Here is a 247,181-nt window from a genome sequence, read left to right on the forward strand (position 1 = left end):
GTGCAAAAAGCACAGTGCTCTCCAAATCCCGAACAAATGCTCCAGGGACAGCCTGAGCCCGATGTTCTCCTGCATCAGCTGCTGCGATCACGGAGCAAAGCCTGCCTGTCCCTGGCCCCCACCCACTCGCACCCCCCCAGCGCCTGAGCCCTCCCTCCAGGGCACGTGTTAAAAAAGCCACCTTCATTTTCCTGACGTGCTTTTCCTGCTCCCGGGGCTGAATTAACACTAAATGAGACCCAGATTCCTCTGTAATTAAGGGTCTCTGTTCCACATCAGTACTGAAGATCCTCTTTATCGCGAGGGAACGTGCCTGTTGCTTCTCCTTCTCCTCCTCCCATCCCAACGCCTTCAGCTGCCTCCTTCTCTTTGCGTCTCCTTGTCCTGTTCCCCCGGGATCCGGCTCCATGTTCTCGCTTCCACTGTCAACAAGGGACATGAGCACAGAGGGATGACGGGTTTCTCCCATCGCTTCCCCTGTTCTTTGAACCGAGGACGGAGCACGTGTTTTTCATGAATGAGAAAGCAATTTGAAGCCACGTATATAAAAATAGCAACAACAATCAAATCTAACAGAACAACCCAGAAAAAGATGCTTGGGAATGGTCAGAAATACTTGTTCTCTCTTTTGCCATGCAAGTGTTATTTCTTTCCAGCCTTTCCCTCTTCCACACTCTCCAGCTACCAAAGCTTGAGAAATCTCTAGAAATGGCTGGCCCATGGTGGCCCCAAAAGAAGTGAAAAGCCTCCCCAGAAAGCTCGACTGCAAAAGCGTGCATCTATATCCCCAGGTTTTTGCAGTTAGTGGTAGGACTAGGGTTTGTCTCCTCCGCTTTAGCTCCGGCATATGTGTTCCTGGCTCCCATGGAGGCACCACTGGACAGCCCATGCCAAACAGCGCGCCAGAAACTTGACCTTCTCGTGAACTTCGGGGCTATTTTCTAGTCTGCGCCCAGCTCCGTGCAGGCAGGACTGTCTGGCCAGTGGATTCTGGCCCTTTTGCATGGAAAATGAGATGTGTCGGCCTGCATGGCCGGGTGGCTTGCCAGCTGTGTCCCTAACAGCACTTCTCGGCCTCCTCGTGCTCCTCCCTTCCTTGTTCAACGAGTTGCCTTTGCTCATATTCGCTTCGCACATGGGTCTGCAACGAGGGGACCAGTGAGGTCGTCCACGGTGGCCATGGGCCAGCTGGCCGACCCCCAGCTTTCCCACTGCAGCAACCAGCACGCTCCTCGACACAACAGAACTTAATGTACAGCATTTTTTTTTTTTTCCTTCCCTCCTTCTTCCTTCTTCCAGAACTGTTCAACATTTTCATTACGTCTTTCCCCATTTCCTCAGTTTTCAGTGCGGGGCACATGGCGATCCATGCCCTCCCCTCGCAGCAGCTGGTGCTTGCTGAGCTGGCCGAGGTCCGGTTTGTGCTGGAGCTAAACCCAGCAACGTTCCTGACATGAATCACTGCTCTCTACCCCAGCCTAGGGCGGTTTATGCTGATATTAATAACGAGGCATCAAGTTCCAGCACTGAGGATCCGCATTAAGCTCACCGCTCAGGACTGTAATTGAATTTCGTGGCAACCTGTGCTTGGTTCCCTGGGTCGCCAGCGCTTGCAGACCTCGGCTGGCACATGCCACCCTGCTGTCCCTTCCTCCCTCGGCACCTGTGAGGTCAGGGACCACCTCAGTACTCCCAGACCGCTTCTCTCTCTCTTCTGCACTCACTGCGTCAAAGGGAGATCTCTGGTTAAGTGGTTCTTCCAGTTACCCTATTAATGAGCCTTTTAATTAGTAGCCTTTTTTTTTTTTTGCTAAATAATTGCTGCAGCGTCATAGCCACTTGGGAGATGCAAACGAACTGGAAGCGGGATGCGGCAAGGCAGCGGAGGAGCTGAACGCAGTTGGTAACGTCTTCAGCCGGGCTGGGTCAGGAGGAGCAGGAACGGCCCCGGACAGGCAGGTACCCGCCGGGCACCGCAGCGGTTCCCTTGGCCGCCCCGCGCCTGCCCAGCAGCCCCTCTGCCATCCCCCCGACTCACCAACGGCCGCCAGCTGGTGCGAAACTGCCTTCGCTCACCCGGAAAACCGCCGCACGTGAGCGGAGTCGAGGATGCGTTTTACCTGCATGAACCACCGCTCTAGGCGGAGGGAAGGTTGAGCCGCAGAAATGAGAAATGTCTGCAGAGGGGATGCTTTTCTCCGCAGAATTAGGTTGAACGTTTGTACCCCCCACAGCTCTTTCAGGCTCCGCTTTAGCTTTCCCTTACCTCAGGACAGTATGAATATGGATATTACAGATGTCACTGGTCTTCACTGCACACTTGTGGGGGGAAATTTGGGCAAGGAAGTGAGCAGGCATGCCCCAGGCAGCACGCTAAACCCCAGTCCTCAGCAGGATCTCATCTCATTTACTGACACAGTCTGCTTCTTCACAGGTCTAACCGTACCGGCCCCGTAACAGCCACACTGCTCGCGGGCTGAGCTGCCTCCTGCCCTTGAGCCGAGTGACTTCTGCTTGTAATGAGCTGCTCAGCACCACCAGCTTAGGGCTCCGCAGGTCCCAAGGATGATTTCCCCCAGCATGGCTGTTCTGCCAAACTAGGAAAGCAGCAGCCTGTCGCTTCTGGGAAACGGCTGAACAAAACTCAGCCGAAGCTGCTTTTTGTCTGGAAGAGGAGGATATGCCCAAAGGGGCTGCTTCGGGGAGTCATAGAATGGTTTGGGTTGGAAGGGACCTCAAAGACCACCCAGTGCCCCCCCCTGCCCTGGGCAGGGCCACCTCCCCCCAGCCCAGGGTGCTCCCAGCCCCGTCCAACCCGGCCTTGAACCCCTCCAGGGATGGGGCAGCCACAGCTCCTCGGGGCACCCTGCGCCAGGGGCTCACCGCCCCCACAGCCAACAATTTCTTCCTGATATCTCATCTAAATCTCCCCTCTTCCAGTTTGAAGCCATTCCCCCTCATCCTATCACTCCCTTGCAAAAAGTCCCTCCCCAGCTCTCCTGGAGCCCCTTTAGGGGTTGGAAGGCCATAATAAGGTCTCCCCGGAGCCTTCTCTTCTCCAGGCTGAACAACCCCAACTCTCTCAGCCTCTCCTCATAGGAGAGGTGCTCCAGCCCTCAGAGCATCTTTGTGGCCGCTTCTGAACCCGCTCAAACAGGTCTATGTCAGGAACACGGAAGGAAGAACAGTCCTTGTGTTGAAGAAGGGGAAGATGCTAAATTTCAGGCAGCAGGTACTTGGTAAAGCTGCTCAGGCATGTAAGTGAGATGAGGCTGTGGTGAAATGAGCACCAGCGGCACATCGTACTGCCCTCTGCGGAGGCTCAGTAGAGGTTTTGCCCACTGGCCACATCCTTCGACGTCTGCAAAACAAAATGCACCTCCACCAAAACGGACAGCAAGAAAAGCCCGATGGACTCAATTCAGCCCAGGCTGGCTTCCTTCCCAGGATTGTCTGAGCATTTCATATGCACTGTTAGATCATTGCAGCTTTGCTATTCCTTCTTCCGAGGTCCCAGCCCCACTCCCCGTGCGTGTGCTCCTGGGCTGGCGGAAGACCCTGTCTGAAGTCCAGCACTGCTCGGAGGTGCCGCCATCCCCGCTCCAGGAGAGTGGGGGCTGGGACAGGAGGGGTCCCCAGGGAGCAGCTGGGCTCACCGGGGACGAGCACCCTGGCAGGCCCCAGAACGCTACAGCAACCCACTAAAATTTGCAAGGAAAAGCAGAAAGAAGGGTCTGAAACCCCACTGGGGAGCCCGGGCTGGCAGTGCTGCTGCAGGTAAAGATCTGTTTGGGAAACTTCCAGCTGAGCTGAATTCTGCTGATGCACGATAAATGGGGACCTTTGTAGCAGCGCTGTTCAAAGCTCCCAGCTTTAAGGGCACATTTCCCCCAGCGCCACGACCAATGTTTCCTTTGTCAATACAGTGGGTTCCCCGTGAATCCACATCTCACCCCTCTCCCGGAGGCGGCATCCACGCAGCCGTCAGCTCCGCTGCTTTTGCTGCCTTTTATCCTCCGCATCCTTGAGCAGAGCTCACAAGTGATGCTTTGTACCAGAGCTAGAAAAAAAGAAAAGGCATGTGCTCTAACACACGAAAGAAAAAAAAAAAACCCTCATCTCACCCCTTGTGTTTTTCCTGGAAATGTCACTGCCCTTAATGCATCAAGTAATTAGAATCACTTCTCCCCTTTTGTTTGCCTTGGCCCTCGCAGCTCACATGCAACAGGCCAATATAAACCTGTGTGCACCGCAGGAATTTGGGGCACAGCCTATTCTGCAGTGCTGGGCTCGGGGGGGAATGACTCCGAAAAGCCATCACCCCGGCTCTGCTTGGTGGGTCCAAGCGGCCATGGGTGCAGTTGGTCACTGCCCGGCAGAGGAGCCGGCAGCCCACTGGCCAGTGTCCTCCTCCATCAGGAGACTTGATTGCCTCTAAGAAAACCCTCAGCCCTGGCATTAGGGAGGAGAAAATTGGGAAAGAAGTTTACATGCGTGGGAGATTTTGGCTGGGAGCAGCCGGGGCTGAGGAGCACGTGCTCAGCTCGGAGCTGGCAGAGATATGCGGGAGAGCGGTGGGATGTGCCCGGCAGCTGGCCTGCAGCAAACGACGGCTCCTCTTCCCCTTCGCCTTGCACAGATGCAGCTGCTTCGTTTGTTCTCAGTCTTTTCCCCCACGCGCAGGTCAGAACAGAGTTTGGGATACACAGGGCCAGGCATTGCCTCGGGGCGGCACGTGCGGGGGAAGGGCCCACAGGGAGGTCCCGGATGCTGAATGCCCGGGAGGAGAAGGAGCAACTGATGCCCGTTTTGATGCAGGAATATTGTCAGCCCTAAACGGGAGGTCTGAGCAGGACGCTCGTGGTTCGGATGGGTAGATATCTCCTTGAATTCCTGATGGAATGTTGAACAAGTCGCTTTGACTTTGTAACTGGGAGTGTGGAAGAAGGTCCCTTCTCCTCTGGGCAGCGTGGAGGTGACATGGTGAGGTGGGAGAACATGTCCTTTGCAAGTGCTGGAAAACTGCCTGTCCTGGGCAAGGTGGGTGTTGCACCACAAATCCACGCGCAGCGGAGTTGTGCAGCTCCCCTTTGGCACCCAATGTGCCATCCTTACTGGTGTGGATGGACAAACGGACAGCAGGGCCAGCGTTAGACCCCGGGAGGAGCAGGCGAGAGCGGCAGCACAGACCCTGCACACTTGGCTCCTGCCTGCCCCTGCCTGCCCCTGCCTGCCCCTGCCTGCCCCTGCCTGCCTGCTCCCAACACTGGCTCTGATGGTGGGTTAAATATATGTCAATAGATTGTTAAATAAACATATCGAGGATTAACTGTGCTGTAGGTATAGACCCCTATCAGATTTGCTAAGTTTCAGCAAGTATGTTTTCAATAATTGGCTAATATTTTAAAGAAATGGATAAAACCTATGGTACTAAATCTAGTCCTTCTCTTATTAGAAGACATTTATTGCATGCTCAAAAGCATATGTCTTTAATAACTGAAGCAAAAGAAGGTAATATATAAGGGATCTCTTCTTAAACTCGAATACGTGTAGTCATAATCACAATTATTACCTATCATCAAACGTACACTAATGAAATAAAGAAACCCAATCATTAGTAACTTTACAACTGGCCATGCTTAAGAAATAAAGACAAATAAGGGAATTTCCCTCTTAACAATTTGAGATTTCACAAGATAGAAGAAGAATCAAACACATTAAGATGTCTCTGCATCTCTGAGGAGATTTATAGACAAAGCAAACCGATAGATTTCTTAGGGAGTTGTGCAAACGGTTTTGGAAGCCAGTCTTGCTCCTGATTCCTGGTGATTATATTCTCTTGAAAAACTAAAATTGGAAAACTATCTGGCTGCAGCTGTCATCACAGAGGTATACTGATGTGTTTTTGCGGAATTGAATTCACTTGCTGATTTATTTGTACAGAGGTACCACCGATGCCTTTTTATCCAGCGAGGAAATAATTGTCCAAATTCTCGGTGAGAAGAGCCACGTGGTTTTCAAAAGATCTTTGCCTGAGAACGCACTCAGCTGAGGTCAGTCCCGCTCTCAGAGACCTGAGCAGAGCTCTTCAGTATTACGCAGGAGTTATTTTGGCATAAGAGGGAAGAAACTGGCCCTTGCTGTGTATACCTTCCTAAAGATCTTCACAGCACTTTGTCCGTCTTAGATCTTCCTCATCACTGCATCCCCCCGAAAGAGATGCAGAAAATAAAAGCTGAAAATAGGCCATCCTTTTCTTACAGTGAGTATAATTAAGCCTCAGAACAAATTCCCCAGGGATATAACGCATCCCCAGCTGCCTGGAGAATTTAAATCAAGACTGGGGTGGAGAGGCTGCCTTGCCCAGCGCAAGCTGCGTGCTACTGGTGAGTCCCCCGGGACACACCGCTGGGCTTTGGGATCTCTGGACTGGCTCTCGCTGGGGCTTTGGTGGCTCTTTGGACACCACCAGACTCGATTGCTCTCAGTGCAGCTTCCAATGTGACGACTTTTGTCCAGGGCCAAGTAGCCTCCGCGGCTGCTGGCTACCAAACCCCCTTGCTCTTTTGCCTGGCGTGTTTAATGGCATCGGCGTGGGACTGGGAATAAACTGGGGGCAGCCCAGGCTGCTCCGGGGGTCTCTTGCACACTGCAGCCGGGTCCTCCGTCCTCTGCCTGCTCATTTTGGGCTGGAGCTCTGCTTCCAGCGCCGCGGGGCTGATTGCACCAACTTTTTCTCTTCAGTGGAGCAACACCGAACCGCCTGGGATTTGGCCCAAACAGACAGATCGCCTCGGCCCGGCTGCAGAAATGAGTTTAGAAACCACCCCTGCCAAACAAATCGGGTATAAACCTCCACGCTGAGAACATCGATTGAGATGAAGGCCAAACGCAGCCCCCCCAGGGAAGCTCCCCGCTGCCCTGGCTGCCACAGGCTCCTCTGCGCCGGCGCTGCCCGGGCTCCCACCGCTGCGGATTTTCTCTCATGGGTTTTATTTCATTTTGTTTTAAAGGTACATTGCCAGTTTGCAACATCATTTGAAGTCTCCAGCGGTTATTTAAGCCTTTGATGTAAGTATATACGTTTCAAATCCCCACCTCATACGAGAGGGAGAAGACACGTGATGACCTTCCCTGCTCCCAATTCCAAGGACATCAGCCCTCGGACTTTCTGAGCCGGACGCGCTGCCCGTGGATGCCATACATCTCCACAGGTTTCAATATTGCTGTCACCAGCTGAGACTCTGTCCACATCAATTTTGCTTTCTTATTTTGTTTCTAAGCTGGTGCTTGAGCTTTCTGGCTCACGGACAGATTTTCCCTTCCAAGATTTCAGTGTTGGAGGACTGCTTCCCTAATCCCCCATAGTTTAAGATTATCTCTAGCCAACTATTAATCAAAATCAGAATCTAGCACTGCTTGCTTGTGCTGTTGCACTTGAGCACATAAAAAAATCCTTTTTTTCCTCTGAAGAAACACAGTCGCTACTTTTCTAATCTGTCTCTGGTTGCTTTAGCAGCGGCCCCTCAGACACAGAACCGCCACTTTTCTCATTTAATACCCCATATCGTACCAGGATGCCACGTGGGCCAAGGGATGCTTTAAAAACACTGGTAAAACAAGTGAACACAGATTCAGCAAAAGCTTAAAAAATAAGCTAGAAAACAACAAAGAGACTCACTTATTTTCTCCTTCCACCACGTGCTGCTTTGAGTGCGGGAGAATGAATTGCCTTATAAAAACCTGCCATATTGATGGGCAATTAGCTCGTGCGGTGACACGGGTTATAGAGCAGAAGATGGATTTTTACAGCGCCTTCCATATGCCATGTCTCCGAATGCTTTCCCAGTGAAGTGAATTAAACGCCACTGACTTTTTAGGGTCGGTAGCCAGAACAGCCCCTTCTGCTTCAATCGCACGTTGTGCAAAGCGGTGTGTCTCAAGCCCAGTTGGCTGTTGCAGAAGAGGAACCCCCCAGGGCCCGGGGCACAAATACCAGGAATCCACTTAGAGGAGAGCCTGGCTCCTCCACCGGCCTGGGAGCAAATTCCAGCTTAGCCACGCGCAGGTTTTGTGCCTGGGGTAGGGACTTCTCCTGTTTCCCGACCCCCGTTTCGTAGTTCAATCCATTCTTACCGCCAGCGTGCTCTCGTGGCTGGCGGGCGAGCACCCGGGGTCTTGGCACTTGGGTGGTTGCCCGAAATGATTTGTTTGTTTGGGTGCACGAAACGCTAAGAGGTGCTCTCTGAACACCGCGCCTTTGAGAAATGTTTAACATACGATTAAAACTGCTAAAGGGAAAGAGCATCCTTCCTCCCGTGCCAGCGGCTCGCTGGGACCACTTGGCACTGAGCACAGTGGAAACGGCCGGTGACCCCACTTCGGACTCCCACCGATCCCAAATCCTCCATCAGGAATTCCTGCTCAGGGAAGAGGTCCAGCTGGGTCCAACCTTTTCAGATCTGCTGCAGACCCTGCGACAGGGGACTTTTTTTTTTTTTCAATCCCACAATCTTCTGATGGGGCTTACATCAGCTCAAGCTGCCTCTCTATTTTAACATCTCTCTGGGCTAAAAAGGAATCACACTTCCCGCAGCAACACAAAACAGGCAGACTGGTGCCGCTTTGTCATATCTAATTTCAGGCGGCTCTTTTCCTTCAGCTGGTCATGAACAAGCGAGGATAATGTAACACATAACTCGTTTCGAAAATGATTCTCCCATGCTGAGTCCTGATCTACCGCTGTCTGAGGCACTTTGCTCGATAGATTACAGCACGATGCCAGCTCCGGCTGGCAGACGACACGGGAATTGCAGCCACGAAACTGGATGTGATTTGCATTTGTCCTGCTTACTCTAAGAGCTGTCACAGGGGATGGATACTGCTCTCTAGCTGGCACCCGATATCTGCTGAGGAATCCCATGTTATCACTGCTGTCATCTCCCAAGCTCCGTGTTATACAGAGAAGGAAAGCTGCCAGGTTGCTCTGCAAGCCAGTAGGTATTCTTGGAGACAAAAACCTGAGCCTGGTCCCAAAGCCGTTGTTTAAGCTTTACTGGGTTTTTATTTCCTTGAGAATTGGACGCTCTTCTCCCTCTGTCAGCTCACAAAACTGCAGCCTGGATCCGGCCAGCTGCATCCTCCCTTTCAAACCGAGGACCTGATCCAGCGCTCGGCAAAGCCAGAGGACTGGTTCCCATTGTCACCCGTGTTTTCTGGATCAGGCCCGGAGGAGAGGACGCTGGTGGGGCTCAGCAGCTCCTGTTCCCTGCTTGCTCGTGCCCGTGGCGCTCACGGCAGGCAGCCCTCGGCTCAGCCTTGCTTTGCAGGCAAGGTGTGCTTCGACCTTCCGCTGGGGTAGTTTTACCAAGTTTTTACAAGAAACGCTGCTGAAAACGGAAAGTTCACATAAAATCGTCATATAATAACCATGAGGGGTTCAATTTATAAATGCGTTGTCTGCAGGAATGGTTCTGCCTCCTCTATTTACCAGCCAGCAATTATCCTCACTTGAGTTGCTTCTTATTTAGCCGGTCCCCGCTTGAAACGAATAGGAATGGCAGTTGCTTGCTGAAGTAGAAAATGGAAATGCTTCCTGTGCCGAGGAAGCACCAGATGAGCACCAGCTCTGGCTGCATCCTCCGCTGCCGAGCAGCGACGTGAGCTGGGCACGGGCTTCAGCCGGGGGTGGGAGGGGTTGTAGGGAACATGGTTATCTTTTGGTAACACCAAAGACACACAAATCCTGCTAACAAACCTGTGGTTCCTAAAAGAAGTCTGTAAAACTCTCCTCCCATCGGGCTTCATTGTGCAGATCCGGGTATGGAAACTGTGATTTTTCACGAGAGGCGGATACAGAGAGGTCGCTCCAAACCTAACATCAGACCGGCCTCTCGCGGGCTGCAGTGCACAACCTGGAATGGCATCTATTTTATACCACGGGAGCCTTTGAGAGAGATGGGTACATCATATTTTTTCCTCTACAGCGCTTTTTTCACCAGAACCTGCTGCAATTTGGGAAGTGGAGAAGCAGCAGCTTAACAAGGGAATAGTTGGAGAAAGAAAAATGTTATGACTGAAACTCTGGTTAAATCCAACAGTACCACAACGTCCCCTTGAAACGCTGAAGCCAGTCTAAGACACAGTGTTCTTTAACATTATTATATTAAAGTTAAAATAAAAGAAAGATGGTTTTGTGGTAGATGGAAAACACAGCTCAGCAGAGAGAGGGGGAAGCTGTGGATTTTAACTGCGGTGGAGCAGGGCTGCGCGCGCGCTGCGCACCGCAGGGCTGCGGTCCTGGGTGGGTTTGGAAGATCAGCTGCTTGATGCGCGGTGCCCAGCAGTGATGCAGGATTGGGAACGGTATGTATGCGGACCAGCAGCTGGAGGCCTCTGAGGCCAGGAGCTCACTACAGGTCCCTTGTGATCCACCAGCTCCTCTTAAGCCTCTCTTATCCCGTGCTGCAGAGCGCATCGATACATATACATTTATATATGTATGTATATTTAGCCAGGATGTATAAACTCTGCAATGGTCTTCGGACATAACTGCGTGTGATCTTTGCTGATAGCTCACTGGAATAAAATAAAGAAATAAAAATAAAAATAAAAATAAAAATATAAAAATAAAAATAAAAATAAAAATAAAAATAAAAATAAAAATTAAAATTAAAATTAAAATATAAAAATAAAAATAAAAATAAAAATAAAAATAAAAATAAAAATAAAAATAAAAATAAAAATAAAAATAAAAATAAAAATAAAAATAATAAAACGCTCCCCTGTCTGCCCCTCCTGCTGTCCTCCCTTTGAAAGTGCCACTTTTCCCCTGTGTTTATTCCCGGGGGGGTGGGTGCCTATCCCCCCGCTCCCTTCAGCCAGCAGCCGCGGCAGTGGGGTTAGAGCCAGGGGCACGCACGGCGATGCTCCGGTTGCCCACGTGTACCTGCTCTGCTCTGCGGGCTAACCCAGCTGAGCTGCTGGAGCAAGGCAAGTGCTTCGTCTGCAGGTGATTCATCTGCTCATCCCCTTTATTAAGGGAAATTGGAGGATTCCTTGTGGACCCACAGTGCCGCGTGTGCGCAGTTAGAGAGAGCTGCGGGACCAAAATTAGATGCGAGTTAGGCAAGTGAGATAAGGATTGGCAGAAAAGAACCCTCCGCTCATTTGCAGCCACACAGCCCAGGCTCGGAGCAACTAAAACAGCTTGACAAAGGTCATGCGAAGAACATGTGGCAGAGCTGAGAACCAAATCCAGATCTAAGCCTTTAACCACAAGGCTGCTCTCTTGCGTGCGCTGCTACAGCACAGATCATGACTGCTCCTGAGCTTTGTCCCATCTCCAAATAAAAGTGTAAAAGCTGATGGGCGACCTTCATGTCCCAGTTGTGGAGAGGACCCATGCGTGCCCCTGCGACAGCAAACGGCGAGGCCTCAGCCCTCACGTTGGTCTCCCTCTTCCAGGGAGACTTCTCCAGGCTGGAGGGCTGAGCTCCAGCAGGAAAGCGCCAGGGTCTATCGGATGGGAGCTCCTGGGGGAGGCGGGGGCTGGAGGGGCACGGCGGGGGACAACCATGGTGGGGAACAACTGTGCAGCACTCGCTGTGGCTGCGACGGAGCGGGAGGTGCAGCCCGAGGTGCCAGGGAGGCTCTGAACCCTTCTCCGAGGACATGCTCCACCTTCACATCTCACCTACGTCAGAATTACCTCATCTTCATAACTCCAGGAATTTCCAGCTGGCGCAGCCAAGCCTTTAGCTGCTAAATTAAAGTTTCTACCTCTCCCCAGAGAGTTATTTTTCCTCCATTCTTTTTATTAATAAATTAATAATAAAGTATTGTGCTGGAGACACACAGTGGATTCGGCTCCAAGCGTGGCAGAGCGAAACAAGGATAAACATCAGCTTGTTTATAAGCACGTCTGTCTGCAGGGTTTGGGTACCAGAAATCAAATCCTCCGCGTAGCGTTTGCCAGAGCAACTGGAAGGTGTGATGGATGTTTTTACAGGAAAGAAGCCTCCTCCTTTCTGCCCACCCCATGGCACAGCTTATCCAGCGGCGCGGCCAAGCCCTGCCCCGTGGCGGGGTTCGGTCCCTGGCACCCTCTGCCTCTGCGTGCTGATGAGTGCTGCCTTCATCTCCTAAAGGTGGGATTTCTTCAGTCCTGACCCACAGAATACTTAAACCCTGATGTACCCAGGGCGGCCAGGCTCCCGCGTTCCCCGCCGCTCATCCGTGAGGCTGCCTTTGCGACAGAGACCTGCTTTGTCCCTCTGCAGTGAGGTGTACCTCACACCTCCAAAAGTAAACCGAGTCCATCCCCCCTGTGGGCGGCAAAGCTGGCGAGAAGCGAGGGAAGCGTGGGGTCGGCAGCCAGCTATTGTCCTAAGGGTGCAACTCCACAGAAATCTGTTTGGAAGGCAAGGTCTCATCCTTTCTTCTGTATGGCAGGGGACATGAAGAGTTACTTCTTACAGATTATTTTTTTTTTTTTTGCCAGTCACCAATGATCAAATTCTAGCGCTGTTCCTGCGAGATAGCGTCAGGTTTTGACTTAAACAATTGCATTTGCTGCTAGATTAACATATATTCTCTCTTACCTCATTTATAGCCCTGGAGGGAGCAGCAGGCAGCTGAAACGTGATTGCGGTGGCAGGAAATTTCAGATGCAGTCACTGACCAGCGGGTCAGGGCTTTGATCAGGCACTGATTGTGGCACCCGATGAGTACAAATGGGTTGGAGATTAAGAGAATGACTGAACATATGGAGCCTGGCCCGTAAACCGGAGCCAGCCCAGAAGAGGGATTTTGCAGCTGGTTCCCATGCCTGTTTTCCATGTTCCCGCACGCAGTTGGTGCCGCGTGAGCATCCTGCTCCCCACGTGGAGTGATGGGGACCACCTGCCACAAACAAAGCAAGCGCCGAGGTGCACGTGCTTAGGTCCAGGATCACATGGCAGGTAGGGAGAAGGCAAAATAAGGGAGAGCGAGTGGACTCTGCGCCAAGGCTCACGTCTTCCATGCTCCCACCGCACTCCTCGACAAGTTGTTGCTGCTGGTTTCCTAACAGTGATGTAGAAAAACCAGCTGGGGCTTGAGGAAAGTGTAGGGAAAAACCTCCTTCTCAGATCAATAACCCCATCCTCTACGGGCAGCTTCTGCAATAGTGGGCTCGGGGTGGTTAATAAATCCCTCTATTCACTGTGTCAGTGAGTTAAACACATCAACACGCAATAATCAGGGGTGGCCCGTGAACACTGCAGACCCGGGCAGATGTTATTGTCCTACACGTGGGCAAATGTCCATTAGGGCAGGACAGAAATAAGTCATCCCGCTCTGACCGTATCTCTGGTTTCTGTTCTGATCTCAGCTCCGATGCCAAGGGACATCGCGCAGTTGTAAATGCAAATGGAAAATTGCACCGTCTGCAATCTGTTGGTTCATTACAGTGTATATACAGTTTTATCCATTAACCTGGGACCTGGTTTTGTAATCGCCACACAAATCTCCAGCTGAATGTTGATTTACGATGGTGCCTTTCCCGCAGCCTTTCGGGGCTTTACAGGAACCACGAGCCGACTACACAAAGGGATTTTCTGGCATTGCGACGTGCAGCCGTGGTTGAGCCGCAGTATAGCGGGGATTTAATGATGTACAGCGAAATGGCTGAACGCAGAAACATGGCAGCTGGGAAGGGAAAGGAAACGCAAAGGAACAGACGCTTCTTGAAACTGCGAAGCTGTGACACGGTGGCAGCTACGGAGTTGATGCCGCCCTGAAATGTCACTGTATGATGAATTATGCATACGGTGTTAGAGGGGAAAAGTTGCCATCACTTGGTTGGAAATAAAACACAATTCTGCGTTCATTTACACCGCAGTGGGAATTCGCGTCTGCAGAAGGCACATCCCTGACGTGGCGATCAGCCAGGAAAGCGGTGGCTGACACCTCGCAGCGCAGCGGGGCCGTGGTGGGAGCGGTCCTTTTTATGTCCCATCAAGGGACCTGCAGCAGAGCATCCGCTTGCCCGCTCCAGGGCAATCGGGAGGAATCCCACGGCATGTTACCCTGCGCTGCTGGCGGAGGTCAGGGCTCTGCATGCGGCTGCTGTGCCAGCCCAGCTCCGGCGGGGCAGGCGGTAGGGCTTTTACCCCCCGCCGGGGGAGACGGGTTGTCGGACAGGAGGGAAAAATTTACAGGAAACACCTTGGGATGACCAAGCTTAGGAAAAAAGCAGCAGGAGGGTGAAGTTTCACATTATTAACAGCTGAGCCGCCAGCTGAGCCCAGTTCTGGGTGATTGAGTAAAGCAGGAGTGGGCTTTATTAGGAGCCCACAGGTAGCCCCCTCCTCTCTGCCTGCCTGGGGTGGTGCTGGGACAGGCAGGGCTGAGCTGGGGACCGACGCACTGGGTGAGGGCCCCCTCTGGGACCTGCTCCTGCCAGGCTGCTGGAGAACATCAGTCTTTTTCCATGCCTGCCGCCATGGGACGTGCCTTGGAGATGTTGATCATCGGCAAGTGCTGGAGGTGGGAAATGCTCTCTGGGAACTCCCATGCAAAGTCCTCCCCTCTGTCTGGTGGGGTCTGGGGGACCTGGGGACCAGCTCCTGGTACAGAGGATGCTGTGGGCAGCCCTGCCTGGGGAGGGGTCCCTGCCTGGGAACGAAGGTGAAGGAAATATTTTCTTTCTTATACAGTTTTCATATATCCCTTGTGTATTTGGTCTAAAAAAAAAGCCTGTATGCTTTTGATGGGGGCCGGGTTGGATATTGTGGGTAATGACAGCCTAAAATTCCTGAGTGGCCCCGCAGAAACAGCAGGTTGAATATTACAGTTTGAACCCGGCCCAGTCTGCTACTGGGCGATGTAGACAGTGCAGCCATACCCTGTGTACAGCTATAGAGAGGGGTGTTAATGGGGGAAGCACTATTTGCGTGTGTATTCTTGGTACGAGAAAGAGACATTCATTTCAGTCTGCTTATGTATGTATTTATATTATTTTGATCAGAATGTAAAATATGAAGCTAAAAGGCATTCCGTTGTCCTATAACCTCGTAACCCGAAGGGCTGAGGACTGTCCCCAGGCCACGCTGGCTCTTGGAGAGGTGCACTTCTTCTGGCCTTGCTGAGAGAGCACAGGCCACTGTTAGCCGGAAAACTTTAACTCCTGCTGAAATGGGATTTAATCAGAGGACAAGAACTATTCCCGTGAATGAATAGTAGCTTTACAAATATTGCAATGAACTTTCCAAAGACTGGGATTTTTCGCTGATAGGAAAGAAGGCAAAATATCTCGGTTTGTGTTATTTATTGCTCACAGCTTAGTTTGATTCACTTGAACCTGAATTTCAAAGCCACATCAAAGTCAAGGGGTGTGAATCCACTTAAATTGAAACCAAATGACAGCTGGCTGGGATCCCTGGGAAGGGAAACCATGGAGCTATGCATGTGTCCCACTGAGGCTGATGGGAAAATGATTATGCCTTTGTCAATGGGAAAAATCCCATTGACTGCTGGTGGCAAAATACAATTTCTAGTCAGGACATACATACAATGCCTGTAAGCTTGTGCGTGAGTGGGAACCTAAAATAATGAAGACTCCTTTGTAACCTCAGCCTGAAAGTTGGTGCAGGTCGCTTAGGTCCAGCTGAACCCTTGAGGGTTCATTGGTATCGCTGAATATCATGAGTATCACTGCTGGGTGATACTCGTGAGGGGAGGAGACAGTTTTCAGCCTAAACAATTGAAAAATAATTTGTGACATAACCACAGAACAGCATTCCAGGGACTGGAGGCACCATGCCTTCTTCCTCATTAATTAAAGATAATAAAAAATTACTGTCTCTAATTATTTGCAGAGGAGAGTTTAGCAGCTCTAACACGATGCAGTGATTGAAGTTGAAAAAACTTCTTTTAGTCCCAGGAAAATGTGAACCAGTGTCCCCTTGCAGTGCCACTGAAAGCGAATGTCTTTATGAACAATTAAGATGTGTAGTCCTGAATTACTGAGGAGGAGGGTTGGGGTGCTCACCACGCTGGGAGTGGAGGTGTTCTGTAGCTCCGCTTGTGCTGAGAAGCGTTTGTAGGATTGGTTTACTCTCTCCTCAAGTGTCTCTTGTGTTCCCAATCAATGATGAATTAGCTCCAGCTGGGAGCAATAATTACCAGCTTCTCCTTGAAGGTGAGCTGAGTTTTGCGGACAGCAAAGCTGATAGGTGCAGGTTTCTCTCCAGGTGCCCGTTGGGTGTCTTCATGTGCTTCCATTTGCGTGCGGGTGAGAAACCCTCAGTAGTTCCTGCTGCTTCTAAATGCCCATTGAGGTGCACCAACGCGGTGCTCGTGCACCCCGCAGAAATGCTTGTTCCAATCTGCTGCTCCTGTTTGGGCTTGGCATAGGAGGAGTTTCTCCTCCTCACCCAGATGAGTGCAGAAGCTCAGCTCTTCTGCTTGGCGGTTCTCACCCGGCTCCGCTTTGCAGAATGCAAGTCAAAGCAGGTTTTGGGGAAGGATGGGGCGGGGGGAAAAAAGGGATAGGGGGTTTTTGACCTCTGTGGAGTCTTCCCAGTCTTTGAGACAGCCCAGGGAGGTGGCTGGGTGTCTGCTGGGTGTGGGACCGACACCGCTCTGTGCGAAGGAGGTCAGTAAAGATACGTGTGAAAGGAAATAGGGTGACATTACTTGCAGTCTGTCTGACATCATTTGCCAAACAGGCCCTTGAAAATGGTGCTAAAAGCTTGGGGAAATTAATTGAGAAGTTGGGGGGGGGGGGGGTGTGTGGAGAAATGTGAAGCTGGTGGAAAATATGCAGTTTAAAAGCACTTTCTGCAGTACTGTTAAATAGGTGGAAATTGAGCTCTTACATGGGGTACAGCTGCGGCTTGTCAGGAGGTTCTGGGGGTGTGTGGCTGCTGTGGCACAGCCTGGGCTTGTGGCAGGGTTTGCCCGGGCTGATGGGAGCCGAGTCCCCGGGCTCTGCGGGACCCACAGCCCCACGGCGCCTGCCCTGCTGCCTCTGGCCCCCTCCGGCCGTCTCAAGGTGGGGGGATGGCAATTATTTGGCGCTTTTGTGTGCGTGCGTGCAGAGCCAGGCTTTGCACCCAGAGCGGGGTGGCCTGTTGTGTGCACACAGTATGTGGAAAAAAAATCCTAAAGAAGTGGGGGTGATGCCTGGAACAGGGGGTGTTGCTGGTGCAGGACAGCAGGTCCCCCCGGGGCTGGGGAGAGGGAAGCGTTTTGCCTCGCCTAGGAGTGGGGAGGGAGGGTGAAAGGGAAGGCTGCTCTTGAGCCGAAACCCTGTTCACATAGTCTTGCCCTTCTGTCTCTGCTTCTGATCCCCTGTAAAATGGGAACTGCAGATTTCTGCTTTTTTCAGTGGGTTAATGTGTTTTGGGTTTGATGTTTGTGGGTTGTTTGTGTGTGGTTGGTGTGTTTGTTTTTTTTTTTTTTTTTTTAAAACAAGGACTTTGGGACTGGGACTTGACTTGTGAAGTGTCTCTGAAGCCCCACCGCACAGCTCCCCTCGCCCAGCCAGGCTCATCCACTCCCCTGCAATATTCCCTTCCCTCTTGGCTTTATGGATGGCTTATAGCCTCATGGCTCTTGAGCTCATACTTTCCTATCGAGCGGCTTCATAGTCAATCTTCATTAACCATTACCAGTCTTGCATAGCTTCTTACTCTGATTTCACACTGAAATAATTCTTCACTCTCTTTCAGAATTATGTGAGCTTTCTGTAAGTTGTTTGGCATCTCCATGCCATATTTTAAGGAAGAGGCGAGAGGGGAGAGACGCAAATGATGGTGTAGAGAAGTTAAGCTTTCATCTCAGTGCAGCAGGCTGTCTCCTAAATGCACATTTGCTGCACAGGAGACCAGACTGATGCACTCATTTTGGAGCCAAGACATGGTGATGCTTATTATGCTGCATGTTATTCATTGTGCTGCTGGATTCAATGGAGTGCAGAGGGCTTAAAGTTCCCCCAAATAATTTCCTGCGTAGGACAAACCATGTGCCATCACTCTGCTGTAAGACACGAGGCACATGTACCTCCTAATTTAAAAAAAAAAAAAAAAAAATGTGAAAAAGTATGAGCAGGGCTTTGAAAAACATTTATAGTTCCCATCACAGCTTGCATAAGTGTCACCTTGTCGTGTCTAGCCAAGAGAGACAACGGTGTCTGTAGCTGAGGGGGAAAAAAAAAAAAAAATACATGCTAAGGCAGGTCCTCAGCTTGTGGTGGTGGTTACCAGCCCATGTGTTTGACATCTCTGGAGCTGCTGAGAACATGCACCTGGACCTCTGTTCTCCCCGTGTCAGCGCTTTCCACCGCGTGTGGGGGGCTTTGGGGTGTGTGTCCTCCCTCCCCGGCAAGAGAAACAAGGGAAAGCGGCAACAACAGTCGCTCTTTAGACCCTGCCAGCTAAATGGAAGAACTAATCAATCTGTCTTGCTCTGCTTGTTTAATGTTCCTCTTTTGCAGGGAAGGGAGACAGTTACTTACACTTTCCAATATGTTGGGACAGTCTTTTGGCCTCAAAATGCTCCAGAATAATGAAAAAGTCTATTTACAGTAGCAAAAGCTCAGTCTGTTACCTCCTGGGATTAATTTACTACACTGGGATTTCTGAGAAGGCTGGTTTCTGTCTCCAAAATGAGTGTCTTGGCAGCTCCTTATTAATGCCAGGTATTAAGTTTTTGCAAAGGTACCATGTGATTTATTTCTTAAAGATTTGTGGGATTTTTTTTTTTTTTGAGGGGGAAGGAGGGGGGAAAAATCCTCTGTTCTCCTGTGAAGGCGAGAGTGGTGGAGATGCTCCGGGACCGCGGATGCATGTGAAGGAGCTGTCCCCCCCTCCCCTCCCCCCCCCCCCCCCCCCCCCCCCCCCGGGTGAGCCCTGCAGCCGGGGCTGGAGGCAGTGCTCGCAGGAGGGGCAGGCTGTGATGGGGCTGCCCAAATCCACCTTGTCCCGGGGCCGCTGGTGTCACCAGCCTAATGGTGAAGGTCTCTGAGCCATTGTGTGCAGCGGGATGGGCAAACCCAGCCCCTGCCCTGGGCCCAGAGCCAGTGTAGCCACAGCAGTCCCCTCGCTTTGCTTGGCGCGATGGGTGGCCAACCTCTCCAGGGGCCAGGCTGAGCCCAGCCGCTCTCCTTGGTTTGGGTTGCCATTTCGGTTTACGGCTTTGGATGCCGACTGGGTTCTTTAGGCTGCCCCCAGAGCTGGGAACGCGACACGGGGGCCGGTTGCTCCTGCAAACTCTTCTGCCGTTTGCGGTCCTGCACATCTTGGTGTGCAGAAGAGGCACTGCCATCACCAGGGAAGGCGGTTGGAGAGCAGCAGGTCCCTGTGGAGTGCACTTGTGCTTTTGGGGTGTTGGAAACCTCCCAGGAGGTGGTGGAGCCATTCTGTGTGAAGGAAGTTGGACGCTGTGCGATTAGGGGGTGGTTTTGCACACTGTTGCCTGGTGCTTTGGTGGCCAAGTGAAGAGGACAGCACTGTGAGCACCAGACACTTCCTAGTATCTGGGACTGGCCAAATCTGTCCCTTTTGGAAGCTCCTCTGTTTATTACAGTTATTGTTTTGCTTTGCTGTTGTTTTGCTTTGGAGGAGTACTCGGGGAGGTTCTGGCACTCGGTACGTATATGTGCTCGGTGTAGCGTTGAATCGTGATCTCTGCTGCCCTGATCTGTGGGATATATTTATTTCTTTTGCAAACTGGTGTCTGGAGCAGTGCCTCGAGGGAGGGCTGTTCTCCGCTGGCAGCGGTGGGGGAGAGCTGCCCACTGCTCCTCCCGCACTCACGCCGTGCCGTGCCCTCGGAGAGCTGCGGGACAGCCCACACGTGGCCACTGTCCCTATCGCAGGTCCATTCATGCCACAGGGTTTTGTTTGTTTGTTTGCCCATGTGAAAAACGAGCAAAACCAACCACTAAAAAAAGGAGCACAAAAGAAATGAACGTGTTTATTCTCTTCCTGCGTTCCTCTCGCCCTGGATTCAGACTCTGGCCTCTCCCATCCTTGGCTCCCTGGTTTCCTTCCCTCACCGCTTTGCTGGTCCCTACACATGTGTACAACTTTGCTAGTGGGTTTACATTTTTTCAAGCCAAAATTGGGCTCGGAGCTCCTGCTGCAGCTTCGATTCACAAAACTCCAGGCTCATGTTGCTGGAGGCAGTTAAGAAAACAAAAGCCCAGAAGAAATGACAAAGCCAGCTGTGTAGTGTAGTAGAAGCGCTGGGAGTTTGCTATTCCAGGTCACAACTGGGATTTCACTTCTGTTTCGTGATGCCAGTCATGGTACATCAGTCCCTGGGCTGCCCAAAGGGGTTGTAGGTTTCTTCATTGCAGCCCATAGATCCTAGAGGAAGACAGCTGATTTTCCATTACTGAGAAGCCCTCTGGATCCCAGAGGGTCCCTGAACTTAATTATTCCTAAGGCTGACCAGCTCATAAATTTCACATTTCATTAAATTGGTTGCTCTTGTTTAAAAACATCATCCCAGCTGCTCCCTGTGTCCATCTTGGGCCTAACAAGGGGAAAAAGTAAGGTTTGTCCAACAGTCTCGAGGACTGCAGCTTTTGCCATACGATATCTTCTCATGCGTTGAAGGGCCGGTAGACTCATTATGATGTCTTCTAGCTGCGAGAGGTGTTTGGCAAGAAGAACCCCCTTTTTTCTTTTCTTGCGTCAAAAGAAAGACGTGGTATGTATGAGAAATGCAAACAGCTTGGCTAATTTTGGAAGTCAGCAGCTAGGATTATGGCCTGTATCCCACAGAGCGGGGTTGAGCCTTGGCCCTGGCTCTACACGCCGTGTGTATTGTCAGCTGTAAGTGCACCCTTGTCAAACCTCCGGACAGAATAAGTGATGATCACAGCAAAGCCAGAAGTAATTCGGCTCCTAGGAGGAGGCTGATGTACTGCACTGCTCTTCTTGCAAGAGATTTATTTTCAGTTAACCTTACTAAATATCCTGAAAATGCTCATGTTTAATTCTTCCCTGGATGTAAAAAAAAAAAAAAAAAAAAATACATTTCTCCCACATGCATGCACAGTGCTTGTAAACTAGAACAAATGTAATTTGAATTTCCAAATTTGCATGCAGGAATTGAGTAGGCTGAGGAGAAAAACATTTGTGATGGCACTTTCCTCTTCTTTTTCCACCTTTCCCTGAAGTGCAGTGGTAGTTTTGTCTCTTGCCTCTGCGTACCAACACTTTATCTGCATAAACTGGAACTAGTATGGAAAATACACTGAGCTGGAAAGAGAAGACTGTGGGGTAATGAGGCAAAACCATGACACGGTGGCAAGAAACTTTCATTAATTTTGAGATCTGCGGCAGTAATGGTCGGCGTGTTGTGTTGTACTGCTGGCACAGATGTGTTTGTGAACTGGGGATTCCTCCGAAGTACATGCTGGAAACGGTTCCCTCTAAGGCCCCCAAAAGCTGTTGCAGTCACCATGACAGCTGGACCTGGGAAAGAGGGGAAAACACTGGAGTGATGCCTTTTGCTCTCTGGAAGAAACAAATGGCGAGTGCCCCAGAGGGACAGCGTGTCTAGAAAGGGCCATTTGACAGCCTCTGAGTGGTGTTTTGGCAGGGATGCTCATAGAATTATCAAAAGCCATAGAAAGCTGGAGGTTTGCAGCTTCTCCTTTTGCTAACAAAGCCCATAGATTATCTCTTCTTCATATTACTGTGCTTTAAAAGAGATGGGAGTGACGGCTATGGAGCGCAGCTCTTTTCCTCATCCCCAGGGCTATTGATGCCGATGCAGCATTTGGGGAAACAACGAAGCCCCTGTTTAAACTAAGAATGTTAACTCCATATCATAGCATAGCCGGCAAGGGGATGAATAACCCTGTACAGTTAATTGCCGTTCGGCTTAAGCACAATGATGAAAACATGCTGCTTATATTGTACGACCTTTAATGTGCAGGAGAAATGATACTGATGCCCGGTCCCGGGGCAGCGCGTTGATAGCTGCAGCCTTGCAAGGGAAGGGGAGAGCTCCTTACTGGGAGGAGAGCCCCGAGGAGAGGGTTGTGATGGCCACGATGGCTCAAGCGCTCTTGTTTGCGCGCCCCGCTTCCAACGGGGCTGCCTGTAAGGTGATAAATCCATGAGTGAAAAGGAGAGGCTCTTTTGGGCTGCTACTGCGCCGCGTGGGTACGTGGTGCTTCCGCCCCCGTGTAGCTCTCCTGGAGGCAATGTTTGCGGGGTGCCCAAGTTCATCACTCGGTGAGCTGCCCTCGTCTCTCCAGCGGTCTCTCTCGATGCCAGTGTTCCCGTTGCACGTCCCTTTTTCAGAGTTGCTGGGGTCAGTTCTGCAAATGGCCTGCCCCCTGGGGTTTTGTGCAAATGGCCCAACTTCGCCCCACACTCACTCTTGATTCTTGCGACGATGCTGCTGTTGGGGGGGGGGAAAATGCCGATTCTGGTCCGTTGCACACATAATTATTGGCAAAGCTCAGTCTTGTGCGCGAATCGCTAGCTTTGTCTTGCTCTGGGAGGGTCTGCATGTGAATTAACCTCAGGTACACTGAGTTGACATTTTTTAGCAGCCAATGTTGATCTCGGTCCTGCTGTTAAATGACACTTGTGCCGCCACAGGCTGAACATCATAGCGAGCGGAGAGGCTCAGTGTCTCTGAAGGCCAAACTGTATATTACAAGATACGATTCCTTCTGTGCCCCTGTGTTCATGGGACTTCAGTAAATGAAAAGCCGGAGCAGGGTGATAAGGAAGACATGCACACAGCTTATCAGACTCCGTGTATCAGATGCTGCAGCACTCGGAGGAGAAGTTGCAGCCGGTGGCAAATAAAACGGCCACCAGCCGGCTTCTTGCCGTGTCCCGTGGGGATAATGTGGCACGTGAGAGGATGAACTCGGGAAGCGATTGCAGCAGTGTGAGTCACTGTTGGGGTCGGGGAGCTGCTCTTGGGCTTTCAAAGGGTACCCGTGGGAGGCTGCCATCTCCTCCCGCAAGTGCCTGAGAAAATTTGGACTGTAGCAAGGAGAATGCAGAGCAGCAACCCGGCTCGTCTGGCTTTATTTACGCCACAGGGATTTGTGAGGGGGGATAGTGATTTTCACAGCAGACTCCAGACTGATGTTTTCATAAACGTGTTTCCAACCTGTCTGAGGAATTTGCTCAATCCGCGCTTAAACTACAGACTTGACGAATACAGATTTTTGGAGGCATTTAGTTATTCATTTGGGGATGCAAAAATGCAGGCGCTGAAGACATCAGCGTATAGCTTTATTGGGAAATGATTGAACCAGCACATCTGTGATGTTCCTAGCGTTAGGACGCAGTTCAGCTACTATACAATATGCCCAAAACCCCTAAACTTTATATGATGTGACTGAACAGCTTTCAGTGCGACACTGCGCGTGCACCCGTGACCAACGCTCCTGTACTCCAGAATTAGTACTGAACAGTTCTTCAGACCTGAAAAGAGCCGATTCTGATTTTCCTTTTATCCTTCATCCTGCCTTGGAGTAGATCGAGTGAAAGGTCACAGGTGAAAGATTTACAGGATGTTTTTCAGAGCTGTCTGAGAATGATTTTGATATGTTTGCTTCCTTCGCAGTTGGCAAACTCTGCTTCTCTGGGACTAGGTCTTGTGAAAACTTATCATTTATCTTCCACAGCCAAGAAGGAGGAGGCCAAGTTTAAATCTGTGCTCCAAATCAGGTAGACAGTACTACATCTCAAAATATCCAACATCCAGTGTTTTTCTCAAAAAATAAGAAGTAGTTTTGCAGCCAGTTCAGGGACTGCTGTTGAACTTCAGTGACTGATTCACCGAAGAGTCAGAAGAAGGGCTGGGAAATAATTTAGGCTTCTTCCCCATGGCAGTGACTCAGTCAAAAGGCTCTTTGCTCTGGCTGTTATGGTGAGCTACTGGTTCAGGCGGGAGCTGTGCACATCTTGCTGCTGGAAGTCCTCAGCCTGGTCCCTGCTGATGTCTCTTGGTATCTTAAAGGCTAGACTGCTTCCTGCTGTGCTAAGGCAAATCAGCTGAGGCTGTGGGAGAAAACTGGTTGGTTGATGTGCCTGCCTCTGCTCCAGCGGCATTTAAACTGGGAGCGCGCAACTCGCTTTAGCAGGGCAGGTGCTGTTCCCGCGGGCTGCTCTGCTCTGCGCTTCCTTCCCTCGTCTTCTGCAAACCTGATTTCCTCCACTCGCACATCTGCTTTCCACATTTGCTGCCTCCTGCTCCAGCGAGGGGCCGGCGGAGCTGCTGGGTGAGATCCCGGCTCCCCTCCGCCCTCCGTGGGGGCCCACCCAGCTGAGGTCCACCAGCGCTGGTGGTGGGCAACGTGGGCTGCATTGCCTGCGGCCAACAGCCCGACACGGGCAGGGAAGAGGGGTGAAGCCAGCATGCAGGAACGCAATTCCGGCTTTCTGGCTTATTTTTCTGGCTTATTCGGATCCCAGGCCCAGCACCTGGGCCTTTCTGCGTGAAAAAACCACACCGAAGTTGAAGTTCATAGGGCAACAGGATTTCTTTAGCTGCAAGTAGTTCTACTGACACACTTGGCTGCAACTAAGCAGAGGTCAGGCACAAGGTCTTTAAGAGGAGACTTGATTTTAAGTTACTTTTTGAGAGTTTTAGTCTTGGTCTAACTCTTTGCAACTTTTTTTTTTTGTTGGATGCTTCTGGTGTATCAGACTGTAAGATGCTCCTGGAGAGCTCAGAGGGAAAGATGCAGCTTCCAAATTCACTATGGAGCTAGTTGTGAGCCTTGTGACTTCCAGTGGCATATTTAAAAAAAAAAAAAAAGTTATCTTGGAAAAGCAGCAAGTGTTTTGGGTGCTTAGCCAAAGAGCAAGCGTCCTGCTGATCAAAGGGAGGCAAAACTGTTGCACTGAAAAGTTGAATTTACCTGGGAGTTGGAGTGCCCTTGCATCTGAATGCAGCTTAGAAAATGGTTTGTTTTCATCACCTTCTTTCTGGACTTGAGCACCTCTCTCCTAATTATAAAAAACCTGTTTACATGTAAAGCAGTTGGAGTAAAAGCTGTGGGTGTAATGAAGGTGAGGATGGGCAGAGCCCTAAGGGTTTCCCTTAGTTATTAGTGTTGGAAGCACTGGCAGGGAAAAAGAACCGTGGTATGTGAGACCCTGTGCCTGGAGGGTCCCAGCCTGCTTGTTGCAAGCGTTGGCAGTTGGCACGACCTGCGGTAACTCTTCACGTGCCCCCTTTTTCCAGGGGACTGGACTTCCGCAAGGCTGCTCCAGAATCAATGGGATGCAGAATGGTCTTAAGGACAGGTTAGCATTTGTATCTGCGGGCTCTCCAACGCTGTAGAGTCTAAACTATTAGTAGTTGCCTCCCAATATTTTTAAATGCCGAAAGAAATAACCTTCTGCTGAGTCTTTGTTCCCTTTTGGGGGAAAATGTAATCCCAGAGGTGTAAGAAATGAAGGGGGGGGGAAACCCACCCAACAAAAAAAAAATAAAAAACAAACCACCCAAAAGGGATGAACGCTTTCATGACATAACGTCAGTGATGTGACTTGCCAGTCCAAACTTGGCTGCCACCTTGAACGCAATAAGCTGTCTCCGCTGGGTAAGCCAATGGTGTCGCCCTCTTCCCAGATCCTGAGCAACCTCCTCCATGTGTAGGCAGCAGCCACCGATCCACATGGAACAAACATGTCCCCTTCCAACATGAGACAACACAAGGTTCTTTGATTCCTCCTAATTGCATTTCAGTGTTTGCGGCCCACTTGTATGGTTTCTGCAGAAGTTCAGCAATTTTGGTTGCTGGCTTCCTCTCCTCGCTGACCTACAAATACCAGTTTTCAGGGAGAGATTTATGAGCAGCACGAAATTACCATCTTGTAAAAGCACAAATCGCAGCTATAAATAGGGGTCTGGAATATGCACAGAAACCCCAAGGGAGCAGTGCCTCTGGCTTTGTCTGCGCAGGAGGGCCCTGCTAGCCCAGGTGGAGCAGGAGCAGGAGGAGGAGGCTGGTGCTTTGACTCTTGTAAACTGGCAGAGCGCCAGCCAACCTTCCCCCTAATCCCGATCCTCAAGGATGGAAATAACATCTGGCCGGACCGACAGTAGTCGGGCTTTAGAGTAACCGAGAGCTCTGAAAACTGAGCCTTCTCAAGCCTTGTATGCATTTATCTTCCTTTCCAGAACATTAGTAGGCAGAGTTTGTTTTCAGTGAGTTCTTTAGCAGAAAGAGGGATTAGACCTTGGGCTAGCATTGATTAACCCCTGCATGTTGAGTTGTTTAACAGCATAATGGATTAGTCATGTTTGCTGGTGACCTTTGTCAATCGAATCCGTCAGCCGAAGACTCTTCCGACTTTTTAAATACACAGATCCTTAAAAGTGGAATCTATGCTAAAATGTCGCTAAAAAGAATAGCTGGTTTAGCAGAGCACAGGCATGGGGCAAATAGAATCATAGAATTGTTGAGGTTGGAAGGGACCTTTAAGACCATCAAGTCCAACCATTACCCCACCCTGACAAAACCACTTCTATATTATGTCCCCAAGTACCACGTCTGCCCTTTTTTTTTTTAAACACCCCCAGGGATGGTGAATCCACCCCCTCCCTGGGCAGCCTATTCCTTTGTTTGATAACCTTTTCAGTGAAAAATATTTTCCTAATATCCCAGAACCTCAGATCTTAGGTTGGACATGGCATGAGTTAAGTCATGGGAGCGCTGCTCACGCAGCTGGCTCCTTAGCACTGCCCACAGACCGGATCAGTGAGCGTTTGAAGTCCTGCGTGAGAGCTGTGTATGAGCTGGAAATAAACTGTTGCCTGAATGGAAAAGCGTTTCTGGAAAAGGTCTGAATTTTCTGTGGGTCTTGGGGAAGATTCTAGAATGAGAGTCCAGTTAGCAATGAGATTTAAGGTCACCCTGGAAATTAAATCATAGTCATGTTTGGTGATTAAGTAGTTGACTTTTTCATTTAAAGGAAGGCATAGGGGTGGAGATGCTGCATGCATAGAAGTGTGGAGCCTCATTGCCTTTGATGGAGCTATGTCAATTTAAATCAGCCGAGCATCTGAGCTGGATAATATACCCAACCAGGGACTAAGGGGGAGGAAAAACAGCTTGGTGGGGCCAAACATGACACCAGGTAAAGCATCTCTGACTGCAAGAAGGCACTGATGGCAATTTAAGGGCTGCCAGAAGGGTATAAAGGGTCCTTACATAAATCAGCCTTGGGCCCAGCAGAAAACATCTGAGACGAGGGTGTCTCCTCACATCTTCCATTCTCTCAGCAGTGCCACAAGGAAGCTGTTATACTTGACTTTTCAAGCAAAATACCTTCCTAATGCAGCCCGGAGTTCTTTCTGAGCTCGTTTTGCTGCAGTACAAGTCAGGTCAAGAAGTTTGTTTGGCTTGCTAAAAACGATACTCTAGTTCAAACAAGACTTAATTCATTGAAGCCCCATGGCCTCTGTGAAACACGAACTCCTCTGGCCTCATGATTTATGAATACAAAGCCGTGGGGAAGTCTTGCCAGAGGAAAACAAGCTGTATGGTAGGTAAATAAAAGGCACTGGGGCAGGAAAGGGTTAAAATGTGGAAGCCGCACAGCTGGGAGGTGTAATGAGCTGTGGAGTGCTCAGCCCTCCCAGAGAGGTTTTGCTTCTGGGGAGGGGGAGCTGCTGGGGGCAGTCTGGAGTAGGTGCCCTTGCTCCAGCGCAGGGTTCGGGACTGAGGTCTCCTGGAGCCCCGTGTTTTTGATTTGTTACAAATCTGAATAGAAATGAAAAGAGCAAACCTATAGCAGCATTGTGAGGCGGCTGTGTGGTGGTCGGAGGTGGGAGGGACTGGCCCGGGTGAGCAGTGGTCAGGGCTGGGTTCCAGGGAAGGGGTAGGACCCAGCTGGGTCTTCCAGCCTTCTCCCCTAGCCCTCCTGTCGGAGATGCACTGCCAAATTCCTATTGTTGTGATCGCAGCAGTCAAAAAAAAAAAAAAAAAAAAAAAAAAAACAAAAAAAAAAAAAAAAAAAAACAAAAAAAAAACAACCAAACAACAAACAAAAAAAAACAAACCAAACACTAACCAGCCCACATCTGGTGCTAATCAGGACCACATGAATCTCTACTCCAACTTAATCTCCCCTAAATCTTAATTATACAGATATCTATTTCTTGATGTTTAGGAGTTATCTATATGCGTTAGACGTTTAGGGGTTTCTCTATATGTGTCTGCAGAACCCTTAACGGGCGCAGTGCTGCTTCCCAGGGCTCATAAAACCTCCCGGAGTGCCGAAGCTGTGGCTGCGATTGCACTCTGTAGCTGGGTACGGTGAGGCAGCAAACCCTTTTAACCTAACAAGATAGTCAAAACCTACAGGGCGAGTGTGAGTGCTCCTGGAGATCTCCCCACCCTCTGGGGAGGGGGCTGCAGGCAAAAAAATAATAAAAAAAAATAATTGCAAGCCAATAGTGTGTATGTATATATATATATCTGGGTAGCTTGTGTTTTTTGAAAGGTATGGATTAGTTGTAATTCAAAGATAGGAAGCACAGCAGGCCGTAGTCTGTTTGCTACCTGTTCCCTGACGCTGTTGCTTTAATGCCCCGGGAAAGAACAATGAGGGCTGTTGTTTTTTCTGGATCAGGTCCTCAAAGGGATGTGAAATACAGGTGGAGTATTTTGCACTGCTGGTCTTGAAGATATAACCTGAGGGCAAAACTCCTTGGACTTCCTCAAAGGTGTCTGAGAAATGTAAAAAAAAAAAAATTAAAAAACCTGAACAAATAAACCAACCCAAAATATGTAAACATTAGGTTTTAGGATGCTGCTCTGGAACTGAACTGGGAACAAAACCAGGTCTGTATTTAAAAAATAATCGAGCAAGACACCCTGTGAGAGGTGACCAACCAACTGATCTGCAGTTTCAGATAGCTGTAAAACCCGGCAACAATTTCAGAAGACTGCAGATGGGACGGGAAGACACCAGCACTAGGAGGTATCATCGCCCAAGCAGTGGCTGAGCATCCGTTGTAGAAATACGATGGATGGGTGGGTGCTGCACCCTGGAAACCCAGTTGAAATAAGAGGCTGAGAGAACCAGGGCTAGTGGGCGGTGGGGAGATCTAGGGTGGTACATCGGTGCTTAACCTGGGTATATGAGCGCTGTGTCTCTAGTTAAAAATGTTAAGGATCTGGCACCTCGTTCTGGCCAAGGTCTGTACCTTTGACCATGCTATTTGGCGCTCCTCAAACTGGAAAACTCATCAGCGGGGAGAGAAGGGAGTAAGTTACAGTGGGGACTCGCGGAAAGGTGCTGATGCGTCTGAGAAGGTGACTTACTGGAAACACTGAACAGACAGAAGTAAAAATTAGTCATGTTAGAGACCACTTGGTAGCTGGATTGGATTCCTCGAATGATTCATCCGCAAAAATGACTGCTTTGCCTGACTTTTTATTTCCCCTCTTTATTTAGAAAGTAGCTTAGACTTACAAAGACTGTTGCGCGTTGTCTGAATAGCTTTTTGATGGCTGGGTGGTGCACATAGCATCCCTGTATTCTCATAACTTCTAAACCGCTACTCCAACAAGGGGGGGAGGAGGGGGGGAAGACAACCAAATGAAGGGGTTTGTCACTCCAGAAGCCCTCAGTGGAATGAACCTGTAATCTTGTGAAATCAAAGGGGAATCTATGGAATGTGCCGCTTTTGGTATAGTTAATGCAACAAAATTATAAATGGAAATAGCTGCCTGGAAATTTGTGTTACGTGGTTAACTGACAGAAATATTAGAGAAGGGAAAATGTGGATGAAAATTGCTTGGTAAAGTAAAATCTCTGGGCTTTACGTTGCTCTATTTCTATTTTTTTGAGGAAGGACTTAAGGATGAAAGGACCATCAGCTGACACAAGCAAAATGTACCAGCATGCTTTAATTGGGTACTAGACCTGGGTAGAATAATTCATAAACGATGCTAATTTGGGATGTGCTTGGACATATGAAGAACATGCAAATTTTTATATTGTTACCGCTCATAGGGATGAAAAACCACTCGTGATTTTTTTAACTTTTTTTTTTTGCCAGCTTGTATGTGTGGAAAACCCAGCAAATGACATTCCTTGTCCTGAAGAGTGTTCGTGGTCAACAGGCAAGGAAGCCTGCTGGGATGTCTCGTACATGCCAGGAAAGGCAGGAGAAGGCTGTAACCCACTTGCTCAATGGTGGGAGCAGGAGCCACAAGGCTGCTCTTGGTGCTGTGACCATATTTTCTTGTGAAATTCACCCAAATTTTTTCAGGATTACTGAGGTGCAGAAACCATCGGTGGAAAAGATCTCTCTGGTCATCCAACCCACTCTCATGCTTGGGCAGGATTGTTCCAAACATTGTATAGGTTCGTCCAGACTGATTTGATATGACTCAGGCAATGGGACTTTTCACCACTTCCTTTGGGAAGTCTAACAGTCTTCCATAGCTGAGGAGATCTTAATGTAAGGAATTTTTTCCTGACATCTTAATCTGGATGGAAACTAAATAGCACAAAATTCAGTAATCTCATGTATGCCCTAAACTCATTTGGTGTTGTACCCTCACATACCACGCTCAGGTTGCATGAGCTGCTTTTGAGAGTACAGAGCTCTGGAACTGTTGTAATATCCCCCCAAAATATGCACAGATGTCTTTAGAGATGACTTTGAGAAAGCTCTGCAGCGAAGAAGGGTTGCCGAGCTTCCAAAAGCTATTCCATATCCTATAGATCAGGATTTACAACTTCTGCTGACTTCTCATTTGGCCTGATACCCCAGGATTTCCAGAAATTTATATTTCGGATTCAGGACTTTCCCAGGTAGGACTCTAGCACGTCTCATTAGGAAAGAGCTCAGTTGTAGCTCAATGTGGTAGGGACAAATCAATTGCTGGCTTTGCCTTGGTACAACACCAAACCTTGCTTTGGCTTAGAAGCTACCAAAGATGTTCTTTACTAATATCAAATAACTGTGCATGGAGTATTTGGCAAAAATGGCACGGTGATTGCTTGAAGAGGTAGGCAATGAGGAAAGGCTACTGGGGATGAGCACAATCGACATCTGTCCTGGTCGTTACTTTAGGAGACGTAAGGCAGCAGGGAGGAGGGCGACCTCAGTTCTTGAAACGGGGTCTACCAGGAAAACTGCTCATCTTCGTTCTTGGAATAACAGTAAGAGTAAAAACCCCACCCCTTCAACCTAAGGATTGCTTGAAAAAAGTGTATTGTGGTCCCGGCAGATGGAGCCTTAAGTAAACTTGTGATAACCGTTAACATTCAAAAAAGTGGAGGTGCATGAGAAGTAAGTTGTCATCTGTTTATTTGGCTCCCGCCCATCCCCATTCATCCCTGGGGGAAACAATAAAAGCCTTCCTGGTGCACAGGCGTGACAATGAACACCACAGTGGTTGAGATGAAAACACTCCGAATAGGCACCCAGGCTCCAGCCCTGAAGCCAGATGTCGCTGGCTGATTTTTGGTCCTGCACATAAGCTTTGTGGTTTGGGCTCACCTTTAATCTTCAGACATGATTATGATGGACGAACTGGAGCTAGAAAATGAAGTCTGTGGTCTGTATTCAACAAAGCCTTCACTGGGGTCAGTGAGAGTTTAGTCCAAGTCACTTAGGAACGTCTTCATTTTTTGACCCTTGAGAAGATCATAGAGTAAATCACAGGTCCTTGTTAACGTGCAGCCTCGTGGTTTAACATAACACTTTCTGTAGCACCAAGGATTATGCCCCGAAGTCTAGACAGATTATATAGGGTTTAGCCTGGGCCATTGACCGCAGATCATAGGGCATGAGGAAATAAAACACAGGGATGTGAAGGGGGAATGGCAGCTCCTACCAGTCTTCCAGGCTGGCACCGGGCATGGAGAGGAACCAGATGAAAGGGGAAGAAGGTGAACTGAGTTCATCCTTCTCAATAGGCATCACGGTGCAGTTTGTCCTTCTGCATTTAATAGAACACTATGGTTTAAGCACATACAGGGCTTGGAGTCATTAACATGAAACTGAAGAGAGGGCAACAACACTGGAAAAAGAGGAGGAGTGGAAAGTCTGTTCTCTTTATAATACTATTTCCTCTATTAAACAAACCTCTTTGACTATGAAACATTTAAACACAAAAAAAACAAGCCCCACCTTGTGTTGGCTGCTCTTTCCACTGATGGGGCTTGTCCTGGTGCCACCTCATGGCAAAAATCAGATTTGAATTTCCACCAGAGCAGCTGGGATCCGGGAGAATTGGCCGTCCGGCTCTTGGCCTCACAGCTCTGTAGCTGTTTTGCAAAGAAACTGGCCTGGGAAGCCAAAACAGGTGCTTAACCACAGGAGAGGTGTTATTTTTATTTCTGTGCTTTGTGATTTGTCTTTCTGGGAGGAAAAAAATTAACTCTTTCTAGAGTTGCATGTTTTTCACATTTGGGAGGTACCTGTTGAACCTATTCATCACGTCACCAGCCGGCCTGGGCTCTAACTAGAACATAACTGTATCTGCTCTACATATTTGGTATCACCTGAAAGTTTGCAGTATTGCAATATCAGCATTGCTGTGTGACCCATCACCGTGCTCTATAAAGGCAGACTGGAGATGGCCTTGGTTCAAAACAGCTTTTTGGTAAGGTTTTCGGGCATTGGGGAAGTTGTTGCCACACTGCAGCTCTTCACCAGGGTGGGAATGGACACGGACAATCCTGGAGAGTACTCCTGGAGAGTAAACACTCTGCTCAGATTAAAGACCGTGCAGGCACTGAGCCTGGAGACACTGTCCCGCTTTGGGATACCAGATGTGGTGCTTCCTCTGGATAAATGGATAGTCTCAATCCAAAATGTCTCAGCAGCACTAAATTCCTGGTTTTTTGTTTTTTATTTTTTTTTCTTAAGCTGAATTTGAGACCAATCACTTCCATGGCAACAAGTGTGAGGTCATAAGTCAGGATTGTGACTTCAGCATAAGACAAATCATAAAATCTGAGTTAGGGGTAGGGATGCAACTGTGCTAATAGCTTTGCAAAGAATAAAGGCAGGCTATAAGATTGCAGAGGAACGTTGTCTTTTTAGATATGTGTGCTCTTCATAAATAGTATTTGAAATCATTCCTGAGAGCAGTTGTCTTTCCTGATTATTTATGCAACAGCTGAGGCAATTCTAAGTCTCATTTTCGGTCTGTTCTTATCAGCCAGTCATAGAGTGTAATGGTTATCAGTAACACCTAGGGCTATTCTTTCTGATTAGGATAATGCTTTATTTCAAACTACAGAATAACCCCCTTTTGGGGTTTTTGGCTGAATGCTCATATCTGGCTTCATAGCATATAAATGATATTAAAAAAAAAATTTACATATGTATCTTAAGTTTTTTTTGAAAGCTCACAAATGTGTCCTCCATCCATTAAACAACAGCTAGCTGGGCTCAAGATGCAGTTAGTCATGAAAACACTTCTATAAACTGCTGTTCCTTAAAGATATTTGGCCATCTGCCACTGCTGCAACGTATTCCTTTGGCTACTCAGATGTTACCCTGACTGGCTGCTGGAGGGATTTGGAGCTGGCGTCGACCAACCCAGCTCGTGTAAACCTACTTGGAGCTTGCACCACCAGATGATCTGGCCCGCTCCGACTCAGATGTTGGCTCTCTAATCTTGGCATGCGGATACTGGAATTTTCCAGTTTGCCATTACAAGCTTATTTCTGTATTTCTCTGTTCTTGTCAAGGAGGGGCAAACAGGTCTGTGCAAGCTTCTAAATCACCTGGAAAGCAACTGGCAACTCAGACGTACTGCTCAGCAAAGGCTCCCTGGGCCAGGTTCTCAACTGGTGTGAAGCAAAGTTGCTTTGCATCTGATGTGGGTCCGGGTTTGGGTAGTCTGGCTTGCTTTGGGAGTTGAGAGCCCTTGGAAAACGGGTGGCGTGTGAGCGAGTGTACTGCTCTGAGCTGCTTTTATTTCCTTGTCTGTGGTGGTGGTGCTGCTGCTGCTTTAGGTATCCCCCGTCCTATAGCTGGATGCCTCTGGAGAGGCTGGGAATGTCAACGCTTTGGTTACGGTGTTCAGGTGTTAGTGGGATTTTCACTCGCAGCTGAAGACAAAACAGGGTCTCATTGCAAAACAATGAGCTGTTTGTATGATCAGAAATGCCAATCTGGGATGAGAAGACCCGGGATCCTGGCATTTGTGGGACTGGGGCTGAAATCGGACACCACCTCTGTCAGTGGGGCTGGGGGCGGCTCTCGAGGGCGATTAGGCATCCACAGAAATACTGTGATCACTTATTGTTATCATAATAAGAAGGGCTCCTGGGAAAGGGAGGGTAACTCACAGGGTCTGCTGGTGCCTTTAGCTGTCCTAGTTCCCTATCCATATGCCGGAGATGCTTCGTTGTCCATACAAATGGAGGGGAAGCATCTCCGTCACGCAGTGTTCCTATGAGCTGTGGCACAGCTTCTCTGCTCCGTACCAGAGGCAGCTGTGAGTCTGCGGCAAGGAGTGTTGCTGTGAGTAGTGGGATATTTTAAAGCAGGAGGGAGGTGCAGTGGTGATGGACGCCGTCATTGCTGGGCTGCATCCAGTGGGTGCTCTGCGGTGGTGGTTGCAGGGTTGCACAGGTGTTGCTCGTACCGAAAGAGCTTGCCTCCAGGCTCCTCCTGGCTATGGAGCATCACTTAATTTGTCTAGCCAGCCTCTAGTCATCTGGTTACTCATGAAAGGCAAGAACTGGAAGGGGCTTTCATCTGAGAGATTTGCCCGGGAGTGCCACTGGCACGGTACCCGCCCTACGCGTGGCTGCAGCCAGCACATGCACGCTGCGCGCCTCCGGCTCGGGGGCTTGCAGCCAATCTGCCTTTCACCTCTCGCTGGTGAAAGGCTCTTTCAGCGGAGAATCTCTTCTTGCGTGTGGCTCATGCTCCGGCCTTTCCAGTTTCACGGGGAGGCTGGTAGGAGGGAGAAGGCATCTCAACAGGTTCGGAGGTAGAGAGATTTCCTACAGCTCTTCTCCACTGACCCATTAGATAACCTCTTTATTAGGCTACAAGGTGAGTGGACTGGGAGCACCTCTTTCCCCCTGCGTCCACTGCAGACCTGGTAGGATTTGGCCTCCTGCGCTTGTCGGTTTTGATGTGCTAGTTTGACATCAATTACCTGCCAAGAAACTTCCGTTCCTGCAGGTCAAAGATTTATGCGGAGTGAGTAGCAAAAGCTCAACATAAGGCCCTGTTGTGCTGAGTTCTTCCATCAGACAGCCCAAAGCAGGGACAGGACAAGTGACCCCTAACTCCTACATTGCCCCCTTGTATGTGATAAATGGAACGGCCGGTGACTGCCCCGGTTCTTGCAGTGCTGAATGATTGGACCCATAGACAGAGACCGGAGTCCCGGTTAGGCAGAGTGTGGCAGTTCAGGTGATGGCAATGGTTATTTTTCCTGTGGACAACAAAGGCCTTAAAGATGCTGCTGTGCAAGGACCAGGGAGGGCTTGGGATGCTTTGGTGTTGCTCGGGGTATGAGTCTATAGGTGAAATTGCTGCTCCATGAAAATCAGTACAACTCCAACCACTGAAATCATGGGAGCTGGGACTGTCACCTGGATGTGTGCTAGCAACATTCAGATCTTTAATGGCACTGACAAAGCAAGTATTGATACCAGCAAGGACTTCAAAGCATTTTAGCTAAGGAAGAGGACTGCATTTGGTTGTTCTTCCTTCTCTGGTCTACACATAACCTGACCTTGGCTTTGGTGAGGGGTCAGCAGCATTGTATGCCACCTAATCCTACAGTGCGAGGTCTGTCCTCCTCTCCTGGGACCTAAGGGAGGACGCTACTGGAGGAAAGGATCTGGTGTGGGGAAGTCATGTCAGCGTTTTTGTTGTTTTCTTTTTTTTTTTTTTTACAGTACTGTTCTAATATTGTTGTTATACAATGCCAGAACAAGTAAAATCATTTAAAGTTGATGTTTATCAGGGGGATGCATCAGCCACCACTGGTGTGCCAAGGCTGTTGGTGCTCAGCAGCGCGGTGAGGGGAAGCGCAATAGGCGCAGAGCAGTGCTGGGACCCCTGGACAAGCCATGCCCGAGGGCTGGCAGCCCTTTCTGCCCTTATTCTCCTCCTGACTTGCCTGCTGGGGGGGGTGGGGTGGGGTGGGGGGTGTGTGCCACCTCAGCACCCACCTACCCTGGCAGAGGATGCCACCTTCCCTTTCCACTCCTTCCTGCTTGCACTTTTACCCTTTGCATGCACGTTTTGCAGCAGCCTCGCTTTCTTTTTTTTTTTTTTTTTTTTGGCTAAATCCTTGCATTTTTCATGCTCCCATAAGCCCCGGGACCTATCTCCCTCGGGAGTCGGAAAGAGCTGGGAAGAGGCGGGGGGGAGGGGGGGGGGAGGGAAGAGAAAAACTCCGGCTGGTGGTAATTCCCATGGGACAGGGGGAGGGGGGGAATAACCCCCCGTTTTTTGGGGGGGACCGGGACAGCCCGGTGGCCGCAGCCCCGCGGGGTTCAAACTTGCCGCGGGGCCGGGGCGGGCCGGGGGCCGGGCCGGGGGCTGCACCGCCCGGTCCTGATTTGCTGCCGGGCTCCGAGATTGACAAACTCTTGCCTTGGGTTTAAAAGAAGGGAAAGGCCAAAAAAAAAAAAAAAAAAAAAAAATAGAAAGGGGGGTGGGGGGAAAGAGAGAGAGAGAAAGAAAAGTTTTTCGCTGCAGGAGCAGACAGGGGCCGGGAGTGAGCGCGGCGGAGCCCCCGACAGCCCTCCGCCCGCCCCATGGCTTTATAAAGCGGCTGCTCTCCGGGGGGGGCTGGCGGGGGGGTCTGAGCGGCTTTTCTTCGCTTGTGTGTATATATAAATATATATTTTTTAATTATTTTTATTCCCCCCCCGCCCCGAGTTGTCCCGAGCTGGTGTCCCGTTTTTTGTGGACCATGGATACGCACACGCGGTGGAAAAGGCGCAGTTGGATACGGAGCCGGTCGGTACCCGCTGCCCTGGTGCTGCTGCTGGGTGCCCTCTCCCTCGGCCGGGCAGGTAAGCGGCCCCGGAGCCCCCCCGGTTCCCTCCGCCCATCCCCGCGGCAGCGAGCCCCGGTGGCGGCGGGAGGGAGGCGGGTGTCAGCGGCGTGCGGGGCCGGGGGGAGCCGTGCGGGTGGGGAGGGCGAGTGGCTTTTGTGCGGGGCAAAAAGTTTGGGTTTTGGTGGGTTTTTCTTTTTCCTTACTCTCAATGCATTCCGGAAAAAAAAACCCAAAACAAAACAAAAAAAACCCAACCCAACCTCCTTTAGCTGCCCGAGTCTGAATGCCGTTTGTCAGGGGGCCCGTAAAAGGGGGGAAAAAAACCTTAAAACAATACTTTATTCGCCTTTCTTAGAGCAGAGCTGCCTGTTGCTGAGCTCGTTTTTTGTTGGTGTGTTTTTTTTCTTTTCTCTGGAGCAAAAGTCAGGCGGTGTTTCTGGAGGCTCCGAGTTCTTTATATATCTGCGTGTATACATATGTGAATATATATTTAGTCGACTGTGAACCTCTCGCCTTGCGTGGTTCCTCCTCCTCCAGGAGAAGAAACTTTTTTTTTTTTTTTTTTTTTTTTTGTGTCCCGAACTAATCTGCTCTCCCCTCCGCACATCAAAGCGGCAGATCTCGGCACACAAAAGCTTTTTTGCAGCCGCTTCTGCTCAGGGAACCCAAGGCGCACCCTGCCCTTCTCTGCCACGCCAGCCCCAATTTGCAGGGTTTCTCCCCAAAATTGTGGCTGTTGAGTGTGGCAAGAGGAAGCCCTATGAAGTACCAGATGTGCAGCCAGGAAAACCCCTGGAATGTCATTTTTACTGTCGTGCAGGAGCGAGACTAAGGGCTTTATTTCCCTAAGTGGGATGCTTTGGGTTTGAGCGCCTTCCAAGAGCTCTGCTAGCCAAATGTCTGCCTTCCCCGGGTGGGCTCCCAAATGCCCAAGTGGGGCACATGGAGACTTGTGGGGCCGCTGGTAAAGTTTGCTGTGTGTTTTCAGAGTGTTTTCGGAGTTCGTAATGGGCGCTCGGAGGCATCGGTGCTCTGAGATCTTTTTATGTTGTATTTCAAGGGACAGGGTAAGAAGCGGTTTGTTGGCAAAGCTGAATTTCGAAATCGGAAAAGTTAAAGTGGATGGAGGGTAACTTGAGAAACCGAGAAGTGCCCCCGAAGAGCTGAGCTGTCTGGGATTCGGCTCTCGTGCTTGGGTTTTTTTGTGCGCTCTGGGTATTTTTCGCTGGGAAGCCCAGGCAGCGGTGTCTGCAGGGTTGTTTGCGTGTTAACAGGACAAGCGCGTGTGGGATTCTGTATCCAGCAGCATGATTGCAAATTATTGTAATTTCTAGGTTCTTAAAATGACCTTAAAGGGAGGGGAAAAAAAAAAAAAAAAAAAGGTAGGCGTATGAGGAATGCTTTCATTAATGGTTTGCTTGCAAAGTCTGAGCGAGATGGAAAATAAGTTGCTAGTCAATGAATAAAATGCCTCTAGAACATCACTGCGGGAAAAACTGATGGCAGTGGGAGCTGCCACGGGAGTTTGTGCTGCACTGCAGAAGTACCGCACTGTTAGAGCAGTTCTGGCTGAAGAATGCTGGAGTGACACCAGCTCATCTTGAGTTGCCCTTTTGTGCAGCCAGCTTGTCAGGCCTCTCCGTTACTTTGTATTAGTCAAAACCAGAATTATCACCAGTCCCAACTATTTCAAAGGAAAGATGACAAAGTTTTCCTTTTTCTTTTGTCCATGCTAATGATTTAATGGTTCCAGAGCATCCTTAGGCATTGTGCTTGTCGGCGTCTATCCTTCAGACGGTTTCAGTGTAAGACCTAGCTCCTTCTGAAGTTAGCCGGTAACTTTTCTGAAAGTTTTGGGTCCAGCTGTGGGCTGCAGCTGGAGGAAGCAGAGGGCTGGCAGCAGCTAATGCTGCGGTGGGCGGCTGGAGAGCTTTTGCAGGGCCAACGTGCAGCTCCAAGTAATGACTCTCACAGTGAAAGGCTTTGAGTTTTCCTAATGAGCCTCCTAATAGGACATCAAATAATTCGAATGAGGGAGGAGTCAGATTGGGACCGCTGATGGCTTTGACTAATGCTCTTTATAGTTCTCTTTTTTTTTAATCTTTCCAAGTTCTTGGTTTTATTTCAGCTCAGATTGTTTCTCTTTCAGTTTCATTTTAATTGGCTTCTCTGTACGGAGAGGGGCGAATCTTCTCTGTCGTCTCCTTCAGCAGCAGATCCATCAGGTGGCCCCAAAGAAAGGGGGAAGGAACCCGGCAGAGAGGGTTTCCAGAAGAATAGAGAAACCACAATGTCAAAGGCGATGTGAACTGAGCTGCCTCTGAACACTGCCCTTCCAGCTCACATTTTCCCATATTTTAACAGATGATGTCACACAAAAATCTAACCCACAGACAAAGTTGGAATCTGTTTCTGCTTTTACAAATCCCTATAAAATTGAATCAGGTTTCTGGGTGAAAATTTTTGGAAGCAGCAGTTTCCTTTAGTGGCAAAGAAAAGTGTAATAAGAATACATGGCATGCCCTTTAAAAGAAATAAAAATGCTGGAAATTATGAAGTATCCTATTACCATCTGTTGCTTCTCTCCTTGGCTCTTCCTCAGTCATCCAGAATGACCTAAAAAAAAAAAAAAAACTTTATCCAGTCAGTTAGAAGTGTTTTGTTTAATATTTTGCCAATCAAAAGTGTTGATATTGTTTTACAAGAAGAAATATGACTTTATACGTCTGGAATTGATGGCAGATCTGATTTCCAGTGTAAAAATCTGGATTATGCTGTCAGTGTATTGCCAGATTGGAACAGGACTCTAAGTGAAAAGCCCCCAGCTGCCGGCCGTGCCCTGTCCAGGGGATGCAGTAGAGGCGCTCGGCCGAGGTAGTGTCTTATTTTTCCGTGTAAGCTGGGGTCAAGATGAAAACTCTTTGCTGACCGATCCCTTTGAGGTGGTTTTTGGAGGCTGCTCCTGCGCTGTGCTGGATGCGGGAACTGGTTTCAGACTCCGGGGTGAGGGGCCGGTTCTGCCGGCTCCCACCAAAGCCGACAACGGGAACTTTGGTTCTTCGGTCCGAAGCGTTGCAGTGTTGTCTGTCTGGGCAATAATTTGTCAGGGATTGGAGAAATCCCTTTTCATCTCTGGTCTTTAGGGGCAGCTCTAAGGCAAAACCCGCGGAAGAGTTGCTGATTTTTGGTGTACAAAGAGGGCCAACAGCATGGGCTCGCCTGCTGGCGTTGCTCCCGCGGGTCTCACGTTGGATCCTCACGTATGAAACCTCTTTTTAAGAGCAAGCGTAATCCAATAGACACAACTGGTTGGTGTTACTCTGCTTGCAGACATAAAGTCTGCCCTGGAACAGATCCGGGGGGGACTGTAAAGGGGATGTGCAGCTTTATTTTTAAATGGGTACTGTCCCTGCCCCTTGCGTTTTGTTGTTGGAGATGCACTTTTCAGGTTCATTCCTGAAATGCGGAGCAAATCTAACGAGTGGGTTTCTGTCTCATGGTAACTTGCGGTCAGACCGTAGCGCCGCAGGGGATGTGCTAATATCTACCGGAATCCTTTGGGACTGTGGCCCCTGCTCCCATCTCCCACCTCTGCTGCGGGAGGGTGCTGCGGGTGTGGAGGTGTGAGCTTTGTTCGACTGGGAATGCCCTACTGGTTCCCAAGGGAAGTTAATCTGAGGGTGTTTCCCTGTACGGTACCAGCAGCTGCGCTCTATGTCATGTTCAGCGTAACAGTTCTAATTCTGAAGAAGCTTTTCTTTTTCTTAGAGCTCCAACGTGAAAATCTCTGCCGCTGTCCCAGAGGCCCGGACCCTTAATGTCACGTAGACGCCCTGTCACCCTTGGTAGCATGTGCCCGGTTGCTTTGCTTTTAACACTGAAGATGAGCTCTGGTCCTGATGCTGTCTGTCCGTCTCTCCTTTGGTGACTCAGTTTCCCCGTCTGCCCCGCAGCCTGGTTTCAGGGCATAGGCTGTGTGTGTGTGTTCTCACAACTGCTTTGAATTACAGATATACTCCTCAAAAGAGACAAAGTATGGCAACAGGCGCTGAGAAGCAGAAGGCACTGCTGTGGCATACGCCACTAACGCAGAGGCATTTGTGGGAAGTACCGTTTATAGATGCGTATTAGGCAATCTGAGTTTTGTCTGGACTTCAGAAATAAATCTGTGGGAGTACTTTCCAGGAAACTTCTTTGCTCGGAGGGTTGTTTTTTTTTTTTTCCCTGCTGTAGAGGTAAAGCAAAGTGTCAATTTTTTTAACAGTTACTTTTTGTCGTATGCCCCGATGCTCTTTGACCTGCTCCCGGCGCTCTCCCTCTCCCCGAGCCATCGGGATGCTGGAGCTGCCTTGCGGTGCTGCCCTGCCCGAAGCCGGGGGAGACGACGGGTGGCCAGGCACTGCGTCAGTGTGGAAGCCGCGCACTCGCAAAAACTACAGGCAGCATCGCTGAAGGGTCCCACACAAGCAGCTGGAGGGTTAGGGGCTCTGTGGCCCAGCAAAGCTACGAGGCACAATGAGGGGAAGGGGGGCGACGGGTCAGATGGTGTGTGCAGGGTAGAAGAGTGCTCAAATGAGGTATCGCCGTGGCGATTCGTGGCTTTGCTATTTAGGTGTGTTTGCGCAGTTGCCCGTGGCTGCGTCTGGGGAACGGTGGGACCTGGGAAGAGCGTGGAGCTGAGAACCTGCCCGGGGCTGCTGGACGGCAGCAAACATTGCCGGGGCAGAGCTGGGTCTGGGACCTTGTTCAGGCAAGTGGTGGGCATGTCCCAGGTGGGGCTCTTTGGCCTTAAAGGACTTCCAGAAGGTTGCATTGAGAGCCTCTCTCTTGGCCCCTGGCTAGCACTGGCATTATTGTGTAAGGACTGGTCCGCGTACGCCGCGGTTCGGGGGGGAGGTGCCCAGGTCTGGAGTGATTGGGGAAGGGCAGTTGTTGCATTTGGAGCTCGTGCTCTGCTGTCGCGTGAATTGACTTTGAAGTGTAGCAGCCCCTACGATGGGGGAAGTCCCTGCTGCGTTACAAGTATAAATTTGGCACTTCATCGTGTATGTACACACTCGCCCACGTACGCTCTCGCCTGGTTTGTTTAGCAGGCGTCTTATCCTCAGGAAGCAGCTATCGTTCTATAAAATGAATTATTTTGCAGAGAAAGGTTTAAAACATTACTTGGGTTCTGCTGAAAACACGATTGTAACTTTTCGGTGCCTAGATTTTAGTAAATGGGAACTGCCGCTTTAAAATGAGAAGCATTGTCTGGGAAATAAACCAGAAACGAACCACAAAACACACCTCAGGCTTCATTCACGTGGAGGAAGACTTCTTCCACTCTCCATTCTGTGCTTTTATCCAGTGTAGACTTCTACTCATCACGCGTTTAGGAAAGCCCTGACTCTGCGGCAGCTCTCCGCTGCTGCTGCTGTCGAGGGTATATTGGGAACGCTGAGGCCCTAAACAGTCGTCTGCTGGAATTGGGTCAAATTTAAGATCTGCAGGATTTGTCCCACAGTAAAAGTCGGTGTCACCACAAAGGCGCGTGCACACACGAGTTACGCCTCTTCTGGAGTGCAGTTTGATAACCTGCGCTGGTTTCCCTGCACTATCTGCACGGGTTCTTGGCTTTTAGCTTCTTTTTAGTACGGAGCGCAATCCATCTATCTCGGGCGTACGGCAGGTCTTATATAAGCAGTAGGACCTGGTACTGGCATCGCACTGGGAGACACTGTCCCCACGAAGGGGGTTCCCCCTTGGGTGTGCTGACGTGGTGGGGACCCCCAGGGGAGGGCTGACGCAGCCAAAGGCACTGTTCCTCCCGTGCTTCCTTCCAAGCTCTGCTTCTGCTGAGCTGCGGAGCCTTCTCTGTGCTCAGCGATGTTCCTCTGGACTGCTCGGTGCCTTTTTTGGCTCTCGTTATTTTGATTTGGATTTCTCTCTGGTTACGTCCCCTTCGGAGTGCAGCTATTGTCCAGAGCTATTGGGAGTAGCAGTCTGAAGCCGTTGGTAGGCTTTTCTTCCCTGCTAATGGGGTGGTGGCTTTCTGGGGAGGTTTTAGGAGACTTTTTTGGAAGGGAAGCGGTTCCAGGTGGACGCCGTCTTGTGAGGCTCTCCGCCTTCTCCAGAAAGCACATCTGCAGGAGGGAACAGCTTCGTTGCTGGCGTTTGGCTGTTCCCCTTTGGCTGAGCATCGGCGAGGCGTAGCGGTGTCCCGAGCTAGCGGCTTTGTTGTTTGGCTGTGGCTGCAAATCTTTGACCCAGGCGAGCAGAATGCAATCTTCAGACCCTTAAGATTTATTTTTTTTTTTTTCCAGCCTCCTGGCGTTGCATATCACCTACTTATACTTTCAGCTGCTGTAAATCTAGGCAGTGCATTCCCTCCCCTTTGCCCTCCTGCCTGGCTCGAGAGAGGTTCCTGGGACCGTCTTCTCCAGTTGCAGCCTGGCCCTGCTCTATAGCAAAGCTTTTATTTGTACTAGGTAGATCGGAGCTCGTGTGATAGGTACTGAGTTTGCAAGCTGGCAGCTTTTCCTAAAAAGAAAATAAAATAAACCTTTGTGTGAAACAAATAAAGAAAACGCCAGTATGGGAAGACTGAGCTAAACCGGGGGGGGGGGGGGGAAGTTGAGACATGAAAGAATGGAAAAATGTTGTTACAATCTAATGTTATATGGAAAAAACTGAGGTTGGCAACATGGTATAATTAGCCATCAGGTTACCGTTGGCAAGTTTCAAGGCTCTTGAAATGAAGCTTAGCACTGAGTAAACCGTCCAAATGATGCTGTGGTTTCTCTGTGGATGTGTCTGGAAAATCTTTAGTTCTAAAATAAATACATGAAGGAGCTACACAAAAGGCATTTTTGAGGTTGGTTGCTCTGAGTCTGAGCTCTTTTTCTCTCCAGAAGCCAATAGGATTCTTAGCATCATCTGGAAGCTTTCACAGTGTTGAGAGATGTCATTTTTTGAAACTAGGAAAGGGTATTAATGTATTTAATGTGCTGGAGTTTTCCTTCAAGATTGTGTAATAAGCTGGAGAGGAAAAAGGATAGTTTTGGGATTGAATGAGTGGAATGAGCTACACCAGTGCTCATTCCTGACCTCCGCTGCAGACTTTCTTGCAGCCCTTGGGCAAGTCTCTGTTTCCCATGCTTTGGGGCCTGATCCTGTCTCCCTGTATGGAACCGGGCATTGAGGAGTGGCTTTGAGACAAATGTAATGCTGATGTACCAACAAGGTGTGGTTTTGAGCACTGAAGTGTTCTAAGAGTCTCTCTTCATCCCTGTGCCTTGGGTTACGTTAGTGGTTGTGGTCCAGGAGTTTTCTACTTTAAAACTGCTTTTCCTCTCTGGGGTGGTGTTTCCCTCTCTGGCAGCACTGGTACCTCGCACTGCAAGTCCAGAAGGTTATTTGGAATTTGCCTTTAGATTTGGCCAGATTTCTTGCAGGTTGTGTGAACGGGGTGCAATGCCGTCTTTTATATTGACTACTCTTAGAACGCTTTGAAGCATTAGATGTATAAACGAAATCCAAAGCGGGTAAAGGCTCTCAGGCAGCCACACACGTGCTTCAGTTTGCTGGGAAGAACCCCCTTTGGAAGGCGGGGGATGGAGGTGGGAGCGGGGTGCTGGGCCCCAAAGCTGGGTATCCCTGAGCCCGTGCTGTGGGCAGGAACAGGGCGGCAAGCCGAGGTCAGCCCCGCTTTGGGGTGGTGACATTCAGCTGTTTCGCTGATGTAAGAAAAGAATTCCAGTGTAGTTTGTTGCTGAGTGCTCTGCCCTTGTCCAGGCTGTAGGCTAAGTGCATCCCCCCCCCCCACGGGTTTGGTTGGATTTCTTGAGAAGTCTCCCGTGCCTGGTGCTGTATTCCTCCTGGTGCTCAGCCCTGCTGCTCTGGGCTCGCTGGAGAAAGATTGGAAGGCCAAACCTCAGTCTTGCTGTGCTCGGGGAACAACTTTTCCATTGATCTGAGCAGTGTCTGGATGTCACCCAAAGGAGCCAGGCACCCCACTTTCCCAATGAGGGGTGGGGGTGTGTGCTTGGGAGGACCTCTTGGTCTCCTTGGGAGGCTGCAGCTTGCTGGAGACCCGAGTGATCTGCCCTAAATCCAGCTAAATCTTACTGGTAGCTTGGGATGACCCTGCATGCCATCCCTGCCGGGATCAAGCTGTGCATCTGCAGCCAGCGAGATGCTAATTCTTTCAGAGTAAATAAAGTAATAAGGTTGGGTTTTGGTTGTCTTTTTTTTTTTTTTTTTTCTTCTTTTTCCTGGCTCAGCTTTTAAACAAACTGTTTAAAGCCCTTTTCTTTGCTTGCCTTTCTGCACTTCGCTGCTGCAACTTGCAGTGGGACGGGGAGTTTGCAGCTCTGCTGGAAACGCCATAAGAAGTCGATGGGGGGAAGCTCCTAGAGAAGCGGGGTCACCACGGGGTCCGCCGGAGTCCCTGCTTGAAGGGACTGTCGGGCAGTTTTAGTGGCCGGATTTAGAATTTCATTTGCGTGTCAGCTGGAGTTTCTATTTTTTGAGTGTGGGTGTACAGGAAAGAGCCGTGCTTTGGCTGAGCTGGTGTATCCTCACGGAGAGCCTCGCTGCTCTCTTTCCCTCTGCTGCTCCTCCTTCCACCCCCCTTTTTTTTTTTTTTTTTTTTTTTTGTTTCCAAGACAATACTTAAGTAAGAATTCATTGCAGCTGAATTCCTGGAGATGACACTGCCAGTTTCCCAGGATCTCTTGTACTCCTGCAGCATTTTACACAGTGGGTTTTTTTTTTGGTTTTTTTTTTTTTTTTTGACAGTAGGGTAGAAGCTCATTCAGCTGTACCCCTCCACTAGGAATTACGCAGTGGGTTTGTGTGGTCTTTGACGGGGGCTCATCCGAGATGTGCCGGAATGAGATATCTACTCTGTGTGCTCTTGTCTGCTGCGGGGTAGAGATTTGGTCTGAGGGCTGCAGTTCACCAGCTGAATAATGAATGCATTGTTTGTATGCCCTTATTTCCAGCTTGCACCATTAAAAGTGAATAGAAAGGTCAAGGAGATGAGTCACTGTGAATACAAGTGTCATTCTGCGCTCAGAAGAAATGGGGAAAAAAAAAAAAAAAGGAGCTTCCAAGCCAGGTGTCTCCGCTGGTGCCAAACGGCTCTGTTTCGCTGTACTTTCGGGGAGTTACAAGAGTAAATCTGGGCTGAGATCTGCTGAAATGTTCAAGCACCTAACAGTTAGCGAGGAGCTGGAGCTGGGATTTGGCGATTGTGGTTGCCGGGGGCCCCAGCGGCGGCTGCTGATGTTGGCTGTGTACAGAAAATCGGGGTAATATTCGGGAAGCGGTGGGCCCTTTGCTGCTGCTGTTTTGCAAAACAAACGGCCGGAGCTCGTAGGGTTAGTCAGCTCCTGTTCTCCGCTGCTTTGTATACCCGGCGGTACCCAGAACGGGCATCCTCCAAAGCAGCGCGGAGACTGCCGGTGCTCAGCCGGGCTGCTTCCCTCCGACATGAGAGGAAGGGTTGGTGCTCTTGTGGAGGTGCTGTCATGGCCCAGTATTATCTCTGGAGAGAAAAATGTGTGCGCCTTGAGCTCCGGGTGCCAGCAGGGTCCCGGCTCGTTCCCACGCCATCCTGGGTGGATGCGGAGAGGCGGGAGGGAGGTGGAAGTCTGCAGCGCGCCTGGAGGCGGGCACGGGGCCCGTCCCCTGCCCCGGCCCCAGTAAATGCCCAGTTGTACATTAAGCTTTCTTAATTTCCTGCTCAAAAGCTTCCTTCGAGGAGCCCCAGGCAGCTGGTTAACCGCACTGGCGGAGCGCTGGAAATGGGAATGTGGCTCGTGGGTTGCACGTGTGGAGGGGGAGCGGTGAGCCACCGATGGGTCAGTGCCAAGTGGGTGGGATAGGATGGGGAGGTGGCCAGAATTTCCCTTTAATTGACACTGCTGGGGCAATTTCAATAAAACAGCAGTGGTGGCCAGGGGGCCAGAAAACAGAAGCCGGTTCAGAAGTTGTTAATGCTCTTTTTTAATGGGGTAGAGTTTCTTTCAGTCGTGGGCTCCCGTACTTATGGGTTTCCTTTTTCACATGGCTGAAACCCCCTCCGTTGGGGTTATCAGCATTTTGGCTAACTAACTTCTTTTCTCTGACCTGGAAAGGAAATATCCCCAGTGGATTCGAGACGGTGTGCTGTGGCAGACACCCCTGCATATTGTCTAGTGCTGCTTTGGTATTTTGGCAGAATATGAATCCTGAGAGACAGTACACAGAAATATTTACATTTTTGATTTCTAGCCATTGGATTTTTCCCTTCTGAAATCATTCCTCCAGTGGAAAATGGACAGTCCTCCGAAAAATAACTCTAAGCTTCAGAATCTTGATTTAACCTCCCCCATCAAAATACACCTTCAGTAGAAAACTAAGCCAACCACTTTTCTTGCCCACCTAGTGCAAGATCATTTCCATAAAGAACTTTCAGATGAATTTACCGGCATAGCTTTAATCCAAGGGGGCCAAAACCTCACACATCCCGTTTGGTATCGCGTGACGGGGAACCTGGACTCTTTCGCTAGTGGCGCAGTAGCGTGATGCTGCCGCGGGGGTGTCGCAAGGCAGGAGTCGATGGCTCGTAGCTCACGTGCGTGGAAGGACCGTGCCCGGTTTGTGCGGCGAAGCTCTGGGTCTGGAACCCTTGTGTTGGTATTGCACGGAAGCTGAAGACTTCAGCAGATAGATAAGATGGATGGGTGGGTTTGACCGCCGTAGGTGGGACACGGCTGCTGGCAGGGGGACGTGTGCGGGACCAGCAGAGCTGCTCTGCGCTTGCTGGTGGGAGGCTCCGGGGGAGCCACCAGGCAGGAGAAGCGCGCCGCAGGCTTGGACGTGCCCCTGGGGGGGTTCCCCGAGAAGATACGAGTCTGTCCATCCCCCGAGTACAGCCTGTGTTCCCCAACCGAGGGCTGCTCAGTGTCTCATCTTGGAAAGCTGTCGATTCCTTGAAGGATAAGGACTGCTCGCCTGGAGCCCTGCGGCTGCAGATGCTTTTCTTGATGAGGCCGATGTTGTTTTTCTCTTGATCCCGTTGGGTATTCTGCTTTTTGTAACAGGGAGGGCAAATCCCCTCATCCTTTCTGTTCTCCAAAGCGACATGAGGGTGGGAGGAGGAAGCGGCTTTCGTCCTGGTCACCGCCTTCGGTACATGCTGGCGAGTGCCCCTGTAGGAAAACTGCTAGGAATGTTCTCTCGCAAGGGTTTGCAGGGATCGGGAGAGGCATACTATCACGTCTTGTACACTTTGGGAGAAAGTCCCTCACTCTGCCTCTCTCAAATGTTTAAATTAAAACAATCTGTCTTTCTGCAACTGTTGGATGCTTTCCCTGCTGACCTCAGGAGCTGGGACTGGGAGGAGGAGCAAACAGACCCCAGCGCTTATAACTGGCTCTGGCTTTTTTTCTTTTTTTTTTTTCTTTTTTTTTTTTTTCTCAAGCTTTCAGTCCCGATTCCCTGCAGGATGTAAAACAGAAAAACAACGAGGGCCATATCTGTTCTGGAAACACCAATTTTCCCAGTGCTCTGTAATTAAAGAGCTATATGAGGAAGCGGTGAAGCCTTTCTGTGCTGGAGGCTGTTGTCCTACCAGACTCTGTACAGCGAAGGCAGCAGGCGCCAGAGCCGGCACGGAGGCTTAACTCCTCTGCAGTGTCCCACCATCTTTTTCTTTCTCCAGCCGCAGCCCCCTTCCCGCAGCGGGCTCCGAGGGTGAGGCGCTCCCCGTGCGCGGAGCAGGATCAGCCCCGGGCTGCGGCGGGGGGGGAGCGGAGCTGAGGAGCTGCGCAGCCGATGGCAGAGCGCGGTGCCCAAAGGATGCTGGATGCGGCGCGTGGTACCCAGCCTCCGCGCGCAGCCGGGGGGTCCCTGCTCAGGGCGTTCCTGTGCGCCCGGGGTGGGCGGGGAGAGTCATCCCCGCACACGGACCAGGATTTTTGGTCCGACCCTTCAGCGCTCACGGAGTTTTGTCTTGGCCCAGGGCCCCGTGGCTGGGCAGAAACAGGATTATTTTTATTTTTTTTTTTGCTTCTTGGTGGCGAGTCCGGCTCTTGCAGCGCTGCACTGTTGCTGGACTGCGTCCACGTGGAGCTGGGGGTGGATGCGGGGCTGGGACCCAACTCCTGTCCGCCTTGGGAATGCAGGCGGAGAAGTGGTATAGCGTTACCAGGCCTAAAGTGCAAAACCGCCCTTCAGCTCTTCTCTACCACTGCTTTTGACTCGCTGCCTTCGTTGCCCACGGGCCTGCATGGTTTTGGCAGTTTGTGGAGCGTTTACAGTACTGGTTGGGATTCAGCCTAGGAAAATGCCATGTGACTTCTCGTGGCAATGGGAAATAGGCTTGGATAACACCAAGCTGACTAAGATTTTCCTATGAAATAGGAACCAGAACCAAAACTGGAGCTTGTTTTGGGTGTGGAAACGTCTGTAAAGAATTTTGGGTTCCTCATTTGAAGGTACTTAAAAATTCGCACCAATAAACTTAGAGATGCTCTGAAACTTTCGCGGTCAGAACATCAGTTAAAGATGTTCTGCACATTCAGAGTAACTGAGTAACCCAGCACGCTTCGCTCCCTGCAGCTCCCTTCTCCAAAGCCTTGGCCAGACAAGCCGGGGCCCTCCTTGCCCTGGGGACACTCATCCCAAATAACGAACAGCCGCGCTGCTAAAACGAGCACGATCTCTGCGAGCCTGGAAATAGCGGAGTCTCTGCTGCCGGAGCAGAGCTGGCCGATTGGTGGCCTGGGACTCGGCTTTTTATGGATGAAGCTGAAACATCTGCTTTGGGGGGGGGGAGTGAAATCTTGCCACATCTTTGTTTTAGCTCACATAGCCTCTGAGGAACCCGGGTGGGATTTGGGTCCCCACGTACCTGCCCCTGCTGCGACTTGTTGGCTCGAGTTGATAACTTTTCCGATGGTGGCAAAACGCCCAGCCCCAGAGCATCTTATAGGAAACGTTAATCAATGGAAAGGCTGATGGGGGGGGGGGGGGGGGAGCTTCTGTGAAACTGAAATGGGTTCTCTTATGCTGAGGACTGAAAGCTGTCGATATGCCCCAAGAAATGTTTTTGAGGAAACGGGTCTGTTTCGGCACTTTTCTTTCCGTTTTAGTGAGCAGCGAGCGATAGCGGAGGGGGTGTTAACGCCGGCAGGTATGTCGTGTCTGGGTAATGTCAGTCAACGCAGGATTAAATAAGGCATGTGGAAAATTCTTCTAGGAAGTAAAGTCTACTAAGAAATAATCATCAGAGGACTCGGGAGGAGAAGGAACCTGCTCTAGACGAGGCACGGTCCCCATCTGCGCCTCTGGAAGTGTGCCGAGTGGTGGATGGGCGGTGTGGAAGGAAGCGGAGTGCTTGGCAGGGGGGAGGCTCAGCGGGCTGCGAGCGTCCCGCGGCGCTGGCAGCACCTCTGCCGTGCTGCGCTCCAAAATGCCATGTATAAAGCTGCCCAGAGTGAGCGGAGGAAGGGATGGAAGCAGGGCAGGAGCTGCTTTGCAAGGCAAGATGTCGGTCCCTCTTGGAGGGGAGGCGGTTGCCTCTGGAGGAACTAATGCTCCACCAAAGTTTGGGTGTGAAAAAGAGAAACCACTTTCCGTTGCGCTGAGGGCTGCGGTAGGATTGTTTTAGATGTTTGCAGAAACAGTGTTGAGCCCAAGGGCAAGAGTGCAGGGCTGGAAGAAGGAATACGTGATGTGCGCACTGCGGCTCCAGCCTCGGTGGTGCTTTTCACGGAGGCCGGTTGGTCCTGGTTAGCGTCCCGCTCCGGTTTCATGCCACCAGCCTCAGCAACACGTAACCTGGGGTTATGGCTCCTTTGAATTGGCACAGTGGTGAATTTGACCCGTAATATCTCGGTTTTAATGTGAATTTATTTTAATCCAGTACGCGCACATGTAGCTGTGGACTTGCAACTGGAACTTCTCTGCGTGCATCTGGAACGGGCAGAAGGACAGGAGGAGCCGGGATGGCACTGGAGAAGGGCAGAGTGCTTTCCAACCTCCCGTGGGTTTGAGTCTCGTAGGCAGCCGATGCTGCGTTTTCTAGGATGTCTGTCTTAATGTCAAAGTGAATGTCTCCTCCCTCCTCCTTGCTCTGGAAAAGACATCTCAGCATGTTAATGAAGGGAAGAGGAACATGCTGTAGGTGACCCCTCTGCGCTTTTGTAAGGACAAAATTTGTTTTCCTGTAGCTATGAAAAGTCTCTCTTCCCTTTGAGTAATAAATGAGGGCATCTGAAACGTCCGCAGATTGCTTTTAAGCTATTGTGTATACCATAGTACGAAGTACTTCATATATTGCTTATTTGAGTGATGGAGAGTATATCAAGCACGCTCCGTGTATAAATCAGTCTTCTCAAAATATACTGATAACTCTTGGCATTTGCCTTGTCTCCAGTTTCCCAAATATTTTCTTACCTGATTTGGCTGCTTCCACTGCTCAACGTGCCTTTTGCTCATCTGTATGATGAGTGGTGCTGGGCCGCTGCACTCTTCTGCGTGGATTGATGCCTTGATGTGTCATTTACCCTCTCTCTCTATATGTAAAAATACCAACCGTTACTTATACACATTCACGAGTGGATGCACAAATGATTGGAAGTGTCAGCGTGCACTTTTCCAGATGGTGGAAGCATGTTCCTTACTTCATTTATTTCAAATGTCAAACTCGATGAAATTAATTGCTACCAGACTTGAACTGAAGTGACGGGCTGATTCTTGTCTCCGTTTCGCCAGCGTGAGGTGAAGCTGCAGGAACAGCCCACAGGACTCGAAACGCAATTACTAAGCTGTGACTCCAAGCGATGTAAAGATCTGGATTTGCAGCAGGATGACCAGTCTTTATGTGGCTTCATGGGGAAAGCTGCGTTTGGTCTTGGCAGGGAGGGATGCCTCTGGGGGAAGAATGGCTTGGTGAGCGAAAGACTACCTTTGCCTTGGATTTCTCCTCCGCTGCGCGGGGCAGGAATGGGAAACCTTGCCTGGGAAGTGCCTTGCTGTTGTCCTGCTTGGGAGCGCAGCGCTGGGATCCTGGTCCTCGCTCTGGCATCTCTCACCCCACTCCAACGAGCTCTACGTCTACCCTTCATCTCTTGCTCTTCTGCTTTATCTGCAAGAGGATGCTGTTGGGTTTACTTGCACAATGACTTGAGAAGCTCCCAGGCTCTTTGGGGACAGGAGCTGTAGAAGTACTGAAGTCGGGCCGAGTTGTAGAGAAGCTGCTCAGGGCAAAGCCCCAGGGATGGATGCTGGGTTTGGGTGCCCGAGTTAGGGCAATGAGGGACTGAATTGCGGCTCAACCGCTCTCTGAATGAAAGCTCTGAGCTCTTGGCACTCTTGGAAAACTGGGGTGGGTGACTCTCAAGACAGTCCCATTGAAATTTGGAGGAGTAACAGAAAATGCAGCTCCCGGTCGGGAGCCCCGTGGCTGCCCCGGCTCTGGGGACTGCAGAGCTCCGGGGAGTCGCTTGGTATTTTGGGCAGGCTCCGGGTCAGAAGCAGAGCCGAGAGCCTTCATCCAGAGCCTTAGAAAACAGTAACTGTGGATGTATTTTAAAGTGTTTTGTTTCCACCCTGCATTTTGCCTCACGCAAAAAGAGAGCACGTTCTTGTAAGGGCTTTTCTAGGTAATTCCTTCTAATAATCCTTGGCATTTCTCAAACACCCTTGTTCCTCTGTTCGGAACATATCTTGTAGCAATTATTTAAGCAGATTGCCGGTTTGCCATTTACCTTAGGGAAATAGCTGTTATTGGAGAATTTCTAACTATACCTAATTTAGGACTCCCCCGTTTTTAACCTGGTGCTCCCCGTGCCTCTGGGGCTGTTATCTGCTCTCTCTCTTCCTCAGCGGCCGCTTTTCCCAGTGTCTCTCCCAACCCTGTTTGTGAGCCCTCCCTTGCCTGCCATACCCGGAAAAATAAACAGCCCCGTCTCCTTTTGCCCTCTATTGTTTCTCTCTTTTGTGCTAAGTACAGTAATGCCTCTGAGCTACCCCAGGGCTCCTGCGTTCCCATGCTTCCCCATCCCTCTCACAAAGGACCTCTTTTCTCCCTGCCTTCTGGGTGTTGGGGCTCTGCAAAGACGTGCCAGCGACCCTTTGCTCCGTATGAAAATAGCCCCTGCCTTTTTGTAGCTGTCATTTATTTTTGCTCCTTTAATTAGACTTGATCCTGCTTGTATTCCCTCCCCTTGACCCTTCTTTTAACTGCAGTAAGTTTTTTTGAAAAGTTTTTCAGCTGCCTTTCTACCTGTGCCCACCCGGCTGTGCTGGCTCGCGAGTCTTCTCTCTTTGGGTTAAGTTGGAAGGAACTTTAATTGCCAGACTCCAAACTTTCCCCGATATTTCCTACTTCTTGTGTTGTAAGGCTCCCCTGGGAACGGGCTGCACGCTTGAAGTTCAGATCGTCCTTCCCTCTGCTTTTGCCTAAAGCCGGCAGCTCTTTGCGTGACTCCCTGACGCTTGCCTCCATGGGTATTTTAATGCTTTGTCATCATTGAATTTGAACTGTTCTTACGCAGTGGCATCTTCATTCGTCCTGGCTGGCTGCTTTTCGAGCATCATGTCCAAACACGGGACCTGATAACGTCTTACGTGCCGTTGGTCGTATCCTGAGCCTGGTTTTCTGTGGGTAGGAGAAGGATCTTTCCCTGCAGTGAATCGCCCGCTTCTGTTACGATTTCAGCGGTGTGATGCTGATTTACACCACAGGAGGATCTGCTCCGTGGCGCCCTGGTCATGGACAGCTGAGCTGCTTCCTCACCTCATCAGTATCTCATTAACAAAAATCCCCCTTCTGCTGCTGATCAAAGCTCAGACTTACCTGGGGAAGCATTTCCAGTTGGGTTTTCAGTGGCCAGGCAGGAGTAGCATCCCTCAGCCACCCCCCCACCGCCTGCACTGTCCCCAGTTTCAGCCCCTGCCGGGCGCGCTGCCTCTGCCTCCCTCTGCCCTCAGCCCTCAGCCGGCCCTGCTGCTGCCCGGAGCCGGTCCCCATGGCGGCCGCTGCTGTGCGGGTGGGACGTAGACTGGTGATATTTCCGAGCACGTCCCGGAGTCAGCTGTCCCCGCAGAGCATCCTTGCACAGCCCGGCGCTTCGGGAAGGGCTCGGTCCTTCTGGCGCCTTTGCCGGGGTGGTGGTTTTATTTGTTTCTGAGTGCAAAGGGGTGCTTGGCAGAGGGGGTCGGTGTCTCTGCTGTTTAACCGTGGCGCTTTCTGAAGTAAAAAAAAAAAAAAAAAAAAAAAAAAAAGCGCCACTCTGAGATGCTGTGCAATTTCTCCAGGAGGAAGAACCAGAAAGTTTGTTTGCCACAGACGGCTCTGCTGCTGTGCGGATCGAGGGCCTGCAAAGGGGATCTCTTCCCAATGCTTTTTGCAGAAATGTGAAGAGGAATAAGGGATCCCAGAGTGGTGGGGGTGGGAAGGGCCCCCTGGAGCTCCCCCATCCCACCCCCCGCCAGAGCAGGGGCACCTCCAGCAGTGGCACAGGACACCTCCAGGCGGGTTTGGAATGGCTCCGGAGGGGGAGACTCCCCCCTCTCTGGGCAGCTGTGCCAGTGCTCTGCCGCCCGCACAGGAGAGAAGTCCCTCCTCAGGTTGAGATGGAACTTCCTATGGTCCCGTTTGTGCCCGTTCCCTCTTGTCCTGTCACTGGGCACCGCTGAGAAAAGGCTGTTCCCATCTACTTGGCACCCGCCCTTTGAGTACTGATAAGCATTGATAAGGGAGACAAAAGCAGTTTAACCGTGGGGCCAGAAGTGCTGGTTGCTCTTGCAGCTCTGCGGGAGTGGGACAAATTCACCCAGGGGATAGATGACGGAGTTGGGAAGGAAGGGTGAGCGCTGCAGTGGTGAGAAGTGGTTTCCCCTGTGCTTTGCTCTAAAAAGCAAGTGTGTTTCTTGACAGATCTTAATTTATGCAACGAAAAGTGGCCAACAAATAAATTCCGCACCCGGGTCCGCGTGCGAGTCGCTCGGGCGGTTGGGGCCGCGTGGATGGAGGTGGCCAACAGCTGCTTTTTGGAGACGGTGCGTGTGAGCAGATTCCTGCCCCATGAGCTCGTCTGCTCGAAACAGCCTGGGGTCTTGTTAAAAACTGTGAAAGGGCAATAGGGCACGTTGGTCGTCGTGCTCCCGGGGTGACTGACACATCATTACGGAGGGTCTGCCGAAGGGCTCGGGCGTTGGGGCAGGTCCTCGTGCATGTCCTCGGGGGGAAGGTTACCATGCATTTGGGACTAAATAGTAGTGGCAGAAAAAAAAATCCAGTTAAAGGCTTATAAAGCACATGCTTAATTAACGTTTAATGTCTAACCTAAGTGATTAAGGGGAAGTTTATTGGTTGGTCAAGTCAGTATGGTGTAATGTTCAGGGCTGCAGATGAACCGTCTCTCCATCCCTCGGGCTCCTGTGCCCTTGCTCAAGGCCACTCCTGTTATTATCCTGCTTATGATAAAGGAAGCAAATAAATTTTGCAAGAAACGTTGTGAGCCTTTAAAACAAATAAAGGGGGATAATGTCAAGGTAAATGTCTTGTGCTACAGAGAGAACGGTTTAAAAAGTGGTTAATATGTCAGGGTATTGATTTCTGTGCTGCTTTTTACTCATCTGGTTTTTTACCTGCTGCATTTTTTTGCACGCTGTGGAAGGGCGAGAGCGACGTGGGCTCTGCGTGTACTGTAGTTAAGAGACATGGGGAGAGCGCACATCGATACCCACCTGCGTTTAGTCGAGCGACGCCGGATCGATCGCTTGAAGCCAAAGGCTTTCGGGGGCTGCACCGCTTAGGGCGGGAGCGGCGTCTCCCCCCTTGGAGCCTGGGGCGCTGCCGGGGCTGCTGTGTTAGATCCTGCTTGGGTGTCCCTGCGTGCTGCGATTGTGTTCCTCAGCATCGCGTAAATGAACGCCTGTCCTGCTGCGTTCTCTTACACGCGTTTATTTTTTGATTACCCATCTCTTAGGGGCAGATTCTGCCAGCTTATCGCCTTACCGTAAGTAAATTGCCACTGAACGTATTGGGATTGTTTGAAAGCAAAGTAATATGCTATTCCTCAGTGGGAATAGAGCCTGGGAGAGTTATGTGAGGAGCATATGGCTTCTGCGGAAAACCTCAGCTCTGCAAAGCCATTTTATTTACAAAGCTGGAGTTTAGTTGCTTCCCTTTAGAGAATTCAGTTGTCTGATGGAAAACTAGTTCTTCAGTGTTGGAGAAAATAGAAACAAAACCAAAAAAGCCCAGCTTTTAGTGGCCAGTATATCAAAGTGTTATTCTTCTGCGCTTCACTGGAGTTAAATGGACTACACCCGCGTAGTTGTCTCTGATTTGTGCCCTGGAAACTCAGAACAATTTGAGAAGCATTTGTTCCTGGATAAAATTCTGAATTCCTTTTCAAATCTGGCACGGTTTTAGGTTGGGGGGGACATCAGGAGAGCGGCCCTGCAGTGAAATTAGATTAAAGAGAGGCTGACAGTTTAATTTCTGGGTTTAGCCTGAAACGTGAGGAAGAGTCTGTATTTGGCATTCAAATTGCATTTCACTGCTGCCGGCAGTGAGACTCAATTTTCTTCATCTTTGATCTTTTCCTAAGGCAGCACCAAGACTTTGTTTCATAGCTGCTGTGGTGTCTGGCCCCTGGTAGAGCTCTGACGTAGCTCAGGTCTGGATGAATCATCACTCTTTACACCAGGAGTCCTTATGCGCCTCCTGTATTGTTTATACTCCCAGTTCCCCCAAATCCACGCTCTTGGGTTTATGCTCTCCGTGAACTATGATCTGAAGAACAAGTCCACCGGCATCCTGGCAGGGGGAAACCTGCGTTGAAGGGGGACGATATCTTGCTGGGCTTCCCTCTCCTGCCCACCCACCGTGGCTGCAAAGGCGGAGAAGGCAAAACGTGGCGGGAACCGCTGCTGAAGGCGCAAAGGGTGGGCTGAGCTGCTCCGCGGAAGTGTGAAAGAAGGACATTAATCCCACTGGTTCCCTTTGCCAAGAGCGTGCGCGTGCCACCCTTTATGTCGCCCTGTTTGTTTGGGGCTTTATTTGTTTTTCCTGCCTGGGAATGAGCATTTGCCCAGCTGTCAGTCAAGACCCGGCGAGGCTGGTTTGAAGGGCTCGGCATCCCGCTGCTGCCGGGGTCTGGCTGTCTTCGCCCGCGGCAGTGCCGGGCGCCTCATCCACCCGCCGAGCTCCTCCTCCTGTCTCACCGAAGGTAGTCGTTGGCCGTTAAGAAGCCAGAAGGGCCGTTTCCTTGAAAGCACCGGGAGGATATCCATAGCGGGATATGGAAAGCATCATTATGGCAGTCTGCAAATATTACAGGGCTGACTGATCAAAGTTGCGATTGAGCTCTTTAAACCTCCAAGTATGATTAAGAGGTGATGCCCTGAACCACTTCCAGGCAACTGAAAATGAGCTTGAGACTGGAGCTGACCTGTCCCAGATGTTGAGGCAAAGCAAGGTTGGGTTTGGTGGTGTGGTTTTTTTGGTTGTTTGGTTGTTTGTTTTTTTTTGCTTACAGCCTGAGAAAAGATGTGCTGGAGACAGAGCTACTGAAATACAAAGCCCTTTTCTTACCGACAGAAAGAAATGCTGCACCGGTCACCACGCTAGCTGAATATCGCATAAGGAAATCTTCAGTTGCTTTCATTCTTTAGCTGGGAAGGAATCAGTAGAGTAAAATATATTTTCATGTATTTTTATCGGTGCTTCGGGACTGGTTCGTGGGAAGGTTACCCAATATTTATTATCTACCATTTCACTAAGAGGGAGCACTAATTGCTTTCTTGCCCGAGTTAAATGGGTTCATGGCGATTCAAGTTCTCCCTGCGAATGCAAATACAGAGGGTCACCTTTCCATCAGGCTCTCCAGGAACATCTTGCCCAGAGACTTGTGTTTGACCAAGCAACCAGTGACCAGGCAGCAGGTCTCAGCGCCGCCTCTTTATAGTGAAGGTAGCAGATTCCAAAGGCAACGTTTGCCGGCTTTTTCCTCTCTTTGCATCTGCCCCGGGGATGGAAAGATCAATAGGAGCGGGTGAGAAATTTTTCTTACTGTTCTAGCTTAACTTTATGGCCCCAGATAGCTTCATTTCTAGGCTTTCTCAGCCGTGCCCTGACGGATTGCCTTCCTTGCAGTAACTTGGAGCCCAGCTCAAACGGCCTCAGGAGCACAATAAAACTGTGAGAAAAGAGAAGGAAAAAGATGTTCGGCAAGTGATGATGTACTTCAGCCATCCCTTGCTAGATACCAGCTGCTGGTGTGATGTGGCAGCGTCTTTTCTTAGAAGATTTGGCGAAGTTGGAAGGGATGTAGGGACCAGCAGCTGAAGCAGTGACAGGGATTGAAGGCTGCGCTTGCAGGGACTTGTTGAAACAAGTCAGTCAGGGAAAGGCCTTTCCAGAGGCTCAGGAGCCTGAAGGGGTTTGGGTGCTGAATTTTGACTATTTGCTCAGTTTGGTGAATTGGAGAACTGACTGCCTGAGCTGGGCCGTAGGGAAAAGGGGGCATGTAGAAGTCCTGAAGGACCTGGTCTGGGGACCTTTACGGCTATGGCACAAAGCACAGCTGGGAAAAATGCCGAGCGGGAAGAGTGTCCTGGCAGGAGACGGGCTGCAGAGCGGCAGATGCGTTGCTCTCGCACCCCGTGCTCTGCTGTCCCCGGCTCTCCCGCCTCTGCTGCGCTCCCTGATGACACAAGGGCCCTGGAGGCACCTGAGGAGGTGGTGTCCCCAGTTTGGCTCCTTTCTGCAGTGGAAAGAGGCAATTTTAATAATGGGATTGATGAGAGGAGCCTGCGTGTGCGGGGAGCCCCAGGGATCTCCAGCGGTGTGCTCTGGAAGTGCGCGCAGAAGTGACTCTGAACAAATCTCAGTTTCTCACTGCAAGCCGGGAGTGCTTTTTCTTATCTTCCACTTAATCGGTATACTTGAAACCTCACCTTAAAACTGGGTTGTGCACATTTTTATTCTTAAAGACCACCACAAGTACCTTGGCATGTGTCTATCTCTATTTTTTCTACGCTAAACGGATTACTTCTACATTATGTTTGTCTGCTACAGTAGGACTTCAGAACTGAGGTCCGCTTTGCTGGGTCGTCTGCGTGCATTTGGGGAAAGGCTGGTCCCAAAAGCTGACATGGAAAGCAGAGATGCAGGAAAAATGACTAGTCCAGAATCATAGCACAGTGCTGGCGTTAGAGCTGGGAAAGAACTGGGCACGAGTGGGCATTTTTGCCAGGAGACCTCTTGCCCTTTGCCCATCAATTGTTCATGTCCCCAGCGTGTGGTCAGCCGGAGGCAGAGGCCATCCCTCCTCCAGCGCCTCGTGTCTGCGGGGAGATAGTCCCTTCCCTGATGGTCCCCTCTCCCGGGTGCCCCAGGTGAGCGGCAGGGCAGCGACTCCAGTGCCACCTCTCCTTGTCAGTGCCGCTGGGAGAACTCCCAGTGATTTTTATAACTGTCATTGGCCCCTAATTAGGTGGTTGATGCCAAAGTAATAATAATAAAAAAGCTCTCTATTTAAAACAAACCCACACGAATAATTATGTAAATATTTGTCTGGGCCAGTGTCAGTTTGAGTCCTGGGAAAGCTTTTTGGATGGGTATCTTGGATATTTCTCGTTAGCTTTTATAGTAGCGTATTTCAATTCAGACACTATCTTTGGGTTTGAATTCTCCTTCATGTACAATAGAAGACCCGAAATGACATCTCGGCTATTAAGCGCAGTAGATATTTCCAAGAACGGTGAATGTACAAACCACACTGTAACCCGTTTAATAGAAAATATCTGATGGGGGGGAACGATCACGCAGCCGTGACCGGAGTTTGCTGTGTGTGACTCGGCCACTGCCACAAAACACCATAGTGGCAGCTGTGGGTTTCAAGCAGATGAATCCGTGACCGTATAGGAATATTGGTATCTGATGAGCAAAAATCCTTCATCTTCTTTAAATCGGCTCCTGGCACAGTAGTGAGAGATGGTTTCTGGTGGTGGCTTTGCTGCCTGTGGGAGGGTTTGTGTCCCGTGGCAGGTAGGATGGTGCAGGGAGGAGGGGGCTGGTGCTGGGTAATTAGCTCCTATTTGGCTCCTGATAGCTATTGGTAATGGAGATACTGCTCTGAGTGCATGTGGGGCTTAATGGATTGGCTTTCTCCCCTAATGACCGAGGGTCAGAGATCACAAAGGTCGGTCAAGGCTGAACAGGAGTTTCTTGATATCACCCTAATGCCACTTGATGTGCTCAGTTTATGGTAATAAACCCCCTTCCACCGCTCGGTGCTGCCCGGACCAGGGGGCTGCCGGTGGATGGGGAGGAATCCTGTGCTTTTAATGCAAGATGTGCCATCTCTGAGTTTGGGCACTAGGGAAATAGACCACATACTTGTGTTTTATTTATAATGAAACTGGAAAGCAGAAAGGAATGGGAGCCGGAGTGTTGTATTTGGATGAGCCTCTTTTTCTGCATGTTTGGACATCAACAGATTATTTTAGCTCGTCCATAAAAAAAACGCTTAATTGGCCTAAAGTAAAATAATATTCATTCCCTGGTGACGTTAACAAAGAAATCCATTTAAACACCTAATTGGGAATAAAATCTGCTGAATAAATGTGGATTAGAACTGAGAAAATCATTAGGAACTAGTAACTGCAGTGGTGAGTTTCTCTCGCCCTGCTTGCAGGCTTCCCTCGAGGGCATCTCGGCTCTTGGGTTGGTTTGTGGTGTTTGCTGAGAACTGATGAAACTCATGGCTGTGGGGAGTTAATTCAGGCCTGTCTTCCTCCTGCTATTCCTGCCTTGAAAGCAGCACCTGTGTTGTGCAAATGTGGGCTATATAAACTCACAAAAGAACTAATGCTCCTGAGAAAATTTTGGAAAATGAGTTTAAGGAACGCTTTTTGTGAAGTCAAGGACATTCTAATTTGAAATTTGCTTTGCGGCTACCTTTTTGATGAGGAAAATCAAATCTAGTTATAAAATAAATAGAATCATAGAATGGTTTGGGTGGGAAGGGACCTCGAAGATCTCCCAGTGCCCCCCCCTGCCCCGGGCAGGGCCACCTCCCCCCAGCCCAGGTTGCTCCCAGCCCCGTCCAACCCGGCCTTGAACCCCTCCAGGGATGGGGCAGCCACAGCTCCTCGGGGCACCCTGCGCCAGGGGCTCACCGCCCCCACAGGGAAACATTTCTTCCTGATATCTCACCTAAATCTCCCCTCTTCCAGTTTGAAGCCATTCCCCCTCGTCCCATGGCTCCCCTCCCTGATCCAGAGTCCCTCCCCAGCTCTCCTGGAGCCCCTTTAGGCACTGGAAGGGGCTCTGAGGTCCCCCGGAGCCGCCTTCTCTCCAGGCTGACCCCCCCCACCTCCCTCAGCCTGATATACTAAGAGTTCATTGATTTAAACATCTGAGAAGAAAGAATTGGTTTTACATTTGTCTTTCCCTGTGTCAAAATATTCAAGTGTATAGTAGTGCTGGAAAGCAGTGTTGGGCCTTTTTAAAATCATCTGATGAAATATTTAAAAATAAAAATTACTTATGCTTGGTCCCATTAACTTTATGGGCAACTAAAAACCCCACAGTGCATGAAAATGAGTCTTTAGCTCCTAAATGACTGCATCCTGGAAGCATCCCAGCTGGGCTACCAGTACGGGTGTGGGGTAGTGCCCCGCAGGAAACTCTTCTGTGGTTTTGTTCCCTTTTAAGTGGCTGATGTGATGCGCCAACCATGCGATGCTGATTGCCAGCCTGGCTGGGGCTGCAATGTTTACCATGGTGGAAATGATTGTAATTATGCAGGTGCTTGTGTTAATGTGTTTAATTAAGCTCATGGTTGGGCAATCCACTTGCAGCACCACAACAGAAGTGAAAGGACTGGGCATGGCTATAGGAAGGCTGCGGAGAGGGGATTATTCCAGAATAGCTAGTGTTCCCCCCAGAGCTTGTCCGTTTTGGCTGCTCTTTCCGGACTGTATTCATCTAGAAGATGTCTGTCCCTCTTGTCCCTCGTGCCCTTGCATCACGGGAGCTCCAGCCGTGGTTGCTGGACAGCCTGTTCTAATGGTGGTACTTCAGCATCTCCCGTTTTCCCTGAGCGCTGCCGGAAGATGCTAAGAGCGAACGTAATCCTTTACGCTGTGCTTGTGAGGGTGGTCCCATTTCCCTGGGCACAGACTTCCATGCGGAAAGTGGCCCGGTCGGCTTTTTCTTTTCTCCTAACCCTGAAGCGTCAAGAAGCGACGTGGCATCGGGCATCCTATGGGGATGTAGGCTGCTTATATTGTGTCCTGGCGTGGTCAGCTGTGCTTCCACCCGCTACCATGGGAGGAGGAGGAGGGGAGAAAGCCCTGACTGTGCTTCACTGTGTTCCCAAACTGCCCTGACATGCACGTAGGCTGCTGGGTGCTGGTAAGCATCCAGTATAGATGGGCTGGGGCTTCCTGGGCGTAGGGCATGGCTGTATGTCTGTCTGCATAGGACGGCTCCAGCCGGACCGATGCAACTCCTGTGCCATGTCTGTGAGTGCTCAGTGACGTCCCTGGGATGCAACGAGATGGGCACCCACAAAAAATTACCCACAGGGCTGCAAAGCATTTGCTTTTGCTGAAAAAGTCACAGTTCAGCTGTTTGAATTTTGTTTCTCTTTCTGGAAGGTTTTTGTTTGGGAGGTTTTGAGAGAGACATCGTGCAGAGGAGGCCACTGTCTTGATCCACGTCTCCCTGGTGTCATCAAAGGGTGATGCCCTTCTTGTTCTTGATTGGGTGCCATGTGGCTTTGGGTACCAAAAGGAGGAAGAAAGGTGCCCTCCGTGATGTGCTGCGGCATCTAGGAGCAGCAGGCAGGAGCAGATGGTGGCCCTGGCAGCGCGCTGCAGCTGGCTGCGGCTGCGGGAGGATGCTCACACTTGCTCTGACAAAGGGGCTGTTATGTCAGGTCTTCATGGATTATTTCCCTCCGTCTGGGAGATGAGCATGCCAGCTTCTTTCTTCCTTGCCGGAGTAACTATTCTGCACCCAATTAAAACTGGTTGCAAAACTTCCGTTGACTTTAATGTGCTGCGAGATCAGGCCCTAATTAAATCTTGCAAAGAGCATTAAGTGGTCGATCATTACAAAGTACTTTGAAAATGCAAATGCTGTCCAAGTGCCAGATCGGCTGGAAACACACGGCGCTCCTGCCAGCAAAGACAAAAGGTTGAACTTCCCTTTTCCCCCTTCAATTGCACCTGCCTGAGAGCTGCCAGGAGCCGCCGTGTTGGCTGCGCGTCCCCTGGCAGCCCAGTGACACTGGGAAGGGCAGTGGATGTCCAGTCAGCCTCAGCCAGAAAATAATCGTCGCTTATTGAAGCAGTAAATAATGTTTTGCTTAACCCATCGTTAGCCTGTGTGAACACTGCCGTTTGGTCGTGTTGCTTTGCCCGTGCAACGTGATCGGGGGGAGCGTGACTTGGAGGTCCCCAAGTGATGCTGGCATGGCCGCAGTCCCCGAAGCGCTCTGCTCCTGTGCGCGTGGTCCTGGGTTGGAGCTGTGAGCCCTGCCCTGCGGCGGGACAGCTCAGTGGGAGAGAGAGGCTGCCTGTGGGCATGGGGTCCTCCCTGTCACCAAGCTGGGCCCTGTGGTCAGATGTCTGAAGAGATATTAGCTTGTTCCTCACCGCCTCCTGCAGAAAAGCATGAGGTGCTGTGGGCAGAGAAGGGACAATTCTCACATCAGAGTTCCCCCCCACCTCACAGAATCTCCTCGATTGGAAAAGACCTGTAAGATCATCCAGTCCAATCATTGACCCAACGCTGCCAAGCCCACCACTAAACTGTGTCCCTGAGCACTATATCCCCACGACCCTCAAATCCCTCCAGGGCTGGGCCCTCCCCCACTGCCCTGGGTAACGCGTTCCGATCCCCATGACCCTTTCAGTAAAGAAATTCTTCCTAATATCCAATCTAAACTTCCCCTGGCCCGACCTGAAGCCGTTTCCTCTTGTTCTACTTGACAGAACAGGTCGACTCTCATCTCTCTGCAACCTCCTTCCAGATGGATGTAGAGAGCGAGAAGGTCTCCCCTCAGCCTCCTCCTCTCCAGGCTGAGCACCCCCAGTTCCCTCAGCCGCTCCTCATCAGACGTGTCCTCCAGACCCCTCACCAGTTTTGTTGTCCTTCTCTGGACACGCTCCAGCGCCTCAGTGTCCTTCTTGTGGTGAGGGGCCCAAAACTGAACACCGTACTTGAGGTGGAGCTTCACCAGTGCCGAGTACAGGGGTAAAACCTGGAAAACACCTCAGCCTGGAAAACCTCCATGCTATACCTGCAGCACTGCCTTCCAAAGGGCTGTGCCGAGGTGTTGCTTGGGAAGAAGGGCAGATCCCTTGGATGTGATTTCCATCTCTTGCTGGTACATCTCCGTGTGCTCCCCCAGGGCTGAGGCACTCTAAGGGCCGTGTAAAGATTTTCAAGTGGGGTTTTTGGGTAAAGGAACCAGAGACTTGGGGCGAGAGGAGAGGAGAGGAGAGCGCCTCTTCCTTTGCACTTAACTTGCATCCCTTTATGGCTGCCTTGCAGAAACTGCTCCTAAAACCGAGCTCTCTTTAAGACCTCTCGGTTAATCATTCCGAAGATGGAGTCATACTCCGTCACCGTTTCCCTTTTGCAGATCTGCTGACTCTGTCGGTTTGTAGTTTTAATAACTCCAGGAGTTTCGGACTCCGTTCACCCTGAGTTTTTCTTTAAAGGGCAAGACTCCTGTCAGTAATCAAACTTCTGCCGGAAAACTGCCCAAAATGTCACGGTGACCCAGAAATACTTGCTCCGACCAGCGGGGGATTGGAAGGCTCCTGTGGCGGCGGGCTGGCCGGGGTGGGAGCAGCGCGGGGCCGTGGGCAGGGCGGTATGCGAGGCATCTCCGCTGCAGCGCGAGCACGGGCACCGACGGCGACTGCAGAGCCGGTGATTCACCTAATTCTTTTGGCCCCGCTGTCAGGACGGGCCCGTAAAAACTCCTCGGACACTGAACAGTCGCGCTGGGGGGGTCGGCAGGGCTTGGCTTGGGCTCTGCCTTAAAAGGCTTCGTGCTCTTCTCGGGAGCCGATGCAGTGGTTTGCTTCGGTGGAGAAGGGGGTTAGAAGAAGTCGTGCTGTTCCCCTCTTCTTGGGAATAACTGGTGAAACCCGGCGTGAATCCCCCCGATCCCTGCGGGGATGGGGGAGGCTGTCCGTGAGCAGGGAAAGGGACACTGCGTGTTGGCTTTGCACCCTCAGACCGACCCGTCCGGGGACCCCACCGCCGCCCTTCCCTGTGCTCTGGATTTTGTTCAGTGCTTTATTATTTTTTTTTCTTTTTAACCCCCCCCGGGTTTGTGGGAATGGGGGTCGGCAGCTCCTCGAAAGGGGTCGAAGCCCCTCTTTGGGCGCTCTCTGCCACGCGCTCTTGGCAGCGGGCAGTCCCCAACCTCCCGGTGACAGATGTGGCACTTGGCCGCTCTCTGGCCCGCGGACAGACGTGCCCCGGCTCCCACGCTGGCGCGGGCGGGCATCGCCCTGGCCGGAGCTGCTCCCGTGTCAGAAGAAAGCCTGTCCTCCTCCCTGACCCTTTGGCACCCTTTTTCCTCCCCTGAGCGGTGCCTGTGCTCGTGGAACCAACCCTAGAGTGCCGGGTTTTTCTTTCCCCTACCAGGGGAGAATCTGAAATCCTCCGGTCTTTCAAATGAACGGGATATTTGCTGCTCTTGAGCGGGGCTGGGGGTTCCCCCAAGGCCCCCGACGTTCGCCTGGTTTCTGCGCGTTGTGTCTTTAAGTTTCGCATGGGGTTTGCAGCAGGGAATTTTTTTGCGTGGTTTAATTATATTCTGTGGAGGAAAGGCCTGCTCTTTGCTTGCTGTTAGCTGCTAACGCCACTGCTTTGTTAGAAACCCAAATGATTGATTATTTTTTTTTTTAAAAAAAGATTTATGCTCAAAGGAACAAAGATTATTTGATTCTTTGAATTCAGCGTAGTCTTGCAGAGCTGCTCCAGTATCAGTTCTGGGTCTCTTTCTTTCCCTTTTGGGATTATGCATACGATCTTTCGAAACTAACTCTGCATAATGGTTTCCTTTGTTCACAGTTAGGACTATTTGGGCCTTTAAAAAACTCCATAAGGGGATGACATGAGTCATTGGTGAAATATTCGGCTATCTAGAGCAATGTGAATTGACACAGCTATTGGAACGGAGCTGATGTGCACCAGATGAGTATCTGACCCCTTTTACAGCTGGCCTTTTTTTGCTGCGTTATGCCCCTTCCTAGGGATCAAACTTATATATTTTCAATCCTGCGGTTCAGATTCCTCGGTTCTCCTCCTTAAAATGCCTTTCCTCTTTGTCCAAATATCTCATTTGCTTTCATTGGGCTGCTGGGATGCTGAAGAATTCAAGGGGCTGTATCAAGTCCATCCAAAGGATGCTTGAGCAATGGCGACTGGAGCGTTATATTCTTATTTTTTTGTCTATATTTTGTCTTGGTCTCTGCCATCTTGTTTTAGTCAGCTATCCAAGCTGGGAGCCCAACGCTGCTGACAAGGGTTTAGGTAAGGAGTAGAAATTGTTGAAATCCTCCAGGCGTCACCCGGAGCCTCCAGGCTCCATAGAAACGCATCGCGAAGTGAAGCAGCTTCCAGTGCTCATCTGCGTTCAGCTGTCTCTTGTGGATCTCAGCACAGGAGCGTTGGCCCCTTGGTGTTTGCTCCCCAGTATAATCCAGGACAACCCTGTCAACCTCTGGGCAGCTAGCTGGGGAGTGAGGAGCCCCAGCGGAAGGGCATCCTTCCCCCCGCAGGCTCTGCCCTGCCTTGCTGCCGGTCGGAGTTCGGTCCTCCAAAGGAAATAATGGAGTGTTTATTTAGCGCGAAGGATAAACTGTCTTGGAAGGGTATTTAAAGCAGCAAAAGGTGGTGAAGGTGGAAGGGAGAGGGTCTGTGTGTTTGTGTGGTTTCGGGCAGCGCCCGCGCGTTGCCCTGGCGGTGGCTGTGTCGGAGCGGGGGCTCCGCTCCCTCCTGGCGGCCCCCCGACCTTGGCCGGCTTTCCCGGCTCGGGAGTAAAGCTCGGTGCTGCTGCTGTCACGGCTGGCTCTTCTGTCCCCGGTCACTGCGGGGCCGCTGTGTGAGCGCACCCTGCTCTGACCCCTCACAGCTCGGGGGCTTTGTGGGCTTCCGTTGGAAATCACCTTTTCCCTTAAAAAAAATACGACTCTCCTCCATCTCTTCCCGGGAATGGGTTTTTGCTGTGCGTCCCGGCAGCACCGCAGAATCCTCCTTTGAGAAGGCAGCGAGAGAGCGCGGTGCTCTGCTTAGTGTTGTTTGTGCATGGCACGTTGCTATTATTAATTGGGGAAAACATTGCCGTGACTTCACATTTGTCATCTGAGCACTTGGACGTGCCTTACAAAACCCTGTCTCTTGTAACCTCACAGCACAGGTGCTGGTGGTGGTGGTTTTCTGGCTTAAAGATGGCAAAAAAGGCGAGATGGGAACGGTAAGGAGTAGGTCCTTCGATGGCATAAGTGGACCTTGTTTCGTTAACGCTGGGAGGTTTAGACCCACCTTATAGGTGCTGCGTTATGCGGCAGTAAGCGGCTTGGCCGAGGCTGGGGGGCGAGAGCAGCGCGGTTGGGCGCAGGAGCCGGCTCCCGCCCGCCCGGACGCCGTCAGCCGTCTGTGTGCAAGAGAAACGAGGCAATTTAAGCCAGTTAGTTAATTGCGGGCAGGTTAATTGCAGTGCATCCCTTTGCTTTTTCCTGTTAAAACTGCTTCTTTCTACCTTTCTGTGGGACTCAAGAATACTCTTCGAGGAGATGCTACTCTTGGAAAAAATCCTTATTCACCTTGTTTACTGTCGTTACTTGCGGTGGGATAAGATGGCCAGTTTGGTTTATATGGCTGGTTCATGTAGGAAGGCTTTGCTTCCCAGTAAATCTGCTTCGCTGGGGACGTGACGCTTGGGTACAAATACCCAGACTGGTGGGTTACGTGTTAAATGATGAGAAAGTAGCAGAGGGCACCTGGAACGAGCTGGGAATATAAATGCTTATTCATTCTTCACCTTGTGACCTCAAATCTTTGGGCAATAATTGCACATAAACTATAGTATGACTAAGTGCTGTGTCATGAAGTCCTGAAGGTCTTTGGATGCCCTTTAAGCTGTTATGAAACTGAATATAGAAGAACTGGTTCTCCGCTGTTACAGGATGGTGACCCCTCCTCCAGACACCCAAATGCCTCCGTTATTGCGTTAATCCAACGACAGGTCAGCTGTGCACAATAAGTGTGTCTCAGGATGCTGATGGGGAATTGTTTTTTTTCTACTTTGAAGGGTATTGTAAGGCAAAAAGTTGGAGAAAGGCAATTTGCTTAACTCTGAATTCTAGGAATGTCATCGGTGAAGATGCTGAAGACGTGCTCGATGTTGTCAGGTAACGCAGAATAAGCTCCAGATGTGCCTTGAGATGGCAGTGGTAGTGAGGGGAAGGGGAAGGCTTTGACCTTTCAAGCCCGGTGTTGGACACAGCTGTGACACAGCTGCTGTGGCAGCGCAGCTGCTTTCGTGTCTCGTGGGCGGTGCTGGTGGGGTGGGGGATTTGGGCTGATTAAACCGCTCTGCTAAACCCCTTTTCAGCTTCTGGTCCATTGAGATCTTTGGGGGCCTCCTGCCCGTTTCCATAAGATGAGCAAAAAGTAGTTGGGCAAGCAGCTCTTGTTTTCAGCAATACGCCAAACACACAGCATCTGCTGCAGCCCCGCTGGAAACCGCGGCGGGGGCTGAAGAGGGGGAGGTAGATCCAGGTGCGAACTGGTTTGGAGTATGCAAAGCACGGCGGGTCCAGCTCTCATGGCAAGGAGGACATCGGCCTGACTGGGGAAGCAGTTTCCTTGCTGGCTGGTGGACGCGCGGTCTTTCCAGACCCGCGGGGGAAGGACCGGGCTGGCCGTGCTGTGGGAGCTCCTCTGCTGCCCTCGTTACTGCAGATGTCCTCAAAGGGCTGGCTTTGATCCCGGGGGGGATGTCGAGCCAGAACCTTTCACTAGCGATCAAGCGAGCGCAACAGAACCGTTAAGAATGGGGGGAAGGTTTTCCAGATGTGCTCTCCGTCCTGTAAAACCATCATTTCTGCTCCTTCCAGTCCCACGCGGCGTACCCCGCTCTGGGCGCCTCCACCGCGGGCTGGTGGGTGGCTTGGAGGGTCTGGATCGCCTGGGAGTCCTCGGTGTCCTCGTTTGCAGTTGAGATAAGGCAGTGTCGTGGGGATTTGTATGAAGAGCCTCATGATAGCCAGTGAGGTTTTCTTGTTTTCCTTTTCTGGAAGTCTCTGTTCCCGGAGTCAGGCGATTGCTCCACTTTAAAAACAAAACACTTGCCCACCACCCCCCAAAAAAAAAAGAAGAAACCAAAACATAACCACTCCCAGCCCCCCCTCCCTCCCCAAACCCCCAGTCTTCCCAAATGACAGCTGGAAAAGCTTGAAAAATCGCACTGAAAAAATGGGAGGCAAGAGGTTTGTAAAATTTGGGGAGAGATTTGTAAAATTTTGGAAGAGATTTGTAAAATTTCTTGCGCATTATTGGACTTTAATAACAGATTTCTAAAACTTGACTGTATGTAGTTGGGAAAATAAATCTATTTAAAGTTCTGATTTCCTGGAATCCAGACCGCGCTCTTTGTGGATGCCCGGCTTTGCCTTCCCCCGGCGCGTGTTGGTGCGGCTCAGTTGGCGCCGTGCGGGGTGGCCGGGGAGCGCAGCCGCCTCCCAACGCCACCGCGTAAAGCGGAGAGGCCACGGAGAACGTCCGTCACCGGCACTGCAAGGCTACAACAGCTTCAGCCTTCAACTTGGTGACAAGTTTAAATATCGTGGATTTCCTCGGGGATAAGGATTTAATTAAAGACCTTGAAAAATGACGGGGGAGAGAATTGTTTCGAGGTTTGTTATTTGTAATTTGGTAATTTTTCCAGACACTGGAAACACGGATACCCACAAGTAACATATAAGCGACTTATGTATCTTGACGCTCGCTAAAGTGCTTTGGGGCTCATTCGAGAGCTTTGCTTCAGGTGTTAAAAATGATTATTACAGGCATAAATATGGCTTAGATTAATGACTCCTGGCTAATGCTGCATATGGTGGGATTTCCGGCATGGTTTACGGAAGCTGCAGGTCCATCTTGCACTGAATTTCAATAGCACCGTTTCCATTAGGTTCTTAGGTTGGGTTTGGGGGTTTTTTTGTTTGGTTTTTTTTTTTTTTTTTGAGGGAAAAATAATATCTTATTTTCCTGCTGATCCATCCTGCTTTTAAGAAAAGCTGGGGAACAGCCAAGGAGGCGATGAGATAAGAGGAGCGGGGAAGTGGTGGCGTGTGCCCTCTCGGGGCCGAGACCCGTTAGCCCTCGCGGGAGGGAATGGGGGGGCAGAAACGCGGAGGAGAGCAGAGCTTCCCCTGGCGCGAGCGAAACAGAGTGCCTCGGGCCGGGAAGATAAAATTAGGAGGGTCTGGGCTTGATAGCAGGCTTGGAGAAACCAAATTGTTTAACCTTCGCATAATGGTCGTGTGGTAGATGGTACGTGGAAAAAGTCTTTAACTGACCTTCCCTGCAGTCGCTAAGCAAGGGCTGGCTGTCCCTGCTTCTACCTGGTGACTTGTAATGGCATTTAAAAAAAAAAAAAAAAAATCCTTGTTTATTATTGCACATGTCCTGAAGGATCAGCAGGGCTTAAGACCTCCTTCCCACTTAAAATTTGATTTAAAAAACCATCAGGGAAAGGAAAGGTGAGAATGAACAACCCAGCCGTGTTGGGAAGGGGGTTTGCCGGCGGTTGGAGGGGTGGTCAGCATACTCTAATACTCACCTTCGGGTGTTAACGATGCTCTGGTTTCCTTTTGAGCTCCTCGGGGGTATTCCTGCTCCTGCGTCCCCGGCTGAGCCCGAGCAGGCGGTCTGGCTGCGGTGGCGGGTGGCCGGGCACGGCCCCGCTGTCCCTGGGTTGGCCGGAGCCCGCGCCCAGCCCAAAGCCAGGGGAGCTTATTTCGGTGAAAGCTGCTTGGTCTGCTTTAATACTGGTGCGGGAGAAAGGAAAAGTGGCTCTTGGCCACTGCTGAGCTGGGGGTAGAGTTGTAAACTTAATGCTAACTGCCTCTGTCCCAGGTTTTAACAGGTAATTAAATCATTAGGGATCAGATTAACACAGAAGGATTGGTCTTGTAGTTAAAGTGTTGGTCAGACACGGAGGAATTAGCGATTTAATTCCTCCTTTTTGCCACTGTTGGCTCATCAGTGAGTTTGCCATCAGTGGCTCATCTTCTTGAAATCATTGCTGTCCATTCCTTTTCCTTGCATCATCTCCGCTCTGTTAAAATGGGGGAGTAATGAACCTTTTTGCTCTTGTTCAAGAGCTTTACACGCTGCTGGCTGCAGGCTTCGGGGGCAGCCTCTGGTCTGAGTTGGGTGTAATTTTGGCTATTTGGGGTTTGCCTCCCTCCGTAGCGGGTATATTGCCACCCTCCTCCGGCGCAGCAGGGACGGAGCTGCCGGTCCCTCTGGGGAGCCCTCTGCATCGCGGGAGAAAGAATGATCCTGTGTGTAATGCCGCATAGTAATGTTATTCATAAAATAGCAAGTTTTTTTTTTAAAAAAAAAAAGCTTTCATAAAGCAACAGCTAATTCAGTTCTCGGATGAAGGCCAAGCCCCGCACAAGCTTGTAAGAAATGCCCAGTTGAGCCTGGTTTTGGTCAGTCTGGTCTCTGTCCTTCTGTGCGCGATGCCGTCATAGCTCCTAACGGGAGATCGCCCAGTTTAGATTTGGCTGAAAAGTCAAAGGGAAATAAATAAACTGATTAGCTGGGCAGGAATCAGAGCTGCTCCTGCGTGGGAAGCTCATCTTTCTGGAAAGTGTGGGAGATTTTCCTGCTGCTTAAGACCTACTCAAAGTGATGCTCTCAGTGATGAAGTGCAGCATGAGCGGTCCGTAGGGCTTCAACTGGCTCCTCAGCTCCCTTTTGATTCCCAGGAGCGAGCAGAGGCGAAGAGAGGTTATTTCCTCTCCTGCTGCTTACCTGTGTGCTTTGCAGTTTGTTTGTGCAATACCCAGCCTGTTATTGTACTTTTAATATCTCGCTTTGACCTAATCCATCATAGTTATGGAGGCGTAGAGGATCTTCCTTCCAAACGAAGATGAATTGCGCGTTGTGCCTGGAGGCCCCCAGCGGCGCGGGAGCCTGGCAGATGCTCGAGTCACCCGTTACAAAGGAGAAGTGCTGCACAGGGCTCTCAGGATGGGGGGGATGTTGCTCGGAGGGCTTCGGGCAGGGGCTGGAGGGCCGAGTTTGCTCCCTGCTCATGGCCAGTTGCTTCTGGAGGAGGTCCAGCTCCGCTGAATGCCCATCGCCTCCCTATAACCGCTGCAGGAGCTTTTGGCAAGCGGTTGCCATGTGGCTGCTTGCAAGTGCTGCCATTCTGTTAATGCACAGAGTTGGCAAAATCTGCTGTTTTCATGTCACGCATCCTTCCTCTCGATTTTGGCTACAAGATCGTGCCAATGAGCAGAACCTGCCCTGCCCAGTGCTGTACGCTGCTTTCCTATGAGATGGCCGGACTGGCTCTAGCGGGCGCTGGGGCTCCCTCGCCGTAGGAGGTGATGTCCACACAGGGTTTTTTGACACGACGGCACCTGGCATCTTTCAGGCGATGGATTCTTCTGCCGCCGTTTCTGTTGCTGCGGCCGTGGCCGCTCGGAGGGATGGCGGAGGGAGGGCCGATGTGCGGCGCGGCGAGCGAGGCTCCAATCCCCCCCGCAGCCGGCGCGGGGACCGGGCTGATGTCAGGAGTCTGGAATTCACATCCCTTCCCCCTCGCTTTGCCTTTTTCCCCTCTTCTCCCTAAAGAAATGTCGGAGGCAGCTTAGGAGCTGGCTGATCCGAATCTCTCGGAGCACGGGGAGGTAACTGGAAGCAGAGCTGGAGTTTTATTGTAATTTTAGTTGCTTAAACGCAGCTTGGGCTGTGCTTATGCAGATATTTCTGTGCGAAATAAAACACGGGTAAAGGCAGCGGGGAAGATGCAAGCGGCAGGGACAGCTTAGACAAATGTGTGTCAGCCGTACACTGCCTAACAAGGGCGAGAGAGAAGGGGAAACGTTGCAGCTGTACGCTGCCGGGGCCAGGCGCTCTCAGCTGGTGTATTATCCGCAGCGTTGACTTGGGTTTGCCATATGTTTGCAATCTCTCATGGAGGGCCCAACTTGTCAGGATTGTGGAAACTTTTTAAAACTGCCTAACAATGTACATGACTTTTCCATGCAAATATTAGGCCGATCTTCTTGGTAACCAGAACTTTTTACACTGTAAAAGATCTGTTTGTGTTATTTCTTTCCATTGCTGGGGTGTTTGTGGCGTTCGGTGCTGATATACACGCAGCAGCCCTTCCCCAGGGACGCGGCCAGCTGCATATGGCGCATCCCTTGCAAATCCTTTCCCTCTCTTTCCTCTCTGGTCCTTCTAATAACACGCTTGATCCCAACACGAGGCCGGTTTTTATTTTTTCCCTTGAAAGATTTTTTTTTTTATTTTTTCCTATGTTATTTTCCTGCCCTTTGGGAGAGATACGTGCTTTCATTTGCAGGAGCAGTGATGCCACGCACCTTCCCGAATGCAGCCGGGCTCTTTGGGGCGGTTCTGGGAGCTGGTGATAAGCTCTGCACCCTGGGCCACGCAGGGTGGCGAGATGCCCTGAGATCCCGCAGGCAGCCGGGGCAGCCAGCCCAGGGGGATTGTCTTGGGTCTCATTGCAGGCATCAGAGTGTCTGATGTGTGGCTGTCCCTGAGGGTCTGAGTGATATCAATCTTCGGGGAAAATAATGGCTCAAGTGGCAAAAGGATACAGCTGTGATGTATTGGCCCGGCAAGGCTAAGTGAAGCTGTCGCGCAGACGTTTGCTCTGGGCTCTGCTCGGGGTTTGCTGAGTGGGGTGGTTCATCTCTCTGACAGCACTTTGCTCCCAGAATCAAGTCAAAATTCAAAATAATTTCTTTTAAGCCTTTAAAGTCGGATCTGGTTATTCCACTTCTGGAGGCACCATCTCTCCTGACACGAGCAAGCCCAGGTTAGGAAGTTAATAAGGCGTATCGCTCGCGGTACGTAATGGATGTTCTCGGGGACCCCACCGTCTGGAGGTGAAGCAGCCCGCGGCGGCTGCCCCGGGGGGCGCTGGGTGCCAGACAAGCTCTGCGCTGTCTGCAGCAGCGAGAAACTCAGTCGGGATCCGAGTCTAATGGGATGTGGTGGAGGAGGGCTGCGGAGGAAAGCAGCCTTTTGCTTCGCGTCATTGGTCCAAATGCCCACGCGGATTTTTCCTCTTCTGTGAAGCACGTGGGTTTTGTTGGCCATCCAGCTGCATGGAGTGACGGGACGAGGGGGAATGGCTTCAAACGAGAAGAGGGGAGATTTAGATGAGATATCAGGAAGAAATGTTTCCCTGTGGGGGCGGTGAGCCCCTGGCGTGGGGTGCCCCAAGAAGCTGTGGCTGCCCCATCCCTGGAGGGGTTCAAGGCCGGGTTGGACGGGGCTGGGAGCAACCTGGGCTGGGGGGAGGTGGCCCTGCCCAGGGCAGGGGGGTGGGAACGGGATGATCTTCAAAGTCCCTTCCAACCCAAACCATTCTATGATTCTGTGCTCGTATGCACTGGTGGTTGTACAGAAACTCTGCTGTGTGGTGGGGGGAGTACCTGGCAAAGAGGGGGAATTATTTGATGGGATTTGCCTGGGCTCGGGATGAGTTACGGGGGGGCACTTGCCTGCCACATCCCTGCCCGGTGCCGCCTGCCTTCACCCCGGGCAGGGTTAGACGCTGGGCACAAACCCTCCCAGGCTCTGGGCGAGCCCGCAGGCAGCAGGAACAGCCCGTGAGCACCCAAGCGCCGTGCTGGGACGGATGCTGCTCTGCCCTAACTTGTTCCTAGCCCGAGGCACGGCTGTGGGTTTACCTGTTACCCCGGCTGGTGTGAATTTCCGTGTGGTTGTTTTGCATGGGGTGTGTGTGTGTGTAATCCTTTGGGGAAGTTTGTTTGGGTATTTCCTTCCAAACAACTTTTTGGGTTGACCAACTTAAGAAAAAAGAATGGAAATATTTGCGTCAGCGTGATGGCAACTTCTCGATTTAAAGCCTTTCTCTCAGGTCATGAATTTCCCGTCTAATGTGTAATCTCCAGGCTGTGCTTGAATGATGGAGATTGGGTGAAGACATCCAGAAAATAGAATTACTATAGCTAATAAGATAGTATATTCTCCCTTCTGCCCTAGCGCAGACAGCCGATCAGCTGGTCCTCTCTGCGTTCAATTAGTGTCTCTGACCGGCCGTACGGCGGCCGAGCTTTGAAGCCGGTATTAACATTGTATTTGCAGATGTATTGAAAACATATTTCATCTGCTTTTTAAATTGCGATGAATGATTTGTGTGAGGCAGGCTAATAACGACTTGGATCTGAGCAAGTGCCAGTCTCATGGCCTGCTAATTCTTGTTTTCTCCTTTTCTTTTTACAGCTGAACCCGCAGACCTCTTGAAGGTATTAGATTTTCATAATTTACCTGACGGTATAACAAAAACAACAGGGTTTTGCACAAGCAGAAGATCTTCAAAAGAAGCAGATGTTGCTTATAGAGTAACAAAAGATGCTCAACTCAGTGCGCCGACAAAGCAGCTGTATCCTGGTGAGTCCGCAGCTTTTTATTTGTCACATGGAAATATCTGATCCTTTTCTCAGATTCCGCAGGCACATAGGGCATTGGGGAATTCCTTCATTTTCCAAGTGTGCTGGTGTGTTCCCTTGGCAGGGAGCGATTCTGCTGTTTCAGGGGGCTGCAAACTTTCAACCCTCAAATAACATTGCAGTAAGTTGTTCTTTTATCGTTGCCTCTGCACATGGTGGCGGGTTTCACTGCAGAAGATGTGGCCGATGCCTACATCTGTTCCCTCCTACATTAGAAAGCTTCTGCTGTCTCATTATCACACAGTGGCATCCAGCTGGGGAGAGAGACTTGGAAGATGCGAAGGAACGCAGACCATGTTTTGTTCTGCGTTTGTGGAGCGCCAAGCACAGTAGGGTCTTATTCTGTGGCTGTGGTGTCTCTCATAACACAAATAATCACCATATAAAAATAATAGACTGCCCCACAAGAACAGATGTCCCAAGAAAAGTTGTTTGAAGAAATCAGAGGTTCACTGGAGAAAGCCACTAGGTTCACAAAGCCCTTGAAGAGCATGTGGGCTACCGACCATTTTATTTGCCACTGAGGATGTAGTGGAGGTTTCTTAATTTTTTAGGCCAGGGGACAATCACTACTGTAGAGTAAACAGTGCTTATAGAAAGACTGGACACGTTATGGACCCAAACTACTCACTGCCTCAGAGCTTCAGTATTGAACACACAGTCACCATGAGAAGTCTTCCTTCCAAAGCCATCCAGGAGCACTGCTGTATCCCGTTTCGCACGGGGGAGCGCAGGGACGCTGGGAGTGGGCCTGGTAGGATTTTCTAGGTTTGGTGAGAAAAGTGCCTTTGCAGAAGGTTTAGCAATGAGGCAGAAAGACGCTGTGCGTAAGGTGTCTGTGAAGCAGCGGATGACTTAAGCAAAGCAGACAGACACACGCATTCTCCTTTGGTGTTTGTGAGAGAATTAATGATACGAAACGCGTTAGCTAAATCAGAGGTAATGTGGCATGCCACAACCAATGCTTTTTAATTAACATGCTGTATCTATCAGACCCAGCCTGCCGATGGCCTAAACGAGGACTCCGGGGCTGGACTGCCGATGCGCCTGCATCCTCCACTCCTGTATTTCCTTTATGGCATGTGTTATCCCTAAGGTTATTTCCAGACTTCATTATTATCCTGCTGTGCCAATAAGCACGTGAGTTATATTTAGCCCGTGGCGAGCAGGAGCGTGCCCTGCGTCTCGCCTAGGAGCTGAGAGCCCGACATGGAGAAGAGAGCAGCTGTGCCGGGGCCGCGGGCTGGTAGCCCTCCATCGCATGGTCAACCCTTAGCGAAGCAGCCGCTCAGTTTTGCCAAAGCCCTGTTTCGATGTCTGCAGAAGTGGAGAACAGACTCTATATTTGTCCTTGTTGCTGCCCAGGACAAGACAGTCTTTTCTGACTGTAGATAATGTCATCGTGTGCCCAACCGCCAACTGCACCCGTCTGCCAGGTTGTGCCTTCACGTCCCAGAGGATTGTGCCTGTGGATATGGGGAATATTCACCCCAGGGACAGGCTGCAGGAGCCTTGCAGTGACCCCTGAGCCCATCCATTTGTCCCAAGGCAAGATCAGCTCAACCAGCGTGTGTTTAACTGCTTGCACATACTCTTTACGTGTATCTGAAATGACTCAAAGTTTTGACCCAGCTGATATTTTCAAGCTCAGAAGTGCTTGAAGGAAATGGTTCCAGTTTGGAACATACAACTGTAGTGCATTTGAGAGCTTTCCAGTAGTTGCTGTAGCCACTGTGGGACCTTGCCTGATCACCTTTCTGTTATGGAAACCAGTGGTGACCCTGAGATATAAAAACACAAGGATGGAGTGTTCTGGCTCGTGTAGCAAAGAACCTGGCTGACACCACTTGCAACAAAGGTTAACGCACCAAGACAGCATGCAGCACTGAATCGTGGTCACAGGAGAGAACTCTGCATTGTAGGAGATTTTCTTGCTTTTGTCCCACGTTACTACTTGTACGTCCTCTTTGAGTTCTTGGTTTGCATCTACTGTCTTCCTTGGGTGCGAAGATCTGGATGGTGTTTCCTTGCTGCCATCAAGCAACTTTTCAATCGTTCCATCACCTGGACAACCATGGGGTGCTAGAAGCAGATCTGTCCCTCTCTGGAGACTTCCAAAGTCATTTGGTCCACTCTGCTGCTTGCTAAGGAAATCGGAAGGGCAGAACAGCCAGTGTTTTCCATCAGATCGACAGATGTTTTCTCAGTAAATCTCCGTAACTTAGATGTGACTTCAGCTCACACCACCAAATGAATGAGAGAGGAGATAAAGATAACAAAGTAATTGCAGTGCAATGTACCAGGGGAAATGTGGTTTTAGTGATTTCACGTTAAGAGGCGGGTGGGTTATAGCTTAACTTTCCCCCGCTGCTATAGAGCACCCTCGGCAAATGTACACCGCACATAATATTTTGTGCTAATTAGAAGTCGGTGCTTTTCTAAGACGGTAATTTTATGGGCTTTGCATTCTGCTTCCACAGCCAGCAAAGCAAGATAGATATATAAATAAAAGCTGGTCTGTTTTTTCAAGCCCACAAGAGTGAGAAAATCTGCTGAGATGCTCTTTGTCCTTGCTCCCTAAATAAGTTCTGCTTCCCAGCAAAACTGCGCTCCTCCAGCAGAGGCAAGAAAGGCAAAGTTCTCAGTGGCAGCCAGCAAGATGTCCTTTGCAGTCTTCCAGCAAACTCTCTATTCTCTGCGCTGCCTGTGGGTGTCTGCGTATATATTTAAGAGCTGAAAAATCTCTGTTATAGCTTGAACAGTCATCTCTGAGGGAAAGCAGCCATAGCAAAATTGAGAGCCTTCTCACATGAAGAACAAGGCCAGAAGTTGGTGACACCGTTGAAGAGCTGTTTTCTCTTGCAAAGCGGCTCTGGAAATGGTGCCACCACACGCAACAGATCTGTTTTGTGTTTGTGTCAGGAACTGGATCAGCTCATTTTTTCTGCTGATTTTCTGCTATTAAGCAGCTAAAGCTTTCCTGTCCTTCCCAGATCGGCAGCAGGGCTCTTTGGTTTAGGCTCTTTGGATACACCTGCGGGATCTGGGTTAGGAAGATGTCCAAGCCGGCCCTATTTTGAAGACCATGAGGTTGCGCAAGAGCCTTTAATCCCCGGTTGTGGTACCCGGGAGAGAAGAAACTCGGCTTGACTCTACTGGTTTGCGTATTGGGGCGCACCCCAGATGGCAGTCTGCTCAAGTGGAGCCAACGGCATCAGCGTGGGGTGGAGGGATCCGTGCCCACCCTGCACCTCCTTGGCTCTTTCCATGGCTCCATCTGCAGAATTGGGGTCTTAACTCTTTGCTGCCTTGCAGGAGGTTGCATGTAGTGAATTTGAAAGGACTTGGCCGTGGGGTGACAGAGCGATGCTGAAGCAAATTCAGCATCGGCGCAGTGCCGTTAAGTGCAGAGACGGATGCGCAGCATCTCTCAGCATGAGCTCATTTGAAGACGCGGATCGAATACAAGGGCTTAATCCCAAACCTGTTGTTGAGGGGATGTTTCCATTGTCTTTAAGGGGATTTGGGTCAATTTCTATGTGCTTCATATATTTATTATGATGTATTTATTAGTATTGCTGTCTGTGTGGACGAGTTTTCATACATCACTCAAAAGCCCGGGTCATTTCTAGCTATGACAGTGAAGGCATTGTTATTTTGCCAGGACAGCACAGCAGTAACAGAGTAATGTCAGCTGTAATTCATCCATTATGGTTATTTGGGTTGAGAAACTCACATCACCATGGAGACATTTTAATAATAATGAAAAAAAAATTAAAAGCAGCTTTTTAATGAGTTGGCAGCTTGTCCGAGTTGAAAGGTACTGTATTGTGGACTCATAATGAAATTTTGGACATGAACTATTTTACATAAAAGGCCCAAAACTGCAGCCTGTAATTGGAACCAGGAAGGCGTATGGTCTTGATTCAGTGCTACGGGAGGATTTGTGTACAGCAGGAGGGAGATAAAGCTCAGTGCATCCTATGGCGGGCGCAATAATCGGGTGCCTGCCTTTGCCAAATCTCTGGGTCTGTGTCCTAGGGGGAAATCAGGCTGTAATCACAGCATTTAATTACCCGACTGCGAGTCCTCTGTTCAGAATACCGCTTTATGCTTCTTTCCAAATGCTGTTTAACTAAGGTGAGGGACGTTAACTTGGTGCAAACACAATGTGTCTCTGTAGGTATCCTCAGATGTCCCCCCGGGTGTCCTCTGTTTGCACAGGCCGTTGGTAGCGGGGTTTTTGGCGCAGCCCAGCCTGGCCGTGCCTCCTGCCTGCTCCGCTGCAGCGGCGGAGCCCGTGCGAGGCAGCTGGAGGCGTTTTAAACGCTGGTTTGTTAACAAGAGTTAAAGTAACTCCCAGGCAGAAGGGGAGAGGGTGAGCTCATGGCCTCTTCGCGTTTGAGCTTGCTGTGGTTGGAAGAATTCCCCACTCCCACGTTCCCGGTCCCCTCCCTGGGTCAAAATCCCTCCTGCAGCCCTGGGATGCCATCTAAGAAAAGCCTAAAGGGGTGAAGGAAAATCTATTTGAAGCTTATGGGCACTGAGCTCGACATTCTTTTTTTCTTTTTTCTTTTTCTTTTTTTTTTTTTTTTTTTTTGTGGTTTTATATGGCTACGCATCTGCAGTTTAAAAATGATCCATTGTGCCGTTCCCTTCCCTGCGTGCCGCCGGCTGCCACACACGTAGTTGGTCCCGGCACACACCACACGGCGGTGCCCGTGGCGGGGCTGCCCCGCTCTGCTCTGCCCTGCCGAGGTTTAAGATTTCCCAAGCAGATACCCAGCCCTACAATGCAATCCTTGTTTTTGCAAGCCTGGACCTTAAAGGAAAGATACCCTGCAAGTCTCACGCTGCCGAAACGCAGCATCTGAGGAGGTTATGCCCTGCAGGTACCCTCTCTTTCAATAGGTCCCATCTCCAATAACCACTTGATCGAGAAAGCTCCTTTACCAATGCTTCTGGTGTTTTTAAGATGTCCTGTTTGGGATGAGCCCAAACTGGAAAGGCTGGAGGCACATCTTTCCAGTCTGAACGGCAGAGAAAACCCAAACGGAGGAGTTGTATCCTGCCCAGGGTGTGACTTGATGCCCATATTGACTTGAACCTTGAAATTTGTTTGTCTGAGATCGCAGGGAATTGACCCTTCCCCTGCGCAGAGCGTGGCCCCTGTACTGACCGTACCTGCTCCGCATGTTGATGGCTTTAATCCTCCAAACCTTGCAAAAATACAGACAAATCGCCCGAGATCAGGCTGGGTTGCTTTCCTGAGAGGAGAAAAAGCTAGGAAACTTGTTAGATGCTTTTTAATATGCAGACAAATTAGCATCTCCTACTGATTGCCAGTTTTATTCCTGTTTTCAGACTTTTTTGTGTCTGTGGCTTTGGCTTTCAGGGTTGGTGCAGAATGCTCTGTCTTGTCTGGAATAGACAAAACCTGATGCAACTTCGCAACTCCCTTAAGTAAAACCCGTCAATGTTGTGCGTGCCTAACTGGCACGGGATGCTTCATTTCCTCTGTCCCTCTGTCATCTTAAATGAATTTGGGGACCTCATGATATATGGAAACAGAAAGTCTTTGCCTTGTCTCCTACCAAGCTCTAGGGCACGCTAAGGAAGGGTTAGGTGCAAATAATACAGATTTAAACGCACAGCTTTTTTAAAACCTCTGTTTCCCCAGCACTATGGTCTCATCCCAAGCCAGTAGACCCCTCACCATCCTTTGCTTGTAGGTTCCAATGCGGGGTGGCTTTTGGCTCTGTGGCAGCTTGCAATAAGGGCTACAAAAAGGCTTTTTGGTCATAAACGAGTGACCCTCAGAGAAGTTCAGTCCTGCGCCTGAGTTTTTAATGTGCCACTAGAGCAGGTAGCCCTTGGAGGATGCTGCTCTACACTGGCTTTGCTGGTGCAGTCCGCTTTGGGTTGCAGCCCATCCCAAGCCCGTATCACAGTAGGCTTTGGGGGTAAGCCAGTTCTTCACGTGGCCACTAAGATGCTGCCCAATATAAAGTTTTAGGGTTGATGTGCACACATCTGGAGGGATAAACCAGTGGTCTCCATAATGGGTCATTAGGCAACAGGACTGTTTCTGTAGAGATTAATTTTCAAGGAAACCTGACTAACCTCTTTGCTTTTCCACTCCAGCTTCCCCATTCCCAGAGGACTTCTCCATTCTAACCACTGTAAAAGCGAAGAAAGGAGGTCAGTCCTTCTTGATCTCAATTTACAATGAGCAAGGGATCCAGCAAATTGGTGTGGAGATGGGTAGATCTCCTGTATTCCTGTATGAAGACCATACAGGAAAGCCAGGCCCAGAAGACTATCCTCTCTTTAGAGGCATTAACCTAGCAGATGGCAAGTAAGTGAAATTTTGTGCACAAAGGAAAAAAAAAAAACACAGTACATTGTTTATATCGATAGCAGCATGTTGAACGTTGTGTAAAATAGGAGTCATGTACATAGAAATGTATATACGCACCTTTGACTACTGCCAAATGTCCCATTCTTGAACTTTGCCCTTTGGTGAACGAACACTGCATATATAAGAAGTCTCAACCACCACTCAGTGCAAATTGTCTGACACCTACGGGGATAGGAACACTGTCGACTTTTGCTGCAAAGGGCCTTAAGAAATCAGTTTGTCTTGCAAAATCCCCACTGAGCCTTTTGCAGGACGTAAGGAGGGTGGAAAAGGGGGATTAGCCAGGGAGTTAGTTACCCGTGTGGCTTTTTCACCTGCCTCTTGTTGAAGCCAGAGCTGGCGCTCTCCTGCCCGTTTTGGAGGGATGGGAAGCGAACGGCATCATCTGTCAGTACAGCCTTCCTGTTTCAAATGACATCTTTAGGGTCTGCCCAAGGATGATTTTCATGAGTTTGCAGAACATCAGTTTATGAAAGCTTCATTGTTACACAATCGTTAGCTTGTTCTTGAAAGCCCAAGGCTGTGTTTAACACCTTTGGGGACTGTGTTCTTCCAGGTGGCACAGGGTAGCTATCAGTGTGCAGAAGAAAAATGTCACCTTGATTTTGGACTGTAAAAAGAAGATAACCAAGTTCTTGGACCGAAGTGACCATCCCATCATTGACGTCAATGGCATCATTGTATTTGGAACAAGGATATTGGATGAGGAAGTCTTTGAGGTAAGTCGTGACAATGAACAGCTCTGGAGATGTTCCACAGAGATGATGAGCTGGGTTCTGGTTGACGAGGTATTTACAGCTCACTTTTGAAACTTGTATTGGATTTTTGCATAATCGAACGCTGTCTTACGTAATTTATTTTTTTTTTAAGTTTTTGTTTTGACTAGGTAAATACTTTCTGTAGTAAAGATGAAAACAGTGGGCCAGATGAGCTGTTGGAGTGAGCTCCTCTGCTTCTCTGGTTTCACTCCCTTGCTGGGGTTCTAGACCAGTCCCCGCACTGGGATCTTGTAGGTCTGTAGCTCTCGTGCTTTTGCCTCGTTTAGCATGGGAAGGGCTCACATTCATCCTCGTGTCATGATTTAGATAAAGTTGCAGGGGCAGTAAGCGAAGGCTGAGGAAAGCAACTCCCTTGTAGTCCCAGTTCACTCTGAGGCTATAGGAATTTGTGCTTTTCCCACACGTTGGTCATTGATTCTTGGTTTCTTGCTCCATGCCAGAAGGGGACTCTCCTCGACAGCCTGTTCGGCAGCCCTGTCACCTCCCACACAGCGACTGCTTTTAAAAAGCAAACCAAAATTGCGATGGGTGGAATGTTCCCATGAGCTCCTCTGATTTAAGCAAAGAGATAGAGGATTATTTATAGACAAGGTACATATGGTAGAAGTTCTTCCCACAGTTCAGCAGCGAGTTTAATATATGCATTTCACTGGCAATCTCAACTTCTGTGGTCTGCTGCACTTCTGAGGCTTTCAAGTGTATGAGAATCTTCTCCTTGATCTTTCTTGCAAGCTAGAATTGCTTCTCTGAAATCGGCACTGGTGCGATGGAGTGTAAATGAAGACCTGTTGATCTCATCTCCGTACTTACATTTTTGTGGAAGGAAGAGCTGTATCTCATGGGCCTCCCTGACCCAGGAAAGGGATGGGGAACATCTCCGATCGGTGGATAATTAGAGCCATAGACACGAGCCAGCTCGTGTCTGCATTTTGCTGTCACTTGGAAGGAAAGTTCCAGTCTGTTTAACATTACCAACATCTGGGAGCTGGTCTGCTGTAAACAGAGCAAGAATGCATGGACTGAACGTTGCTGCCAAAATCTCAGTTACAGAGTTAGAGCTGAACCTCTACATTGTCTTAAATTAATAGACATTCCCTGGGAAGTTTAACAATTAAAATGGAAAGTAAAAGCTGGGTTGCATGGGCACTGGGGTGTCTTTCGCAAGTGTTGGATGTTCTGCCAAAACTTTCAGCAGTCGCACTGGCCGCTGTATTTTAAGTGGAGCTGTTACATAAAGCGGTGAGCTCTTCTAGGGAGCTGCCGGACCCAGGGACCTGGTAGATCCTCTTAGAGAACTTGGTATCGCATCCAAACTGGATAAGAAACATATGCTTTAGACTACTCCATTTTGTGAAGTAACACAGTTTCCATAACCGCCTCTGGAGCTTGAGAGGTTCCCGGGTGGCTTTTAGTGCTCACCTGGGTTTAGCGCTGCCGATCCCTCTGGCAGGTAAGGGAACACGCGTTTATGGGTGGTGATGCTCTCCCCGCTCCGCTGTTGGCTCTTGCCTTGGGGCTGGCCGCAGCTCCTTGCTGGCAAGGATTTGTCTGGGGGTACGAGCTCAGAGGGCTCATGGAACCTCCTTGACCGCGGGAGGTGGGGTAAAGTGGAGCAAGCGTTCCCCTCCGCTGGAGCCTGTTGCCTGTTCTGGGTACAAGATGCAGCTACAAGATCGTTGCAGGCACTTACTGACAACTGGACAACTGACAAGTATTTTCTTCCCTCTGTCTTATAACATATGTGCTGATTTTATACAGCATATATATAAAAAACCTCTCTGGTTTTGGTATTTGTCCTTTTTTCTCTTGTCATCCTCATCAGACAAAGAGGGCTTTCAGGGTATTCACACACACGCTAATCAAGATACCAGCAGCTTTAAACTCAATGTAATAAATAGGTTTCATGAAGGCAGTGGACTGCAACCTAATTTCCTTCATATCTCAGCAACTTAATTTCCTTTGGTCCCTCCTTTCTTCTTTCTGCAATCTGCCAGCCTATGCAGAAACCGTGTAGGGAAAATTGCGGCTCAGAACAACGGGAAATGGGTGTGAAGTGTTAAAGCTATGGATTCCTGGAAAGCTGCTAATTTCTGGACCGAATGCAGAATGATGGGATGAAGCTGCTGCTGTCCTGTAGACAAGAGCTCCGCAAACCTCAGCTAACAAGATGCTCCCCGGTGTTTTCTGCACCCGGGGAGTCGTCTGGCTCTTACATGTTTGTCGCTTTTGCTGGAAATTAAAATAACCCAGTTGGTTTGGGAGTGGGATGGATGGCAGCGCCGGGGAGGGCTTAGGCTGCGTTTGAGCCCGGATCAGCAGGAGCTCTAAGTAGTGGGAATTTATGTTCTCCTTGTCAGGACTGAAATCAAATCAAACCTCAAACACTTTTTGTTTTATTTTGAAAGATGTAATTATTTAAGCTCCAGGTCTAGCTGGGGCTGGAAGCAAAGCGGCAGCAGTCGAGCGCCCAGATGGGGACTTCCCTGCTCGCGTTCTGCTGCAGAAAAAAGCCTGGCAGGAAAGGTTAGGGGAGTTTCGAAATATTTCTCTCTAGCGCAACATTCTTCCAGTGGAAAAACGACTTCCTCTCATTAAAATTCAATTAGTTCGGAGGCTGTGTGGGTCCCTCTGTACGGCTGGGGGAACGCTGGGGAGGTTTGAACGGGGGCCAAGCCCGGAGCCTAGGTTGTACAAGTTAAGTTTTGTGCTGAGCCGTTGTTCAAAACAGAAGTTTACAAATGTCAGGACAGGCTCCCGCGCCGGGGTCGGGAAGCGGCGGCCGGCTTCACGCTGTGACTGAGGGGATGCTGTTGTGAGACAGCAAAGGGCTTTCTGCAAGGAGAGAGGGAAGGGGAAAAGAAATAGCCCATGGTGCAGGGTAAACCCTTCTCTCTGCTCGCAGGCTGTAGTACGCGGTGCTCCTGCGGCTGCAGCAGCGCTGGGAGGAAGTCGGGAGACGTGTGGATGTAGCTCATTTTCAGAGGGATTAACTGTGTCTTTTGATGTGCTTTTTTTAAACGTACATTAGAAACTAAGTTGTAGCACAGCCTACTGATTAGGTGTTAGGAATAGAGAGAGGATGAAGTTTGGGAAAGTCCCTTTCCCAAAAAGTAAAGCATCTTCTGCCTGAAGAAGGGCAACTAAGATGATGAAGGGCTTGGAGCATCTCCCGTATGAGGAAAGGCTGAGGGCGCTGGGACTCTTCAGCCTGGGGAAGAGAAGGCTGAGGGGAGACCTTATTATGGCGTACAAGTATCTAAAGGGTGGGCTGAAGGAGGATGGAGCCAGGCTCTTTCCAGTGGTTCCAGTGACAGGACGAGGGGCAATGGGCACAAGTTAGAACACAGGAAGTTCCGTTCAAATACACGGAAAAACTTCTTTATGGTTCAGGTGACAGAGCAGTGGCACAGGCTGCCCAGGGAGGGGGGGGAGTCCCCTTCCCTGGAGATTTTCAGGACCCGCCTGGATGCAGTCCTGAGTGATGTGCTCCGGGCAATCCTGCTCTGGCAGGGGAGTGGGGCTGGCTGATCTCTAGAGGTCCCTTCCAACTTTGAAAACTCCGTGATTCCGTGAAACCCGGGGAGGCTTTCCAAAACGTCCCGGTGATGTGGTGGCCGTGCTGCTGCCTCCGCTCTGCGGCGATGCGCTGCCAGAGCCGCCGGTTCGGTGCCCGCGATCCACTGCGGGAACCACCTTTTTGTGCAGCATCCTGTCAGTTCTTGTGCGGATAACTGGGAGTGTGAGCCCCCTCACAGCAGCGTGTGGAACCCCGGGCTGCCCCGTCGGCCTTTGTGCTGATCCCTGGTAGCCCGTGCTGGCGTGAGAGCTGAGAACGAGTTGAGCGCTCTTCAGGCCAACTCCTTGCTCGCTTGAGCGTTTCTTTGGCTGTTAGACGCCCCATTCTGGTGTGTATTGTACCCATCAGCCACGGCTGATGATTATTTGATGTAAATTATTTTTGGTTCACCTGTTTAAAATTCGGCAAGATTGTCCCCCAAGGCAACTGGTGTTTTGACCCTCTGGAAATAACACTGGTTCGCAGGAGTGTCTGGTACTGGTGTAGGTGAAAGTAGTTTTCCCATCAGTGGCAAAGCTCAGTGCACGTGTGTATTGCTTTTTAAGGTTTATGCCTTTTACTGTTGGCTCCTCTGGAGACAAGAGGAGCTTATTTTGTCCAGCTGAGTACCATAACTGTGTCTCATTGGTCTAGTTGGTACCGTAAAACCAAGTGGGTTTCCTCTGATCCTGCCAAACAAGGAGCAAAGCGAGAGGGTCTTGGACACCCGCGGACACCGTTCTGCCAAGGCAGCGAAACGTGAGGGGCTGAGGGAGCATTTGCTATTAGCTCATGCCGGAGCTTGTCCTGGGATGAGATACGGCACGCCGCTGGGCCCTGGGTGATGCTGAAAGGCTGGTGCTTTTCATTCTCTTCCCTCCTTTTGTGTCTTGGAAGACCACTGGTGAAATCAAGACATCAGAAATGGAGGGAAAGCAATTTGTGCCGGGGCGAGCCAGAAAGCCCGGGCAGGGTGCCAGAGGTGCTCTTAGGGCCGTTGAATGTTTCAAGGCGCAACAAGACAAAGCAGAATAGATGCTTCAGTGCTCTAAGCCGAGACATTGGGGCCGTTCAGGTGCTGTGTTGCTCTCGGGTTGAAATGCCAACTCTCTTTTCATCTTCTGGCTTGTTTACACTTAAAAAACAATTATCGCCGCGGTTGATAATCCCAGATTTCATTTCACTATCGTCAGGGTTTTCTCCCTCCCTTCCCATTGTCTTGGCTGTAGCGTTTCCAGCTCAGGAAAGCACTCTTATTTTTAAAGTTTCTGTACGCTGTTTTTCTCGGACACCTCTGAGGTTATGAGATTGGATTAATAGCTTTTGCTTTAGTGAAAGGTGTACAAATCAAAATCGGGTTGTTATACGTGTAGGCGCATCTTACGGTATTTTTTGGTGTTTGAAGATGGAGAGATTTAGGGCTCCCCTTTGGCGGGCGGATCTGCGGTCAATATATCAAAGAGCCTCTCTGTTATCGCAGGGGGACACCTCTGCTGCCAGTACGGGGGGCTGCGGCGAAAGCCCCATCGGTGGTAACTGCAATATTTGCAGACTTTCTCTCTTTCTTCTCAGCTCATGGGTGCAAACGTACCGTGGGGGCCTCGGCTCCGAATCCGTGTCCGATTCACACCTAGCCCCCGGCCTGCCTCGGCACGGCCGTCGCTGCCGTCCCTGGTCCTTGTGCAAAGGTGAAGAGAGCGGTGGCGAGGCACGGAGCACGCGGGGAGGCTGAACTGTGCGTTTATGGCAGAAGCAACAAGGTCCCCAGTAGCCTCAAACCAGGAGCATCTCGATGGCTCCACTGAGCTCGGTGAGGCTTCTCGTGAGCATGGTGATGCGCCCATCCTGTTCTCCAAGATCTGGGCTTACTCCAGAGGGCTGGGAAGGAACTGGGCAGAGCTCGTGTTTATTAAGTTCTTGTCAACCTCCAAAAAGTATTGTTTTTTTAATTAGTTAGGGGTTTTTACTCAGGTGAATTTCTCTGTCAAGATGCACGATGGATACACGCTGCCATGTCTTTTTCCCCATCTCGGCAGACTGCTGAAAGAAGCTAATTCCCAGTGCTGGCTGCCTGCTGGCCTGGCCCTGCCAAATCTGATTTCACCTCTTCTGCTGTAGAGCCTTTCAGGGAGTGCAAAGAGTCGATGTTTTACACCGCCGGTATATACCATGGTGTGAGATGATGGAAAATAAAAGGTTCTGAGCCAGCATTAGGGTTCTTTATTGAAGATGTCTGTAGCTTTCCCCAGTCTCCCAATAATTCTCCATTTAGTCACTGGTTTTCTCATCATTTCTTCTGCTTTTGTTTTTTTTTTTTTCAAAGGGATCCTCTTTAGCGAAATGGTGCACTTGAGACATATGGATTAAATCACAGAGCTAGGCTCTTCCAGAAGAGCAACGCTGCCTAGAAAACCTCTACAAATATTGGGTTTGCAATTAACGGGGAGATTTTTGTGCCGGAGCCCAAGCAATGCAGTCAGTCTAATCAAAACCCAAACGCGACGTTTGGCGGCAGTTGGCAAGGTCTCGCGCGCAGCATCGTCTTACACAGGTGCCCGGGGACGTCATCTGGTTTTATCAGCGTGTCTGTACCGAGGGAGGGGCAGGACTGGATCCAGAATACGAATTGCAAAACAGCTTGTAAAAGTTAGTCTGTGCTTCAGGTGCTTTGGTTTGAATCCTACACTGACACCATTGCCTGTCAGGTGCCAGCAAGGAAAGTGAGGATTTGGGTGGAAACATCACATTCATTGTTTGCGTGCACTTTGCTCAAACTCTCGTTTTCCGTTTGGGTGTGCGGGGTAACTGGCGGTTCCGCCATGCGGACGGCAGTCAGGCTCTGTGACTGGGTCAGGGTTGCCTGTAATGACGTAGCCAGGATGACAAAATATGCATATTTAATGTTTCTAACTTTTTTTTGATTGTGGGGTTTTGTTGTCGGGTTGGGTTGGGTTTTTTTTTTTGGTGAGTGGTAAATTCTATTTCATAAACTGCAAAAGAAGCTGTGCATTGGCACGTGTCGATAATTGCTGCAGTTTGCTGGTATCGGATGCCTTCAGGCCTCTGACAGCTTACAACGTTCTGCTCGAAGAGAACATAAAAGTGCTTTTATTGATGTTTAACAGTTATGCTGTGCATCATATGTCTTTTAATACGGTCAAGTTAAGCATCCAGCTGGGAAGCCGGATGGTCTTAGTGCTGCTTTTGCAGTTTGTCCAGAGTCAAGCCCCCCCAGTCTTACAGGAGGACCCGCACTGGTTTCGTCTCCGGGTGGGTGCTGCTGAGCGTTACCTTCATGGCAGTGGGTGTCTTACTGGGTGGGGGCTGCTTCTGACTACCAGCAATATGTTGTGTCTAACGGGGTTCCGACTGCCGGGAGTCCGGATTTCAGTTTTGGACACCTCCATTAGTTAAGGTGAATAACTCTTCTCAGAATCTGAAAATGGTCAGGGTTGGAAGGGCCCTCCGGAGCTCCCCCAGTGCCACCCCCCGCCAGAGCAGGGGCACCTCCGGCAGTGGCACAGGACACGTCCAGGCGGGTTTGGAATGGCTCCGGAGGGGGAGACTCCCCCCCTCTCCGGGCAGCTGTGCCAGTGCTCTGCCGCCCGCACAGGAGAGAAGTCCCTCCTCAGGTTGAGATGGAACGTCCTATGGTCCCGTTTGTGCCCGTTCCCTCTTGTCCTGTCACTGGGCACCGCTGAGAAAAGGCTGTTCCCACCCCCCGGCGCCCTCCCTGTAGGTACGGATAAGCATTCTCTGGATCTTTGCACTCAGTCACATTCAGTGTGTGCTGTGATTTAGTAAAAGGCAGAGTGGTGGCCCTTAAGCCGTACTGATCTTCCTTGAGGTGGCGAGAAGGGGAAGCTGTGGTTGTTCAAAGCCCTTTATATTCCCCATGTCCAACAGAGGAGATAAAAGGAGGACTCTGCGCGGGAGGAGACGGGCAGAAGGCAGAATCCCAGGGAGCGTGGCAGGGCGTAATAGCGGTGTGCTTGGCCGCCTCGTCCTGCCCTCTTAGTCTGGAAAGGGGATTTAGTCCTTTTGGTGTCATCCCGAGTAAGGGCTTTAACTGATGCCTCACTGTGCGGTACCTGTGGGCAAGTGTGCAGCTTGGCCTGTGGTTTCATAGAGAGTTCTTAGGCATGGGCTGAATATCTCGAGCGCTGGCAGGTTCAGTCAGCCCCGAGGGACCTGGTGGTGACGGCCAGCTTGCCGGGAGCCCCGCTCGCCGGTCACCAGCCTGAGTGCAGCAACGAGATGGTGGTGGCTCTAAATGGGAAAAGGCACCCGGCCCCGAGCAGTCGCTTGTCGAGGGGTCCCTCCTCGTGATTTTGTTAGCAATGCTGAGGATACGGGGCACTTGGGACTCCTTAAAGTCCAGGGTTAATGCCTTCTGTGAATGGCTGGTGAAGGACATGGGACCTCACCCTGGTCTGAGGAACCGCTGGCTTCCCCGGTGGCTGCTGGACAGTGGTCACAATAGCAGTGCCGTGACTCCACAGGCTACTGAAGTGGGAAAGAAACGTGTTTTTTGTTATTATGGTTCAACCAGGTAGCTTTTGGAGCCTGATGGCTGCCTTACTAGGGACTCCTGCAGACTCGTTGGTTGGGATGAGCTTTTGCCATTTCGGAGGGCACGGGCAAGGCTGGCGAGTGGGAGGTGGGGGGAACTGTCAGCGGGAGGGATGCTAAGCGGTACCACGCGGGGCGCCCTCTCCACCACCGCTGTCAGCTTGGGCCGTGACGTGGAGAGGACAGGCAGGCCGTTGCCTGACTTTCTCTGCCCTGGGGCACCTCCTGCAGAGTGGGGTAACCAGTGGAAAGTGCTAACGAGGAAAACTGAGCGGTCTCTGGAAGGCAAAGCTCATCCTTCAGAACAATTTCCATCCAGCGCAGGGATTTTGGTGGGGTTTGGGAAGCCGAGTTGTGTCTGGTCGTTCCTGACGTTCACCTGGCAGAGATTTGTATTTAAATGCCGGCAGGCAGCAGCCCAGGCAGCTCGTTAGACGTGATGGATGCTGCGAGGTGTAGTGTCATTACTCTTTCGGTGACGGCTTCGTTTGTAGTTTGCTTCCCCCCTCGGATAGCGGGAGGGGAGGAGGAGGGGGCTCGGTTTGTTCCATGGAAACTCTGAGGTGCGGGAGGCGGATTGCTGAGCCCAGACGGGGTGATGTAATGCTGGAAACCTGCTCCGCTCCGGTGACATCATGCCAAGGTTTACAGCGGCGTTGTGGACAGGGATGTCTGCCGGGAGCAGGCAGCAGGACTGGGCTTCGGGAGCGGGAAAGGCACCGGGAAGGGAACCCGGAGTGTGTTAGAGAGGCGCTGAAGAGGAGAGCAAACGGACGTGTTCGAGAAAAATAATTTCAGCTCGAGCAGGGGGGAAAAGCCAAATGCTCATGCTGTTGGGGAGGCGTTTCCAGCTGAACTTTATTGGCAGCATCACTGTGCAATATGTATAAGCGATTACTGAGAGCGGAGAGGGATAGTGCGCCACTGGCCCGCAGCAGTGCCTGTTTTCCCTTCCCTGCTAGTTTGGGATCCTTGTTCTACGCAGCGGATGACATGCCGGTTAGTCTTATTTGTATAAAAATGCATTTCTGGAGCAGAAGGCTGCGGACAGGGAAACATCCTCTCCTGCGCACAAAAATCTTGATTGATTTGCATTGTTGCAGCAAACTGTTGTAGTACAGACTCATCTGAGCCAAAGTCGTGGGAAGAGCCACTGCTCTGAGGAAGAGGACGGTGAGAGCTGCAACGAGCTGGTCAGGCAGGGAGGTGGGCTTGTGTCCTTGTTGACCTGGCAGCGTTCAAGCTGACGTTTCTTTAAAATTTGGGGCTTTATTGCTATTGTCCTGCCTTTGCAGGACACTGCTTGAAGTCTTCACTTCTCTAAGCTAGGGCTTTACGCGCAGAGCCTCTCGTTGCAGCGAGAACAAAGGAAACCCAGCATAGAAAAGACCATCCTCACCAGAAACCACTCAGTTGACTTTGTGTTCAACCCATTCCCTTGTCATTTAGGTACGAACAAATGAAACGCATGTTCCTTACACATGGTGAGGCCTTTTTATTTTTTTTTTTTTTTTTTTTTTTCGAGGCAGTCTGGGCTGCTTGCCAAAGCCCAGAGGAAAATCCGAGCCCACTCCAGACATCCCCAGTGTGCAGGTGTACGGCTTGCTTTGACAGAGCCGAGCGGGATCGAATGTATATGTTCACAGTAAATACATCACCCTGGGGATGGGAGCTGGAAGAGGGCATTCCTAATGAGTTGTGCAGAATATTGGATGGGATTTGTGTATTTGTGTGTATGTGTGTTTTCTGTTCCCTCCAAGAACACGGAAAAAAGTCTCTAACCGTGGGCTCATTGTTCTCCACACGTAGCCACATACTGGCTGTGGTTCAGGAGGTCAAGTCTGCTTGAACAAACAGTGCTTTGGCCACTGATGCGAAATGTGTGGGGAGATGAGAGAATTTGTGGTGAATATTACTTTTGTGCACTGTTCTCTGCTCTGGAATGTCTGCAAACATCGCAAGGTTTTCCTGAGGCTTTGATGCCTTGCATAAGCAAATTTATCTGCAAATTATGTTTACCTTCTTCCAGCTTGCTGCTCAGAATACCGAAATCTGAGCTGCGATGCTCAGCTACCGCTGGCCGCGCCGGTCACGCTGCGTCCGTTCCCGATCCTTAATGGGTTTTGTTCAGATAAGCTCGTTTCTGGGCTGAACTTCACATCTGCTCTTCAGGCAACAGGGTGTAAAATCCCAGCTCCCTTTCCTGGGATGAAAAGCTTGGGTAGTGCCCAATTAGGTTTGTTACGGGAGCCACGCCGGAATCTGTGTTAAGACGCAAGACTTTTTGAACGCTGAGTTTGAGATGGGAGGTGGCGCACAGAGGTTCTCTCGCAAGAATGAAAAACCCCAAATCATATTTCACGGACAATTAGCAGTGTTGAATCATAATGGCAGAAATACTTCGGAGCACGGAGGGGAGAGATGTATGAACATCGATAAAGGAGGCAGTCTGGTTTCCTGGAGAAAGATGGATGGACAAGAGGTGCTGTGCCTGCACGTCCACATGAGTTTAGCTATCCATTTTCAGCTCTTTCCTGAGCAGCCGAATTTGCAGCAATGGTGGGAAATAGCGAGAGGAACCTGCACAAAGGCTTCCTTCTCGGGTGGTCCCCGCAGATGTGTCCTGCTCAGTGCCCCACGGTTTGGTGATTGTTGCCGGCCAAATGCAGGAACATTCTTTCCCAACCAAAATTTGGTGTTAAGTTAAATTCTGAGTGTGTCAGCAGATATCCCCACAGCTAAGCATGTAATCCCACTTACATCCTGAGATAACTTTGGCAGCCAGGTCTATTTTTCCCCTATTCCCTTTAATCCATAAAACCTGGATTCTGTATTTACCTCCCGGGGCAGAAAACATTCCAAGTCCTGATTAAAAGCCTCTGTATATACAAACCCCTTGATCCTGAGCCACCTCAGTGTGGAGGGCTGAGGATAAAACCTCAGGGTGGATCTTGGGGTTGTGGCAGTCGGGGGATGGAAAGCCCGTCTGTGGGGCTGAGAAAACGGCAGCTCAGCTTCCAGGTTAATTCAGCTATGAGGAATAAAAAAAAAAAACAAAAAAGGAGTAAAAGCAAGAGTGTGCAGCTTTTAGGTACCTTAGTGGTTAGAAGAGCTCCAGCTGTTGCGGGATGGGAGCAGGAAGCCCCGATGTGCTGCTAGAAGCAAAGAGCCACCCTTCGGTGATGGAAGTGAGCCCAGAGCGGGGGAGGCTGAGGCTTTCCAAAATGAGCCACGGGCTCCGGAGCTGTCTGAGGACTCGCCCGGGGTTTCGTACTGGAGTTTGGGAAGTGTTTCGGGGGCGAGGAGGGGAGAGGATGGGAAGCCCACAAAGCAGCCCCTGGTTGCTCTCCCTGCCCCCGGAGCAGCGGGGTGAAGTGTCTGACGGAGCTGTGAAATGCCGTCGGCTGTGTTTGACCGTCGTGGATGGTCATGGCCGGATGTTTGATGGAGACCTTGGGCTGGATTTCTTTCCTGCCACCTCCTCCTTTTCTGTACCAAGGCCATCTGCTCCTCAAGTCTCTCCTGAGGCCGTTCACCACCTTGCCTCGACCTTCCCTTTCCCTTTGCGTCCCTCACCTCCGCCGTAGCCAGGGCTGGGAACGAAGCCCAAAGCTTTCTGGGTCGTTGGGACCAACACCTCCCAGGCAGACACCCCGACCCTGTTTACACAGGGCTGAGTAAAAACTGAGCAACTGCCTCCACTTTGGCTCAGCGCAGCTCCAACAGCGCGTTTTCAAACGTGTAACTTAAGCCAAGAGCTTCACTTCACTACATATTTTCCACTGTGAGAGAGTCCCCCTTACAATACGCCGGCGGATCCAGCTTCGTGTGGGCGGCGCAGCCAGCAGAAGCTGATCTCGTTCCTGATTTTCCATAGATGAAAAGGAAATAAATCAACGTGAAACCGGAGCCAGGAAGCGGCATCGCTCAGCGCGGAGGGGGACGACACAAAAGAGCAACGCCGCGGTGTGCTGCGCCGCAGCTCGTAACGAGGGAGAATCTGTTTTTAAACTATCCCTTATGGTTCACACATATGTCATTGAAAAATAACTTCTATAGGAAAAAGCCAGCCCTTTAGCCTGGTTGTTAGTGGATTATTTGATTTGGATGGAGAGAGGAAAGTTGGAACGGTGTGATCCGCCCTTGGTAAGGTGGTGACATCAGGAGATGAAGTTGGATGGGGGAAATGCGGCACTAAATGAAACGGTAAAGAAAATAGGCAACTTGAGTATGTGGTCAGGTCTGCGCGACCACGAGAAGAAATGCGAAGGCTGGGCAGCCTTTGGCGGCCTCGTGGGCTCTAATTTGGGTTTACGTGGAGTTTTCGGAGCCCCGCACGCCTCCCTTCCAGGCTGCATCTCCTCTCCCAGGAAAACGCTGCAGTTTCCTCGCGCCGCATGAGAAACGCAGCCTGGATAAAAGGGCGCTGCCCGGAGCTGACCCTCAGACCGCGGACGGGGACAGCAGCCAGGCCACGGGGCTGCTCGGGCCGTGCGCCTTGAGCCCTGCTGCAATGGGGGACCTTCGGGTGGTGACAACTGGGACCTGGAGAGTGGTGGCACTGGCTGGGGAGAGCCGGACTGCCCTGGGCTACCTGGGGCTCGGAGAGCAGCGCAGGACAGGGGGAAATGGGGACTTGGGTTTCTTCCAGCGATTCCTAATGAACGCGATGAGGAAAATGGAGAAAATCGCTTTTTTGAGCCTGTTCTGTGGAGCGCAGGATATTGAGCGTATGCTTCAGAAAGGCAGTGTTATTTGGAATACACCGGACGCGAAATGAGGGTGTTATTTCAAAATTGCTCATTGTTTCATCTTCTCCTCTCTCCCTCTCAGCTTTATTAACTGCTGGTTAAAGGGCCGCAGATCATGACAGACAATGACATCCATTCATTTTGTCCTATTCATTTCTCAGAGGCCTGGGCTGGGCTTTCATGCTTTTCTTTCTTTTTTTTTTCTTTTTTTTTTCTTTTTTTTTTTAATTTCCTCGCTGGACAGTGGAAGGTCAGGCTGACACCGTCCTCCCCCTATGGAAATGCCTCCCACGACGTGCAGGCTATCAGTTAATGCAGCTTTCCGAGCCTGAACGTGGGGTTTGTGGGATGCTGCCCGTGGGGCTGCTGTCCCGGCAATGCCGCCCTGTGCTGGTCCCCTCACCCCGGCCTCGGGGCACCCCATGGAGGGCGACGGTGTGGGTGGGAGCTGCTGCCCGCTCCCCCCCTGCACCGCAGGCAGAGGAGGGAAAAACATCTTGCTGCTTTTTTTACCGCAACCGCTGATGTGAAGCCAAATTTTGCCTGGTTCTGGCACCTTGCCGGCTTGTCCCAGCAGTTGGCATGGCTGGTTGGCGGGGTCCGAGCCCCGCCGTCACCCCGCGCGCTTGCGGTGGCTGTCGGGGGGCGTATCACCTCGTCACACCACCCCATGGTTTTATCCTTGCGTGAAAACTTCTTTCCTTGACAGTCAAGAGGAGGCTGAGGTCGCAAAAGCCCACTGCCAGGCGCCTCCCGGGTCGCCCTGCTTATGCATAGCCGTGGAAGCAAACTTTTTGAGCAATAGTAAGAGATTTTTTTTTATTTTTTTTTTTACTAGTCTAATTTGCTGCTTGCAAGTGTTCAGAAGCATAATCTGACTTGATGCTTCAATTAGGGAACAAAACCACACCGTGTGAATAGACCTGAGCCAAATCAGCTCCTATTGGAAAACAATGGGAAGGAATTGCGGGAAAAACTGCTGCTGTGGAGTTATTCCCACTCGTTATTTTGCGAATGCTTTGGAATAGACAATAACTTAAAGAAAAGGAAAAAAGAAAACGGTGTTTAAATTCTGGATAGATATCTGATAGACAGCTTTTGGGGTTTTGAATAACCTGTTGCTATGAAGTCGCTCTCAGCGGTATTAATATTGTAAACGGATGGTGGGTGCATCTATTAAACAATACCTGTGAACTCAGCGGAACAATTTTTGAGCAGTTTTTAAAGCGTTTCAAAGCTGTCCTATGGATTCACTCCATTCCTGGCCAAGCGTTTGTCATCTGGAGGGGGGAAAACACCCAGCAGTCATATAGTGGCCGTGCCATAAAGGTTGTATTTGGGCTAGATGTAAAGACAGCGACAGCAGGGCGCGTGGTGATTGCGGAGCCTCTATTTTTAGGGATCAATGCTGTAATTTGCGTGGAGCATGACATAAATGCTGATTTTTAAGTTACCAAATGAAGAGTTTGAAGGCAGAAATCACAGAGTGGCAAGCTGCTGTGTGGTCACGTAGGAAAAAAATAACTCAGGGTTTGATCCTAGCGTGTTTGCTGGAGAGCCAGTAGTGATTACATGGCTCTTGTGCGGACGGATAAGCCACTCTTGGAGTAAAGGCTCATCCGAGGTTGCCTGGGTGGCAATGCCAGCCTGAATGTGGCCGGCCTCTGATGACAGGTAGCAACAAGCCCTCGGGCTGTGCCGTGTCCCGGGCTGCTCCTCCGAGAGCTGCCAGGGGAGTTGGCTAGCCGAGACCTGGAGATGCTTGGTTTTCTCCTCCGTTCTTCTTGGGTCTGGAAAAGTAAGGAGAAGAGGGTGTTTTCCATGTATAGGCAGAAATGCAAGAAGAACTGCTTATTTTGTGGTGCTTCCGCTCATCTTTTTCCAGTTACTGTGGGAATTGGGAATCTCAGAGATGCCTTGAGATCAGTCAGGTCTGGATTCCTTCTAATTTGCGTCTCGTGGTTGCTTGAGCTTTTCTTATGGTAGGAACGTTAAAGAGACGTGTTCTTGTTGTGCGTGCCTATATCTGATCAGATGTGAACTCGCTGCAAAGCCTCCCCTCAGAGAACGAACTTGTACGATGCCTTTCTTTTACCTAGCTGTCTGTTTCCATGACATTTATAGGAGTTTAATTATCCTGAGCCTTTTTCCTCTGTCAAAAGTGATTGAAATCAGCTATCGGATTCAAGAGTTATTGGGATAGACGGACACACCTGTGGCTGCACAAAGAGATCGCACATGGCTTGCTTTCAGGGGAAACCAGCCAAAAAAATGCATGGCTGTCCTAATGAATTCATTAGAGGAGAATGCTTCCTCATGTGTTAGTTCAAACCTTCAAATTAAATAACTCTCAATGTGGTTTCGGGTATACACAAGAGATGAAGATTTAGTTGCTAGCGGTTGTAATTACGGAGGTGACCAGAAGGTTGGGTTGTTTCTTCAGTGAAGGTGTTTCCCTCTAGCGTACCTGCTACACACGCAACATTTTTCCTCTAGGAATATTTCCTCTCGGTAGGATCCTTGGAGGGAGAGACCCAGTTCTGCTCTAGCTCCTTGTGCTGGCAAAAAGGCAAGAACCAGTTCTGCCTCGCTGAGTGGAGGCAACGTTTAAGATCCCCCACGAGGAGCATGTGTACAGATCAGGTCTGCTAAGGACCTACACCAGCTCCGACCTTAACATCTCACACATTCCCTAAGGAGACGGGGCAAGTGTGCCAAGTCCTTCTGCCAAGCTGGCCCTGCACGCAGAGTCTAAACCCGCTTTTCTCTCATTCCAGCCCTTCTCAGAACTGGGTTTCCTATTTTTCAGTCAAAACTGGAGAGGGGAAAAGAGAGTCAGACTATTTACCGTGTTCATGGGAGTTTCGGAGCAGCCAAAGAAAACCGAGTCACTTTGGAAGGGTTCTCTGCAGTCGGGTTTTCTACACCCCCCCCCCTTTTTTTTTTTTATCCACTCTTCCCCTGAAATAGAAGGAACACCTTTGCCCAGCCAGCAAGTCAAAAATGAGCCAGCAAAGGAGTTATTTCTTCCAGTCAAGCCCGGTTAGTAGCACGGTCTAGATAGACCCCGTCGCAAAACTTCCACCCCGGAGCTGTGAGAACCTCTGGGGCCTTTGGTGACTCAGTCCCAGCGAGCCACGGACTCCAGCTCCTGTCCCGTTTTCTGTCCTTGGGGAAGGGGTTACTGCAGGAGATCTGTGACTGGTTTCTCAGAGAGGAGCGTCAGCTGAGGATGGTTCCCAGCTGGCCAGGAGAGCCGCAGCCGCCTGCTCCTTGTAGATGGATGCAGTTCATCCTCCAGCCCTGAGCTCCCCCTGGAGCTGGTGTTCACCAGCTGAGGGTTTGGGCTTCTTGCACTGCTGGGGCTGAGATCGGGGCACTGGCGGGTACCAGGAGCAGGTTGTGGTTCGGCATTGCATCTGCTGCAAGTGATGGGAATCCCCAAAGATTGTTCGGGCTTGGCTTGGGTGGCTGGTGAAGGGGGGGTCAATGGCACGTGCTCAGCTGGCCTCACGCTGGCCTGGGTCAGCCCTTCGGAGGGGCTCAGGGCTGGTGGAGAGCACTGGTGTCCTCCAAAGGGCTGGCTGGGACAGGGAGCCTGTCCTCGGCTGCAGGTTGCGTCTTGGTAAGATGAGTGCCTGCGGTGTGGGCGCGGGAGGCTGCGCCGGCCGGGTCAGGGCCCGTCCCCGCGGACGTGGCGTGCGGTCGGTGCTCCAGCGGGAGCCGCGGGCTGGGCTCCGGAGGCGATGGCCAGGCGCCGTGCAAACACCCGGCCAGCGCTGCGTTTGACACGTGCCAGTGTTCGCGGGAAGAGCCTGGGGATAAGGATTGAGCCCTGGCTTCGGGAAAGCCGCCGGGGAGGTGTGAGGCTTTAGCAGGGTGCGTGCCCCACGCCAGAAGTCGTTAGGAAGTCAGTCTTTCGAAAGTACCCAAATCTGCATGCTTTCCTCCTCTGTCGGTGGAGGAGCTCATTTAAGGCAGCAGTGCTCAACGGCTGCAGCAATGGATGCCACGCTTAAAATTACATGTGCTTAGGTACGTGGCATAGATGTGCAAAACACTGTGCGCACTGCGCCACAAAGCAGAGCTGAGAGAAGCACGCGGGTGGCGCGCAGAGGGGCTGCCGGGACGGTCACTCATGTCACAAGTTTTCCAGTACTCTGGAAAACTATCACGTTCCTGGGTAATAATTGAAGACCGTATGCTAATATGTCTGTACAGAGCGGTGGATCTGTACAGAGGTATGCAACCTCAGGTCTGGTGTTTCTGAAATTTTGGAACCCTTGCAGCTTTAATTTTTCATAATTGTGTACATGTGCGCGCAGGCAGCTTGGTTTTTAAAAGAAAAAACTGCAAAATCGGCTTCAGCCATGTGATCTCACATTGGCGTCTCTCAAGTTTGTCCGCAAGGACAGGACACACGTGTATGGGGGCCTGCATGCATGTGCGCATATGTGTGCATACATGAAAGATCTATTATGGATAACCTAACACGCAGCTGCTACTTTAGAGAGAAAATATTTACTTCAATGTGATGAAATTTGAACTAGAAGTCATGCAGTTTAATGAAAACGTGTGGTTTGGATTCCTTGTTCTTCGCATGTGTTTCTAATCTGCTAGGGGGGTTCAGACCATCTGCCCAGAACATACAATTTAAAAAAAAAAAAAAAAAGTTTAAAAATTCTCACTTTGCAGATATAAAAACTGTCTTTACAATAGGAAAATGAAATTTGAGAGTAATGTCCTCTCTTTATTGGGGTGGAGAGAGGTGGGACTGTCAGGGGTTTCTTCTTTTCTTTTTTTTTTGCCTTTAAAAACCCGAACTGTGTGCTATTATTTTTCCCCTCTTTGCAATAGAGCTGCAGAAACCTCTCATATTATTTTTGCCTGTGTTACCAAAGTGCTTGGCCGGGCTCTAGAGAAGGAGGGAATATAAGGCAGCCTTTTGTCCCACCCGTCCATGCAGCCCCTTTCCCTGTCCGTCTGTCCTTCCAGGCTGGGGCTGCAGCGTAGGAGAAGCCGTTCAATCGCAGCCCACTTTCCGTGCCCATAACTCAGTGTTTCACACCCAAAAATCCTAGCAGATAAATTGCGGTTTGTTTGACAGACATAAATATACAAAAACAGCCAGCGGAGCTGAGCCGTCTGAGCGTGACGCGTGTCGATTCAAGGCTATCTGTCTCTTTGGGTGTTTTTAGCAGGTCGTTGTATTTGCTTTATTTTTTTTAAGGCATTTTGGCTGCCTTTCCCTTTCCTGCAGTCCCTGCTGCTTGGCTGCTGCTTTGCCCTGGGTGTACCTCGCCGCCCCATCGAGAGAGTTCCCCTGTTTGTGCTCGCTCGGAAGAGGAGGAGCGCGGAGAGAGGGAGAGCAGAGCGCTGGCCCCGGGGACGGCAGCAGGTTTAGGAGGGAGCTGGGTTAGCGGGGGAGCAGAGCTCGCAGTGGAAAGGCAAATCAAAGCTCGCAAATCCTCTCTTCCAAAGGACTGCGGCGCACGATGGTGATTCCACCCCCTTTGCGGCGGCTGATGTAAGGCCGCCCGCCCGGAGCTGTGAGGATAAACAGAAGCTGAGGAGTCATTTCTCCTCTGGGTGGGTCCTGCTCCCTTGTGCAATTAGCTGCGACTTTATTAAAAGCCCTTGTCCGCTTTGCAGTGCAGTCTGCGGAGCACGCAGCCCATGTCTGGTAGTTTGCAGCACCAGACATGAGTCAAGGGAAAGCTGGACGCGTCCCCCGGTACGTGCGTGGGACGGATGCTGCCTCCTGCTCTGCCCTGCCTGACCCGGGATGCTCCTGCGGGAGCCTCTTGGCCGCCGTTGGAAGGGGAAGAGATTCAAACCACAGTCCAGTTTCTGCTGTGTTGGCCACGTCTACTTTCAGATTATTTTTTTTTTTTCCCTAGCTTAAAATTTTCCCATTTGCTGGAGAAACTCCCCCCTTGCCACCAGCGAGGTGCAGCCCGGCGCTGCAGGTCCTGCCCCGCGGGTGCCCCGGCCGGAGGAGGGCTGCGTGGGGCAGAGCTGCCGAGGGACCCTGGGCTGTCCCCGCAGGGCCTTCTCCAGCCCTGAAACAAAACTCCTGGAGAAACGCGTTGCTACGATAGCCTTGCAGTAAATAGGGTCATAGGATCACAGAATTGCTGAGGTTGGAAGGGACCTTTAAGACCATCAAGTCCAACCATTACCCCACCCTGACAAAACCACTTCCAAACCGTGGCCCCGAGTACCACGTCTGCCCTTTTTTTAAACACCTCCAGGGATGGCGAATCCACCCCCTCCCTGGGCAGCCTATTCCGATGTTTGATAACCCTTTCCGTGAAAAAATATTTCCTAATATCCAATCTAAACCTCCCCTGGCATAACTTGAACCCGTTTCCTCTCGTCCCATCACTCGTCACGGGGGGAAGAGGTCAGCCCCCACCTCTCTGCCCCCTCCTGCAGGGAGCTGTAGGGAGTGAGAAGGTCTCCCCTCAGCCTCCTCTTCTCCAGGCTGAGCACCCCCACTTCCCTCAGCCGCTCCTCATCAGACGTGTCCTCCAGACCCCTCACCAGCTTCGTTGCCCTTCTCTGGACACACTGCAGCACCTCAATGTCCTTCTTGTGGTGAGGGGCCCAAAACTGAACACAGCACTCGAGGTGGGGCCTCACCAGTGCCGAGTACAGGGGGATGGTCACTGCCCCAGTCCTGCTCACCACCACACCAATACTTTATAGATCTGGTGCTTTCTGCGCTTCTGCCAACGCCACCTGCTTTCCGAGCTGCCTCTTTCTTAAGGATTGTTTTTCCTGTGTCCCCTAAGTTCCTGGATCTTAATTAAATGACAGGTTGCTAATTTGCCTTGTCTGGGGTTCTTTCCCACCCATTTGGTAAATTTTCGAACAAAAACTGTCCTCCAAGGTCTAGGCATCGGCTTTTAGCTGGGAAAGACACGTCGCCCATTGGAAGCAATGCTCGTTTATGGCTCACCGTGGGAGCCACGGGGTCACAAACAGTGGGACGCGCACGTAACGCTTCATCCGAGCACTGGGCCCCCCTTCAGCCAGCCGGGGTCAAGGTCGAATAAGGTGAAGTACAATTGCCTCAAAGCATAAAGCGGCCCCAGAGCTTTTGGGGATCTTTAAACTGGGTGATTAGATTGTCCCTTCTGAAAGGATGGAGGCTTCAATTAGGCAGAGTGCCTGGGGCTGGACCAGCCTTGGCAGCGGAGGGAGGGGGAGCTGGTGCAGGGAGGATGGGACCGGGTGGTCCCGGTGGCGAGTCTGGAGCTTGGCTTGGGCTCTTGCCCCATCATTAAATGGACATTTGAGCTTGGTCAGGCTTTTTCATCTTGTCCCTTTTCTGTTCTCTTCGGGGTATTGCCAGTCCCTCCAGGAGCAGCTCTGGGGACAGGGTGCGATGGTCAAGTGGAGCAGCAGAGGAGAGGGCGGCTGTGGGGATGGGACACGGGACTGGAGAGAGCAAAGGGGCTCTGGGCTGCCAGGATTTGGTGAGGATTCCAGGGAAAGTAGCAGGAAGATGTCAGCGATGATTAATGGGTTTGACAAACTCAGCCATTTGGAAAGGCAAGAAAATCTTTCACCCGTTGAGGACAGGAAAGCGGAATGGTGGACGGGTCCGTCCGCTGCCTGTAAAGCGCTGTTGTGTGAATAATCCATACTGCTGATGAACACTGCGTGTGTTGGCTTTGGGAATTAGCTCTGCATTGTCACTTAAACAGAAAAGGACTTTGGCATAAGCTCCGGCTTCACGCTTGCTGCGGCAAGCGCAGAGGGTGCTCGGTGGGAGCGTTTCCCTTAGGGTAGGGCGTTACTGACATGGCGCGGTTGTCGGGGCTGGGGGGAGAATTAGCCACCTGGAAATGAACCTCGTATTAGTATCTCCTGCTCTGCTAATGACTTGAGTCCTTGACTGGTATTTGGGTATTGGCAGAGCGACAGCTTCTTCAGGAGAGCTTTCCAGAATTAGCAAAACCATCTGGCTTTTGTTCTCCTCTTAGAGAATCGCTCGTCCTTCCCTTCCAGTAAGGAGTCCTTGCTGAACTGCTCACAATTTGTAGAGTGATATTACGCCGACAGCCCTGCAGCGTGCTGCGGTCTCCGCGAGCACGTAGGAAATACAGCCCTTTGCTCTGGAAAGCCGCTTCTCTAAGAAACAGCCACGGGGCGGCTGCGGATCCAGCGGTTATGGATGGTGGAAGCACCACGTGGCATTGCCCCACCACATTTCCATCCATCGGAGCAGCGCCGGGCGCCGAGGACAGCTCGGAGCGGAGGGTGGCAGGGTTTGGGGAAGACATGTAGAGGAGGGGACCGCTCTTCCCTGCCCCGCTCCCTCAAAGCCAGGGCTAACAGCAAGTTAATGGGTCCTCGCGTGACAGGAAATTGGGTTCCTCCCCGGGATTATAAAATATAAAGGTTGAAAATTACTGGGGAGGTTAATTGCCTTTGAGCCAAAGGGCTTATTTTCTTCTTGTTGCTGTGGTCAGGGGAAGAGGCGTGTGGGTTGTCCGAATAATTACTGTAGTTTGCGTTCTGTGAGTTTAATATCAGAAAAGCTAACAGCTTCGCTTTGGGGTGGGGGTGCAGGACCAGCTGACGTGTCGCGAGAGCGGGGTCTCTGAGGGTACCTCCTCTTCCAGATCGAGATGCGGCAAGAGGGAGAAACTACTCTCAGCCCTTAAGAGAGGTTTTTCCTTGAAGCCATACTTGGTTCTAGCGAAACGTCTATCCCTTTTCTGCGTAACTAAACTTGTTTTTTCTAAAGAGGGCTCAGAAGAGGCTCCCGTCTGAGTGCCAAAAGGCAGAGGGAGCCATTCTTGTGGCGGCCGGAGCCCGGGAGGGGAAATAGCAGAGGTCTCTCAGCAGAGCTGCCCCGTCCGTTTCTGCAGCCCCTCTGTGCAGGATGGGGAAGCAAACATCATCCGGGTTGGATTTATCCAAACCACCAAGTATTTGTAGCTGACTCATGCTGGCATGCGAGTCAAGCCTTTTTTTTTTTTCCCCCCACCAGACCTTCAATTACTGCCTTCCCATGTCATAGCGCAAAAATTTTGGAAGCCTCAAGGGATGCCTTTTGGGTGCCAGTTGCTCCATGTGTTGAGCTCGCTCCTGCCCGTGGCTGGCCAGCGAGAGGGGTTCAGGACACAGGTCCACAGGGGCCGGTGGGGGTGACAAGGCTTCATCTCACCCTTTGGCTGTGATTTTTGCTTCTTTTCTGGAGCAGCTGCATTTCAACGAGGGACTCTGGGGTGATGTCGGTGCAACAAAGGATGCACCGATGCTCTGAGCGGTTGTCATCCCTTTGACTTGGGGTCTCACTGCACTGGCAGAACCTGGGGCACGGTGAGCTCCGGGTCACCCCTCGCTTCCCTTCTTTGCTGACTTCTCCGATACCACTCTTCCTCCAACCTGTGCAGACCCGGAGCTGCTTGGAGCCCTGGAGCAGGGCAGCCGCCGTGTCCTTAGAGAGCCTCCATCCACAGGCAAGTGCTGGTGATGGGTTTTATCAAGTGGAACATCTGCGGGCTGGCAGGCTGTCTCCCAGACAGGCATTAGGTTTTTTTGGAAGCTTGCTGGTGGCTGGGATCTCTGAGCTTCCACTTCGTCATAGAGCCGCGTTGAACCTCTGCCGCTCTTAAGCCACCCGACTGGGTCTGCATTTATGGAACCAGGGAGCTTGTCGTAATAAAACGCAGCAACATCCCAATTGCTTCCAATAATTTTTAAGATTTTTGTGCGTGTCTGTTGCAATTGTACATCCTGGGCCTGTGATTACCCAATTTAAATGTAGGAGTTTAAAAAAGCACATCAAGCGGTATTTATTCTTATGGACGTTAAGAGTCTCTAAGACTTCTGGGGCAACGCGCTAAAACAACAGTCCAGTTAATTATCAGTGCGTTGCAGTGAGAGCCCTGAAGAATCCCAGTATTTATGGAGCGGCTGCCGATGCCAGATGAAGTCACTGCGATTATCCTCGCCAGCTGTTTGTTTTGTTGAACCACAGCGATTTCTCCAAGTTACTGAAGTTGATGTCATTGGAAGTGATGTGACATTTTTGCACACATATAGAATAAGTGTTAAAAAATGCTCCAGAAGAGCTTTTCCAGTCTTGTCTGGGAGCAGGCTGGGGAGTTGAATTAAACTGGCTTGATGGAACTTAATCCATAAAGCAAATGAGTCATCAGGCATAAATGGCTTTACCATAAATGTCAGGCAGATTCTTACTGGTCATGACAGTTAGCGCTTACATCTGTTTGGAGCAAATAAAAGCCTCGCAATTCACAATCATCTTCATAAATGTGCTGTCCTGCCTCTTCCTCTTCACGGGAAGCTCTAGGAATAAAGGTCAAAAAGTGATTTATTTCCCTTTTTAAAAACTAGCTCTTCTGATGGATGAAATACCGGTTATTTTCAGACAAAGATTGACCTTTTTTTTTCTCCATCTCAAATTTTTGTCGAACCGGGAAAGCGCAACTGTGCTTTGCCTCTGCATACTAAGAAGGATCTCACTTACTGGAGCACTTTCTTGAGCCCTGTGTGCCCAGATGCGCCCCCTTCACGTGCCGGGAGAGGACTTTGTCCCACCATGTGCATGGGTGCCTGGGGCTGCAGGGCACTGTGCTGCTGACTTCGAAGTGATACCGGTGCATTACTGACTTGCTCCTGACTTAGATACCTCTTTACTTGAAATTAAATCTTAAAAACTTAAATGACTTGGCTGGCAAAGTCTTTAATCCACTCTCTTAGAGCAATTGTAAGTTCTCTCTCTTACAAAGGCTTCATGGAAAATCCGTTACTGGTGCGTGTGTGTGGAGGGGGGTGGAAATTAATGGTATCTTCGTTATCGCTGCTCTTGCTGACAAAAGCAGATGCTGACATAGGAAGGCAGAGAGGCTTTTGGGCGCTTTGTGTAACCATAACAGCGAAACAAATAGACACTTGAGCGAGGAAAGGGAGCAGAGCCGGCCGCTGCCTTTGTCAGCCCGCGCCGGGGCTGGGGGCAGCTATCTCTTGGGGAAATTTATTAGCGGCAACACACTTGAGAAGACACAAAAGGCTTGCGAACCTCCCAGCACGGCTTGCTCTATTTAAAGTCGGCTTTTTAAATCAAAGAAATGGGGCTCTTGACAGCAGAGCTTTGTGCATCTTTTGTGAAGTTCAGATAGTGGGGCTTTTTATTACAGGCTAAATTAGCCCATTTTATTGTTTTGCACTGAGGGATGAGGTCAGTTGACTGGGAATCTCGCTAACAAGGTTTTACTCCTCGTCTGCTTTTCACAAGTGTTAACATGGGGTATCCACCAGCGCCGTGCACTTGCTGTTAATGGAACAAAGATGAATGGCCTAGCAACCCCGTGAGCTCTCCTCCTTCCCCCGCCACGGAGCTGCTCAACCCACGTCAGTGTACTTGAGCTCAGATGCTCCCTGGGGTGCTCCTTCCTCCAAAATCGTGTGCGTTGGTTTTCCTCCTGATGTTGCACGCTTGCACGCTGCTGCTGGAAGAACAAGGAAAGGCTGCACTTTGAAGGGCAGGGTGATCGATTGGGTTTGAAAAGGAAACGGGAAAGCGGTAGGCGGGTTGAATGATGCCCATGAAGCATGGTGAGCTCTGAAGGAGCTGTCTGATGCAGCTCATGCTTTTTCCTGGCACCCTTCGTGTACCAAATTCATTCAGTTACGTGCTGGTTTTCTTAGGTTCTCAACCCAGAACTGGCAGGAAACTTCCCTTGTTCATCCTTCCCCAGTCACTCAGCGGCAGCTGCCGGGCCAACTCCATCCCTTCCCGTGTTGAGCGAGGTTGGGGATTCTGCTGTGGCCCCATCACTTGAGCCTGTGGCTCCTGGGACTTGCAGGTGACGTCCTTCCACGTACTCAGAGGAGCTGTCAGTGCCTTGAGCCACCAGCCCCGGAGGATGCTCAGCTCCTGTCGTGCTGCCGGGAAGCAGGGGGGGAGCGAGCCAGGGTTCCTCCCCGCGCGTAGCTCAGGAGCTGCCATCAGCTGAGACTAAAAGCAAAGTCAGCTTTAGCGAATTCTCTGCTGCTTAACCTTTTGCACCGCGCTTAGCCGACGTGCCTTTCTTTGCTTTATCTGTTCCTCGAGGAAACGCAGTTCTAGTCCTGGTCACTTATAGGATGCAGACTATCAGCTCTCCTTGAGGTGTAAATCCAGCCTTATCAGGAGGAAAAAGCTTTCAGCCTTCCTTCCTTGCCTCCCGGAGACAAGTACCAACTCTGCTTTTGTGGCTGTTTTATTTCAGCTTATCCCAACAGTGCCGGACACTCCCCATAACCCTGTGGAAACTGGGGAGCTTCAACCACCAGCTGAGAGAAGGGCAGAAATGGTTTAACTCAGCTGTCAGTGAGGGGCAGGAGTGGTTGAGGTCCTGTGCGCAGAAATAGCAGCTGGAAGGATCTTCACATCACCAACTTTAAGCAAATTGCCTCGGCCAGTTTGGGCATCCTCTGCTGGAGGGAGCTCCAAAGGGGCAGCTGGCTTCGTCGCTCTGAACTGCCTCTGGAGACAGGGATGATGTTATGTGGTGTGGGTAAGCCGTAACCCCCCCCAGCCCCGTCAAGTCTCTGCTCGGGGCTGGGCCGTGTCCTCTGGGTGATGCCACCGCCGAGTTCCCCATGTATTGTCAGGTGGTGGCCAGAGCTGGCTGAAGATGGAAAATGTTCTGTGAGATCAAAACTTGGCGTTTTCTGTTTTCCCAATATTGCATCCCCGGTTTTGGTGGTTACATTGAAAAAGAAAAAGGCAGAATGGTAATGATAGAAGTGCTCTATGGATTTGTGAAAAAAAAAAAAAAAAAAAAAAGGGAAGGGAAGGAAAGACTATTTCTCTTTCTTAAAATAGAAAATTGAAAACCACTTTGCAGACATTTCTGTTAATTTTGTAAAGGTTATTCACAGGAAACAATGACTAATAAGCTTAAACCGATGCTCAACTGTAGGGTAACTTCCATAGCATCTGAGAGGTGCCGAGAGGTTACGGTGAGCCGCTGCAGAGATGGATGCGAAACCCCAGGCAGCCGTGAGCTGCTCCTGCCCCTCGGAGCCAGGCAGGACGAGGCCAGGTCCATGGCGGTCCTTGCCACCTTCTTTCCCTGTGGACCTCTGCCAAAAATGTAAACAGCACTTTGGTGAAGTTGAGGGTATGTGTTCGTGGGAAGCTGAGCTCCCCATGGACCCAGCGGCACCCGTGGCTGCAGCGAGCGCAGCTTGCGTGCACGAAGGCGGATTTGGCCCATAATTTCAAAAATAGCTTTTGGTTTTCCACAGGGATGTTCGCCGCTCTGGCCAGGCTCTGTTCTGAGCTTCTGGTTCCTATTATGTGCCCAAGTCATCCTCCCAGTTTTGCTGTAATGCTCCTTCTTTTTCCCCTGATGCCTTAGCCGTGTTTTTCTATTACTAAATAAGATTTTTTTCCCCCTCTAATTAAAGTATCAGCTCTAATAATCCAAGTAGTAAAATCTTGTCTTATGTAACCGTCTACTAAATAAACTGCTTTTTGGCGTGACGGTGAAGCAGTTGCGGTGGTTCTTTAGGAAACTACAGAGCGATTTCTGCTCTGAGCTTTGGGCTGCGGCTGCGCTGTGCTTCGTTCCCTCTGTAGCGAGTGGTCCGTTGAGCAGCCTGGGTGCCTGATGAGCTTGCTCTGCACCTCGCTTTTTGTAAGTTAACTGCAACCCCCCTCCCTCTTTTCTCTCCTTCTGATTATCTGATGCATTTCTAATCTCTTTCTATGTCTGCCACACTGTTGTGGGTAGAAAATCGAGGTGAGGCAAGATGTAGAAAGGGGGGGTGATGTCTTTTACGAGACCTACTGATGGGGTGGGAAAAGCAGAGAAGTTTTGAGGCCAATAAACAGCTTTTTGGACTGGGCAGGGCAACTCCGGAGCCCTCCAGAGCTGCGTGGGAGCAGGCAGGAAAGGAGTTGTTTTTTTTTTTTATTGTCCACGGGGCGCTGCTGATTTGGGGTGCGTAGAGCTCTCTTCTCCTATTTTTACTGCCCCCGCCTCGCCCAGGGCTGTCGGCGCTGCTGCGTGGTAGGGGTGACCTCTCCGCAGATGCGGTTATCTTTTGGGAAGGTGCATTCGGGACCGGGCGTGAAGCGTGGTGGCTTCACACCTCGCGGAACAGCCCGAGGTAAGCGGCTGCTCGACCCGACCTTGGACACGGCGGGGTTCCGCCCGGCTCCTCTCGGGCGACATGCCTGTGGCAGGGGCATCACCCTGCCCGGTGCTTCGCTTTTCATTTCTTGGTGGTGTTTCATACCCCTTGACCGCAGCCTCGGGCTGGTGGCTCCCCGTGCCCCATCCGTCCCCCTGATGTTCCGTCTTTCCTTCCCCGCAGGGTGACATCCAGCAGCTCCTCATCGTGGCAGACCCCCGAGCAGCCCACGACTACTGCGAGCACTACAGCCCCGACTGCGACACCGCCATCCCCGACTCCCCCCAGTCCCAGGACCCCAACCAGGATGAATACGTAAGTCTCTCGTGGGATGTGGGGGTGCCGGTGGGGCAGCAGCATCCGGCTCCACGTTGCGGTTGCAAACGCGCTGGGCTTCTTCCTCCCGTTCACCGTCGCCGCGACTCATCTGTAAGGGCTGAGACAGAGCTGCTTCTTAGGATTCACAGGTCCTGCTCTTGGGTCTCACCCTTGGGAGTTTCCCTTCCTTTCCACCTTCCTCCCATTTCCAGAGGCTGAAATGAGTATTTGCTTGGAGCTCAGAAACTCGCAGGAGAGACCACCTGAGCCGAGTGGGAAATACCGACCTTCCCTGGCGGGTCAAACCCTGTCCAAAACAGCCGCCTCTTTCGAAATGTCAATTTTTACTGCTGACCTTGTAAAAAGATTAAGCAGTTCTTCTTCAGTATTCTTTGAAACAATGGGTGTTAAAGGGGGGGAAACGTTTTTGCCCGTGTATTTGCCATTTGAATTTCATTTTGGCAGAAATGCTCCCAGCTCATCTGTATAAGCTGCTGGGCTCAATATTTTTTTACGAGAAGTTAGCCTCGGATCTTTTCTTTAGAAAAAGAAAATAAATTTAAAAAAAAGAGACTGATAGAGGATACCTTTTTATTCTTGCTGCTCAATTAGAAATATCTGGGTATGGCTGATTTCCAGAAGAGCATCACCTGAATTTTACACATTTTTAAGGTTTTGGGCTCAGCTCGCAGCAACGGAAGCGTCTGGCATCCTCAGCCGCTCCTCAGCGTCTTGGCTGCTCTCTTGGTCTCATTTGCCGGTCCGGGCGCTCTCTTGCTTTCAGCTGATCTCAGATCTGCGGGCTCCTGTGGGATCCCCGTGAAGCTGTGATGCCATCGGCCCCGCTCCACCTTAGCTTTGGGATCGAATGAAAAGCCAGAGCACCCAAGGAAGCAGGGCTGTGGGGAGCAGAGGGATGCTCACCGGCGAGGCACGGCTTCCCCCCCCGGGGAAGGGCCGTAACTGCTCCGCCAGCGCTTCTGGAGAAACAATAAATAAGTAAAATAAAATAAACCTTCGGTACGGTCAAAATATGTGGTAGCAGGAAAATAAAACTCTTCTTTTGGAGCCAGCAGTTCAACAAGGGCTGGCTTGTCTTTAGGGCCGTGTCGCTCCATGTAAGAATAACTCTTCCACGCGCCGGCGCCTGCTGCCAGTGAGAGCGATGGACTGGCGAAGAAATTTGCCATGCCCGGCTGTAACCAAATGTTTTGTTTGTATTTCATTTTGAAGAATGACTGACGCCTTGTGGAAAATGCTGAAAATATCTTGTTTTCGAAGCCCTTCTGCCTGCGGGCCGCGGGTGGATGGGGAGTCACACGGATGCTATTAGCGCAGTCGGATGAGTGAAAATAGCATCCCCCGGTTCTCAGGGCAGTTGCGTGATTCAAATGTTTTTCTTCCCCCCTCCTTAGAATATCTCAGATTTGTGACCTGGGAGGTCTCAACAATCTGAGGTTAAAAAGTTAATGATTTTTTGTTTTTTTTTCTTGTGTTATCGTGGGCGACTGAGTTGCCGTAGGGTAGATCCATCCTCTCTGATAAGGGAGAATGTGCCACAGGACTGAGAGATGATTGGGAACCTCCTCAAATCACAGCCGTTGCCAAAGCAGCCCCAAGCCGGGCTCTTAGTGAGGGTGTCGCAGAAGCTGATGAACAAGGGGAAGGGAAAGATTTCAGATGGATCTGCATCGCGGTGTGGCCCTGTTGACATGACATCACGTCTAAAAGAGCTGGCAGGAGCGGGCTTGGTTGCTGCCAGCTTATTTTCTGCTTCTTATCTTCTCTTTGCAGTACACCGACGGGGAGGGAGAAGGTGACACCTACTACTACGAGTACCCCTACTATGAAGATGTTGATGAAGCTGTAAAGCCCGAAGCGCCCACCACCAAACCCGGCACTCCCGAAGTGGCGGCTGGAGAGAGACCTGAGACCAAGCAGGTACCGGCGCGGGGGCCTGGCAAAGCTGCGGTTGATAAATGGCACCTTTATAGAGGGGGACGTGGAGGACAATGCGCAATTTTCTTTTTTTTTTTTTTTTTTTTCTCCGATTCTGGTGTTTTATTTCTGCAATAGGACTATCCTGCCCCCACGCCGTCACCTGATGGAGGGGACCCCGGCAAGCAGGAGAAAGGGGATGCTACGGTGGATGACCCCCTCGTGGATGAGTACAACTATGAAACCATTAACGAAGAGTACTTCACGCCTCTCCCCTATGAAGATGTCAACTACAACGAAGAAGTAGACCCCCAGGGCGGCCTCACTGAAAACGCCGTGGAAGCCGAACTCCCCACCAGTACCGTCATCACCTACAACGAGACCGATGTAATTTTAATGAATGTTTTTTCCTTTCACTGTGTTTTTTATTAAATCTGCTGTTTCATAGCCCTGAGAGCAAAGGAGATGTGATCATCCATATGATAAATCTGTAAGTGGTTTGGGCAGCTGTTGGAAGACAAAGTTTCTTCTGAAAATAATTTCACTCCAGATATTTCAGGGTGTGGTACATAGATATTTAGAATTTGGTTAAGGATTATTCCCCTGGAAAAATCTGTTCATATTGACATCTGCATTTCCCTGCGTGAAGTGCTCATCTGACAAAATGAAAAATGAAGGTTGGTTTTAAAATCTAAGTAAAAGCATTTTATTTCAAAGCTATTAACATAAAACCTTAAAATGTTGATGTGATGGAGAACATCAATGTTTTTCATTTTGTCGTTCCCACTGAATAGCATCTTTATGTTTTTCAGATTGTAATTTTTTAAAAAATATATCAGTGCTGGGACAAACCCTCGGTTTCGAACTACTGCCTTCACCCGGAGAGAGCCCCTCCGTTTTGTGCACAGATCTGCTCAGAGATGAGATCAGTCCGGATCCCACAGCTGACGTTTCTGTTGGAGCGATTACATTTTTAGTTACCCACACTTTAATATGCTTCAACTCTGAAATATGTTGCACTTGAGACTCTTCTATCCTTAAGACTTGCCCAGTTCTTGCCTTTTATATTGGTGCTCAAATAGATGAACGTTGGTCTCATCTTTAGATGAGACTGAGATAAATTTTCGTGCAGCTGCAGGAAATAACTTCACTAGACGAGACAAATTCCTCGTTATCCAGGAGCATCAGCCGGGGGAGTCGATGGCGGAATAATGTTTCCTGGGAGGTAGGATGGGACTTGGCAGAGTTTTGTGGTTCCTCCTCAAACGCAGAAGAGTGAGTTAGTTATGGGGCTGTCAAAACTCGAGGCTTCCTGGGGGCGCTGGAGGGTGGGAGAAGAGACAGCAAAAGTTGGCCAACGTATTTGGAGTTGGACCTGGAAGCTTGAATGAAAAGGCGTTAGGGGAAGTGTCGGAGCAAAGAGCCGAGGGGCTGAGCGAGGCGGGAGGGCAGCCAGCCGCCCCCAGGGCTGGTGGTGCGGCGGGGAGCCACTCCGGCCAACTGGGGATAAAAACAATGCAGTGGAGGAGGAGGTTGAGCCGCCCAAAATGATACGCAGAGAGAAACAGAAAAGGCTCCGGCGTTTCGAGGAAGCGAGCGCCAACCTGAGGGAACCCGTGGATGGGAATCTCTTCTGTTTCCTGACAAGGAGCCAGAAATCTTTGGCCAAGCTTGAACTTTCTAATAGAGAGGAATTAAAGATAGCATAGCGTCACCTCAAAAAAAAAAAAAAAATGGAAGAGGAAATAAGAGGCTCAAGGGCCACTTTAGTTGTTGGGAAAAGGAAATAGAAGAGGAGGAAAGTTCAGGTAGGGAAACACATGGCAAATCTTTCCTCTGTGGGAGCTGAGCCGGCTCTCAGCAAAGCTGCTCGCGGGGAGAGCGAGCAAACCCTCCGCCTCCAGCAGCTCCAAAAGAGACAGCTTTTGGCTGAGGAGGGCTGTGGGACTGCTCCCGGGCTGGGAGGTTCCTCCCGTGCGTCTTTCAGCTGATGAGCAGAGATAAAGGACACGACTTGCCCCACGACTTGCCCGGCTGGAGGAGCTTCCCGGGCACCGAGGCGAAGGCTAACGCAGAGGGACTTGGGGAAGAGTCCCAAAAAGTGCCAGCCTGAGGGACAAACACCCTGGAGGGTACGGGTTTGAGCTTTACACCTGGGAGCAGGAGCTGAGGGCCCTGCCTGCCGCCACGAACTCCCGGGGAAATCGGATCCTTTAATCCAGCAGCAGATCAAGCTGCTTCGTGGGCAGCGGGGAAGTGAGGATCAGGAGCTCCTGTGTGTCATTACTGCCTAATAGCTGTTATTAGAAACAGGGTTTCAGCGGGAGATAGACTGCTAAAGCGGTTGGAGACCTTTATGTCCTCTTAAAAAAATAATAATAAAAAAAATCTTGTAAGTTTTTTTGGCTAGTTTAGGGAAAAAAATAGGACTCATGGTCACACGTAAGTGGCGTTATTTCAATAGGCGCAGGTTGCTGCCGGCAGCCGGGGAAGGCAGTGGGACCCCCATGCTGGTGCCCAGGGATGGGAGCGTGCGGCGCTGGGCTGGGACGTGGGTGTCCCCCGAGCTGCCGGCGGCGCCAGCCCTGGCACTGCTCGCCGTGGGACCTGGCATCAAAGGGGGTAATGTTGGTCCGGTGCAGAAGGGTCATTTTTAGCATCCCTTCGTGGACCTGTTGCAAGAGCAGGCTGCGGATGTGTCCGTCACTGTCCAAGTTCACCCGTTTATGTTTTGGGAAGCCTCTAATTCCTACAATAGCAATTAAAAGGGGATTTAGTTTTACACAAGTAAACTTTGTGGAGCCTGTGTGAGAGGCTTTGGAGGCAGACGTCGTCACGGAACTCTCCTGGGCTTGGGTTTCATTATGGCTAATAACTCCGTGATAAATGCCGGTGCAGCAGTTCCGAGATTTAGTAGGCTGCAATACTCCCGTGGACAAGAGGAGCGGGGGACAGATATATTTCGTTCATTGCCTGCTATTCATCAGGCAGTTTGCTTTACTTGTCCCGGCGCATATACCAGGGCTCCACGTCTGCATTGCTTCTCAGAAGGGAAGACTAAAAGGGGATTTAAATGAAGCTGTTATCAGCAAAGGAGAGTCACAGTATTTTGCACACTGAGTTTTGGACCTCCTCTTTTCTTTGTGGACTGTTTTCTGTTTCAGGCTGTCTAACAGCATTGTTAAGGAGATTATTTTTAGGCTTTTGCTTTGGTTTTTCTCCAAAGCACCTGCAAATCTCAGCACGGAGAACTTTCCTCCTTCTCTGCCCAGTTGTTCAAAATATCATCTTTCCATGCAAATTGACTTGGGGACCTTAATCAAAATATCAAACCAGACATTTTTGACGTTCATTTCAAGAAATGCAATTTGAAAAAAGGCTGCCGTGTTATCCCCAAAAGCTTCATAGCAAGATGAACAGGTTTCAAGGTTTCAAAGTGCAAACCTAGATAAAAGATGTCGAACAGGATAAAAGATGTGTGTGGTAGCGCTAGATCCGTTTGAACGGTACAAGGGAAAAATAACGCTAACCTTCCCAAGCTTTCTAATTAACTGCCAAACTGTAATTTCTGCAAAGGCCAGTTGGTATTTGCAGAGGTAAAAGGAAATGGGGTGGCAGAGCAGTGATTGCCTTAGCGCTAGGCTCATTCTTGCTTTAAAACCTCTGGAATTTAGATGCAGATGCTCGTGCTTATGGGTTCTGAGCAGTTTTGGCACAGAAACGAGGTCTGGAAGTGGTGATGGCATTTAAGTGATTTTGAATCCCTAGTAGTGAGGAGATAATTTCTCCGGGGAGCACTGGAAATAATTCAATTTATGGACCATTTTGGTCATTACCTGGATGGGAAAGAAACAAACAAAAAATAGCAGCAGCACGTGTTCTTCTTCACAGCGCTGCTCAGAGTAACGGATGCCAAGAGGCGGTTGTGCCTGCCAGGCTGCAGAAAGCACCGGGCTGTGGGAGAAGCGAGGAAATGCTGCTGCTTGTCTCGATGTCCTTGCTTGTGCTCCTTCACGTCTGCTGCTGCAAGGAATCAGAAAGGATTCGGGGATTAACGCATCGGATTTGTAAAAAATTCTGCTGCTGCTTTTTGGACAAGCACAATCGCAACTTGGATCCCAGACTAAACAAACAGGAGGTTTTTGTAGAAGCGAACTTGGGTTTTTCCACATTTCCTCCTGTAATCCGATACGCGAAATGACACATTGCGGTTTTGATGTGCATTTTAAATATGCGACTGGATGTGTGAATTTTTACGCTTAATAATCCAATATTGAGGCTGTGAGAGATGAGCGGGGCTTGGAGTTTGAAACTTCCATTCCCTCTTTTTCAGGCCTTTAGAGTTTGTGGGATCCTCCTGAGAGGAGCTGTTGCTTTGTGCTGCGCTTTGTTTTCCTCGCTCAAACTTTTACGCTCACGGTGTTATTTCAGGATTCGACAGAGAAATCGCGGGCAAAGCCAAGGTGTACACTTTGACATAAAGATCCTCCCATCCTTCTTGCCTGCTACTGGAGAAGACCTTTGGAGGTCACTGGAGACCTTAAAATTCCAGAATTTAACTTTTCTTGTGCTTTTTATTTGCAATTATTATTATAAAGCATCCTCACTTTGCAAAAACCCCAGTCTTCCCCTTAGATCTCCGGCGTGCGCAGCCTAGAGAGGTTTGCAGCCTGACACCTTGCTGCTCTTTTGCTTCCAGGCTGCTCAAGGAGGAGACGACCTGGATAAAGATTTCACTGAGGAAACAATAAAAGAATATGATGGGAATTATTATGATAACTATTACGACCGAACAGTCTCTCCCGATATCGGCCCCGGCATGCCTGCTAACCAGGACACCATCTACGAAGGGGTAAGAGAGTTAATTTTCCGTCGAGGGTAAGCCTAGTTCAAGACGTGCGTCTTCCCATAATTTATAGCGTAGAGATGAGCAACGCAAAACCCAGCGAGAGCATCTCGCTTGGACTCAGCCGCCTGCAAGGCGTGCGTGTGGCACACGGCGAGGAGGAGGTGCCCCCTTCCTCTTCCGCGCGAACATCAGCCGTCCTTCGGTTGTAGAAGTTGTCCCGGGATCTCCGGTTCCTGCCCGGAGTGGTGGTGCTGGTGCAGATGATGCCCTCTTTGACTCTCTGGCTTTGTGTTTCCCTTGTGTGCTGCAGATCGGTGGCCCCCGGGGCGAGAAAGGGCAGAAGGGGGAGCCTGCGATTATCGAGCCGGTAAGGACCACACGGTTTTTTGGTGTTCTTTTTACTTTCTTGGGAAAAAAGTGCAAGGGATGTGTTCGGTACGGCTTGGTGCTCTCAGTGGTACAGCTTGGGAGGAAAATTTCCCATGGAAGAATTACTTGGTTCATTTGAAAGCTTTTAATATAAAATACCGTAATTATTAATTTGTTTAGACTTCAAGAAGCGGCCTAAATTATGAAGGAAGTGCAAAATTTCCCATGAAATCTCTCATTTGCCAAAATAAAACCGAGGCCTTTTAGAACTGAAGCGTTGGGCAGAGGGTACGTCTCGCCTCTCGGGAAGGGGGGGGGTTCGAGCTGCCCCCGGCTCGGCAGCAAACCCGCTCCCCCGGGCGCCCGCGGCCGGTGGCCAGGTCATATCCTGACCTGAACTTGCAGCTTGGGGCCGGCTTTAATTGTGCAACTAATGGGTTTATCTCTGTGGAAATAAAACGGTTCTCCCCGCACGCAGCTGCGGGAGAGGAGAGGTTTGCTCCTGCGCCTGCTCCGGGGTCCCACCAGCTTTCCACTTTGAGAGAAGCCCCGTGTCATCCGGGGAACGCAACCCAACGCTCTCTTGCTTTATGATCCTGCCCCGGCCTGTTTCGGAGGTTCTTTTTCTTTCTAAAGAACGGTTATAAACCACCTGTGCCCTTTCCAGTCTGGAAATAAAACCAATGTGGGTGCCCAACGGAGCAGCCCCTTAGGTGAGGACGGAGCCTCTCCCCGCGGTGGGGACGGGCGGTGTGCGCCCAGAGGTGCCCGTTGAGCAGAGCAAGAGGCTGTTGGTTGACGGCCGTGTGTCTGTCCCTCGCCGCATGTCAGGATGCCGAGGTACCCCCCCATGCCTGCTCCTCCCCCTTTGGGGGTCGGCAAAGGGACTTCGGGTCCTTGGAACCCCCCCCCCCCCCGAGCCTCGTCCCCGAAGGGCGCCGGGCGCACGCTCGCTGCACACCAGCAACTCAATTAACCTAATTTTCCTTGGCAGAGGGCCAGCGTGGCGCCCGGCGTCGCGGCAGCACTTCCCATCACTCGGATGCCATTATTTTTCTTTTAAATTCTTCTTCCCTTTCCTTCTTTGCCGGATGCTTCTGCGGATAGCGAGGGGTGGGGGAGAGGGGGGGGGCAGCGAGAAGCTGGGGGGTGCGGCAGCAAGACTTGAAACGCCCGAATTAAGTGCCTTTACAAACATATTTCCAACCTCGCCTTCCTTCTTTTCCTTTCTGGGTCTCGCTCTCACCCCGCAGACGAAAGGAGGAGCGAGCGCTTTGCTTGTGGGAGGTGTGGGAAGGGTGGGGGGCAGCCGAACCCCAGGAAGACGCCGGCAGAAACCCAACCTGCCCTGTCCAGAACCGATTTGAAATGCTACAAAAGCGAACCAAACAGTTAAGTTTAATCATCCAGAAAGAATTTGGCCGCCTTCGCTATTTCAAAACACTGGAGCATGTATAGCTTTTGCCAGAAAATAAACAAGACCAAATGCCGCCTTTTCCCTCTCCGTGCGGTTCCTCTTCGGAGAGAGAAATTCAGATTCGCTGCGCTCTTTAGCTCTGGGTTTTTGGTTTTTTTTTGGGGTTGTTTTTTTTTTTTTTTGATGGGAGCTGTAGCGGAGGGGGGGAATAAAAACCGAACGCAGAAATCCGATTCTGCTGGATTTTCTCCCCTTTTCGTTCGAAGCGCCCGTCCTTCAATCCTTGCTCTGTGCTGACGCTCGCTGGAGGCAGCGGGGCAGCACAGGCACGGGGCGAGGAGGGACGCAGCCGGGGATGGATGGGACCCCCCATCCCAGCTCCGGAGGCGCCGGGCTGCCTTCGCCTCCTCAAAGCTCTCCATCCTTCCGAGGGGGGACCCCGGGGCCCGCATCTGCCTTCGGGGAGGGTTTGAGCAGCCTTTGCGCAGCACCTCTGTGCGTTGCAGCCAGCTTTGGGGCTGTTTCTGGGGTATTAGCTTCGCTTTTGGGTAGCACCCGGGTGTCGATTGAGTGGAAGCAACGCCCTGTTTTTTCCTGGGACAGTCCCAAATCCATGGTTTGCTTGCGACCCCCAAGGCGATCGCCCTCGGTGGCATCCCCCCCGCTGGTCCTGGTCCCAAAACCCTCCCACGTTTCCCTCGCTCCTGTTGACGAGCAGTCATATAAACAGTGGAGGTTTCTTGCCGAGGAGAATCTGCAGATGTCCCTATAGCTAGAGCTCAACATAAACCAACAGATAAATATGGGAAGATGCCAAGGATGTTTGCGTCGCAAATTGGCTAATTAGCCCAGACTCTTCCCCCATGCGGAGGAGCGTCCCCAGGCTCTGCAGGCGGCCATGGGAAGCAGAGCCTCAGCACTCTGCATGCTCGGACCATGGTAATGCTGGCACCCAGCAGCCCCAAAAAGTCCTGTGGGAGACATATGTGGGCCGTGGCTCTCTGCAGCAGCCCAGAGACAATTAGTTTCTGTTTTGGAGCCTGCCACACCAAAATGCGCCATCATTGGTCTCAGCAGGGATGGACCTTGGGGTGTCCGTATGGAGAAGGGTTTGCTGGGACCTTTGGGGTTTCCTGTACAACGTCCGCTTTGCGTGTCTGAACAGGAGCTCAGTGGATGTCATTCTCACAGGACACCTTCTCCATCAGCACAGCTTGCCTCTTCTTGGGAGCCTCCAACAGCAAATAGCTCATACCTAGCGCAGGTTGGAGGAACGTTGTGTAGGGTTCACCCCTAATTCCCACCCAGAAGAGAGCAGCATCTCCATGGCAGAAAGGGAAATTGCTGTCAAAATGGGCACGGGGCGAAGTCCATGACCTAATTCTTTACTGGTGAAGAATGACTGCACGGGCGCTTCTGTGATGACAGCAGCAGAAAATTTCCCTTAACGCATCCAAATGAAGCGGAAGCCAGATTTTAAACGAGGTGGTAATGAGTAGTATGGACACTGGGAAAGACAGAAAATAGTGCTGGCCGTGTATTAGTGGTGCAGAAACACGCATCCCACTGATGAAGGAGGGGATGGTTCACGATAGCATGTTTTACCTTATTTTTTGCTCCTCTGGGGCTTAGAGACTGTGGCTTTGGGGGTAGGAACGCTTGGATCTTCCTCTAGACGTTTCAGGTTCGTTCAGCTCAGCCCTGTCTGCCGTAGTGACTGCCGCGGGGTCAGCCGAGGCTTTTGGCACTGGAGCCTGAGCTCAGGAGCCCGGCCAAGGGTGACCCGAGACCAGTCCCTGCACTTGCTTCCTCCGGGCTTCTCCCATATGAGCCGACTGCTTATCTACAGATTTTTACAGGCTGATTTCATCCTGTAGGAGAAATGTCCCTGTTTGCCACAGATGGGCTGGCAAGTGCTGCGACCGCTTTGGCTCGACCTGGGTGCTGCTGGGGGCACGGGCACCGGTCCAGAGATAAAAGGGCAGTGCTCGCTGTGGGGCTCATCCCAACAGGTTGTCCTGATGCCTTCTGGAAAGCATTTCTGTGTTTATTGGGAGGTTTCTTTCCTGCCTCTTACATACCCGTGAGGGGGGGAAAAAAAAAAAAGCTCAATTCTACTGAGAACATGATAGACCTGATTTAAAGTTATGACAAAATATTTAGATTAAAAGGAATGGAATAACATTATTCTACCATTTTGCCCACACAGTGATTTCCTAGGTACACAGAGTAAATCACAGCATGCAGTCTGCTGGGAAAGTAATTTAAAAAAACCCTTGCAATTTGATTATTAACTTTTTTTAAAAAAAGCTGCTTGGATCTAAAAACAGCTTCTTCCTGAAGAGGAGCTCTTCTCCCACTCCAGCATCCTCCAGCCTGGCCGTGCCCCGGGGTTTGCCCTTTGCCTGGCCAAAGCTAAGGGAGCAGGCTTGTGGTCAGGAGGGTGACCCTGTGCTGGTGGAAAGGGTCATTTTGCCATGCCCTGCGTGATTCAAATAGACGGTATTTGGCTTTTCAGTGCCCAGACCTAGCAGCAAGACCTGAAATATTTAAGAACAGAGAAAGCATTGGGCTTTCCAGCCCTGTAGTCAAAGTGGCTTTGAGGATGTGCCTTGTTAATCCCTTTTTTTTTTCTTCCTCTCCCTTTAGGGTATGCTGGTGGAAGGCCCACCCGGTCCCGAAGGCCCAGCAGTAAGTGCCACTTTGTGTCCACCTTGCACGGAGGGATGCGCGCCGCCCCGGGCGCGGGATGCACGTGGCGGGCTCGGCACACGGCTGCTCCCGGGCTCTATTGCTTCCATATGCCATGCATGTGTACAGAGCGCTTCGGGGTCGATTCTCTGGTGCAAAAATAAACAGAAAGCTCTAACTCTTTTCCTGCTCCTTGTACAAATATGTTACAAATAACACATTTTCCTTTAGTGGCTTATGTTTTTTCCTGTCTTTTCTATGCTAGGGCCTTCCAGGACCTCCAGGACCAACTGGACCCGTGGGCTTAATGGGTGACCCTGGGGAGAGAGTGAGTACCCACATTTTTCTCCTCTTTGGCTGAAGCCTTGGGTCGTTTTTTGTGGGCAAAGTGGGACTGTGGTGTATCGCTGGAGCCCTACAGTACTGCTCGTCCTGTAATAGCAATCTCCTCTGACTCAGCCCCAAAAGGAGCTTGTGGTAGGGTACAAGGCAGAGCTTTACATCCAGCGGCAAAGCGTTGGGGAACAGCCACGCTAGTCAGATGCATTAAGGAATTTTCTCCGGGTTAAAACCAAGAGTGAGTGGGACAAACCCTCTGCTCTGTGTTTGCACCCTTTGGTACGTGGCTGCTTGTTCGATGCGGGAACTGGGCTGTGGCACTGGGAAAAGAGGGTAAGCTAACACACAAAAGAGCTGTTAGCACAGTAAAATGAAGTTCAACGGCGTCCTTGTTCCAGCTGGTGTTGAGTCCTGGTAGAGGGTTTGGTTTTGTTTGGGTTGAGGATGGTGCCAGGGCCACACCAACACCCTGCTGAGGGTCTGCCCTCACGCCGGCTTTGTGTCCCAGACTGCTCCCGGTGGGAAGGTGGCTCTCGTGCAGCACCTCGCCTTTTCTGTAGGTGGATTACTGGTCCCTACCAGCAAGCACTGGAGACTGATTTATGTGCTTTAGCAATGCAGTAGCTTTGGTTTTGCGTATTTGGCTTTGATGTTACTTTAGATCAGTTTTGCCCCCGGCGGCTGCTGCTTTGTGAACCGCTGCCCGCAGGAGCCTCCAGCTTCGGTGTCTCATCGAAGGCAGCTGCTCCTAAGCACTTTTGTGGACTGTGACCCCAAATCCCATAGCTTAGCACCACGCTTCGGTCAGAATTGTGTATTTATTCATTATTGCTGAGTCCTCACCTGGGATCAGGAGTGAACAGTGTTTTAGGAGCTGCTGAACTGGAGCCTGGGGTCAGTAAGTGGTGCACAAGCATCATTCGAGCCACCATCTCTCTGCTTGGCAATGATGAAAATTAAAACCCACTCTTGCTCCCTAAGATGAGTCTCTGAAATGACTTCCGTATCAATATACTCCTCATTTGCTCTTGTTCACCCACAGTTCAAGCCAATTCCCCCCCCCCCCACCTCTGGCAGAGGCAAGCAGGTACCGGTGCGCAGCTAGCGGGGCAGAGGGGACCGGGCTGCACGCCGCTCCCAGCCCTGCCCCCAGCGGGAATTTTGGCCTGACATCCAGTGGAAGGTTCACCACAGCACAGACGGGCTCTGGCTTTGTGCAGGGGCTGAGGTGGGACCAGCCTCGGCTGCCAGAGCGGCTCCGTTTGGGTCTGGCACTCGAGGAGCGCACGCGGTCTCCTTCAGCAGTACAGGTTTGGGTGATGGAGCACCAAAATCGGGGCTGTGCCGGCAGAAGAGCGGTTCCCGTCTCGGTGCAGCGCAGTGGAGCAGTGTGCGGTGCCCAAGCGGTGGCACACGTGTACCAGCAGCAGTCGCCTCGCATGAGTAAATTTATTGATTTCAGCAGCTTTGCGTGAGCTAAACAAATGGAGCTTGGAGCTTGACACCGTTTCGGTGCCTTTGGTGCATCTTGATGCTGAGAGCAGGCAAATATGCGTTCAAAATAGCTTCTGGTGTACTGGTGCTTCATCTGGGGAGCGGGGCTCCCAGCAGCCCTAACGCCAGTCTCCACCTGTGGCTCGTTGTGGCCTGAGGTGTCCCAACAGTCCTGTTAGCAGAAAAGGGCAAAAACCCACGCCTTAGAGATGGGTTTCTGAAGGCAGGCTCGGCTGGAGGTCTGTTTGTCCAGTGTTTCTCCTGGAAAGCGCAGGAGGGAGGAGGAGAGCAGCAGCGACAGAGATGACAGGAGATGCGCCCGAACACACAACGTCCCGCTGCTGTCGGTGCTGTCACCCAGCGAATGCAAAACACCGTTCCGAGGAAGGGAGCGTTTATCAGCAGACGCTTCCCTGATCTGCTCACTGAGGCCCTGAGCACGTTTTTCTGGCAGATAAGGCAGCCCGCTACCCGCGGCGGGTTCGCGTGCGCCGCAGCATCCGCCACCGGTCCAGCCGTTGGTTTCCAGGTGGGGAACGGCATCCCGTTTGCCTCCTGGGTGCTCGGGAAGGATGAGCTGGGGTGACCCAGGCTCTCCGCGTGTGTAGAGCTTCACGCTCTCCTGGCAGGTCTTGGTTGAATTCTGCCCGGACAAGGTGGGCAAAGCCGATGACTGGTTTCAAATGCAAAGGTCTGGACAGATAAGGGGCGTTGTGGTGTTCTGATGTGTGTCTTAGCACAGCTAATTGCTGCGACTGCCGGTAAGGATTTGCGTTGCGGCCTTGCTTATCTCTCTTTTTTTAAAAAAACAAAACAAAACAAAACAAAACAACTTTCTTTTTTGTCTTAATTGAGGAACCTAAGACCCAGAAAGAGTAGGAGGGAGAATTCACTCCATTGCAGAGGCTCAGAACAAGATCTCTGCGCTATCAAGGATCTCACGTTATCCCTGTTATTAATGCCAGAGCGGTGCCAGTGGTTTGCCGTGGCCTCCCCTACGGTTGCCATCAGGTGTGCATCAAACCCTCTGGTTTTCATTTCTTCTTACTCCCGGCCTGGCTGTGGGCACGGCAACACCAGCTGAGGCACCTCTGGGAGGGACCGAGCACGGTTATACGCTGGGACGCAGGAAGGGCTGTATCAAAATATGAAAACAGCATTAGACAGAAAGGCTGAATATTTTTCCCTAAGTCCTTCCTGGCCCGGCTCTCTGCACGGGTTGAGTAGAGACCGACCCACTATGCCTTAACTTGCAGAGGCCTTTTTTTAAGTTGGTGTTTATCTCTCCCTTCTCCCCTCAGCTTTTAAAATCCGGCTGTGTTCCCCTCTCTGTCCCACGTACCCTTGAGCTCTTGTCCTTCCCTAGCGTTCTTCTCCCACCCATCGAGGTGGTTCTCCATCCCACCTGCTCGTCAGCAAAAAGCAAGAGATGGGAAACTCCCCCTCTGCAGTTCGGTGCTCTTCCAAATTACCGTCCCCTCGGGGTGGGTTTGGGACCCGCCGGGGCCTGGCTGCCTTCCCCAGCACGGGCAGGAGGGATTGGATTCCCAGCTGTCCTGCCTGCTGGAGGGCAAAGCAGCCAGCTGCCTCCGGACCTTCATCATTCACCTCCCAGCCCAATGACACGCACATTGCAAAATACAACCGCTGAAAGCAATAAAATCATCGCTGGCCTGCACTGGGAAGCCTCTGCTGTGGTTTTAAGGTGTACTTGAGGAGATTGCTCAGGTGTTGGGGCATTCTTGTCACAGTGACCCTTACCTGGGCCCCGTTATCTTGTTGGTTTTGTGGGTTTTGTTTTAATTAAGGGTCTTTGTTGCCTTGATGGTCCCCGGGGACTTGGCTGGAGTCCGCTGGCCGCGGCGCTCCCACATCCCCCCTGGAGCATTGCTGTAAAGCCCCTCACCTCATTTACACTCCTGGTGTATTTATTGTTTTTTGATGGAACAGTAATAACGTTTCTTGTGGTTGTGACATGATTGAGAACGAGAAGGCCTGACTGTGCTCCATCGATCAGTGCCTGCAAGCTCAGAAAGTCAATACGCAGCTGCAGGCTCAGCCCATGGCTGGGAGCCAGGGCCACCGCTCAGAGAGGCTTAACCCTTGAGACACCGCGGTCCTGGTTCCTCCTGCGCTACTCCAGCAGAAGGGCCAAGGGAGGGCTCTGCATCCTTGGGTGTCGGACTTCACAGAGGATGGACAAGCTGGGTAAGGTCCCAGTGGCGGTTTTCATCTTGCAGCAATGTAGGATTAGTCAAAAGAGCTGTGTGGCTTCATCAGGCTCTTGGTGGGTCTTCACCCCGCAGGGGTCCTACGCGTTGCCCAGCTTTCTCTTCTTCTCCCCTTGATGTGCTGCTTCTGTTCCAAAGAATTCCGTTCCCTGGCAGGATGGACGCTGACCCTGGTGACAAGGGAGTCTGTGTTTCTGCCGTCTGTCCGGGCAGACGCAGACGTTTGCTGGCCAGGCTGCTCTCGCACGGCCATGCAAAGCCAATCCGCGGCAGGCACGCTGTCCCCGATGCTGCTGCTCCACACCCTGAAACGAAAAGCATCGTTTGCGTTCGAGCACAGACGGCCCATCCTGCTTTTCTGAGTGTCCGGAACAGACTGTAATACAACATATTGTGCATAGAGAAGTGATGAACTTGCAGAGCCAGGAACTGCGACTGTATTAAAATACTCCTTTTCAATTAGAGCAGCTCCTCTTTTAATTTGTTTATTATTAACCCTGCTCATAGCTCATGAATTTACATGACACTTATATGCGTGCAGTGAGGAACGGTTCCCATGCCTGCATCTGATCGAAAGACTTTTTATTTGCAATCAGGCAGGTGCACTGAATAAATATACCAACAATATTCAGCTATGTTAATATTGGCCAACACTCATTTAGCTCTGTTTTATTCATCATGTCAGTTTGTTCATTTATTTCACAATGCGCAGCAGAGCGTGCGTCACCGGCCAAGCTGCAGAGCAGCCTGCTTGTGGGAGGTTTCCGAGGACTCGTCTGGGGGGGAGGGTGGTTTGGGATGACTTCGGCAGCTTGCTTTGAGCAGTGGGAAGAAGGAAATATGGCACTTAGGAGACCAGAGGGCTAGTTCGTGGGGTTCCCAACTGGAATGAAGAAAGCGGGAAAATGTGCTCCTTGGAATGAGATGGGCTGCAGCATTAGAGCAAACCGCGGCTCTGTCACCGTCCCCGCGGTGCGTTTGGAAACGTGGGGTGTCTGGGTGCTGCGGGCTTGGGCAGCGTGCCGCTGGGGGGAGGCTGGTCGCAAAGCGATAGCTGTACCTTCCCAGACCAGACAGTCATTGCGTCCCAAAGGACTTATTCCCCCGTGGATGGTTTTGCACCTCAGAAGTATAATAGGATCCCCAAAGTCCTTATTGGGGTTCCGAAAGGCTTAACATCTTCAGGGTGCCCTTTTTTCCATCAGATGGCAAACACTGCCTTACCTAGAAGACCCCAAGTACTGTGAGAAATATCTTCTGCTGCCTGGTTTTCTGACCAGGGCTGAAAATGGCAGAAAAATAATCCTCGAGAGAGGCACTTAAAGCAAATTTTGAGGCTCAATACTGTGGGCTGCTGGGCACCACTCGGTCTGCTCCGCGCGCAGCCCGAGCACTAACACAGATGGTTGGACTCGATGATCCCAAGGGTCTCTTCCAACCTAGACAATTCTATGATTCTAAGTTCATTTTATACACCAAGGTTTCAGTTTAAGCATTCCCTTGAAATATTGCATTAGTGTTTGCCTTCAGCGTGGCGTTTTAGAGCACTGCACCAAATGAAAGTTGAAGTCCCCATCCCTGGCTGCCGTGTATCAGCGAATCTCTATTTACATAATGAGAGTGACACAGATTTACACCAGCTGAGAGTCTGGCACGCTGCATTTCTTAAAGGCATTCATGAATTTAAATTTACCAAGTGCTTTATGGGTTTGATTTTCCTCCGTACCGTTGCCCCCCCGCTGCTCCACCCCACAAGGAAAAGACCTCACACACCCAACCTAAAACAAAAAGAGGCGTTTATGTATGAAAACATTGCGTCGAGGTTTGTCAGGCAGAGTACACACAGAGAGATAAACAAGCTTGTTCCTGATCCATCAGATGCGGGACTGGAGTTAAAGGAGAAGAGAGAGAGGGAAGAAAGTTTATTATACAAAATGAGCCTGGCCTAAATTATTTATTGTGCTTCTGCTCCAACAGATGGGACTGCCCTCTGCACCTCACCAGCGGAGTCAGGGACTCCGGTGTCGGCCAGACTAAGTAAACAGCAGGAATGTAACATCATGAGCTTGTCTTGAAAAATGGATGGGCTGCTGTGTTATGCGGTCTCCCTTCGGTGCTGAGGGAGCTGCTGGGATTTGGGTTTGGGGTTTTTTTGCTGTTTTTTTTTTTTTTTTTTTTTTTTTTTGCTGCTAAATCAGTGGCTGCAGGGCTGTCTGCTGCAGCGCAGGGAGCAGCGTTGTTATTCCGGGCCGGTTGCGGTGCAGACCTCGGCTGCAGCGCTGCTCTGCCCTGTAATTGTGGTGCAGGTCCCGCCGCAGCCCGGCCGGAGCGGTGCGCGGGCTGGGGCAGGGTGGAGTAGCAGCAGCTCCTCACCCCCACCCTGGTGCTGGGCTCTAATTTAGTGCTTGAAACTTTGGCTTGAATGTTTTGGGTTCCTTTTTAAGAGGGAGATGATGAGGGAAATGTGAGGCTGACCATGGCATAGAGGGAATGGAAGAAGGAGGAACAAAGAGGTGGGAGAGATGCAGAGATGCACCAAGATCTCGCTGGAAGACAGTGGGGCAAGGATAACACATCAAATGCTTTGGTTTGGTGGTTTGTTTTATCATAAAATCATGGAATCGTTATGGCTGGAAAAGACCTATACGATCATCAAGTCCAGCCGTTATCTAACTCTGCCAGGTTCACTTCTAACCCATGTCCCTGAGTACCATATCTAGATGGCTTTTAAATACATCCAAGGATGGTGATTCAACCACCTCCCTGGGCAGCCTCTTCCAGTCTTTGATAACCCTTTCGGTGTAGAAGTTTTCCCTAATGTCTAACCTGAACCTCCCCTGGTGCAATGACATTATTTCCTCTTGTCCCATCGGTTGTAACTTGTGAGAAGAGACCAACACCCCCTCGCTAGTGTCTCCTTTCAGGTGGTTGTAGAGAGCGATAAGGTCTCCCCTCAGTCACCTTTTCTTCAGACTGAACAACCCCAAGTCCCTCAGCCGCTCCTCAGAAGACTTATTCTCAAGACCCTTCACCAGCTTTGCTGCCCTTCTCTGGACCCTCTCCCGCACCTCAGTGTCCTTCTTATACTGTGGTGCCCAAAACTGAACCCATGGATCAGGTCCCTCCGAAGAGCCCTCCTACCCTCAAGCAGATCAACACTTCCACCTGATTTGTTGTTGGCTGCAAACTTACTGAAGGTGCTCTCAATCCCCTTGTCAAGATCATTAATAAAGATATTAAACAGGAGTGGTCCCAACACTGAGCCCTATGGGACACCACTAGTGACCAGCCGCCAACTCCATTCACCACCATTCTCTAGGCCCAGCCATCCAGCCAGAGTTTGATCCAGCAGAGTGTACGCCTGTCCAAGCCTTGGGTAGCCATTTTTTTCATGAGAAAAAGCTCACGTGGGGAACAGCATCGAAGGCTTTACTGAAGTCTGGTTAAATAACATCCACAGCCTTTCCCTTGTCCACCAAGCAGGTCACCTTGTCACAGAAGGAGGTCAGGTTCATTAAGCAGGACCTGCCCTTCATGAACCCACGCTGACTGGGCCTGATCGTCTGGTTGTCCTGTAAATAGTATGTAATGGCATTCGAGATGATCTGTTCCATAAGGTCCCCTGGCACCGAGGTCGGACTGACAGGTGTGTGGGTCCCTGGATCCTCTTTCCAGCCCTTCTTGTAGGTGTCACATCTGCTAATTTCCAGTCCATTGGGACCTCCCCAGTTAGCCAGGACTGCTGATAAATTATGAAGAGTGGTCTAGTGAGCACTTTTTAAATATGTTCTGATTTTTAGGGACTTTGTAATGTATTTCTCTTTCCCTCCTCCCTTTCCCACATTTATCCACCTCCTTTTGCCTTGCGTGGCGAGTGCGTGATTTTCTGGTGTGAGGTCTGGCTCTTCTGTGTCCCTGCTGCATGTTCATATACGTCTGTGCTTTGTGACAGGGTTTTATTTTTACTTTTGTTTGGTGTCTGCATGGGTTGGAGGGCATCAGGCAGGTTGAAGAGAGTGAGAACTAACGTAGATGTTATAGAAGTTGAAAGCTGGAGAGGGACTTTTTACAAGGACGTGTAGTGTAGGATGAGGGGGAATGGCTTCAAACTGGAAGAGGGGATGTTTAGAATAGATCTTAGGAAGAAATTTTTCACTCTGAGGGTGGTGAGACACTGGAACAAATTGCCATGGGAAACTGTGGCTGCCCCATCCCTGGAGGGGTTCAAGGCCCAGTTGGATGGGGCTGGGAGCAACCTGGGCTGGGGGGAGGTGGCCCTGCCCAGGGCAGGGGGTGGCACTGGGTGATCTTTAAGGTCCCTTCCGACCTAAGCCATTCTGTTTGTTGCTTGCTTTCCAAGACCTTTGGCTTTCCACAAATGGATTTATTATTAGTGTTTACTAAACAGGGGAGTGTCCAAGTCCCCATGCTGGAGCAGTTGGCCGGGCAGTCCTGTCTGCCTTGCCGTGAAATGAGCACCAGGGCTCCTCTTGGCCTCACTGGGACGTGATCAAGTCACTTTTGCCTTCGGTTCCTTAAGCCGGTGTGAAAATTGCAATTAGGCATGCACATTGAGTAGTTGAATGTCATCTTCATTTGCAGGCAGGATTGCTGGATGGATGTGCAAATTTGGGTTAACTTAAACTTTTTGCCAAGCGCACAGTTGGGAATACAAATAATCTATGGGCTGTCTTAGGAAAATTGGCTATATTTGATTATTTATAGCTTCATCAATAGATCTTTTACTGCGTACTCGTTTCTTTAGTACAAGTTAAAGATACTCAACTGATGTTAATCAGCACGGCTCCATTGAGGTCCTCAGAGTTCTGCTGATTTACAGCCGCTGACAGGACCACTCCATTGTAGATGGAAGTAGCCTCCTAGGACTAAAAGAAAAAGAGAGCAGAGAGAAAAATGGAATGACCCAGATGACTGAACATGTATGGAAATTTATTTCTCTTTCCACGTTTCTGTCTCACTGACCTGAGTTATGAATTTTCATATACTTTTTTAATAGGTTTTAACAGACCCAACTAAACATTGATTCCATTAATTTGGAAGGTTGCAGAGACTTTTATTGCTCGCTCGAAAATTGCACGTGGTAGACCCTGGAAATATGGGGGCCAGGATGTAAGAGGGAGTTACTAAGAAAAATCATGTGCGCTTATAGATGTGCTTCCACAAAATTTGCCGTAGCGTTGGGATGCCTACACACTCGGTGCCTGTCTGTCAGGATAGGGAGCCTTTTGTATCATGACGTATGCCTTTCCAGCCACAACTACTTACGTATGGATGTGACTAAAATGATGGTATAGAAGTTTATTTTTATTTCTTCTTCTTATAGGGACCACCTGGTCGCCCAGGTCTTCCAGGAGCGGATGGTTTACCAGGGCCACCAGGGACAATGCTTATGTTGCCTGTAAGTACAAGCGTAACTGTAAAAGCATTGAAATGAGTGGGGCTTCTTGGCTTTGCTACTGCTTAGTGCCTGTTCTTGCAGAAGCGTCTCATCTCTTTTACACCAAGGACACGTTTTGCTTGGTATAAAAGGTGGATCTGGATGGTCCCCCTTATAAATTTACTTTTTGCAAAGCCCTGTAACTTCGTCGCTGGCCAAAAGCACCGGGCAGGTAGGTTAAAATTTCCAGAAGTGTTGAATAAGCTTAAGTGTTTCTGGCTGGATGTGGTGTTGGGGAGTGAAAGCCATGAAGAAGCAACTGAAGACACCTCCTAGGGCCCGATTTCCAGGCAGAACCCTCCCTCCTACAGTGACGAACCTCTATCAGCTCTTCAAAGCAGGTGCCAAAATTGTAAGCACCTGGATGAACCAGTCTCTTTTGATGACCAGTGGTTAATTTACATTGGGTTTTTTTTCTCCTACATGAAGCTAGCAAGCACCGAGACAGCCGCCTTGGTCCTGGGATGCTAAAGGAATGGTTATATTTTGTGTCTGCTTTGATGTGAGAAAACCCTAAGGAAAGCAGCTGCTGAAAATAAGTGGTTAGGTACCAAAGGGAAAGAGTCTTTAGCGAAAAACCACAGCGCTCTTGTACGGGCTCCAAATGGTAGGGTGATACTTGTGTAGGTTCCTGGCGGGGTGCCTAGGACAGCCCGGGCTGAGTGCTCTACGTGGAGCTGAGCTGGCCATCACAATACACTTGTTGGCCCCCCCAGTACCCAGCCTTAGGCCTATATAAATTGCATCGCTTTGAATCTGCTTGCCAAGTTCGCGTGGTCACATACCTAGCGCCAACCGAGCAAAACGCGGAGGTGAAAAGGAGGTGAAAGAGACATGCAAGTAGGTTCTGCGGCCTGGAGAGTCCTCCCCGCGAAACCCCAAACACACATGCAATTAAAGCAGGAGAAGGGTGTGTGTCCTGGAAAGTGGGTTTGTAGCTGTCGGGGGTGGAAGAGGCAGAAGAAAATATTAAACCCCTTCCCTTTCAAGTTTGGGAAAATAAAACATGAATGCTTGGGTTTTTCTAAATCCTTTGTGTGCTGAAGGATCCTGGCTTGAACAATAGGCCAAACTCTGTTCTTTGAAGCGCGCTGCCACAGTGGAGAAACGCAGCCTTTGTCCCAGGGCAAAGAGGCAGCTGCCGCCAAATAACCTGATGCAACCCCCTCGCCGGGGCTCTCCCGGCCGGCAGCATCCGCACGGGGAATATCAGCCCTGTGAGAACTTTGCATTTCGTTTTGAATGGTGGCGTGTGAGGTCCTTACTGCTCAGAGCCCACGCTCCCTCTCGTTGGGCGTTCCTTTGAGCTGGCAGAATTCGCTGTGCGGGTACGGGCACGGGGAACGGTCGGTTTGTGCCCGTGAGCTGGGTGACCTGAGAGCGCGATGCTTAATAGGGTGGTCTGAAAAGACAGTGACGGGGTTGGGTCAGTCATGCTGAACGGAGTTGCTTAGGAGTCAGGCTAGCGGGAGGGTAGAGGGACCGCAGCCCTGTGACCCGCTTTCTCCAACTTGTTCCCATCAGTTCCGTTTCAGTGGAGGAGGAGATGCTGGCTCTAAAGGACCTCTCGTTTCAGCCCAGGAGGCCCAAGCCCAAGCCATCCTGCAACAGGCCAGGGTAAGTGAAGGGCGGTGGGGATGTCTCTTGCAGCAGGTGCCTGAGGAAGCGGACGAGGACCAGAATAAACGTGTCAGAGGAGATGTCTTCATAGTTGCACCATCCACGGTGCTGGTGGTGGTAACAGCCTCTCATCTGAGATGGAATTGCTTGTGTGGCTTGAGGAGATGACATCTGGATGACTTGGCCTTTTCCTAGTGGCCAGCAGTAGGCCAGGCCCTAGATCCACGGCTTTAAATTGCTTCCAGACCTCGGACCAGGCCTTCTGCTGGTGCCAGTAGACGTAGACCTGCTGGCTGCCGTCGTGCTTGCTGTTGATGCTGGCAGTTTTGAGAATCTATATGAACAGTTGTGGTATGTGCTGTAGGGGGTTTCTTTTGTTCTTTAGTTTGGTTTTGGGGGGTTTTGTTTGGTTGGTTTGGTTTTGTTTTTGTTTTTTTTTTTCCCCAGTAAATCATGGTAATTAAACATCCGTCACAGAGGCAAGCTGTTCCCAGCTCCACGGATCTCAACAGGCAGACTGCAATTTTCCTTAACGTATTTATTTGGAAATACATGATGACTATCTATACAACCTTTTTTTCTTCGGATAACCGTATTGATTGATGATCAAATAATCCCTGGCGGTGTTTATTATGGGAAACGCGATTGGCCGTGCATGTTCCCAATGCAACTCCTGTTCCCTGACTCGATGAGTACCTTGGTGTACAACGCTTCAGACTCATCTGTTCAAAAACCCCTTAATTTCTAGCCAGTACGGCTTTGAAGATTTTCCCATGAGTGCTCCTGTGCAGTTACATTTGATCGTTGACGTGTTAAAAGCAGAGGTGCAGGAGGCACAATTGCAGCAGAAGGAACGTGTGGAGACCCCACAGGTGCCCTCCTGCTGCGTTTGCTCCGATCTTGCCCAGGACGGACCAAATTCTGGCTGTAAGCACACCCTTGCAGCAGCGGGGAAAATATAAGATAGTTTAGGGAGGCGATTGGCAAAGGGACACGGCTGTGGGGGCGTTGCTCCTCTCCCTGCCAAATGCAGTCATCCAGGGCCGGAGCTCAGCTGTGTTCCTCAGGTCCGAAGCCCACATCTGTCTGCAGCTGGCACGTGTGGCTGGGACGGAGCCAGTCTGTTACTCGGAGCTGTTGGCGGACGCTTTCGCACAGGCTTTTTGGGCCAGTCCGCTGAAATAGGCTAAAAAGCAATTTGTGACACCCTTGAATGATATAAAGTCCACTGGGGTCTCCACCCAGCTGGGTGGCACGTGGCCCTTGGGGGTTTGTAAGGAGGGTTTGGCTTAGCTGGGGCTACTCTGGTTTCCATCCACCCCCCCTTTTACGAAGGAGTTTGATTTTATACGTCTTCAGGTAGAATACAGGGCCCTGATGCCATCAGCCGCTGCATTTTCCTGCCCATTAACCTTGCTCTGAGAGTAATATCGGTGGATTATGTTTCTGGCGTTACCTTGTCAGTCTTAATTTCAAGGTGCCTACAGTTTTTCCATCAGCATTTTATTTTGCTGGGACATAGGGATTTTGACCAGATGAGCATTTCATGAGAAGCATCTGCTTTCTCAGACTCTCTGGTTTTGTTCTTTTTTTTTTTCTGCCTGTTGAAAATTGCGACTGTTATGAAAAAACAAAGAATCTCCCTCCCCTCACTTTAAGTCCCTTTTCTCTGGTGGTTTTTGGTTGACTGTTGTTTTTTTTTTTTTAATTTTCCATTTTTGGGGAAAAATTTAAAAAACAAACAAATCCTGGATGACTTTTGGGCTGCGGATGAAAAGTTGAACATTTCCACAAAGGCAAAAATCCATTTCTTGTTTAACTTCAACCTATTGTCAAGACAATTTCAGCCAAAAACCCTGATACCAAAGCAGAAAGGAAAAAAAATAACATTTTTTTTTGTGGGGAGGTTACAGGATATGGAAGGAGTGGAAAAAGATGGGGAGATGATATCTTCTTTTCTTTGGGGGGATTTGTTTTTCTTGTTATCGTAGTTGTTAATTGCATTATTAGGTTGATTTATTCCCTTAAAATTTGGCTTTTATTAGACACCAAACGTCCGTCCCAGCCGGCAGTGTTTCAGAGCATCTCCCTTGTAATGGGGTGTTGTAAAAAGATGCCGCATAATCTAGCATTTGTGCAATATTTATGCCATTCCAAGTGCAATCACGGGTAGATTTTAATTACTGGAGTACACGGATAATTACAACTCTTTTAAAGTGTTGAATTGTCACGAGGGAACAAATTGTCCAAGTGGTATTTTAAAGTGTGGACCAGCCCCATTACCCACCATGGAAATTATTAACTTGATGCATGGTTACATGACTCCTTAATTATTGAGCTAAAAGCTTCCCATTACAAATAGAATTGTCGTTCTGTTTGTAGGATATTAAAAATAGTAACCCAAAAAGGAAAAAAATACCTCCAAAATTGAACTTATAGGATCAAAAATTAAAAATCCTCCTAAACAGAACTGGGATCATAAATAGATATGAACAAACCCCCGTCGCCTGCTCAGGCAAACTTGTGTCATTTACTTTCCATAATTTATTGCCAAGAGTGGTCATTTAATTCTTCCTATATGTGCTGGTAGAAAAGGGGATCTGACCTGCAGGGGCAGATTTTGAACTGGTTTAAATGGGGGTAACTCCTCTGCCCTGGGTCTGGGTAAGGTGTGACTATACGCATCTACACAGGGGGGTTGTGCTTCTCGTGCGCGGTGCAGAGCGGGTGTACGGGGGGAGGATGCCTGCGGGCAGACGGGCTGGAGGTCCGTCTGTCCTCTCGGCAGATCCACGCGCCGTCCGGGGGGGTTGCCCATTTGGGGATGCAGAAAAGACTTTGGTGGGGATGCAGAAAAGACTTTGGTGGGGCAGCAGGTTGGATGTGCTGGGGTAAATTCACTGAGGATGTGGACATCGCCCCAAGGAATTCGTGGTTCTCTGGGCGCGGGGAGAACGGGTGGCTGGTGGCGCAATGGTGACTTTGTCCTGTTGCAGCAATGAAGCAGAGACACCAACTGAGTGACGTTTCTCGTTCTGTTGCAGCTGGCGCTGAGAGGACCAGCGGGTCCAATGGGTCTGACGGGGCGGCCGGGCCCCATGGTAAGTGAACGGGCAAGCGAGGACGGAGCAGACCCAGCTGGCGCCGGCTCCGTGGGCCCTCTGCGTTACGTACACGAAGGGCTCTTCCTTTACATGTCATGAATCTTCCCTCTGGCTCTGTTGGGGAAAAATGTAATAAATCGTGTTCTCTGTCCAAAGGGACCCCCGGGCAGCGGAGGACTAAAGGGAGAAGCTGGAGAGATGGGACCTCAGGTGAGTATGGGCAAACTGGGAGAGCGGGGGGATGTGGGGGGAGCGACGGCGGGGAGCAGCCGGTCCTGCTTTAGAGGCTGTTGTGAAGGAGCGATTCGGTAACCCAGTGTCAGCTGAAAGGAGGAAGGTGTGGGAACATCTGTTTTGCATACAAATGTCCCTTCAAGTATCCAAATGCAGACTCAAGACATAATTTTAAGCCAACAGTGTAAAATTCTGCAGGTGGTAGTCCTTTGCTGCAAAGACATCTGCGGAGGAGTCCTGTAAGTACGAGATAGGTTGGAATGCGGGGAGTTTGCTAATGCTCAGGAAATTGTTCCTCCAAGCCGTAAATCCTGCATTTAGGGAAAGTTCCCATTTTCTAATGCTGGGGGAAGAGATTTGTCTCCACCGCATGGATCTGCTCTCAGGGCAAAGGCTTCCTCATGGATAAACGCGTGCCGTTCCTGTCCGGAGATGCTCACTCCTGAGCCTTTCCTGTGTATTTTGTACCACGGGCTCTGCTCGAGGTGCTCACGTACCATTTCGTAGCCCCGGTGACCTTCACAGCCCCTGCGATGCCGGCAGGCACCGGGGCCGTCTGTCGTGCCTTTGGGTGACGGCGTTTCCTCCTCTCTCCTTGACGCATCGCAGGGTCCACGAGGCATCCAGGGTCCTCCCGGTCCGGCAGGAAAACCAGGCCGCAGGGTGAGTGTCCCGGGAGCTGCGCTGACGACTGCATCAACTACGATTCCTGCTAGAAACTGTTTCGGCTGCCAAACAATTCCGGAGCACCGAGAGCGTTGCACAAGAGCGGGCGGGTGGCCAGCCGGTGGCTTGTCCGGGGCCTCGCCGGCCATCCGGGCGGCCGCGCATGAAGATGAGAGTTAAAAGCCGGGCGGTGGGGGGAGAACTGCAGGTCCACGCTTCCCGCTCTTTTGTCTTCGTTTTTTTCTTTTTGGCTCTGTGACTTTGGGGTCGTAGCTGCGTCAATGCTCCGGGCTGGTTTGGACAGTGCCCGTGTCTCGGTAGCGCGTGAGGAGGATCCGGTCCTCGGGAGGGTTTCGGGAGCTGCTATAAATCGAGCCCGCTTGCTCTGTCGGCATCCCCGATGCTGATTTTTATTTTGTGCCATCCTCTGGCTTGTCGCGATTCACCTTGCCAGAGGAAGAAACAAAGTCTTTTGTGTCTTTTAAAAAAAAAAAAAAAAATTATCTCATTTCAATTTGCGGACATCGTCATTACCATGTCTTCAAATGTGCTGGAAGATAATGATTTCAAATTAAAATCGGTGACCATCTCCCCCCATCCCGTGTAGTGAAGCAACTTTGCTGCCATTTGTCTCACGCCCCTCGTTAGCGCCAGGCTGAGCCCGCGATGCTGCTTCGAAACCAGACCGGCGCCTTTTCCCTGGCCGAGGGGAGCTGCTCCCCAGCCGGCGAGCTCCAACCGAAATCAAACCGCACTCAGACGCAGACCAAAGAGCAGATGTCTCTGCGGTCCGGCGTTACCCTTTGTATTTGACTTTGCTTTTCTCTGTTGCAGGGACGAGCCGGCAGCGACGGTGCCCGGGGAATGCCCGGCCAGACGGGACCGAAGGTAACGCCGCGGCTTCGTGCGCTTTTAGAAATCGCGTCCGCTCCTGAGCGCGCGTGAACCAAGGGCCCCTTGGCAGAAGGAGCCCACCTTGCTCGGAGGAGGTTGTTGAAATGGTCCAGCAAGTCCTGTGAAGTCATGGGCTCCGGCTTGAGAGAGGGACATGAAAGACACACCTAGAAGGCAGAATAGCAATCCGACTTTTCTTTTCCATTTTCTTTCTTCTTTAATGCAACTTTTAAAAATTGCTGGATCCTCTTAAGAATGTAATATGCTCCCTCGGCTGCAGTTGTAGAACAAATACTTTGGAATCCCAATTATGAAAAACAAACATGAATGAACAGTTGGAAACATCCTAAAATATAACTACCAAAAAAATACCTATTAACTGGGTGAGGAAATGTAGAAGGCATGGTGAGGAATTTTAATGCCCTGTATTTTTATTTAAGACAAAATCCCTTCATTCAGCTGTGATCTGCTGGTATGATCAAGCAAGAAAGAAGCTGTTCCACTGAAATTGAATGCAGAGAAAGTTTGCTCAGGGAATCACGTATTAGAAGGTTTAAGTACTTTATTATGTAGATACTTAAAGCTGGAATAGATGGGGGGTTTTGATACAGAGACAGGAGACTGCAAATCATTTATCCAGTAAAGTGCTTTAATGAGCGTCGACTGCCCTCAAAGGAGCGGATGCCAGGGAAGAAGGGAAAACAGAATAACGAGCAGCGCTGGAAAGGAGAAGGAAATTTGCTGTGAGCCGAGGCAGAGCGATGCTGTAGGACCTGGCAAGGACGGAGCCGCCGGTTGCCCTGGGTGCACCTCGGCCGGGCTGCTCTGTCCTCTGAGTCGCTCGGGTGCAACCGACTTTCCTTTCCCTGCCAATAGGTAAAGGATTTGTGGAAGGGAGGAGCTGGAGCCATTTTGACGTACCGTTAGTATGTGAAAATCCGAGTGGCTTCACCTCTTTAAAGAGAAAAAGTGATTTTTCTGTCTCCTGGGTGGTGCCTGCTGCCTTCTGTCCTGAGAGTTAGGGGACAATGTCACCCACAATTTGCAAACACCCCCGTGCCTTCTCTCTTTTCCAAAGAGCGGAGGCTTTGGGGAAAAAGATGTCTTTGTGCATGCCTGTCCCCGTTTCCCCCCAGAACAGAGGAGACTGGAACAAGGGACAAGTTTGGGGAGAAACCCTGTTGTGTCTTGCTGCGGTCCGCCACGAGCTCTCCACATCGTGACCCGGAGGAGCTGTGTGGGCACGGGCAAAACCCCCGGGAAGGCGCGCTCCTGCTGCCCGCCTGCTCTCAGCACTGCTGGGGTTTTGCTTTTCCTTCCTCGCGTGTGCATTTCTCAACGTTGCGCCTTTCCTTCAGGAGCGTCCGCGGACCTGGACGGGGGACGCGAGGAGCGCACCCGGGGGCCATTCGCAGGGCCGTTTGCAGGCAGATGCTGGCAAGCGCCGCCTGCGCTCTGCCAGCGTCAGGTTGCCTGAAGTTCTCAACACGCTGCCAAGCACAAATTAACACGCCCGGCCTTTTAGCAGAGCTCTTTATTTTGGACTTGGCGTCGTGCTCCCCGGAAGGATGCCCAAAGCTCTGCTTGGCCCGGAGCTGCATTTCCAGCAGTGGGCAGTGGCAGGAGCTCCTGGCAATGTGTAGGAAAAGTGGAATGTTGGGAGCCACCCTTGCCTTGATTTGCCTTCCCAGTACCAGTAGTTTGGGGCTGTGTATCCCCTATGCGCGCCCGGTCTCACAGCTGCTCTCCCTCTTGGCAGGGTGGCATGGAGATGCCTCTTTCACATCCACGCGAAGTCACCAAATTTACCAGCCGATGACAGTCCTTTTTAGGCTAAAATAGATCCGTCTTCTGCCCTTGACTTCGTTAAGACGGTTTCCAGAATTTATTTGTATATATATTTGTTTCCCCGGAGTGTCCAGGAGGACAAATGGATGTATGGGCTGGATTGCGGTACAGCTCAGGGTGGCGTCTGGGGACGTGTTGGCAGGTGTGGGAGTACTGGTGTCCAATTTACTCACCAGTGGATTGTCATCGGTAATTCCATGGAAGTAAAAATAAATAAGTGAATAAATAGTTGGACTAGAAGAACCTGTCCATAAGGGAGATGCTTTAGATCATGGAGAAGTCACCCAGAGAAGCTTTGAAATCCACATGGAGAAACATTCAAAGCTGCAGGTGCTGGGGGAAGAGGGAGGAGGTAAAATGACTTTGAGCTTTTTCCTTTTGTAAATCTATAACTTTGAAATCATCGCTGGTCTGATGGGAGGTGAAGGTCGAATGTCTGAGGGAGAAAATCAGTCCTTTCTTGTCACAGAAAAGAAACAAATTGGGAAGATATTCAGCAGCAGGTGGAAATGTGTACTAAACTGTTTTTTTTCTTTTAGGGTGACCGAGGGTTTGATGGCTTGGCTGGTTTACCTGGTGAGAAGGGAAATAGAGTAAGTTATCTTCTGCTTGACTTCTGGCCACCGTCTGCAATGAAACCTCGGCGGGAGGAGGTGGCTGGGAGGTGCTGGGAGGAGGGCAGCTATTGCTGGGGACGAGCTACAGTGGTGCAATTAGGAGAGGATGAAGTATCCTGTAAGAGCGTGCGGGATGCCACAGCATCCCTGCCAGGATCAGCATTCACATCCCAGGAAGCTGCAAGATCCTTCTGGGATTGCCTGAAATTGGAAGGGGGGGGGGGGGGGGGGAAATCACTTTAATAAAATGCAGACTAAAAAATCCAGCAAGAAGCAAAACCTGCTTTTAGACAGGGCAGTCGCGGATGGAAATTGCCCAAAACATAATGGGATTCTTCTCTTTGCTTTATAATTAAACAACGGGGAAAAAATGCAAGAAGCTGGTTATTTTGGCAGGCCGTTGGTGCCCCCCCTCCCTAGCGAGTGCAGCCATTGCTGTGTAAAGCAGGGGAGTGTTTGAAGAGCGGAGATTGCATGGTGATTAGAAGCTACACAGGAAAGGGAAGGCGGTGCCTGAGAGAGATGCTTAATCAGCCGGGAATGGAGTAGCATGCCTTGGGTACAGTAAGAACTGCGTGCGGAGCCCGAGTTGCTCTGCTGAAGGAGCCGCAGCGCCTGCCGGGTTCCCAGACCGCTGCCCAAGTGGCACCAGTAAATCCCGCGAGCTCTGGCCCCTGGAGGAGGTCGGTCTGTCAGTGCTGGAGCCCGCGCGTGCCCCGGGCAGGCGGAGAGGGGCGGCCGCTGCAGGGAGCGCGGGGACGGGACCCCTGAGGGTATGAGTACCTTCAGCCCATGGGGCAGACAGAAAAGTCGAGCCGGTTCTTGGTTTTTCAACGTTACCCAATGTTTTCCATTGCCAGAGCGTATCTGCCTTCCCTGAAGCTTTCTCTGCCTTTCCTTTATAGGGTGAGCCAGGCCCCCACGGACCCCCGGGGGCACCCGGAGAGGATGGGGAGAGGGTAAGTCTGTCTCTGGATTCGGCAGTCTTCTGAATTCCTATCTAACTCCTGGAAACAAGAAGCAGATGCAATATCAGCCAGAGACGTGGCCGGAGCAGCCCGCGCGTGAGCGGCGGCGTGTCGTCTGCCGCCGGTCCTTGTGGCCGGGGGATGCTGCGGGCGGCCGCGGCCAGAGGGAAGCGCAGCGAGGAGATGGGAAAGAAAGTGAAAAGAATTTGGTTTTAAAGATCTGGTCAGAAAAGTCAGGTTTTGTTAAAAGAGGAAAATAACACAAGAAAAATGCTCATCCTCTAGGTGAGCAAACTATCACTTCTGATTTTCTAACATCCAGCAAATTGCAGCAAGGCGTGGGGAATAGAAATTCCAGACAGTCATGGGAGTCAAAGATTAAATTGTTTGCTTCTCCTTCCACGCTGCTTAGTCAATAGTCGAAGGCCTTTAGCAAAGCTCAAGCTAGGTGATTACCGGCCTGGAATGACTGGTTTGAGAGGAGAGATTGAAAATTCTGAATCCGTGGCTGTGAGGAGCGAGTATGGATTTCCCAGCCTCTAATTCCCTTCCACGATGTTTGCTTTCCACCTTTGGCTATTTGTTTCCTCCGCAAAGCACAGATAATAACACCTTCCTCACCACGAGGTTGTGAGGATTAATTAGTTGCGGCTGTAAAGTGCTTTGAAGTTGAAAAGACCAAACCTGTGTCCTGCGGGGGAAGAACGAGTGTCTGGAAAACTTTAATCCTAAAGAGAGAAAGAAACCATTGAAGGTGTGCGAGGAGAGAAGCTCGGAGGGCATAGCTGGGCAGAAGAGCATGAATTTTATCAGCAGAAGAGGAGGGTTTACAGGGGCTGGCTGCTGAGATTGATTTACTAAGAGTGAACCTCAGGTTTTGGGTGATTTAAAAGCAGCTCAGGGGAAGCACCATCTAATGCTCCCAGGGGTTCTGTGGGGGCATCAGCAGGAGATGAGAACGGAGGGATGAAGAATTACCCTTTTGCTGCCTCTGGTTTAGCTGAGGAGCCCTAATTTGGCTAAATCACGTTCCCGGGGCAGCGCTCCCACGCTGGCTCGCCATTCCGTTTGGTGCTAAATCTTGCGGTTATTGACTTGCATGCCCTGAATTGTTTCTACAATATCTTGTCTATTAGCAAAATCCATCTTTATAAACATCAACATGAATTATGAAGTATCCTTACAGCATTTCTAATCCCTGGTAAATTCTGCACATGCAGTGTTAGTCTCCAGGCTTACGAGGTCTTCCGTATGCACGGCTACCCTTTCATTACTCCAGGGAAGCTGGTTTGCTCTGTGATTATTATTTAACAAGAATGAAACACCTGTGATGTGACTGAAATATAACTGGTTTGTTCTCTCTCTTTTGCTGCTTCTCTCTGCGCCTTCGCTGCTGAGCAGGGAGATGATGGAGAAGTTGGACCCAGAGGTCTACCTGGAGAACCCGTGAGTATCTCCTCCTTTGGCGTGACGTACAGCAGCACTGCTTTGGTCAACGTCTTGATGCGATAACGGTGGTTTAGGGGTCCCGTGGGGCAGCTCTGCTGGTGCTAAGCAAGACCTCTTGCTTGAAGATCTGCGTGAAAAGGTTTAGAGAGTTGTCTTTGCTGTAAAAACTCTGGGTTGCTTTATTTTTCACTAAGATGGCTACCAAGAGGAGAAGGTGCTTTCTGGGTTGGTTTTGGGTTTTTTTTTTTTGCTTTATATTTTGTATTTTTTTTAACGAGCAAAATTCTCATTGATTTTGATTGCTCCCTGGCTAGCATTTGGGATTTAAACCCTACAATTTCAAATGTAGAGCTTAGCTTAGATCGGTCCTACACCTCTCCTGCACGTATCCTCTTTCTTGATGTGTTATTTAGGATTCAGGTGAGTAGGCGGGGGTAGAAATTATGCATGGTAAACATACGTGAAATAGAGTTTCTGTGAGTGTTCATAGCAAATTCTAATGAGAAAAGGTTTTGTCTGCCGCGGTGCGGGTAACGGCAGCGATGAGCCACACACCCCCTCGCCCGCGCCCGTAGTTTTGTGCCATGTGAGTGACCCCTTTTAAATCTCGGGATGAAATCCTGGCAGGATTGAGCTCGAGGGGGAACTTTTAGCCCTGATTTCAGTGGGGTCGATATTCCGTTCACAGGGCACGAAACTTCATAAATCTGCAGAGTTTGTCAATGTCGGGGCCTCCACACGCGGCTACTGCCGGAGCAGCGGGACCGGGGCTGGCGGAGCGGGGGGTTCCTGGGACCGATAAGGTTAAGAGGAGATGCTAGCGGGGTTGGACAAAATTCTCTTGACCATCCCAAAGAAATGCTTTCAGTGAATATTCCACTGAAAAGAAACAGTTGGGTTGTCAATTTGAGACTCTGAAAGCATTTTTTTTCCCCAATACCGAGTATTTTTGACTTTATTGGCAATGGTAAACTCTGCTTCTGGCTGTCTGTAGATTTTTGTGTGTAGTAGAGTTGTTGGCTGCTTATTTCATCCCAAATGCATTTCCTTTGTTATGAAAAGAACATTAACTATCTATCATTTACCATCGGCTTCGCTTTCAAAATGTCTTATTTTGTTGTTCTAAGGCCCGGCGTGGTGGCCTGAGAGTAATTGATGAGAACTGTTGGACACACTTCATGACAGAAGGAGAAGGGTTGGCATTTATGGACTCACTGGAACTAAATTATAGACGAGATGTCTGATTAACTTCGGGGAAAGATTAATCAGCTCAGCTATCCTCCTTAGCACATGTCTAAGCAATAACTTATGGGTTATTAACTTCTTAAAAGCGTTTATGTGCTCAGGTAACACAGTAACAAAAGAGGAACTTAAATGATGATAATGCATGCAGGGAGGTTTATTTTTATTTCAGCAACACGAGTAAAAATATCTGCGATGGCCAGAGTAAAGGTTTAAATTGCATTCTAGGAAATTTTTGTCTGGAATATATACCCCCTAAATATGCACATTTGTCTTTTTCTCGGCTCTGAGCCAAAAGAGGGCCTTTCCAAATTTAATGGTGAGACTTCAAAATTTGTTTCTCTTCGTCCTGCTCCATTTCCTTCCAGTTCCCATCGCCAGCCGATACACGCAGAGTTTCTGCTCTGCTGGGTCTCGGTGTGCAAGGCTTTAGCCCGTGAAGGTCTCTGGTGGCAGGGACAGACCACTGGATCGATGCATCCAGGTTTTGCTGCAAACTGCGTTTTTTGCAGTCTCCGCAGTCTCCGAGATCAAACACTTTCTTGATGTCTCCTATTTTATCCTGTAACATTTCTTTTTAATTCCTCTCTCCTCTCTGCATAATAAAAAGGGAAATATAATATTTGGGCAGACAGATAAAGCTGCCCATCAATCAAGAACGATTTTCCTCTGTGACAGTGAATGAGTACCATCTTTATAAATACCCAGAGTTCCTCTACGGTCCCTAATTTTAAGCAAGGGCCTGCGTTTGAAAGGTGAACTTTCAGATCTGCAGCCGAGTGCGCACAAGACCCCCATCCCTTTCCTTTTCCTACAAACCCCCCTGGAGGCACAAGGTAGAGGAGATGGTGGGCTGCGATTTGCAAAGCTTTCTATTGAACAAGTACCATTCTCCTGCCATGTCACGGCTTATTCAATCGGATGCTCCAATCCTACCCATTTCCCTGGAAGTGATGCGAGGTTAAATCTGGTGAGGATGGTAGAAATGGAAAGAAAACACCGTGATACCGGGAGTCCCGACTGGTTAAGGGTTAAGAACAAAATGCCTTTGAAAATGTACATTTATGCCGCAGGCTGAAAACCTTTTCCCGCCTTGCTGAGTTGTATAGATTGTCAATAATTAAAATGAAATCTGGAGAGATTTTGAAATGCTAACCTTAATGATCCATTAGCGGCACCAGGTCATTTTTCATAATACTCCCCGGCTAGAATGACTTGGCTGCAAAGCGTGTTGCATCATTGTGTGCTTTACAGGGTAATCCAGGAAGATGATTAAATTAATAAAAAAAAGTTGGTTTAAGTGGGCCTTCTTCCAATCCAAAGAATAAATGTCTGTGCCTATATTATTTATCTTTGTAATTCAAGGATCTGTGCACGCGGGATTTCTCTTACCGGTTTGTAAACCGAGAAAGCTGCTGCTGTTGCAAAACCATCAAGGCCATTGCCGTGTAATTCCGATGCTCAGCCGTGCACGTGCTCACCCCAGTCCACGCTCACGGCAGCACAGAGAGGGGCTGGAAACACTCATCCCATTTGTTTTCCCCCAACAGGGACCCCGAGGACTGCTGGGACCGAAGGGGCCGCCGGGACCCCCGGGGCCACCGGTGAGTTCCCGGGGCTGGTGCCCTCCTCAGACAGGCAGCTGAGCTTCCCGGGCGGAATTGCCTGTCCCCGTTAGTCATTCAAACAGATAAGACGGCTGCATAATGCTATACATCTGTGCAATGAAAACAAGCGGTGTTCAAAAAAAAGTTATGTCGCAAAGTCCCTATTTTCCCCCTTTTTCAGTGGCCTCACGTCCATTTACAGCAGCTCAAGATTTGGCCCACCTGAGTAAATATTAATGCCTCACTCAGGCTGAAAGGGAAGAATGAGAGTTATTAACACAGTGGCTTTGCTATTAACTTTTGCCTGAGGGCTGGTGAGACTTTAAAGCAGTTTGTTCATATTTCGGGCAAAAGCCGAGGAAAGAACGCGCCATTTTTTATTCGGGAGACAGTCACCTTACCTGTCGGGCGCTGCTGGAAGTGCTGAGGCAAGGGCTCTCTCCGTAAATCACTGCAGCTCGCTGAAGTCCCAGAACTTAAAAACCAAAACTCGGGCTGCCGCCAGAGCTAAAGGGGTCAGCGTTTAATGATGAGCGTTGTGAAGCCCTTAACCCCTCCTGGGACACAAAGACATCTTCCCTCTGAGCTCCTAGTCCTGCTGAAAGTTAATGAGGTTTCAGGATCTGCTCCAAAACTGTCTCATCTCCCACGAGCATACCGTTACACCCGGGTACCTTACCCTGCCCCAGAGCAAAACGGTGACGGGGGAACCCCCAGCGGCACATCTCCAGTTGACCATGTGCCATGTTAACCCCCTTAATGAAGATGCTCAGGCTATGTTTGACCTCAGTTGCCTTTTGTGGTCAAATCCTCATTTTGGCACGAGGCAGTGCAGCCCCGTTGGCTTCACCCGCTGCCTCGCTGAATGATGTATTCACGTCCCAAGTGAGGTCTTTTGTCCAATTTTTCCTTTTCGTTTGCTACTCCATGCCTGCTCGCTGTCGGAGGCGATGGGCCGCGGTACTTAGCCGGGATTTGCTCGACCTGGTGCTGATTCTGCCTCGCAGGCAGGTTAGCCCAGTGGGGGAAACGCTGAAATGACTTTTTAAAGTGTAAACTGATTCCGTGGAATTGGCTGCTTTACCAAACACCTTTAGAAAATTGTTCCCTTTCCACAAGGTCCAAAGGACCTCCTGATGTTTTGTCATTTTTATGGGGATTTCTCTGCTTTTGTGGTGCAAAGTAACGAGGTGTTTTCTCAGTGCTGTTTTTTGAATCCTTTCTCAGGGTGTGGCCGGTATGGATGGACAAACAGGTCCCAAGGGGAATGTGGTAAGTTTTCACTGCAAATTTCACAGACAGTTCAGATATTATATAGACTCATAGAATCATTGGATGGTTTGGGTTGGAAGGGACCTTAAAGACCATCTAGTTCCAACCCCCCCCTAAAATGTACTCTATTAAATTAGGTTTGCTAATCGCTTTTTAGCCTGGTCTAGATTCCTATCAGAGCCTGTGAAAACCACAGAGGGTATCTTCCTACAGCACACGGATGTTAATTTATTGTAATTTCTGGTGGAATTACACATTATTTCCCCATGAAAGATCAAACACTTTCATCGAGATGTGTGTTGTCCTAATGAATATCAAAATATAGTAATTTAACTGAGGGGAAAAAAAAGTACCTTTACGTGCCTCATACTTTGTGCTAATCGGGTGAAGAGGACTCCCTGCAGAAGAGCCCGTGCAAAGCCAGGGAGCGTTAAAGCCCCGCTCAGCTCAGTGGGGCTGCGTGGCCGCGCAGAGAAGTGAGTGTGCCCTGAAATAACTTCACCCCTCCCTGTCCCATCGGGGAGAGAAGCTGTTTCCCTTTCCCAGGAGCTCTCTGTTCCCGGCGGTGGGTTGGAGATGGTGGGGAGATGCGGCGCGAGGGTGCGGGGCTGTGCAGGGGACGGGAGCCGCGGTGGCTGAGCTCTGCTCTCCTTTCCTGCCGTCAGCTCTGCCCTTGTCTCCTCGCAGGGTCCTCAAGGCGAGCCGGGTCCCCCAGGACAGCAGGGTAACCCAGGTGCTCAGGTAAGAGGAAAACTCCTTTTCGATGGGTAGGACAAAGGAAGGATAACTTTGCACAAGCATTGTTCCCCTGCCAGCGATGGGACCAGCAATGGGACCGGCAATGAAGGGATTTGCTGGGAATTGGCTTGACGATGTATTGCTGACCCAAAATCTTCCTGAAAATGCTCCCAGTTTCAGATTCCCCACCCCCACCCCCTTGGTTCTCACCTGGCTTTTGCTGCCGCGATGCAAAGCCAAACCTAGGTCCACAGAGTCTCTTCGCCTGAGCCACATCTTGTGGCTCATGGCTGATTTTTAGCATCCCATGGTCCGGTTGCTCCGGAGCCAGATGGGTAAGCCGGATGTCCAAGCCTTGCTGTCAACCTTCTCCATGACTCTCAGCAAGTCTCGCTCCTCCGAGCATCTGTTTCTGTCCCGGGGGTGAGCCTGGCTGCACACGGCAGAGCATGCCGTGCAAAAATGGAATTTTATCGTCTCTCGCAAGACATTTTGAGAATGAATGGAGCTGGGGAAGTCCCCAGCCGTCCAGGCACTAGAATGATGCTCAGCTGAGGCACTGCCAAAACGTATTTGGAACAAATAACTTGTTCCTTCGTGACCCTGGTTTTTTTTTTTCTTTTCACAGGGTCTTCCAGGTCCACAAGGCGCCATCGGTCCCCCAGGAGAGAAAGTACGTTTAAATACTGCAGCTCTGACTTAAGACAACTGTTGCCATTAATATGCATTTACTACTTCAGCTGCTCCTTTGCCCCATATGCAACATCTGCTTGCAGCCGTGTCTATGAAAGTCTAATGCTTCTCATTCCAGACAGAAAAGAGACAAGAAAGCACAGTTTACCTCTAATTCATAATATTTGCATTCATTTCCCATCTTAAGGGAAACATTTTGAAGAAAGCCTACGGTAAAACGTTAGGAGGGGACTGAACATTGTCTTTTTCTGTGGGCTAAATGCCTGGAAGTCTGAGCGGGATGGTAATGGGAAGAGCCCATGGATTTGGCTGGCTCAGCCGGGATCCCCTCCCTCTGCCCCCTCCCCGCCTGCGCCAGCTCTCCCCGATTCTCCGTGGCTGTGGACGTGGCGTAGGTGCCGACCTCGGTTCCCCCGGGCAGCCCCGGGACCATCAGGGTTTAAACAAGGGGGACAGTTTTGCCTACAGAGGAGCAATTCTCCGGGTGTTTGCTCAGCTCCGGTCGAGCAGGGATGCGGCGTGTGTCCCGGGAGAATCCCCCACTTGTGTTGGCAGCGTGGGGTGGACTCAAATTATCGATAATTCTCCCGCTAAAGGAGCACATCAGCAGTTCTGCCAGATAACAGGCTCTCTGGTTTCGGTGCTGAGTCACACGCTCGCAGCAGCGGTGGCACTCCTCGGTGGTGTGGGAAATCAGGGGCTTGCTTAATTAAAAAGGTAATCACTGAACGATGTTAAAGCAGCAAGCACAGCCAACTGGGGCAGCTTCACTCGTCCTTTGCCGGTTAATCGCCTTGCCATTTGTCACCAAAGAGTGGGCACTTCTTGGTCCCCTGAGCCCCATAGTTTGATAGCCTCCAACCCGCGCAGCGTGGTGCCCGCTCGGCAGGACGGCAGCTTGATGCCTCATGCCCCAGCGTCCCCTGTGGAGCTCTCGGTGCTGTATCGTGCCTGTCTGTGTGAGGGGCCGGCCCTGACACCACAGCGTCCCAGGATGCTGGAACAACTCTGCCCATAGACCTAAGCAGACTCCTGCAAGTCCCAGCAGCTTTTCCGACAGACTCACCTCTCTGCAGCCTTTCGCAGCTGGGAAAACTAAGAAATGTGTCCGAAAAGCCCCGTCCTCTGATGTTTTGGAGACTCTGTCATTGCAGCTGTTGATTTTCTTTTGTTTTTAGGGGCCGCTGGGCAAACCTGGTCTTCCTGGCATGCCTGGAGCAGATGGTCCTCCGGTAAGTCGTCCTCTCCTGGGTCTCCGCTTGGCACCAGGGCTGCGGGGTCTCATCCTGCACCCATCCACCTTGGGGTGCACTGTGGGCTTGGGAAGCATGTGAGCCAGCAGCCTGCCCACGTTTCGGCTGGGTTGATGGGTTTGAGTTTGAGAAGCGCTGACCTGGCTCCAAGCTTTGCTCGGCCTCACCGCGCAGCACCGGGCGCTTCTCACCCTCCCTTCGGGCTCCGCTTTGCCCTCCTCCTGCTTCTCCTCTCTGTTTTACGTAGGCTGGTGGCTCACCGAGGTAGGGACAGTCTCCCGTGTGCGTGTTTATGCGTACGGCAGCACCAGCATCGGGTGGTCCTCATCTCGCTCGGGGCCGCTGGGCAGTGCTGCGGAACGGTGATAAGAACAGGTTGCAATCGCATGTCAATGTTGTATTCTTGCAGCTTCCTCCTAATCCTACTTGAAACGTTGTTTGCTCCTTGCTCTAGAAATTGGTCTTAAAAATCCCTGTCCTTTAAACCTGATCTCATTTTTACACACCTCCGAGGCACCTGGTTTCAAGAATGACAAATGTAAAATAGTTACGTTCCACTAATGCAAATGCAGAGCGTGGCAAAGAAAATGACATTTCCCACCCTGGGATTACCATTCCTACGGAGGGCATTTCGAACATTCGTACAATTGTTAGCTGAGTCAACAGAGCAGCTAAAGCAAAGCCCAGAACATCTCTAAGGCTGTAGCTTTCCATGTGAAATTCCTACAGCAGCCTCCAGGGAAGTTCAGCTGGAGAAGAGGCCGGGTCTATTTTTATGCAGAGCGAAGGCTGTACGAGAGCTGTGAGCTGAGCACGTGTGGGTGTGCGTGGGCACAGGTCTTTCGCCACCCGTAGCTCTGTAGTTTGTAGACAGTTTGTAGGATTTTTTTTTTTTTGCCATCCAGAGGGACCTGGACAGGCTGGAGAGGTGGGCCCATGCCAACCTCATGAAGTTCAACAAGGTCATGTGTGAGGTCCTACATCTGGGTCGGGGCAATCCCAAGCACAAATCCAGTCTGGGCGGGGAATGGCTGGAGAGCAGCCTTGAGGAGAAGGACCTGGGGGTGCTCGACATGAGCTAGAAATGTGCGATCGCAGCCCAGAAGGCCAACCATGTCCTGGGCTGCATCAGAAGTGTGGCCAACAGGTCAAGGGAGGTGAGTCTGCCCCTCTACTCTGTTCTGGTGAGACCCCACCTGGAGTACTGCCTCCAGCTCTGGAGCCCCCAACATAGGAAAGACATGGACCTGTTGGAGCGGGTCCAGAGGAGGGCCACAAAGATGATCAGAGGGCTGGAGCCCCTCTCCTATGAGGACGGGCTGCGAGAGTTGGGGGGGGTTCAGCCTGGAGAAGAGAAGGCTCCGGGGAGGCCTTAGAGCCCCTTCCAGTCCCTAAAGGGGCTCCAGGAGAGCTGGGGAGGGACTTTTTCCAAGGGCATGGAGTGATAGGGTAAGGGGGGATGGCTTCAAACTGGAAGAGGGGAGATTTAGATGAGATATCAGGAAGAAATGTTTCCCTGTGGGGGCGGTGAGCCCCTGGCGCAGGGTGCCCCGAGGAGCTGTGGCTGCCCCATCCCTGGAGGGGTTCAAGGCCGGGTTGGACAGGGCTGGGAGCAACCTGGGCTGGGGGGAGGTGTCCCTGCCCAGGGCAGGGGGGGGCACTGGATGGTCTTGGAGGTCCCTTCCAACCCAAACCATTCTATGATTGTAAGCAAATGGGTTGCTCTTTCCAAGGACAAAAACCCACCCATGTTCTCTTTATGGAAACTGGTCTTGGAAGATACCTGAAAATCCCTGAGGGCCTGAAGCATCTCAGTCCAAAAGCCAACCAAGTTGCTCATCCATTTTTTATGTTAGAAGCAGTAATGGAGATGAGCGTTTTGCAAATGGTGGTGATTTAGTGTAGAGTGGACAAGGGCTTTTGAAATCTTGCTGCACTTCTGTTTTGCCTCTCCTGGGGTGCAGATGTCAGGAGCTGAAGGCAAGCACGGTTAGATAACCCCCTTTGTGCACTGATGCTCTTGGTGCCATTTAAGCTCACAGAACAAATTCAGATTGCTTTTTCTCCTACGTTTTGTTGGTGTATAAATGACAGCTGTCATTTTGTTTCTTTATTAAACCAGCCTGTTCTATGAACTCCAGCTTGTCTGACATTCCTGCTCTGAAGACTGATGATGGAAAATAGTCTTATGATTTTACTTGTTATATTGTGTGAAAGTCATTTGTGTATTTAGAAGGGAGTTTGTAAGTAAAGAAACCATTGAGTGCAGAAGTTCTTAGTGGCTTTAAAGCAGCTGGATGTGCTCTTATCATCTTTATAAATTAAGAGGTCCCTGTGTGTGCAGCGAGCGCCCTCGCGGGGGGCTTATTGCTTTTCTACAGACATTGCCAACCAAAGAGCCATCTTCCATCCTGGCTCCATTTTGGTTCCGACAGTAGGAAAATGAGCACTAAAAACTACTTTCATGGATTTCCCCCGTTTCTCACTAATCCTCCAAGCTACATCTGAGGCAATTCACGCTTTTGTTTTCTACTGACTGCAATCCCAGCAAAAGGCTTCTAAAGGCGGTGAGTGAGAATGTGTTGGAAGCTCTTGGATGCTGAGTTATTCAGCAGCAAATCCCGAGAGGAATGCTGGCCAGTGTCCAGCCAGCCGACGTCTAACGGGGATGCAGGTTAGCTGAGCATTTGCCATGAGATCTTGTAATGGACTCTAGGAATTAGGAAATTAATGAGGAGCTTTGACCAGTCTGGGCATCTTGTGACCTTCACAAGTTTGCTTGTACATGGAGTTAATTTTATCTGTTTTCCTATCTGCAAAATTTATATGCTGCTTGCTGCTGAGCTCGCTGAGGTGTTCTAACATGTGAAGAATATTGCAAAACGGTTTGTGCTGCTCTGCTGAAAGGTGGTGAAAAATGTAAAATAACCAGGTGGAATAGCACCAAGGACCCAAATGCTACTCTCTTCCTTTTGGGGAAAGCTTACTCTTGCAAGTTGGCTTCAAGGGGGCTACTTGTCTCAGTAACTCGTGGAGAGTAACTGTTCTCTTCCAAATAAATCACAACTGCCTGAGTGAGCTTGTTGGCTTCTGAAGCATTAGATGCTCACTAAACCCATTTCCCTCTTGTTTTTGCTTCTTTTCTTAATAGGGTCATCCTGGCAAGGAAGGTCCTCCTGGAGAGAAGGGGAGTCAGGTAGGTGTCAACCTCATCGCTGCTCAGGGGAAGGTCGCGGTAGCTGGGTGGAGACGAGACCTCCATGGGGCTCCAGGGATGGCCGGGCAGCTGGGGAATGGGGGTCAGTGGAGGTGGCAAGAAGCAAACCCTGTTCAAATTTGAAAGCTGAGCCCAGCTTTCGTCTGCCTGGGAGTCTCTTCTGGTGCTTGGGCCGATCCTTTCTCAACTCCTCCCAGCTTTCCTGGCAAGCAGCGCTCCGTAGCCCAGCGGACGCCAAAACTGAAATTGCGAAGGGAAACTTCTCTTGATCAGACACAAATAAATATCCTTCAGGCACGAGGAATGCAGAAAATAGCACTTTTTGTATTCCTGGTCTTCCTTTTTCTTCCCCTCCCCTTCAAAGTCCCTCTTTAACAATATATTTGAGAATATTGCTGGAGGCGAAAGTCCTTGAATTATACAGTTGTCTGTCTGTCCAGGAGATTTACCATCTGCATTCCCGCTGCGCCCCATTCAGTTGAAAAACATTACATTTGTCAAAAATCTTTGATTAGAGCGCAGTCCGGTTTGATGGACATCCGCTCGCGCCATGCTCGGGTGCACAGCCCACCGCCGCAGCCGTGTGTCCGGCCGGCGTCACACGGGGCTGAAAGTTCAAACCTTGAGATCTGCAGAATATAAGAAGCCAATAAGCGGTTGTGCCAGTGCTCCCCGTGCTGGGAGATGTTTGGCAAACATCAGGGAGGTGGTCTCGGGGAGGTGGTCTCGGAGCGGGGCTGGTGCTGCAGGTCTTCTCCAGCTGACACTGGTGTGAGGTCTGGGATGCTGCTGGACCTGTCGGCTCCGTCTGGCTGTCAGGCTGGAAAAAATAGTCCGTCTCAGGCTGGGAGAAGCGGAAGGGTATTTGTTTAGTTAGGGAATTGAGCAAAATAAAAGCCAACTGGGTTCAATAAAGACCGTGATTTATTTGCAGGTATAAGACAGTGTGGCAGCGAGGGTGGGAAGGAGTGTTTGCGGGGTGCGTATCGGGCACCGTGTCCAGCACAGCTCGTGATGTCCCTGGGGATTTGCAGCTTTCGGTGCCAGAAAGGAGCTTTGTGAGCATCTCCTCTCCCACACAGCTGAGGCTGAAGGACATCACCCCGAGGCTTGTGCCTCAAGCAATAACTCCTCTCTGTGATCACCATCATCACAGGCTCTGCTGCGTTATTGTGAAACCAGGATGGTTTGGGAGCGGGGACACAGCAGGAGAACACGTTCTTCTCTCTTCTTTAATCCAAAATACAAATCGTCAACCTTATGTATAATCCCCTTTGTGACAAGTTGTCTCCGTCTTGTCTCTTCTCTTCCTCCTTTCCTATCATACAGACCTTTGCCGTTGGCTCAGCTCGGTGCACCTGCTCGAGGTGATGTCCCTGTGGTGTGCTCTGCTATTTTGAGCTATTTTCAGGTGGCCACTGCCATTTCCACCCGGTCTGAAGGAGCCAGGTGGCTGGGATATTTGTTTTCCCCTCGCTTTCCACACATTCTCCTTATTGCTGCACCTTCGCATTGATTTTTGATGTGTTTTTCTTGTTTGCCTGTTTTTCACCCCAGGGTCCACCAGGTCCTCAGGGCCCCATCGGTTATCCCGGACCGCGCGGAGTCAAGGTAAGGAGGACACAGAAAACGGCGTTGCTCGTTCAACTTGGCTTCTCCAGCTTGTACTGGAGGTGGACGCTACCAGTGGGCACCGATGCTCTACCAGGGCACTTAGGGCCACCTCAGTGGCGAACTGAGTTTACGGCTCGAGCGAGCCTCGGTCCAGTGTCTTCTTGTAGGCCGTGAGGATTGCAAGTCCCCTGCTCTCCAGTAACCCCTCCGAGCATCGTTCAGCGCTTTGGACAGATTTCTCCTTTAATTCTCCGTGAGCATGGCTCAGTCCCATTCCAATCGTTTCCACTTTACAACCAAAGTAAATCTCAGCCAGAATGTGAAGACTTTAACAAGGCTTGTTAATAAAACAAAATAGCCTATTACTAAAACAAAGCAAGCTTTTCATGCTCCTGATCCAAAACCTTGTTAGACGAAGCTTGTGCGTCTCAGCAATGTGCTTTTTCACTAGATTGAATTCCAGCTCTTTCCTCGCTCCTGCTGCCTGCAGCGTTTGCATGCTGATAAGAAGGCGGTGGGTATTTTTTTCCCCGTCCAGCTCTGGCTGTTATGCCCGTGGAGATGTATTAGTTGAGGTGCAGATGCATCCTGCATCCCAAAGGTCCAATGAATCTGCAGGGATCTGTGCTAGCAGATACAAACACAGCTTGGGGACTGACTATAGGTGAATTTAAGCCCTCTTAAACCCCCGTGTATATTTTTTCAATAGCAGAAACCTATTTGCCTGTTCTGCCTTCTACATTTAAGCTGGATGTATTTAGCCAAAGCAAGCTCTCGTTTCGTTTCTTGTGAGGTTGCGGATTGAGACATAGTGGTCCATTAGGGAATGGTTTGCTGTTGTGTTTACCGCTAAAGTGGAACTGTTCCACATTAGAGGGATCTAGAGAAAGTGTGTCATGCACCAAACCCGTGGTGCGTACAGACGAGGTTTTGCTTCCTACAAACAGCGTTCTATTAACTGCACGAGCCTCCAGTTCTGGGGAGAAAAAAAAATGCGTCTCATTGGGTTTGCAGCTATAAATAACTTTCAGATCCTGCCTCGCTTACCAGAACCCTGTCCTGCTGCACAAATTTTGATGTACTTTTCTTAACATGCTAAGGGGAAGAAAAACACCCCAAGCAAAATATTATTCCTAAAAAAGAAAAAAAAAAAAAAGCTTCTGATTTTTTATTGTAAGAGTTACACTGCACAGTACGGCTGGTGTAGGTACCGGGGGGTGATGTTTTATCCCAAGAGGCAGGGAAGCGTGGACGCCTGCCAGGTTTGGGCTGGTGCCATAGCTGGGGCCAGATCCTGACCGCAGTCAGCACCTTTGAGCTGAACACCACGGACTGATTGCCTCGGTGAAGCTTTGGAGGGCTTCTGCACCATGTCACAAATCTCCGCACCAGTCATGTTGGTTTTTTTTTTTTTCTCCTTTTGGTGCCTAAACGTGCTTTAAAAAAAAATAGTGCCTGCATAGAGGTGAGAACCACGGTAAAACAGAGCCATGCTTGACCCTTGTGGGTGTTAGAGACAGCGCTATTACATGCTGGCAGGGTTTGGGCTTTTTTTAATTATTTGTAGAAAACAAATGTTTCATAGTGAGTTTTTTCCCTGGAAACATAATTCCTGTGGTTAGGTGGGGAAGATCACCAACCCCACCTGCCAAATCAAGTCAGCAGAGGTTTGCGGCTGTCAGGTACTCACCGGTGACCCCAAAGCCAGACGTCAGCGGCTGATATTCAATTAGCAATACGTTTAGGAACATCACACTTTGCAGAGATACCATCGCCAACATTGGAGGAAGCAAAAGTCACCGTGATTAATGATTCTTCACTCTTAAGCTTACTTATACCCTCGTAACATCTTGTTTTATCTCCTGCAAGGGAGCAGACGGTGTTCGTGGATTGAAAGGCACCAAAGGCGAAAAGGTGAGTTAACACTGCGCATTTGGGTTGATTTTCTACAGCCTCTGAGCACTTCTGCAGACAGGTCCCGCAGGATGCTCCCCGGGGAGTGTGGTCCTGCACAGCATTTTCTCTGAGCACCTGAAGGACTGGTAACCTCTTTGTTTTCGGAGCAGGCTGGATACCTGCCGTGATGTTCTGCCACGTCTTGGCTCAGACCTGGGAGTAACGGAGCCTCCGTGGCGTGCGCAGGTTTTGGGCTGTTTGCTGGGGCAGCCATTCCTGATAGCTCAGGGGCCAGCGTCAGGATGATTTCCTCCCGACAAAATTTGCAGCTCGAGTGATTCAGTGGAGCTGAAGGGTTTGTGGTGTGCTACGGCTGGAGGACGGCGTACGGGGTATGCTGCCCAGCCCGCTCACCAGGGCAGCTTGGGAAATCCACGTCAATAAGAAAGTCAACGCAGTCCCTTTCTGCATGTTTCAAAGATGCAATTGGTTTCTCCCAGAGGAAAAGCAGGAGGTGGAGAAAGTTCTTGCCCGGTCCCATCAACAGATCCATGTTCCTTCGTTCCTGCCTCCAGCAATTCGGCAGCAAAGCCGTCGGTTTCAGCTAGGGAATCCTGGCAGGGACCTTCCAAACTTTAAAAGTCTTTCTGGGAACTGTGTCTTCATTGCCTATGAGAGATTTGCTGTAGGATGAAATACATTATTGATTTGAGCTCTGCAATTAAACCTTCTCGGCTGAAAGAAATATTGCCACTGTCCTAGAGGTTGCCTCGGAGCATGGTGTAAAACATCCTCCATGAAAATAAAGCCAGTTGTACCTCAGAAATAATTGGTTCCTAGTACTGGCAAGGTGTTGTTATTCACATCAGGCCAGATTTGCGATCTTGACTTGCAGCCAGGGTGGGATGTAGGGAATACTTGCTGCGATCCCTTGGGGACCTCGGCAGTCGCAGCCTGGCGGGGTTTCCCTGCCCGTTTGTGCACACAAAGACTTAGAGAAGCCAATGTGACGGGCGGTGCAGGGACCTAATCCTGTCCTTCCCGGGAAGGAGCCGTACAGTGAAGCCAGAGAAGCCTTTTTTCCATCTATACACCTTGTTTGTTTTTACCCCTCTCTGTTATTTAGGGTGAAGACGGCTTCCCTGGCTTCAAAGGTGATATGGGCATCAAAGGAGACCGGGTAAGAGTCTATGACCGATGTGATCTTGTAGCGCTTTGTCTTTCGAGCCCATGTGTTATCGTGCAAACGTGGCTCAGGGAGGGCAGCAAGGTGGGCTCCTGTCGGAGTCCTTCTGGCACGTCCGATCTCGAGGCAGGAACTCGGGAATTTTATGCTCACATCAGGCACAGCAGTTGTAAATCCCTAAATTTGCTAATCCCACCTTGAGGGTAAAATAAGTGAGTGATCATAGAGGGCCCTGTCTTGCTGCTTTGACTGCTCGGAATACTGCGTGATCCAGCTGTGTCGTATTCCCTGTGGGGGCGGTGAGCCCCTGGCGCAGGGTGCCCCGAGGAGCTGTGGCTGCCCCATCCCTGGAGGGGTTCAAGGCCGGGTTGGACGGGGCTGGGAGCGACCTGGGCTGGGGGGAGGTGTCCCTGCCCGGGGCAGGGGGGGGGCACTGGATGGTCTTGGAGGTCCCTTCCAACCCAAACCATTCTGCGATTCTATATATTTATTTCCAGTATCTATTTTCCCTTGCATTATTACATCTAGGGTCTGGTAGGCATCTTTATTTGCTGAGCCTAATGTGCTTCCATACCATCAACGTGAAGTGTAAAGTTACCAGGAACATACTTTAATAGAAACCGAAGCAGCGCGGTGAAAGCTGCCAGTGGCGGAGTTTTATATTAGACCCGTATCTTTAGCCGCAAGGCACGTTGCCTGGTCACAAAAGCTTTTTAAAGTCAGTGGAACACGCAAAGCACCAGAAACCCCGAATCACGCTCGGATGCGGGCAGCGACTGCAGCCCGTGGCTTTGCAGCAGGTCTGTCCGTCCTTCCTGCCCAGCCCTTGGGGACAGGGGCCTGTCCTTGTCCCCTCTCTGAGTGATGCACCGCCTGGGGCTCGGTGTCCCCCCGAGCTCTGAAGCCCTCCTGGAGATCAAGAGAGCTCTGCCATCGTTCATCCCCGTGTTGAAAGGAAAAACGAATGCCTTGCGTGAAGGCTTGTGAAAGTAGAAATCAAATCCTCCGTCTCTCCTGGCGTTTAACTGCGTAATTGAACCGTTAAAAAAATTGGAAACTTTCCCAGCCCCCAAATCTCGCCAAGGAAGAAGGCCCGAAGGTGGCATCTCAGGGAGGGGACTCCTGCCCTCGCCAAGAGCAGATAGACACAAGCTCCTTCAAACAAAGCCGGCGGCTCCAGTTCCCACCGCTGAGCTCTTTGTGTTTTACGATGAGCAATGAAAGGACAAGGGGTATTCAGGAGCCTTGCAGATAAATTCGCGTCCACCCAGCTTCGGGTGAGCAAGAAGAAGGCTGCCTGTGTTCGCAGCATGGAAGCATCTCCTGTTACCCTGCGTGACAAAATGACGACTGTTGTTTTGTGTGCAGTGTCACAACAATTCACGTTAATAGCTCCGTCCTCTCCGCTCTCAGATTTCCTAATGATTTTCAGCACAAAAGCTTCAGCCCAGTCTTTCTTCTCCAGTTGCCCGGTTGAACCCTCAATTAAACACTTCCCAGGGCTTGTTTGCACATCCAACTGTGAATTGGGAACCGGGAGGTGGGGAAAAGGGTGCGTTGCAACCGGAGCTAATGGAGGCTGTTTCGGTGGAGAGGCACTGCATGTAGATGGGATAATTGGGCCCCAGGAAAAGACGGCTGTTGTGGGAAATAATGGCCAGGCTGTGTGATTGAAAGCTTGGTGCTCTAACGATGCTCTGCAATTTACTCAATGACAGTCTCGTCTGAACCTCCTGGTGAAGACCAGCCCTCTCCAAGGGTTGTATTAGCAGCTCCGTGGAGTATCTGGTTGCAGCCGTGAGGGTATTGCTGTTGGCAAAGACAGGGTCTGGGACCTGCCTGCCTCACCAACGCTTGTCTTGTGATTAACAGGGGGAGATTGGACCTCCTGGTCCCCGAGGTGAGGATGGCCCTGAAGGTCCCAAAGGTCGTTCTGGCCCCAATGGAGATCCCGGTCCTCTTGGTCCTGCTGGAGAGAAGGTGAGTCTCAAGGATGGAATGGCTCAGGGAGGTTAAACAGAAAAAACGGCTTTTCTTTGGGTGTCTCAGGTGGGCGCCCAGCGTGGGGGGGCAGTTTCAGGGCAGAGGGATGAGGAGGAACTGCAGGAGCTTTGTGAGAAGGCTGGCCCGCGTTGTTCAACACAAAGACCAGAGAAGACCCAGGGGAGGGGTTTTTACTACAGCAGCATGACTTAAGCACATTGAGATGTTGGTCTCTTTGGGGTTATCTGCTTGGATACAATGTCTCGAAAAAAAGACCAGAGGAAAAAAAATGGAGAAATTGAAAGTACCATGGACTCCAGTCTAATTTCTGGGTGCATCCAGTTGAAAAAAAAAGAACAATAGCAATATACCCATTCCCCGCTAGGTCCCTGACACATTTACAGTGTTCACAAACCCACTGAGCTTCCCCCGGGGAGGGCAGAGGGTGATGGCAGTGCCCTGACACCTTTATTCCACCCGCGTCATGTCTGCTTTGCTCTTGACCGCTCTGCGCTTGGCATCTCCCCTTTCTGCTGGCGCAAACCTGAAGCTGCTCGCAAGGTCTCTCTTGCCTACGCTAACATATTTTTATTTGTCTTTCAGGGAAAACTCGGAGTGCCGGGACTGCCCGGCTACCCGGGCAGGCAGGGCCCAAAGGTAACTCGGTGGGGTTGAGTCCTCGAGGGGTGCGGGGTGTGCTGGGGACCCCGGCGGGCGCCGGCCGGGCTCCGGTGGCGGTGCTGTGCAGAGGGCTCGGTCCCCGCGAACGGGATGAGGTGGAACGGCAGCATTTCCCTCCTTCCCGCCCATGCAGGACAAATTTATAGACGGGCAAAAATAGCTCTCAGCTCTTAGGTGGGGGAAATCAGTTCTGCATCGCTTCAGGCTCCGGCAGAGCGGTGGGAGAGGTGCGGTGGGACGGGGGCTGCAGCCCGCGAGGGCGCGCGGGACTGCGCTGGGGACGGACGCGAAGGCTCAGAGTGAGCTTTCACGCTAGTAATAAGCATAATAGTCCTTCTCCTTGTGTTACGTTTTATATCTACAGAGATCCGCGCTTGTGTTAACTAATTAATTAAGAAGAATAGCTAGAGAATCAGGGTCTCCCTGAAATTAAAACAAAACTGCCGTTTGCAGGTTTGCAAACATCCTTTGTGTCTTATCTACACGCCCACCTTCTTTTGGGCCATTTTCAAATGCTCTTTTTAAATTAAAACTGTGAATTCCTCTACATAGACTAAGGCTGCAGCCCGTTTTTTACGTGTCCTGGAGGCTTTGGGAACTTAGGTTTTTGTTAACATTTTTTTTTTAAGAATCATATTTTATTATTCATGTTCGGTGCTTGAAAAAAAAAAAAACAGGCTTGTTTAACACTAGAGACATAATTATCTGCAAGAGATTGTTTCCTGGTTGTGGCGTTGATGTTTTTTTTTTTAATTTGCATTTTATAACTGGGAGAGGGTGGGTTGTTTTTTTTTTTTTTGCATTTCTTCAACTAATTCATATTTTAAAAGCAGCAGCAGCTATTCTCCAGGCACTCACATCAGAAAGGAACGAGCCAGGAGTTAAATTTTCACGTACAAGATATAGTGACTTAGGAGCGGGACCCCAAAGCCTGTTTGTTCCCCAGGCGCCCGCTACGACCGCGGGCTTGGGCCTTCCCAGTGACTTCTAACGAGGCATGGGCCTTTTTTTTTTGTTATTTTTGGATGAAATTTAGTTTCTGAGGTCATTTGGGGTCTGTCTTCTGTTTTATTTATATTAAAGGGAGGTTAAAGAAAAAAACCGCCGTCAGCGGGCGCTCGCTGGGGGTTATTCCAGGCCAGCGGGCGCCGGTGGGGATGGACAGAGCTGCCCCTTTCGGTGTCTTGAACCGCTCTTTCTCTCTCTTTGCTCTCTCCTCAAGGGCTCAATCGGCTTCCCAGGATTTCCAGGAGCCAACGGAGAGAAGGGCACACGGGTAAGAGCCGCTTTATCAAGCTGTTTTGCTGATTTTGGGTTTTTTTTTCCCCCTCCTCTCCAAAGAAAGCTCCCGGGGCAGGACGTGGGGAACGCTCCGCCTGCCACCGGGCTGCTGCTCCGGATGCTTTCGCAGGAAGGGATTGCTCCGAGAAGGGTCATCCCACCTGCCCGCAGCCCGGGACCAGGTCCCCAGCGCAGGGACCGCGGGACCGGCGAGGGGCTCCCGCCTCGGGCTGTCGGGAGAGGAGGATGCCGGTTAGAGCACACTCAGCTCTGCAGACAGCAGCTTTCCAATTAAACACCAGAAATTTTTCCCTCAAGATATTTTAAGAGATTTCTCTGAACCTGAATCCTTCCCGCGCTGTCAGACTTTGCTCAGGGCGCGAAGAGCTTTTTAATTAACAGTAATTATTAGAGATGGGTGAATCTGTTCAGAAGCAGCGAGAACCATCTTTAGCCTAACTTGAGATTCAGAATGCGTAGAGGAAAACACTCTAACAAGTTCCTCCTTTTAATAAGCGGAGCTATTCTAAATTCATAACCACCCTTAAACTGCGGGGGCTCCGTCCTCCAGACTTGTCTCTGCCTCTCACCCACCTCCACAGACTTTGCTCCGGAGTAGGGGTTGTCTACATACACGGGTGATTTCTGTTATTTCATGGAAGACAAGCTTGAATTAGGGGATTCAGAGTACAAACATCAAGTCATTTTCTGCACCAGCTCTGGTCACAGGGAAAAAAAGGGGGGGGAGTGAGGAGAGCGAGTGGAATTAGTTTCCTTTTTACTCTCATTTAAATACAAATGACTTCTAACAGACATGTTTGAGAGGAGCCCAGAAAATATAAATCACTTTGCACTGCATTAATATCAGGCCACTGAAATTTGGTTTACATCCCCCTCCTTTTTTTTTTCTTTTTTTTTTTTTTTCCCCCCCCACTGAGTAATTTTCATTTCATTCTGAACTACAAATGCGGCATCCTCTCCCCTCCCTCCGCGCCGGCCGGGCGGGAGGAGGGAGGCCATGAACAAGGCAGCTGCCATGACAGCCTTGAATTCACCGTAGCCCTGTAATTACCACCCGCCTTATCGACTATACAGCTATAAAACCCTCGGGCTGGATTTTCGGGTGGTGTAAAACAGGACACGGGCACGGCAGCGGGGCGGAGACGTGCTGCTTTGCGTCCCCGAGCACCCGCATCCCTCTTGCTCCATCTGCTAATTTTATTCTGGTGGGATGGAGAGCCAAACCGCCGGGATGGGAAACCTGACAGGGAGCGGAGCAGGTACTGGGAGCCGGGCGTTTGTGAGATGGGAAAACCCCCCCTGAGGGTTGAATTGGTTGAGTTTTGGCAGTGCCCAGCTTGAAAAGGATTGAGGACGGAGCAGGTGTGCTGGGAAGGTGCCCAACTTCAGGACCGAGCAATAATAAGAGAAGAAAAGGCAAAAAAATCGGCAGTTTGCTCATTTTTATTCTAAATGAGCTTCATGCCCTTAGGAGGAGGGAGTGAGGACGCTTAGTTACACCCCCTGGCATGCCACGCGTTTCTTCCGTTTAGGAATTGCAAAGGGGGTTTTGCGTTTTTGTTTTATGGTAATTTCATTTTTTTTTTTTCTTCTCCAATGTGTGGTTTGACTATTTATGCCGTTCCACACCCAGTCCAGCAGCACGTGCTTGTTTTACTGGTGTGTTTGCATGTGAGAGAGAGGGGTAGAGAGAGAGATGATTTTCATGGGCGAATCTCACCTGTACTATAAGGAGCCCAGCTTGAAAACATTTTAAGGGTAACAAAAATACTGATTTTCAGTAACTGTTTTGGTTACCCTTCTTTTTTTTTACTCCCAAGTATCCCATTTGAAATAAGTGAAAAGTAATTATATACAGAACGATAGACTGAGCTGGGATCGCACCGCACAAACCAAATGGGAGACCATCAACTTAATTTAAGCCTCGTTGAGTTGGGCTTGATAAATCCTGCTCTGTTTCTCCTAAGACCACTAAATTTGCTATTTTTATGACCGTGTCCACATGTAGACAAGAAAGAGGGTTTCCAAGATTTGTTCCCCTGGCGCATTGTGGAGTAACCCAATTTGCAGCTAAAACAACCAAAAATCATTTGTTTGTCTTTTCTTTTTACAAGGTATTACCATTATGCTATTCAACGCGGTTGTTTATGTGTCTGAAATAATATGAATCACACGTTTCTTTTACGGTCGTCATCATCTAGGAATTGAAATCAGCTTTCCAGCTCATTATTTCAGCAACACGAGTAGTCTTCCCGAGTCCTTAAATAAGATAAGAAAGGTGAAAAGCAAAGGCAGAGGAGCAGCACCAGGCGATGCTGCCAGCGCGGGCAGCTGAATTTTGGTGCTGGCAGAGCTCGCAGCGCTAAAGCTCCCCGACCCTGAAACCACAGCTGCTTCTGGCTGTTCAGCCGCCGGAAAGGGCTGGCAAACTTAAAAATGGGGGAAAAAAAAAAAAAAAAAAAAAAAGAAGTATGTTTGGTGTTTTTGGAGAAGTGTGAGCTGTGAAATATCACAATAGTTTTGGCGAGCGGCTGCTCGTCGCGGTGCCCGTTCTCCCCCAGCTGCCCACAGCCGGAGGCGAGCTCGGCTGAGCTTGCTTGGAGGTTTTCAAAACCTGCTCATAAAATCAATAGTTAGACGTGAATAAGTGGTCTTATTTTTAGAGCTAATAGGCCTCTGCCATTAGCACGGGGTAATAGATCTCCCCGCTCACCCGGTCTGACAGAGCCTGGGGGGGTGTGGAGGTACCGAAATCCAGACCATTTATTTGGGTGCCGAGAAAATAATCTGAATTTAGATGCCTTTCCCTCGGTATGCCTATTTGAAAAATATAGGTCTGTGTACATTTACAGTGCTGTATAAATTCTTCGCAACGGTACACAGTGCTGTATGCATGATTAATGATAGCAATAAGCAAGGGAAAATTTTGCTTAAAAATAGAATTGAAAAGAAGGAGAGGAGCGTGTGGGGCTACCTGCAGGGAGGTGGCACACGGTCCTCTCCACCTGCTCTGAATTTAGCCTCCCGTAGCTAAAAGAAAACCAGCTGGAGTACTTTAAAATGATTTTTGTAATTAATTAAAAAAAGGTGTGCCAGCAGGGTTTATTAAATGGAGCCGCGGAACAAGGAGGATTCAGCAGGACTAATTTTAGTAGCTTGAAGGAAGTTGATTGTAAAGTTTTCCAGCTCCTGTTTTATGTTCGCCTGGTTAATGAGCGCCAAATACGAGGAGGCAAGATTGTGAGATGATGGATTTGGGGCAGAAAATGGCAAGTGATATTTTTAGCGTGCTTTACATAGAAAGCAAGTCTTTCTCTTCCTTCCTCTAACAGGTGATTGGGAACAATAGTGGGCTGCGGGTCCAAAGGTAGAAAGGTAAACCTACGGGGAATTTTGGTAACTTGACACGAGCCAAAATAGTGTTTTCAGGGAGCGCGCTCAAGGCCATTAGTTTTCTTTTAGGCGCGGGGTAATGGAGCTTAACGTAATGTCAGATTTAGGACCCAGCCGTCTCTGTCTTTTTTCCGTCAGAATTAATCACAGTGCCCCATTAGAGGAAGCTGAGTGCGTCTGTCAGATCTCATAAACCCGCTGCTTTGTCGCTGCTGCAAAACCGGGTCTTAAATTACTTGTTTAGCACAAAGTTCACAGAGATGAAGAAAGGTTTGTAAATATGTGGGGCAGCTTAATTGACTTGTGTGGCGTAAAATAACCGCTCAGAGAAGGAGCTCTGCTCTGCTGCTGTCGTTCCTTAAATATATTTAACAATACGGGTCTTGCAACACGTGCGCGCGGCGGGACGAGCCCGGCTGCCGGCCGGCGCGAGGACCAGCCCGTCCCCACCTCGGGACCTGGGTGAAGGGACCGGCGACCATCAGCAGGAACAGGGGTTGTAGCTTTTGGGGTGGCCGAGTTGAAGAGCTTTCTGCTGGCTCTGGTGCCTTGGATGGTTTTTTAGGAGGCTGTCTGGTCTGAGCGGGTGGCCTCATCTTTGAAAGTCTTTGTGGTGTTTTAAAGGATTCGGGACACTTTTTCTTAGGAGATTCCTTCCCTCAGATGGGAGATGTTGTCTGGGCGTTAGAATTACCATCCAGGCCTGTCTAAGCATTAGAAATGAAAATAAGTAAAAGAATCAGGAACCAAAAAATAAACTTGCTGTTGTCCTTTTCGTTGCAGGTGAGAACCCGGCAGGTTTTGGGGGTGGTTTGTGCGCGATGGGCTCCGTTGCGGGTTCATCCGCTGCGAGCCCAGCCTGCCCCGCTGGCCACTAACTCCTCTTCGTTTCTTTTTCCGTTCCAGGGGACACCCGGCAAACCAGGTCCAAGGGGGCAGCGCGGTCCAACGGTAACGATCCGTTTCTTCATTCTTGTGCAGTTGGAAAGCTTGTTAAGGGCAGGGGAAAGGGTGATCCGATTTGTGTCCTCACTGGGTAGGATCGGGCCTTCAGCAGGTAAAGTTAAGTAGAGGGGGGACAGCGATTTGGGGCTGGGGCTCACCGGTCAACGTGGTTTGAGGTCAGAACAAGGTCACACCTCCGGTGGCATTGCTGAGGGCTCCTGTCGTCCCCTTGCTGCTGGTGGGATGACTTGCTGACCCCGTGCAGCTCAGGCGCTTGGGTGCTTTGCCTGATCACGTTGTAGTGCTGTGGGTAGCAAGAAGGGCTAAAATGTCATCTTTTGTGTCTTTTTAAGGGTCCACGTGGGGAAAGAGGCCCTAGGGGAAGCACTGGGAAACCTGGCCCAAAGGTAAGGTTTTGGTGAGCTTAATGGAATTGTGTCCCAAAAAGTGTTGGTGTAAGAGACCGTTTGGCTCATTGCCCTTCATTTCCCTTCTCTCCTTTCTCTGTTGTATTTTGAAAGCTGAGCCCTCCTGAGCTTCGGTACTCAGCCAAATGGCTCCTAACTCAGCCGTAAAGTACATGCTCAGGTCCTAAAAATGTGTTGGCCCACGTTTCAGCAGGACATCAACTGCATGTATGAATTAAAGCCCATGGCAACCACAAGAGGAGAGAGCACCCGCGCATCGGGGACCAGCACAACCCTACAACCCACTGCCGCTTCCCCTAAGCCCTATTTTTTGGTGTTTAAGTGGCATTTGTACCACCTTAGAGCGGGTGCCATGGGTGAAGGGGCAGGTATTGCTGCCGAGCTCCAGAACCTTGCACCGTGCCGAGCCACTTTGCGTGCGCCCTGTTCGCCCACGACTGGTCACTGGGAAGAATGGGTATTTTCCTGCCAGCCAATCTGGAGGCACACTCAGCTCCAGAACCTGCTGCAGAGACCGATTAAGTGACCATCAATCGCCGGGCACGATGGAAGCGAAGCTTTTGTAGCGAGACATTGTCACCACCGCGCTGCCGGCTTTAAAAATAAATGTCTCGGCTTTGTGTCGGCATGAATTTTTGATAAATACCTCGTCTTTGCGGCGGCATTTATCTCTCAGAGGGAGGCCGTTATCTGGTGGAAATATCCTGAGCTCGCTGACGTTATCTTTCCTGTATTTTTATTAAGCCATGTGGGGGGAACGAGCAGCTGCTTGTTTGTCGCTGGATGCTGCTCCTGATACAGAATGATGAATCGAGAGGGGCCGCGGGAGCCGGTGGGGTGGGGTGTCACCGTGGGCGCTTTGGTGCCATTTGAAGTCTTTGCGCGCAGCAGCTGCAATGGTAATATATGTATTATTAATGGTGTGTCGTTTTGTTTATTCATAAAAGGGCAACTCTGGTGGTGATGGCCCCCCCGGTCCTCCTGGCGAAAGGGTAAGGCGAAACGGTGGGGCTACAGCAGGGCTCGATGCGAGCCCCTTGGTTCCACCCGGCAGACGAGGTGGGTTGGTGGGGCTGAGACGCTGCCGAGGGGTTTGTTGCAGTGAGCATCCCACCAAGTACCCGGTCAAGCAGAGAGGGGTGGGCGGCTCGCTGGAGCCAGGGTGCAGCTCGGCGTACCTCGGGCAGCAAAAAGGAAAAAGTCTGCTTAGAAGTCCGAGGTGCGGAGAGAGGTCTCGCAAGTCACCCACAGCCCTTAGGTCCTTTCTGAGCTCTCCAAGGAAGGCTCGAATGGGACCTTGGGACCTGTGTAAGCATCACCCCAACGGGAGAAGGGAAAAGTCACCCGTGGGTTTTGTCCGGACAGCCAGCCTGGCGGAGGCGGTCCGCTAGGACCTCGCGCTGCTTTCCCCAGATTACAGCGCACTAGGTGGAAAATACTGAAACGATGGGACTTTCATGATTTTTTGCCTCAATTTCTGTTTTTTTTCCCCGGGTTTGGTTTTCTTTGTAAATTTTCGACAAAACTGCCCCGGGAGGAAATGTCTGCAATTGGTCCCCTCTTTGTATCTGCTGGTTGTGACCGCGGGGGCGAGGGGGGAGCTGCCGCTGACGCCGCTGCAGGGAAGCAGCGCTCTGAAGAGCATCAGCTGCCCGCGGCAGCAGCCCCAGAGCCACCAGCTCTCTTCTCTTTCATTCCCGCGTGAGCCGGTAGCTCCCGGGTGCTCTCAGCTGAGCTGGGGTGGGAAAAGACCTATTTTTCATAGCAGGAGGGAAAGGCACAAAGCAGTTGATGGCCCTCTTCATGTTTGCGGTGCTTTTCGCAGCTGGACAGGCCGCCCGGTTAAACATGCCTGGTCGTTCTTATCTCTCCACCCCCTTTTTTTGAGAGATGGCCCCACGCAGTTGCATCTCACGCTATGCGGCATTTCTTTGGGGTGGAAGGGGCTGGCTTTCCATAGCTTTGTGCTCATCTGCTGTTCACGCAGAGCCGGTGTTTCATAGTGAAGCGTTACAGGTTCCTTAGCTACGTTCTCTGGCTTGTTTTGCATCCCAGGGACCACCAGGGCCTCAAGGACCGACTGGATTTCCTGGACCAAAAGGCCCCCCTGTAAGTAACTCTCTGGAGCACGCAAAGAAATACAGAAAGTCTTTCCTCCCCAGCTGCGATTGCCTGTGCCAGCTCAGTCTTAGCCGCTTCTCTGACAAGCGGTGACGTACCCAATAAAAGGCATTACCGAGCCATCATGATAATAACCCCACGGTTTCAGATTTTAAATAGCCAAGTAAATTGCGGCTCATTATAAATGTTCGTTTCCTAATGACTCGATATCGCTAGGATCTTTCATGGTTGCTCTGTTCTCTATTTTCCCTCTGTACACTGGGAGGACAGCACAACCGAGTAAAACTTCTGTCTCTGCAATTATTACACACTGGTGGGGGATCTCAGAAACCTTTTTGGAGTGATTTCCTTCCCTGTGGTGGACGGCTCGCTCCCGCTCTGGACCTGTAAGATAAATCTTTCCTTTGGGAGATGTATGGGAAAGGGACGTATCTTTTTAGGGTTCTGAGCACCCCTGTCCCACTGCAAAATGGGTGGGAGCTAATGCAAGAAGGGAAGCAGGTTTGATTCAGTCCGTATTAGTTTTACTTCTGAGCACTTGGTCGTGTTCCTTCTCACCCTGGTTTTCTGCTGTAGGGTCCTCCTGGGAAGGATGGATTGCCTGGTCACCCCGGACAGAGAGGAGAAACCGTAAGTAGCCAAAAATCTCGAGCAGATCATTAGTCCCGAGCCTCGTCTTGCCGGTTGGTTTTTCTAAACCCTTCTGTGCAGCTGGGGAGATGTGGCCACGCATTTGGTTTCCCGGGAGGTCTGTGTCTCTCCCGCTGCACGGGATGGTCTACGGGAAGCAACCCTCTTCTGAGCAGGACGGGTCGGTCTAATGATGATTTACGTGAAGGTTGTGCACCAACTCCTCTCTCTGTCCCTTTAGTAGATTGTAGAGGTCAACATGTGCATCGTGCACGGAGAAAATAAGAATGGAGAGATGTAGCGATGCTGATGATGGCAGTTGGGTTTCTGCCAGGACGGGTGCTGCGGAGGCAGCTCCTCGCGAGGTGGGAGGTTGTTGGCTGGGGCTGAGCCTGGGTCAGCACCGGCACTTGGTGTGGCGCTTGCTTTTGGGAGGTGGAGAAGCAGCCGGGGGGTGATTTCCACCCCTGCGGATGGGCTCTGTACCTCAAGGACTCACCAAAGGTCCCTTTGGCCTCCCGAGGGGGAAGGCTGTGCCTCCGCTCTTTGGAGCGTTACGGGTAACCTGTGCTTTCTTTCCCGCTCTGTCCTTCGGAGAGGCACAGCTTTCACGTCTCTCTATTCCAGAGGCATAACTCTAGGGCTGTGAGAGCAGAAATTTTTCATGCAAGAGGGCTCCATCCTTCACAAGCTCGGCTTTCCGCACCCAGCTGCGTTAGGTCAGGGGCGGTTTTATTTTCTCTGGAACCTGCAATGGGGAGAAATAAACGCTTTTCACTTCTTGATGCACCACGTGGCCAACGCCAAGAGCTGTTGCGTAGAGTTACAGAGGGAGTAAGAGTTACAGCCCGGTTTTGGCAGTGGTTGTTTTGAGAGGAAGGCAATTCCTGGCCAAGATGAGTGGTGCGATGGTTTTGCTCTAGTTTTTCTGTCCGCACCGGTTACTGCAGGACGCTCATGTCACCCGAGTGAGAAGAGCATCTCTGCTGACGCTGCCTTTTAGCCAAAGCTACGCGCAAGTTTTGCTTAAGGCCCCTCCAGCAATAATTCCTCGCTGCAGCCCCGGGGCGGCTCCTGGCTGTTTAGGTACCTCACTGTGTCGTACGCATACTGCTTTGTCCATTTTAAAAGGTTTTGTTGCGCAGATGTAATCATTGTTTCTCACCAAAGGAGAACGATGAGGCATGTGGAAGGTATGGTACCCTGGCTGTCGTGCGTCTCTGGTGGTCTGTTCTCTGCACTTTTTTTTTTTTTTTTTTTTTTTTTTTTTTGCTTGAAGGTTACCCAAAGTAAAAATGACCCTTCTGCCACGTATTCCTCTGCATGCAGTAATTAGTATTCTTCTGTGTGGCATTTTGGGGGATGTTTATTCTTGTTCCTCAGCTGTTTCCAATCCAGCTCATTCGCTGTTGTTGGTTTGTCCCTCTCCCCAGCGCTGCATGCTGCATGTTAGCAGATAGACTCTTTGTTCTGTGTTTATTGTACAGGAAAAAAAAAACCAACAAACCACCGATTTCCTCTACTCAGCTTTGCATTTTTCTCCACTGCCTTTCCTAGCAACTGAGCATTAGAAAGGCTTTGCACATTATGCATTTTTTGTCCTCAACTTATCACCCAACAGTTTAATTAACGTGCCTGGCATTTGCTAAGCAAAGCAATGCAAATACTGCTCAGCGCAACACCGGGTATTCATTTACACTCCATAAGACTGACTTTAAGGCAACGGTTGTGGTATTTTTGAACACACAGTCCTCGGGTCAGGATTAACTTAAAGGTGAAGAGAAGAGTTTTCACCTGCCAGAGCCTGACTGTGACATTTCATCTTCCTTCCCTGAGTTATCTGTGACATCCAGGACAGCTGCATTCAAATTAGAAGAGGCAGTAAAAACTTCGCTTGCATCTGCTGTTATCAATTGTTGAGACAGGAATAAGGCATCAAACTCCAAGTCTGCAGGAATCTGAACGGAGAAGGGGCTTTCAATTATTTGGGGTCTGAACTTTCTTAACTCATTGCAGCAGTAACTTGCCTATCACAGGCAAACACTTCCAGAAAACCAAAAATCTGTTAATCTGTGCCAGCAACAAGCTTGCAAAATCTCTTTCCCTTGCAACCTCTTGGGATGCAGGCAGATGTGCAGACCCAGGTAGCAGAAGTCCCCTTTTCCATCCCCCTTTTCCTTACACGGGCCCAGAAAGCGAGGAGAGAAACATTAAAGTGAATTAAGTACTATTTGCACCTCAGTAGCCTTGCTAGCTCACTCTGTACCTCCACGCAAGAAAACCTAGACTTGAAATCTGTGTGTCTAATAGTCCCCTTTATTTTACTTTTCATTTTGTAGCAAATAGGCACGCTGAAAGATACTGAAATATTGGGCCATATTAAATTTAAAAAGATTGGATCTAAAAAAAGAAGAAAAACGCTAAAAGCTCTGTGCCCAAGGCTCAGATGGGATAAAAGGAAACCCCTTTCTTCAGATTAATAAGAAAAGCGCTGCATTGAATCGGCTGAAATATTTTTCTACGATAAGAGTTTAAATTGTATGTTCACTTCACAAAGCTGTTTTGCCATTTCCCCATCAACAACAGGATGTTTTCTGTGGTCTGCAGACAGCTAGAATAGCACTGAGTAGTTTTTTTAGCATGACACGTTACCGTTGACTTGGGATTTATCTGATCCTCTTTTATGGCAATAAGAAAATAGCCTGTATGCCCTAAATGACATTTCTCAAGCTTGTCAGCATGCTATAGTAAGGATGATAATTAATGTGCTTTTTAAAGAGTGGCTTAGGAGAGCTAAACAATTGCGGTGGTGATAGTTCGTTATTGTCACTCTTCAAAATGTCATTATAAGGAGCTGTCATGGAGACTTCGCTACTCAGCAGCACTTGGAGAGAAACACATTTGTGATTTCTTTCAACAGACGTTGATGAAGGAAATAAAGCTTCGCTCAGCCCCCAAGGCTGGTGGGCTGTGGGCTGCAGTGGGGCTGGAGATCGGCACTGCCGGTGCCAAAAGCGGAAGACGGTCACCAGCCCGAGCTCCTGGGAGCTAAGCCTGAACCAGAGCTGAGCCTAAACCAGAACGGGGAGCAGGAGAAGGGACACGGTTATTAAGAATTGCGCAGCATGAAGAAACTGCCACATTCTGACTTTTTAATAGCCATTTCCTCTATAGGATTTATGAGCGTAGCAAGTTTTTATATATATATGTCCAGTCCTTCAGCCGAGCCACAAATAGCTCCATCAAAACAGCAGAGCTGAGCTTTGAGAATTCCCTTTTCTTCCTCTGTTTCATCCCTGTATAAATGTACAAATACACATTTTCCACTTTCTGTTTGATTTTTGTCGTGGTTTCTTTTGTCTTTGGGTGTCCACCCGTTCCTGGTCAGTAGTTTCACCGGAGGAGGAGCAGTCAGGTGGCAGCCCGTGACCCTCGCTGGAGCACTCCTTGGCCGAAGTGTCATCTCTCTCTCTTTTCCCTTTCTCTAACAGGGTTTCCAAGGCAAGACTGGCCCTCCAGGACCTCCCGGTGTCGTAGGCCCTCAGGTAAGACAGAAATGCTCATGCTTGCACCAGCCCTCTGCAGCTCATCTTCACCGGTTGGGCGCAGCGGGCTCTCGCAGCTCGGACGGCTCAGCTGGAGCTGCTGGGACCACAGGCTGTACAGCACAGAGGCTCCTCTCTCAGGGAAGGCAAAGTCATGTCAAAGCAAGCTTGATGGCTTTGAAATTCCTGGCCGGGGTGTGAAGTCATAGAATGGTTAGAGTTGGAAGGGACCTTGAAGGTCATCCAGTTCCAACCCCCTGCATTTGGGCAGGGACACCTCCCACCAGCCCGGGTTGCTCAGAGCCCCGTCCAGCCGGGCCTGGAAATACCCCAATAGGTCCCAGCCCACCTCGTTGAGGCGTTAGGATGGCATTTAGGCAGCGTGCCTGAAGGCTGCTGGAAATAAGGTGGCTCCCATGAACTTAACAGAGCTGCCTTGGTGTAAAAGTGGTGGAGGGTGAGAGAGAGACCAGCTACACACAACCTGAGTAGTAAATAGCCAAAAATCTCGGGCGGATCATTAGTCCTGAGTCGTGCCTTGCCAATTGGTTTGTTGGTTTGTTGGTTAAACATGATCTCAAAGGGCTGTAGAGCTCCTGGGGCGTTCGGGGCAGTGTAAGCGTGATGCCAGAGGGCTCTTCTCTTACATGTTGTCATGAAGAAATGCATCCCTCTTGAATACAAAGCGCTGCTAGATCCTGTCAGAGTTGGGCTATTTTTCTTTTAGTTACCACGAGCTCTGTGCAATCTGGAAATTCTGCAGTAGGGGCACGCAGGGCTCGGGGGTCAGTTTTGTAGGCAGAGTCCCGGACTGAGCAGGTCTGGCTTTGGGTTGAGTCTTCTTTCCTGAACTGGAGGAAGTGATTAATTTGTCCTCTTTAATGATAGCGTAAAGTCCCCGATTTGTAAATTCCCTGATTAGGGGCAATTCCCTGACTGTGGCTGTCTTCTCAAGTGCAAATTAGGTTCTGTGGCAATTTCATTTGGCTCTGCTGCGCGTAGTTAGTGTGATCTGTGGTTGCTGAGCGATCGCAATGTTATCGTTCTACTTACACTAAGTGGCACCCTGCAGCGTGACATGAATTACAACCACCATCCCGGTGGACACCAGCGTGCAGGGACATTATAGTCTTGTGCATGTGGCTTTTGTCCTCCTCCGAAATGGGCCACTTGGGAACCTTCTGCACCGGGCCTTGTGCTACACTTGTCACCGTTAGTGCCCGCGTACGGCACAGAGGCAGTCAGTAATTGCCGTGCAGTACAAGCCTAATCCATTATTTATGCCCCATATAAGGAAGAATCAGCATGGCTGTAGAGTACTTAGGAAGTTTTCAATTTAATAATAAAAAAAAAACCCTAAGCATAATAATTGTAGTAATAATATCTCATTTATGTGAACACTTTCATTCCAGAGGTTCCCAATGCCTCTAGTCTGTCGAGTGCAATATTGCCCACTTCCAAAACAAGGTCCCTTTAGATGCCAAAGGAGGCATCTCTGCAGGGATTCCTGGTGGCACTGCAGGGGACAGCTAAGGGAAAGAGCATCTTCCACCCCATTGCAACCTAAAGGAGCAAATCGATACCCCGCACCTCCTCCTCCATTGTGCACTCTGCTGATACCCACCACCTTCTCTCCAACCTCTGTTTCTTCAGGGTCCGACTGGTGAGACTGGGCCGATGGGTGAGCGGGGACATCCAGGCCCTCCAGGTCCTCCGGGTGAACAAGGTCTTCCTGGCCTCACTGGAAAAGAAGGGACCAAGGTAGGGGCCAGCAGCCTGACTGAACCCCCGCTCCTTGCAAGCCGGGACGCCTGCATCTCTCCCAGAGATGGAGAGGGATGATTCAGAAGAGACATGATGTTTCGCAGTGTCTCGTCACGACTTGAGCCCAGGGGGAGGCGATGGGTCCCTATGGAGTCTGCAGATCCTCAGCAGTTTGTCACTGTCGTTGCAGGGGGACCCTGGTCCCGCCGGCCTCCCAGGGAAGGACGGTCCCCCCGGCTTGCGAGGCTTCCCCGGAGAGAGAGGTCTCCCTGGCCCCATTGTGAGTAGAGGCTGCCCGGTCCTTCCCGTGGGAAGGATGCTCAGGCGATGTGGCACCCACCTCCCAAAATGACTTTGTTTTCCTCCCTCCAGGGTGCCCCGGGGCTGAAAGGCAACGAAGGTCCCCCAGGCCCCCCAGGTCCAGCAGTGAGTATCCTTGCCCTTACAGGCACCACCTAACGCATTTACAAGCTTGGCAAGCCAAAACGGAGGGTTAGTCGCAGCTCAGTGCTTTATCCGTTATTTCCTCTGCACTAACTAACAACTTGCTGGATATTGCTTTATTTTACAAGACACGCGTGTAATAGCTCAGTCATTTTGTGGTGTCAGCTGTGAACATACGTGACAAGCTGAGAGAACTGGAATGATTCGGGACACCAAGAATTTTGCTTCTAAGTCACCTGCTTTCCCTCTGAAAGTTGTTCCCACTTGAGATTCGTGCTCGGTGCAGCCCTCCTGGAGGAAAATATTCATCATCCGCCCCTCCCTGCCGCATTGGCCATGACGTGGCTCACGCTCTTGTTCCAAGCTGATAACGTGCCCCCAGGAACTGAGCTCCCTGCACCATCCAGAGGAGAAACCAGCCCTTCCAGGGATTTTAATTAATAAAAAGATCTGCCGGAACCCTTAGGCTGATGGTACCAAGTCATCACATGGCAGTCACCCCATCAAATGTGTTCAATAACTGACGATGCATTTACAGCACCCTACTGCTGGATTTCTTTTTTCTGTCTTGAGATGAAGCTTGATACTCCAGTTAATGCTTCTTTCCTTCTTCTCCCAACAGGGCTCTCCTGGCGAGCGCGGTCCTGCGGGGTCAGCCGGCCCCATAGGCTTGCCAGGGCGACCTGGACCCCAGGGACCTCCGGGACCCGCAGGTGAAAAGGGAGCCCCAGTAAGTACCAGTATAAAGATTAACAGCTGTGGGTCAAATAGAAATGTGTACAGCAGGAATCTGAGCATGGAGACATTCCCTGGGGTAGATGTATAAAAGATTTAAAAAAAAAATAAAAGAAGGAATTCAATTGGAAAAGAATTATCTCAGGTGCATCAAACCGCTGAATATTAGCGGCTCAACTGCCCCATTTGTGACACCCATGGTATCAAAAGTGGATGTGATCCCAGGGACTGAAGTGTCTCCAGGCCATGAGAAGGGATGAGGACCAAGCAGGTGAAATGACAGCCTCTGTGACCTCCTAGCGACAAACAGCCACAGGACAGGCCTCTGGCCAGAGAAGTGAGTCAACCCCATCACTGCTGACAAGGATGCGGTGGCAGCAGCATTTTCCACCGAGCCCAAATAAATCCTTACCCTCACCCTGCGCCGGCCAAGGAACAGCACCTGAAGGTGCTGCGGAGGTTTTGGCTCCGCTCCGCAGGCTGCTGCGGGCTGCCGCAGCATCAGCGTTCCCAGGCATCCCGCTGGCGCCCGTGGAAAGAGCCGCTCTCGGCAGGCGCGGGAGCAGAGCGCGGCTGAGTCCTGCCATATGGTCCCTCTCCTGAGCCTTCACCAGCCAGCCCGCGCAAACTCGCACGTCTTTTGCTCCCCAGGCACGCGCGTGAAATGTCACGTGCGGGCAGGAGGGAGTGGGCTGGGATGACTATTTCTGTCCCTGGAGAGCGCAGCACCGTGACAGTCCCCAGGAGGAAGGCTGAGCCTCTAATCTGTGCCCCAATGGCTTTGCAGAGCCTTTGGGGTTGCCTGCCTCAAACTCCAGCTCAGCTTCAGACCCAGCAAAGCCAGCGAAGGCTGGCGTCGGGGGTTTCGGGCTACGTGAGGACACTTATGGTGATTGATTGTTGTTATCGAAAGTGTTTATCAGCCCCTGTATTCTGCATGTGCTGCCTTATTAGAAACTCCCGCAGCTAGTCCAGAGGCAAGAATTTCCTGGTGAATCAGCTTTATGAACATCTGTCCTGCTAAGTACCTATATGGTGTATCAGTGAAGAGATGAATAGGCAATTTATGTGGCATCTAATTATTCAGAAGAGAGCACCCAGGATTCACATGCAATTAAATTACGTATGAGGAAACGGAAAAATACTCGCTGTTCAGTTCCTATAAACAAACAAATTTGATTGAAGGCTCCAGGTCTGAGAAATACGAGTAGATGTTTAAGCAGGAGGCCAGCAGAAAGTGCTTTCTTCGCTTCAGGTGTTTTCCTTTGTCCAGAAGCTGAGGTGGGAGCTCGGGGCCCCCCGAGAAAGCCCCATGAGTAGGGGATGAGGCAGGGAGGGCGCAGGCACTGCGTGCCGGGGCAGCCCGGACCAGAATCAATACAAACTGGCTTGTGGGAATAAAAATCGGTTGGGGTCTTGTTTGTCATCCAGAGAGAGATGGCAGAGGGTTCAGATTAAATCCGATTATATTGCTATAGCAGTGAAATTGCAGCTGCGATCTGGGTGTTCACCATTTAGGTTTGTGTGTTCTTTCTTTATCTCCCGAGATAGAAATTTTGTCGTGTTCCAGACAGCGAGCCCGGAAAGCCTGGTGAAATATCAGCTGGAAACTGGTTTCACTATGCATGCCCGTGCAGTCAGCGGTTATTAGCAGCTGAATAAAATGTTAATGGGTTGTAATGGGTTGGAGGGTGGGGGAGAGCTCTGTGTGACCTGCCCGCTTATTCCGCTTCCAGGGCGAGAAGGGTCCTCAAGGACCGGCTGGCCGGGACGGCATCCAGGGCCCGGTGGGACTGCCAGGTCCAGCAGGTCCCGTCGGCCCCCCCGGAGAGGATGGAGACAAGGTGGGAGCGGCTCCCCCCTGCGCAGGGTCACTCTGGGAGGGAACCGGGTGATGTGCCCCATTGCCACCACGCTGCTTCCACCACGTGGGGTTGGATGTGCTGCTGGTCGTAACGCAGGGATGTTTTATGGCGCTTGCAATCCCACGGGATCAGCAGCGGCCCATCGGGGCGGCAGCAGCTGCGAGTGCTCTGCCAGCCCCACCGCTCGCCGAAATCCAGTTCGCCTCCCCCAAAGCCTGTAGCAGATGGCCTGCCTGCGGGTGCCTGGCCTTTCCAAATTAATTACCTTGCCCCACTCTCTCATTAAGCCCCTCTGGACTGGAGGATTCTTAGAAAACATTAGCTGGGATGAATCACTCATCGCTGCTAACAAGGTCTGCAAAATGATGCTTCTCGCATCGCCTGGCAGCTAAGGAAAGTTGTAGGACGTAAAAGGGGTTGGTTACACCTGGAGTGGCCAAATCTCTGGCCTTTTTCAGAACATTCTGGGGTATTTCTGTGGTTAGTTGGCATCTTTGCGATGAGGTTGCAGACCTACGGCACTGTTGCTTGCACGTTGAGGTACGGAAGCGATCACCAAGTGAACTAACTGTGTCCCTTTGTACCCGGCAGGGCGAGATCGGGGAGCCTGGCCAGAAGGGCAGCAAGGGCGACAAAGGCGAGCAGGTGAGCGGGGTGGACATCGTGGTAGCTGCTTCCCTGGAGGAGCGTGGCTATGTTGTGTGACTTGCTGGAAACAGAAAACAATATCATTTTAATTTCTTTCTATGATTGCTTCGTCTTTCTTTGCTTCATCAAATACCCACGTGGTGTAAAAAAGAGCGAGTGCCTGAGGCGTGAGCCTCCAGCTCCCGGGAACACACTGAGATGTTTCCATGTCACCCGTGTTCCGTGTAAATATCTGTGAAACATTAGCAGCCCTTGCCATTAAAGTTGGGTGTTGGGCTGTAGTTCCTGCTCGAGATGCTTGCAGCACGCCAAAGCGCCCTTTGTGTGCTGCTCAGGGCCTGAGGAAGATAAATGCCACATAAGTATCTAGATAGAACTGAGCGGTGTGATATTGCTTCGCTGGAGCAAAAATGCATTTAGACGTTTGCTGTGCCATTGGCACCAGGGCTGAGGGCTGCTGGTGTGTCCGGAGAGACTTGACCCTCTCCTCCCTCTCTGTTTTGGGAATCAATGTACATTTAATGGAGGCTGCGTTGAAGGGCATCACCTTTTCCAGGGGAGTTTTTCACTCTGTGCTCCTAATGGTGACGTTGCACTTCTGTTTCATGACAGGGTCCACCAGGTCCTACCGGCCCGCAGGGTCCAATCGGTCAGCCCGGCCCAGCTGTGAGTATTCTGCCCTGTTAGCAGAAGTCCCCTTTCCTCCCATAAAATCTCCTGGGAAGCACGGCGGGGACTGGCGGTCTCTGCCCGGCACTGCTGCTGCCCACGGCGTGAGCAGGGCATCGCCGCTGGCTGCGGCAGGAGGTGGTGGGGATGGAGCTTTGCATCTGCCTTGTGGCTTTGCCAAGCTGTGTTAGACTCTGTCCTTGTAGGGTGCCGACGGAGAGCCAGGTCCCAGAGGGCAGCAAGGCCTCTTTGGTCAGAAAGGTGATGAAGGACCCCGAGGTTTCCCTGGTCCCCCCGGCCCGGTGGGCTTGCAGGTAATTTGCAGCATAGAGGGAACGCTTAGGGTAATGAGAGCTGGGGCTCCACCTGAGATGTTCACAGCTAAAACTCATCCCCTCCACCTCCACAGGGCTTGCCTGGACCACCTGGGGAGAAGGGAGAAACAGGCGACGTCGGACAGATGGTAAGATGCTTTCATAAGTCTTTTTTCATCGCTGACAGACATTGCTCCAAGAATCATGTCTTAAATTTGTCTCCCCTTTCTCTCAGGGCCCGCCAGGCCCACCTGGACCCAGAGGTCCATCTGGACCACCAGGAGCAGATGGTCCACAGGGTCCTCCCGGTGGAATAGGAAATCCCGGTGCAGTAGGAGAGAAGGTAAAACATCCAGACAAACCTGACTGAAGCCTACAGGAGTTTGTTACAACACTCATGTGGGGGCTTTGCTACGTCAGCAGAAAACTCAGCACCTTGAAGACTTATAAGTGTGCTCATCCTCTTTTCCCCTCCACAGGGTGAGCCTGGTGAATCTGGGGAGCCTGGTCTTCCTGGCGAGGTTGGCCTCCCGGTAAGTATGCTATGGGGTGGCTCTCGCTCTGATGGAGAAGAGCTTTTCTTCAGCGGTGTCCCCTGAGGAGCTGGTTCAAGGGGTGACAGAGAGGCGCGGATGTGGACGGGGCTGCCGGGACTGAACCAGCCGTGTCCTTGGTTTGGGTATCGGGTGACACATCGCCATGTTACTGGGTATTTATAGTATAACGTTTAGTCACCGAATACGGGCTACCCACCACTGAACGACATGAACACCATTTAATCCTTGTGGGAAGGGACTGCTAAATCATGTCTTCGTATTTTGAGAGACAAATAGAGCTTCTTTCTCAGAACTGATTAAAGGATAATTAGAGATTGGTAAGTTGCTTTTCTGGATAGTAGAAACACCCTTTTTTCCTTGGCAGGGTCCTAAAGGTGAAAGAGGTGAAAAGGGCGAAGCGGGTCCCTCTGGTGCTGCTGGCCCCCCTGGCCCCAAAGGTCCACCAGGCGATGACGGTCCCAAAGGCAGCCCTGTAAGTACCCCCTCCTGTCCAAGCAGGGCTTCCTTGTCTTGCCCGGCAGAGAGTTCTGCATGAAAAGATGTTTTCCGGTGATTTTTGTGGAAAATTGAAATAGTAGTTTACCAGCCAGAGAATTGCTCCTCTGATGATATGTGATATTAGTCCCCTTCCTTTAGGGTGCTAATGAGGAAAAGACCCAGTTGTACCATATCTTCCAGCAATACTTGAATTATTAGTCCCTTTTGCAGGCTATCAGAAATCTCACCCCTATGGAGAAGGTCTGCAGTACGTTTACTTTGCACTTGAGCTTATGCATTGCCAATCTCCTCTGCACCAGAGCGAAGCTTCTGAAATAGCGTGGGGATTTATGTGAATCTGGGAGTTGTACCTCTAGGGTCAGATCCCTGCTGATGCTAATTGCTGTAGTTCTATTGAAGCCAATAGAGCTATACTGATTTATACCAGATGACAATGGTACAGTATTTATCTTGCCGGCTTCTTTGATGCTTGCTGGCTGAAGAAATTTATTATGCGATAAGCAAAGATGGCATGAAACAGCAGAGGAGGCAGGGGAGTTAGTCATCTCTCTTAACAGATGGGTTTTGGGATATCGCGTTATTGGTTGGAGCCGATTATCTGAACGCTGGTCGTGGGATCATTTGAAGTTTACAATAGACACTGTACGGAGAAGAATGTGAAGTGGTTTAGTCATTAAATGCTTTGAGAGGATCTTCATGTGAAAAGCGTTATACATCATGTAGTAAGCAAAAGCAAAATCTTCTAATCTGCCCATTCCCCAAAGGTGCGAGGATTTTGCTGTCACTTGTCCAATGTATTTAGGAAAAAGTAGATGAAAGTCCCCGCATTGACACTGGAGCTTTGCGTAGTCTGGATGCAGAGCTGAGCTGGTGGCTGTGACAGGATGAAATTACTGAAGATGCAAAGATGGGATGTGATCTGGGATTGTGTCTGAGGGTAGAGAATTGGGGTTTGCTCCACGGGGGGAGCTGTGTTGGCACTGGGGTAGCAAGCACTAGTACTCTGCAATTCTCCAGCTGCAATATTCTCTGACTTGGAGATATCCTTCTTCTTTCTTTGCAGGGTCCAGTTGGTTTCCCCGGTGATCCTGGTCCTCCTGGAGAACCTGGTCCAGCTGTAAGTGTTTGTCTCACAGAAGGGCAGTTAGGCCCCTCCTCTTGGTTTTGTAAAATAGGGCTGTGTGCTGTTCGTTCACCAGCAGCTCCTCTGGCATGGACTCTTCCTTTACTTGGGAAAGAGTAGGAAGTCCCACCGTAAGACTGTCTGACCATGCTACAAGCTTTGGGGCAGTAGCTATCCGAATGCTGCTCTCCCCACAGTATTTGACACGGCACGTTTGCCGTTGCTAGCGTTCTCAACGGGAGATGGGAAGGGGTGGTGCTTGGTGACATGAAGACCAGCTGAACCACACCTGCTGCTGCTAACACTGCTCAACTCTAATCCTGCCCTAAATACACCTGCTTCTTTCTTTCGTCTTCCTTTTTAGGGTCAAGATGGTCCCCCGGGTGACAAAGGTGATGATGGCGAACCTGGACAGACTGTGAGTAACTGTGTAGATGAGATGCGTTCCCCATGAGTGCCCACGGTTTCCATGTGCGAGTCCAAGGACTTTTGACACAGGACATACGCAGCACCTAATTCCCGCCAGCTTCTGCCGCGCTGCTCCCCTGGCGCCTGTCCCTCTGTCTGTGTCAGCCTGGCTGCTGCCATCCATCCAGGCTGCTCAGCGATACGTCCTGAAAGCAAAACTTAACTTATGGAAAAACAAAATCAAAGTCTTTCATTTTAACTTTGCCGTGCCTTATGGTGTTGCATGGTGGGAAGGGATAAAACAAGATACCACCTGCACCCCCGAGGAGGTGTCGGGAGTTGTACTGGCCACCCACGCCTCGGCTTAGCACAAACTCTACATCTCAACTCGAGTTTTACATGTTTGCTCCTCCTTCCCATGCCTCGAGGTGCAGTTATGGCTTGTTCTCCCCTCTCCATCTAGGGTTCCCCTGGTCCCACGGGAGAGCCAGGCCCCTCCGGACCTCCGGGAAAAAGGGTAAGCTGATTGTTTAGGAGTATTTTTCCAAGTCTACTTGTATTGCCTTTTTGAAACGAATGTTATTACTAGGACTACAGTAAATGCAAGGCAGCAGTGTGTAAAATAAATAATAATTAAAAAATTGATGTGCCATCCACAGCCATTGGAAATTGATGGGAAGTTGTCAACCAAATCCCACGGATCTTTTGTTGAGATTTTAACACCCAAAAGAAAATACAAGTACGAGGTTCTCCTGCTCTTCCTGCCTTGCTGGCAGAGCCCAGAGATTCATTTAGCAAGAAGCTAATTTAAAAAGCTTTTCAGAGATATTTGTCTCCATTTTGTCGCCTTCCCTGGGGCTGTAGCATCATTTTGCTAATTCCAATAGACCATTTCAGAACAGTGTGATCTAATTGTGTTTTGCATCTATTTTGTGCATTCTCTAGGGCCCTCCTGGTCCAGCTGGTCCTGAAGGAAGACAAGGAGAGAAAGGAGCCAAGGTAAGAGCTGAATGGGATTTCACTTCTACCATGTCCTTCGTACGCCAAAAACATCACCCTCTGACAACGCTGGTGTTTGAAAGACAGTTATTTGATTTTTCTGTGTATTACAACAAATTAGCTTGAATTTGGGGCCATTGGCCTCAAGTCTAAGCTTATGTTTCATCTTTTAACAAACTCCGTGGAGATAATTAGAGCTTGGTAAGGTCATGGGAATGTTTTTCTTGTTTTGAAACGACAAAGTGCCATATTTAGCAATTTAATATGTTGTAAATAATATGGCATGCACAGCCCTACGTCCTTTCCCAGGGCAAACACAGCATTATTGGACCATGATTGTTTTGGTAGGGGCGGTGGGGAAATGTAGAGTGGGATTGCAAATTATAGATCCAATTATTGCGGCAGCCGCAGGAACACTGGTGGTGGAGGATGTCCTCTGCTAGCTCATCTCCCAGGACCAAACCCAAGAAAGCTTCCTGCTCCCGAGAACTCGCAGCCAAAGGGCGGTTCCTGCGGGAAATCAGCAGGAATAGGCATGGCTGAAAAGTGAGGGAGTTTGGAGCCTTGTCCTCAGTGCGTAAGGGGTAGGGAGCAGTAGGAAACTCAATGAACAGAGAGTCTTACATGCTTTGTGGATGGAAAGAATCTTTTCTCAGCGGTGCCCAGTGACAGGACAAGAGGGAACGGGCACAAACGTGACCATAGGACGTTCCATCTCAACCTGAGGAGGGACTTCTCTCCCGTGCGGGCGGCAGAGCACTGGCACAGCTGCCCAGAGAGGGGGGGAGTCTCCCCCTCCGGAGCCATTCCAAACCCGCCTGGAGGTGTCCTGTGCCACAGCTGGAGGTGCCCCGGCTCTGGCGGGGGGTGGCACTGGGGGAGCTCCGGAGGGCCCTTCTGACCCCCACCAGTCTGGGATGCTGTGATTTGCATGGAATTGCATTCACTCTGTGACGTCCTGGCAGCAACCACAGTGTGTGTGAGAAGATCGTTTGATGCCCCAGTGCAAATTAAACCGTGCTGCCTCTTGCATCTAGGGTGAAGCTGGTTTGGAAGGACCTCCTGGGAAGACTGGCCCAATTGGTCCCCAAGGTGCTCCAGGGAAGCCTGGCCCTGATGGCCTTCGAGGGATTCCTGGTCCAGTTGTGAGTATTCCCAAACTGAGCAAAGTCTGAGAAAGCTTCTGGGCAGGGTTGTTCCTGGTGCTTTACTGTAACCCATCTGCCTTGGAAGATGCTTTTCTCCCAGTTTTATGTTCTGTCTGTGCTTAAATGCCTGACAGCAGATAAAACATCTTTATGGAAATAACATAACGGTGAATATCATCTCTTTGCACGTTTTATTTGAGTCTTGGTTCTGCTCACCCACTCTCTGGGATAACATTTCCATGAGCTGCAAAGTCCCTTTTCCAGTAGAGATTTGAGCACGAAAGGAAAATAAATCCTTTTGCCTTTACCCACGTGTGAGAAGCCAGGGCAAACGCTCCCTGGCACAGGGACCAGATGAGGACAGGTGAATAATCTGAACCATCCCAGCTGCTGTCGTGAATGATGGGTTTGAGGGAATATTGCTCTGTTTTACAGGGAGAACAAGGTCTCCCGGGATCCCCCGGCCCAGATGGTCCTCCAGGCCCAATGGTATGTCCAGACCACCAAGTTCCATGCCTTTTTGAAATGGGTGAATGTATTTTACATGAATTCATTCTCTCTTTTGTTTTTCCCCCGTCTCTCAAAGGGCCCACCGGGTTTGCCTGGTCTTAAAGGAGACTCTGGTCCTAAAGGGGAGAAGGTGAGAATGGCACACACGAGCTCACTGCTGCCTATGTCTGGGTGTGGGACAAAAAACATCATTGTAGAGGGGTCCTGCGGCTGGCAGGACAAGGCTGAGGAGTGCCACCAGCCCCATGTGCTCTCTCTCTTACTGCGGAAGCATTGGACATATCCTTAGAGGAGAGATGGAGAGTTGTGAGTGTGCCCCAAGGGTCGAACTGGGTTGTGCAGCGGGTGAGCGTGTGCCACCGGCCATCTGGATCCAAGACCAGGTTTCCCACCCCCGTATCACCAGCACCAATGACGACAAGGTGACGGGGAGGAGCAGAATTCCCCTGTGTCAGCCCTTGCAGTCCGTGGCAGCTCTGGTTGTCGGGGCTGCCTGAACACAGGCGCTTTGGCAGAGGGCATGGGGGGGGCAGAGACCTGGCTTGCTCTAGGGCGTCATTCTCAGTCTTGTAGAAATTTATGCAATAGATGAAATGAGCAGGTGCTCCAATGCAGCAGGTCTCTTTCTATATTTGTAGCATTTTCAGTTGCAAAATCCTAGCGCTTTTCTCTGCCCCGCCACTTCCAGGTGACAGGGGTAGCTACAAACTCCTGTCACCTGGCTTAGATATTTGGGGTTGTACCTAGAAATGTCTTTTCTGGGTGGCTTTGGTGTTCAGTTACCTCCGGCAAGAGATCGTAATTAACATCTGCTGTTTTCCCCTAGGGTCATCCAGGTTTAATTGGTCTTATTGGGCCACCGGGAGAGCAGGGAGAAAAGGGTGACAGAGGTCTCCCAGGCCCCCAGGGCTCAGCAGGACCTAAAGGAGAGCAGGTAAATATTCCGTAAGACCTTAATTAAATGTGCTTTTGAGCTGTGTTGTTTGCTGACTCTGAGCAGGTACGGCATAGCAGACATGGTCAACCTCGGCAGGAGACTTGCTATTTTCTGAAGGAGTATTTTCTAAGTTAATGTGGTTTATTCTACTTGTGAAATATAGAGATGCTCCAAAATGATCCGTGTTAGTGGGAAGCAGATTCTCAAGGGTGATATGAAAAGAATTTAATAGACTTGGAGGGATGGTAACATTAAATATGCATCTAGAGGACTCATTTTTAAAACTGTGTGCCTAAATGAGATATGAGGTTCCCCGGTTACGCTTTTGTCTGGGTCATGCACACGCTTGAAAACCAGTTAGAGCTCCAGATTTTAATGGAGTCCTCCAAAATCGGGCGGTCATCTGTGAGCGGATGTTAGCTGTGTAGTTACAGACCAGAGTCTCTGCATGCGAAACAATGTTGTTGTTCTGCTTTTTTCTTTCAGGGTATCACAGGTCCTTCTGGACCAATTGGACCTCCAGGGCCACCAGGATTACCGGTATGTGACAAGTAATTATGTTTTAATTCCTCAGGAGCTACACGGCCCATTTGGGGTCACCTTGGTGCTCCCAGATACCAAGCACAGTCCTCCTGACCTGGCCGTGTATGGGGATGTGGGTGGGAAGGGGTGTGCCCGGCTGAGCCCATTATAAACACTTGAACGAGTTACAGGAGTACTGGAGGGTGACGCGTGAGCTGAGAGGTGGGCACGGCGTGATGGAGGCAGGGAGATCAGCCCACCCTCTTTCTCTCCCCCTTTTCTTTTGGACTATCTGCAATCACATAGTGATTTCTTGCACTTTTTGCTGTCTGCGTTTTTTTTCCCCCACTGGATGCCCAAAGGCATTCGCTGTTGCTGGCTGTCCTGAGCACGCAGCCAGGACCAGCCCCGGGTTACCGTAATCCCACAGCAGCTTCTCCAGTCCCCACCCAGGCAGGAGCGGGGAGCGCTGACACAGGTTGGTCTGACACGAATGCTTTTTGCGTGTCGGCAAATAAAAGCACCGCCGAACTCAAGCGGATGTGCAAAGTGGAAACAGAAAGGAAGGGAATTAAAAAAGAAAACCACCTTCTATAACACTACTCTGTGTCGCTCTAAGGAGAGACTGACTTCTCTGCGAGGAAACGGACTGACTCCTCTCTGTATTTCTCTCTACACAGGGTCTGCCTGGTCCCAAAGGTGCTAAAGGATCATCAGTGAGTATAGACATTGTTAAACGAAAAGGCTGAGGAGCTCTTATTAAGCGTGTAACCTGCTGCGCCTTCTTTACATCAGTGGCATTAAGGCAATTGGCCAAAGATGACTGTAGCAGATGTGGCCTTTTCAGGGCGCCTAAGCCCAGAAATTATAATTAGGAAAGGTTTTTGTTACACACACTGTACTTCATTGAACATCAGTGCAGCAAAGATCATAAGGAGGAATCCAGTGCATAGTCCTTAGGAGAAAACCTACTGCTGTAAAGCGGAGGGTAATAAAAATAGACTGTGAGGCGGGAGGTGGCGAGCTGAAAAGCGGAGAACGCGGTGAGAAATGCGACAGTGAAGCAAGCTTCATGTTACAGATCTCCTATGCAGGCAGCTAAAAATTCCGCTTGGGTAACTTCCTAAGGTCTTTTTTCCATGCAGAATTCAATGTTTTATTGATTTTAAGATTTTATTTGATTTATAAAGCTGTCGAATTGATTTGGAGAGTTAACATTTTTATGCATTGGAAGATTCTTCCTTTTCCGTAGGAAGCCTAAGCAAAATTTGAGTGTTTAACCCCAAGTGTTTGACTGATCTTTTCATTTACCCAAGCATCGAAAATAACCAAAATAACATTTTCTTGGTGGGGTGCAAGGAGACTCCTCTTGTGTGCCTGAACGCACGGGGAGAAAGTTTTTGCCATAAGAGACTATAAAAAGAAATAATGTTTGGGATATGATATAAGTGATAAGTGCTTTTTCCTGAGTGACTCAGATGTTTTTCCCTTTTTTTTTTTCCACCCAGGGTCCAACAGGTCCGAAGGGTGAATCGGGTCTTCCTGGGCCCCCAGGGCCTCCTGTAAGTAGAACCCGTTACGTGAAGTGTGAAATGAGGTTCAGATTTAATGGGTGTTGTGATGTTAGGAAGTAGAAGGCTTGTGCACAAAGATTCAGCGCATCAGGAGTCCTGGGAATGCATTGGCATCTCTTAGAGATGCTGGGGAAGAAAGCAGGATGCGAAGGGAGAAGTTACTAGTGGGAAGATGACAAGAGAAGATGGACCCAGTGTCCGAGCCTGGGTGCCGGTGGTTTTATCAGGACCATCATGGGTGTTTTACGTGTCTAGCGCGTATCTCGTGATGCTGCTTCTCAGCGCTGGTGGCTGCTTTGGCCATCTCTTCTCTCTTCCCCACTGCCAATGCAATGAGAAGTTGTATCTTCTTTCCCCGCAAATCAGGGTCCTCCCGGAGAAGTCATCCAGCCGCTGCCCATCCAGGCTTCCAAGAGGACCAGGCGAAATATTGACGCCAGCCAGCTGGTGGACGATGGAAATGCCGACAACTACATGGACTATGCAGATGGCATGGAGGAAATTTTCGGGTCGCTGAATTCCTTGAAACTGGAAATTGAGCAAATGAAGCATCCATTGGGCACTCAACATAACCCAGCGCGTACCTGCAAGGATCTGCAGCTCTGTCACCCCGATTTCCCAGACGGTGTGTCCCGGGACAAGAGGGGGTGCGGGAAAAACACTGTGGGTTTCCCAGCTCCGCACAGTGAATATAAGCGAGTGCAGGAAGAGAAGTAATTTGGGGAGACCCTGGCCCTGGTGCCCCATTGAGGAATGTGGCGGACAAAGAAGGAATATGTAGAGAAGAGTTGAGCTGGATGCTCGTTGTAGGTCCCTTCCAACTGAAATATTCGATTCTATTCTCAGAATAGGGATATATGATGAAAAATTGCTATTCCTGTAAGGTGTCACAGTATTATGTGGGATCAGAACATAACCAGCTATCCAAAACCATACATATAAATAGTAGCCTGTGACGGAGATGAAGTATCGCTGGTAAGGTGGTTGCTGAAGTGCCCATCGTCCTTCCTTCACGGGGCTGATTCTTTCTTCTCTTCCCTCTCGTGCATCCAGGTGAATACTGGGTTGATCCTAACCAAGGATGTTCCAGGGATTCTTTCAAAGTTTACTGTAATTTCACAGCTGGTGGAGAGACTTGCATCTTCCCTGATAAGAAATCTGAAGGAGTAAGTCCACACAACTTTTTTTCCCCTGCTCTGTATCATACTGATAAGACATTGTTTCCTAATATGAATATTCATAGACAATTTCAGGAGAATTGAACAGCAGCAAGTAAGGATTAAAGATCCAGAACATTTCTTTGTTACACAACGTTGGTTTCTAAAATAATAAGGAGTATGTTTACAAAGAGAATTTCTTTGAGAAAGTCAGATTTAAACTGTGATTTGGGACAAGTCTTTGATGATTTCCCAGGCATAATAAATGCTAAACCCTTATTTTTTATTTTTTTTTTTTTTAATTGCTTTACAAAGGCAGAAGTGTGTGTTGGCGCAGGAACTGCAGCTCCCCGTGAGCTTCGTTTAACTCATTCCTGGTCTCCCCGGCTGCAGCCGGGCTGCCGCTCCGCTGCCCGCGTGCATAAGCACCGCTGACTCCTCTACCCTTACTGTGTCTTCAGGCAGAGCAGATAAATATTTATCTCATCTCTTTTTTTTTTTCCTGGTGTTTCTTGTGGGTATTTGGTTTCCTAAATGATTGCAACTAGCCTCAGCGCTCTTCTTGGCACCGATGCGCAAGGTTGATTAAGTTATTTGTGTAATGATGCGCACAGCTCAACCGTGCTCATCGTTTGTGCCCTGTGTCCGTGCGCTGTGTTTTGTGGAGCTGCTCTCCCTGGTGCCCGGGGACCAGCTCTTGCACTGGCCGAGCAGAAACTCTCGCGAAGGAGCCGGGGGGAGCTCTGTCAGTGGCACAGTTGTGCTCCAGCTGGGTTAAGATGCAGACAAAGCTGTTCACTCCGGTGGAAGCCCTCTGCTTGCTGAATTTCATCCACCAGAAATATGCGCCGGCACAGGACAAATAACACGCAACATAAATCTGCCCTGAATTTTTGTTAGGGCTGTTTAAATAAGAGATGGATTTCTTCTGGCCGTGGCTCTCCTCAAAACGTTGACAGCTAAAAAAGCGGAGTCTGCCCATGATCTTGGAGCTGCCCACGCTCCTGCCACGCTGACTCTGCGAGTGGCTCTTTGGCCCCATCTCGTCCGCTGTGGAGCTGCTCTTCTGACCACAGGCTGCGATGCTCCTCAAAATGCAAATCGTGCTACACGTTTGCAGTGCTGTCATAAATAAGAAAAAGCTTCAGCCTGCTCTTTTTCCAAGTAGAGAAAGAAAACAGCTACCAGACCAGCAAAAAAGTATTGGCTGAGCGGTTTTATTATAAGGCACAGCAGAGTTTAAGCCATATCCCCTTTCGGACCCAGGAGAAACACACTGACTCGCTTTCTGGTCGACGTACTGGAAAGGAAAGGACAATCCCAAGACACCTGCATGTAGCTTTGCTGTTGTTTTGGGGAGAGATTTACGGCAGAAGTGAGGGAGCTTGTGGGAGGGTGAGAGAGCAGACGGCACTCCTTCCTCGGGCTCTGACTCAGAAACGGGGATTCAGCTGCTTTGGCGGGGCTGCCGTAAAGGATGCTCTGACAGCTCATTTCTTGTCAAGGTCAGCCCCTGCATCACTCCGGGTAGCTGGAGCTCCATCACGTGTGACGGTCCAGCACTGACTGTGCAGGATGCGCTGCCCGAGCTACCCCATACTGCTGCACAAATGCAGGAGGCAGGCGGAGGCTTTTCCCTAATCACACTCTGCTTTTCCCTAATCACACTCTGCTTTTCCCAGCCCCACAGCATCTGGATTTGACGTTAGAGTGACAGCAGCCTTCTCCGTTATCAGCGTTGCTTTCCCAACCCAGCCCTCCTACGAAGATGAATGGTTCTTTTACCTTTGTTGTTTCCTTTTTTCCCCTCTATCTTTCCTTTTTTCCCCTCTATCTTTCCTTTTTTCCCCTCTATCTTTCCTTTTTTCCCCTCTATCTTTCCTTTTTTCCCCTCTATCTTTCCTTTTTTCCCCTCTATCTTTCCTTTTATCTCTCCTGCCGATAGACTGCACCACTGGTTTTGCATCCAAAGGCTCTCGGAGGCAGAGATCATTAGCCCTTAGCAAAGGATGCTGATGCAGAGGCAGTGCTGGGCACCCGGGGCCGCACCGTGCCGCCCTGTTCTGCTTGAGATGCTGCTGGCACCTTAGGGCTCCGCCAGCTGCTCTTGTTACTGGGGTATAAAGATTAGGAAAATATTTTGAAGGAAGTTGGACAGTTTCAATAAGACATGCAGACTCTGCTTGTGGAACTGAATGTAACTTTTTTTTATTTCTTTTTTTTTTTTCTTTCTTTCTCTCTTTCCTCCTTGCCGTCCACAAACTAGGCTAGAATTACTTCTTGGCCAAAGGAAAACCCAGGCTCCTGGTTCAGTGAATTCAAGCGCGGTAAACTGGTAAGACGCATCTTGGTGCTTTCTGTTTTCTTTAACCCGTGTCGTATTTTACAGAGTAAAATGGCTCGTTGGCCCAAAGAACAGCCTTCCACATGGTATAGTCAATACAAGCGGGGGTCTTTGGTAAGTGGCTAACCTTGGCCCTCTAGTCTGAATCAGAGCGCCTCATCTGCTTTGGTATGGCCAGACCTGCTGCACTCTGCATGCCGGACTAATAACCATCGCACGTCGCAGTGAAAACATTTAAGGTGGAATACTGAAAAAGAAACAAAACCCAATGGGGACATTTCTTTCCAGTCAAGCAGACTGGGTCTCGTCAAGCATTGGGTCTCGTTTCTGCTTCACTGGGAACCTAGGAGCAGGCGGCGAGCCTTCCCCTGCGCTAGGAGGGGACGCGCCGCGGCGCCGGGGGACCCCGCAGTGCTGGAGCTGCTGCGGGTCTGTCTCCGCACAGCGCTGCAGCGGGCTGCGTCCCGCAGGGGGCTTCTAAGCAGTTCCCATTCTCAGTACGGCAAGGGCCAACTGGGTGTCCCAGTGCTGCTGTCCCCTATCAGTGTAGCCTTATCCCGACCCCCCCAGTGCGATGCTCCCGCCCGGAGCCGGGCAGGGTGCTGCCGCTGGGACCCAGGCTGAGGGGGTGACAGCTCCAGGCTGGGGCAGGTTCACCCCAACAGAAGAAACCCAGCTCCCACACTGGGGGGTGGGGGGGGGGGCTCCCATGCCACCCCCAGCGCTTGGGAGAAGTGAATTCATGGGTTTAAAGGACGGTTTCAAGCCGTGCGTGTTTGCCAATCCTGGCAGCCTGGAATTTGACTTAGTCACAATTAAGGATTTTTTTGAGAGAGAAAATCTGTCATAAGGTCAAACAGTGTTTGATGTCAGCAGGCGAGCAAGGCGGCAACATCTGCAAGGAGGACAGGGAACTGCTGGAGAGGGCCCAGCAAAGGGCTACAGAGATGATGAGGGCACTGGAGCATCTCTCTTGCGAGGAAAGGCTGAGGGACTCGGGGCTTTTTGGTCCAGAGAAGAGAAGACTGAGGGGGGATCTTATCAACGCTTATCAATCCTTAAAGAAAGGGTGCTGGGGGGTGGGAACAGCCTTTTCTCAGCGGTGCCCAGTGACAGGACAAGAGGGAACGGGCACAAACGGGACCATAGGACGTTCCACCTCAACCCGAGGAGGGACTTCTCTCCTGTGCGGGTGGCAGAGCACTGGCACAGCTGCCCAGAGAGGGGGGGAGTCTCCCCCTCCGGAGCCATTCCAGACCCGCCTGGATGTGTCCTGTGCCACTGCTGGAGGTGCCCCTGCTCTGGTGGGGGGTGGGATGGGGGAGCTCCAGAGGGCCCTTCCCACCCTGACCAGTCTGGGATTCTGGGATTCTATGTAAAGCAGAGAAGCTCTAGTATTTTGCCCTGTAAGAGGACATTCACGTTGTGAGTAGATCACTCCCGCAGAGCCCGAGCTTTGGTCAGGGATGTCAGAGCATCCTTGTCAGAGCAGCAACTGATTAGTGTAAGCCAGGTCTCCTTAAGCAACAGAAATCTCCCGCGTGTGCATCAGTTCTTCTAGGATTAGTGGGATGCAGATAATGAGCTCAGTCAAATCAGGAGAATTAGGGAAGAAGGAAATATTCAGGGGATAAAACTGCCCTGCCCCTGGAGATGCTTTGACAGACAGCAGGAGGTGCTCAGACAGACCACGCTGAGCTGCCTCCCACAGTCGTCCTCTCCCCAGGGCAGAGGTTTCTTGCAGTGCCCCGAACTTCCACCTTAAAAGGCAAACAACAAAGCAAATCACCGCGTTGTTTTCCTAAGCCACATTTCACCGCCACTAAACACATTTGCTCTGATTCTGCCCACAAGAAGGATATGGCTTCTGCAGCTTTTCTGCATCATCGAATAAGGCCGCAAAGCCGCGGCGTCAGCCTTGTAGCTCCTTGGAGGGCAACTATTCATAGCTTAATTACAGAGCACTTAATCAGTTAATATTATGAGCACCTCCGTTTCTCCATCTTCTCTGCTTTTTTTTCCCCAGTCTGTTTACCAGCTACATTAGAGGCTGAATAGCCAACCTAGAGCTTAGGGGCCTTTTTTTTTTTTTTTTTTAAATAGGAATTTCAGTGCTACTTGGAGCCTTTTGTTCCATCTTTCTGTGTTGCTAGTTTCTTGCTTTTTGACCTGTCCTGCATTTTCTGTTTGGAAAAAAAGCCACCAGCACGTAGAAGACCTGCCTAAGCAAGCCACAAAACTGTTAAACAAGCCATAAAAGTACAGTTTGATTTTTATTTTTTTTTTTAAGTACCTCTCATTTCACCCCAGTCAGTATTTGGAACTAGGGGACTGCTAAATTGGGGAGATATTTGCCTGGCCTGGATCCAAAATCATTGGAAATCTGTGCGTGGACGGGCAGGATGAATGAGTCCGAGTTCCCCTCCCCCTGCAGCGTTGCTCCTGTTACTCCCTGGAGAAGGTCCCCGGTGGCTTTCCACGCAGCCTGAGCACGGTCTCTCGGGGGGCTGAGCCCACGGGGATCCCCACAGCCGAGGGGAAGATTTCCACGTGGCTGCTCAGCACTGCTGACGGGGGGGGGGGGGACTCCGCCTGAATCTCAGTGCTTGCAGGAGGAGTGCAGCCGTGCCGGGGCTTGCCTTTCTTCTGGCGGTAGCTAAAGCAAGAAGGACCCAGTAAATATGAAATACAAAGAAACCGTCTTGTTTTGACGCCTCCGCACCATCATTAATCAATGACACGGAGTACTTGGAGTTGATTTCTTACCATTTCTCATGATGGAGCCAAACTGCATTTAGAGGGATAAAAGGGTTTTGCAGATGTTGTCTGCTGGGCTCGGCTCTCCTTCTGCGTGTGTTACACACAACTCCCAGTAGCTCTAACAAGACCTGCCTCCCATCCCATCCTGTTATCCCTCAGAGCCGTATGGCATCTGCCACAGGGAAATACTGTCACAGAGAAACCAGGGAAGGATTGATTTTTTGCAAAGCTGTGTTCCCTCGAGCAAGCCTTACGCACACAACCAATTCCCAGTGGCTCCAGTTACAAAGCTGGGACAGGTCTTCAGGTTGTCTGCAGAGGCAGAACAGCAACCGAGACCCTGTAACAAGCCGTCAGGCTCCCAATCCAGGCACTGATTTGAAATAAGAACAAATAAGAGCAAATAAGAGCAGTGGGTCCTGCAGATCAGTTGTGCCACGTGGCGTTGGGTGTGTGCCAAGCAGTCGGCATTTTGTGTCCCCTTCCTTCCACGTCCTGGTGGTTTTCTGGTAGCTCTCCTCCTGGCACGCGTGGCTCTCTCATGGTCAGTCATATTTAACTCTCAGGAGGACAGCGCAACGGTATCCTGACAACCGGTTGGTATACTTATTTATTTTTATTATCTTTTTGCTCATGATTTTGTTGTCTGGTTATGAATCTCTTCTACAGTTTGCAGCTTACACCACAACTTGACGTTTCATGGTGCCTCGAAGAACACTGCGCTGTTTGCGTGCCTGTATTTTTCTCCTGGTCATTGCTAAAGAAAGCCCCTATCTCTAGATGACAGTACCAAACAGCAGCCCTGGTAGCTTGGCCATGGCCGGAGATGCCACCTGAGGCACAGTTAGTTTATACATCCAAAGTAGCTGTGCCACGTTTGCTTCTTTGGTGGGGTACAAGAGAAAGTCCCAGAAAGTGATTCTATGATAAAGTCCTGAATCCTCTCAGTGCTGGAAGTGGGGTTCCATAAATGGTGTTTTGCAGAAAAATATCTCTAGATACTGTTCTCCTCCAAGGGAGAAAAGGAGCCTTATGTGCAGAGTGCAGCAAATCCCTGTGCCGGGGCAGCTCTGGTTTTCGTGAGGGCAGCAAAGGCATTTTCCCTTCCGCTGCGTGCGGCCGCAGGGAGCAGGGCGGCACACAGTCCTTAGCAGCAGGAGCAGGATTGCTGCAGGTTAAGTGCAAGGATTGCTTAAAGGCCAATGTGTTGGTGCCCAGGAAGAGTGGACGGGAAATACCCCGGTGTGTGCGGAACAGAATACCCACAGCGGTCAGAAAATCGTGTCAAATAGGACAGGAAAATAAAGCCCCAAACCCTTACAGAAATCTGCTTTCTCTCCCCTTCTCAGGCTGGAGAAGTGTGCTCAGTATTGGCTTAAACTTGAGCCACGTATTCCCAAATTTGTTTAGCGCTGCACCTTTCTGGAACCAGGGCTGCAATCCCCCTTCTTTCCTCCTCCTGCCCTGCATTAGCCTGATTTTTTTAGCTTCCAACCAGCAAGAGAAGTAAACTGCCCTCGGTAGCCCTGCCCTGGCCGCAGGAGGACCAGAGCAGCCCCGTGCCGTAGCGAGGCAGCGGCGGTGTCTGCGCCCCGGTGGGGTGGTGAGACCCAACCCCGTGCCCGGGGTTATAAATACGGGTGAGACTGGTGGTCCTCAGAGCCCCCCCGGAGGCATCGCATTGCCCCTCACTGCCCAGTGTTTCCCCTTCTCCCCTTCTCATAGCTCTCCTACGTGGATTCGGATGGGAACCCCATCGGAGTGGTGCAGATGACTTTCCTCCGGCTCCTGAGCGCCTCGGCCCACCAGAACATCACTTACAACTGCTACCAGTCCGTAGCCTGGCACGACGCCACCACCGACAGCTACGACAAGGCCATCCGCTTCCTGGGCTCCAACGACGAGGAGATGTCCTACGACAACAACCCCTACATCCGAGCCGTCCTCGACGGCTGCGCGGTACGTGGGCAGAGCTGGTCTCGGCCGGTCCCTGCGAAAGGGGTCAGTGCTGGAGGTGTCCTTCCCCCTCCTCTGGTTGTCCAGCACCGTCTGCCTCGGAGCAAATCGCTTCCGAATTTCCTGCGACCGCTGATGTGGTTGCCTCGAGGATTGTCCCCAGCATGGGAGACATGGAGCTTGCTCTTGCCTTTGCTGGGAATATGTGATTCCGCTCGGGGTCAGGGGAAGGTGCAGCACCTCTAGAAACTGGATGAATGTGCTTTATTGCTGGCTGTGTGTAAAGGAAGGGAACTGCCCAAAACCACCGGTTGCTTTTAAATGTCCCCCCTTGCCTTTGCCCTTACCCTATTTGCTCACACAGGGAGAGGCGAGCGATGACAGCCACTTGCGTGGCAGTTTTGCAGGCTTTGATGATCATTTTTCTAAGTGTGGCATTCTTCAGTGGAGGCAAAGCCTGGACGGTTTGGCACTGGGTCGGTTGGGGTGGTTTTGCGGCACGCTGCTGTGTGCGGCCCCAGGAGGGCTCTGGGCTGTGCCGGGCACGGGGGTACCCCCAGCTCCAGCCCAGCGTCCCCCGAGCTGCCAGCGGAGCCCCAACACAGAGCTTCGGTTTGCTCTGGGCTTGCAAAGCCCTTCCTCCCCCCGGGAGCCGCCTGTGCCCTGGGAAAGGGCAAACCAATCCATGCCTGACCGTGTAGCTAGCTGAGATGTTGCTACGGGACGCAGGAGGCAGAGGTTCGCATCCCGACTCCCGTTTCAAATGCGACTTGAAGCATCTTTCTCCCTAGCTCCGTTCCCCGAGACTTGGCTGCCCAGAGGCAGGCGTTCCCCCGCAGCCCTCCTCTCCCCGCGCTGCTCTTTGCCTTCGCTGTGGCCGCGGGCAGCAGTCGGAGTTCCCAGAGGGGCGCAGCATCCTGCCTTGGCTTCTGCCGCCTTCTGTCGGATGCCTGATTTGGGACTGAGCTCTGAAAAATCTGCCCTCGGGAGCTAAAAATTTGGTGAAGCAGGTGCTGCTTGCGTTTATTTTGAGAGCCAGCTTGCTGGTGCAAAAGCATGCATAATTCTCACCCTCTGCAACTGCAGCGCTTGAAGCCCACGGGACAGAGAGATTGAGATGTTTGACAGAAGCAGCCCTCCACGTAATTTGAGATGAAAGCGGTTCTGTTCTGGCACACGCACGTTTTTTACTGTAGGGGCGACGAGGAAAATCAGCTTAGAATCACTTCTTCTTTTAACACTCTCGCAGAGAGGGAAAGGGCATCCATCCCGCTTCTGGAAACACTCAGAAGTCGCGTAGGGAAGTTTATCCTCAAGTACTTCGTGTCTCCTGCTAACGCAATGTGTCCTCGGTAAAAAGTACCTTCTCCTCCCTTTCCCTTAAATCTCAGGGATGCTGCAAGATCACACGTTGCGCATTTGAAGGCAGATACGCCTGCGGAAAAGCCTTTCGGTTTAAGTGATTTGGCTCAGGTGCCCTGTGTTCCTCTCCCTAACGAGGGATCTTTGCATGGAAAGAGGACTGTAGCTCCTTCCCCTTTATTTTCTTGGTTGCTTCTCGCAGGCAAATAAATGACTGTGGCAAGAACTAAAGCAGCGGGAGCAACAGGCGCCCGCGGTGGGAGAGGCTGAACGAGCCCCGGTGTGATGGTGGGGCACAGAGATGTCCTCTCCTGTCTCAGGGCTTTGGGCATCACTTCCAAACCGGCATGCCCCAGTCCTTCCTCTCTGCTAGAGACATTCTTGCAGGTTGTAAAAAGGAGGTAAAATCTGCCGAGGGAGCTTATTGCAGCCCTGCAGGAGGAGGCTCTGCATCTCCTGTATTCCTGTACCGTCGCCGGTACCCCAGTAGATCATCCTTCCTGAACCACAGGCAGGATGTATAAGATCGAGCTCGACCGTGCGAAAAATGAGGTCGGGCTGCCCGACGTACCGTTGCCGCAGAGGTCCTGGTCGGACCCGCACTCCGGCCGTGATGGAGGGAGGCTGCTGCAACGGCGCCGGAGGATCTCCAGGGCTGATGTTCGGGCCATTATTTGAATGTGTTTTTCCTGATCTTACGGCCCTTTCTCAGCAGCTGTGATATAGCCTATTCTACCGAGACACACAAATCAGAGGGTAAGGTAGAGCCAAAAGCTGCTCCATAAATTCGCTTGTTTGTGCAGCTTTGTATGCCCTCGGGTGCGCTTCTGCTCCTCTAATAATTATTTATATTTCGGAAATAACTGTATGGCTACCAGGCACGATAAAAAGACAACATCACCTTGTGAATTCCATCAAACTTTAAATGTGATCTTTTTGGGTAGCGCTCGGATAATAGTCAAACTAATATATTCAAATTAAATCGCTCGCATTTGCTCAACAACCCATGCGCATCCTCGGGGAGGCAAAACAGCTATACCACAGCCACAACAATTTCACCGGGCTCCTCTTCCAGCTCTGAGACGTGCTGACAGCAGAGTTAGTGTCTTCTGATCTGCATGTCGGCAGCTGCTTCTGCTCCAAAGGCCGGGCTCAGGATAGTCATCTCCCAGGGGTTTGCTCAGTGGTCACCATCCCACTTGAGAGCACGTCTGCTACATCCACGGGGCAAATGTAGGGTGTTTGGGTGCTGGACTTTGGGTTTGGGAGCTCATTCAGCTCAGAAAATGCCTGGGCAAGATAGTCACTGTGTTCCCAGCTGAGCGGCCAACGCTCATTCATGATAACTTGCTGTTGTTGTTGGGTTGGAGGCATCACCAGAGCTCCTCTCTCTCCCTCTTCTCCCCTTCAGGCAAAGAAAGGCTATCAGAAGACTATCCTGGAAATCAACACGCCCAAAGTAGAGCAAGTACCTATAGTCGACATCATGTTCAATGACTTCGGAGAAGCGTCACAGAAATTTGGATTCGAGGTGGGACCAGCTTGCTTCATGGGCTAAGAGCCACCTGAAAACTAGTCTCCAAATGAGCAACCTCGTAACCTCATTGCGCCATTTAATTAATTGAAAAAAAAAAAAAGAAAAAAAGAAAAAAGGAATTCCTTGTCACATGCACGTTCTGAAACTGGACAGCGATGGGTTATTTTTTTCCGTTTTGTTTTGTTCCTCGTTTTTCCCAAGTTCCTCTGTGCCACCGCACCCACACTTACCGATCCGCCGACCGAGAGGACCGTTCCCGTGACAGACACAGAATCGCATGACTGACCGCTGCATGCGTGGCCCGGAGACCTGTCCCCACGCCGCTGCCACCCCTGCTGCTCCACAGCCGCCGAGCAGACCCCACCGCCATCAAAGACGACTTCTTCTTCTTCTTCTTCTTCTTCTTGCCACGAAGTGATACCGAGCGCTTGTCTATACGTTAGTGTTTGTCTGTTTGTCTCTAAGGAAAAACGGAAAAAACTTGAAACTCCTGTGTTGAGCTTGACGTTGAAGTGCCGGCAGTCCTGGCTCCAGCCCAAACCCTGCCGAAGCTCGTCGGACGCATTTCGTTGCCTTCCACGAGGTTGGGATCGGCTCTCGCAAGCAGACGTCGTGGCCACTTCCAGAATTTTTAATATCTCCATTGAACCGCGTAATTCTATATTTTACAAAAATTTAACCCCATTAATTTGATAGCTAAAAGTCGCACTGGGCATCTCTATTCCCATGAATTAAAGGTGCTTATTTTTTTGTATGTTTGTAAGTAAATATTTGTATTGTACATTATTTTAAATGTTGAAATGTTTCTGTCTTCAAAACATGCATGTGACCCTGTCTGTATGAAAGCCCTCAGCCCTCCCACTGCCATCCCAGCCTGGGACCGAAGACGGCGGCGCACGTCCCCACCGCCTCTGCCTCTTCCCACCCCCGAGCCTGGATCCGGAGGGCCTTGGAGTTACGCCCAGGCACCAAGCTTTGCAGGATGAGGGCCCAAAGAGGGGCAAACCAGCCCCCCCGCCCCGAGCCACGGATGCCTTTTGGAACGATTCGCTTCAAAATAAGGAAATTAAGGCCACTTTTTAACAAGATTTCTGCAAAACCCTGATCTGAAAGCAGGGTCTGCTTTGAGCCTCTGCCTTTTTATACACTTGCTTACCTTAACACATGTGTTTTAAATTAATTCTTCTTTTTTTTTCCATCAGCATTCTTTTAAAATAATAATAATAATAATCATAATAATAAAACAAATCCATTCCCGGCGGCAGATTGCAGTGGCAGGGGAAATCCATTTGTTGTCTCTGAATATAAAATGTAAAAAAAAAAAAAAAAAGGTGCTTTTTATTTTTACATGTCTCTGTGGTGCTATCTGTTTGAGTAACTTTAATACAACACTGGTGATACCCTGCCATTGGCCAATCTCCCACCAGCCTTTGCTTTTTAGCCACTTTCAACACAGACTGCAGGCTTTCGCTACAGTCTTTGATTATAAATGCATGCCACCTTCCTATTCGTTATGTAGAAGACCCGCTCCTTTCCTTAATTGTACTGCAGTAGCTCATACGGCCCGTGTAGAAAAAGTATTAAATGTACTTATATTTTTTTTTTATATTTTTTTTTTTCCCCCAAGACTATTCATGCATTTGATGCGGTGGTAACCATACCGGATTGTACTCAGTGGCTGAATGTTTGTGGTGCTAATTTATGTACTTGTTGGATGTCCCGACGCGATGCTGAAGCCGTGTGGGTGCCTGCCCCCGCCGAGCGCTCCCGGGAGTCTGCAATTTTCCTGGTCTTCCCACGGTGGCTCTGCCGGGATGGCTTATTTTTTTCCCCATGCAGCTTTTCCGGCTCGCAACCTGCTTGATGCCATCTTCTTTTCCCGTTTGTTTGTTTGTTTGTTTGTTTGTTTGTTTTCTCCCTGGCCGTTTTCCTTGAGTTAGATCTCTCGGCTGGAAAATAGATGTTGCAGGGTGGGGTTTTTTATTATTATTTGGCCTGGAGTATTACAGCAACGCTTGAGCCAAGGGGGGTCTTTCACCGTAAAGGAAAAGACATCACATTTACTGTGAAGAAAAGCCGATATATGATGTCTTTTCCCTCCTCCTTCCCAAGCAGAGAGCAGCAGCATCCGAGGAAGGGAGGCGAAGCCGTGCTGGAGGGAGCGGCGATGCCGCGCGGTGCTTTTCGGCCCGGGAGAGCCGTGTCCATCCGTCTCCCTTCTGTTGTGCTCTCTCGTATTTTTTTTATTACACTTAGTGGGGGAAAAAAAAAAAAGGTGCTACCCTAAAAACTGCAGACTCCGGCAGCAAAGCAGTGAAAAGGAATCTATACTAATATATAGGAGAACTCAGCTTCTCGGTCACCTTGGCAAGAGCCTTGTTCAGGAACAGTGGGAAGGTCAGAAAAGGTTGCACGTTCCTCTCTGCAACACATAAGCCATATATTGATGTATGTACACACGTGTGCGTCTGTCTGGGTCATGTGATTCTGTTATAAATTTTCATCAAGGGAGCTTTTTTCTTTTCTTTTTCCTTTTATTTCTTTGCTTTAAGAAAAAAAAAAAATCCTCTGTTGAATTCCACAGTGTTGTAATTGTACTGAGCTCCAAACTGTTCCGATTTCCCCAGACCACTTAGCTACGGTATATTGCAATAAAATTACTACTTGTATTTGCAGACATTCTTTTTGTGTAATTTTATTTCCCTCCTCCCTTAATATATATGACTTGAACAAATGTTGATAAGAAAAATAAAACCTATGGAAAAAAAATTTTAGTACATAAGGCCCTTTTTAAAATATAGTGTCAAATGACATATTGTACATTTCTTCAAAGTCCAATAAACATGTCATAAAATTTAAGTGTAATGCCCATAAGAGCTATTTTTAAATATTTTAAACCTGTGTAATAAAGGAATAAATGTAATAGATTTTTTCAATAAATCAAGTTTACTGTTTCCACCTAAACCAACATGATGTGAATGTCTTCTTGAAGTTGATTGCAGCGGGATTTCCCCACGACCCCTCTGCTCAGTGGAGCCTGAAGAGTTCATCAGAGGAGCGGTGAAAGTGCTCAAAGGTAATATAGACTGTAAAATAATAAACCAAACCCATCAGAGAAAGAACTTCCAGGCCTAGAATCTTTTTTTTTTTTTTTCTCAGTGAGAAACTCAGATCGACCAAAAATCCAACCCGGGGACTTCGGTGGCTGGGACTTGGATGAGAAGATCAGGCGGCCACCAGCTCTCCACCTTCTCCGCCCCAGTGGCAACAGCACCCCAGGAGCCTTCCCTCGGCACCACAGCCTTTGCTTTGGCTGATCTTCTCACCCCAAGATGAATTTAGGAAAAAAAAAAAACATTTCTCCAGCTTCTTGGTGAGCTTCTCAACCCCAGACTCCTGTCTCGGCCCCAGGGCGCTGCTGCATGGACGTGCCGGGGGAAACGACGTGGGGGACACTTTGCTCGTCCTCTCCTCCTTACCTCCTGCGGGTTTCGCTCCAGGGACTTGCGAGAAGGTGACGGCTCCTCTGGAAACCGCTGTAAGAAATCGCACCCGTCTGCCTGCCAACACCAACCACCGCTGCTGGATTCGCATCGCTCTGGTTCTTGGGGGCTTCTTCCAAAGATCATTCGGTCAGTGCTGCTGGTTTGCAGGTTCAGGAAGATTCCTCCACCTTGAAAACATGTCCTTATTTGCAACGCAGCAGGTATGTGCAGTACAAACACAGACACGTGTGTACAAACCCATCTCTGCGCACAAAGCTTTGCCGTGACCGCACCAAGTTGTGTGTCCCACACAACTCTCCCCTTCGTTCTTTGGCTTTGCAGTTGGTGGTAGATCCCAGATTAACAGAGATGTTCATATAAGGAGCCAAAGTCCTTCAGCCTAAGTATATAATTAGCGTGTGTATATATAGTATATAATTAGTATATATAATTATTATAATTATAGGAGCAGTTTGGCAAATCTTGGGGTATTACAGACAAATCTTTATCCAAGTGGACCCCAGAAACGCAGAGGTACCACAGCTGGGGCAAGAAACTCGGGGCGAGAAATAGCTTTAATTACTTAGACCTAGCTAGAAAGATTTGACTTAGATGCTGATGATGCCCCGAGGTGACACTAACGGCATGGCGCTGACCTGCCAGTTGTGATTTGCGCTGGATCGTTGCTGGTTGCGGCAAACACTTCTCGCAAATGCCTCGGGGTCTCGCTGCCGAGAGGAGCTTTGATCTGCCCTTAGGAAAAAAGCAGCGATCTGAGCAAGGATTTGACTGTTTCTGGAGCTGCCAGACACAAACCGTGGCATATTTTTCACCTCTTTTCATATAACAGAAAGTCCTTGACTTGGTGCTCGAGCTACCATGCAGTAACTCTGTCTGCTAAGTGAAATACAGAGGGTAATTTTTGGAAGACCCACAAGAGAAAAGAGCAGCAGATTATTGAAAGAGAGCGTGAGCACCCGAGGCGGCTCAGTTGTGCTCTGCGGACGGGGTGAGGATGGCACCGCTCAACCCAAACTCAGGCAGAGCCCAGGGGCTTCGCCCGGCCCCGGCGCAGGGACTGCCTCCCCCAGCCCCGGGGATGGCGCAGCGTCAGCACCGCAACCCCCGGGATGCAGCAAGGAGAGCAGGAGGACCGAGCTCAGCACCCGCACCGACTCTGGGGGGAGCCGGGCAGCACCCACCCCCAGTACAACCGGGGGAGGGAGAGTTGACCAACGCAGCTGAGCCCAGTTGCATTTCCAACCACCATGAAGAGCAGCGGAGCCAGGCTGGGCAGGGCAAGGGGAGCTGTAAGGCTGCCAGGGTCTGTTTCCTTGTCACTCTTTTTTTATTTTTTTTTTATCCTAACAGGCAGGGGCTTAACTAGGCTGGGATTTATGCTCTTCTGTGTATTAAGAAACATGGTGAAACTTGAAGAGTTTTTCCCATGAGCTGACCCAGGCATGAGGATGTGTACATTTGCTTCCCGGCTGTTTTGTAAGGTAAAATGTGAATTGGTGTGTGACTTGATTTCTGCCGGTAAAATGGGAATTACTCCTCCTTGGTTTCTTTTTTAGCCCTGTTCTGGAGGAAGGGGACCAGGTCCTCATGCTAGCTGCATCTCTGTTGGCTCCCTGGCTTTTATCTTGGACTCCCTTGGCTTGCTTCAGCTGGTGGAGCAGTGTCTGTCGCTACGGTTTTACCTCAAACCAGGACACTATGTTTGTAAGAGTAGGATGTGGGGCAGAGAAAAGAGGCTTCAGCATATGCTCAGCCATGTATTAGCCACCTGAGACTCCACTGAGAGGTTACCTGTGGGACAGGAGGCCACAAGGAGCACAACCTCATGCATCCATTGCTCACATAGGATGAATCATAAAATCACAGAATGGTTTGGGTTGGAAGGGACCTTGAAGACCATCCAGTGCCCCCCCCTGCCCCGGGCAGGGCCACCTCCCCCCAGCCCAGGTCGCTCCCAGCCCCGTCCAACCCGGCCTTGAACCCCTCCAGGGATGGGGCAGCCACAGCTCCTCGGGGCACCCTGCGCCAGGGGCTCACCGCCCCCACAGGGAAAAACTCCGTGTCCTTCTTGTGTTGGGACCCCCCGAGCTGGAGGCAGCACTGGGGGGGGTCTCCCCAGAGCAGAGCGCAGCAGAGGGGCACAATCCCCCCCCCCGCCCTGCTGGCCACGCTGTGGGGGATGCAGCCCGGGATGTGGGGGGCTTTCTGGGCTGTGAGCGTGCATTGATGGCTCATGTCCAGCTTTTCACCCACCAACACCCCCAACTCCTTCTCAGCAGAGCTGCTCTCCATCCCTTCACCCCCCAACTTGTACTGATACCAGGGATGGCCCCGACCCAGGTGCAGAACCCTGAACTTGGCCTTGTTGAACCTCATAAGGTTCACCCGGGCCCACTTCTTGAGCCTGTCCAGGTCCCTCCGGATGGCATCCCGTCCCTCAGGCACACCTCTCAGCTTGGTGTCATTTGCAGACTCGCTGAGGGTGCACTCGATCCCACTGTCCATGTCGCCGACACAGTCCCAGTACCGACCCCTGAGGAACCCCACTCATCACTGGTCTCTGCTGGGAGCACCAGTGCAGGTGCCTCCTGGGCAGGGCTGTGCGGGGGCCGGCGGTGCGCGGGGGCGAGCTGGGATGGAGCCACGGGCTCACCGTCTGCCAGCCCTGCTGCCTGCACGCCCGCACCCACCCGCCACGGCACAAAGGGGCTTTTCCAAAATGCAGCTCCCTCTGGTCACGCTCCAACCCTGGGGTGACACCACCGGTGGACCAGCACGTTCCTGCTCCTCCTGGGGGCCGGTGGGGAAGGGGGCTGGGGCCCGTGGCCAGGGGTGCAGCACGCCGGGGCAGGCACAGCTCTGCCACGCACCGCTCCCAGCCCAATCCGCGCCGTGCGGGGACACGCCGTGATCGCACCCCGTTGGCTCTCCGCAAGACACGACAGCTTTGGTTGGGATGTACCCTGCTCTATTATTATCTCTCAAAGCGATGCTCCTCCCGGCTCCTTAAATACTGTGTTTACATGAGACTGGCAAAAATAAAAATGGCTAAAAAGGAGGCGTTGGCTATGATTAAATTTAGAGACCAGATCCTGGGCATTTCTTCCCTCTGGTCTAGGTGAGTTTGGGCAAACAACCTAGAAGAAAAACTGTGAATGGGTGTTTTCATACAAAATATTGGGCTTCCTTAGTGCGACTGAAGCTCTCCTGGAAGGAGAGAAACAGCAAGACGAAGTGGGAGGCTATAATGAGAAGGGGAGAGGAACATGCTATAGCATGAGGAGAATATGTAAAGCATTAGGTGGAGTGAGGCTTTCGCAGCATACAAGACGAGCCAGACCTATTTTCATTGTTCAGCTGCTTTTTGTCCAGCATCTTCTCCCCAGCCGGGCCTGGTTTGACTTGGTTTTTTTATTAACGTCTCAATCAAAAGACTAGAACTGATCTGACCCACAGCTCTGGGAAAAAAAAAAAAAACAACCTCTCCATGACTTCCTATGAGAAAGAGCAAGCGAGCTGGAGATGCCTCCTGGCAGCTCACCACCACCTGTAAATTAAGCTGCAGAGTCTCCAGCAAAAGCGAATGCAGCACAAGCCAAACGCATCCCCTCTCTCTTAACACCTTGTGCAAGAACTGTGCCTCTGCAAATTCACTGCTCTGGCTTTCCTGCCAGCCAGGTACTCCCCCAAGACAGCCAATTTCCTGATTTTTTTAACAATTTTTTTTTTTTAACATGGGTGACCTGAGCAGGACAGACCGCTGCCGCAGCAGTGAGTGGCATCAGGCTCATGCTTGTGTCGCTTGGCACTGCAAACCGGGCGTCCCTCTGCCAAGACCTTCACCTCCCATCCTCTGCTGGGCTTTGGGTGAAGGATGCAGCCTGCGGCGGTGGCGGTGCCCGGGACCTTCATCCGCAGCGCTGCTGGAAACACTCAGCAACGTCTCAGCCTGCGGCAGTAACAGGAATCGTCGGCTCAAGGGCTGTCAGCTGTGCCCAGTCTCTGCAATACTCAACAATCCCAGCTCCTGCCAGCGCGGTGGGACCCTTCATTCCAGAGATAAGCTGTGTTTCACCCAGCCCGGGCAGCCCGTGCCCAGGCTCTGCCCGGCGCGGCGGTGGGTGGTGGGGCAGGATCTGGCCCTGCAGCCCCCGGTGGTGCTGAGGGCTGGTCCTGAGCCCGCCTAGCACAGCCGCCTCCTCTGCTCTGCCGTTCTGCTCCGCTTTCCCCTCTGCTCTGCTGCAAAGTGAGAGCAGCAGGTGGGAAGCAACGGTTTGTCATAATTTCCCGTAAATGCTGCCGTCACTGCAGTGAGGACTTCTGTTTTTTCCTTCCTTTCTGTTTTCTTTCCGTGTATTTTTCTTACTTTCAGGCAAGAGCGACCTTTGAAGCCAACGTGGGCTGATGTTCTCGACATCTGCCAGTCGCTGTTTAACCAGCGCTGCTCTCCTGCCATTCCCCAATGGCACAAACCAAAAAAAAGCTTTAACGCTTTTCAGGACATCTGGCTTAACCCAAGCTCTGATCTCAACCAGGAGGCACTACTGACACCAGAGAATATAAAAGTACAGCTGCGTGACTTGAGCGATGACAGGCAAACACAAAGCTTGAACACCAGCCCTGGCGTTCGGTGCTTACGGCCAAGTACGGGGAGGGGCAATAGGTCTGTAGATCTTCCCCTGGGCTGGTCTCCATCTCTCCGCCGGAGCCGCAGGATGCCGCGCCGTTAGCAACCCACGGGCAATTGTCACTGCAAAATCACCAGCCCCGAGCTCTGGTCCACCAGGACTGTCCTGCAAAAGCACTATGGAGCAATCCTTTGGATCGTTACAGCCTTGGAAATAACTTACTCTTAACCCATCCCTCCCTCGGCACCTCCTGCTGGGGGGAATGGCGGTGTCCTCTCGCATGGAGGAGAGCTGCAGCACCAGCATCTTCTCCGGGCACACAATCAACCTGCTGGATTTGGGGCTCTCGCTGGGTTTTCCCCGAGTCACAGCACCGAAAGCTGTTTTTTGCTTTTGATCTCCAAAGCAGGGGGAGTGTTAATGTGCTGTAGTTTTATTTATGGCACCTATTGCCATTTCATTTATTCCTTGTAACTTCTCGGGCTGCAGATTTTTTTCCATCCCGGGGCATCACGGCAGCAAAGTGATTTTCTCCAGAGGCACAAACTCAATAGTTCAGACAGGCCCTGCGTGCTTCTACCTTCATAGCAAACAAAACTTAGCAATTTATGCTTGTATTTAATGGGTTTTCTCAAATAGCCCAGAGCAAAAATAAACACCCCAAAGAAATCAAACCCATGAAAACCCTAAAGAAGAAGCTGTTTTTCTCCTTCAGAGAGAAGCCAACACGCTTGTTTTTTAAGAGATGCATAACTAAGAGAGCTCTGAAGCGCTAAAATTACATCTTGTAAGGTGCAGGCTGTCACGCTCAGAGGCACCCCTGGAATCGCTGCTCGACAAAGCTGAACGCAGAGAGCAAACGTGCCATCTTCGGGCCCTGCGCTGGGACTTAATGTTCTCATTCTGACTAATTATTAATATGTTAATTTGACAACGAGATGTTCCTCTTTGCAGGAAATTTTCTGCGCCGTGCTTGGCTTTTTGTCAGCTGCTCCTTAGCTCGGCAAATTTTCCTTTTTCTCCGTTTCTTCGGCTCAGGCAGGGCGGGACCATGGGCTGCACCCGGGGGAGCCTTCCCCGAGCCCCCCGGGGTGGGGAACAGAGGGCCTGTGTTGGCTGAGCATCGCGTTGGTGCTGACTGCCAGCGTGACCTTGGGGACGTCCCGGAGCGGAGCGGAGCCACGGTCCCAGCCCTGAGGCTGGGGGCTGCTGGGGTTGTGCCGTTGCCTGTGGACCCGGGGAGAAAAGATACACTGACTCTGCTTTTTTAAGTGCAAAAATTTCACCCGGGTGGCTGAGCAGGGAGGGACTGTGACCTGGTAGTGGGGTACCTCCACCACGGGTGGTCTTCTGCCCATGTATGTGAGCATGCTGAAGAATGACAGACTCATAGAAAGGTTTGGGTTGGAAGGGACCTCGAAGATCACCCAGTGCCCCCCCCTGCCCTGGGCAGGGCCACCTCCCCCCAGCCCAGGTTGCTCCCAGCCCCGTCCAACCCGGCCTTGAACCCCTCCAGGGATGGGGCAGCCACAGCTCCTCGGGGCACCCTGCGCCAGGGGCTCACCGCCCCCACAGCCAAGAACTTCTTCCCAATATCTCATCTAAATGTCCCCTCTTTCAGTGTCAAACCGTTCCCCCTCGTGCTATCACTCCCCTCCCTGATCCAGAGCCCCCCCCCAGCTCTCCTGGAGCCCCTTTAGGCACTGGAAGGGGCTCTGAGGTCTCCCCCGAGCCTTCTCCTCTCCAGGCTGACCCCCCCCCCCCTCTCCCAGCCTGTCCTCCCAGCATCTTTGTGGCCCTCCCCTGGACCTGCCCCAACAGGTCCATGTCCTCCTGCTGTTGGTGGCCCCAAACCTGGAGGCAGCACTGCGGGGGGGGTCTCCCCAGAGCGCAGCAGAGGGGCAGAATCCCCCCCCCGCCCTGCTGGCCACGCTGCGGGGGATGCAGCCCGGGATGCCGGGGGCTTTCTGGGCTGTGAGTGCACATTGCCAGATCTTGTTGAGCTTCTTATCAACTAATAACCCCAATTCCTTCTCCTCCCAACCTGAATATGTGCCTGGGATTGCCCCGACCCAGGTGCGGGGTTTGGTCTCTTTGGGATTGCAGTGATAATTCACATCCCAACATCTGCTGGGGGCTCCCAGAAAGAAGCCAGGGTTGGAAAAGCGCCTCCCTTCTGCCCCCATCTCCCCAAGAGCCGAACCATCTCTGCTACAGGCCGGCCCCCAGCCCGGAGCTGCTCCTTGCTGCTTCCAGCGTAATGTTGAATTTCAGGAGAAAGCAGAAGCCGCCACTTGAAAAAAATTGCCCCTTTTTAAGGTTTTCCTTTCGAGCAGGCTGATCAGAGACCCTGTTGAAAAGGAAATCAAAAGGCTGCCAGACTTGAAACGTTAATTAAGATACACAACAGGGAGAGAGGGCGAGAAGGAAGGAGGGGAGCGTCTATTCATGAATTATCTGCTCTAAGAGGAAGCGTTTGTGTATTCGAAATGCATATATCATTTTGGTGGCGAATGAAAGAAATTGAATCAAACTACACAGGAAGTTTGTACACCACCGTGGATTTAATTTTCAAACTTGCATTGGGCAAAGCTTAACCTTGCTGAAGGGCGTCAGCGGAGCAGGCAGAACGTGTAAAAATTAATCCCTGCTATAAGTTTCTTCAGGAGGAAACACTAAGCATATTAAATATATATTGTATATAAATACCTTCTTTTTCGCCCCCCCTCCCGCTTTCTTTCCTGCTTTGCATTCCAGTAGCCGCTGCCGCCCAAGCCTGCCCTGCGAAGCCGCGTGCCTGGCTCACGCCGTGGCGCGGACTTCGGGTGCCTTTGCTGCACAATACAGCCGCTAATCCATCTATGATTGCTGAAGAACATAAATATTTTTGGTAGGAACCACTGTCTTTGAGCACGGAGTGACGCAGCGGGACCCGTCCCTTTTTCCCGCGTCCCCGGCTCCGGCGCTCCGGTGCCTGAGGAGCCGCACGGCCGACGGCCACCGATGTCCGAGGAGCAAAGACAACGCACAGTTTAGCCCGTGGCCTCAGCGCTCTGGGATGAAAGGATCGGTGCTGAGATACCTCTTTGGAAAAGCCCTTCAGTCCCAAAGAGCCTCTCTCCTCTCTCATCCCTACGGGTTTCATACTCCGAGTCAGTCTCTTTCCCATCAGCAATGCTGCGGTTGCATTTATCCCAGGCGGGAGAGCCCGCTCAGCTCCGTACGCCGGGAGGGGCTTCACCAGGCAGCCCACCTCGATGGTGGGGGTTACCTCACCCCAAAACGCCTCTGCTGATGTCCCCTGTCACCCGCCCGCGGAGGAGACCTGGCAGAACCCCCTGCACGTAACGCATGGCACCCATCAGCCTGAGCAGCTCCAGCCCCCGGAGCATCGATGCTGCCGCCTCCTGCCCTCTCTGTCTTACACTGCTGCAAGAGGACACTGGTCTGCCTCGAAGAGGAAAGTGCAGCTCAAATATAGATCCTGAAATGGGTCAAAAAAGACACCAGAAATCCTCCCCAGCGTTTCTTTCCACTCGCCACATGCCAACTCCCCGGGGATTAATTAGTGTTTTCCCAGAGCCTGGAAAACACAAAGCACTTCGTGTATATTTTTAGTAGGTCTGAGGGGGATGTAGAACACTTCTCCATACTTTGCTCCCGATCTTTTTCCTGTAACTTCCCCATTTCATGTCTGGCAAAACACAGACGTTTATATTGCTGAGTGTTGTATAATCCAATTAAACAAATGTTTCCAAAAGGCTTTGAGACCCTTGGTTGCAAGCCAGCTATTTGCTATTAAATATCGTTAATAAGGCCAGCGATGCTCCAGGCCCAAAATATTTGTGTTAAATACTGTAGATAAAGTATGGGGAACCCCCCCACACACCAGCTCCTGCAGCATCGCCCGTTCCAGCCAGCGCTTGCATGCTGCTGGGGAAAGGAGCATCCCCCATCTCCTCTCCTGGTCGCATGCTACGAACGGCAAGGTTTTCTTTTTCTCCTGCCTGTGGAGAAAGGTATGAGGAATAATTCATTTGCCACCTTGATTTTTTCACTCCCTCCCCTCTAAAGATTGATACCGTTGCACTTAAAGGGGAGAAAATCAAGCTGTGCTGATCTATGACCAGACACTATTTATTCTCATAGAGTCTCATCTGCAATTTGTTCAGCATCTTTGGAATTAAAATCCCTTTGCAATCTCCCCAGCTAGCTGAAAATATGCCATTATTTCCCTCCTCTTCCTGCTCAGACGTCTTTTCCCTCTGATCAGGGCACAATATTATCGATGCTGTGATTCTGCTTTACATTCAGATGGTTGTGGAAGTTTGGGACTGTAAATAACGCTCCTGTGCAGCTCGAGCAGATTCATACTGAGGGGTTTTTTTTTCCTTTTCTTCTTTCTTTTCCTTCCCTCTTTCCCCTTCCATCGTTCTTTCTTCAGATCTTGGAATGGGTGATAAATTAATCATTTCTTCCCCCGTAGCAACCGCCAACGTACAATATGGAGCGGATTACTTCCCACCTGTGATTGAGACTTAGAGGTGACCCTGCAAATGGCAAAAAAAAAGAGCCTGTCTCTGGGATCCTGTGCTGCCTGGGAGGACCAAGCCAGCCCAGCACAGAAACATGGCTCAGCACCTTAGTCCTAGAGAGCGGCTTACAGTCCCAGTGTCCCTCCTTTGTCCCCAGCACCCAGAGCGGGGACAGCCTGGCCAGCTGAGTCCATGCCTGTGTGCATTTCGGGAGCAGATGCAGGCTGGTTTCCACTTTTTTGCAGGGATGAAGGTGGTTTGCATGGATATTGTCTACCTGGTAGGACGATGGGACTTGGGCTGGAGTGCCCATGGCCGCCAGCTCCTGCCCCAGCTGCCCACAGCTGATGAGGTGCGATCACGGAGACTGGTTCACTCCAAGGCTTTTTTTTTTTTTTCTTTTTTATCTGTTTAGAAATAGCAAGCAGTTGAGGTGGGGGGAGATGAGCCACCCCACCAGGTACCACCAGGTCGTCCTGGCTGGAACCCCCCCGTGGCAGGCTGAGCTGCCCCTGACACCCTCTGGGCTCTGGGTAGCCGCTGCATGTTACCCAGCCAGCAGAGACAGGAGCATCTTCAGCCCACCAGTTCCACCTCCCTGACTTCGCGTTGCTGAAGTAAGTGGGCTCGGTGTCCTGGACCCGAACTCTGGAGCAGCCCAAACCCATGCTGGGGGCTGCAGTACGTGACACAATGGGATGCTGCAGAGGGCAGAGCTACAGGGTCTGGTTTGCGTTGGTGCTTTTTAACTCGGGAGGAGAGCCCGGGTGGCTCCAGCTGAGAGGGGGGCTCAGGACCCCCTTCATCTGCTCGCCAGAGGCTGCCCAGCCCAGGCGCCGCTCCAGAGCTGGTGGCTGTGGAGGAGAGGAGACTCACCCTCCTCTTGCTGCTCTCGAGCCTTCTTTCTGCTGCGCAGGGGAAGGGCTGGGAAGGACTCGCAGACCCCATCAGGATCCATTTTCCTATTGTTCAGTGGATCCCCCCCCCCTTTAATTTCCAGTACAAATAGCAATTTGTGACTAAAAGGAAATCCACCTGAAATGTCTGTCCCGTGGAGTCATTATCCACTTGAAAAGGCTTTGCTGGGGCTGATCCAACCCCCCTTCTCATGGCTGTATTTCTATTTATTTTTTAAAAGCAAAAGATTTCATGTTGTTTTGTTTCTAATTTTCTAGAGAGCTAATCGGATTGGCAAGCAGAGAAAGGAGCTATTCAGGAGAAGCAGCTGCTGAATAGCAGATAGCGTATAAAGCTGGGTGTGTAATCCAAGCTTTACCCACAGCCTTATTAAGATCTAGATGTTTTATTGCAGGCATATATCCGGCTGGATTTCATATTAGGTTTTGTGATTTCTCCCTCCCCCCCCCCCCCCCCAACATTTTTTTTTTTTTTTTTCCGTATAATTTGTTGCCTTTTGCTGGAGGAAAGAGTCTCGTTTAACTGGTACACGTGTTGCACTGAGCAACATCCTCAATTTAAATGGAAATTCTATCAATAACAAATGCGCTATCTCTCCTCACCCGGGAAGGGGCTTAGAAATATCGTTCAGAGGTGAAAAAAAACCCAACAACCAGAGCTCAAACCCATCGATACAAGAACAGCCACAGTCCTCTTGCAGAGGCCAATTGCAGATAATAAACTGCCCATTTGTTTGCAGCCAAGACAGTGTAAATTATCCCGAGGAAATATGAGTTCAGTAATCAAGCCTGAAAATGAAATGAAGGTGGGGGGAAGTGGGAATCTCATTACATAGTTATTGTTATCGTTTATTGCTGCAGCCCTGAAAGACTTTGGCCAAAAACAGGGGCCAACGTGTGGACAAGGAAACAGAGACAGGAGCCACGGGAGCAAGGAGGAGTCTGCAGCAGATGTGAGTAAGAGCATTCCCCCTTCCCGCGGCAGCTGGGGAGAGGATGGTTTAACTGGCTCGGTCAAGGGCACGAGGAGCTTGAAGTGGAGAAAGGGACTAAATGCACAGTCTGGTCGCAGCCTGTTGCCCTCTCCGAGTCCGCAGCTTTTTCTACTTGTTTTCTTTTCTCACAATTCATCCGTTATATTTCAAGCCTGACTGTACGCTTCTTGGGTCAGAGATCTTGTCTGTATCACGTAACGCTACGGATGCCCTGTAACGTGTCCCCGGTGCGGCAGAAGCCTAAACATAACTAATAATTCAAAATGAAATGGGGTTGAGATACATTTATCCCTTGTCTTGTGGAGAAGAGGGAGAAAACCTAGGACAAAATATTCAATTTTCCTTTCATCATTCAAAATTCCAGAAGTCTTCAGAAACAGCTCTTTTCTGGATGAGAAACTTTTCAAAGTGAGAAACTTTGCCAGATGTCCATATTGTTAAAAAGCCATTTTCTCCTAAAAGAGACACTTTGAGGAAAATTTTTCAGCCGGCTGTAAATATAAATCATTGAGTATTGCTTCGTTTGACTGATGAGACTTATAGGCACTGTATCGGTGATTTATAGAGAGGATGGCATAAAGATACTTTCTCGACTGCACTCAATAAAGGCAAAATCTTTGACTTCTCCCCAGCTGGTGCAGAGCACTGATGCCCTATTGACGCCAGTGGCGCCGTGTCCCGGTACACCGGGTGAGCATCAGATCTGTGGGCTTCACTCCCGTACACGGGATGCAGAGTTGCATCTTTATCGGGCTCGTTTGGGGACGACGGGGGATGCAGGAGGAGCCCCTCGTCCTGACAGAGCTGTCACTGCCCCCCTTGTTTTTCAGAGCCAGGTTTCCCGAACCAGAGGTGAATCGGCTCCCTATTAATCAAGCCGCAGGATGCTCAGCAGGTCCAGCTGCGACAGAGATTGTGTGGGATGCCACAGGGGATGACAATCTCTTTCCATTTATATTGGATTTACCTGATAATTTATTTCCTGCTGTGCAGACCGCCGGGTCCCAGTGGTCCCCGACCCGCTCTGGCTGGGACAGCAGAGAGCCCGAGCTGCATCTCCCGCCCGCGACGGGCTCCGCTCCGCACGCGCCCGCTGCAGGGCAGGTTTCTCTTGGGATGTGGCGCACAGAGGGGAGGATGCTCCTGCTTCCCCAAAAATGGGAAAAAGTTCCCGGTCCCTGGCCAGATTTGGGGTTTTGCTGATTTTCTAAATCTGTGAAGGTTCATTTACCACTGTGATGGATCCTCTGCCTGTATGTTTACCTACCAAAGGAATGCAGCCTTGCAAATATCAGCGCACCCAGGATGGATAATTTTGGCTGACAGGCAATCAAGAAAAGATTAGTATTTTTGTTGCCATCAACAACGCTAAGACACTTGGTGAGAAGTTTCCGTGTCCCGCCTTTCTGCAAAGCTGCACAGCGTCTCGCAATTTGCCGCTGCTGCTGTTAGTGCGGTTTTCTTTTGCCCTTTCAACTCGGCCGCAAAGTGCAAAGCTCTTTGCGAACCCCCAGCGCCGTCCTCAAAACTAACACAAGCGGGGCCTTCCCCCTTGTGTCATAAATCACAGCCGGGAAAATGAAATTATAGGAGCTTACAAGACCCACCAGGCCAGGGCTGGTGCCGAATTCATCAATCCCGTGGCATGTCCGGAGCTCAGGTTTCAGCTGAGCCCTGTGCGACTGGTGCTGCATGCAGGAGATATTTCTGAGCCTGTGGCAACGACAGTAATGAGGAGAAATGATACATAATCATCTGTACTGTCTGCCTGGACCGCCTCTGTTTCAGGGAAGGCTGGAGGAGCCACCTGCGTGAAATAAAAGGCTTTAAGGAGCAAAGGAATCAATTTTATCCAAAGCTATTTTTCTCCGAGACCATGGAAGAGATCTCCTCTGCCTTAGCGCACGTCCTCGGTTAGTAACTGGAGTCTTCTGTCTGAAATACTGTAGGAGAAAACTACAGTTTCATTCACGAAATAGAGTTTCGCAGGGAGGGAAGGCACAGCGCTTCCTGAGGAGCACGAGAGCAGTGAAAGCTCTTTAACACCTTTAGTTCCTGTGTAGCATCTGCCGATATTTTATTTTTGGCACCTATAAAGCTTCTATTATCCCTGCTGAGTTTTTTACCTGATCGTGTTTGCCTGTGGAAAAATTAAAATCCACCAAACAGGAAATAAATGCAGGGGACAAAATAAATAAAAAAGGAGATTGTGCTGAGAAGGGAGCTGGGCCTTGAGCCGCAGAGGGCTGGGGAGTCCCGCAGACACCATCCTCGTGATTCGGGGTGGCCTTCAGCCACCAAAAGTGATTTTTCAAAGGAACCTATTTCTTATGCTAAATCTAATGACTATATCAGCTGGAAGAAGTGTGTCCCCCCAGGGCAGCCTTTTTCACTGAACCAAAGAAGTGGTGTGATTTTCCAGGGTGGAGGAACGAGGAAAGGTTAACATATTATTAAAAACTTCATTAATATGCTAACGATCAAGAAACTTCTGCTAAAAATCATTTCTAACTGATTACCTCTTCCCCCGCACCTTTCCCCCTGCGCACGCCCACCCCGGCACGGCGCTAAATGACTTTTTTAACATCTCCCCACGTTTTGGGGGACAATTTCTTCTGGTCGAAGCTCTGGGGCCGGATCCTGCGCTGCAGACGAGGGCTGAGCTGAGCCCGTGTTCCAGCCGGCCAGAGGAGTCTCCCTCCGAGGACCACGCAGGGACCTGACCCAGCACCTTCCCTGGGCACCCCGGGTCGGGGGGCGGCGGGGTCCGTGTCCCCAGGGGGCCACCAGCGAGGGGGCCGGGTGGCTCGCGGGGGCGGCTCCTGCCCGGGGCTTGGCCCATGCTCTGCTGGCGCGGAGGGGGAGACGGGCGGATTGCCACACCGCGGAGATGTTTTTCCCTCTCGCCGTCTGCCGCCAGGAGCCTCCCCGCCGTGACTCACGGCCGGGTCCATCTGTCCTTGCCGGTGAGCTTCCGACGCCGGCAGGACCAGCAGAGCTCGCTTCCCTCCGGGAAAACAAAACAAAATATTCCTTTGGAGAGGGACCATCGGCACGGGGCTGATATTTCAGAGCTTAACTATGCCACGTAGTTCTCACCGTGTTTTGCTCGAAGGAGTTATCTCATTACTGAACTCGGGTGCTGCTGACTCATTTATTCCATCACTTTTAGGCTGGCTATATATATATTTCGGCACCAAGGCGTGCTTTGTATTTCAGGAAGAGTGGGGGAAAGGCAAAAGAAGCGGGAGGAGAGAGCATTACGGTGCTCAGCTTCGTGCCCAGCTTGAGGTTTGCTGTAACGGCTTGCAAATGAAATGATGTCCCATAAACAGCAATACGTTTTGAAGGCTCCTCACACGCCGTAACTTGTCGTCGCTCCAGCTCCTGGGGAACCGGGGCACTCGCAGAAGTGTGACTTTCCAGGCGATGTGTCTCCCGCCCATCACAACAGAGGGGAAGAGAAATTAGGGGCTCTTTGCCGTCCCCTTCCTTCAACGTCCCCCGTGCCTCCTCCACACCATCACACCTCCGTCTGGGTCAGCCTTCATCTTCATCGACTCCCCATCGCTTTCCAGGTCTTCACTGGGAACGTTTCTCGGCTCCCATGCCTCACACACCAAACTATTCTTTCTCTCTGCTATTAGTTACCAGTGTGACACTCCCAGATGTGTTGGCCTATAGAGCGGGGGTATGGAAATATTGTAGAATTGATTAAAAATGGAATACATCCTTTTTGGCATTGGCATCGGCATCGGGTAGGGGAGTTTGTGGTCTCCTCAGACAGGTGGGACCAATTGCTTCCAGAAGCTGCTTCTTTTCCCTGTTGAACTGAGCACACCTGAAACCAGTTGCTTTACCTTTGGCTAGCTGAAGAGAGAACTGAATCGCATTTTTAGGCTGGAATTTTAAAAGGGACTTAGGCACCCCTGTCCCTCTGTAAAATTAGTCCCTCCGGCCCCATTCTCCAGCTCCCCGTCTACTGGTGAGTCTCGGGACGGGGGTCAGCATCTGCCGCCACGGAGACCCCACCTGGGAAGCTGAAATAGCCAAAATAAAGACTTGGATTTGATGGGTTTTGTGCAGATAGCCGGGCAAACAAGCCTAACGCCCTGCTGAGGAATCTGCAGGTACATCCCCCTGTGTCTACGGCCCGTCGGGCGTCCTTGCTAAGCGTTGGTGGTGCTGTGGTTGAAAAAGTAAATAAACATGCAAAAAAGTGTATGTTATGGGTCTGTTACCTGACCTAACGCCCAGTGGTGATCACTAACAGAGCTATTGATCTGACAGTTGGCTGCTCTCAGGATTGTGAGAACGCCAGGTGGGTGTTCATAAATCCTGCGGACCCACACATTTTTCCAGCTGGAGTCAGCCCCCTGCTGCGGCGGCGTAAATCACCGTGTGCTGAACCTTTATTAGATGCGATAAATCTCAAAGCTCTCACCTTTTTTTCCCCCTTTTGTCTTTAATAATTAAAGCCGAAACTGAGAAGGAGAAAGACTAAAATCCTTTGCAAACTCCATATTTTGGGGGGGGCTGGGGGGGGTGGGGTATTTCTGGAGGGTTTGGAGTGCTCAGAGAATGGGAGCCCGAGATTAACAGACCGGATGGTGGGGAGAGACTGGTCAGACCTCCTGTGTGTGTATGAATTTATTTCTTTTTGAAGCTGAACTTTCTATTTAAGAAAATAGCTTGTCTTGATTTTAAAATCGAGATGACTCCACCACAAACACTGGAGCATTGCTGCAGTTGTTATTCAACTTCTCTCTTAAAAATATATTTTTTATTCCTAGTCAGGGATTAAAAAAAAAAAAAAAGGATTGCTTAGGAGGACACCCAGAAATCTTGCTGTCAGGAAATTCACGTCATGCACTACATAAAACAAAAGAAACTCGGGTTTTTTTTCTTTCTTTATGGGGCCTCTTTCCAAATTAGAATGAATGAGATGATCATAAGGATATAAGAAAAAGATATTGAAAGAACAGTCCAAATCGTTTTAGAAAGGGATCTCAGGGGGGAACGTAGTTATAAAAATTAAGCCAATTAGATTGAATATGAGTTGTTTTTCCCCTTCATGAAGAAGCACACAGAGGTAGATAATTAAGACCAGTACAGATGTAAGGATTAGTATTCCTGGCTGTGAAGCCCACAGTTTTAATTAGTCACTGGGTCTTTCTGCCGGCCCTGTTAATAGACAAGGGCGGGGTGACCTTTCCTTTCCTTTTTCACCGGGTTCATTACCGCCCGCGTATTGCCACGAGGCATTACAGCTTTGTGCTTGCGGCTGCTTTAAAGGCAAAATGAAAGGCAGAAGCGCGGGTCACCCCGAAGGCGCATCAAGCACATCACCCAGGACCAAGAAGTCCTTGGTGCCTACCTTCGCGGCACATCACCCAGGACCAAGAAGTCCTTGGTGCCTACCTTCGCGGCTGCATTTCTTCCTGTGCGTCTACGGCTCCTCGGAGCGGGGCAGCGAGGAGCGGCAGCTGACGGTGGGCAGTCTCCAGAGAGGCAGAGGGACGGAGGCATTGGTGCCCGTTGAGGTGTATGGCTCTTCTTTTCAAAGGCGTCTGCTCAAGGTGCTATGAAAGCCAGCGGGACACAAGCTTTTAACACGTGCGTTCGCTTGTGAAAGCGTCCCCCCGCCTGCCCGGCTTCCCTTGTGCGCTGCCTGCAGGCGAACATGGGTTTCTCTTTTCCCTTTCCCACCTTTCTACCTTTTCCCTGTTATCTTCAACTTCTTTTAAGAAAACTGAAGGAAATCTGAAGAAAGCAAAGGCTGATAATTTCAACACCTTCTCTTGCACTGCAGGAGCAGATTCCCCACCAGCACTTTGAAATCTCACCAGTGGTTGTAAAAAGTTAAACTTTCTGCACGCGCTACGGTCCGTGGCTGAGCCGTACCTGCCATCGCAGCCACCACCCCCGACCCCGGCTGTATGGTAAAACCTGAACACGCAGGAGGGAACGTACGGTTACTGTCTCCAGGGCACTGCCAGAGGTCTGGGGCGATGGAAGTGGGACAGGGATTTCGGTCTCGGTAAAGGGGAGAAGCTCAAGATGCGTTTCCAAAGGTTTAATTTAAAAGGATTGGCATGGCTGAAAACAGTATGAGATCCGGTAAAGCTCTTGGTGTCTGGTAAAACACAGAGGAGAAACTCAGTCCCAAACTTGAGGACATCGCTCCCCTTGACACAAGCAAACTCTCAGCCAAGTCTCACACAAGGGGAAAAAAATACTTTTGTTCTTCTTAAGTGATTTAGTTTGACAACTGAATACAGCTGAGGGCCTGGCGGTTCCCAGCGCAGGATTTCGCTGCTGTTAATTTGGGAATGAAGCTCGTTACGCACAGGCAGATCAGCTTTGTGCAGAAGGCGCAGCCAGCCCCAGCGTTGCACCCTCCGTTGTCACCTCCAGCTCTGTTCCCAGGACCAAGGGGACAGGAGGAGCTCTGCACAAACGTCCTGAAGGTGTTGGCAGGGAGAAAGATTTCCCGTCTCCAGGGGATGCTTTTTTCAAGAGTTGCATATAGATTTGTGTGTGTGTGTAGAACAACCTGGCTGTTTAGCAAATCGGTTATCTCTTGGGTTTATTGATGCCCAAAGATTATCTGCAGGACTTTGAAAGGGGAGTGTCTGTCTCATCCCCTTTGTGACTGTGGAGCAAATCAGCCGGACTGACTTTGCAAAGTCTCTGCGATTACACCAGGGTAAAACTCACGTAGACGCGATCAGAATCAAGGCCAAACCTGGCAGTAAATGAGCCGCCGCAGCAAAAGCGAGTTTAATGGATGTGGACTGCAGTTTAATGGATATGTACAGCTCTTGTTTTATTGCTGGGTTTTAGGAGAACAGCCACCATTTAATTGACTTTGATAGAAGAGGGTCTCCTTAGCGCTGTAGTCTGGGGCAAAACCGATCATGACTATAATTAAGGCGTTTACTTCCAACATATCTTTGTTCATTCTTACTGTAACTCCTGCCTTGCGAGCTTTGCTGGCTGCAGGAGGACATTGGCGTGGGCCCTGCTCCCCACTCTGCCATTGAAATGAGGGGACAACTTCACCCCCCGCTCTGCTTGTTCCAGCCACAGCCACCCAAGGATGATGCTACGGCCAAAACGCCATGGGCTTCACGCTTTTGTCTCGAGCACAATCAGTGTCAGTGACAGCGTGAGGGCTCGTGAGAAGCACTGAGGGGTGGGGGGAGAAGACTCCCCGATGGTTCCCCGTCTCTGCAACGCGCACCCCGGGGCTGCTCTCCCTCCCATCGGGGCCGCAGCGAGCCCTCGGCATGCCCACCCCCGGAGCGCCGCTCACCTTCCCGGGCCCTGGGCACGGGGCTGGACTGCGAGCTGGACTTTTAGTAATAAACATGTCCCGTCCTCTCTGTTCCCCGAAACGACGTGCTTTGGATGCTTTCCTTTCATGTTTCCTTTGAGGGGAGTTGGAGGTTTAAGGGTATGCGATGACTGCGTAGGCGGCTGCCGATGGCTACTGGAAGCAAATCAAGGGCTCCATCTCCTCCTGCCAACCCCCAAGCTGCCAGCCCAGCCTGGGGAGGTTGGATCCGCCTTGCTCAGCTCCGTGTGCAAGCCGGACTGACGAGCATCCCACCAGGCTCATTGCTTGGGGTGGGCAGACCTGCCCACGGAGGATGTAATGAGCACCGCAGGCAGGGCTTGCTGTCTTCAGCCTTTGCCGGGTTTCACCACGCCGCAGCCTCACAAACGCGACCCCATTTCTACCCTCCCCGGAGGAGCCTGCCCCAACCCCCAGGTCCTGCTCGACAGGGAGAGGGGAGGGTGACCCATGGGCTCTGCTGACCGGGGGAGAGGTGGCTCCTCTCCCTCCTAGAGATTTCATGGAGTTTTCCCACGAGCAGGTGACACCATTAGGGTGGCAACCACCCTTTTCCAGATGGCTCCTGTCATACAAAGTGGGTACCTTCCTCTTTCCTCTGAGCAGAGAAACTCTTCTGCTCTGTCTGGTTACAAACGCCCTGCCTTTCGCTTCCCAGTGAGCCCATCCTTTTGGATTCCTTTTATAACAAAAATAAAATAAGTATGCATAAATGTAGGACAATTATCACTCAATTAATTCCGGTACCATCACCATACCGCTCTGTTTGACCTTATTCATAGTTACTTGATCTTCAGCTCTTTAATATTTCAGATGACCTTTTGGGCTGGAAAGATGCTGCTGTTTCTCACCAGCATTCATGAGTCAACTGGCGCATCAAGTCACAGCAGTGGACCCAACCTCATTTATCATTCCATTTAAGGTGTCAGCAGAGCCATTATTCAAATGGCTGGCCACACATGTAATCAATCTTTAATGAAACAATAATTGCACCTTCCACTCTGCAAGACCTCTGCCTTTCTTAAAGGTTTCTTGTGTATTAATTATTGAAAACAATTGTGTTTTACCAGCGAGAAGTTATGTTTCATCAGTTGCCATCTTTCAAGAGAATTTTAACTGGGGAATTTATGACCCTCTCTTTCACGAAGGGACAGGTAAACAGCAGCTTCTGTTCCTCTTTCTCTCACCTGTGCGTTTCTTGTGATTCCTGTAGGTTTTTGCATCTTGCCAGAAACAGAGAAGCACGGGACCGACGGGCTGCTGGCCAATAAAGAGGTGACATACGTACGTGCCATTCTGAGGTGACGCTGGTGAACGTCCCTGTGCAAAGTGCCCCTGTTCTGTAAGGGGGGATGCTCACGGCAAAGGAACGGAGATACCCCAGAAAATGTTTCCAGGGTGGGAGACCTCAGGGCTGCCCGTGTCTTCTTTGCTTTTGAAAAGTGTTCAGGCTTGCATTATTTCCCAAGGTTTGAGGGGGTTAATTCTGAGGCACGTGTTAGTAAACCAGACTTTCCCCAGCTGAGGCTCCTGATTGCTTTTGCCCCATAAAAAGCCAGCAGCTGCAGCGGTCTTCTTCCTTGCAAAGGCAGAGAAAGCGCCTTTCCTGCATGCTTCTCCTTTGAAATCAAATGGAGGTACGCTGGAAGCTTTAGTGCTGGTTGCATCTGGAAGCTGAAAAATCTGATTGAGATTTAGGCTGTTGTTTTTTTTTTTAATTAGAAAAATAGATATTTTTTAACAAACACTAAAAAAAAAAAATCTGTGAATTTATAGAGGCCGAAGTACCTTCTGTCTGAAGAAGGTTCATGAGAAAAGGTTAACTGGCTGTAGTGCTGTTTGGTTTGGGGGTGGATTGCTTAGTGATAGAGCAGTATTCGTGAAAGGGAGAGCAGTGACTGCGTGCAAGCGCTGCTGCTGGCCCTGCTGCAGCCTCTGTGGGTTTCGGAAATAGCAGCAGGGCACTGTGCACCTGTAGCAACGGAGAAGTTAATAGTAAGAAAGTTCCTATTATTAGTCTCTTTATTTGCTCAGTACTGTATTATTTTACTTGTGTGTTTCTTTCACCTTGTTTGCAAGCTTTCAGCAGTTATTCCAATTGGATTTTGTTGTTGTTGTTGTTGTTTTCCTCTTTCTTTCTTCCTGCAATTACTGTCAGCCCTGTTGGAAAAGGATATTACAATGGCCCGGTACCCTGAGCTGTTTGCACTGATATCCCACTGGAGGAGGTGAGCTGACTGGGAGAAGAAAATGAACAGTTCTATTTATGCAGCAAATGTAATGATGGTGGAGGAAGGTAAATATGCTAACAAAGAGCCTCTGTTTGCCTCGGCTGTGACAAGGCTGTGTCTTGGGGAACAATCTCTCTTGTTGTTAAGTTTCCCATCCTTATTGACTCTCCTGGTGCTGCGTTAGGACAGCTCCTGCATTATACATCAAAAAGGTGATGGATAAAGCAACCCATTGAGCAGGTAAAGCTTTGTACACAGTGCTGTACATGGGGTTTTTTCTTTTTTTTTTTTTTTTTTTATTCCCAACTGTTTCCATACAGCTCCATTCTTTCCTGCCCTCAACGGCCCTGGTTCAAGGTTCCCCTGTACCGAACTCTACGAGCTCTGTGCTCGATGTACAAGATAAATGGGCAATTGAGAAACCACCTCAGCAGAGCCGGGCCGGCACAGACACGAGGGCAGGGCGGTGTGACCATCTCGGCCAGGCAGACCTTTCCCTCCTCTGCGTCCCCCCGTAATTCTCATTTCTCTACCAGACCCCCTCCTAACGCACCACCGGCGCACAGCAGGGAGCTGCTCCCCTCCTGCCTTTGGCTCTGCTCGGGGCTGAGCAAAGTGGGGATTTTTCTCGCTTTACCTTCCTGGTCCTGCTTCACAGCCGTCCGCTTCCCCCGTGGGACTTGGCGAGGCGCTGCGCTCGGTCCCGCAGGGACCTTTCTCATTTCGGGAAACCGTGTACCGCGGAACAGCGGGCAAGCTGCTGCGTGCCCGGGGACCAGCGCGAGGGCAGGAGCAGGACAACAGTCCCTTCCTGCCGAACCCGGGGTCCAGCAGGTCTTGGTGCCGCTGCGGGCTGTAGATATCAATGAGGTGCACGAGCGAAGCCTCTTGGGGTCAGGGACAAGTGACCCATCTACCTTGTCCAGCTTATTGTAGCGTCCCAGCGTACACCCCTCGTGTATACGGGTATTTCACTGTGCTTAGTGGCGTGAATAACACTTTTGCGTGTATATCCTTGGGGCTGGCTGGTTGAACGCCGTGCTGGGGGCAATGCGTAGGGCTGAGGTTTCTAAGGGGGCATCGGAAGCTGAGGGCATGGAGCTTGCAGTGAAGAGAGGACGCTGTTCGGGCATCCCCTGGAGGGGTCCCAGGCTGGACCCCCTGCATTCGGAGTGGTGGCAGGGCTGTCCCAGCCTCAGCTGTGGGGAACTCTCTTGGAGCAAAGCCCCCGAGTCCTTCAGAGGGGAGGGGGGGAATAAATTTGAACCACTCTGCTAGCACAGGATTAGTTAGTGCGAGGTTAAATCCCGCTAATTTAAAAGGCTGGATAGCGGAGTGATAAATGACACGGCTTCCTGTATTGTTTGATAATTAATTGTTTGAATCCTATTGTATTAAGGGGTAGGAAACCCAGAAAGATAAAAGAAGAGGAATGTCCTTTTCCTTCTGTGCACACTGAACTCCATTCGTTGGGAAAGGATTTATAGTTTTCATCATAATTTAATTCTAAAACATATCACTTAATTAAAGGGATTTATTAAAATCCTCTGGCAGTGCCTTTTTACGATTAGCCCAGGACTCAGTCCCTGAATGTCATGGAGAAAATTCATCAATTGATTTGTTTAACTGCACAGATCTCACCCCTTCGCTGCTCCGGCTGACTCTGGGTGGAAGAATAAAATCTATAGTCAAAAGCTTAAAAATATCGAAGACGGATTGGTTTGCTGATTTCATCTCTTTTTTTTTCCTTCCCCTCCCCCTATCCCTGGGACTGGTTTTACCAGCCTTTGTTAATGAGCCGATTAATATTGATGATAGAGCACTAAGCTGGCAGTTTGTCCAGCGGAGATGAGTAGCGAGCCTGACTCCAGCCTTCTATGAGCTGTGCTCCACCAGCAGCGAGAGGGGCACTGGTTGCCCAGTCTCCGAGGAGGACATGTGTGATGGGTTCATGCTGGGATGCGAATGGTACCTGCCCGTCCTTCAGTGGGACCTTGGACTCCGCGTATTGGATGAATCTGAATTAGCCCTCATCCTGCAAAGTCTTTCTGACATTGATTGCTCTGTGAGACCCCCCCCCAAAATCAGTGAGCTCCTGGGGTCGTATGGGGAAAAAAGCTCTGCTTCCTGATGGCACAGCTGAAGAAAAAGGCTTGGAAATGCTTCTAGGCTTCTTGAAATGCCTACAGGTTCAAGATACCGGCGGCAAACGAGATGAATACGAAGGGGTTGTGAATGAGCATCCTGCCTCTTCAGCCATTCTCCAGCATCCAGAATGGTCTGGGGAAGAGGAGGCTTGTTTGGACCCTGATGGGGTCTCGGGAACGGGAGCACATCCAGCTGCAGGAGTCGGCTCTCTTGTCACCAGCCACAGTCACTTGTCTCCCAAAGAGTTATTCTCCTCCGGTTTGAACTTCTGATAAGATGTACTGAGAAGCGCTCTTCTCTAAACCTATAAATCCTCCCATAACCCAAACGGAGAGCTTGGGAGTCTTATTAAAAAACTCATGAACGAGTTGAAACCATCTCTGATGCCATTGTGCCTGTAGCCTTTTAAGTCTTGCGCTGTGAAATCGGGAATTTCAGCGCCGCGTTTGGCATTGCTCCCCGAGCTAACGGCTCGTGCTGAATACAAATCAGTGCTTAAGGGCTCCATCTCCGGATCCTCGTGTCAGGCTTAAACGCAGTAAATCTCTGGATGTAGCTGTCTATTAGCCCTGTTTATTAGATCTGGAAGGACTAGGGGAGAAAGAAAAGGAGAAAAAGCCCACAGCGGGAAGGCTCTTTCAGGTCTCTCCCTGTGCTGTAGGGTGATGCGGACTGAAGATGAAAAGCTACTTTGGGAGACACCTTTGCAGTCTCTCTGTGCTAATGTTTTGGTTGGCCACTGCCTGTTTATAGTGGGAGAGTCCAGCATTAGTAGTTGATCCTTTTCTTTTTGCCTTTACCGTCTCAGGTGCAGCTATTTGAGTCAACCCCAGATGGGTGTAAAGGCTCGGTGTTTTGGGTAGAATATATGAAGGCTCTGAAAGTATTTGGGAAGACATTTCTTATCATTTTATTGGGTTTTGCGACCTCTAGATGTTGATGACCCTCTCCTGCTCAAAGGCAACAACATACTTTTTCTGCCCGGATTCATGATGCGCACGCAGATGGGTGCTCTGACAGTGAACCTGATTAGACCCACCCCGCAGAAAGGATTCGTCTCCTGATGTGAAAAGATGAGCATAGAAAGCCGTTTTCCCCAATGCCTCCTCCCACGTCCTGTGCTTTCAGACCTTAAGCCCTTCCTCTCTGGGTGACTGAATCTCCCTGTGCTGCTCCAGGCAGCTCCTGTGGAAATCCCACCGAACCAAGCTGGGCTGGGGAGGACAAACCACTCGCTGCAGCATTTTTTCTCAAAAATAGCAAATTTCACTTGGCCTCTCAGAGGTGTTTTTTTTTCCAAAGCCTTCAACTCTCCCATCTTTTCTGTTGGGGGGCGAAGGTTGCTATTGCAGCAGTTCATTTGCATTACAAAATGAGAGTAAGACGTTGTCCTCAGGCTTATGAAGTGCTGTCAGAAGACTGAATTAAAATACAGTGCCCCAAGTCCCTCTTGGTTTGTATTTAATTAAGGCCTTTCATTCATCATTTATTTCTGCATCCCATCATCTTCAGTAGTTTACGAAGAATGAAGAAAATAAGGCTTCCTTTGGACAAAGATGCTGATAAGTGTTTTCTGGAAGCCACAGGCTCCTCTGGTATCTCTACCTCTTGATGATTTCTTCAACTTTTTTTTTTTTTTAAAGACATAGGCGTTTTTTAATTTGATTTTACTAAAGGTAGCCGTGCCAAGTTTAGAAGAAAGGGAGGATGATTCCTTTCCCCGCAGTGCTGGTTACATGCTGAAGTCTCCCTGCTGCTCCTGATGTTGGTGCCCAGTGCTTTTGGGGGATAGAGAACTGCAGTGTGTTATTTTTTGGACAAAACTGGAAACCAGTGAGGAAGAGCCAACAGTAGAGTCTGTCTACTGACTCCTACTAGCGACTGCTCTGAGTCGGGAGCTCCCACCTCCCTTCAGCAAACGTCCCCGTGCTAGATCTGGAGTCTTTCAAGTCTGGATATAAAAGTGATGGTGCGTGCAAACCTTGGCTTGGTTTCTGTAAAAAATCATTCTGAAAAGGGATTTTTATTTATCCTCCCCCATCTTTCTTGCAGTTACCAAAACACGCTCTCTCCACACAGATAATTAAAAATGCACCCACATCTCAAGAGCAGAGCTATTCTGAAAGCAGCTCAGGTGCAGCCAAGCGTGCCCACTTCTATATTTTACCCTTTGAACTTCACGGGAGTCAAAGAGAATAATTTTCAGACAGTGATAAATAGCTTATACTCCCATTTGTTTGCTTAGTGTCTTCCTTTAAGAAAATGTGAACGCTTTTGCTGGCTGTGAAAGTGTGGGGGAGAGGCTTCAGTCCTCCCGAGGTGCGAAGAGCAAACTCGCTCCCGTCTCGATGCGCCGCGATATTGCGGTGGGGGGGGTTGCATCCATCCAGCCCGCGACTGGGGCTCCCGCAGCCCTCCCGGCCCTGGGTAGGTACTCAGCTCTGTCAAAACACTTCATCCCCGCTTGGCTAGATCCCCCTTGCTTTGTAAAAACCCTCTCCGCTGCGTTCCTGATCCGCTATCCCGCTTGTCTCTCTGGCTCTGCCTTCCCCAGGGTGAAGGCTGGCACTCCTATCGCCTGCTGGGGGAAATTCAGGGGTGTTCATCACTGTCAGCAGGGAGGCGGAGGGGTTTTCGGAACAACTCGCTATGTGCGTATTCTTGCGCGTGATCCAGTTTTTACATAGGCTTAAATCTGGATCGATGTCCTCCGGAGAGCTGTATCGCGGTGACGGCATTTCAGAGCTGCCTTCAGTACATCACCACGAACAGTGCCAGAGCACCTCCCCAGCCCTCATCCTTTCGAACAATACATTATTTAAGGAAATTAAACCTGAAGTGCATACGCGGCCATCCTTCTGATTCGCAGGGTCACGCACCAGGGGCTTTGCTGGAATAAATAAAACCATTTACTTAGGGCTTGTTGCTACAGTCGCCTTCATGCAAACCTTTTCCGACAGCGCTAATCAATTATTTGGGTCCGCATTAGGTGGGAAAGGCTCTGTGCCACGGTGCCAGTTGTTGCTGGTGAACAGCCCGAAGGCTGACAGCCAAAATCCCGGGTTCCCCTCGGCGGTGCCTGCTCTGCTGCTGGCAACAAGTAGGAATTTTCTCCTCTCCTTTGCCATGCATGTGTGTGAGCAGCAGAAAGGGCTTCTCATCAGGCCCCATCCAGGGCTTCTCCTCCTACGTAGTCATCGCAGCTGTGCCTCATTGTTAATGGCAGAATAATGGGAGCGAGAGCAAGATGGGAGGAGAGCTCGCTCTCCCATGGGTGCTGGGAACAGAAGATGCTCTTCCCACTCCCTCTTTAGCCTCCCGCTAATTTCGGTCGGCTCTGCCCCGGCTCCCGTTGCGCGCGCGAGAAACACAGCTGGGGAAGAAAGAACAGGGGGAGGAGATGGGGGAGGCTCTCAGATACTTGTGCGGTAATAACTTATTTATTTAAAAATTTGAAAGGTATGTTAGCTCTGTGGTGTGCCTGAATACGCAAGGGGTGAAGAGAGCTAGAGAGAGGAAAAAACTGTGCGTCTTCTGGCTCCGTTTTAACTCTTTCCCCGCTTCTTTTAGAAGCACAGTTAAAATGGTGAAATGTGAATGTTTTGGACCCGGTGTGTGACACATCATGGAACGCTCCAGTAAATGAGTCTGGAAGTACAAACTTCCGGTTCTGCAGCATTGCTTCAAAGCCAAACCCAAAATGAGAGGGAATTAACTAAAATTCACGACAGCCGGGAGACCCTGCGCAGCCCAGCCGGGCTATGGCTGCCAGGTCTACCCCCAGCCCCTGCTGCTGGTAACTGGGACGACAGTCTCAAGAGAGAATCAGTGACAAAGGGCCGTTAGTCGTATTTATTATATGCTGTACGGATTTGGTGGCAAGCCCACGAGACTGAACTCCCTCTCTATCTCTGCATATTGTCCTCCAGGGCTGGGCTGGGAGAAGCAGAGAGCTTTTACTGCCGCTTGCCTGAATGTACCTGTTCAGAAGATGAATAAAGGCCACTTTTCTCCACTGCTGTCAGCCGGGCTCCTTTTACCAGCGAGTTTTCCCCATTTTGTCCTGACACTTAATAAGAGCTTTAGAAGGCAGAAGCCTTGTACTGCGTTTTCTGAAATAGGCCCCTGCTCAGTAAAGCACTGATATTAAGGAAGCACTTAAACTAAGGTAGATGTTTACACGAATTTTGGAGCAGAAGCTGCAGAATGCTTAGAGAATACAGAGCCAAGCTTCACTCCACAATAGAGCGCTGAAATCCTCTGCTTTGGAGATGTAGTTACATTTCGTTCCGTAATTCCGTTTTCAAATACGCGGAGTGCCTGCAACGATGCTATAAAACGTTCACCTCACCGTTAATCTGCACTACAATCTAACCGCCTGAAAGGCACCTTTTGGGGGATGAAACGGTGCATTTTGTTCATAATGCCTCTTTTTCCCCCCCCCCCCCCCTTCGTTGCTTTTTTTCCCTTGTTCCTAGAACATCCTTTGACTTATCTGCCGGTATTGATCAGAGCCAGGTCCTGAAGCGCAGGCTGTGAGCGGAGCCGGGGCGAGCCAGGGCAGCCGAGGGGCTCAGCATTCTGTGCGGCCTCCGGGACCGGTGTTTGGGGCTCCAGCAATGACGGAGATGGTCTCACTTGAGGGGAAGGAGGGAGGAAAAGGGCAGCAGAAGCATTTGCTCTCCCTCGGCGGTGCCTTGCCGCCGCAGGCCTGGCTGCTCCTCTTACCTGCGGGAGCACCCGCGGGAGTTGTTCAGTCCCACGAAAGGCGTGAGCCCCATCGTGCTGTGTTGGGGGGGATGAAGGAGGTAAATCCTGTGCCACCGGGGCCAGAGCGGCTGGTGCTGCCCGCCCCGGTGCAGCGCAGGGCTAGCGGGATTTAATTGTGCTCAGGCTCTGATTGATTGATTTCTTTTCTTTTCTTTTTTTTTTTTTTTTTTTTTGTAGCTCATTACCCAGCAAGTCATTTTAATTAACACCATCTAATATGGGTTGAGATGTATTTTGCAAATGTCAGCACTCTTTTTTTCCGCCCCCCCTGTAGACCAAATGTGGAAAGTTACAAGAGGACAGCGCTAAATGATTGCAGTTGATTTAGCAGTGGTAAAGCAAGTCGTTAGCAAAGTGCTTTATGAAGCCATAAATGTCCTTTCCAAGTCCTTTATGGGGTTCTTGGGGAAAATCTGTTTGTCACAGAGGATTATGCATTGGACTGCTCTTCACTTGATGAGCAAATGGGCCAGAGTAAACACGGGGCTCCTGCGTCTCGCCTTCCTGGGGCTCCTCTGGAAAGCAGTGGACAGGCAGCGCCCGGTGCAGCACCCGTGCTCTGCGGTCCCCAAATTCTGCTCAGCTCCTGGGTGCCGGTGTAGGGACCTCCTCTCCGAGACCACCAGGGACCCTCAGGGGTGAGGTGGTGCCAAGGGAGGATCAGTAAGTAATCAGAGCAAAGCCAGCTCTTGCGGGATCGGTTGAATAAAGCGCCTGATAAAGCCACTGGCAAAGCTTTTAATGATTTCAGTTGTGTCTGCTCAAGCCCCGGGAACAACCTGAGCCAGTCTAAGTTTTGCTTACAATTAAATCCTCCTCTGTTAAGCTGTACTGGCGCAGATCACCACCAAAGTGTCAAGTGGGCAGGAGGCATTTACTGCTTGTCATCTGTTGGCTCGGTTCTCAGGGCGTGAACATCTGCAAAAAATATCTCCGGTCTGAAATTCTGATTAATCCTTCAAAATCCACAGCAAAGGCCCCCCCCCCCCCCCCCCCCCCCGTCATCAACGACTGATGGAAAAAGGGTTGCAGAGAGATCCAGCAGCTACCAGCTCTGCATGTGCATGTACAGGAATAGGTGAGCAGCCCTATAAAATGCTCTTTCTCCCCTTATATCTCTGACAACGTTTCCCCTTCCTTTCTAGTGGCGTTCGGGGGGGGAAATGAAAAGTGTGAAAACGCAGCGTCTCTATTAGAAAGCTGATACACTTAAAAATGGGACCGATACTCCTGTAGCACCACTGTAATATAACTGCAGATAAAAACATGTCGGGAGCAAAGAGCTTGATGGAAGCAGTGACCACGGACTGGGTTACTCCTTGGGGTTTTATTTAGTTCAGTTTTGGAGGCAATGTACTAAGTGATTTGCCGTTTCCAAATCACTCCCAGAGCTGCCAGATCTAGTCTGACAAATAGCAGTCAAGTTTAGGGCGTAAAGTCCACGCTCATAAACTAGTGGGTTTGTGTAAAGGATCCTCCTCAATACAGCGGTTCAACAGATTGTGCCGAACCATTGAAGAATTTGGTACAATATATATCATGTTTAACAACATGCGCAGAGCTATATTTTCCAATACATTTCCCTCGGATACCCGGCGTGCTCGGCCTCAACGTGAAATACAGCCGGTGCGGCATTCAGCATTGTTGCCTCTCATCACCCACAGGTGCAGAATGATCTGTAATATTTAATATCTGCTCAGCAGACAAGATTTAACGCAGGCTTAAAGCGCAATCAGCCTGGTTTTTTTTTTTTTTTCCTCTCCCTTACATTTGTACAACTTCACTGGCTTCGGTTCAAGCTTCATTAGGAGCAGACTATTACATACAACAGCCGAGGATGTATGGCTGGTAATGAACGCTGGGGTTTGTGAGCTTCCTCCCACTCTGTACCGGCAAGCCGAGCCCGTAAAGCTGATACTACATCATCGTTTTTTTATTTGTTGCGTGTAAATATTCTTTCCATGGGAAGGGGCATCTAAACGCACCCCTGTGCCGCCGAGGGTTAAACTGGGCTGTCCGGGGGTGATGGTGCCCTCTGGGCAGCGTGCCCAAACTGGCCAGGAGAAAGGCACCGAGTCACCTCTCATTCTTACTTCTAAAAAGTAGTTTTGCTGGCAAAACATACATCCCGCTCATATCACACATCCCTTTGGACGCTTCATGCCCGGTTCTGCAGTCCCAGGGAGATCTTTCAGGTTCAGCCCGTTCCAGCTGTGCTTCGACCCGATGTTTCTATGGAAAAAACCACAGTGGGCTCGAGAGTCCTTTCCCAGCTGGCTCCAATCAACTTAGACCTCATCAATTTATGACCAAAGATTTCCTGACCATAAACCACATTTCAGTTTGGATGTAGGTAAGTAATAATGTCAGTGATGAGGATGAAATCCCCAAAATGTGTCTGCTTTACCTCCCAGAGTGCCTCGGTCCAAAGGCTGCACGTCCAGGAGTGACAATCGTGTTTATCTCCTCCAAGGAGGAGATCATCCTCCCTCCTGCCGGTCTCTTCGCTTACCCTCCAAGCGCAGCACGGGGAGAGTGCTCAGTCCCGCCGTTGGCACACGCAGCCGTCACTTTCATCTACGTCTTTGGTGGGTACCTCGGCTGCTCGCTGAGGCTCAGCGGTGTGAATCCCACGCTGGAGATGTACCTGACCTACATAGAAGAGTCTCAGCTTTAACCTTCGAGGTTTATACCTACAGATTTCTTCCGCGGGTAACCGGAGAGCTGTATCGCCCTGGCATTCCTCTCCTCTGCGTGATAAATACTTGTGATCTACATTTCTTCCCATTCTTTAGCATTTCTCCCTCATTCCTGTTTACCCAGCAGGTGTGCTCATTTTAGGATGAGAGAAGGAGAAAAAAAGTGTGTCAAGCATACAAAAAGAGACTAAAAATCATAGGGTCCCTATTTAGGAGAGAGGTGTGACTTTCCTTTGGGGAAAAATACTCCATGAGAAATATAAATGGATCTTTTCTCTGTTTTACTCCATAGCAATTACTTCTGCGTGGCCCGCAGAAGTAAGCTGATCAATTAATATTTTAGGCTTTCAGTCAGCTTGAGTTTATAGCTCATCTTAGCACCAGGAGAACCTAGCACAGAATCACAGAATCATAGAATGGTTTGGGTTGGAAGGGACCTTGAAGACCATCCAGACCCACCCCCTGCCCTGGGCAGGGCCACCTCCCCCCAGCCCAGGTTGCTCCCAGCCCCGTCCAACCCGGCCTTGAACCCCTCCAGGGATGGGGCAGCCACAGCTCCTCGGGGCACCCTGCGCCAGGGGCTCACCGCCCCCACAGGGAAACATTTCTTTCTAATATCTAACCTAAATCTCCCCTCTTCCAGTTTAAATCCATTCTCTCTCATCCCATCACTCCATGCCCTTGTAAGAAGTCCCCCCTCAGCTCTCCTGGAACCTCTTTAGGGACTGGAAGGGGCTCTGAGGTCTCCCCGGAGCCTTCTCTTCTCCAGGCTGACCCCCCCACCTCTCCCAGCCTGTCCTCCCAGCAGAGGGGCTCCAGCCCTCCCAGCATCTCTGGGGCCTCCTCTGGCCCTGCTCCAACAGCTCCGTTGCTTTCTTATGTTGGTGGCTCCGGAGTTTCCCCTCCAGCAGTCATGGCTTGTGGGAAGCCGGGTGTGCTGCAGCAAAAGGGCGTGGGGAGAAACACGGCTCGTGGTCAAAAAATTATTTGCATCAATCGGATCCTTCATCTGATGTTGCAGCCACGCCGTCGAGAGGCGGGGTAGGTCCCAGGTGGGCCCCTGCCTCCCCAACATCTGCAAAGAGCTTGATGCTAAGGCGCAGCACCCCGAGGAGGGCAGGAGGCCCCGAGAGGCGGGCGCTCAGGGCTGGGCGAGGGCAGGGAGCAGCGCAGAGGTCCCGGGGAGGGACGGGGTTAAACCACCTCCCCTCGCAGAAAGTGTCTGCAGCCCAGTGGTAGGCAAGCCTGAGTCAGGTGTGATGAGTAACTTTAATGTCTATTAATTAAGTCATTACCAAGGAAGCTGTGGAAGTCTGAGTGGCTGAAAGCAGAAGATTTGGGGGTTTTCTGCGCTTTTAGGTTTGTGAAAATGTTTTGGTCCTTCCCTTTAGAGGCTGAGGTTGTCGCCTGAGTGTTTTCATTCTTCGCTTGGCATTTAGATGTGGCTTCTATTTCTCTGAGGTCTCGGTATTCAGGCTTCAAATTCTGTCATTGTATCTACACCGTCTCGTTCCCTAGGGGTCGAGGTGAGGTGGGGATGCCGTGGCTGGACCTGTGCCCTCGGGGCCACCTTCGCTAAAGGTGTTGAGGACCGCAGGGGGGAGGCTGAGCGGGGCAGGGGGCGACTGCCGCTGGCTGCAGCTGCTCTCCCGCACCGTGTACGGGAGGAGCAACTGGAGCACAAATCCTGCCTCTGCCTGCACAGCCCTCAATTTTCATCGCTTTTACTTCTGGGCGTGCTTTCGGCAGAACAGCATAATTGCAGCTCAGACATAGCAAAAAACCGAGGCAATTTCAAGTGTCCCTGTGAGGGCTTGTGGTCACCACAATCTCAGGCACTTGTTGACAATTTTTTTTTTTTTTTTTTTTTTTGCTTTTGGAAAGAACAGTTTTCCCTTGTGCAAAATCACTGTCTTGACTCATTCCACAATACTTCCTCCTGTTTCTTCCATCTGCTTCTGCTCAGATAGATGGAGCTGGCAGTACTGCTTCCCCCCTTGGCCGGCGTGCTTGCCTCCGTGCCGCAGCGACGCGCCGAGCATCCTCCTGTGCTGCAGAAGATGTGTGTGTCTGCAATGTCAAAAGAAGGTACCCGCCATCTTCGGGGAGTTTTACGTTCACACACATGCACAGTTCTGTACAATTCTGTACAGCTTTAGCCTTCAGGCAGCCGCTTCGGTGTGTGGGTCCAGTTTTATTACCTGGGTCATGATGTCCTGCCAGCCTGGCTTCAGCTGGCGTCCCGTCAGACCTTGGCCTCTCCTTGGCAGACCTGGGGGTGAGGGCTCAGCCGCCGTCCCCACCGGGGTGGCCAAGCTGTTAAAATGAGCTGAGCCCTCAGGGGTTTGCAGGGATGGGTGCTGACACTACGGGGTGACGGTCGGTGGGTCAGGAGGGCAGCGGAGGTGGCTCGTGCCAGGGTCCGGTCCTGTGCATCCCCAGGAATCACTCCCCGCTGAGAAGTAGTTGGGAGTGAAATTCAGATCATGGCAATGATGAAGCTGTGCCCTGACAGTGCAGTAACTTCTGGGCACCACTGGTTGCCAGAAACACGGAGCCCCATTGTACTGCTGCTCAGAAATGCTCTGAATTGGGCACGGGGAAAACTTGCGATTGTGTGAAAAAATCAGATTTAGCAAATCCTTCTCGGCTTCCTTTCTCTTTCCTTCCTGTCTTTGTTTCTGAGCCCTTAGCTGATGCACAAATTATGTTTTTCCACCTTTGCTCCGGCACTCTAAAGGCTAACAACAAAAGCTTTTTTTAAAGTAAAATGTGTGATTCCCAGGTAAGTACCTAGCCTTGAAGCTGTGAGTTTAAGGAAAACACTGAACATCTCATAGCTCATGATTAAAACACTGGCAATGATTAAAGCAGCTCTGGGCAAGTTATTTAACCTTGAAAAAAGGAAGGTCCGGGTTAATCACTAAGGAAAATTCCATTTATAAGGATGGGCACCTGCTGGGCGGGAGCGATGGCCAGAGCCAGGTCAGACATCGTCTGCCCGGGGCAGGTCACGGCGCTCCCCGCTCCCTCCCCTCCTTACGTGATAAGGTCTGGGACTGTCTCTTGCTCTGCGTCTGCAAGACGAGGGGTCAGAGTGGCTTCACTGAGAAACAATTCAAATAAGGAGCTGGCTGTTCTCCAAAGCAAACTCAAGTGAGATACCTGCTTGAAAAACTCAGCCCAGCTGTGGGAGCCCCGAGGCTGAGGTTTGGGGCATGACAACCCCGTTGCCTACTCTCCGGCCCGGAGGAACCTGTGAGCTGCTCCCACGAGGAGACGGTGGCAGTCACGGTCCTGCCACCAGGAGCTGCTTCTCCCCACATTCACCAGCAGAGCCCCGGACCTGACTGCCTCTCTCCAGCTGATGAGCAAAGGCAGTGGGAACGCAGTAAACAGCTAAAATCTTCCCTAACGAAGCCTGAAGTCTCTGCGTTGGTGGCTGTGTTGCCCTTTTCACGCATTCAGCCTCAGACCCTGTTGTTTTTTGCTGTAAAAACCCAAGAAAGAGCAAAAGAGGGTCCAGTCCCTAAGGCCTGAGCTTGATTTAATACTAATCGCTGCAAACATCCAAACTGTGGCTGGGACTGGCTTTAATTAAAATGACAAAATAGGGGAGCCGTGGGGATGAATTACGGAAGGAAAATGTTATATTTCCCTACAGCTAGTTTAATTAAAAAAAGCAATGCATCAGGCGTGAAGGGCCTCCTTCCCCATGCCAAAGCGGGAAGGGCAGGGCTGGCACGGGCACTGACGATGGCATCCCGGTAGGACCGTGTCACCCAAACAGTTTAGTCTGTCATTAAAGCCACGTTGCCGGCTCCAGAAACCCCTCCGGTGCATCCACTTGGCCGGCTTCGCTGCAGTTTTTCCCCTCGCTGCCCTTTGTTATCCGTATAAATTAACATACCCCCAGGCTCCAACATCTCAGATGCCTCGTTTGGTTGCAAACGGAGAAACCACCGCAGCAGCAGTGGTACCTCTCTCCATCCGCCCTCCTCCCGGGGCCGAGCACCCGCGCCGCCCACGGCGGTGGGAGGGATGTGGGGCAGAGTCCGGCCCTCCCAGCAGCTGTGGGCAGGACGCGGGCTGCCGAGGCGGGTGGCAATGGCCTTGCCGTCCTTTTCGCTTGCCCGTGCATGATATTTAAGAGCTGACAGACAGAGGCAGGTCTTTGATTTTGGAAGGGAGGTGGTGGGGGTCCCCTGGCTCTGGCTTTGCTGGGGCTTGAGGCGATGTGGAGGGGTGTATGGTTTTCTTCCCGCCCTCGGGCAGTCAGCAGCGCTGGCAGATGCTCCTCTGGGGAGCAGAGGATGGCTCCTGACCTACATTCGGTCCCTCCACGTTCCCATGCAAGCACTTACCTGTCCCCGCCAACTGCCGGGAAGTAAGAAGGCATCCACGGGCAGCTGGCTGGGGGGAACCACGTTAGGAAAACAAGAGGAAGAAGTAAAAAGGAGCTTCTTGGACTATCTCCGTGTGCTCCTGGTGATTGGAGCCCTGTGGATGGGGTGTCAGCCCCACTCCCGCACACACCCCTGTGATGTCCCAGTTAGGAAGCGATTGTCATGGCCGATGCGTGGGAAGCACCGACCTCCTGGCCACCACCGCCGCCTTGGACATGTGCCTGGGGACAGCCCGCTTCCCAGGCAGCCCTCGCCGGCATCACCAACCCCCGGCTCCAGCAGGGCAGGCTGGTGCACATCCCGGGGACACCACCAGAGCTTCCTGCCCTGCACTTCCCTGCTGGAGTACCAACGTGTGCCTGAGCCAGCGGAGGAAAGTACTTAGCAAACACACAGGAGGATTTAAAAGCCGTTTTCTTCATCCTGTTAGACATTTACTCACCTTCTGTATCGCCTACAAGCTGCACGGCTGCCCTCTCTACATGAGAAGGTGCATTTTCCAGCCCCAAAGTCATTGGGGTGGAGTAGAGCCTTTGTTTTCCCTGCTTGGTGGTAGAGCCCTATCGTTTCTTTCCAAGGCTATTTTTGGCTTCCTTTTTAGAGTAGAAGAGTGTCTCTGGATAAATAATTCTTGACCTGCAGTTTGACACATGCGTTCAACTGAACTCCTGTGCCTGATCTTGCTAGCTCTCCAGAGACGCCTGCGCTCCTTCTCCTATTAAAAATAACTCACTCATATGTAGCGTTTGCTTCTTGCCCACCTCTGAACTCCCAAGATCATCTGGGCCTGCGTTAAGCAAGACCGAGTGCAGCCCATCCTGTGATCTCCCTGGGTTTGGTAACCAGAGCACGTCCCCACGGGCCCTGCTCGTGCGCGGTTTCTCGCTGAGCCCTAACGCGCTTAGCGGTTTGCTGATGGCTAATTCCCACCCGCGGTGGTAACCAAAGAGCTTTGTCCAGTGTTTGGCTTCAAGAAAACTTTGGCATGAATGCCTCAGCGTGTCAGATGGCACGGGGCTTCTCGTGTCTTTTGTACCACGCTGAAGAATTAAATCATCCTCTGAGTCAATACATGCGTGTCTGTGCGGATAACCATGCCTGCAGATAGCTGTGCAACCATGGTTACAGTCTTTTAGGTGTTAGGATATTTGGGGCAGATTGTCATTTTGGCTCTGTGGCTGTACTTCAAAAGATGAAGGGGAATCTGCTAGAAAAGGCTCTGTCCCTCTGGGTCTTTGGAAGATGGAAAGTGTTGGGTTTCTACGGTGGTTACGGCACGAGGCTGTGCAACAGCACGTTTGTGCTTCAGCATAATATCTAGTTTTATTTATTACCCTTAAAAAAGAAAAAAGTACATAAGAGAGGACTTTTACTGTCGGTCAGAGGCTGTGCTGAAGAATTACCCCCCAGTGGTGGGGGACCATCCCCTGCTCCTCGGCTGGGCATGGTTTAGTTGCCGTTAAATCTATCGGTGAACGACACAAAGGGTGCGTATTGCACGGAGGGTAAAGCAAACTGCTCGTGGAGGTGGTGGGAGCTGTGAAGTCCACGCCACCAGTTGATTTAGCACCGAAACAGCGATGCTGAGCCGGGTCGATAAAGAAGCCAGACTCCAAAATGGAATTAAATAATTATTCTCACTTTCTTTGACTTCAGGAGGATCCTATTAGAGAAAAGAGCCTGGATTACTGGCTGGCTGACATTTTCCTCTGAGCCTGTCTCCAGATTGGATTTAGCTCTTTTATCTCCTAATCCCCAGAGCTTTTTAATGTAGGATGTAATGGCATCCAAAGGCAAATTTAATTTTGACAAGTAATCTGACTTCCTTTCCTTTTCTGGAGTCAGGTTTTAATCCTGTTTGCTGTCTGAAGCTGCATTATGTGGATGTATTTAAAATCCTCACGACTCTAAAATCTTTCAAAGAGGGAGAAAAATAAGGAAAACTGCCAGCCTGGAAGCAAGGAATAGTTTCTTATCAAACATTTCAAAACGCTTTATTGCTGCCGGTTTTATTAACCCCTGCACTACCCTTCAGCTTGGCTCTGTGCTTCCTTTCTTTTGCTCCGTTGCAAGTGTTGGCATCACTCAAGGAGTGGAAATCGCAGGTCTTCTCCAGCTCTTCTGCTTGTGTGGGCAGGTTGGGTCTGCACCGTGTGTGCAGGGAGCCGTCACCCCCCTGGGGTGATGTCCCCCTGCCACCAACATGCTCTGGGGTGGAGGATGCTGCCGTTTGACGTTAGGCATCAACCATCGCAAAAAAAGCTAAACCAAATCACAGGGAAAGGGTAGGGTAATGGAGCTTCAAAGCCACTAATCTCAGCAGAGAAAATAGAAATTTATGTTGTTATTACATCTCGCCATCTCCAGGTCCCAGAGAACCACACGGAGATGAGGATCAATTGAACTGATCGTTGGCTATTTCCGACACAGCGACACCTCACCCTGTGCTGTTGCCCTGATTCGTACCAGCTCAGAGCTCACTGTTTCCCTGAAAATATCAATTGCAAATAGGGTCTTCTCCTCCTGAGAAAATCTGTACTTATTGACTGGGGACTGTTTTCACAAAAAGCCATAAAATGCAGAATGTCCCTGTCACTCTGCAGCAACTCCGCTGATGGTTCATTATTCCAGCACGTAAATACCTGACTCCTGCAGAACCAAAATGTGCAGCTTGAGGCATTGATGGCATCTCACTGTTAAATAAAATAAATGTGTATCTGTCTCATTCTGGCTTGGTTAAAAAAAAAAAAACAAACCCAAAAAACAACACCTCAGCAAAAGAAGGGATTATGTATAAATACATACATTTACAAATGTCAGCCTCAAAATAGGAAGAAAAACTTGCGGCAGTGCTGTGGGCCTGGTGGAGATGGAAATGGATTGGTTTTACGCAGCGAGGCGCCACTGGTCAGAGGGAAGCTAAGTGAAATAAATGGGGGCTTTGCTGTGGGTGCGTTGGTGATGAAGCCAATTAGGGTAGGTCGGGTCGCGTCCCACACGCCGACATGCTCCGTTGGGCTCCAGACTGGGGCCGTGCGCTCTCCGTAGAAAACTAGTGTACAAGCAGCGTTAGTTAATCAAGGGGAGAAATGGTGAAACCACTTTCTTTTGCAGTTCCTGTGTTTTCTTTCCCCCTCCTTCCTCAGTCACCAATTCATCTCACTCGGGATCTGTCACGGCGAAGGGATGACGATTTAGAGGATTAGCACTGCTCCAGGGATGCAGTAGCAGGCGGGCTTGGTTAGGAGCTAGGGGGAAAACATTTGGGTAGGGTTTTTATTTCCAGCTACTTTTGCTTGCCTGGCTCTGCGCTCCCTGAAATAAGCAGCGCTTTCCCATCCTCTTTTTTGACTGTGGACAACGACACCTTGGCCATGCTTCTACCTGCACTCCCACCTAATCGCCAACATGCGCCGCACAACCCTGGCATGGACATAAACTGGAGGGTCTTCTTGACTGGGAGAGCAGGTTAAAGGACACGCTGCTTTGAAGCCCTCCCTGATGCAGCTGTAACCGCCTGAAACCTGGTGGCCGGCCGGCATCTCCATCACGGACCAGTGAACTTGAGTCCATCGTTGCCCTGTTACTCAGCCTCTTTGCCCCAGCCTAAAGAGGGGGGATGTGCAGATGCTGTACCCACCGTGCAGAGATGCTCTGCCCTGCCCTGGGGCAGGGACCGCCTGGGCAATCACAGCCAGCCGAGCCGGCACTGGAAAGAAGGCAGCTCGCCGCCCAGCCAGCCCGCTCTCTCAGCCTCCACCTCGGCTAATCAAGGACCAGCTCTGCGGTTAGAGCAGGGCAAATTGCATTCGCTCCGGCTGCTGTTGCGGCGGATGTTTCCTAGCAGCCGCCTGGTGCATGCGGTTCGGAACATTTGTGTTAATAATGATGATGAGCACTGGAAATATGTCTCTTCAGGAAATAAAGATCAGATCAGCCCAAGCACCGTGCAAGCTTCATTTCCTTCACAAGGCAGATTACTTGGGCATGAAATATTGTCACTCTTTACCCCGTGGATGACTGATTCCAGATTTGACCTAGCGCAAGCCAGTGTAAATAAACACATCTCCATAGCTCTGGTAAATGATCTGAGCGAGCTAAGGCTGGGAATAAGGACAGAAGGGAAAATACTGTCCCACTGCAGTTGGATGAGCTTAATGTATTTTTCTTCTTGTCTTTGGCAGGGTGTTTCGGATCAGGATGGCGGAGGGTGTGTCCATCGATGCACAGATGACGTACGGCTCTGTAGTGGGTGTGACGTCACTGCCTCGCTCCCGTGCGGTGCGTTGGGATGATTCACTGCAGCTCCCCACTCCCCTTTATCATCAGTCGGCCCAACCCACAGCTTTCAGAAAGCGTTTCTCCAAAGCTTTTCAAGCGTATTTCAGTTCAGCAAACCCAGATCCGGAACCAAACTCTCTCCCTGCTTGACGTGTTCGTACCCGGGGTTTATCGCAGGCTCCCGCTCCACGTCCCGGCTACCGCGGCACCTGCGGTAGGTACCCGCAGCCCCGCGGGAGGTGTGGGTGTTGGGTGCCGCAGGAGGAACACTGCTGACGGTCGCCTGCATCATTACAAAAAATCCCATCATTTATTTTTGTTGACAGCACTTAAAACTTGAAATACCTAAAGGTGATTTCAGAAATAACCCGTTTGTTTTCTGTAATACAGGAGGATCATTATGAACTATTTATTTATCTCGCCTGCTTTGTCACCCGATGTCAAAAGGCAAAGCTCCCCCTACCCCATAGCCAACAGTCACCCAAGCCAAACCGCAGGCGGGAGCAGCACGACGCAGTTAGTAAAGATGATTTAGGAAAATTATAGTTACAGTAACAATTCTGCTTTATACCATCCCAGTTGGTACTTTCAGGAAAGGAGCATCAAGCGGAGAGGACTGAAGCTCTATTGCCATTTCAACACATCTGCAGCAAATAAAGATTTCTTCTGCACAGGTAAGTGCCAAGCTTCTAGAGAGGAAACAAAGAGGAAATCAACTCTCCTTGATAAACTGGGTGGGAAATATAAGCTTTTTACATGTGTCATGAGCAGCCTCTTAGTGGAAAACAGAGTATAAAAACCCCCAAACTCACTCCCTGTGCAGTAACCGTTTAACATTGGGTACGTGTCTATTAGCGGCGGGTGCCTGTCTCAGGGCAGGACAAGTAGTTTCCTGCTCAGATGGTGTATTCTGGTCTAATCGCAATATCTTACACCTCCCCGGCTGCCAAACAACTCTCAGCCCCTCAGCCGGTGCCCATAAGCGGCCAGCCCCGAGCCCTGGGGTGGAAAGGGCTTTATCCACCCAGCAGGGCTGAAATACCCGGCTAGCCCGGCCGCCACGCGGGGCTGCCTGTGGGCTGTGAAACGGAGAGGATGGTGACTCTTGGGACAGATGGAGAGGAAAGAGAGGCAGCCAGAAAAAAAAAAAGACAATTCCAGCCAAGCAATATGTCCGGTTCCCAGTTCCCCCCCCCGTCTTTCCCTTTAATGTTAAAGTAATAACAGTACATTATGCAGAACTGAGAAACGCCTCTCAGGACCGGGCTTTTATCATGTGCAGACTGAAGGGTGATTGATAAACCAAGAAACATCGTTGTGTATTTGGGAGTCAGTGACAGACGGTAGAGTCTGATCCCTGCAGTCTGATCCGCGCATCCCAGCGCTGCAGGGAAAGCTTAAAGACAAGCAACCTGTCTCTCTCGCGCTACCTTTTCCTTTTCCTTTTTTTTTTTTTTTTCAGTAACTAAAAATATTTGCATTTATATTAGGCTTCTGTAAATGCCTCTAAAGGCATGCTGAAGTTGGGTTTTAAAAATTTCTGCAGAATCTCTTGGGAGCAGCAAGGGCGTCTGAAGAAGCAATATTTGGATGGGAAACTTATGTCCTCCAAGCTGGCAAGTTGCAACACTGACACAGATTTTCTTGTAGCTGCAAAGCTCTCCGTATAAAGGGTATAAAGTCCCTTCTGCCTTCCCCTCCTTCTCCCCTCCGTTATTTAACAACTGGCTGTGATTTACATGGTTCATTAATGCAATGGTAACACTGACACACACATTCCCAAATAAGCCAGAAGGTTTATATTTGACCTGGGCCCTCTGTTCACTGCAGACGCCCCAGAGGATTTGAAGAACAGTGATTTGAAGTGATTGCATTGGATAAGAACGTTACACTGTGCGAATACAGTCGGATGCATGCATTTAATTTTTAAAAAAACACAGCTATTGGAGTGCCTTTGAGCCCGCGGAAACAGCAGTTTAGCTCCCTTCGTGGTCTTGGCTCTTTCTTCTCCCCGAGGACAGAAAAGGGAAGCAGGACCAGTTTCAAACTGGAGAGGTGTCATCAGGCGGCTTGGCTGGGATCGCTCCGAAACGGCCCCTTCCCCTTCGGGTCCCCCCTTGGGGGACTGACTGACATCCCCGGTGGGGTCGTGGCAGAGGTGTGGGGTGTCCCCTGTGCTGCTCCCCCCTTCCCCCCCCCCCCCAGGCAGCACAGAGAAGCCCTGGCGCTCCCAGACAGCTTTCCCACAGCCGCCGGATCAGGCCCAGGGACGAACCATAAAGGTGATAATTTGTCCCCCTCGGGTTGGATCTTTATTGCTCCATTTTGGTTACTGTGGAGTGAGGAGAAGAAAAGGAGAGGGTTTAAAATGATGATTGCACAATAAATGGCAGCATCTCTGCTAATGGGCCGAGTGCCTACAAACAGCTGCTAGTCAAACACCCATAAAGGTTTGCTTTGATGGGGTACATAACCTTCCCCCTTCCTGCAAATAGCTTAACTCCATCGGCTCCTCGCCCTTTTCCAGGCAGGCGCTGAAAACCCAGGGAGCTGGAGCACGGAAAGCACGAGCCCCGAGGCAGCAGGAGGGGACGGAGGGCTCCCCGGGGACCGGTGCGATTCCCTCAGCTCCCTTCCTGCTGTGGAGACCATCGGGCTCTGGTACGGACATATATAGTGAAAGAAAGCCTGTACAAACAACCGGAACAGGAGACAAGATTGCTGAACGTGTGAGAGAACAAAGCAGCGAGACCGTTCCCGAATTCTCATGTGCCAAAGATTCCCCAGGGTACCCCCTTGGATGGCTCTGGGAAAACGTTTCCTCCCGCAAAGTTTATTGAAGAAGCTCCCAAAAGCAACAGGAGAGGTATGGATCCTTTAATGACATATATAGGTCCGGTCCTACCTCTTCAGATTTTTTTCTTTGCCTTTTCCACCCCGGGTGAGAGCCGGACCCCAACAGCCCCAAAGGCAGCGCGCGCTTCCGTACGTCCCACGCTCGCTCATTAATCCTTCCTACGCCCTCTAAGGCCTTCCACGATCTGCACAGCTCTCCCCATCTGAACGTCTCCCCACTATTTACATACAAAAATAACGATTACAGTTTCTCTCCCTGGCTCGCCGGGCGGCAGGCACCGCCGCTGGCTGCCTTGGCAGGCGGGAGACTTCCCTGGGGAAACAAGGCGAAGCAGCCGCCTTGCCTCTGCGCCAGCTCCACCCCCGGCAGCTCCGGCACCAGCCGAATCTGAGAGGAGGAGAGAGATTTTAAGGATATTTCCTCGGGTTTGTGATAAACAGGGGTTGGATGGAGAAAGACCCGAGTTAGAGGCTCCAGGTTCGCTCCCTTGCCCAAGCCCCGGCGTAACCCATTCGCGCCTACAGCTGCTGCGTGGTTGGGTACGAAGGGATGCGTGGTGGGAGCCTGGGACGGGAAAGGGCTTCTCTGGTTCAGTATCTCTACAAGGAACCGACATGGAAAGAGCGGAAACAGCTGTCCCTGCTTCCCCTTGCAACCCTCTGAGCTGTCAACGGGCCTGAGAGGACACTAACAGGAGGAGAAAGGCGGATCCTGGTGGGTCTCCGTGGGGACCGAGCTCGGGAAGCGCAGGGATTTTCTGTAACAGCTTTTGGCTCAGTCTGAAAAGAGGCACTGAAGGCTTTGCGAAGTGTCAGAGCAAAGTGAAGGCATTGAAGCACTTCTCAAAACACCCCTGTGGACCTATTAATTGCAATATTGGATCTTCCGTCTTTTCCAGCAGGTTCCTAGCAAGAGGCACGCAGCCAGCTTGGCTGTGGCTTTGTTTATTTTCCAGCTAATGTAGCAGCAGGATCAATTCCAGCTAACAAATCTGGGAATGTCACAAAAATGATGTCCAGTTCCCATGGATAATCTGTGACATACCCCTGGTAGACAGTTGTTAGTAGCACAATTAATCGTAGAATCATAGAATAGTTTGGGTTGGAAGGGACCTTTAAAGGCCATCTAGTGCCACCCCCTGCCACGAGCAGGGACATCTTCCACTAGATCGGGTGCTCAGAGCCCCGTCCAACCTGACCTGGAATGTTTCCGGGGATGGGGCATCTCCCACCTCTCCAGGCAACCTGGGCCAGGGGCTCACCACCCTCAGAGTGAAAAATTTCTTCCCCGGAGCCTTCTCCTCTCCAGGCTGACCCCCCCACCTCTCCCAGCCTGTACTTCCAGCAGAGGGGCTCCAGCCCTCCCAGCATCTTTGTGGCCTCCTCTGGCCCCACTCCAACAGCTCCGTGGCCTTCTGCTGTTGGTGGCCCCAAACCTGGAGGCAGCACTGCAGGGGGGTCTCCCCAGAGCACAGCAGAGGGGCACAATCCCCCCCCCCCAGCCCTGCTGGCCACGCTGTGGGGGATGCAGCCCGGGATGTGGGGGGCTTTCTGGGCTGTGAGTGTGCATTGATGGCTCATGTCCAGCTTTTCACCCACCAACACCCCCAACTCCTTCTCAGCAGAGCTGCTCTCCATCCCTTCACCCCCCAACTTGTACTGATACCAGGGATGGCCCCGACCCAGGTGCAGAACCCTGAACTTGGCCTTGTTGAACCTCATAAGGTTCACCCGGGCCCACTTCTTGAGCCTGTCCAGGTCCCTCCGGATGGGATCCCGTCCCTCAGGCACACCTCTCAGCTTGGTGTCATTTGCAGACTCGCTGAGGGTGCACTCGATCCCGCTGTCTATGTCATTGATGAAGATATGAAACAGTACTGGTCCCAATACGGACCCCTGAGGGAGACCACTTGTCACTGGTCTCCAGCTGGACATTGAGCCGTTGATTAATCCAGCGCTATGGCAGTGGAATAAGAACGCTTTGCGGGAGTGGATGCCAATCATGGACAGCCTATCATCAGGAAAGCAGTAAAAGCACATTTGCCCCGTTGATTATCACCAGCCACTGGCTAGATAGGAAAATTGCCCTTGGAAACACGGCAACACGCACAAAAACTCAGCTGCAAACATCCCCCGCGGTACCTCTGCCCGCAGGACTGTAAGTGGCGTCTGAGTGGTGCTCATCTGGCATCGCGCTGCAAACGAGTTCAAAATGGGACTGTCCCGGCGGAGCCGCCGGCACTTGTCACCAACCCCGCTCAGCTTTCAACGGCACTCGAGCCTTGCTCCTCGTTCACCCACGCTGGGCTTGGGGTATTTAACGCACGGGCTCCGGCACTCACGGTCCAGCTAGAGCAGGAACCGCCAGCAACCCGAGCGCTCGGCCCCGCAGCGCAGCCCTGCCCGTGCGCCAGGCACCGCAACCTGCCGCGTGCTCCGGCGGGTGAGGGGGGCTTCTCCTGGGGGGGGGGGGGGGGAGGGAAGAACAACAAAAAAAAAAAAAACAGGAAAAAGAAAAGGGCAGGAGAAGGCGAAAACCAAGCAAAAAAATGGAGTAAAAAGTTCATCGGTTTTGCTTTTTCCAGGAGCCTGACTGGGATTTCACCAGGTGCCGCCTTTCTGCGGTCCCTGTGAGCGCTGGGTTCTGCGGGTCAGTGCTTGCCATGCACAAATGCTTCCCTTTTATCTTCTCGCCTCTCTTTTATTTTTAAATATGCAAATACATCAGAGGAGCGTTTCAAACTCCCAGCTACAAATAGATCTAAAGGGCCTTTGAGCTCTTGAGAGGCTCCTGCCTTACTCCAAAAAAAAAAACCCCAAAAACCCCCGAGCACATGGATGCTGTGCATTCCCTCTGCTGCGCCTCCACGCTGCATCCCGCGTGGGGTCCAATCCTGGCTCCCCGCAGCTCCTGCCTGTCTCTCCCCAGCCCCAGCATCGTCTGCCCAGCGCGGGCACCGGCCTGCGGGCAGGAGGTTCTCGGGACGCAGGGCAGCGCCTGCAGTGGGGTCCCCCTTTCCATCCTGCTCCGGGATGGGTTCAGCTCCGTCTCAGGCAGGGGATTTGGGGGAGGAAAGCGCTGGGTTGATGAGCTGAGCGAGCAGAGGGAATGTGGGGCTTAAACTTGAAAACACTGAGCGTGAGTCATAATTCTCAAGAAAAGGAATAAAAGAAAAAAAAAAAATAAAATATGTGCCAGCTGGGAAGCACGGCGGTTTTGAAAATCTCTGATTGGCTCTGATTGAAGTATTGAGCTGCAGCGGGTCTGCTGGAAAAACCTGAATGAAGGCGCTGAGGCCCTGATTTGGCGGAGCACACCCGGCTGTATGTTACTGGGGATCCAGCGCCGCAGCGGGACGAATCCAGGGCGGCAGAGCGGGCTGCAGGAAAGTCTCCAAAAACACGAGCGATTCCCATTATTTCTGATACTGCATTTTTCTCTGCTTTTAACACCTTGGCTAACTTTTGTTCGGTCACCCCAGTGCTATTGTTCGCTGCGCTTTAGATGCTGGAAAACTGAGGCCCGTGGGGAATTTGGGCTGTTCCCCAGGCGAGGGGAGGAGAGCCCCGGCCCCGCGCAGCCCCACGAGACCTGCGCACCTTTGCGCACCCCTCCTCTCCCCCCAGCCGAAATCCCTATTTATTGCACTCTGTTTGTTTACCACGAGGAAATTTAAAAACGTTAAATGCTCGGAAAGAGATTTCAGTTCAGATTTGATCCCCAGGCTGACCC

The 247,181-nt window shown here is 50.6% G+C and overlaps 1 protein-coding gene across 1 annotated transcript; it reads left to right on the top strand.

The window, feature by feature from the left end:
- Positions 1 to 36,913: 36,913 nt before the first annotated feature.
- On the top strand, positions 36,914 to 201,068 carry COL5A1 (collagen type V alpha 1 chain; the record flags this gene model as incomplete). Its single annotated transcript, XM_082492532.1, has 66 exons — positions 36,914 to 37,016; positions 75,561 to 75,728; positions 81,932 to 82,145; positions 82,765 to 82,927; positions 110,219 to 110,350; positions 112,148 to 112,294; positions 112,430 to 112,678; positions 116,991 to 117,143; positions 117,451 to 117,507; positions 121,576 to 121,617; positions 121,883 to 121,945; positions 131,026 to 131,100; positions 132,664 to 132,756; positions 135,804 to 135,860; positions 136,020 to 136,073; positions 136,707 to 136,760; positions 137,598 to 137,651; positions 140,045 to 140,098; positions 141,028 to 141,081; positions 142,492 to 142,536; positions 145,332 to 145,385; positions 146,616 to 146,660; positions 147,348 to 147,401; positions 148,027 to 148,071; positions 149,270 to 149,323; positions 152,496 to 152,540; positions 154,119 to 154,172; positions 156,045 to 156,089; positions 157,198 to 157,251; positions 159,130 to 159,237; positions 159,844 to 159,897; positions 161,144 to 161,197; positions 165,523 to 165,567; positions 165,915 to 165,968; positions 166,937 to 166,981; positions 168,045 to 168,098; positions 168,687 to 168,740; positions 172,232 to 172,285; positions 173,939 to 174,046; positions 174,240 to 174,329; positions 174,422 to 174,475; positions 175,116 to 175,223; positions 176,965 to 177,072; positions 177,685 to 177,738; positions 178,354 to 178,407; positions 178,617 to 178,724; positions 178,820 to 178,873; positions 178,960 to 179,067; positions 179,204 to 179,257; positions 179,646 to 179,753; positions 180,843 to 180,896; positions 181,267 to 181,320; positions 181,774 to 181,827; positions 182,256 to 182,309; positions 183,347 to 183,454; positions 183,893 to 183,946; positions 184,044 to 184,097; positions 184,794 to 184,901; positions 185,391 to 185,444; positions 186,107 to 186,142; positions 186,935 to 186,988; positions 187,367 to 187,625; positions 188,054 to 188,166; positions 190,424 to 190,492; positions 194,987 to 195,220; positions 197,991 to 201,068. The coding sequence occupies 66 exons, from the start codon at positions 36,914 to 36,916 to the stop codon at positions 198,135 to 198,137; spliced, it is 5,517 nt and encodes a 1,838-aa protein (XP_082348658.1). The 3' UTR covers positions 198,138 to 201,068.
- Positions 201,069 to 247,181: the final 46,113 nt, after the last annotated feature.

The sequence above is a fragment of the Vanellus vanellus genome, assembly GCF_965231255.1.
Source record: "Vanellus vanellus genome assembly, chromosome: 18".
Classification (NCBI taxonomy): domain Eukaryota; kingdom Metazoa; phylum Chordata; class Aves; order Charadriiformes; family Charadriidae; genus Vanellus; species Vanellus vanellus.